The sequence below is a fragment of the Erythranthe guttata genome, chromosome 4 (assembly GCF_056151865.1).
Source record: "Erythranthe guttata isolate IM_541 chromosome 4, IM_541, whole genome shotgun sequence".
In the NCBI taxonomy this organism is placed as follows: domain Eukaryota; kingdom Viridiplantae; phylum Streptophyta; class Magnoliopsida; order Lamiales; family Phrymaceae; genus Erythranthe; species Erythranthe guttata.
This window is the reverse complement of record NC_142536.1, coordinates 5,900,703-6,175,940: the sequence shown is the minus strand read 5'-3', so window position 1 is coordinate 6,175,940 and position 275,238 is coordinate 5,900,703. Positions and strand designations below refer to the sequence as shown.

General features: G+C 34.4%; 37 protein-coding genes, 2 long non-coding RNA genes, 3 other non-coding genes and 2 pseudogenes across 46 annotated transcripts; 21 read left to right on the top strand and 23 right to left on the bottom strand.

Moving 5' to 3' along the window:
• Positions 1-2,700: 2,700 nt before the first annotated feature.
• Positions 2,701-5,668, bottom strand: LOC105972354 (glutamine synthetase cytosolic isozyme 1). The gene is made up of 12 exons (XM_012997301.2): positions 5,379-5,668; positions 4,974-5,013; positions 4,749-4,852; positions 4,596-4,644; positions 4,370-4,476; positions 4,169-4,256; positions 3,949-4,077; positions 3,708-3,782; positions 3,522-3,575; positions 3,396-3,433; positions 3,112-3,271; positions 2,701-3,019 (listed from the first exon to the last, which is right to left on the bottom strand). Exons 1-12 carry the CDS (start codon positions 5,450-5,452, stop codon positions 2,867-2,869), a joined length of 1,071 nt encoding a protein of 356 aa, XP_012852755.1. The 5' UTR covers positions 5,453-5,668; the 3' UTR covers positions 2,701-2,866.
• A 4,222-nt stretch (positions 5,669-9,890) lies between these two features.
• LOC105972253 (hypothetical protein) lies at positions 9,891-11,740 on the top strand. The gene is made up of 2 exons (XM_012997190.2): positions 9,891-11,041; positions 11,451-11,740. Exon 1 carries the CDS (start codon positions 10,294-10,296, stop codon positions 11,029-11,031), a length of 738 nt encoding a protein of 245 aa, XP_012852644.1. The 5' UTR covers positions 9,891-10,293; the 3' UTR covers positions 11,032-11,041; positions 11,451-11,740.
• A 78-nt stretch (positions 11,741-11,818) lies between these two features.
• Positions 11,819-11,890, bottom strand: TRNAD-GUC (transfer RNA aspartic acid (anticodon GUC)). The gene has a single exon. It is a non-coding gene; the product is annotated as a tRNA-Asp (tRNA).
• A 1,093-nt stretch (positions 11,891-12,983) lies between these two features.
• Positions 12,984-13,055, bottom strand: TRNAD-GUC (transfer RNA aspartic acid (anticodon GUC)). The gene has a single exon. It is a non-coding gene; the product is annotated as a tRNA-Asp (tRNA).
• A 434-nt stretch (positions 13,056-13,489) lies between these two features.
• Positions 13,490-19,062, bottom strand: LOC105972300 (ATP-dependent Clp protease ATP-binding subunit ClpA homolog CD4B, chloroplastic). The gene is made up of 10 exons (XM_088816711.1): positions 18,698-19,062; positions 17,299-17,874; positions 17,102-17,217; positions 16,892-17,014; positions 16,616-16,801; positions 16,303-16,518; positions 15,742-15,959; positions 15,516-15,591; positions 15,036-15,125; positions 13,490-14,927 (listed from the first exon to the last, which is right to left on the bottom strand). Exons 2-10 carry the CDS (start codon positions 17,855-17,857, stop codon positions 13,743-13,745), a joined length of 2,769 nt encoding a protein of 922 aa, XP_088672837.1. The 5' UTR covers positions 17,858-17,874; positions 18,698-19,062; the 3' UTR covers positions 13,490-13,742.
• A 5,916-nt stretch (positions 19,063-24,978) lies between these two features.
• Positions 24,979-28,348, top strand: LOC105972252 (transcription factor ICE1). Its single transcript, XM_088816710.1, has 4 exons — positions 24,979-26,341; positions 27,465-27,668; positions 27,773-27,943; positions 28,069-28,348. Exons 1-4 carry the CDS (start codon positions 25,199-25,201, stop codon positions 28,153-28,155), a joined length of 1,605 nt encoding a protein of 534 aa, XP_088672836.1. The 5' UTR covers positions 24,979-25,198; the 3' UTR covers positions 28,156-28,348.
• A 955-nt stretch (positions 28,349-29,303) lies between these two features.
• LOC105972339 (auxin response factor 2B-like) lies at positions 29,304-35,104 on the bottom strand. Its single transcript, XM_012997285.2, has 16 exons — positions 34,627-35,104; positions 33,982-34,492; positions 33,779-33,894; positions 33,451-33,546; positions 33,301-33,357; positions 33,039-33,194; positions 32,849-32,933; positions 32,381-32,471; positions 32,117-32,281; positions 31,900-32,019; positions 31,740-31,815; positions 31,493-31,664; positions 30,693-31,417; positions 30,425-30,615; positions 30,152-30,302; positions 29,304-29,630 (listed from the first exon to the last, which is right to left on the bottom strand). The coding sequence occupies exons 2-15, from the start codon at positions 34,064-34,066 to the stop codon at positions 30,170-30,172; spliced, it is 2,268 nt and encodes a 755-aa protein (XP_012852739.2). The 5' UTR covers positions 34,067-34,492; positions 34,627-35,104; the 3' UTR covers positions 29,304-29,630; positions 30,152-30,169.
• A 6,958-nt stretch (positions 35,105-42,062) lies between these two features.
• On the bottom strand, positions 42,063-49,349 carry LOC105972336 (putative alpha-mannosidase At5g13980). Its single transcript, XM_088816716.1, has 30 exons — positions 48,915-49,349; positions 48,349-48,432; positions 48,169-48,257; positions 47,914-48,088; positions 47,696-47,815; positions 47,527-47,616; positions 47,090-47,161; positions 46,801-46,914; positions 46,563-46,663; positions 46,383-46,476; positions 46,111-46,278; positions 45,947-46,036; positions 45,699-45,764; positions 45,520-45,576; positions 45,166-45,379; positions 44,932-45,074; positions 44,782-44,844; positions 44,640-44,699; positions 44,482-44,553; positions 44,251-44,298; positions 44,040-44,159; positions 43,877-43,942; positions 43,656-43,768; positions 43,457-43,541; positions 43,241-43,351; positions 43,016-43,108; positions 42,825-42,872; positions 42,634-42,702; positions 42,307-42,525; positions 42,063-42,226 (listed from the first exon to the last, which is right to left on the bottom strand). The coding sequence occupies exons 1-29, from the start codon at positions 49,116-49,118 to the stop codon at positions 42,310-42,312; spliced, it is 3,045 nt and encodes a 1,014-aa protein (XP_088672842.1). The 5' UTR covers positions 49,119-49,349; the 3' UTR covers positions 42,063-42,226; positions 42,307-42,309.
• Positions 49,350-54,527: 5,178 nt separating this feature from the next.
• Positions 54,528-62,203, top strand: LOC105972367 (PHD finger protein ING2). 3 transcript variants are annotated; one of them, XM_012997318.2, is made up of 8 exons: positions 54,528-54,671; positions 59,746-59,824; positions 59,937-60,008; positions 60,122-60,315; positions 61,003-61,066; positions 61,334-61,569; positions 61,697-61,735; positions 61,854-62,203. In XM_012997318.2, exons 2-8 carry the CDS (start codon positions 59,779-59,781, stop codon positions 61,953-61,955), a joined length of 753 nt encoding a protein of 250 aa, XP_012852772.1. In that variant the 5' UTR covers positions 54,528-54,671; positions 59,746-59,778; the 3' UTR covers positions 61,956-62,203. The 3 variants fall into 3 exon arrangements, with proteins under 3 accessions (XP_012852772.1, XP_088672844.1, XP_088672843.1); XM_088816718.1 differs by lacking the exon at positions 54,528-54,671 and adding an exon at positions 59,148-59,285; XM_088816717.1 differs by lacking the exon at positions 54,528-54,671 and having other exon boundaries at positions 59,524-59,824.
• On the top strand, positions 56,346-57,842 carry LOC105972205 (uncharacterized; annotated as a pseudogene).
• Positions 62,204-65,106: 2,903 nt separating the features above from the next.
• On the top strand, positions 65,107-67,239 carry CHLM (magnesium-protoporphyrin IX methyltransferase). The gene is made up of 2 exons (XM_012997302.2): positions 65,107-65,882; positions 66,653-67,239. Exons 1-2 carry the CDS (start codon positions 65,328-65,330, stop codon positions 67,058-67,060), a joined length of 963 nt encoding a protein of 320 aa, XP_012852756.1. The 5' UTR covers positions 65,107-65,327; the 3' UTR covers positions 67,061-67,239.
• Positions 67,240-67,758: 519 nt separating this feature from the next.
• Positions 67,759-68,741, bottom strand: LOC105972206 (trihelix transcription factor ASR3). The gene has a single exon (XM_012997143.2). It carries the CDS (start codon positions 68,555-68,557, stop codon positions 67,832-67,834), a length of 726 nt encoding a protein of 241 aa, XP_012852597.2. The 5' UTR covers positions 68,558-68,741; the 3' UTR covers positions 67,759-67,831.
• A 3,739-nt stretch (positions 68,742-72,480) lies between these two features.
• Positions 72,481-74,457, bottom strand: LOC105972208 (protein FAR1-RELATED SEQUENCE 5-like). Its single transcript, XM_012997144.2, has 2 exons — positions 74,132-74,457; positions 72,481-73,758 (listed from the first exon to the last, which is right to left on the bottom strand). The coding sequence occupies exons 1-2, from the start codon at positions 74,183-74,185 to the stop codon at positions 72,481-72,483; spliced, it is 1,332 nt and encodes a 443-aa protein (XP_012852598.2). The 5' UTR covers positions 74,186-74,457.
• Positions 74,458-74,609: 152 nt separating this feature from the next.
• On the top strand, positions 74,610-76,938 carry LOC105972259 (Histone superfamily protein). Its single transcript, XM_012997195.2, has 4 exons — positions 74,610-74,863; positions 74,990-75,061; positions 75,846-75,926; positions 76,607-76,938. Exons 1-4 carry the CDS (start codon positions 74,758-74,760, stop codon positions 76,753-76,755), a joined length of 408 nt encoding a protein of 135 aa, XP_012852649.1. The 5' UTR covers positions 74,610-74,757; the 3' UTR covers positions 76,756-76,938.
• Positions 76,939-78,406: 1,468 nt separating this feature from the next.
• LOC148770998 (outer envelope pore protein 24A, chloroplastic-like) lies at positions 78,407-79,944 on the top strand. The gene is made up of 3 exons (XM_088817640.1): positions 78,407-78,743; positions 79,084-79,440; positions 79,594-79,944. The coding sequence occupies exons 1-3, from the start codon at positions 78,495-78,497 to the stop codon at positions 79,678-79,680; spliced, it is 693 nt and encodes a 230-aa protein (XP_088673766.1). The 5' UTR covers positions 78,407-78,494; the 3' UTR covers positions 79,681-79,944.
• A 2,248-nt stretch (positions 79,945-82,192) lies between these two features.
• Positions 82,193-85,000, top strand: LOC105972439 (uncharacterized). The gene is made up of 3 exons (XM_012997399.2): positions 82,193-82,396; positions 82,576-83,747; positions 83,856-85,000. The coding sequence occupies exons 2-3, from the start codon at positions 83,155-83,157 to the stop codon at positions 84,838-84,840; spliced, it is 1,578 nt and encodes a 525-aa protein (XP_012852853.1). The 5' UTR covers positions 82,193-82,396; positions 82,576-83,154; the 3' UTR covers positions 84,841-85,000.
• A 3,502-nt stretch (positions 85,001-88,502) lies between these two features.
• BON1 (Calcium-dependent phospholipid-binding Copine family protein) lies at positions 88,503-95,578 on the top strand. Its single transcript, XM_012997275.2, has 16 exons — positions 88,503-88,866; positions 90,480-90,527; positions 91,008-91,156; positions 91,244-91,292; positions 92,097-92,153; positions 92,547-92,732; positions 92,831-92,965; positions 93,216-93,277; positions 93,367-93,469; positions 93,553-93,667; positions 94,044-94,120; positions 94,208-94,345; positions 94,448-94,612; positions 94,786-94,899; positions 95,047-95,143; positions 95,237-95,578. Exons 1-16 carry the CDS (start codon positions 88,723-88,725, stop codon positions 95,329-95,331), a joined length of 1,734 nt encoding a protein of 577 aa, XP_012852729.1. The 5' UTR covers positions 88,503-88,722; the 3' UTR covers positions 95,332-95,578.
• Positions 95,579-95,870: 292 nt separating this feature from the next.
• On the bottom strand, positions 95,871-98,553 carry LOC105972330 (mitochondrial import inner membrane translocase subunit PAM16 like 1). Of its 2 annotated transcripts, none has more exons than XM_012997277.2 (5): positions 98,383-98,553; positions 97,614-97,673; positions 96,999-97,086; positions 96,375-96,505; positions 95,871-96,264 (listed from the first exon to the last, which is right to left on the bottom strand). In XM_012997277.2, exons 2-5 carry the CDS (start codon positions 97,614-97,616, stop codon positions 96,136-96,138), a joined length of 351 nt encoding a protein of 116 aa, XP_012852731.1. In that variant the 5' UTR covers positions 97,617-97,673; positions 98,383-98,553; the 3' UTR covers positions 95,871-96,135. The 2 variants fall into 2 exon arrangements, with proteins under 2 accessions (XP_012852731.1, XP_088672835.1); XM_088816709.1 differs by having other exon boundaries at positions 98,177-98,472.
• Positions 98,554-102,457: 3,904 nt separating this feature from the next.
• On the bottom strand, positions 102,458-105,851 carry LOC105972329 (uncharacterized). Its single transcript, XM_012997276.2, has 4 exons — positions 105,549-105,851; positions 105,325-105,450; positions 103,338-103,964; positions 102,458-103,000 (listed from the first exon to the last, which is right to left on the bottom strand). Exons 1-4 carry the CDS (start codon positions 105,699-105,701, stop codon positions 102,704-102,706), a joined length of 1,203 nt encoding a protein of 400 aa, XP_012852730.1. The 5' UTR covers positions 105,702-105,851; the 3' UTR covers positions 102,458-102,703.
• A 734-nt stretch (positions 105,852-106,585) lies between these two features.
• LOC105972340 (glycine--tRNA ligase, mitochondrial 1) lies at positions 106,586-111,337 on the top strand. The gene is made up of 9 exons (XM_012997286.2): positions 106,586-106,894; positions 107,400-107,782; positions 107,868-107,985; positions 108,217-108,411; positions 108,751-108,975; positions 109,107-109,166; positions 109,456-109,536; positions 109,838-110,243; positions 110,882-111,337. The coding sequence occupies exons 1-9, from the start codon at positions 106,724-106,726 to the stop codon at positions 111,097-111,099; spliced, it is 1,857 nt and encodes a 618-aa protein (XP_012852740.1). The 5' UTR covers positions 106,586-106,723; the 3' UTR covers positions 111,100-111,337.
• Positions 111,338-111,788: 451 nt separating this feature from the next.
• Positions 111,789-114,816, bottom strand: LOC105972267 (protein ALF). The gene is made up of 3 exons (XM_088816708.1): positions 114,423-114,816; positions 113,771-114,171; positions 111,789-112,300 (listed from the first exon to the last, which is right to left on the bottom strand). Exons 1-3 carry the CDS (start codon positions 114,814-114,816, stop codon positions 111,926-111,928), a joined length of 1,170 nt encoding a protein of 389 aa, XP_088672834.1. The 3' UTR covers positions 111,789-111,925.
• A 4,590-nt stretch (positions 114,817-119,406) lies between these two features.
• On the bottom strand, positions 119,407-122,151 carry LOC105972209 (uncharacterized; annotated as a pseudogene).
• A 2,131-nt stretch (positions 122,152-124,282) lies between these two features.
• On the bottom strand, positions 124,283-126,843 carry LOC105972246 (sec14 cytosolic factor). Its single transcript, XM_012997183.2, has 6 exons — positions 126,509-126,843; positions 125,944-126,202; positions 125,804-125,840; positions 125,095-125,200; positions 124,897-125,007; positions 124,283-124,607 (listed from the first exon to the last, which is right to left on the bottom strand). The coding sequence occupies exons 1-6, from the start codon at positions 126,671-126,673 to the stop codon at positions 124,488-124,490; spliced, it is 798 nt and encodes a 265-aa protein (XP_012852637.2). The 5' UTR covers positions 126,674-126,843; the 3' UTR covers positions 124,283-124,487.
• Positions 126,844-129,951: 3,108 nt separating this feature from the next.
• LOC105972266 (uncharacterized) lies at positions 129,952-131,446 on the bottom strand. The gene is made up of 5 exons (XM_012997202.2): positions 131,231-131,446; positions 130,886-131,144; positions 130,590-130,626; positions 130,284-130,500; positions 129,952-130,203 (listed from the first exon to the last, which is right to left on the bottom strand). The coding sequence occupies exons 1-5, from the start codon at positions 131,393-131,395 to the stop codon at positions 130,087-130,089; spliced, it is 795 nt and encodes a 264-aa protein (XP_012852656.1). The 5' UTR covers positions 131,396-131,446; the 3' UTR covers positions 129,952-130,086.
• A 3,838-nt stretch (positions 131,447-135,284) lies between these two features.
• On the bottom strand, positions 135,285-136,930 carry LOC105972274 (uncharacterized). Its single transcript, XM_088816707.1, has 6 exons — positions 136,760-136,930; positions 136,432-136,690; positions 136,307-136,343; positions 135,770-135,875; positions 135,571-135,681; positions 135,285-135,466 (listed from the first exon to the last, which is right to left on the bottom strand). The coding sequence occupies exons 1-6, from the start codon at positions 136,901-136,903 to the stop codon at positions 135,350-135,352; spliced, it is 774 nt and encodes a 257-aa protein (XP_088672833.1). The 5' UTR covers positions 136,904-136,930; the 3' UTR covers positions 135,285-135,349.
• A 1,148-nt stretch (positions 136,931-138,078) lies between these two features.
• On the top strand, positions 138,079-141,458 carry GUT1 (Exostosin family protein). Its single transcript, XM_012997364.2, has 4 exons — positions 138,079-138,457; positions 139,247-139,635; positions 140,447-140,688; positions 140,862-141,458. Exons 1-4 carry the CDS (start codon positions 138,352-138,354, stop codon positions 141,373-141,375), a joined length of 1,251 nt encoding a protein of 416 aa, XP_012852818.2. The 5' UTR covers positions 138,079-138,351; the 3' UTR covers positions 141,376-141,458.
• Positions 141,459-141,993: 535 nt separating this feature from the next.
• LOC105972437 (NAD(P)-binding Rossmann-fold superfamily protein) lies at positions 141,994-144,958 on the bottom strand. The gene is made up of 4 exons (XM_012997396.2): positions 144,770-144,958; positions 143,656-143,914; positions 143,255-143,449; positions 141,994-142,680 (listed from the first exon to the last, which is right to left on the bottom strand). The coding sequence occupies exons 1-4, from the start codon at positions 144,859-144,861 to the stop codon at positions 142,285-142,287; spliced, it is 942 nt and encodes a 313-aa protein (XP_012852850.2). The 5' UTR covers positions 144,862-144,958; the 3' UTR covers positions 141,994-142,284.
• Positions 144,959-149,131: 4,173 nt separating this feature from the next.
• On the top strand, positions 149,132-151,758 carry LOC105972452 (stress up-regulated Nod 19 protein). The gene is made up of 4 exons (XM_012997414.2): positions 149,132-150,160; positions 150,426-150,581; positions 150,832-151,092; positions 151,392-151,758. Exons 1-4 carry the CDS (start codon positions 149,321-149,323, stop codon positions 151,524-151,526), a joined length of 1,392 nt encoding a protein of 463 aa, XP_012852868.2. The 5' UTR covers positions 149,132-149,320; the 3' UTR covers positions 151,527-151,758.
• A 766-nt stretch (positions 151,759-152,524) lies between these two features.
• On the top strand, positions 152,525-155,749 carry CNX1 (calnexin 1). Its single transcript, XM_088816706.1, has 6 exons — positions 152,525-152,918; positions 153,075-153,144; positions 153,748-154,871; positions 154,990-155,061; positions 155,157-155,273; positions 155,382-155,749. The coding sequence occupies exons 1-6, from the start codon at positions 152,823-152,825 to the stop codon at positions 155,514-155,516; spliced, it is 1,614 nt and encodes a 537-aa protein (XP_088672832.1). The 5' UTR covers positions 152,525-152,822; the 3' UTR covers positions 155,517-155,749.
• A 3,933-nt stretch (positions 155,750-159,682) lies between these two features.
• LOC105972315 (ribonuclease TUDOR 1) lies at positions 159,683-166,490 on the bottom strand. The gene is made up of 17 exons (XM_012997257.2): positions 166,096-166,490; positions 164,935-165,098; positions 164,677-164,754; positions 164,456-164,569; positions 164,270-164,374; positions 163,943-164,149; positions 163,616-163,831; positions 163,421-163,528; positions 162,825-162,995; positions 162,542-162,739; positions 162,102-162,455; positions 161,783-162,013; positions 161,505-161,690; positions 161,335-161,421; positions 161,052-161,246; positions 160,590-160,967; positions 159,683-160,228 (listed from the first exon to the last, which is right to left on the bottom strand). Exons 2-17 carry the CDS (start codon positions 165,082-165,084, stop codon positions 160,037-160,039), a joined length of 2,970 nt encoding a protein of 989 aa, XP_012852711.2. The 5' UTR covers positions 165,085-165,098; positions 166,096-166,490; the 3' UTR covers positions 159,683-160,036.
• Positions 166,491-170,606: 4,116 nt separating this feature from the next.
• TRNAL-AAG (transfer RNA leucine (anticodon AAG)) lies at positions 170,607-170,687 on the bottom strand. Its single transcript has one exon. It is a non-coding gene; the product is annotated as a tRNA-Leu (tRNA).
• Positions 170,688-171,978: 1,291 nt separating this feature from the next.
• On the top strand, positions 171,979-172,945 carry LOC105972278 (RmlC-like cupins superfamily protein). Its single transcript, XM_012997213.2, has one exon. The coding sequence runs from the start codon at positions 172,052-172,054 to the stop codon at positions 172,727-172,729; it is 678 nt and encodes a 225-aa protein (XP_012852667.2). The 5' UTR covers positions 171,979-172,051; the 3' UTR covers positions 172,730-172,945.
• A 994-nt stretch (positions 172,946-173,939) lies between these two features.
• On the top strand, positions 173,940-180,182 carry LOC105972319 (uncharacterized). The gene is made up of 12 exons (XM_012997261.2): positions 173,940-174,161; positions 174,328-174,474; positions 175,014-175,134; positions 175,223-175,362; positions 175,454-175,598; positions 176,272-176,450; positions 177,111-177,351; positions 177,974-178,066; positions 178,184-178,329; positions 178,740-178,847; positions 179,198-179,286; positions 179,459-180,182. The coding sequence occupies exons 1-12, from the start codon at positions 174,093-174,095 to the stop codon at positions 179,970-179,972; spliced, it is 1,992 nt and encodes a 663-aa protein (XP_012852715.1). The 5' UTR covers positions 173,940-174,092; the 3' UTR covers positions 179,973-180,182.
• On the bottom strand, positions 180,056-188,569 carry LOC105972318 (respiratory burst oxidase homolog protein C). Its single transcript, XM_012997260.2, has 12 exons — positions 187,930-188,569; positions 187,502-187,664; positions 187,237-187,285; positions 187,006-187,119; positions 186,492-186,923; positions 185,028-185,414; positions 184,814-184,909; positions 184,052-184,167; positions 183,829-183,931; positions 181,848-181,921; positions 180,554-181,104; positions 180,056-180,439 (listed from the first exon to the last, which is right to left on the bottom strand). The coding sequence occupies exons 1-12, from the start codon at positions 188,471-188,473 to the stop codon at positions 180,330-180,332; spliced, it is 2,739 nt and encodes a 912-aa protein (XP_012852714.2). The 5' UTR covers positions 188,474-188,569; the 3' UTR covers positions 180,056-180,329.
• Positions 188,570-190,699: 2,130 nt separating this feature from the next.
• Positions 190,700-192,136, bottom strand: LOC148770996 (uncharacterized). The gene is made up of 3 exons (XR_016031011.1): positions 191,826-192,136; positions 191,104-191,748; positions 190,700-191,008 (listed from the first exon to the last, which is right to left on the bottom strand). It is a non-coding gene; the product is annotated as an uncharacterized LOC148770996 (long non-coding RNA).
• A 1,158-nt stretch (positions 192,137-193,294) lies between these two features.
• On the top strand, positions 193,295-194,062 carry LOC148770995 (uncharacterized). The gene has a single exon (XM_088817436.1). It carries the CDS (start codon positions 193,295-193,297, stop codon positions 194,060-194,062), a length of 768 nt encoding a protein of 255 aa, XP_088673562.1.
• Positions 194,063-197,731: 3,669 nt separating this feature from the next.
• On the bottom strand, positions 197,732-199,463 carry LOC148770994 (uncharacterized). Of its 2 annotated transcripts, none has more exons than XR_016031009.1 (4): positions 199,314-199,463; positions 199,188-199,232; positions 198,168-199,091; positions 197,732-198,054 (listed from the first exon to the last, which is right to left on the bottom strand). It is a non-coding gene; the product is annotated as an uncharacterized LOC148770994 (long non-coding RNA). The 2 variants fall into 2 exon arrangements; XR_016031010.1 differs by having other exon boundaries at positions 198,168-199,085; positions 199,314-199,462.
• A 5,827-nt stretch (positions 199,464-205,290) lies between these two features.
• Positions 205,291-215,223, top strand: LOC105972215 (uncharacterized). The gene is made up of 12 exons (XM_088816704.1): positions 205,291-205,630; positions 206,037-206,582; positions 206,720-207,817; positions 207,890-208,003; positions 208,113-208,465; positions 208,546-209,016; positions 209,205-210,393; positions 210,516-210,869; positions 210,949-211,186; positions 211,636-214,172; positions 214,377-214,531; positions 214,639-215,223. The coding sequence occupies exons 1-12, from the start codon at positions 205,511-205,513 to the stop codon at positions 214,985-214,987; spliced, it is 7,524 nt and encodes a 2,507-aa protein (XP_088672830.1). The 5' UTR covers positions 205,291-205,510; the 3' UTR covers positions 214,988-215,223.
• Positions 215,224-215,281: 58 nt separating this feature from the next.
• Positions 215,282-222,084, bottom strand: LOC105972338 (respiratory burst oxidase homolog protein C). Its single transcript, XM_088816705.1, has 12 exons — positions 221,255-222,084; positions 220,195-220,357; positions 219,588-219,636; positions 219,292-219,405; positions 218,747-219,172; positions 217,786-218,187; positions 217,584-217,679; positions 216,963-217,078; positions 216,766-216,868; positions 216,562-216,632; positions 215,905-216,455; positions 215,282-215,708 (listed from the first exon to the last, which is right to left on the bottom strand). The coding sequence occupies exons 1-12, from the start codon at positions 221,730-221,732 to the stop codon at positions 215,599-215,601; spliced, it is 2,679 nt and encodes an 892-aa protein (XP_088672831.1). The 5' UTR covers positions 221,733-222,084; the 3' UTR covers positions 215,282-215,598.
• An 11,030-nt stretch (positions 222,085-233,114) lies between these two features.
• LOC105972359 (4-coumarate--CoA ligase 1) lies at positions 233,115-237,667 on the top strand. Its single transcript, XM_012997309.2, has 5 exons — positions 233,115-234,210; positions 235,773-235,971; positions 236,824-237,037; positions 237,123-237,225; positions 237,366-237,667. Exons 1-5 carry the CDS (start codon positions 233,203-233,205, stop codon positions 237,480-237,482), a joined length of 1,641 nt encoding a protein of 546 aa, XP_012852763.2. The 5' UTR covers positions 233,115-233,202; the 3' UTR covers positions 237,483-237,667.
• Positions 237,668-238,186: 519 nt separating this feature from the next.
• Positions 238,187-240,165, bottom strand: LOC105972360 (E3 ubiquitin-protein ligase RSL1). Its single transcript, XM_012997310.2, has 2 exons — positions 239,208-240,165; positions 238,187-238,425 (listed from the first exon to the last, which is right to left on the bottom strand). The coding sequence occupies exons 1-2, from the start codon at positions 240,119-240,121 to the stop codon at positions 238,359-238,361; spliced, it is 981 nt and encodes a 326-aa protein (XP_012852764.2). The 5' UTR covers positions 240,122-240,165; the 3' UTR covers positions 238,187-238,358.
• A 24,913-nt stretch (positions 240,166-265,078) lies between these two features.
• On the top strand, positions 265,079-267,965 carry LOC105972295 (E3 ubiquitin-protein ligase RSL1). Its single transcript, XM_012997232.2, has 3 exons — positions 265,079-265,098; positions 266,397-266,801; positions 267,761-267,965. The coding sequence occupies exons 1-3, from the start codon at positions 265,079-265,081 to the stop codon at positions 267,825-267,827; spliced, it is 492 nt and encodes a 163-aa protein (XP_012852686.2). The 3' UTR covers positions 267,828-267,965.
• A 1,009-nt stretch (positions 267,966-268,974) lies between these two features.
• Positions 268,975-270,424, top strand: LOC105972218 (E3 ubiquitin-protein ligase RSL1). Its single transcript, XM_012997153.2, has 2 exons — positions 268,975-269,998; positions 270,138-270,424. The coding sequence occupies exons 1-2, from the start codon at positions 269,100-269,102 to the stop codon at positions 270,208-270,210; spliced, it is 972 nt and encodes a 323-aa protein (XP_012852607.2). The 5' UTR covers positions 268,975-269,099; the 3' UTR covers positions 270,211-270,424.
• Positions 270,425-271,945: 1,521 nt separating this feature from the next.
• LOC105972220 (E3 ubiquitin-protein ligase RSL1) lies at positions 271,946-272,999 on the top strand. The gene is made up of 2 exons (XM_012997154.2): positions 271,946-272,547; positions 272,933-272,999. The coding sequence occupies exons 1-2, from the start codon at positions 271,946-271,948 to the stop codon at positions 272,997-272,999; spliced, it is 669 nt and encodes a 222-aa protein (XP_012852608.2).
• The last annotated feature ends 2,239 nt before the right edge of the window (positions 273,000-275,238 follow it).

Below are 275,238 nucleotides of genomic sequence, written 5' to 3'. Positions count from 1 at the left end.
CACCTAAAAGTTGATCCAACACACTATCCATAGACCAAACTCGGTGCAGTCTTTTTATAGTCTTACTACCTCATCTTCATATCCAAGAAAAAGTCTTCATCTTCTTTATTTAAAAAGAGAGAAAAAGAAAACTCGTGACAAAAGCTAAAGTTTTTAATTTCCAACCATTATTATTACTTTCCTCAAATTTTGGTTGATGATGACGACGATGATGATGACGATGATGGTGACGATGATGGTGCATTTACATCTAACTTTTACCAAACATATTTTTAAAATATTAATTATTCAAATTAACGCTAGAAATCGTACTTTTGCGTTTGATTACACTTATGACGAAGTGTAGTAGTGGCAAAAGTTTCGTCATATTAAACAAAATTATGCATTGTTTGCGAGTATTGTCAAAGTTTATTTGAGAAATAGAATTACACAAGTAAGTGCACATGACAACTTAGATACGGTTTATCAGCCCCCACAAATGTTTTTCAAAAGTGTATCAGTCCTCAATGCAAATGCAGAAGTTTAACATGCAGTTCAGTTCCTAGGATACGTGCAAATACTATTATACATTTTACTTTATTCTAATTTACATAGTATCACAAAATAAACATGTCGTTACGTAGTTCATAATTCTCAAGAAGCCTCTTGAATTTGTATTCTTCTATCTAAATAGAGCTGATTTGAGCGTCATAGAAATTTCATTAGGATGAAAGCTCGATTTCTTAACAAATTTTAGTGACGTATGCAGTGCCGACACAAGGTATTACAAAAAGCGACTAATGAATTAGTAGAGTGACGTGACGTGAAACTGCACCGCATAAAAAAAAAAAAGGAAGAAGAAGAAATTCTTTTATTTGATTATTTGATAAAATGGCTAAGATAATTCAGTGAACAATTAATTATTATATAATTTTTTATTTTATTTTAAATTGGCCCACTAGTAATATATATGTATACATGATAATTGGACAATTTATTTATTGATGAAATAAACACTAGTTTTGATTAATTAATGTGGTAGTCAATAAAATAATAATTAATAATTGAACATTTTTTTGTCAATCCTAATTATATTAATTTATATGGATTTAAATTAGTATAATTAAATTATACTTTAAATGACTTTTGCAAACACACACTTGACCTTAAGATAGAGATATACACAATTAAATAGGTTATCAAAAAATAGTACGTATGGTGTTTAGGTATGACATTGACAAGCAAAACGACGCCGTCGAACCAAATAATTTAATTTAATTTAATTCCAATAATAAATAACAGGTGTAGCAGGAAATTGGAATTACATTATTGACTTAATTGAAAACGTACATATGAAGAAATATTTATTGCTATTATTTTATTCATTTAATATATATTTTTAAAGCAAGATATGCCTCAGCCATCACTTATACCAACCAAAGAAATTGCTTGATATCATCACAATTTGCTTGGCTAATATTTATAGGGTAATTCCACTTTACCCCCTTGTACTCTGCCCAAGAACCACTTTACCCCCTCGTACTCTTAATTTCGTCGATTTACCCCCTTATACTTGTACAATTTCCCAATACAACCCTCTTCGTCAATTTTTTTCGATTTTGACTCTGACGCTATTTGGTCAAGAGTCAAAATATTGACGTAAATATTGAATTTTTTCGATTTTGACTCTCGAGATTAGAAAAGAGAGAGTTTCACACATTCATATATTTTTTTTTTTTGCACTGAGTGGAATCGATCAATTTTTGGGTCTTGATTTTTACTAAGTTAGGTGTTCAATTTGGGGATATCTTGGAAGGGGAAGTGGTGGGAGAAGAAGAAATGACAATATTGACGGAGGAGAAACGACGCGTTATAGGCAGTGGCAATTTTGTAATTTACAGAGTTGACCAAACGGCGTCAGAGTCAAAATTGACAAAAGTTGAAGGAAAGGGCTGTATTGGGAAATTGTACAAGTACAAGGGGGTAAATCGGTGAAATTGAGAGTACGAGGGGTAAAGTGGTTCTCAAGCAGAGTACGAGGGGGTAAAGTGGAATTTACCCATATTTATAAGGTTTTTAAAATATGTTACGAGATGTTTAATAACTTAGAAAATTTATATTTTGGTAAATATATATATATATTTTTAATGATATTATCATCAACAATTGACTTTCAGAATAAGATATAAATGTACAAGCAAAGATCTAAGCAAATAAAATATTAGGGTAAGTAATATGAGATGTATCAACTTATTTTAAGGAGTTGTGAAGCTATTTCTCGAGCTGATAAAGCTGTTGCATCTTATTTTTAAAATTAATTTTTAAATTGTTTGGATAATAAAATACTCTGTACTAAATTATAAGTTTTTCATAAGATATTTAAGAACTTATAAATTTTTCATAAGCGTCTGAAAAACTTATTTATAAGTTTACTCAAACATCGTCTTAGTTGGTTTGACACTAATTCTTCCGTTGTAGGGAGGGATCGAATGTTCGACTTTTTTTATAATTTTTTTTTATCAAATATCAAAAGATAGAAAATCCGATATTTTGAGTCGTACTCGATTTAAAAAAAAAAGGATCAAATAATAATAATTTTAGTCATTAATACCAATTCATTAGATTGTCAAAACTCTAGGATTTTAGTAAATACAATCCACAATCATCCAATTTCACAACACTCCATTTAAATAGAACATAATCTACATAAATAAATGCAAATTATGTACCAAACATCAAATTCAATCAAACAAGCCAACAAATTCAGAAGGTTACAATTTTATTGTTGGGTCTAAATTAAAAACACATTCAAATAACTTAGGAAATTAAAATGCAATAAATTAAAAAAAAAAAAAAAAAAAAGACAGAATAATTTTTAATGATGTTTTTAAGATTTGGAGAGAATGGTTGTCTCTGCAATCATAGAAGTAACAATGTATGGATCCATATTAGAAGCTGGCCTTCTATCCTCAAAGTAGCCTTTTCCCGCCTGCTCGGTTTCCCTTCCAACCCTAATCGACGCTCCACGATTCGCCACACCCTATCAAAAAGATTGCAAGATTTTAACGGACGGACGAGATTGATTGAATCACTTTCCGATTTAGTGGGGAAATTAAAACGTTGAATTATTACCCATTTAAAGGTGTTGATATCGGCGGTTTCGTGCCTTCCGGTGAGACGGCGCTCGTTGCCTTCACCGTATGCAGCAATGTGTTGCTTGTGCTTCAAACCGAGCTTGTCGATTGCCTTCTTTATCACTTCGTACCCTCCTTCCTCTCTCATCGACTTTGTACTAAAAAAATATTTCAATTTAAAATAAAATAAAATTAAATGCTATACTATTATTAGGAACCATATATGTTAGACGACATTTCGAAACAAATAAAAAGACGAGCATACGCATTGCATAATCGAACCTGTAGTTTGTATGCGCGCCGGCTCCGTTCCAGTCGCCCTATTGGCGTAAAAAAAAATATTATAATTAATTACATGCGTGTAATAATGAACAAGTGGGGCCCACAAGTTGAGTTTTTGGCACATACCTGAATTGGTTTAGGGTCGAAAGAGACGATAACTCCTGCAATCTCGGTAATCCTCTGCCGAAATACCAAAAAAAATTAAAAAAATATTAAAATCTGATCTAGAGGTAAGAAATATTTGAGGGAAGTTTATGTAATAAAATTTGAATTTAATTTATTTTTCTTTTTCGATAGTTTTACAAAATTTACCTCGAGAATGTAACGAGCCACCCACACCTCGTCTCCTGCGGAGATTCCGACGGACGGTCCAACTTGGAATTCCCACTGATGATTGCAAGTATTTAAATTACAAAATTCTATTAATTCAGCGAAATATTAAATTATCGAACTTATAATTCAGTACATTTTTACCGAGTCAGGATCGGAAAAAAATTAATATTATGTAAGAAATGTTATTAATTTATCGAGGTTCTGGTGTATTTGATTTTACCTGACCCGGCATAACTTCGCCGTTAATGCCGCTAATGTTGATGCCAGCATAAAGACAAGCTTTATAGTGAGCATCGACAATATCACGACCAAACGCCTTGTCTGCACCTATTCCACAATAGTACGGCCCCTAAAAACAAACCATAAAAATCGAATTAATTTTCAAATATTCGATTTAAAAAACCGGAAAAATGAAAAATATAATATCCAATTATTTTTACCTGAGGTCCGGGGAATCCTCCGACGGGCCAGCCCAAAGGCCATTTCACATCCTTTTGTAGCAAAGTGTACTCTTGCTCTATTCCATACCTGTATTTTTATTTATTTTTATATAAATTGAAAAAAATTAAGATCTTTTTGTTTATTTGTTTTTTTTAAAATAAATAAAATGTCGAAAAAATCGATTTCGAAAGCATTATTACCATGGAACCTCAGCAGCAACCTCAGGGTTGCTAAAGATTTGAGCAGCACCATATCTCTTGTTTGTGGGAATAGGTTCACCAGCTGGTGTGTAGGTATCACACATCACCTATTCAAATTAAATTAAAATTAAAATAAATTAAAAATAATAATCTTGAAATTAAATTAAAACATCGAGTAATTTGATTTCATTTTTCGAGTAGAGACGAAGGTTACGAAAACGCTTACAAGGATGTGGTTTCCTCGTCGGAATGGATCGGGGAAAATTGCCTGAGGGCTGTATATTAATATAATCAACAACAAGAAAAAGAATCATAATAAATATAAGAAATAATTAAATAAATAAATAAATAATTGAATAAATAATAAAATGGATCATACTAAAGAATAACTTCACTATCTTCACCAGGGGCTTGGCCAGTACTTGAGCCATCATAGTTCCATTTTGGCAGCTCTGATGGATGCTTAATTGGACCAGAAAATGTCTGATTTCACACCATAATAAAAACATTAAAAATTAATTAATTAGTTAATAAAAAAGATTAAAATATACTAATGAAGAGATTTTTTTTTTAAATTGTCTGAAAAGGGTAGAGAAAATATTACCCTGGCTTTGCTCCTAAGATCCATACCAGATCCACCAATCCTGACCATTGATCAAGATAATACATATATAAGAAAAATCCAAGTATAAAAAATATTTACAGAAATCATTAAAAAAAAAATCAAGAAAATTCTAGACTGCAAGTATATTTAAGAACTTCCAAACATATTGGAAGTTACATGGGTGCAAGTACGAGGTATAACTAAATAAAAATAAAGACAACCTTAATCAAGAAAACTCCCATAGTTAGCAAAAATAAATTAATCTACACACTTTCCATGAAAAGTAAGAAGAACACACAAATTCTATAGGGGATTAAATCACAGAAATGATCATAAAAAAATGGAAAAAAAATAAAAAAAATAAATAAAAATATAATCTTGAAAAGAAAAAAAAAAAACACTAACCATATGTACTCGGCGATGGTTTTCTCAGTAGTATCAGAGAGGTCCAAGTTGATGAGATCACTCAGCAGAGACATATTTCCTCAAGAACAATTTTTTTTTTATTTTTTTTATTTCGAAATATAAAACTTTGTAAAAATAAATTATTGGTAAAAATGTCACTCTGCAAAAGGAGTATAGTATAGTATAGTGTGAGTAGAATAACTGAGAGGAAGTAAAGAGGTGGTTTTTATAGGCGTTTGTGTTTGAACATTTCACTTTGGTAAAATAAATGAAAGGAAAATCTAAATTATAAATGGAAATTATTTAAATTCTTCTTTAAAAAGAAATTAAAGGGGTAGGTGGTGGTGAACATTTGGTAAGATCGAAGATTCAACCAACCATTGTCGTTATTGCTGTTTTGTCCTTTATTTTCTTTTCTTTTTACGGTGGGGTTTACCGCCATGGTCAAGTTAAATTACGAAAACATCCATATTTTTTGAGTGATTAAATCACCTTCTAAAATTATGGATTTTCTTGCACGTCAACTTTTATGATGTCAAATTCAACTGAATCTTTTAGATTTTGTGGAATGTTCTCTAATTTGTATTCGTTTTGTGCAAAAAAATACAATTTTTAATGCACCACAATCTAATATTTACAAGCCAAATGATTTTCTTGTTTCAAAATATTAAATATGCAGCTCGAATGGAATAAAATGGATACAAACATGGAGAATATTTCACGTAATTTAGAAGATTCCACTAAATTTAACACTATAAGAATGGACGTGTAAGAAGATTTATAGTTGAGGGGCTGATTGTAATTATCCAAATAAAATGATTATTTCAGTAATTTAACATTACCTCAAAGAGTGACCGCAATTTATCCTTTTCTTTTTTTCTTTTGGAGAAATTTCCATTTTAATATTCCAGACTCTTGATAGAATCACAAGATTCCGTAAAATGAAATGATAAATTAATTTATTTAAGAGGGGCAAAGAAGGAAATCAGGTCATGTCTAAGTAATAAGATTCCATTTTCTAGAGGAAGAATCTAGAGAATCTTTTTTTAGGTTATGGAATTCGATTCATCCCCATTAAAATGTGAGTCAGATTCATGATAAATAAAGATTAAAGAACCCCTTAATGTAGGGATTGACCTTTATCTTTAGTATAGTAGACTTATTCAATGGTAGGTATATCGAGTGAATTATATTACATTTATAGACTACGTAAGCTCTTAAATACGGAGTATATATGTTGAGCCGGTATTTTGTATTTGATTTCTGGCGCGTTTGTCTAAATATATTTTAAATAACTGATAAACTCTTATATCAAATAACTTATTTTAAGAGAGGATAAAATGTTACGGCTTATTTTAAAATTAATTTTGAAAGTGCATGAATAATGAGCTTATAACTATTTTTACTCAATTATAAGATCTTAAATAAAAAAATAAGTTCTATATTTTTTTTGTAAAAAAAAAGGATTTTATTTGCTCTCAACATCTCATTTTTTGAATTTTTAAGATTAAAGAAAAGTTATCAAACAGTTTGAAAGATCTTATAAACTCCTAAACATCTTCTTTTTAGAGCTTGTAAACTTAGTCAAACACCCTCTTAATACATAATCACACGCACGAGAATATAAATATCTGTAAAAATAGTTAATCTAGTCTTAATGAATGACACGTCTCTTGTGTAATTTGTAAATTATTGCACGATGGCGGAATTTACCCACTGTATTTCTAGTAGTTGTTATTTCTTTCGTCAATGAAAAAAAATCCGTAAAATAATGTATGAATCATTTTGCATAAACTGTATGATACAGTTCAGTGTGAAGTTCAACGGGTATAGCATATAACAAATAATTATATAGATGTTACATCCAACGACATGTCATAATAATATAATTATTTAATCACCAATTACAATATATTTGATTTATTTAATACATGTGAGTTTCATCGTCATCTTCGTAGTCCCATTATATGTGATGGAGTGTACCTAACAATTAATACAACATTATTTATAGTCTATTTCACTATTTGCACATATATTATACATAGTTTTATAATCGATGATGTGTATTAAAAAAGAATATTCTATCACATTTAAGTGCAGTATCTACCGCACCCCTATTTGCAAACAGAAATTAAAATCTTATTTATGAAGGATTGTGGTCCTATATCGTGCATAGGGATTAATGAGCTGAGCCCTCGACAGAAACTCGAACTTGAATTTGAATTTTTCGAGCTAGAGCTCGACTTCTCTGACGAGTTGAGCCCAAGCTCATTCTTAATTGTCCATGATCTCGCGAGCCGGCTCACGAGTTTTTTTTTTATATATATATACAATTAATACAAAATTAAATAATAAGTTCATATAAATATTTAAAAAAAATAATTTATAGATAATTGTTTTTTCAGGTTTTTTATAACTTATAATAATATTAACAAAAAATATATTTTTATTCTGAAATTTTATAATTCACAATGAAAACATATTGTTTCAAAAAAAAAAAAAAAAACTATCCAATTAAAAATCGATGAAATTCAGAAATTTTATTGCGATTATCCCCCGACCAATAACACTAAAATCAAATAAAGTCTTCAGAAACTACAAAAAATCGTCCACTAGACAAAACAACTCATAACATTAGAACAAGACTTCAAAAGAAAAATGACAAATTTGAGACGACAAACTTTTTTGAAAAGCATACAAAACATTTTTTTTAGCACAAGAAGATGAACTTCGTTAGAGAACAGAATAGTTTCGTTATTGAGCTTACGAGATTCTACACCTGGTGAAGTACATTATGTGATTTTAAACAGCAAATATACATAAATAACTATTCTCTAAGCACACGTACACACTGATGTGTGTGCTTTATTATGTGTAAATTAATAGTGTAGAACTACATGGGAAATTTCACCAGTTGTAGATTCTACAAAACTTCGTTATTGCATAAGCCGAACAAAACCGGCATTCTTGTTGATATAAAACTATATCCTAATTATATATTAATTTAATTTTCCGTACTAATTGAATTATTTTTCGGCCCCATGTAAATGCTATTGAAGCCGGCTAACAAAGTTGCCTCGTCCTTGTTGGTTTTGTTTCGATCGATGTTTATTAAATTATGTGTCATAAAATATTCTATAATCGCAAGTCACAAATCACAATGCACAAACAATTGGAGAAAACTAAACAAATGAAATAGGACAAGAATATTATATAGGACTTTGTTAGCAAGGCTTAATAATAATTATTATTATTAATTATTAATTAGCAAAATCTCGCTCTCTCACTTATCGTTGTTAACCAATGCATGTTTATTTTGACAATATAAATAGGCCATATTTATTTAATTTCATCACTCAATCACTTTTTTCAACAAAAAAAATATGGATTAAAGCGTATAAATCGAGCAAAATACCCTCGAATTTTAAATAAGTCCTATAAATGTTCACTTATGTCTGTAGTTTTTATAAACACCTCGATTTTTCGGAAATTTTGTAAATTTCAGAATTTATGAAAATTGAATTTTATAAAAATCAATAGCATGAATTTCACCAATTATCTCAAAAAGATGAATTCATCTATATAATCCACATTTATGATAGGAGATTAAATTCTGAGCGGATGAGCCGATATTTAATATAACTCGAATTCCACTAATTTTTTGACATGTGGCACTTTTAAGTCTAACTCTTAATAAATCACGCTATTATAATTAGGGTTAGAGGGGTTACGGGTTCAGCTGGGGTTTTCTTTTTTTCCTTTTTTTTCCAATTATTAAAATATTAATTATATTTTAATTTAAATTATCCACGTGTCAATCATCCTATGGCATCCGATTTTCTTATTAAAACAGACCATCCGGTCTAAATCTACACCTTATGATAGATAATGATATAACTAATAAAACAAAAGTTGAAACACATAAAAAAATTAAAAAAATTATACGAACTATCAATTTGGTATAAATACCACAATTGCAGTATTATATAATCAAAATTAAATAAATCAAAATTTTGGAATTTTTATTGAATATTAAAATCAAATTGGAAGACGGAATTCCAAAAATTCTACATATACTTCCAATTTCAATCCAAAAAATCTCCGTAAAATAGGAAATCTGAATTTCGTAAACCCGATTTAAAAAATGTTCTAAAATTAAAAAAAATTAGATAGAAATCGACGAAAATTGAAATGTTTGTTCCGATTTTCAGCCCTAGGAAGAAATGAAATATGATCCCATGTATATTTGGTGCCATTGATTTTGGTTTGTTTGTTTGTCAAGAGTTATCGTTGTCCATTAATTTAAAGGTATAGATTATATTAGGAAATTAGGTTTATGTTAAGAGAGAGTTTCTTTCTTACTTAGATTTTGTAACGCGACTTTCAGCCCGATCCATTAGTCTAATGGGTACTTGGGCAACAACAGGTCTACCACAAACCCATCTATAAAATGCATGGAAGACATTGGTGCTCAGTAGTAGAAGGAGGCTTCATTGTACAATCCTCGTTGGTAGGGCACATAACAAACATGTGCATGTTCGAGCCAACTAACCGCTACCCCAAGTCGGCTTTGATATCATTTGTAACGCCCCGAGCTTTGAACCCCGATCCGTTAATCACAAACCGACCCTAAAACAAAAATCCATGGAAGGTATTGGTGCCCAGTAATAGTAGGAGACTTCCTTGTAAGCTCACACAATTGTATATTTTTCTCATATACGATTAGGATGTTACGGATTTGATAATATCATGATTTTTTATTTATTTTTTTCATGTAATTGATATGAATATAGAAATATTCATAGATGTTTATTAATTAGACCGACCGTTAGAACTTCGAATGGAATAAATATATAGAAATAATTAAATTTAAAATCCACAAAACAATTATATTCAGCTTTCATTTAGCGCTACCATGAAATCAGTGGCGCAGAAGCTACGATTCCTCCGCCGGAACCCGCCCTCTAATTTCTCACTCAGGTGGACCTCTACAACCACCAATGGTGGCGCCGCCCTAACCGAAGACGAGTTGAAAGAAATCAACGCCGTCGTCCCGCGCCTCTGCTCCTCAAACCACCTCAAAGAGGCCATTAACCTCGTCTCCGCCGCCCTCTCCGCCGCAGACCCTCCTCTCAGCTCACTCCCCCTCCCCTCCCTCGTAAACAGGCTCGCTGAGGAACCCGATCTCACCCACCCCATGCACTTTCTCAACGCCCTCAAGCACAACGCCGCCACCGGAAAACCCCAATTTCTACTACCCGTCGCGAAAATGTTCGTCTCCTCTTATTTCCAAAAAGGCTGCCCGAAGTGCGCCGCCAAAATTTTCCAGTGGGTATCGCGGCCCGATTTCCCCGGCGGCGCGGCCGATGATTTGGAGTTCTACGATGCTCTCGTTGATGGATTCTGCAGGAATAGGATGATTCTGGATTCAATTAGGGTTTTGAGGTTTATGGCGAGTGAGAATTTAGTGATTGGGAGTGAAATTAGGGTTTTGGTGTACAGGGGTTTGTTGAGGGAGGCTAGGGTTACAGATGCATTGGAGATGAATGCTGCATTGGATTGTGGTGGTACCCTGGGGAGTGATGGTTGTACTTCCAATTCGAAGGAGGTGGTCGATTTATTGGACCGGCTGATCGCAAATTGGGTCGAGTAAAAAAAATGTGGTACAACACTACATCATTTAATTCCCCTGTTTCGACTCTATTGAATCTTTCCGTTGTTTCGATATTTTTTTATTTTTTTTAATATTAATGATTTGATCGAACAAAATGAACTTTGAGTTTGTTAAATAGAGTTGATGTTCTATAATTTTTTCGAATACGGGTAGGAATGAATAATTCTCGAATCATCTGCACGCTGTTACCGATTATTATTAGTCGTCATGTACTCGTAATGAATCATCTATATATAATGTAAGAACTGATACCTTGAGCTATACAAATTGAACAAGAGATATATAAGTAATGGCAATTAAATCTCGAAAAAGAATACACAGTTTTCATTACGACTTACTAGCTGTGTAATAACGCATTCTTTAAGGGGTTTAATTTTTTATTTTATTTTTATGGGCAGGTATAATTGCAGCGGAGATTATGCATTACACAAGATTATTAATACGTTGGATATGAATCGAGGGTCTTTTGATGCTTAACGAATAACGAACATTCATTTTCCGATTCGTTCTTTTTGCTTACTTAAAGTTTGAGCAGGCTTTTTTCATTCAAAAGCTTTTGGACAACTTTCGCATTAGTTGTCGAACAAATACGCTGCAAAAGTTGTTCGAAAACTTTTTACGGGTTCGGAGGATGTATAGCATGAACGTTTTTTATGTGTTATGGATATTAGTTTTTGTTTTGTTTCAATTCATTTTTTATTTCTCAACCTTTTGTCGTTGATATAACGAAAATGGGGGCAACAAAAATAAACAAAATAACAAAAATCGCCGTTGCCGGGGATCGAACCCGGGTCACCCGCGTGACAGGCGGGAATACTTACCACTATACTACAACGACTTTGATGCTGGTTATTTTAAGTTTATATTATTTGAAGTATATATGATAACAATTGTCCCTTGTTTATCCTCCTATACTTTTTATGGTTAATACAGATTGTCACCATCTTCTTTCTTGTACAAAAAGTGACAATTTTTTTTTATCATGATATGTGGCGGTAGAGTGTGTTGTAAAGTATTTTCAAAATTTAGGTTATCTTTGAATTATTTTAGTGGGAGAGTATTATTGGTATTGAAGGTATTTTAAAGAAATTATTATAAATTTTGAATTTTGAATTCTTTTGTATTGGAATTCAATCCAGATCAACTCATTGTCAATACAAGTATTATTAGTATCTGTCCGCATGAGTATAGCTCAACTGATTTCGGGAATGGTAAATTAATACAAGTATCATTAGCATCTTAAGATACGCGACATGTATTTTATGATACGATACAATATTGATGGTAAAAAATAGGACTTTTTTATTGTATATTTTCAAGTTATTTATCTTTTTATATCACTTTGTATCGCTCCACCATATCGCGATAAATAAAAGATACCTCAATACATATTTAGGTGAATTTCAGGTATAGGTCAGATCTTACCGACCATATTCGGTTCGTTTAAAATATTAAAATCGTCGATTTGGGGGTTTAAGCCAAGTTTGATATCGATAAGAAAATAAAGAAAATGCCGAAATTGGAAATGATGAGTTGAAGAAATTAATGAAGATGAGGATGAACACAATCATTTGAAAATGGTGAATGAGAAAGATTTGAGTGGTATTGATCTTGAAGATGATGAGTGACAAATAATTATTATTTTAAATATTGATTCGAATTTGCATTCTAATTTGGATAACACATGATATAAGGAAAAAATGACACAATGACGTGACTCATTGATGCATAACGTTGTCACCCGATATTCGATCTAGTTGAGTCAAATTGTATTAGAAAGTTATCTCGAAGGAATACAATATCCGTGTTTTGAATTTTACCAAAATCGTATTAGAAAATGGTCAAAATTACGTTTGAAATCAAAACGGTATAATTAGATTTGAAAAATGATTTTAAAAGAAAATGGGGCAAAAAGACAAAATAGCAAAAAACGCCGTTGCCGGGGATCGAACCCGGGTCACCCGCGTGACAGGCGGGAATACTTACCACTATACTACAACGACTTTGATGTTGATTAATTCAAGGCCGCATAATTAAAAGCATACATTATCATTTCATACTGAACCATATACCGGATTGCCCATTTTGAAACTTCTGTTCAGATACAAGAAGAGATCTGATGCATCCAATTTCAACAACTTGCTTTTTCGCCGTTTACAGGTTGAAAAATTCTTACAATGATTATGAAACAACAATATGCACATGAGGCATAGGTCGGGTGTTTTTTACTTGTTCAAAATTCTGCGGAGATATATCAAAATTTGTCGAAACAATCACAAAATCACTAACCAACTACTCTCCTCCCTTTCAGACGTCGGCAAGAGCTTTGCAGTGGCAACGTGTCGGTGGAGTGTGGTCCGTCGATTTTGAATTGATACCGATTACTAGAAAGATCAAATATCTCCCACCAAATAAATAAAAACAACTCAGACACCACTCACCATAATTAACATCCCCATTATTACCATAAATATTCTTAGTGTAAAAAAAAAAGACAATACTACAATGTTTGTATAAAGTTTCAGTACAGTAGATAATAAATATCTAGAAAAGCTACATAATCCTTTCGAGACGGAGCAAAGCAGCCATTAAAATCTTCGAAACCCCACCCCGAACCGAAAAACACAGCTGGCAGATACAGATGATACAAACAACACACTCGACTCCAAAGCCGAAAACCCAAATATTCCCTACACCACCACCTCTTCGGGAGTAGAAGTTTCCGGAGGGGCCCCACTGCTTCCGTTCAGAACAATCACCTTCCCATCGGAATCAACGTCCACGATAACCGAATCACCTTCTTTAATCTCGCGCGCAAGCATTTTTTCGGCCATGCTATCCTCCAAGAGCCTCATAATAGCCCTCCTCAGAGGTCGAGCTCCGTAGCTAGGGTTGTACCCTTCGTCCACAACCCTATCCCTAAACCTCTCGGTAACTTGAAGCTCGATCTCCTTCACCTTGAGCCTCTCGAAAACCTCCTTGAGCATAATATCGGCTATCTCCTTGACTTCGAGCTTGGTCAACTGCCTGAAGACAATCATTTCGTCGAGCCTGTTCAAGAACTCGGGGCGGAAGTATTGCTTCAACTCTTCGGTGACCAGGCTCTTGATCCTGTTGTAGCTGCTGTCCTTCTCGTCGTAGTCGAGATCGAACCCGATCCTACGGCCACCCTTTTCAATCACCGAACTCCCGACGTTTGAGGTCATGATCAACAGCGTGTTCTTGAAGTCAACCGTACGGCCTTTACTGTCGGTCAACCTTCCGTCTTCTAAGATTTGGAGCATCATGTTGAAAACGTCCGGGTGGGCCTTTTCGATCTCGTCAAAGAGGACGACCGTGTACGGGCGGCGACGGACCGCCTCGGTCAGCTGCCCGCCCTCTGTGTAGCCGACGTACCCGGGCGGCGATCCGATGAGTTTTGATACAGTGTGCCTCTCCATGAACTCACTCATGTCCAATCGGATCATGGCCTCCTCGGAGCCGAAGTAGTAGGTGGCGAGGGCTTTCGCCAGCTCGGATTTGCCGACACCCGTGGGGCCCGAGAAGATGAAGCTGGCGATTGGGCGGTTGGGGTTCTTGAGGCCCACACGGGCCCGGCGGATGGCCCGGGAGATGGCTTTTACGGCTTCGTCTTGGCCGATGATGCGGGTGTGGAGGGTGTCTTCCATCTTGAGGAGGCGGTCGGATTCGTCGGTGGAGACCTTATCCACCGGGATGCCGGTCCATGAGGATACGATGTGCTGGATGTCGACTTCAGTTACGACCGGGCCTACGTCGCCGGCTTCCGTTTCGGCTTTGGACATCTCTTTGTTTTTGTCGATCAGGGTGGAGATTTGGGCCTTGAGGTCCATTTCTCTGTCGCGTAGTTCCCCAGCCTATAAATTTTAATTTCAATTAAAATTAGTGCAAAATCAGGAAATGAGAAAAAGACATGCACCATAATATCGTAAAACATTGATAAATGTCGTAAAGATGTAATTTACCTTCTCAAAGTCTTGTCCTCGGACAGCTTCGTTCTTCTCCTTGGTTATCTGCCTCAGCTCTTTTTCGAGCTCTCTAGCTTCCTCGGGTAGCTGTTTAAGGATAAAAGAACCATTGCATATTACAGCCTTCAACAGTATAAACTTTAAACACAATTAAAGATTTTTTCTTTATCACCCGACTTTTTGTATATTTTTTTACAGACATTATATATACATCATATAAATTATGTAGTCAAAATATGGATTTTCTGGTGTACTTTCGAAATTAAAATCAGATTGAAAATCAATAATTTCATATATACTTCCAATTCCGATCCCAAAAAAAGTTTGGAGAATCAGAACAAAAATTGTTCCAAAACCAGAATTTTTTGGATCAGAATTGACGTAATTTTCAAATTATGTTCCAATTTCCACTCCTATATATATACATATTACAGAGGAAGACAATTGTATCAGTTGTAAGAAAAGAACTTCATATACCTGTGCATGACGAAGTCGGACTCGAGAGCCAGCTTCATCGACCAAGTCAATTGCTTTATCAGGCAAAAATCGGTCACTAAAACATTCAAATAATAGTCCAGTCAGAGGTTTGAAAAACAACAACATCGAGACAAACGAATCGGGAAAGCATAGACCTTGACCTCAATGGGGGTGTTTGTGTAATTTTTTCAAACCCGAGGGGGTCTAGTTGTAATCGAGTATGTACCTGATATACTGATAGGATAACTGAGCAGCGGCAACTAAAGCTTCATCGGTGTAACGAAGCTTGTGATGAATCTCGTATCTCTCTCTAAGACCTTTCAGAATCTGAATGGTTTCATCCACAGTGGGCTCCGGTACTTTTACGGGTTGGAACCTTCTCTCGAGCGCTGGATCCTTTTCTATATGCTTTCTGTACTCGTCTAGTGTAGTCGCTCCAATACACTGCACCACAAAAGCAAACGTCATATTCTACCAATACTCCAACAATTACATTTTTTGGAGGGTTTATTGCATTTTGACACCCCTTTTTTTTTTACTCTAATTGTCAAAAAAACATCCCCTGTTATAAATATTGACAAAATCCCCCCTATGATTCAATTCAAGAAGGATAAAGATTGAAGAAATCATAAAGAAAAAGGATAATAGCTGTTCATTTTATATTCTATATATATATATATATATATATATATATATATATATATATATATATATATATATATATATATATATATATATATATATATATATATATATATATATATATATATATATATTGTGGGCTAACCTGAAGTTCACCACGAGCTAAGGCGGGCTTCAAGATATTAGCAGCATCAATGGCACCTTCAGCAGCTCCAGCTCCGATCAAAGTGTGCACCTCATCGATGAATAGAATAATTTCATCGCTCTGTTTAATTTCCTCCATCAATTTCTTCAATCTTTCTTCAAATTCACCACGATACTTTGTACCAGCAACGAGAAGTCCCATATCCAAAGTTATAACCTGAAATATGATTTGAAACAAACATTTATTACATTAGAAAGGAAAAAAGAAAAGCTCAAAAGAACCCAACTTTTTTTCATTGTTACTAACTAATTACCTTTTTGCCCTCAATAGTTTCCGGGACATCCCCATTGGCTATTCTCTGAGCAAGACCCTCTGCAATGGCTGTTTTACCGACTCCAGGTTCTCCAATGAGGCAAGGGTTATTTTTAGTACGCCTTCCAAGAATTTGAGTCACACGTTCGATTTGAGCTTGCCTTCCAACGACAGGGTCTAGCTTACCCTGAATTAAATCAAGAAAATCATCTTCCATTAGACCCCGTAATATTTATTAAAAAAAAAACAAAAAAATTGTAGGCAAAATAATTATTACCTCCTCTGCTAGCTTGGTCAAATTGGTACCATACTCCTCCAGTGTTGGCATTTTAGTGCCGGAGCTTCCCCCTCCAACACCAGCACCAACTGCCTCGGCACTCTCACCCACCATTCTTATAACCTACTTTCCCAAAAAGACTTTCTTTAGTCGCAGAGCAATTGCAAAAAAATAAGTCGACCCAAAAAAAAAAGAATTAAAAACACTTGCCTGAGTTCGAATATTACTGGGCTCAGCACCTAAATTCTCGAGCACACGAGCCGCCACTCCTTCACCTTCGCGAAGCAATCCCAGAAGCAAATGCTCCGATCCAATATAATTGTGGCCTGAATAAAACACGAATTACATTCAAATCTTTAAATAAAAAGATTATCTTTTTATTTAAAAACAAAAGAAACAGGTTTTACCAAGCTGGCGGGCTTCCTCCAACGAGAGCTCCAAAACCCGTTTCGCACGAGGAGTAAATGGAATCTCAACAGCAACAAAACCACTACCACGACCGATTATTTTCTCCACCTCAACACGAGCATCTTTCAGATTGATTCCCATCGACTTTAGCACCTTAGCAGCAATTCCAGTGCCTTCACCGATAAGTCCCAGCAAGATCTGCTCGGTCCCGACAAAATTATGTCCGAGCCTTCTCGCCTCCTCTTGGGCGAGCATAATGACCTTTATAGCCTTCTCCGTGAACCGCTCGAACATGGCTCGTGCGCCCGTTCGTATTTTCTTGCCTCGTCTGCTGACTGATACCTTCGATTGGAGAGTTTGGATATTTTTCTGCAGCATCATGTCAATGGAGTTGGCCCCACGAAGACCTGAGAAGCTCCTCATTCTCGCGGAAGTTGCCAGAGAATTGCAGAGCATTGTGGGGCCCGCTTTCGTTTTGTTTGATCCCTCGAAAGGGCAGTTGTTTGCCCAGCTGACTGAAGAGGGCAAATTCGTTGATTGGACTAAAGCGCGCGCCATATCTGCCTCCAAGAAATCTGCGTGTACGAATTTCGATGTTGGTAAGAATTTACATGGGGTACCATTCAACTAGAATACAATTAAATATATAACAATGAACCCGGCCTCACATACTTATCGGATGCTTTAACCCCACAACTAACAAGTAACAACTACTACTCAAAAGTCAACCGACGAGATATGCAAACAAGAACCAAACTTGTAAGTTGAGATTTCAAATTCTTCCAAATGGAACAACCATTTATCGAAAATTAAAATTCTATAAAAGTTCCAACAAAAAAACCAGACGGTCTAAACTTTATTACAGCGTAAATCAATAACCTGATTCACACGAGACAACGACGGAACCACAGAAACACCATTAGGATGGTTTTTTCACAATGAATTATAGAACACTAACCATCACTAAGAAGTTTTATTTTGAAAAATAAACACAGCGCCAACTAAATCCACTTCAATCAACAAAAATCACAGCTCACCCGAAGAAAAAAGAATATACTTGGAGTTAAATGGAAATAAGTATTCTAAAATCCAATTCTAGGATACCAAAGCTCAAATAAGTCTATTTATGGCAACAAAATCAGCAACTTCACCCAAACAGATACAAAATCAGTACCAATTCAGATTGCAGATAATCAATTATAAAAAAGCAGTACTAACTTCAAACTACAATCTCTCACCACTCACTAACAAAAAGATAAGATTTTTATTTTTCCGAACAAAAGAACACCAAATTACTCAAGCCAACACAAAACCCATAACCTCAATCGAAAACCCAAGCCGGTAAATCAGGTCAATAGCAAGAAGAAGAAAAAAAAAAAAAAAAAAAAAACTACTCACCCAAATGAATAACAGAGGTTTTCCCAGATGGACAAAATTCAAGAAACAGATGGTGGCAGCTAAGATAAGGAGAACAGTGAAAAGGGTCTCTGCGGAATTTCTAGAGAGAGAAAGTAAAGAGAGAGAGAGACCCAAATTGGTCGGCCGAGTTTCCAAGAGCGAAGAGTAGAAACACAAATAGATAGATATATTAACAAAAGAGATGTGTGCGTGTAGATAAATGTGGATGATAATAGAGCCCCTATTCCTTCACTCTGTCTTAATTGATTTTTCTTTTTTTTTTCCTTTTCTTTTTTCTTATAGGCTACCACCATTTTATACGGTGGACCGTCGTGCATACAGAAATATCTCTCCGCATTTTTCACAGCGGTAAAATGATGATGCAGGGGGCAGTAAATGTGATGACAAGTAATTACTCCCAGTGCACATATTTTATTCTATTTTTAATTTCATTTTCTCTTTTGGTTCCTTTAATTATAAACAGATAAAATAATTTCAAGAATAAATTTTAAATTTTAAGCAAATTTAAAATTGAGCTCTAGCCGAGCATTTGTCTTGCTTCGAACTCGAGTTAGAGCTCCTAAAAATGTATTTGTGAAAATTGACTGAATTTCGTGAGTTCAGCCGATTGAACCACAATTTGGTCATTGTTTGGATTGGATACGATAAAATTGGATTTTTAATCGGGTAAAATTGGATTTTCTGTCTGCTTAAATTTTGAGTATATTCGTATAATAGATTGCAATCATTAATTTGATGTTTAATGGTGAATAAGTCCTTGACTATGTTTAATTTAATACAATTACTTTAAAATAATTTAAAAGTAATTAGAAACACATAATTAAAAATAAAACATTTTATTAGGGTCCTTCATGAGATAAATATTTTTTTTATAGATAATGTTTGTATGAGATAAATAAAACATTTATTTGGGTTCTTCATGGGAAATTTTATGTGATCGGAATTTTTGCACGATGAAAATCTAATGACCAATTATTAAAAGCAAATAAGCAAAGGGTAGAACTGTACTTTTACGAAGTTGTAATGCGTCGATGCCAATGTGTGTGGGCGTTAGGTGAGAAGTTATTCTTATTATACCTGTTTTACCCCCTCCCCTCCCCTATCAAGGGTTGTATTGTTTTTTCTCCAAGGTTAAAAATGAGAATATTTGTAATCAAATAAAACTCTTTTTTGAGTGTTTTTTTGTGACGAAGAAACTCGCAACAAACTATATAACTGTACTCGATGCACCGAGTACAGTAAATAAGTTTGCAAAGTATTTACAAAATTCAGATGTGAAACATTGCAAAGAAATATATCAATAAAATGAGTTCACTAAGCGCGATCCATGCGTTAAAATTTCAATTCATAAACACATATTTCATATCCAAAATTCTTAAAATTTGTTTCGAACCCGAAAAACTTGTGTTCGATTGAAGTCCTTTCTTTTTTAATTTCGTTCTTTTTTTCTCTTTTTTTTTTAATAAATAAAACACGTCATAAAGTTTTGAAATTGGAAGCATAAGTCATAAAATAATTTGAAAGAGCTTAAAAGTGAGACTTGGAAGTAGTAGGGCCATAAGTTAAGATGAAAGATATAGGAGATGTGAAAATAATATCCAGCAATTAATAATAATAATAATAATAATAAGAGTAAATTACACGCACACCCCTGAGGTATGCTTAAATAACTTTAAGGTCCCTGTGGTATCGATAATTACACTCACCCCTTGAGACGTAGTTATAAACTATAATTGGATAATGCATTGGATACGTTATTACGATAGAATTCTAACGGACTATTGGTTTCAGGAAGTGGTGGAGACAACAAAGAGTTATGGATGATTTAAGAAATATTTGGGGAGCCATGTCACTCCATAACTCCCCATAATTCTATGTTATCTCCACCACTAGCTAAAAGTAATAGTCCATTAGAACCTTATCGGAATAATGTATCCAATGCATTATCTCGTTAGAGTTTCTAACTACGTTTTCAGGGGGGTGAGTGTAATTATCAATACCATAGGGACCTTAAAATTATTTAAGCATACCTCAGGGGTGTGGGTGTAATTTACCCTAATAATAATAATAATAATAATAATAATAATAATAATAATAATAATTATTATTATTATTATTATTATTATTATTATTATTATTATTATTATTATTATTATTATTATTATTATTATTATTATTATTATTATTATTATTATTATACTTTATTTTACTTTATTTTTGTGGATTGGCTACTTTTATACGCCACCGCAAATTCTCGAGTGCTATTCCACATTTTTGCTTTTGCTGGATTCCAAACTCATCCTCGTAAACGATTATAACTATTCCATTATTATTATTATTTTTATTTTATTTTTGAAATATTCCATTATAATATTGTGATTAATAAAATTTAAATATCATGAAAAGCAAGTCAAATTATTTTGGTTTTGGCCTTACACTAATACAAGTAGGCAAAGCCAATTGTCGTGTTTCGACTATATAGATATACATACATGCTCTACCAAATTATTATTCTATGAATTACAAATCTTGCATCATTTATTAAACCAATAATATAAATAACATTTTTAAGCGAATTCTTATTGAGAAAGCCTTGATTTAATTGTTATTTTTCAACTTTTTTTACTTGTGCCTATCTATGTAAACTTGCCTTTATAAAGGATAGATGGATAAATACAAAACAAATTTTGTAGAGGAAAATGATTTATATATGCATTATATAATAAAAAAGAAATTAAATAAAATAATATGAATTTGACAGATGTCGTCTAATAATATGTCCTTTTTTCCTCAAAAAAAAATTAAATAAAAAATATTAGATAAAAATTTATACAAAGTCATCTTTACAAATGCTTCCACAAGTCCATAATCATATAAAAAATATGTTCCTATATAAGTCAAAAATAAGTGGTGTCTATCAATTTCTCCATATTATTTTAATGAAATATTATCATAAAAAATAAAAATAAAAATTAACTCCTAAAGAAAGTAAGAATCTAATTGTAGTTAGTAAGATGTCATCAAATCGTAAGATTTGAATCGATTAAGATCAAATTCTTTCAATTCATAAACATTATTAAAATATTTGAATCGATTAAACTCAACTATTGACAACAAATGTATTAATCAAATTAACTATTTACAATTAAAGTTTAATATCTTTTATTGAATTATATCATACAAAAATAATAATGTTTAATTCCTAAACAAGGTAAGAATAAAATCGTAAATCGTAAGATTTGAATCGATTAAACTCAAGTCCTTTTAATTCTTACACATTATTCAAAGATTAGGCTCAACTATTGACAAAAAATATTAATTGAACTAACTATTTATAATTAAAGGCTAATATCTTTTTAGTTCCATATTATCATATAAATAATACAATTTAATTCGTAAAAATAATTTTTATCATGATTTTTTAAATAGAATAAAAATAAAAATAATTAAACTATCTGGTTTTGACCCGAAACTGGCGAAAATCGGCGGGCCTCGACTCTAACACGGGACCAACTCTATCCAGTTCGATCCCGGTTCCACATATCTCCCACCCGGGCCAGCCAGTTATAGCCCGGAACCGGTCCGGCCCGGCCCGACGCGCAACATAGTCTAGTGCTAATAATTAAGTTATTGGGCTAAATGAAATTGGAAGGCCCATTGAAATTTCTTCATCATTAGTCCTATATACTCCTATTTATATAAAAACTATAAAAATATCGTCCTTGCTCAATGCATTCATATATTCGTTTAATTAAATTTAAAATCGAGTTTTCTCTAATTAGTAATTAGTTTTCTTTTCTATTTTCTGTTTTTTTCCCCTTCTTGAAAGCAACAAGGTAAAGCTTCATTAATACTGTAGAACATCGATAAATTAATAATCTCACTTGAATAATAATTTCTTCCAACCCGACTCAGTAAAAATGTACTAAATTATTAGTTCAATAATTTAATATTTCGCTAATTAATAGAATATTTGTTAGTTCAGACTGTATTAATTTATAGAGATTTTTATTGTAATTAATTTATAGAGGTTTGATTGTAATGATAGAGTTCAATACATTCCAGAGCAAAAACTAGGAGCAATGATTCATTTTTTTTTCAAGGGCTAAACAATGGCCTATATTCTTCAATGGATTAATATCTATGTAGCACGTTAACTTCAAATTTTTAATGTTTCTGTGTTTTGGACACATTTTGTATCCGACACTCGAGAACACTTGTCCGACACATTATGGATCATTCATTACACATTTTAAGGAGTTTCAATTGTTAATTACTTTTTTACCTTCATGTATTGAGTTATGCCTTTATGTACTATAATTTTACTCTCTCTTTGTTATCTTTTTATGAACCTATATATAAAACAAGTTCAAAATGCTGCTCTTGAACTCCATAAATTTGAAATACACACTCTTAGTACATATTAGTTCTGCCACTGTATATATATATTGTATTAGCCAGAATTGAACGATTTAAAACTAGTGATCTCCGATTTATAACAACAATCAACAATTAATTTAAAAAATTCTCAGCTTATATTATAAAATTATATTTTGAGTCATCAAAATGAAGTTGAAAATTCACTCTAAAATCATTTGAAATCCCACTTCAAATTCTTACACCAAATTCAAATATTTCCCTCGTAATTAATAGAATTCAAAAACCAAAATAAATTTCGTGCATGGAATAGTATTTTTTTATTTGTTTCATTAAATTGATAATTTGAAAGTTAGAAAGATACGAAAGCCGGGTTTCTCGTGAGAGCTTCAAATATATCTTCATTCTCTTTTATCCAACTATTTATTATTTTTTTTTTAAATACGAGAGTGACATTCACACTTGCCCACCTCTAGAAGCTTTAGTTTCTTTAATACAAAAAACTGGTCATTTATTGTATTTAAAATATTTTATTAAAATTATATTACTTTATTTAGAAGGAAAAAAAAAAACCCTTTACTATTTAATATCCAAATATGTTACAACTTACAAGGAAAAAAAAAAAAGGAAAAACATACTAATAGTATAATTTTATTCAACTTACAAATTTCATCAATCGATTTTAGATATAATTCAAGATAATAAATTAACAAAATAATAAACTAAAATAACGAAATCTAACTTTTAATTAATCAATGAAATCTCGTAATCTCGTATATATATAGTGGTGCATCGATGTAGTATAACAATTATAAACCAAAGGACTATATTGTGAGTTCGAACGAATTCACTCAGCGTCTTAAGAGACAAGTTTATCCTAAAAGATAAAACACAATCAAGATATAATGCAACCTCGTCCGTCTTTTTACACAATCAAAGCTAAATCATTCGAATATCTGCGTAAAAAGAAAATGCTTACGTCCTATAAGAAACGACCGAACAGTTGGAGCAAGTGAGTTTGTGTCAATTAATCAATGTTCGAATTCATCAGCCAACAGTCGATAGCTGGAGCTTGTCACACGTGTACGCCAACAAGCAAAATCATGTTTGTAGTTGAGCAACATAGTTACCTAAAATCAGTGAGTAGGGCCACATGCACTCACACTAATCCTGAGTTGAAGCATTTTTTCTGCAGTTTTTGTTCACAATATATCACAACAAACTTCATTCCCTTTTCTTCACAAAGTTAATTAATTAGCTGGATTTGTAATCATTAGTTTATGTATATCCTAATTTTTACAGACAAAAAGCAAAACCAAAAACCACTATTCACCTCTACTTTTTCCTCAACAACTTACCTTACATGTATTTTGGGAGAATTACACTATTAGTCCGTCATGTTTGGCTCGATTCCACTTTTGGTTCCCATTATTTCAAACTGAACAAAGTTCCACCTTTACGATTCAATTTTAAACACTTTCGGTCCTCTCCATTACATGCCCGTTAGCAAGTAACATAAAACACTATTTTGGAGCCAAAATTGAAATTTTTTTTTTTGGGCTGTAAAATTATTAGAAATTTAAAATATACTACTTATAATTATTTTTTTAATATATATATATATATATATAGGTAAATAACCTCTATAAATTAATACAGTCGGGAATAGGAAACTTCTATTAATTTAGCGAATTATTAAATTATCGAGTTAATAATTTAACACATTCTTACCGATTCGGGATCAAGAGAAATTATTATTTAAGTGAGGTTATTAATTTATTGAATATTAATTTAGCGTAGTTCTAATATATATATATATATATATATATATATATATATATATATATATATATATATATATATATATATATATATATATATATATATGACGTGTGTAATATTCCTAGTCCCTATGTAATGACATGCAGAGATGGAAGCTTGTATTGTAGAAGTATTAAAATTTGTTAGACTCAAATAACGACACTTCTCTTTTTCCCTTATAAAGCCATTTCCCCTTTTCCTTTTTCCCTTCTGCAACTACATATATAACTCTCTCTCTCTCTCTCTCTCTCTCTCTCTCTTACACACACACAGACACAGAGGATGCTGTCAAGAAACAACAGCATGGGTTGGATTGGAAGAAGTGAAGTTGAAAATCAGCTAACTTCAGCTTCATGGCCTCAAAACACCACCACCACCACCACCGCCGCCACCACCACCAATGGCGGCGGCGGCGGTTTCGACGATCAAAGCAAACAAGAAACAGAAATGGGCTCACTCTACACATTCAACTCCATGCTCCAAACCGATCATCACGACCCCATCACCACCACCACCGCCGCCGCCGCCGCCGCCATGCACGAAATCTCATTCTCACCAAACTTCAACCTCGAATCCGCCGCCGACAACGACCACCTCCTCTTCCACCCGGTCGACTACTCCTCCGCCACGTGTTCTCCAACATCAGCCTCAGTTTTCAACGCCGTCAATCACCACCACCAGGCCGTAAACTACTTCCTCCCGCCGAAACCCCCCGCCGCCAAGAACCCGTTCGACTCGGCATTCGAATCGGGTTGCGAAAACGGGTACCTCGAGAGCGCGTTCATCAAGGCTGCCGGGTTCGGATCCGAATCCCCTCAAATGGGCTCCATCAATAATAATTTCAACGGCGGCGGATTCCTTACCAATACTAGTAATTACGATTCTTTGTTCTTGAACACTACTAATAACAGGATTAAGGTTGTTAATCCCCTCGATAATCTCACACAGCCAACTCTCTTCCAGAAGAGGGCTGCCCTTAGGAAAAACGTGCTTGGCAATAGCAATTTGGGGTGCTTGAATTTAGGTGGTGTTGGGGGTGGTAATAGCAAATCTCCAAGTACCACTACTATTAGTGGGGTTAATAATGTAAATAAGAGGAGATTAGGGGATGATTTGGAGGATGTTAGCACTAATAATAATGATTTGTGTTATGATTCTGATGATGATTATGATGATGATCAAGTGTTGGGCAATAGTAATAATAATATTGGTGTTAGTTATAATGATTTGGAGGAGATTAGTGGCAAGAATGGTGGGAGTAGCTCGAACGGAAATAGCACGGTCGCCGGTGGTGGTGGTGGGCCTGACCGGAAGGGGAAGAAAAAAGGGCCTCCGGCGAAAAATTTGATGGCCGAGAGGCGGCGCAGGAAGAAGCTAAACGATAGGCTCCTCATGCTTAGGTCGGTCGTGCCGAATATTAGCAAGGTACGAAATTCGACGCCATTTCGATCTTATCTGTTTGTGAATTATTTCATTTGTTCCGTAACATCTGTCATTGGAAAATTCAAATACTGCATTGGTTACATATTTTCCACTTCTACCCTTATTAGCTATCCTGTCTCCAACACACAAATTATACCGTTAGTTTAAAAATGTATATCTTCATAAAAGCAAATCGTATTTATTGAATCGTTAATAGTTGTACAGAGGTGAAAATCGACACGTATCGTAGAATATGAGTATATAGATAAGTATATATATATTATTATTATTACAAGGAAATACATTTTTTTTTATTATTGTTGTTTCAAAATCCTTGATCCAATTACAACTACACGTTTTAGCCATGAAATATAGTTTTCACTAGCTATTAATTTGCATTCATTGAGCTTTTATTTTGTCTATTGTACATTTTTCTTTGTTTATTTATTTATTTATTTATTATTTAGTATATTTTATGTTTTATTATTATTATTATTATCATTAAGGAGTAACAAATCTTGGATTGACATATGTGTGTTTGGTTGAGGGGGATGAATATTAAAGTTGTGTTGTAGCATTTAATTCACTCACATGAAATATATGAACTTCATCTCAATATGCATCTTGCATTCTGGACCACATATAGCATATTAATTAAGATATTATGTCATTTTAAAAGTTACAAAATTTGCCACTAGTCACTTTGGATTTTAATTTCTTCATTGTTGAGGTACCAAAAACGAAATTGAATTACGACCTAGAGGTGTAAATGAGTCAGGTCGGCTTAATTGAAACTCGAGCTCGTTTTCAACTATTCAAAAGTATATAAATATAGTTTATAGTAACAAAAAGTTATACTAAATAATATACAATAAGAACTATTTTTCACACCTATTAAATTTAGGGGTGTTTTCTCCTAGCATGAGGTCGTCTTCTTTTCTCGTTTCTTTTCTTCTTTCTTAAGACCTAGTTCCGACTTCCGATGTACGTGGTTTGCACGTGGCTTTCTAATGTTTTCGTACAAGGAAAAAGAAAAATAGGAAAAAATTAGTGAAAAAAATCTATATTAAAATTGTACAAAATTACATGGTTATTAATTAATGATTTTGATTTATTGTTTTGGCAGATGGACAGAACTTCAATACTAGGTGATGCAATTGACTACTTAAAAGAACTACTGCAGAAAATAAACGACCTCAACAACGAACTCGAATCCACCCCTCCGACACCTACTGCACCGGTATTTCCGTCCCGTTTCAAAGAAGAGCAACGTACCCAAATTGCATTTCCAACTCCTCTGTCTAGCCCCACCGGCGGTCAACCCTCGAGGGTATATATGAATTTAAATAATCCTTATCGAGAAAAAAATATAAAAAAATATTTTATTTTTTTTATATAAAAAATCTATTTGTATGTTGTGAATTTATTAAACAGGTTGAGGTGAGGCTACGAGAAGGGAGAGGTTTGAGCATACATATGTTGAGTGGGTGCAAACCGGGGCTTCTACTCTCGACGATGAGGGCTATGGACAACCTAGGACTCGATGTTCAACAAGCCGTTATTAGCTGCTTCAACGGTTTTGCGTTGGATGTTTTTCGAGCTGAGGTACTATTATATAAACCATGTACTAAAAATTCTTTTACGACTATGCTCGAGCTCAAAAAATAATAAAAATTACGTCTTGAAAATTCTTATTTTTTCTTTTCTAATTACTGTCTGAATTTTGTCAGCAATGCTTGGAAGGGCAAGACCTTCATCCTGAACAAATCAAGGCAATGCTCATGGATTCAGCTAGCTTTCATCATGGGATGCTGTGAGTTTTGCAATAAGAAATTTTGCGATCAGAACCGACACAAGCCCGTTTCAAGAATCGAGATTTAGCCAGAAAACAACTCTAAAACTTATTAACTTGTTCCGATCTTTTTTTTTTTTCCTTTTCGGGTTATTATCTTCAAGAAATGCTTAGCACATTGTTTTTCAATTTAAGCACATCTTTTGGTTTTATAGAAATTTGTCCATCAGAATAAGATCTATTTAAATAGCTCAAGAAAAAAAAAATAATAATAATAAAAAAAAATGGACAAAGTTTCCTTCAACCACAGCAAATACTAATAGCATCTCCAACCGTGTAGGTTTTGGAGAGGTAAAAGCTAAATTATAAATATTTTACCATCTCAAACCTACAAAACTTGCTCCAATGGAGAGAGCTATAATTTAGCCGGCTGCTGAATTCAATGACCCAGCTGGTATATATACCAGTTAACTATTCACATATGGTATCCAATATATTATTAAAATAATGCCCCACCCCCACATTTTTACTATTCACGTGTAGTCAGCCTTTTTTTTCCAAAGCCAAAGTTTACATTTTTTAAGTTTATTTAATTCAGTTTTTTTTTTATCTAATACTTTACCTGATAATAATAATAATAATAATAATAATAATAATAATAATAATAATAATAATAATAATAATAATAATAATAATAATAATAATAATAATAATAATAATAATAATAATTATTATTATTATTATTATTATTATTATTATTATTATTATTATTATTATTATTATTATTATTATTATTATTATTATTATTATTATTATTATTATTATTATTATTATTATTATTATTATATGTAAATTTTATTATATAGATTTATCGAAAGAATACCTATTATTTTGCATATTATATATAAGATATCAAATATATTAATTGAAAATACTATTATAATCAAATAGTAAAAAGTAATAAAATATAATAAAATGCTAAAATATAGATGATATGGTTGGAGCAAGATAGTAAAAACTGAGCTGCTATAGCACTGTTCATCAGCAGCTATTATAGATATAGCTTTCCAATTTTTAGCCTTAACCTTGGAGATGCCCTAATACAAGAAGTTACATGCAATATATCTTCAACCAGAAAAATTAACTCCAACACCAATATACTACATATATATATTTTCGCGTAAATATTAAACCATCGACTATGCACGAACAAATACATACTAGACTTTGTATTCAGTTCTCAATTACATCGATGCTAAGGGGATTCGGCGGTGACTATTTACATTCTTACAAATGTCAGCTATATATATAATTAAGTATATCATATAGGGCACCAGAAGTTGGTTCCCCAACAGGTTTCAAAACTGTAAATACTGATAAGTTCGTCTATATAGAGAATCTCGCATATATATTAAAGGAACTCCGTACACATCTCACCGTTCAATGTCGAAATTTGACGGTTAGATTGATATACAGTCTCCTTCCTCCCCTGCACTACACCTATATGGTTGATAGCAGGTAAAATATTAGAACTCCTATAGGGGTAGAAATCGGACAAATTGGATCGACATTAGCACTTTCTGAAGAAAAAAAAACCATTTTTTTAAAATGGAAAATTAATTCCAATTTTGTTCCAAATAGATTCTGAAAATTCGGAAATCGGAGATTGGAGTGATTTTTTGTTTTTCCAAAATCAGAAATTTCCCGATCGGAAATAGGAAATTTTGTGAAATTCCAATTTTTTGGCCACTTATAAGACAAAATACATAATATTATTTGATATTTGAAGTGTAATTTTGGAAGTTTGGAAATATTTCCGGAAATTAAAATTGGATCGAAAATTGGAATATAATTAGTATTTCAATTCCCTAAAAAAAGAATCGGAAAAATCGAAACTTTCGGAATTCGGAATGAAAAATACTTTCCAAACTCGGAAATTCTTGGATCAGAATAAAAGGAATTCGGAATTTCCACTCCTAATCCCTTGAGACATGCAAACATTAAACATTAAACATAGTTACCTGGATAGAGGTGGACAACTAGCAATCATCGGGGCTCGATAATGGCATCGAAGAATTTTCTTCGCCTTTCGAACTTAAAGTCGCCGGATTCATACGCTGCACCTCCTCTTTTGTAAGGATTAAGATCTTGCGAACCATACCACAAAATTCTCTGTTTCTCAACAAGAAACAGAGGAACCATTTAATATATGATCATGCACCGTAACTAAAAAAGAAATAAGCCAGATAAAATTCAAAAAAATATAATCGACGTATGTATTCGGGAAAACTTACTCCCACGGATCATCTCCAACAAGCATCATCTCATCCTCGTCATCGATATACACAACTAGCCAATTCTTGTTCCTATCTTTAAGTTCGCCATTAAATTCGAAGATAGTATCCAATTCCGAAATCAATCCGTCGTAATTTTCAAACTTGGTAAGATCCACAGACCTACCGAGGGCCGAACCCTGCTTATGAACCTGAAGAAATTGCCACATTTTAATTAATTAATATATTTATATGAGAGAAAGTCAATGATAATGTCAACGATGAAAACCTTGGTGCAACTCCTTGTCGAAGCCGAGTGACCTTTGCTCTCTTTCTCAATTGTAGCCACCGGATAATCCACCACTTTCGAGCCCTTTGATAAATCCGACCGTTGATCGGATTCAAATACAGGGGATTGATTGGAATGTACCGCATTTTTCGTACAATCCGATGGCTCGACCGTCGGATTTCTGTGTAAGAATGCTTGATCCGACGGTGCAGAATTACTGACAAGGGGATAACCAAAAAGCTTACAGTTGTTCCCTTCCTTGGGTTTCACAATTGCATCATGTTTTTGTTGTGCAAATAAAGACTTGGGCAGTATCTCCCTCGATCGAGCTTGTGGTATTTGAAGGTAGGGCGAAATAGGAGGGGGCATCATAAACCAATTCGCTTGTGGATAATTGGAATAATCTCCAAAATCACCGTATCTAAATTCACCGTTATTATTCTTCGAGCTAGACTCCATAATATTGAGCGATAGACCATACGAAGAAGAAGGCGTCGTAGTAGACCAAATGTTGTTGTTGTCGTCGAAGCTAAACTCCCCTTGTCTTTGTCTCTTCGAAAAATGACTGACGAAATCACGGGGCGAATTATTTTTCGAGTCGAAACCAGATAATAGATCTGTGAATCTTCTAGAAGCAGAAACGTCAATCTTGTCATCGTCTAATGAGGGGTCCCACAAAAATGGCTTCTCAGAAGAAGTTTCTACTACTGTCATCTTCAACGAAGCTATATTGCATCAAAGACGACAAATTAGAAAAACTTGGAATTTAACTAAACAAGATCACACACACACAAACACACCTTCTCGAGTGAGAACAGAGGAATCGGGTGAGGAGGGCAAAACACTAGATCGAGGCCTTTTGTGTCGAGGCAGGGGAAGTGGATTTAAAGCAGGTGGGGACAGAGCATGCTCTGTTTTCCACGGGGAAACTCTGTCTGGTCGAGGAATAGCTGAAGTTTCATCCCACCGCACCTTTAAAGTTAGAATTACGAGATTGATCACTTCTCGGAATTACATGTTTGAAAGAAGGAGGGAGAGGGAATATACCTTTAGGCATCTCCACTTAGACTCCGGCCACCTCTTCGGATGAGCGTCTTCGATACCAACAATAGTTCCGGTATACCTACAAAAATTACAGAAAAAAAAATTAAATGAAAATGCGTAATATAATTGTTGGCTACATATCTCATTGGAGTTGCTGCGTTACCTCTGTTCAGGAGCTTCTTCACCTTCGAATTTCATTTTAAATCTCATTCCTATCGAATAATTGCTTTTAACAGACTCCATGTATTCGTCATAAGGGACAATGAACTCGGCTGGGCTTGTCCTGTCACAGATGTATCGGAATTTATTAAAATCTCACGTGCTTCTTTAATTAACAGTAACCAACTCACATGCATTACTGTAATGAAACAAATTGATACCTAGGTTTGTAATAAACGGTGAACATGGTTTTGGTCTGAATGGCGTGCCAAGCGGTTGCGAGAACACCGAGATGCATGCTGTGGCTAGATATGACTGATGACGGAGCGTTACTCTGCTGCCTCATAGCTCGTCTTACTCCAGCTCGTAGCTCACCATTCTCGCCTCTGAAATAGTTAAAACGCTCGTTTTCATGCATAATGAATAAAATAATTGTCATGCATGCAAAAAAGCTACAAACATCTAAGAGAAGTAGTATTAAAAACCTCAAGAATATGAAGGCATCTCCAGCAACGAGCCTCTTTGAACTAACAAAGACACTCCAACCACTCTGAAGGAGGTGTCTGCGTGGTTGACCTGGCATTCACAAAATTAATCAAAATTTAGCAACTAATCTTCTTAAGGCCTCGTTTGGTTAAGATAAGATTAGTCAATAAATAATCTTATGAAAACCCACTTGTATTATCGGACCACGGGAGGTCCAATATATAATCCCCTAAAAGGCCATGATAAAATAATATTTCCAGGTCAACCGGAAAAATTGTTGGGTTTTGCCAAACATCAAACAAAATCCAATTACTCAATTAATCATGGCTAATCTCCCTAACCAAATGAGGGATAACTACTTTCAAAAATGTTATCAAAAGGCTGCATCAAGATACCTATCTTTGAAAGAAAAAAAAAGTCAAGGGAAATCGGGCAAATCATAAACCGAAATCTACTGCATAATTTACCACGAAAAATGTGCCTGAATCGCCACTCATTCCCGTGCAAATCTTTGGCCACTAATTCCTGTGTGGGAGGTTGTCTTGACATGTCCTGTTGTAGAATAAAAGACAACAACAACAACCAATCACTACTAAACATCATAAAACAAATCCACAAAGAAATCAAAAATTAACTTAAGCTGGAAATTATCCTAACGAGTGGGGGAAGACATTCGTCTGCATGGCGTCTCAGTACAGAGAATCCACCGTGAGTACTGGTATCTGATGCTGTAAGAGTTTTACAAAAAGAATGGACGTTAAAACGAGGCGGTGGAGCTGGAGGCGGTTCCTTCTTTACTGCATTCTCGTCTTGCTGCGTAACAAATTTCTCGTTATAAAATAATCCCAAGAAACATTATCAAAATTAAATTAAAAAAAACAGACACAAGTACATTAAACACCACCGCAGATCAGCTTACGTTAGGCTCGGGCATCAAAGTAACTTGAGCAAACACCTCATCCGTGTCTGGTTCAGCCTAATCACACAAAACATAGAAAACAATTATAAAAACAAAACCCGGTACATCAATTATTGTTTCGTGACGATTTAATTAAAAATTCCGAAGTACCTTCAAGAGTACATTAACGACTCGACAAAGGATCTTGGACGGAAGATTATACACCGGCATTTGCTGGTCTGAACTTTGATTAGTGGACGCCTCCACCTGTTCATCGTAACACCAAAACCTTATAACATCAAATACAATAAACAAGATCCCTTCTTCACAAAAAAAAATCCCCAAATCAATAATTCACATTGGATCAAATTGCAAGTTTAAAAGCCAGTTGAAAACAAAATTAAAAGTTCAACAGGTGAATGTAACAAGTTAAAAATCAATAGGCACTAATGAACAACTTCAATTACAGAAAGAAAAAAGCCCCAAATTATAGAAAAACCTGTTCGATATGACCCTGGGGAAAGTAGAAAACAAGCTCGTGTTCACGAGGTACGGTAACTAAAGGACCGGCGCAAGCTCTCCATAACTCCGTGTATAACGCCGTTTCAGCATCCACTGTAAGAAACAAAGATAAATCAAATATATCTTAAAAGAAGAGTTTTAAACAGTAAACAAATTTCCTAAAATTCCGGCCAAATTTACCTTTTCCGGCGCCGGAGTTTCCATGTGCGAGATTACAGCCTTCGGAATCATTATGCCCATCAATCGACACCTCGGAAGCATCCATTTCTTCAGACAACGTTAATCGCTACTCAGATCTCTCTCATCTCCCAACCCCGACAATTTATCAACCAAAAAATCCAGAAAAAAAAAAATTGCCGGAAAATTAGCGGAGAACGCGAAAATTCAGACGATTACGCGCTTATGGGGAGAGATTTAAGATGGGCTGGGTGGAAAAAAACTGGAAATCAGTGGGAATTTTTTTAATTTTTTTTTTGGTGTGTGTTGTGCAAAGTATAGCAAGTATATCTTGAAGTATGGGAGCAAAAAGGTATGGGGAGCATTGGTAGCTAATGCCTATTGCCTAATGGGGTGATGAGTGAGAAACTAGAGTGAGAAACTACTTTGCCTTTTTCAGCTCTTTCCCTATATATTTAATAATAAATTAAAAAAAATCGAAATTTCATAATTTGGAATTACAAAGTACTTGTTTCTTTTTTTTTTTTTTTTGAGTAAATTCAAGTCCATTACAAGGGGAAGTAGGGGAGGGGGGACTCGAACCCTAGACCGTTACCCTATTGGTAAAGGCTAGGTACCAACTCTCTTAATGAGGGTTGGTAAAAGTACTTGTTTCTAGTTTATGAAGAAAAAAATAATTGAATATTAGAAATTAAAATCGGATTGAAAATTGGAATCTCAAAAATTTCAATTTTAATCCAAAATAATTGGAAATTGGGATTTTAGGAATAGTAATGAACTTCAGATCATAAATTGGCAGTATTCGAAATCAATTGAGTTATTTAATTTGTTATCGGTATTACTATTACTATTTACTAATATATATATATAATTTATTTAATAATATAATAATCCAGTTTTAAGATAATAAAAGAGAGGCTGACTTCGTTGACCGGGAATATACCCGGGAGGAAATGGCCGTGTTTGGGGGGACAGTATTAATGAGGACGGACGTAACGGAAATGGGTGTGTGTCGCGAGAAGATTGGGTTGGCATGGTAACGGACGTTACGGCGTTGTCTGTGCCATTAAGTGGAAAGTTGTTCGATATTTACGGGGAACTGTATTTGTCGTGCTACTAGTCTACCACCACAATAAGATGGGTTTACTCATTTATAATCCACGTATATATAATTGGCTTAATCTCACTTTGCACCCTTACAATATACTATTTTGGCATTTTTCACCCTCGAAAAATAATTATAGCCGTTCGCACTCTCAAAAGTCAAAACACAATAAGTCATTCACAATGCACTCTTACTTGAATAATAATTGGTTTTTTTTTCTCTTTTTTCCAAGATGCAAATTAACAAATTAAATTGTTATTTCTTCAACCTCGAAAAAATAAAAATCACACTGGATAATTGAAAAAAAAATATTTTCCTAGAAAATAAAATTAAATAAGCTTTTATCACTAAATTATTCGATTGGTAGATATTTTATTGTAATTGGTGGACATGTTATGCAGAAATGTTTGGAAGAAAATATGATTTTCAGATAACTTGATAACGAAATATCTAAATAATTTTTTTCGTAAAATATTTTTTTTTTTGTGATAAAAAATATGTCTTTTAAATACCACCAAAAATATTAAATTATCTTTAAAAATTTATGTGGGGTGCTCATGCATGATATATATTGTTTCGATGGTGCAAAGTGCCATTAATTTGTTTCAATGGTATAAAGTGCCACAATTGTATATTTTAAGGGTGCAAAGTGAGATTAAGCCATATATAATTAGTCCTAGAAGTAAGGTCAAATTACTAAAAATCCTCTCATGTTTAAATAATTAGAACTATTGCATCAACTATGAATCTTCTTACATGTTTACCTCTGTAGTGTCAAATTTAGTTGAAACATCTAGATTTTATAGAATATTTTGCACTACATACCAGTCTTACCTCATTCGAGTTCCACATTTTGAAACAAGATAATCGTAAAATTATATAGAATATCCTCTACCACTTTTTATACCATAAATCAACATAGATCATTATTTAAACTGGGTCAACAATTATTTGTAATATGTATGCTAAAAAGTTGGTTGTTCGGGTAATATCAGTCAGACCAACTATATATATTAAGTTTTTATTACTTTTATTTGAGGTGTTTAGCATTTTTATTTTAGTTTCAAATTTCTATTCTATATAGCATGTATTAAAAGTTGACTAAAACTCTAAAAGACGTAGACCTAATTATCGAACTTGTGGATTGTTGACTAGTTATTCAGTTCATGTTAAATGAGAAACACAGAAAGTTGAAAGTTCACTAATTAAGACATATGGCATAAACTATTTGGATTCTATTATAATATTGTTGAACTATTTATGTTCAATTGTAAGAATATAATATTATTGTAACAACATTTAAAAAAACAAAATAATTTGTCGTTACATAATTGTACTTAATAATGAGTACAATTATTAAAAAAAAACCCATTACAATGAAAGTGCATATGTTCATTGATTAGTTGTCTAAATGAACTCTTAAAAACCTTTTGAAGGTGGTATGGCCTTTATCATAAAGTATATTCAATTTTTCATTTTTGTAGTTTTTTTTTTTTTTTAAATATTCCTTTTTAATATTTCTAACTAAAAGGAGAAAAAGCTATTTAAAAAAAAAAAAAAAAAAAAAAAAAAAAAAAAAAAAAAAAAAAAAAAAAAAAAAAAAGAAAAAGCTACGGATTAAGAGATTAGGGGGCAAGCACTCAACCAAAGGGCCCAGCAAAATTGTTCACTTGCAGTTATGTGTGGTCTAAAGGCTACCAATTGAAGAATCTCTACAAAAATATATATATATATATATATATATATATATATATATATATATATATATATATATATATATATATATATATATATATATATATATATATATATATATTATTAATTTATAAGTAATTGAATTATACTTATGTCTAGTGACTGATATACATTTCATATTTTGGTTTATTACATCTATTAAAAAAAATTGGAAATCGAATGAATTGGATTGAAATCAGTACTTTAGAAAATTTGGTTTTTTTATGTAAAGGTGAAAAAATTAATTCTAATTTCATTCCAAAATTATTTGAAAGAGTTGAAAATTGAATTAAGAAAACTTGTTCCAAAATAAAAACATGATGGATTGGAATAGGAAATTCCGTTTCTTTTATCCACCTATAATAATAGTGTTGATATTATAAAACTAATTCGGAGAAAGAAAAAAAAAAAAATGGAACTTTTGAAAAAGTTTACAAAAATTAAAATTAGATATAAAAAAATCCGTTTTCTTCCATTTTTAGCACGCAAAAGTACACACACCTAAATATGTATTAATAGTTTCGTTTTGTTGCAATAGTTATTAACTTGTGTCAATGTTCCAATTTTTCATTCAATGTTGTTTTCTTGTGTTATAACGTAAAGAAAAAACATAATTAAACGAGATACGGGTTTAATGTGGTTCAAATACAATTGTATCAAAAAATATTTCATAGAGCAAATACAAAATTCCACTGTATTCAAAGTCACATTTACAATATTATGATGTATTCAATAAACGAAAAGGCTCCCTCTTTGTCTTGACGTTGTTCGTGTAGTTTCGAATATGCCAGCTCCTCAAATCTGCACGGTTGAATCCCCTTCAATACTAATTCACACAAGCTTGAGAAATGAAATCCAAGAACGATTCTAACACACACACACACACACATATAAAAGCAACCTATTAGACTCTGAATCGTCGGGTTTAAAAGTTTAAACCCATTACCCGCCGAATTTGTAACCATTTTCCATCCCTATCTTTATTTCTAATAATAGTTTTGGCCAAAAACTCAAGCAAACTACCAAATAAAGCATAAAAAGGGTGAAATGTTTGGCATTGGCTTCACTTTTTGAAGGAAAATATTATTATTTTTGCTCCACTTTTTCTCAACTTTTCAGTTTTGTCCTAAGACAAGGGCCAAAACTTAATATTGGGACTTCCCATCAACTTAGTAAATTTCTTTTGTTTCATATTTTATGTGACTTTAGAATTTGAATGACACATGAAATGTATTTTTTTTTTTGTAACGAAGAACAAACAGTCAACTATATAGGTGTACTGAATAAACCTACACTCTCGTATAATATCTTGCAAACCATATGAGAGATGTAAACAACAGTAGACTAACCATGTGTGACAAGCTCGACCAAGCGACCGTTGGCAAGGGAATTCGAATTTGGGTCAGTTGACACAAGCTCACTTACTCGAACCGCTAGATCATCCTACTGAACAAATGTATTTTTTCTAATTTTACACTTGTTACTTCAACCTTTTCAAAAACTAATTCTTTTGTATCACCTCATATTTTGAATGAAACTGATCAGGGAGTACATTAATACAAAAATATATATATATATATATATTGAAAAACTAACCAAATTACATATAGGCTTTAACTTTTTATTTTTTTACTTTTTTTTTTCTTTCATGTCATTGAGATCCATGTAGTGGCACTTTTCATGGGTGGCATGGGACATGTTAATGACAATTCTAGTAAAAGAAATTTCTTTTAGAAAAGAAGACAAAAAGAGCAATTAATTACTTTGCTTTATATATATATATATATATATTTATATGAGTTTGAGGAATGCAATCCCCACTCTTCAATCTTCATGGGCGAATCTTATACTGGTACATGGTATATATGCACATGCGCATTCTAAAATTCCGTAAATAAAATTATATATTACCGTAACCGATGACATAACGGTTGGAGCAAGTGAGTTTGTGTCAGTTGACTCAGGTTCGAATCTCTTGCCAACGATCGACCGAGTTTGTCACACATGGTAAGACTAGTGTCTCTCGTATTTGCAAATAAAATATATCTCAATGAGTTTAAGTTGATATTTTAGTAAAATTTAAACTTTAGTGGAGATTTTTGTAACATTTTCAAATACAAAGAGGTCTATTTGTAATTTGGCCCAAACTCAAGGACCGACAGTATAATTTTATTTATTTATTTTTTGGTCACTATGTATACAAGATATTAGACATGTCCCCATAGTTCATATCCTCTCTCTCTCTCATGTCCTAATTATCCACAATTAAGATAATTGTAATTAATCATCATGGATTATATTTAATAGTCTCGAGAGAGTTGGGGATTAGGTTAATCATAATTAAGTCTAATACGAGGTTTGCACGTCTAACTAAAGGCATGCCATGCCACATCCCATTAATTAGTGATTAAAATATTTTATATCCTAAGTTTTGGGACAAATCACAAAACAATCATACAAATTAAATATTAATTAATTGTTAATTAATAGGTTGCTAGAAAGAGAACAAAAAGTGTTGGTCAAGGGTACTAATTAAAATATTAGAAATGGCTTGGCGTCGGCTCGGGCCGGGCTGGCTGATTATATAATTCTTGTAAGCATAAGACGTGTGTAAATCCTATTGGATATCAGTTAATTTATAATATATATTAATTAATTTTGTATTTGGGTCTCATCGCATACTAAGCCTAGGTTTTTTTAGTAATTTTACACTAGGGATGTTAATGAGCCGAGCTTACCTGTTTTGGCAGATTCGAACTTGTTGAGTTTCTTTTTTTGGCTCGAGCCCAAGTTTATTTTAGTTTTTTTTTTTTTGTTATTATTATTTTTTTTATTAAAAACTATTTAGATTATAATAAAATATTAAAAAAAATACACTGTAGTTATATATATTTTTAATAATTTGTATGTTCTTTCTATATTATTTCTATAATATTTTATAGCATTATACATTATTTAAATAAATAAAATATATATAAAAATAAAAAATAAATAAAATAAGGCTCACGAGCCGGCTCGTGAGCTCGTGAACAACTTAAAAAAAATTTCAAGCTCAACTTGTCAGAAAGCTCGAAAAACACGAGTTCAAGTTTGTGTTTTCCGAGCCGGCTCATTGAGCTCACGGGTCAGCCCAGCTCGTTTACCACCCCTATTTCACACTGAGGTGGTGTTTGCAAACACATTTGTAACGGCAAAAATTGGTGACTATGCGTAAAGTTTTAAATATTGCTTACTTTTAAAAGTTGGGGTGTTTGGAAATAATATTAAAAAAAAAAAAAAAGACACTTTAGTTATGTAATTTAAAAGTTAAATGTATTTAAAACCCAATTTTTATTTATTTACTTTGTTTAGAAATCTAAATTGTCCCAATAAAAGAAATAAAAATAAAATTGGGGAAGAATAGGAAGAAAATGAAATTTAAACCATATTTTGACGTAAAATATGAAGTTATGAACATATCTTTATGGGGTGCTTCATCTCAGATCCATTGCAGCTCACATGATAATATAATGTAAACAAAATATAAATAAATAAGCTAATTAATAATTTATACTACTTAATTAATTAACTATTCTTAAATTAAAAGGCCCCTTGCAAGTGGAGTCCCATAACCTTGAACAATTAAAAATTTAAAGGATATATATGCCTACATTTTTGTGCCCATATTTGGTCAATTATTATTGAAGCAAACGTTGTTCGTTGAATGATTTATTATTATAATTTTTTAAAGAAAATCCAAATGCTATTACAAAAATGAGATTGGTAGGACTAGAACTATTAGGTATGTTTAGGTCAAGTGTTGAAGTTAGAATGAGTTTTCAATAAATTCGTAATCTCGTTTAGATAATAAAATTTTCGATCGCGACTCGTAGGTCCAAGGAACTTCCACTTGTGTCTTCCTTTGATTACACACACTCACACAGCTATTTAAATTAAAAAAATTCGATCCCGACTCGTAGGTCCAATATAAACTACATATTTTGGATTTCTTCAATATATATATATTTTTTAATGAAGAAATCTGCAGCCAACAATATATGTGCACTGAGTTAGCCTACACTCTCGTATAATAACTTCCAAACCATACGAGAGACGTAAACTACACTAGGCTAACCATGTGTGACAAGCTCGACCTAACAACCGTTAACAAAGGAATTCGAACTTGGTTCAATCGACACAAACTCACTTGCTCCAACCGCTAAGTCATCTCTTACGGGACCCAATTTTCCTCTCCTTGAAGCATGATATGATGGCAACAAATGTTTATTACTAAAGTTCAAACATAAAATACTTTTCATCTTTCAAATTCTCATTTCAAAAATACCTTTCTTAATGCCTATGTATAATTTGACTGCTACAGTTGTAAATTGTTTCATCAAAACTCAAACAAACTTTATTTTTTTCTCGATTTTTTTACCTAAATTAAAATTTTCATAAAGAAAATGAAAATAAAAAGAACCCCAAAATGGGGCCAAACATTAATAGAAAATGAAATAGTGCATAATTGAATTGTACCTCCACAAAGATGATAAATCATTTCCAATGAGCAGTCAGTCACGAAATACAAACAGATGCCCCCACCCAAAAAGTAGCTATTGTACAATCAATCACTTGTTATCCATCCCATTGTTTGCACGTGAATGAATATTCATTGATTTTTAGATAAGTTTTGCTGATTATTTCATCCAATATCTATTTCGAGTGTACATGCATTAAAATTACAGTAAATTACACTCACCTCCTTTAGGTAAAATATAATCACAAAAATAAAAAATAAAATATGGTAGAGAAATTACATCCAACCCCAGTAGTTTGTAAATTTCTTACATCTACCCTTTGTGCGAATATAAGAAATCTACAAATTGGAGGATGAATGTAATTATTGAAACATGAGACAATTTTTCATAAATAAACCTTATCTTAGAGGGCAGTCGTGATTTAAACTTAAAATTATATTGGAAATATATCTTGAGGAATATCGCCCGATTTTAAAAATTAGATTTTGGAAAAAGATCGATATTTTACAATCGCTTAGAATGGATATATGACGAGCAAGCGAATAATTTTAGAATTAGACAAATCGTCCTAGTTATTTCGATTTCGGTATCTATTTCGAGTGTGTGTAAGTGATAATTGTATTTGAATATTCTAAATATAAGTTTTTATTCTCTCAATGACAATCTATATATTCTCTCTACTCTATTTGATTGTCATTTGTAGTATTCTTGAAATATATTAAATATACTTTTTGATTTTTCAAATTGTTACTTTTCCAAAAAAAAAAAAGAAACAAGTTATTTATTAATCGTTGTATTCCAGAAAGAGAATATAAAATAAACGCCGTTACTACATTATTCGAGCTCTTTGTCGAGTAATTTTGCCACCAAAATCCCGACTGAGATCGTTGCACTGAAACAAGCAGATACTGCATATATGAATTTGCATAACACTAAATATAAATGATCACAAAGTAACTTAGCCATATATACCTTTTAGTACTGGACGAGTTTTGTGTTAAAGTCGATGATGAAGGTCCGTATTTCCATGGGGGCGAGTTCGACTGTCAACTTAACGGGATTTACGGGCCCACCTCTCAAATCATTGTCTTGTTTAGTTTTGGAGCCTTCCACTTTCCAAGATAATCTTTTTCTCACCATTTCTTCTCTCTCTTGGTTTGCCGATAAACTCATTTCCTTGATTTTGTTTATCTGACGGGAGAGAGTTTTCGGAAGTTAATAACAAGTATATATAAAATGAGACAGTGAGTCATTAATTACTATAAAACCGGAGATTAATTTAAATTTATGTTGTTTCACCTTCTTATTTGGGAAGACTTTCTTCAGTTCGACGGTTGCCATGACAGATAAATCCTTGTCCTCACCATCCTAATATAGAACAAAATAAAATGAGATGATAATAAATATAAATAGTAAAGAAAAAAATAGTTTCTGCAGGTGAATTAGAAATTATAAATGTAATTTTATTGTACGACTTAAGAGCATAAAACCTCATATAGATGCGCCAAGCGAAGGAGAACCGTTCCGTCTTCAAGCTCCTGAGGAAAAAGAAAATTCGATAACAAGTCTTGCAAGAATCAAGAATCATTTATTTAGGCCTTATTTATTGGACTAACCAAATATTAAATACGGTCCGATTATTTAATTGATCATAAGACCAAACGAGACCTTAAGAGATTACCTGGAGGGTTAATATCGCGACATTATCCGGTAGACTATACGAAGAATCCATAGCTGAAAAGGTTGGTATTGCAAAATTTGTCCACTTATCATCCTGTGTGTGTGTATATATATATATATATATATATATATATATATATATATATATACATACAAAATAACCAGCTAAATGTTTTGGACAAATTTAATCGGCAATATTCAGAAAATCACAACAGTTTCGAGTTACCTGCTCGGTGAAGGCCAAAAGAAAGGGGGAGTAAATCTCTTGTCCAAACGACCTGCGCCACTTGGACCCTTCTCCAAGTGGATCAAATCTGAGATAATACTTCCCTTGGACCTGTAATAGATTGATAATGTAATATAATCTAATTAAACATAAAATTTGTTTTTTTTTTTTACGTGTATAAAAATATTTTAAATGTGTAAAAGAGTGTCTGCTTACAGTTAAGCCAGAGCACTTATCGAGAACACAGACTGTTTCGTTCAGAGACTCGTCGACACCTCTGCCATCGTCATAGAGCAATCTCCTACAAAACAATGTCTTGAGATGTTACTATCTTTTAAAGCTGTGTCCAAATGATTTTTGTTTATATAGCAAACTAATAAAATGTCGGAAATAAGAAAAAAATGAGCAGAATAACCTGTGGAGCATTATCTCCACTTCACCGTCAGTTATACTCGATCCTCCAACCGATCTGTCAACCAAAACCGAGAGCTCTGTATTGTTGTCTTTGATGTAAATTCCAAGATTTATCTGAAACAATCAAATTTTATAAACTAAATCATCGAAAATATTGTTATAAGAAAACATATAATAACATTCGTAAAACAACCATTTCATATGAAGGTAAAAAAAACGTACAGGGTAGTAATTCCCTGCAATTGGTTGGTTCACTTCAAGGTCCCAATCAGCTCTGTAATCTCGAATCTAAACCCGAAAAAAAGAGGAGAAACTCGTAAGGTAAATACATATTTTATGTGAAGGAATACATAATAAATAAATAAATTAAAAATTTAGAACATACTCGTTCGAGGAAATCACGTCCATTAGAGTCTGTGTAAAATGTTTTGTTATTTCCTATATTTGATTTTATTTGGGTGACGATCTCTTTTCCTACTTCATCATCGATAGGTATTGGGCCAACCTGAAATTCAGGATAATTCATCAACACGAGATTATCAATATTTGATCTTCACTTGCAAAAAGAAAAAGAAAAAGAAAAAAGAACTACTTACAGTAAATTCGACCTCGACGTGTTCCTTCTCCTTGTACACTCGTGTAATCTGTACATGACATAAGATCAAATCATTTTCTGCATTATTAGTTTAATGGCTCTAGTATTTGTTTTTGTACATATATTAAATGAGATGAAGAACATAAGCAGGATATTATTCCAACTCTTTTTTTACCAAATAAAGTACCATTAATCTTCAAAATGAAATTAAAATTTTAAATCTGAAACTAACCTGATATATCCATGAGTTAATCATCTGATGAACTTCATCATAGAGCGGTCCTTTGAAAACTCTAAGCGGAAACTACAATTTACGACAAAAAAGTCAACAATTGACCAACGTAAATTTAAACAATAATAGCCTTTTCATTTGATGAAAAACGCATGTACCTTCTCTTCAGGTTGTACTTCAGATGTGCCGTTTGGCCGAAAGACGTATGCCCCTGAAGCCTTCAGGAAAAAAAAAAGTTACCGAATTAAATTGTACGAAATCAAACTCATGGGAAAATCTATAGAAAAACAAAAATAGTACCTGATCAGTACCCGCTGCTTCCCCAGCATAGTAAGTGTACGACTGCTCTAGAGACATATTCACCTTCATTAAAAAAATATGCATATTATATTACATGACAAGAAAGAACATGACAAATACAAATACGAGGAATTTTTTTTAATTGCATACCGAGCTTCTGCTATTAATATATTGCGTAAGTGTTCCGTTGTTTCCAGAATATATAAGCTTCAAGTTTCCGGAACCTATTTCCACAGCACTGCTGTTTTGGGCCCCACCAAAAGTGTACGATCTTGGTTTTATCGAAGCAGAAGCTGCATGTGTTGTAATTTACACATGTGACAGAATGTAAACGTATATTTTTATTACAGTAACTACTTGTAATAAAGATGATCAGGCTCACACCTTTACCACTTGAGATCACGTAAGTGCTGAAACCCAAAGGTGGAACTTCGGCTGTGAATGCGAGCCAATACATGGGGCCTGCCGAAGTGGATTCGCCCGTGTATGCAGTGGCGTAGAATTTTTTATTTGCTATTGAAGCATTAACTATTGGAATAATCTGTGACAAAATCACTTTTCCGGTAGAATCTGATACAGTGACGTTCTCGTTGATCACCTGCGCCAAGTAATACGAACTCTTATTCAGTCACCTATAAAAATTCTTAATAGTGACAAATCAAATGAATAAGATTTCATTACAAAAATTAATAGAATAAGTTCAGGTCTGAAAATTAGAAGCAGGTGCAAAAATCTTACGGGAATTCTCACGACAGATGTTCTTTTCCACCCCAGGGAGTTGTACACGAGCACTGCCTGCAGATAGCAAGGCAATAATTATATATATATATATATATATATATATATATATATATATATATATATACACACACTATTATTGACAAACAGCAAAATTAACTAGATGATAATGTTCTTACTAATTTCTTCCCTTGCGAAATATCAACTTCTGTTGCAGGACAATAGCTTATGTTCAGAAGTGGACACTGGAAACAAGAAATTAGATATAATTAAAATATATAACATGAGAAAAATATATCCAAACTTGAAACTTGAAATGTATTTGATGATTGGAAAAAAAAATAGACATGTTCATAAGAAAAATAAAAAAATAATAAAGATAAATAAAATTAAGGTCGATAAAATGGAAGAGGTTCGAGGTGTTTGCCTGGGTGAATTTTGTAGGAGGATCCTTGCATTCCGAAAACGACGATGATTGTGTCATACAACCAAAGGCAGCTGCTACAACATCCTCAGACTGCATAAATTCATAAATATAAGACAATTTCTTTTTTTATTTTCCTTCAAAACGTGAAAAAAAAAGGAACTCACCTCTTTGTAACCTATTGAAAGTCGTTTAGCATAGTCGTTAGCAACGTGTTGTTTTTCAGTACCAGTAACTGCATCATGATGTTGTGCAATTGCCAAAGCATCGGCCAAAGATTCGGTCGTGGGCCCTGATTTATTTCTTCCTTTAAAGAGTTCTAACTGTCTTGCTGCCTAATAAAGTATACCGAGTCTTAGTGTGATTTCCCATTCGATCTATTCCAACAAACTAAAAATTAAACAATCACACACGATATTCTAGGAGTTTTAGGACACACCAAATAGTACCCACTCATTGTTCTGACATAGCCTTTTATGGCCGGCCTACTTGTAAAATATCCAGTCCAATAAGCATTAATACGGTCTGCATATCTGATACACAAGTTATAACAAAAAAAGAAAATCAATAATTATAGTATATATTTAGTGGATAAAAAAAATAATAATCTCGGACTCACGGGAAGAAGTCATCGGATTTAAGAGGCCAGGCCTCGTTTAGAGCATGTTTCGTGTCGGTGTATATTGATGGAGTTGAATATAAGACATTCACACGGCCATCCTGCAATGAAGTTCAAAAAGGGTATATTAATAGAAATATAAATTCCAAAAATACTATTAATCCATTCAATGGCTTGAAATAAGAAAATATGAGCGGTATATAATTTCCACTAAAAAAATGTTTAATTGTTCACTAACTTGATTCACATAATGTATGAGCTTGTCCATATTGCGGAACCATGTCTCTGCGTATTGATACTTGAAATCCGTTCCCATTGTCCACATGATATGATTTGATCGAGTAACATTCGCCTGTGAAACCAATTAAGGCAGTGACTATAAAACGGACCGAGAAACTTTTCTTCAGAAAATGCTCTCATTTTAATAATGTAAAAAAAATTATCCAAAAAAAAAGATAGAAAGGGAGAAAGAAAACACGAAATACCAGCTTGGCCACGAAACACGAAAAATTAAACACATAGCTTACCTGTGATAAGGCAGCAGCTACAAAAGCATCGACACGCTCTTGAACATTGTAATCAAACAGATTGATGTCATCCTTCAGTACAGAAAACACATATAGTATCAGTATCTACACAGTAAAAGAAATAAACATAATTTTTGTGCTATACGGTATTGTTGGGGAATTATGATTAGGCTCGATGGACACTATAATCAAGTTTTGTGGGGTTTAAGGTTTCAAGCCCATCATTAAAAACGGACCCAATTTTTTAATCAAGTGTTTATTAAAAAATCAGCCTTTATTATTACACAATCCTATGGGGTATTACCCAATACAAGGATTCTATAATCACAAATGTCAAACATAAAACATAATCATATTATCATGGACAATGTAATCCTAACAAACTCAATCAATCTTATCAATCCATCAACATTTCCAAATGAGGCCTAAACAGTTACCTGGACTACAGGGGAAGATTCATCATTGACTTCGTAATAAAAACCGGTTGGAGGTTCATAATTCCCGGCATAGAAAGCCCCAGAAAATATCTGAATTATAGACAGAAATTTAGAATGCCGATTTTCCGCATAATGCAATTAAGACAATTAAACAATTTCAAGATTTAACCTGAGAGGAAGAACCTTGGGTTTTCGAACCCTGCCAAATAAACTCGAGCTTTTTCTCATCTCTCCTTTTCGCTCTATCTTGATAGTCAATACGAGCAAAGAAAAGTGCATCAAATCCAACCTAAAAAGCCAGCAACATATTTATTTATCATATAAGAATAAATTACTAAACTGGACAATAATAAAGAACAATAACGGGATTATGACCAATTAAAGTACCTCTGCCCCCAAAAGGTACGCCTGAACGGCAGAATGTCCAAAAGGGTCAATTTGCCATCCAATCCTAGGAGTGACATTGAACTGCTGTTTGATATATCGGTGCCCTAATGTTGTCTGATCTATCATGTCAATGTAATGTGTTGCCGCCTCATCGTGCATGCACATGCCACCGTTTCTGCATAATCATTCAATAGGCTAACGTGACACACATATAAACAAACAATAATTTAATGATGTAATAATATAGATGAGTACATTAACTCAAGTTGACCGGTGCTGACTAGAATTTGGACCGTCTTCTTTGTCGCTTCACTCTGCCGCCGCCACCATCGTTGGAAAAACGCCTATTATAATGGGGGGCAAAAGAGCATTTATATCACCACCATGCACAATACTGATATGTTTAGTAAATAAATAAACAACGAAATTTTTTACCTGCTCAACATAAATAAATTTCCGATTCTTATCAGCAAGCAATGCGGGGATTAAGGAATCCAGGACATTCTGCACACATGCTACCTACACATATCCGACATAGTAAGTGTTGCAATTATCAACGAGAAATAAACTGAATCGTAAGTTGAAAGCTTACTCTATTTTAATCCATCGTACGTAAGAATAGTGTTATCTGTTATCTTTCGACAATTAAATTTTAATCCATCATAGAAATAGAAATTGACGTCGAACCTCCACAAACGAAAATGCGCACACACTATTATATACACTAAAACCGAAATCACTTCGCATAAACCTGAGTTAATAATTATTCACTTATGAGTTAATCCTTGGGTTGAAATTGATTCAACAATAAATTCCATACAATTAAATCATACATAAAATCAAAGACAAAACACGCAGCGTAGCAACTCCGAAGAATTCACTCTATCATTTTGATAAATTACAAAATCAACAAACACAGGTTCAATTAAGACCAAATGAATCAACGAAAAAGGGGAAAAAAATGTTTGATCGATTAAATTAAAGAAAAGGGGGAAATGTACCTGAATCGAATTATTGGAACCAACGTAGTACTGATCGACAGTCTTCAACCAGCCAACATCGTCGTGCGTATGAGGAACCAAATGCACATTCAATTTTCCCGGCACAACACCTTGTGCGGTGTCGTAAACCATGTAATTACCCTCCACCAACACACACACCACAGTCAAAACCACAGCCAAAACCACCCCAACAAACCCCGCCATGGCGAACTCCAATCTCCAATTGCTTTTCCAAGTAAAAATCAAGAGCGATTAATCGACCCACGAATCGAATCGAGATTCCCGATGCAGGAAATATTGGGAGCAAAACCCTCGCCCGCCACCGCTAATCAGTGTCACTGGAATTAAGTCCGCCAATAAACAACAAAAAAGGTCAATTTTCCTGTGCTACTAGATAAGCCTTTTTTACTATTGGAAAAAAAATATACATATATATATATATATATATATATATATATATATATATATATATATATATATATATATATATATATATAAAATTAAAGGGATTTTTTCGGAGCTGGAATTCAGACGTGGACTGACGGCGACTTGCTGTCAGATTTATCTACAGACTACATTTTCGAGGTGGTGGGGGTGGGGGTGGGGCCGGGGGCCGGGGGGCCGAAGGAACAACTTTAAAAGTCTGTTAACATATTGGCGCCGATCACGTTTATTCGTTTCCATAAATCATCATTTTCTCGTTACGAATTATGATTTGAGTTTTTCACGTTTTTCTTCTTCTTTTTTTGTTAATAATAATGAAACAAACCTTATTTCTCTAAGTAAAGCAAAGTAAATACTCATTATAATAGGCCCCGTTTGGTAGACTTACTAATTATGACTGATTTGTACATAATTACATAAACATATGTATATGTGTCCTTACTCTGGGACATTATTTCACCATATCAATAATTAAAAATTACCAAATATATTTCACTAAATGTACTATTAGTGACATGCCAAGAGCGGCCTCCAAAACTAAAATATTTTTTGTATTTTTTAGTTAAGTTAGAAAGAAAAAAACATAAATAGGCAAGTCTATATAAATAAGTATGTATTTCTTCTCAACTTTCTTTATATATCTCCTTTGATAAAATTTATGTCAACACGATAAATTCTAAAAATAGTTATTTTCAGTTAATATATAACAAATATCATATTTCAAAAGTTTTTCAAATTTTCACACAACTCTTCGCAACTTTTATTTCGAGCAGTAGTTTTATAATCTGTAGGATGAATCGGTTGTCAGGACTATTTGGAATTCCAAAAGAAATAAATGATACGATCAAAATTTTAAAAATATTGACACCCGTTCAACCGTGAAAATCTATTTTAAAAGAATTAAAATTTTAAAAAAGTGTTTTAATTAAATAATAAAACATATAAGATATTTCAATATATGACACCTTTAAAATCAAGATTTAGAGGCTCTAGGCAGGTATACTTCACCCAATATTGAGAATTTTCTATCCAATAGTAAAATATCTTAATTACACAATCAATAAGACCTTAACAAATTAGTACTTACATTACAAAGAGTAGGAAGAAACGTATCAAACGAGACCTTAACAAATTAGTATCTTGTGAGTATCCAAAGAGTAGGAAGAAACCCTCGTATCAAACGAGACCTTAACAAATTGGACTTACATTAGAGATAAATAGTCATATAATTGTCTTTTTCCCTTTTATTTTCTTATAGAGCAAATGGCAAAAAAGCTCATTATATGGGACTTAAATGCATTTTGATCTACAAAAAAAACAGCCCATGTCTTTAGTCTAAAATACCCTCCATAATATAATTCTTATCAATTCCATCAATTATGCTCTAACTTCCTTAATATTACACATTGACCCCGAATTTAAACAAATATATCACATTAACCCCCAATTTTTTTTTTCACAAAATGTTTTTTTTCCTGCAAGATTCCGACGTTGACTTTTTTTTTGTCTTTTTTGAAAACTTTTTTTTTTCTTGAAATTTTTTTTCGGGCGGTCAACCACCGTTGACCGCCGCTCTCCGGCGTTGACTTTTTTTTTTTTTTTTAATTTTGTTTGTTCTTAAAAAAAATATTTTAATTAATATTACTGTCTTGGCTGCTAAAATACTGTCTCCGACAGTTATTTAACTGTCGGAGACAGTAATATTATGAATATTATTTTCCTGAACAGTAATATTATTAATATTATTGTCTAAAACAGTTAAATTACTGTTGGAGACAGTACTTTAGCAGCCAAGACAGTAATATTAATTAAAATAAGTTTTTTTAAGAAAAAAATTTAAGAAAAAAAAAAGTCAATTAACTGTTAAATTACTGTCTCCGACAGTTAAATAACTGTTGGAGACAGTAATTTAGCAACGAATACAATAATATTAATTTTTTTTTTTTAAGAATAAAAAAGTCAATTAACAGTTAAATTACTGTCTCCGATAGTTAAATAACTGCTGGAGACAGTAATTTAGCAACAAATACAATAATATTAATTAAAAATATTTTTTTTAAGAATAAAAAAGTCAATTAACAGTTAAATTACTGTCTCCGACTGTTAAATAACTGCTGGAGACAGTAATTTAGCAACGAATACAGTAATATTAATTAAAATATTTTTGAAGAAAAAAAAAAGTCAATTAACAGTTATATTACTGTCTCCGGCAGTTAAATAACTGTCGGAGACAATAATTTAGAAGTCAAGACAGTAATATTAATTAAATATTTTTTTGCAAAAAAAAAAAAAAAAAAAGTCAACGCCGGAGACCGGCGGTCTCCGATGGTGGCGGGTCAAAATTGGGGTCAAAATTGAAATTAGTGTTAAAATTGGTTAATTGGTGAAATTGGGCTAAATTGTGGTGTAAATCATGAAATTAGAGTTGAATTGGGTTTCAATGATTGTTGGTAATTTTGGTATATATAAAAGGATTTTCCTTATTTGCAAATAAGTTTGAATGAGCTAGATTTATTTGAAAGACAAAAAAGTTGAATTTCCCTCTTTTAATTAAGTGCCCTTGTCATGGGCGTTTTTGTGATTTACCCTTTCTTATAAGCTAACATGCACATCTATTTTAGATCGAATTTGCACCATTTTGGCTAAACAAGTTACCATATAACCAAAACAAAAAAAGAATATCAAGATAAGAATTTTCTAAAACTATGTAGGATATTAACATAAAACAGTTTGAAACTTTAAAATTAGGGGTAATGGCAAATAGGCCCATGACAAGGGCACTTAATTAAAAGAGGGACATTCAACTTTTTTGTCTTTCAAATAAATCCACCACATTCAAACTTATTTGCAAATAAGGAAAATCCTTTTATATATACCAAAATTACCCCTAATTCATTGAAACCCAATTCAACTCCAATTTCATGATTTACACCCCAATTTAGCCCAATTTCATCAATTAACCAATTTAATCCTAATTTCAATTTTGACCCCAATTTTAACCCTAATTCTTATTAATTCCACCAATTATGCTCTAACTTCCTTAATATTACACATTGACCCCGGATTCAAACAAATATATCACATTAACCCCCCAATTTTTTTTTTCTAAATGTTTTTTTTTACCGGCCAGATTCCGGCGTTGACTTTTTTTTTTTTTTTTTATAATTTTTTTTAATTAATATTACTGTCTTGGCTGCTAAATTACTGTCTCCGGCAGTTATTTAACTGCCGGAGACAGTAATTTAGCTGTTAATTGACCTTTTTTTTTTCTTCAAAAATATTTTAATTAATATTACTGTATTTGTTGCTAAATTACTGTCTCCAGCAGTTATTTAACTGTTGGAGACAGTGATTTAACTGTTAATTGACTTTTTTATTCTTAAAAAAAATATTTTTAATTAATATTACTGTATTCGTTTGCTAAATTACTGTACAGTTATTTAACTGTTGGAGACAGTAATTTAACTGTTAATTGGCTTTTTTCATTTTTTTTCTTAAAAAAAAAAATTAATTAATAGTACTGCCTTAGATGCTAAATTACTGTCTTCAACAGTAATTTAACTGTCTTAGACAATAATATTAATAATATTACTGTTCGGAAAAATAATATTCATAATATTACTGTTCGGAAAAAATAATATTCATAATATTACTGTCCGAAACAGTAATATTACTGTCTGAGATAGTAATTTAGTAGCTAAAACAATAATATTACTGTCTGAGACAGTAATTTAGTAGCTAAAACAGTAATATTAATTAAAATATTTTTTTCTTCTAAAAAACAAAATTGAAAAAAAAAAAAAAAAGTCAACGCCGGAGACCGGCGGTCAACGGTGGTTGACCGACCGGAAAAAAATTCAGGAAAAACAAAAGTTTTCAACAAAAAAAAAAAAAAAAAAGGTCAATGCCGGAATCTGGACATTTCAGAAAAAAAATTTATTTTCTGAAATTTTTTTTTGGGGGTTAATGTGATATATTTGTTTAAATCCGGGGTCAATGTGTAATATTAAGGAAGTTAGATCATAATGGATGGAATTGATAAGAATTATATTATTGAGGGTATTTTAGACTAAAGACATGGGGATGGGCTTAATTGAGAGACTGTTTTTTTTGTGGACCAAAATGCATTTAAGTCCCATGTGATGGGCCTTTTTGACATTTGCCCTTAAAATTATGAGAACTTTTTAGAAATTTTTATGTTGTACTTACCTTTTACAAAATATGTAGATTTTTCAATGCGTTACGGAAACACTTTTTCAGCTGTAACATTAAATTAATCATCACCGCTCATCGCTAAAGTGGAGTACTACAAATAGGAACATGATTCAACTAAAACTCATTCAAGCAATCTTATAAACATGCAAGTAATAAGAAAATCTATTAGTAATAAATAAAAAAATTCTCGAGGGAGCTACTCTTATTTGAATAATTTCGATACACCGTTAGACCAAATAACATCTGTCATAAATCTATTTTAATGTGTTTAAATTGAGTTTTTTCAACTATGAATCAGTGGCGATTTTGACAATAAAACAGTCTGGCGAACTTGGTGGGCGAAAGAAACATATTATAGCGCAACATGTTACCCCGGGTCTAAATAATACAAAGAATGGCCCTATATCCACCAAACCCCAAGTCATAAAAACACATAAAACCAACAAACTCATACAGCCCAATCGGCCCATAAGGCTAGTAGGCCCACTAATGAACTATTATTATTTTTATATTTGGAAAGATTAGGGAAGGGACTCTCAGAAATAGAAGACCTTATGGCTATGTTTGTTACCGTTTTCAAATTCTTTCCACACTTTCCCCAAAATGAAAATTATTTTTCTACACTATTTTCAAAAACTTTCCCCAAAACAAATTCAAATATTTCTCTCTCTAACAAACATGATTTGACCGCTACAGTGAAAATTGTCTTCACTAAAATACAAAATCAAATCACTTTATCTTTTAAATTCTTCTTCCAAAATACCTTTTTCCAACACCTTTCAGACATGATTTGACTTGCTACAGTACAAATTGTCTCCTCCCAAAACACAAACAAACTTTATTTAATTTTCAAATTCTTCTCCCAAAACATCTTTCCCCAAAATAAAATGGAAATTGAAGCCCAAAAGCTTACCAAACACAGCCTTATCTATCTCGTTCACAACAACTTGCAATAAAGACTAATTCGAATTGAAACGATCGTCACTCCGCGCCATCGTAGCGTCTGTCTGCCCGCATCCGCATGTGCTCTGATCCCAATTGATTGTTGATTCACCGGTTAGATTAGCCCTAATTGTAAATCGCCACTGCACAAATTCGGTAAATTCTAATTACTTTCTCATTCTTATGCTAAATTTTCACTGAATAATTCCTAAATCGATGATTTTTTTTTTTCTAGCAAATACTGGGGTAATTGGCACTTTGCACCCTTGAATTACATAGATTTGGCACTTTGCACCCTTAAATTGCAAATTTGGCACTTTGCACCCTCCTCCACTTTTAGGCTAGAAATGTAACGGACAACCGGTTCAATGGGTTTCAAGAGGGGCAACTTTGTCCTTTTAGATCTGTACACGTGGTAAATACATCGATAAAACACTCGGTAAAAAAAAATTGATCGATAAAACAGAGAACAAAAAAACCCTAGCATCTTCTCTTCAACCCCTTCCCTAATACGCTAATCAATTAGCTATACTCAAGAATGGCTGGAGAATCTACACAAGAAATCGAGCAGGAGATGCTATTTGATATACCTTCGAATTATCAATCTCCATTCCCTGGTAATACAAATTTTCATTTAAAAATGTACATATCTAAAGTATTATATTGTTATAGATAAAGATTTTACAATAGCCAAAACGACATATTTCTTACAGCATCAACCAACCCAAAACAACTGAATATTCAAGTTGTTTTTTTTTTTTTTTTTTTTTTTTTAATAAATTTCAGCAAGTTATTTTTTTATAATAGCTTGAATGTTGTATACAGCAAGTTTTTTTTTTATAATGTCTTGAATGTCGTATTCAACTAGTTGGTTTTATATATATTTCTTTACAGCAAGTTTTTATATATTTATATTTATTTTCATTAATTATTATTTTTTTCAGCACGTTTTTTGTTCAACAATATTATTATATTTCTCTACTTGTGTGTACCAGTTTGTTAACAAAAAAAAAATTTCCCCAGCAATTTATTTTGCTAAAAAATATTATTATATTACTCTATTTATGTGTGCCAACAATTTAGCAAGGCATGGAGTTAAACTGCTCTGCATATTTAATTTAAATTACCCTGCCATGCATATTTAATTTATTTTATGTTTTTACAGAAAGTTCGGCAGACATCGCGGAAGTTGACTATGAAACTGATGAAAATGAAGAAAGCAATGGAGAAGAAACTGATGATAGTGATTCTACGTTCAGTGATGGCTTTGAAGATAGTGACTTTGAATATGACGATGTCTTGTATGATGAGAATATTGATAAAGAGATTGAATGGGTTGGTATCAACGATGAATCGGTAAAAGAACTTGATAAAGGCAAGGGAATTATTGAATATCAAGCTACCGAGCATTTTAGGTCTTTAAGTAAAAGGCATTCATCTGCAAAAGCCAAAAGTTCAAAGTATCAAATCTATAAAGATGATGCAGATGAGTCAGATTTTGAATTTGAGGTGGGTTTGTGTTTCAAAACTGCTACAGACTTCAGGGAGGCTGTGAGAAAGTATTCGAACAAGCAAGGGAGGCCTATTTCGTTCAAGAAGAATTGTAGTGACAAAGTTCAAGCTATTTGTGCATGTGGATGGGTCATTTATGCCTCTTTTATATCTAAGATTGATAATACCTTCCAAGTCAAGTCAATCAAGAGAGAGCACACTTGTTCCAGGGATCCAAGCTCTAAGCATTGCATTTCTATATTTCTTGCAAAAAAGTATCAACACCACCTCAGAAGTAATCCAGAGTGACCTGCTGGTTCAATGCAAGAAATAATGCAAATGGAAAATCACACTTCTTTATCCATTTGGAAGATGTACAGAGCTAAGAAACATGCAACAAAGCTTAACCAAGGCACAAAGTTGGAGCAATATGCTAATTTGTGGCAGTACTGTGAGGAAATTTTTAGAACTAATCCCGACACAACAATAAAGATTAAGTGCAAGTATGATGCAGTTTCTGAGACTTGTCAATTCAAAAGAATTTATATTTGTTGGGGGGCCTTAAAGAAAAGGATTCAAGGCAGGATGCAGACCGGTTATAGGTCTAGACGGCACACACTTGAAGACGTCACGAGGAGGAGTTTTGTTATGTGCAGTGGGTATAGATGGAAATAACAGTATGTTTCCTATTGCATATGCTATGGTTTTGAAAGAAAACAAAAAATCTTGGGAGTGGTTTGTGAGTCTTCTTATTGATGACTTGGAGATGAGAAACAGCTATGGATGGACTATCATTTCTGACAAGCAAAAAGGGTTGATCCGAGCAATAGAAGATTTGTTACCACATTATGAGCACAGATTTTGCGTAAGGCATATGTACAATAATGTCAAGCAAAAACACAAGGGTTTGCAGTTGAAAGATTGTCTTTGGAAAGCTGCTTCAACAACTAGAGTTGTGGATTTTAATAGGGAGATGGAAAAACTGAAAGCATGTGATCGAGCTGCTTATGATTGGGTAAGAGAAAGACCTCCAATGCATTGGGCAAAGTCTCACTTTAGTACCTGGCCGAAGTGTGATTTATTGCTCAACAATCTCTGTGAAAGTTTCAACAAAGTTATCCTAAAAGCACGTGATAAACCTATAATAACCATGTTGGAAATTATCAGGGTGATTATGATGAGAAGAATTCATTCTCAAAGGGATAAAGTGAAAAAATCTAATGGAGACATTTGCCCGTCGGTGCAGAGGACCTTAGAAAACAAAAAAAAAAGGCATACGAATATATTTTAGAGTGGAATGGTCATGATAAATTTGAAGTTAAGGGATGGGTTGGTGATCAGTGGACTGTTGATTTGACATTAAAAACTTGCAGTTGCAGAAAATTGGACATCTCTGGAATCCCTTGTGTTCATGCTACAGCTTGTATCTTTTATAGAAGGGAAAATGTTGAGGATTATGTTGAGCATTGGTACAGAAAGGATACATTTTTGAAAGCATATTCGCACATGCTCAACACTTTGAAAGGGAAAAAAGAATGGCCTGATTCTACATTAAATACATTAGTGCCATGGTACGAAAAACCAAAAAAAGCAGGAAGGCCGTTGAAGCATGCTAGAAGGAAAGAATCTGATGAATCAAGCCAAAAACAAGTGACTGGAAAAAGAAATGGTCCCAAATATTCATGCTCAAAATGTGGAAAGTTGGGACATAACAAGAAAGGGTGTAAAGAGGCATCTACGAATCTAAGTGCAGGCGTGTCTAGTCAAATAACAAAGAGGCAAAAATTGCCGGTAATAATTAAATTTTATCTATTATGTCTCGGTCTCTCATTTTAATTATTGTTTGCTGATAAACATGTTTTTGTAGGTAAAGATAAATGTTGAGAAATCAAATTTTGTTGTTAGAGGTTGTGAATCACTACCACAGGTTCTTTTTATTGTATTTTAATAGTAACCACATGTTATTTATATCATATACACTATCATATGTTATTATTTTGAGATGTTATTATTATTTGTAGGAATCGTCGTCTGGAACAACTACATCTTTGGTGGCAACAAGGATATACATAATGGAGTCAAATAGACTTGTAACGCAACAAAGTGATAATCATTCTACAGTAACAAGGGTGTACGATTGATGATGAAGCTTTTGAGAAATTTTTGATAAGTTGGCTTTTGAAGCTTGTGAGAAGTCTGGTTTTGTTTTTTGCTCATTCCAGTGTTTTTGAAAAGTTTACTTTTGGTTCAGTTTCATTTTGAGAAGTATGTTATGCTTTAAATTTTCAAAGAATTAATGTATCGAATTTGGTTTCAAATGTTATTTGGTTGAATTTGGTGAATTTGATCAATACTATTTTAATATTTTTGCTATATAAAGACATTGTAAATAAATAACAGTATACTCTTGTTAAGGTTTTTGGTACATAAAAACAGTAAAAAATAAAAAACAATATACTGTATTTTAATGTTTTTGACAGACAATAGATCTTTGTTTTGTTATGTTTGTTCTTGTTTATGTGTCTTGCTCACACCTATTGATATACACAACACTTGGGAAGGACAAGGAATCGGCTCGAACCTCCTGATTTCTATCTCTAGGCAAACTAGCAACTTCAACTTGACCATACGTCACTTTCCTAGATTCGTCAACCATTTTGGATAAAAAAACTTCCATCACTTACCACATGACTTATCACACTCTAGGCAAAGGAAAACAATCCAAAGCAATACAAGTATTGGGTACAGCTAGTATTAGATATCGAAGCATCTCAACAACAGCGGCAGTAGTGTATGCACGCCGAGAATAATCGACGAGGTCAGAACCACCAGGAGAAGGCTCTTGGATGAATCGAGCAGCGATCAAGGCCAGAGTACGCACATAAGTCTGAGATGAAACCAAAGTTTCTATGACACCATATATAATAGGCCAGAGTACACACATAAGTCTTCTTCAAACTTTTGAATTTTTTTCAGCAAGCCAGGTATTATTTTTCTTGACCTCTCACATATTTGTGGATCAAACCACTTAAAATATCCACAACCTCCAGAAATCTGAAAATAATTCATAAAGTAATAAGAACTTAATTTTGTTAAAAATAAAAACATAATTTCTTATAAATTAAGAACCGAATTTCGGAAAAAATAAAGAAATTTAGATAAATAATCGAATTACCACATATCCATATGACAAACATTTGTGAAATCGTCTTCCTGGGTTATCCTTGTTCCAACATGTTATTAGAGGAAGAACATTTCCACAATCACAATACACAACAGGTATTTACTCCTCGTAGTGCCAATACGTAGAACTACTACTACTGGCCGATGAATTCGGTTTACCCATGAAGAAAGAATTGAAGAAGAGAGGCAGAAGAGGAGAAAAAAATTCTAGGTTTTTTTGCCGTGAAGAGAACGAGATAAATGGCAGAGAAACGAGTAGTGAAAAAAAATGGCAAAACGATTTTAATTAGCTAAGAAATAATAGAAAGACAAATCTGCCCTTATTGGAACAGGTAGCACGTTACATTTGTGGCCTAAAAGTGGAGGGGGGTGCAAAGTGCCAAGAAGTTTGTAATTTAAGGGTGCAAAGTGCCAAACCTATGTAATTCAAGGGTGCAAAGTGCCAATTACCCCAAATACTGTCTTGATTAACCTGTTCTCTTTTGTTAATTACCGAAAATTTATCTTGATTTTGGGTGTTGTGTTTGTTTTCCCCAATTTCACGCTGAAACCCTAGAACTAGTCCAGCTAATCAAGCAACCAAAAAAGGATGGCAATTGCTAGAACAGGGGTTTTTGTAGATGACTATTTGGAGCGTGAGTTGTTCATTTTTCAATCTTACATATAACTAAAATTTATATTAGGTGATTATTTTTTTTTTTTTAATTATCTGTAAAATTTGTTGTGTTGTGTATTGTATAATAAAAGATTCGAGCACACTTCCGGCGGAGCTTCAAAGGCTTCTAAACACTGTTCGAGAACTAGACGAACGCTCCCAAGGTTTTCCCCATTTTCCCTCTTTTCTTACAGTTGCATAAATTTATATATACTTTTGTCTAAATTTTGACTAGTTTTCGTATCTGTCTATGTCTAAATGTTGACATAAATAAAAGCAATGATGAATCAGACGAGGCAGCAAACAAAGTACTGCCTAGGTTTGGCATCTCAGGGGGGACCGTTCGGTCGAAAGCACGACGAAGAAGACGAGCTTTTTGAGAAGCTTCGAAAGGAGATTGAGGTGAACCAAGACAATGCACTCAACCTCTGTACTGAGAAGGTTCTACTTGCCCGACAAGCTCATGACCTCGTAAGCCTTGATAATATAATATAATTTCCTTATTATATTGGTCGTTCATTGTTATTCTTTACGACTATTTGTTCTTTCTTAGTTGGAGTAGTTGGATATTTGACATTTTTGTTCATTTTATCGATTTTCTTAAGCTACATGTATATTGAAGTTTCTGTTGATTCTAAAACAGGATTTTGTTTACTTGTTTCTCTTAAATCCACATATTTTATATATATTAGTGAATGTTACTTATTTGAAATGTAGAACATGGTCACGAGAAGTAAGTATCGTGGTGGCATTTCGGTTGACAGTTTGTCTGTAGTGATGTTGTATGACCTGGCATTTACGGCACCTCGTAAAGTTTGAGAAATGTGTAATTTTTAGTTGTCATTTTTCTTGTTCGCCTTCTTGCAATAGTTAGCATCTGTTAAGTATTTTTCTTCCTTTTACTCAATTTTATTATTCTTGGATTTTTTCATAATATCTTGAGGTATTTGAACGAAGATTCTTTCTTTTGCTAATTTGTTTTCTTCTCTTGGTTCTATGGAATTGTGATTGCACGGGGCGAGAGTGATCCTAGGATGTTTTTGTTACTAGCACCACTTATTTGTTAACTTAGCTACTTGATTAACACGTTATTCACATTACTTTTCGTTTTATCTTTATATTCCGTGATAATTTGCTTTCTTTGCCACGTTCCTTCAGATTGACAGTCACATGAAACGTCTTGATGAGGATCTGAATAACTTCATGGAGGATCTCAAACAAGGTGCACACACTTCTTGGTGTTTTTCTCTTAGATTTATACAGTAGCGTATGAAATTAGCAAGTTCGATAAGCAGTTCTGCAAATTTTACTTGGCAAATATATATCGAGATTCAATTCAATGCAATCAATGAATTAATATATGGGACGAAGAGAATATATATATTAATTTGCAAGCATTGCAAAGTGGCCCATTTGATTTTTTCTTCAATAGGGTTATTATTAAACGATGGTCCATTTGCTTCGTAATAACATTTTCTGATTTTTGCAGAAGGAAAAATACCACAAGACGAGTCACCTGTGCTACCTCCATTACCTTTAGTTCCGAAAATCGAAAAACGGAAACCAATTTACGGAACACCTCAACCGAAGAGGCTTGATCTGAAAGACAGGGATTGGGATAGAGATTTTGCGCTTATGCCTCCACCTGGAAACCTTAAGAAAGAGTTTGCATCACCCGATCAACCCATTGATCCAAACGAACCTATTTACTGCGTCTGCCATCAGGTTATCGTACTCCTTTAATTAATTAATTAATCCTTAATCCTCATTACTGGTTATTAAAAATCGTAATAGTTTCGTCGCAAGCTATTAAAAATTACTTTTTTATGCTGAAGTTATTTGGATCTTGCAGGTATCGTTTGGTGATATGATTGCCTGCGACAATGAAAATGTAAGTATTTGTTTCCCCTTCCCCCACTTTTTGCCGTATTTCGTGTTTTGTTTAATTTTTCTATCGTACTTTGATGAATATTGTCTTAGCTTTTCGAATTTTTTTTTTCGGTTGACAGTGCCAAGGAGGAGAATGGTTCCATTATGCATGTGTGGGCCTCTCTCAGGAAACGGGATTAAAAGGAAGGTGGTTTTGTCCAACCTGCAAGCCAGCCAATTAACACACTGATTGCTTCGTGTTTATCAATCAATATATGAGTCTTGTATGTATAATACATTGATGCTGCAGAGCAAGATGAACGAGTGAGTGCCTTTTTTTTTTAAATCAGTCTATCGAAAGCTCTTAGCTGTAAATGTCGGCATGAAAAAATATATATCAAGACTATTTTGAAGGTAGGATTTATCCTTCAAGATAAATCAGGAGAAATCATGGTGATTGTTTTTTTTTTTATCGAAAGTTTGTTCTGAATGTGTGTAGATTGCGATCGTATCTGAATTTACCAATTTTCATGGTTTGACAAATTGGGAGAAAATGTCGTATGTTCTCATAATTAGCAAGTTGAAGAGATACGCTAGAGAATGCTTCCTCTCACTCTCTATCGGTTTTTTCGATGTTATATTCAGTGAATTATTCCGGGTAGGGAAACCCTTAGTGGGGGCTCTGCTCTGTTCAATGAAGAGCAAAGTAAAATTTTGGGTAAGTTATGAAAACCCCCTAAATTTAGGTTAAATTACGAAAAAAAACCCCACCTATTTGTAATTACAAAAACCCCACCCGGAAGGCAAAATACTACACTTCCTAACTAAAATACGTTTGAAAATATATATATATATATATATATATATATATATATATATATATATATATATATATATATATATATATATATATATATATATATATATATATATATATGTTAAGAATTAATATTGTACTTGTGATACTAAAATATTTTATTAGAGTTATAAACATTTGCACGAAAGATGTAAACCAAGCTAAGTAAATTATGTGTGAAGAACTCGTTCTAGAAAATGTTGACAAAAAGTTTTGAATTCGCGGGACAAATAACACTGTAATACATTACTCCACCAACTGGGTCACTGTTTATTCCTGCATACTGAACACATGTATCATGTATGTACTTTAAAACTAAATTCGGAGTTGTATATTTTTGAATTCTAAAGAAATTAGTTCTGATAAAACGAGGATGACCAATCAAGATTGTGTTGGATTATAAGTTTTTCTTTCTATATTAAATTTCTTTGTTATCGGTTAGTTGATTGTTTTTGTTAGGATTTAGTAACATAGTCGATACTTATTTTTCCCTTTCTATATTAAATTCCTCTTTATTGGTTTGTTGACCATTTTGGTCGGCTTAATCCCACCTTGCAAATATACTATTTTGACATTTTGAGCGTTCGAAACAAATTACTAGCAGTTTGTACTATAGAAACACAATATATCATGCATAATGCACTTCAAATGAATTTTTAAAGCTAATAAAAGAAATTTAATATTTTTAGTGGTATTCTTTTAGGATGCTAAATGTCCAATCAATTTTTTTTATTCATAAATCATTTTGAAATTATAAATGGCAAAAATAAAAATACATTTCATCAAAATATTTAAAAAAAAATATCAGAAAAAAATATTTTTCTAAAAAAAATCCTTCAGCAATTTTGTTATTAAGTTACCTGAAAATCATATTTTTCTTCCAAATATTTCTTCATGATATTTCCATCAATTACAAGAAAAGATCCATCAATCAAATAAGTTAGTGATAAAAAAATATTTTACTTTATTTGTAAGAAAATATAGTTTTTTTCAATAATCCGGTGTGATTTTTATTTAATCGCACTTTGTGCGCTCGAAATTAGGTTGGAGGTTGAAAAAAGTAACATTTTAATTTGTTATTTTGAACCCCGGAAAAAAATCCAATAAAAACAATTAAATTCTCTTTATTATTCAATTTAGGGTGCATTGTGAATGATTTATTGTGTTTTGGGGGTGTAAAGTACTATTATTATTTTCCAAGGATGCAAAGTGCCAAAATGCTCGATTTCGAGGGTGCAAAGTGGATTAAGCCATTTTAGTTTAAAATATATGCAACTGTTATGGCATGAGAAAAAGAGGAACTAATGTAGGAAAATGATGTTGTATTTTAATTTTAACTGAAATGCTAAATTCCACTTGATAATTACTAGATCATACACATAATTATATTGTTTTCTCTCTCTAAAAACATAATATTCAAACGTTTCTCCTCACCCCTCCAACAGAGTTCTTTCTTTTCTCTTATATTCATGGTGACAAAACTTTTTAGAATAAATGACAAGTCTAACTAAACATTTGCTTCACATTCTTTATAAATTTTATTCCAAATATGCCCCCACATACATAAAATGAATTCTGCACCAAGTAATATTTAAACTGTATTTATCAATTTTTTCATTATGATTTTAACATTTTTATTTTCGCATCTAGCATTTTTGTTATTATTTTTTTGCATTTTTCGTATTTTTTTTCCTTTTTTCTACATAATATTGAAAATTATGATTTTTTTTTTCGACCGTAGTCTTCTATAGAAACCCATAGAAAACCGTAGTAGTTCGTAGACAAGTATAGTCACTCGTAGGAAACTATAGTAATCCGTAGTCACATATTCTTAAAACCCTAATTCCTCTTTTGAACCCTAGCCGCCAGACATCATAAACACCCATAGAGAATCTTAGACATCTATAGACATGAAATCGAAAAATCTTAGAGCCGCCCCCACCAAACCGTAGATCTCCTCCACCAAACCCTAGATATGCGAACCCCATCCCCACCCCCAACGTCGAGCGCCACCGACACTATTCCCCAGCCCCGAGCAGCGCCGCACAACGACCCCATCCTAATGGCCAACATCGGGTCACCACAAGCGTCTCCCCCAGAGCAACCGCCATCGCCATTCCTCCCCCCATGCCACCGCCTCCAGCGCCATAGTCAACTCCATCGTCATAGCCACTACCTCCTCTCAAATCATGGGATGAAGTGGTGGCGAGAGAGATAGCTTGATATCGAGAGAGCGAGACAGAGGGAGCCAGAGAAAGAGCGAGATAGAGAGAGCCAGAGAAAGAGAGAAGAATAATAAAGGGGAAAATAGATCTAAGAGAGAAACGTGAATATGTGAATTATAAGATTTAGGGTTAATGATAAGATATGGATAAAAAATTCAATAACGTGAGTCATATATTATTTTAATATAGAGATTAAATTAAAATATTGGATTTAAACTTATCATTTAATTTAAATTAGGATTCATATCAGGTACTCATAGCATATTACCACCACTATAATGTAAGATTTTATTTCCCCATTTTCAAGTACTTAACAATCACAACCTAATTGTCCAAGAAATTGGAAGAAAAATCACTAAGGGCCCCACATAAAGACACACTGGCTAATCCTATCCACAAATCCATACCGCGGATTACAATACATTATCACCTCAAAAATCAAAACTACAACGGATAAAAATATCCTTCACTCTTTCCAACTCCCACTCTCCCGCCGGTCGGAGTTCACAAGAAAACCACCGAGCTCGCAAATCATGGCGTTTTCCTCCATCCTGTATTCCCCAACCCAATTCACCCTCCCCAGACCCCACCTCCACCGCCGCAGCAGGCCCATTTCAATCGCCGCCGCAATTCCGCCGCTCACCTCCACCGCCGACATCTCCGCGGTGGCCGAAGCGCTGGACAACACGACCATCGCCGTCATTGGGGGCGGGTCGGTGGCGGCGCTGGCGGCGGTGCTGTCGCTCGCCGACCCGGAGAAGCGGCGGCAAATGCAGGCGGAGGAGGTGGGCGGGGGGGACAAGGAGGTGGTCCGGGAGTACTTCAACAACGACGGGTTCCAGCGGTGGCGGAGGATCTACGGCGACACCGACGACGTGAACAAAGTGCAGAGGGACATAAGGCTCGGCCACTCGAAGACGGTGGAGAACGTGATGAAAATGTTGCTCGACGAGGGCCCGCTGAGTGGGGTCACCGTCTGCGATGCCGGCTGTGGGACCGGCTGCTTGTCGATTCCGTTGGCCAAGGAGGGCGCTGTCGTGGCGGCCAGCGATATCTCCGCCGCTATGGTGGCTGAGGCTGAGAAAGAGGTGAGTAATGTGTGGCTACTGTTAAACTAAATTTTAAAGTTTCTTTTTTTTTTTTTTTTTTTTTTTTTAAGTTTCATTCTTGATTTTGGTTGCATTTGGGATATTGGATTGATTCTTGAAATTGTTGATTGGATTTGATGGGGTTGGAGGTAAAATTTGATTCATTGTTATGTTGTTAGTAGAGGTGGGAAGTTGGAGGATCGGAGGATCGGATCGTAATTAGCACTTTTGGAAAGAAAAAAAAAAGTCGATTTTCTTTTAGGAAGTAAAATGTAATTCCGACTACCTTCTAAAGAAACAATCGGAAATCGGAATTTCGAAAATTGGAATAGAAAAAGGTATTCCAAGATTGGAACTTTTCGGATTTGTTATCGGCACAATTCAGAAATTCTAATTTTTATCGATACAAAATATAAAATGCATAATAGTATTGATATTATAAGTGTAATTTTAGGAAAACAATTAGGATTTCGGATTTTTTTTTTATTCCCGAAAATTAATATCAGATCGGAGATACTCCAATTATGATCCAAAGAATTCGGAATAAAATGAACTTCGAAATTCAAATTGAAAAATATTGTTCCAAAATCCGACAATTCTGGATCGGAATCGGGGGAAATCGGATTAGATAAGATAGTGCGAATCGGGTTATTTCATCTACATTTTCATGTAAATGACCGATGATTGTCTAAACATGTGCTTATGTAATTCGTTCTCTTATGTTGTTACATTTTTAAATATCTCAAAAATTCGTTCAATTTCCAACGCAGGCACGAGAAGAGCTATTCAAAGGCACCGACTCGCCGCCCGCCGGAATCGTACTTCCGAAATTCGAAGTGAGCGATTTGGAGAGCTTAAACGGAAAATACCACACCGTCATCTGCTTAGACGTTTTGATTCACTACCCGCAAAGTAAAGCGGATGCCATGATTGCGCACTTAGCTTCTCTCTCCGAAGATCGATTGATTCTAAGTTTCGCACCAAAGACATTTTACTACTCTCTGCTCAAAAGAGTCGGAGAATTATTCCCCGGGCCTTCGAAGGCCACACGGGCTTATCTTCATTCAGAAGCCGACGTCGAGAGAGCGTTGAATAAAGTCGGGTGGAAGATTAGGAAGAGGGGTTTGACCACCACGCAATTCTACTTTTCGAGAGTCGTCGAGGCCGTTCCTGCTTAGTGCGTAAAGTGAGTTTTTTTTTTTTTTTTTTTCGTAATATTATATTGACGTTTTTCGTTCGTGCACGATTTCATACCATGTATAGTAGATAGATTTCCGGTTTTTGACTCAATTTTGGATAGTTTAGTGTAAATGGTTGCATTTTTACTAATTTCGTATCATGTGCACCGTTTGTCGAAGTTTAGTATTTGCTGCATTTCTCGGTTTTCGTTTCGTGCTCGGTAACTTTTTACGTAAGATAACAGATTGCACGCGCATATTTCACCATAGGAAGAATCAAAACATCAGATAAACAAAGTTTGACCAAACTGTTACAATCAATGGTAAAAGAGGCGGCAAATCCCGAGCCCCTTTTGTAAGGTACGAACGAAGAGCGATAAAAGTCGGGTTTTTTTTTTCGTTTTCTTGATTTTACAATTTATTGGCTATTTTTTCGAGAGCATCGGTAACCTTGGTAAGAGCTGCGATTAAGCTGTCGTGCTGGCTGTTTTGCCGATCCCTATCCAATTGGAAATTCAACTTCTGCTCGTCGAAATGTGCGTTGAGCAGATTAGTATTTCTCTCTAAAGCTTTGACCAATAAGTCTTCCACATCACTATTTCGAGAATCACTCGACGACTGCCTTCTTCTCTTCGCCCCTTCTTGAAAATCGGAGCCTCCATTGAAGTGTGGGCCCGGTTGTCTTTTGTTTTCTGCACATTCGAGAAAACAAACATATTTAAAAAAATTATTAGCTATGCACGAAGCTTGAGAGGCTTATTAGTCGAACGACTAACGGTAATAGTTACCCGAAGATATATATTTACCTTGACTCGACTCTGCCTGGTAAAATGGCTGATATTTCATCTCTGCCAACAATACGAAAAATGTTAGTATTATGTATATATATATAAAATAGTCGACTATTCGAATGTTTACGGCACCTGAAATAGGCACCGGAGAAGAAACAGGGCTCCTCTCGTTTTCCTCCTCAAAGTCCTCATCGTCATCTTCACCGTTATTTTCGTCGGTATTTATCGTCACTAAAGCGAGCTGATAACCATCGTTCGTCGCAAAAGCCTTACCGTCCAAAACATCGAAAACGTCCCGATCGAAAAAACCCGGAAGTTTAATCTCCCTCCTCAAATCACTCCTCATCAACCAAAAAGATTCCCCTCCCCCTTCTCCTCCATCTCCATTAATTACCTTATTACCCTCCCATGCCTTAATCTTCTTGAAATCACTCACAAGGTTGCTCCATCTCTTACGGCACTGAACGGGGCCCCTCGTCACTCCGTTCCGTTTGCAGTGCGACGAGACGTAGTCCCACTTGGGCTCGACATGGACCTGGGTCGACCCGTTTACGGAACCGGATCTTCTCCCCCTCCTCCCTCCTCTCTCCTCCGCAATCTTTTTCCCTTCGATTAAGACCATCGTCTCTCTTCTCGTCCACCGAGGATGCCTTGGCGTTTTGTACCCGTTTTCATTTCCGTTCGCACCGTTCGACAATGGAGCCATTATTCACCTAGATGCAATTTGTTTGAAGAAGACTTAGATACATACATACATATATATATAAATAGGTATATACATTTTTTTCCAGTACTCTGTGATTGACTATCCTAATAAGGGCACTAAATCTTTATTACCGGATTGATTGCATAAGGGTCGTCCGTAATTTCATTTCTGTAACGAGCACCGTATCTTTTAAGGCACATTACTTGAATTCGCTTTCGAGAATCGTCCGATATATTACGTTTTAAAGGCACATTGCCCGAATTCTATTATGATTTATGTCCTAGTGATTGACTGTCCTTACGAGGGCATATTTTCTTGATTTCGCGATTTAAAGTCACATTTTCCCGATTTTGTTTTTCGGATTCTGCCACTTGCCTGTTTTACCCGGTCTACCGTGTATTTGATGCCCTTGATTTTTCGGGTCTTGTTTGCGAAGTGCTTAATAAATGGTAAAAGATTTCTTCATCTTTTGGTATCAAAATAGCAGTTACAAAAATCTTCTGTTTTTATGCAATAGGATGCCATTACACTTGCAGATTTGCAGTTTCTATTTTTATTTTTGTTGTATTCTTTATTTTATTACACTTTCGTATAATAGTTTGCAAGCCATACGACAGACGTAAACTAAACTAGGTTAACAATGTGTGAAAAACTCCATCCAGCGACCGTTGGGCCAATTGACACATGATCACATGCTCCAACCGGTAGGTCATCACTTATTGGAAATTTTGAAAATTGAAAATAAAAAAATTGTTCCAAAATTTTCTGATTGAAATCGGTAGAATTCGCGTATTGTGCCCTTTTCTTGTATTCACCTATTATTAAAAAAAACACACAAATTATTGATATTATTAATCCTTAAAGAAATATTGTTATATTATTAATGTTTTCTTTCTTTTTTTTTTTTTTTTGCAAAAATGGATTTTTGGAATTATTTTCGGAAATTGAAAGCAGATCGAAAAATCTGGATATCATAAATATTTCAATTTGGATCCAAAAAAATGTTGAAAATCGAAACTTGGATTTTCTTTTAGATTTCGAAAATGAATCGGCTGAAATCAAAAATTTCTTTCAGATTTCCACTTCTAGATTGAGCTCGTTGTACATGTATTTTGCAACTCTCGCTCGATTTGCAAGTCATTGCACGAAAATGTCGTTTTAACAAGCGAGTATACAATTATACAATTTTTTTTTTTTTTTTTTGAGATGAGATGAGTATACAATTATACATAGGGGGCAACTATTTTGAATACTAATTTTTGCTTAGTTGAATACTACCAAGTTGAAAACCACATTTGAGTACATATTTATAAGTTTTTTCTTACTTTAATACCAAAATAAAAATAAAAGTACAAAAATACCCTTTCATACAAAATACTAATTACATCAATTTTTCTTTGAAATTACCTATTTGAAAACCAAATAAAAAAAAAAAGAAAAAAAAAATTCAAACACAAAAAAACCTCCCTCCGTCCACCCCTCCCACGCCGCCCGACGCCGCCGCCGCCGCTCCAACCATCGCCGCCGCCGGACGCCGACGCCAAACACCGAAGAACGCCGCCCAACGTCGCCCAAAGCCGCCGCCGTCGTCGTCTTCGAATAGTAAGTTATAGTTGTTTCTATTTTTTTTCTTTAATATTTATTTAAGATTTGATTGTTTGATATGGGTAATTAGGATTTGGTTGTTTTAGGTTAGAATGATCGTTAATTAGTAATGGGTGCATCTGATTTCAGTCGATTTGAGCATTGATTTGAGATTCGTGGGTCGGTTCTTCGTTCACCATTTTCGACCTGTATATGTCGATTTTTCGATGAATTTTCGACAGGTTGATGTCGAAAATTCATCACAAATCGACATGTAGATGTCGAAAATGGTGAAATTGTTGAATTTGGAATTTTGGTAATTCGACAGCTTCCTGTCGAAAAATGGTGAAATTTTCGACAGCTTCCTGTCGAAAATTGGTTGAATTTTCGACAGCTACTTGTCGAAAAATCAACCAATTTTCGACAGGAAGCTGTCGAAAATTCAACCAATTTTCGACAGCTTGCTGTCGAATTTGAACTGTGAGATTTTTTTTTTTTTTCCCTATTTTTATTTGCTTGTGTTTATATTATGTATATTAATTTTTATTTGTGTGTTATTTTGCAGTGGAAGAACCACGTGAACCTCGTATACCTCCGACTGTCTCGAACCGTAAGAAGAGGAAGGAATTATCCGATAGAGGCAAGGGCATAGCAGTCACGACCAAGAAAAAGACCACGACCAAGAAGAAGTCTGGAGAGGGTTCTTCGTCAACGAATCCGGTGCCGGCTCTACCTTCGACTGTAGAAGTTGGTGATTCGAGCAACGAACCGGTCCGAGGTCCCGAGATACCGGAATTGTACACAAAATTTGATAAGCACATTGCTTATCATATTGTGAACGGAGGGCCAGATCGTTCGGAGCGCGGCTCAGAATTTCGAATACGAAATCACACAGGAACTTTAAAAGGTTGGGAGCCGGCGCCGTTTATTACAGAGGTAGTACAAAGATGTGGTTTAATGTCAGTTGTACAGGCATCGTACAACACAGTGGACGGCCATCTACTTAGAGCCTTCATAGAGAGATGGCAGCCAGCTACCAACACATTTCACTTACCTGTTGGAGAGATGACCATCACACTTGACGATGTGAGTACGTTGGTCGATTTGCCAGTTGTTGGGCGTACCGTATGTTGCGAGCGTTTGGTCCGTGATTCCAAAACGATCCCCAGTAGTTTGATGTTCGAGTTGCTAGGTGAGTACCCGGACGATGTTAACAAGAAGAAAGCGGTCAAGTTGGAATGGTTGAAGGCTAAATTTAGCAAAGTGACCATGAGAGATAGTGCGGAGAAGATGACATACGCCATTCGGGCGTATTTGTTATTTTTGCTCGGGTGTACTATACTGTGCGACAAGACAGGCAACATGGTAAGCGTGGAGTATCTAAATCTTGTATCTGATTTGGATCGGATCGGCGAGTATGCTTGGGGCACTGCATGTCTTTGCCGGTTGTACGATGAGCTTTCCTCAGCCTCACAAAAATCAACGAACTCGATGGCTGGCTGGCTGACGCTCTTTCAGTCATGGATTTACGAGCACTTTCCTTATTTGGCGGGTGGCACATTGAAGACGGAATTCGAGGGGCCATTAGCGAGCCGATGGGAGCCTCAGTCAAAGACTACTTCAACGCCTGAACGAGCGTCGTACCTGCGATCTCGATTAGATGATTTGATCCCCGATCAGGTAAAATACCAGTTTAATAATTTGTTATTACTACTTAAGTAGGTTTCTAAATCTAATTTTTTATTTATTTTACTAGGTTTTATGGGCACCGTATACAGCTATTCGTGATCGTTTCCCGATGCCAGATTCTGCTTGGTTTAGTGGGATGATATGTTGCATGGACCACTTCGAGGCATATCATCCGGACAGAGTGTTGAGGCAGTTCAACCGGGTGCAAATCATTCCAGGTCGTGCATACATGTCAAAAGATATGTACAAAGCTCTAGTTAGTAAAGGTCGACCGGTCCAGAACTCAATTTTCGTTACGTACGGCGAACGATTCTCTGATCGGTGGGAGGAGTATTGTCTGGACGAGGAGTCGAGGTCCGTTGAAGTTGAACTCGGGGAGGCGGACACTTCGCCGGACTACATGAATTGGTTCCGACCCAGATGCATGTTACAACTGAGTAGGCATGGAGCCCATCCACCTCGACCCAGGCGGATCGACCTCGAGACCATGAAGCTCGTCCAGGGGGTGGTACCGATAAAGATGTCCAACTTTCACAAATTTTGGAGTTGGTGAAGGGTACACTTAGCGAGGTGCGGGGACTTGCGCCATCCGACGCTCATACGGTCATGTGGGGGACCCTAAATGATATTGTCAGATTGATCGAGTTGAATTACGCACATCCCTTTTCATTTCTTCCGTGTGCCCCCTCCACCCTATTAGAAGTGTACGTTCCAAAATGAGTATACTTATTTGTCCACACCGATACAAGTCTCTCCTTGTACGGATCCAACCATGAATTAGCTACATATTCTATAGCCGGGAGATAACCGATAAATGTTCTTTTCAAATCCTCCCAATCCTCATTGAACTCCTCTATGGTATTTCTTTCAATAAGAGCCGAAAAACTCGACTGAAATTGCTTCCATTTGGTGATGTCCTTTGGGAACAATTTCTTACAATTGGCCACTATATTCTTGTTCACATGCCACCGACACAACAAGTGATGACTCGATGGATACACATTGGCCACTGCTTTCATTAAACCCAAATCTCGATCTGTTACAATGCAATTAGGCCGAGGACAACTGGTCATGGCCTCCTTCAAACAACGCAACGCCCATTCAAAATTTTCCGTCTTTTCGTGGTCCAAGTATGCAAAGGCAATTGAGAACGTCTTGTTGGTACAAGTAAAACCCACAATCTCAAGAAATGGGAGTCCGTAACGATTGGTCTTGTACGTGCAATCGATGACGAATACGTACGGATACGACTGTGCCAACTTAATGCATTTCGGGTGGATCCAAAACAAGTCGGTAATCGCATTCAACTCGTTCGATCTATGGTACGAGAGGTATTCATCTTCTTTCAACTTGACGAACAATGATTGCAATTGAGATCTCCCATCCAATTCACTGAAATTTAACTTAGAGATAGTATTGTAAACTGTCTTCATACCAGTTACATTAGACGGGTCCTTTTGCTTCAATGCTCTTAGAATTTCCCTTGGTTTCACCATTGCCTTCTTCATAGTGTGAACAAAGGAAACATCCTCCTTTGATAATCTTCCGGCATAAGAGTGTCCGTGCAAGTTTTCGAATAAGTTGTGGTTGTGAATACCACAACTAACATCCAGTTTCCACTCAGCCTTTTCATCATCCTTGTGTTCTCTTGTCCCCTTCAATTTAAACGGACAATTGCATTTCTTTGAACCGGTGCTCCTTTTTCCCGGTCTTTGATCATCTTCACCTGGTACCTTCTTGCCAACATAATGGCCCCCACGCTCACAACGAACAATCACATACGGTGTCCTACGTCCTCTATCCCCGTCACTCGAACCCCCAATCATTAACACCATTCCAATTCTTTTACATACTTCACGAACCCATGCCATTAAAGCTTCTTTTGTTGGGAATTTTTCTGACGTGGTAAATGAATGGGTGCAATCGATCTACACAAAAGTGTCGAAAATATAAGACAAGTAAATTTGCAACAGGAACCAAATCGACACTTAAGTGTCGAAAATTACCCATATTTTCGACACTTAAGTGTCGAAAATATAGGTAACTTTCGACACCAAAGTGTCGAATTCTGATACAATTTTCGACACTTTAGTGTCGAAAATATATATTTTCGACACTAAAGTGTCGAAAATTGTATCAGAATTTGACACTTTGGTGTCGAAACTTAATGGTATTTTCGACACATACACGTCGAAAAATAAGGGTATTTTCGACCTGTATGTGTCGAAAATACATGGCGAGTTTAAAAAAAAAAAAATTTCAAAATCGATGTTTTAGCTCAAAAAATACATGAATACATACCTGAATGGGTTCTCCTTGCTCGTAAACTACCATTCTATTGTCATTTGAGGCCATTTTGCAAGTTGTGTAAGGTTTTGATTTCTTTTGTTTTGGGGTTTTTTAGGAGGATTTTTGGGGAGGGAGAAGAAGGAGGTGGAGGAGGTGAGGGGTTTGTGAGTGAGGAGGGAAATGTTTTTTTTAGGTTTTTGATTATTTGGTTTTTAAGAAAGAAAAATAGTATTTGTAATATTTTTTGGTTTTAATTTTCATTAAGGGTATTAAAGTAATTTACAATTAATTATTTATTTTTTATTTTTTTGGTATTCAAGTAAGCAAAAATTAGTATTTGAAATAGTGATCCCCTTATGCGTAAGCGGTGTTCCTTTTTGATTTTTTTTAATATTTTTTTTTAATATAAAACCCAATTTTATAAAAAGTCGTGTGAAGTAGACGACGACTTCAGTCCGAAAAACATGCTTCTCCCTCTCGTTTCCCGCGCATAATTTGTTTTTCCGTAAAAAAGTGAAAAGAAAAATAAAAAAGAAAAGGGGGAAAAAATCAATCAGACGAAAGAACCCTAGAATATAAGAATACGATTCGAAGAATTCCAATTTCTCAAATCGAGTGCCAATTGTAGGGAATGTGAAATGGCGAGCGACGCGGAGCGAGTGGAGGAAGAAGAAGAAGAATCGGCGAGCGAACTGTTGAGAGATCGATTCCGTCTCTGCACCATCGCCATCGCCGAAGCCGAAGGTTTCAATTTTCTCAACCACTTCTATTTTTCTGCATATATATGTAGCATAGTGAGATTGAGCATCGTTATACTAATTGGTTGGAGTTTTTATTTTGATTTGTTCCATGTGGTGTTTTTTTGCGCAGCGAAGCAAAATGGCATGGAAGTTTCTCAGCCAATCATGGCGTGTATCTCCGATTTAGCCTTCAAATATGCCCGTAATCTCTCTCTCTCTCGATTTGATTTTTTTTTTTTTTTTTGTCTTTATGTGAAGCGAAAAAAATGGGGGATCTTTGCTATTTTCATTCTTATTGTTCGCCAGTGGATTAACAAATATAAGGTGTGGATGATTGATTAAATGTATGATGTTTCGAGTAAATATGCGATTTTGTCAAGGTAGCGACCCAATTATGTAATATCCCGTGGCCGATATACAATGAAGAAGTTGCGAATTGATTATAGTGAAGCTCTTTTTCTCGGATGATTCCAAAGGGTTCGGAAAGAGGGTGATTAATGGATAAGCAAATTAATGATAACATCTTTTTGCAGCTTCGATGAATTGGAAAGAGTAAGACTGAAAATTAATCTCTTAAGTCTAGGCCATGTGTAAAGAGGCTGAACGATTTCTAGAAAGGATAGTAGAGGGAAGAAATCGGAAAAAAGTGGGAAAATAAAATAACGAAACTGCTAAAAATTGGAGGGAAGGGGACGACAATCTAGACTAAAACATATGGAAATGCTAATTATTTTGTGCAGTTGGGTTATTAGCTTCGATTACATTCGTCCATATCTTATTCGTTCGATTCGGTGTTTTTTATTTGATGTATTCAAGGGTTAGCGATTTTGTTAATGGCTATACTGAGCCTTACTCATTCAGAAGGGAAATTCTTGAAACCGAGTTGTAGCTCTCCTTTTATAAAGTATTTCCCACGAATATAAAAAAATGGCTTTAAAGTTTGAATTGTTGGTTCGAAACTGATATTCTGTTTTGTGAAAAAGCAGAACAACTAGCAAAAGACCTTGAATTGTTCGCACAACATGGTGGTCGAAAGTCCGTGAACATGGAAGATGTTATCCTTTCTGGTAAGATTCTTTTTCGATAATTGTGCGCTCTAATCACACGGTTTCACAGATATCTCAGACAATATTAAATAGTGCTATACTGATTTTACATATGTTTTAGGGTAAATTACGACCACCCCTGAGGTATGGTCAAATTACAAAACTCCCCCTCCTCTTTGGGTAATTATAACCACCCCTGAACTATAAATCTTCTTGCACGCCCACCCTTGCAGTTTCAAATTTAGTGGAATCTTCTAGATTATATGGAATATGATCACTTTTGTACCCGTTTTATCGGATTCGAACTCTACATTTTGAAGCAAGATGATCATAATATGTGTTTTTTGGCTTGTATATATAGAATCTGGTGCATTAGAAACTGTATTTTTACACAAAACGAGTACAAACTAGAGTACATTCCACGAAATCTAGATGATTATGTTGAATTTGACACCATAAGGGTGGAGGTGTAAGAAAAAATCATAGTTGAGGGGTAGATGTAATTATCCAAACAAGAGGTGTTTTTTCGTAAATTGACCATACCTCAGGGGTGGTTGTAATTTACCCTATGTTTTATCTAGATTTATTCATGGTGTCGATCCTTGCTTGCAGTTTTTATATTTTTTGCGGGGAATCTTATTGCAAAATTACGACGGTTTCATTTAATGTTAATTGCAACAACCAGTTTCGTTTATTTGCAGCTCACCGTAATGATCATCTGTCTGCCTCGTTGAGGTCCTTCTGCAATGATCTAAAAGCAAAGGAACCTCAATCGGATAGGAAGAGAAAGAAGAACACGAAAAAGGAAGACAAAGCTGCTGCAGATGTGCTACATATTGCAGATCCCTAGCTTGAAAATTCTTGTTGGTGTTTACTGAAATACCTGAAACATAATGTTATATCAATATGGCGTTTGCATAAACATTAAGGCTCTGTTTGGATCATGGATTTCAAAATATAAAAAACGAAAAATGTAAGGGAAAATGAATTCAATGTATTCTAGAATCACATGTATGTTTGCTCCCAAAGAAAAGCAATCTGGAAAATGATTTGTGGAAAATCCACTTCCTTACTTCTGTTTGGTAATCAGAAAATAAATTACTGCTGTATTTTTTTATAAAATAATATAACCCAAATAATAAATATAAAAAGAAAATTCTCAACACACATACACTTTGTTACCTTCAAAACCACTAAATCTATCAAAGTAATATAAAATCTAATAAAATAGCTAGGGACGACATGGTTGTAAAAAGCGGTAATCGGGTCGGAGGCGGTCAGGGACCGACTCACGATTAATCGGTGCGGCGGTGATTAATTGGTGATAAATTGGAAATAAATCGGTTTTTAAAATTTAATATAATATATTTGTAGATATTTTTTACGAATACTCAAAACATATATAAAAAGATATTTAAACATAGTAATATCTCCATCATGTATATATCTTAATAAAATAATAAAGTTTAATAATAATAAGATCATAATACATAAATATCCTTATAAAATATAAATAAAAAGCAATTTTTTTGAATTTACATTTATTCTTCAACATTCCTAACATACATCATTAGTTTTTCAATAATAACAGTTAACATAAGCAAAATAAAACATAAGCTCATATTTTGTTTATCAAAATCCCAACTTTTATTTTGAATTATTATAAAAAAAAAAAAAAAAAAAAACTGATTTTTGACCGATTTTTGCCACTGAAGTTTGACCCGCCATAAAGGTTTGACTGCCTCAAACCGCCTCGGACTGCCTAAAATCGCCTCACAGGCAAAAAATTGATTTTTCAAACTTATACACTAAAATCGTAAATGTTTTTTACCGCCTCGGCCGATTTTAGAACACTGAGGGACGAGTAGCAATCGAATTCTAAAAGTAGTCAAGTATAGTTTAAATTATGAGAGATCTATTATTATTTCACAAAATATATTGGAAGTGATTTAAGAAAAATATTACTATACACCCCTGGTAAATTTATAATCACCACTGAAGTAAGGTCAAATTATAAAAAAAAAAAAAACCCCTCATATTTGAATAATTACAACCACCCATCAACTATTAATTTTCTTATACATCAACTATTGCAGTGTCAAATTTTGGTGGAATCTTCTAGATCATATTGGATATTCTCCAATTTGTATGCGTTTTATCCTTTTTGAGTTCCACGTTTTGAAACAAGATGACCATAAGATGTATCTCTTGGCTTGTAAATATCAGATTATGATGCATCAAAAACTGTATTATTCCACAAAATAAGTACAAACTAGAAGATTATGTTGAATTTCACACCATAAGGGTGCACACGTGTGAGGAGATTCATAATTAAAGGATGTGGTTGTAATTACCCAAATAAAAGGGTTTTTTTTTTTTTTTTTTTTTGTAATTTACGTAGTAATTTCTTACCCTAAAATAAATAAGTAGATGAAGAATCAAAAGAAACATGGAAACTTCTGATTAGCCTCTTCTTTATTCTACAACAAGTTCCCACTGCGCCGAGGAATTCGGGTTTTGCAGTGCGTCTCTGTGTGTGTGTGTGTGTGTGTGTGAGAGAGAGAGAGAGACGGGTTATCATTTATCAATATGCTGAAGTACTCGTCGAAATCTAGTGTTAACGTTGACAAGGCCGCCAGGCCCGGCGTTACAGTCGAGGAATCCGAGACCGTCAGTTATAACGGCGGCAATTTCAAACTCCGTGCTTCAAAGACGGAGTCTGCTGTAATCAAAGGTCTTTCCTTTAAAGATCTTAACGCCCGTCGTCAATTGAACGACTTCGTTTTAGCCATTGAGAAACCGGGTTCTTTCCTCCTCGACTACAATATCCCCAAAAATGTAATTAAATCCTAATCGCTACTTAATTATTATTAACAAGAAAATTGATGCATTTCTTAATATATTTTGATTATGAGTTTTTAGGTCTAGTGTCTTTTGATTTATTCATTATTTATTTATTTGAAATTAGACTTTTTGGCATTACTCATTTGGTTAGTGTTAATTATGTAAAAAAATACTAAAAATTATATTAGTTCGTTAAATTAATAGAATTTTGTTAGTGCTTAACTGTATTTGAATGTTACTGAAAAAATTTGGTTTTGATGCATGATTTATTATTCAATTCATCTAGCTTCCATTATTTTTCACTTGTTAATTAGATTTTGTTTTAATTTTGCAGGATGTTAGGCTTCAATTTACGCGTAAGATCAACGTTGCAAATAGAACACTGAGTTGGACAACCTCAGGCGGTACGCGGAATTCTTGGGGTGCAAGTTTGGATATTAATCCATCGACTAGGGTTTCTTTCAATAATACAACCGGCGGGAAAATGAAACTTAAATGTCGCTGTTTATATAGCGAATCGTTGAAATTTGAGCCGAGCTATAATTTAAATACGAACGCGTTGAAAGTTGGTGCGTCATACAAACGACGCGTAGAGAATATGGATGTTTTGTTCAGGGCTACCTATAAGACGTCTACCGATAAGTTGGCGCTTGAATTGACGCAGACTATAGAGTCCGATGGCTCGCTTAAGGTAAATGCATTTTTTCTTTTGACCTATATATATTTATATATATAGAAACCTTAGTCGAATCGTTTATTTTGATGGAAGATTCTTGATTTTCGAGCGTTTGACTTATAACTTTCATGCTTGCAACTGCGCGTAACTTCATATTCATGTATGCAGATTTCAGCCTCCATTGATACGGCAAATATGTGGAAAATGCCGAAACTATTTTTCAGTTTCGAGCATCCCTTGGAGATTGGTATATGATTTGTAGTCGTCTTTTCTGGTCGGATACTTGGGCAGTGTTTATAACTGTTTTTGGGGCTTTTTTTCAATTTTTTTTTGGCGGAAACATGTTTTGGGAAAACGATCGAGAACGAAAGTAATTTTTTTTTAGTTTTAATTGCTGCATTTCTGATTTTCTACGAAATTGAACTTTTTTTCCCTTATCAATGGGCGACGAGCTCATGAACGAACAATTGATTTCGAGATGTCAATGCGATTAAAATTACTAATACGAACTAAATTGGGTTATGTGCACCTTTAGAGTGATTTGGTTTACCTTATGTTCATAGAAATTTATTTTAGACAGAATAATGTGAAGAAAAAATAAATAAATATAAAATAACAAATTTTGAGTTTTAAAATGCGTAAAATTAATTTTCAATTATTAAATATCTTATGTTTTTTACTTTTAAAATATATTAGTAGAAAAAAAATACTATTTTATGAGTTAAAATTAAAATTTTAGTTAAATTATTAGTGAAAACCCCCCAATTCATTTACTTATATTAAGGTGTATATAACCTCCTTTTCATTATCAGTGAAAACCCCCCACCTTATATTAAATAATTTTTTTTAATTAATATTGTTTTTGACATTATTAATATACTTAATTTGCCCTATTATATCTAAAATAACCAAACATATTTCACGTTATCTCTATTTTCTTATTCTTTTCTCTCTTTTCTCTCTACATATCGTCGCCGCCTCCAACTCTCTTCTATCTGTGTTCTGCCACCGCCTCCAACCCTCTTCCGTCTCTACGCCGCCATCGTTACTCTCTTCTCCCAACGGCGTTCCTCCCTCCACCAACGCGAAAAGAAGACGGTCTTCACCCCTGGGATTCTCTCGTCAAGGACAGCGTTAGGGTTTTCGCTAAGGAGAAAGACGAGATTATGCAGCGGCGCTATGGTTGATATTGCGTCTGAGATTTCAATACAGACCACCGCCACATTGTTTCATTGTTGTTGTTCTTCTTCTTCGTCTCTGATTTTTTTTTTTTGGGAACCCAATTCTCGAATCTTAATTTTCTTAATTGGAGTTTTTGGTTGAATTCTTATATAGAAGGCTAATTTTGTGTTCAATCAATAATATAATGGATGTTTGTTTTTGTTGAAATTGTGTGGTGTTATTTACAGATTTATAGATATTTTCGTACATCAATATAGTTGTTTTCGTACAACAATATAGTTGTTTTTGTGCAGCACTATAGTTGTTTTCGTACAACAATATAATTGTTTTCGTGCAGCAATATAGTTGTTTTTATTACTTTTTAGTTGAATGTAATAGTTGATTTAACAAATAGTTGATTTTGATAAATGAGAGTTGCTGGAGATATATAGTTGTTTTAATCATATTGTTTTAATAGCAGTTGTTTTAATAATAGTTGTTTTATTGAAATATAGTTGTTTTTACTGAAGACAAAAACATATAGTAAAAAAATATAATAAAAAAGTTAAAAAAAATATTTTTTTTAAATACATTTTTTTTAAATAAGAAATAAATAAAAAAAACGAAAATTAAAATTAAAATACAAAAAAAATAAAAAAATAAAAGTGTATCAAAGTAGTGTATAATAGGTAGTGAATAGAGGAAGGGTAAATTTGAGAATAAAAAAAGGATGGGTCTTTCACTAATAAAGGAAAAGGAGCTGGATCCATCCTCATTAAAATAAAGTTAGAGGGGGTTCTCACTAATAGTCCCTAAATTTTAACTTTGAGGAAGATCTTTGTAATATTTGAAAATATGAGCAGTCTATATATGTAACTAGCCATAACTTCATAGGAGGAAAATGTAATTTCTACAATTTTTTTTTTATTTTTTGATAAGAAAAACTTCATTAATAAAATGGAAAGAAAAGAGTTGTCTATGTAGAACGAACACAAAAACGGGGGCAGGAGAAAATGGCAAATCCCAAAAATGGGGATACGTGAAATTGGGGGAAACTTGTAAATATTAAAATTATAGGGGTATATTTATAAATAAACTATATAAACATATACACTTTTTTATTTATATATAAATTCTTTTTATATATTTCATATAAACATATTCAAATAATTCTAATATCAATTATCAATTTGCTATTGGTCATTAATTAATTCGTGTAAATAATTGGGGAAACAAAAAATATATTTGAAAGTTTATTGGTCAAACATGTTTTTAACGTTTTAGAATTTGCAAAACCGCTCATAAGGTATTCGGCATGTGTCATCCTCGACTTTCCGATACAAAACGTATCAAAAACGCAGAAACATTAAGAAATTGAAGTTTACGTGTTAGATAGGTAGAGAGCCACCATCACAAAAACAGTTAAAATCAATATTTGGCCAATAGTAAAAAAAAAATTCAAAAAAACCAACAGTGAAATAAATAGGTTTTAAGTGCTAATTTCAAACATTAAGGGAGGTAAACAAAATTTTCCAATTTATAGAGAGGTTTAAATGTAATTATACCAAACTTTAAGGAGGTAGGTATAATTTATCCTAAAATATATAAGTAAATGAAAAGAAAGAGAAGAAAGTTCTGATTTGCACCAGTGCACCTTCGTTTTGTACAAGCTTCCACTTCACTGAAGAATTGGGGGTTTAGCAGTGAGAGAGAGACACAGAGAGAGAGAGAGAGAGAGAGAGAGAGAGAGAGAGAGAGAGAGAGAGAGAGAGAGAGAATGGATGAAGAAGAATACGAAGTCGATAGCCAGGTGATTAACATTTCTTCTTACAAACTTTTTTTTTTCTCTTCGCATTGCGATATTTATATTTTGGTATGCCCTCCTTGATTCTGCGATATATCTCTCTGAAAAATCTGGTCTTTTTTCTGTCAGCCACAACACCGTAATAATTTAAAAACTATGCCCTAATTTTGAATTTAATTTAACAGAGTGAGGAGGAGAGTGAAGTATCAAGTAGGTGCAGTAGAGTTTCGGACACTGTAGATATAGAAGTAGATTTCTCTGATGCGTTTACTACTCGCAATATATTTGGTTCGAGGGAGGAATTGCTCGCGTGGGCGCGTTCCGTGGGCAGGCAACGCGGTACAGCATTAACCGTTGAAACGTCGCGTAACGGAATCAACGGGCGTAGAAGAGCGTTCGTCACGCTCGTGTGCGAGCGCGGAGGTAACTATCGAAAACGGAAGCTTGAGGAGGTCGGCGCACGAAAATGCGGATGCCCTTTCAAATTGAAGGGCAACGAATTAGGCACGGGCGACGAAACAATCGGGTGGCAGTTGACTGTTGTTTGCGGTATTCACAATCACGCGGATTTTGGAAACACGGAAAACCCTAATTCTGCAGATGAAATGATTTCGGCAGAGGACGAGTCGAAACGGAGGGTTCAGAAGTTGAATGTTGAAGAGAAGGTCGGTAAATCTCAAATGCAACTACTTATGGAAAAATTGGCCGAGCACAAATAATTAAAGTGGCACAGGTCGTGCGAAATAACCGACGAGGTCACCGACATGATGTGGACGCACCCAGCTAGTATTGCTCTCGCACGTAACTTCCCCCATGTGTTAATCATGGATTGCACGGTCAAGATTAACCGCTTCCGTCTTCCGTTACTCGAGATTGTGGGTGTTACTTCTACGAACCTGAAATTCCCCGTCGCGTTTGCGTACTTGAAATACGAAAAGGCGGAGAATTACAAGTGGGCGTTGAGAAATTTGTTGAAGTTCATGAAAGGGTATCCAATGCCTAATGTTATTGTCACGGATCTCGAACCGGAGTTGATGAAAGCTGTAGCTGTTGTGTATCCAGATAGTCGTAATTTGCTGTGTAAATGGCATATAATCCAGGACATACGAATTAATTGTAAAGAAATGTTCGTACGACGCCCGTTTGGATGGGAGTGTTTTGAGTGGATGTGGTCCTGCTTTGTCGAACAAGTTACCGAAGAGTCGTTCGATCGAAAAGTATCTCTACTGAAAAAAAGTTATCCCGATGCTCTATCTTATATCTCGCAACAGTGGTTGGACCCGTTTAAGGATTATTTTTTAACGACAAACACGTGTATGCACTACGGGGTATTGGTGGAGCCAGAATTCGACAAAAGGTTTGTTCGGAAAAAAAGTAGTACAAAATAACGAAGTAAATATTTGTCGATTTTATATTCGTTAAATATCTATTAAACGACTGACACTATTCTACGTTTGTATGATAGGTTCAATACTTATTATCATTGTAACTTGAAACTTCACTTGGATTCGTTGAAAGGGAGTTTTGCCGACAATTGGAAAAACATTAACGGGATATTGGTTCAGCAATATTGTATTATAGCATCTTCATTTCGAACTAGCAAGAATATCGTCCAAGACCAACATGGTTTTAAGCCTGCAATCTTTAACGAGCTTCGAGGATTCGTTTCGGAGTTTGCTCTTAAAAAGATCAGGTCCAAATTGAAGAGAGCACGCGATTGTTTGACGGTCCATTTCGAGATGCCTTGCGAGTGCAATTTACAAGCAACGTATGGATTACCTTGCGCGCATAAGTTGTATGAATTCCAGAAGAACGGAATACCTATTCCACTTGATTTGGTTGACTCGCATTGGAAGAACTTAAGTATGCAGCCGCCTAAACGTCGTTTGGTAAAGAAAGATAATCTCGATCGGGCTGAAGGTTCGAAGAACTTAAATATGGAGCCTAAACCTCGTTTGGTAGAGGAAAATAATCTCGATTGTGCTGAAGATTCGAAGAACTTAAAAATGGAGCCTAAACCTCGTTTGTTAGAGGAAGATAATCTCGATCGTGCTGAAAATTCCAAGAACTTAATTATGGAGCCTAAACCTCGTTTGGTAGAGAAAGATAATCTCGATCGTGCTGAAGATTCGAAGAACTTAAAAATGAAGACTAAACCTCGTTTGGTAGAGAAAGATAATCTTGATCGTGCTGAAGATTCGAAGAACTTAAGTATGGAGACTAAACCTCGTTTGGTAGAGAAAGATAATCTTGATCGTGCTGTGGATTGGAAGAACTTAAGTATGGAGCCTAAACCTCGTTTGGTAGAGGAAGAAATTCTCGACTGTGCTGAGGATTTAGCGAAGTTCTCGGAGTTCTTTCATGAACAAGATGCCCAAACAAGGAGGCGTCTTCTCGAAGAGTTGCGCAAGATATACAAGCCTGATCGTATCACTTCATCCGGGGAATAAAGAAGATTGATACATTTAGGACATTAGTAAGTCCGTGTGTATTGTTCGTTTTGTTACGTTTTGCAGATTTGTCGGTTCTTCTCTCGGTTGGTTACATTCTTATCTATTAGAACTTCGGTATGATTTTTGGCTTTATTATGAGAGGGAAGAACCTTTACAAGTACATATATGTTTCTGCAGATTGTTTTCTTAGTTTGATTTTATCATTTCAGTACTCCTATAGGACATTTCAGTATAATAGCTTGCAAATCATACGAGAGACACAAACCACACTAGGCTAACCATGTGTGATGAATTCGACATATCGACTATTGGCAAGGGGATTCGAACCTGGATTTTTTTTTAAATGAAGATTACCAAAACACAAAAAAAGAAAAGAAAAGGGAATGGGAAATAGACATTTCATATTTGTTCGTCACCCTTTGATGCACGTCAATATTGGCCCACTATATCTTTTTTCTATAGTGGTTGACCCCTTGACTTTGTGGTCGTTGACCTTGACCTTGACTACAAAAAGGTATATCTATATACAACATAGTAGTTACTAGAAGTTGTTACTTGGGACAGGTTGGATCCAAGGATTTTTACAAATTGTGTTTGTGAAGTGATTCAATAGATGATGAGTGGTGTGTCCAATAAATATTTTCTAGCTCTCCATTTTCAATATTTGTACTCAGTATTTGCTGGTCTTCAATGAAAAAGTAATGTCAATTCTTGACTTTGATATGCCAATATTTGTTAGCGTGGGTTTTGCAGCAATTATCCATATGAGGAGGTCTGGGTAGCTCGTCCACAATCGAATGGCGTGGACGATTGTGTGTGTTGAATGTATTATAAGACTAGGTTTTGCGCCTTTTCTAACACTAAAGATTTTAGAACAACTGATAGCGCATGAGGTCCGACAAATGATATCAGAGCTAACTCACGGCTTCAATTTCCAAAGGGATGTGATAAATGTCGTTCGAGCTTTAATAATACCGTTACGACTTCAAACATGATATTGATTATTTTTAATTCCAAATTTTGCAAAACCCGAAAAATAGAATTTGTAGTATTCTGAGTTAGTTTTCTAATCCAACTTCAATCACTAAAATTGGATGTCGGAAGAGAAAGATATACATGAATCAATGGATACTGCCCACAACTTTGATGTATTGATGTATCTAAAATTCACAACTTTGATGTATTGATGTATCTAAAATTCAAAATGTGAGTCATTCATACATAACTTTGTCACACGGCATCCAATCTAGCAGATTTAAATTGGATTATAAAGTTAACCCAAAGGACTACAGTTTTCGTGTTTCGAATTTTGCCAAATCAAAATAGCAATATATCAAAATCAGGTTCCAAGTCAAAACAATATTAGTAAAATTAAAACGACATTTAACATTTTAGATTCCCAAATAAAGCAGGAAAGATTGTTAGTCTGAATTTGGATGCAATTTACCACATTAGTAAGACCATATCGATAAAAGTCCACAATCAATTAATTGTTTAAGGCATGAAGTAGTTAGAGACCGTTCTGTGCGAGAGTGTAAAGAAGAAAAAAGATATATATTATTAACAATAAAAATAAATAAATAATAAAATAATAATGATGATGATAAACCCCAAAAAGGATGCCATTTGGTACGTAGATGATTTGATGTAGGGCAACATTATTTATAAAGGCACCAAATTAAAGTACAGCATGAAATGTTATACTAATCGCAGCCAAAAAAGTAATTAACGTTCTCATAAAGCATTTGCATTAGCATTAGCGCTAATTAATCTACATTTTAACTGTTGGCCTCAACTTTCCAGAGTTTCTACAAATTGTTTTTCGCCGCCGGAATAATTGACATTGCTTTTATTCAATATTCAATACTTCTCCGTTTTAATTGAATTGTAATTGTAATTAATAATATATATATATATATATATATATATATATATATATATATATATATATATATATATATATATATATATATATATATATATATATGTATATATATATGAAATTATGAATCTTAGAAAACATATATAATATAACTAAAATAATCTTTCCATTAATTCTATTTTTATTACAAAAAAAAAAAAATTGTTCGAATATGATAACGGTAACATTACAACAAAAAAAAAAAAGGATAGTTAATGCAAACACCACGTTAGTTTATAATCCGCGTGGGTATAGATAGCTCATCCGATTCCGAGAGTTCGATTATCGATTTCGGCCAATGTAACAATTCATGTGCAAATATCTTAAACATATACATTAATCAGCATGGGAAGACAGAGCATGTGATATATGAACCATCATCCTTCCACATGTTCAATTTCAAAACATATATAATGGCACACAATTAGTCCTCACTAAAAGGAAAAAAAGATTTGATTTTACAAACATTTTGGAAACGTCGCATCTCAAAATATAAATAAACATTAAACTGCTTTTTTTTTTTTTTATCAAAATCGATTTTTAAGTTACCTTGGAGCAATTTTTTTCATTCAAATTCTTGCCATTTGAGAATATTATAAATCATTCTCATATTCAAATCCTTCAAAATACAAAATTATTGAAATTAATCGTCAAATGATTCAATCCAAACAAGTTTAATGGAGAAAAATATTTGCCATTGAAACAAACATTTTGTAAAAGCTTAATTAAAAGTATAAATTAGTGATTGTGAATTAAGTTGAGATTAAGTACTTATTTCTAAAAGTAGTTGGTGTTTGCAAATTAACTAAAAAATCAATTAAAAAAAAAGTAGGTACATGTATGCTTTTAAAATTATAGTTTGAAACAACTTATTTTAAGAGACACAAAAGCATAAGCTTGTTTTGCAAACACATAAAAACGAATTATGTACTGAAAAAAGCTCATCATCTATTTTTAATTTTTTTTACAAACACCACTTACATATATATGTTAGGGCGAATTATAAAGTGCAAAAATGTTCTGAATGAAATAAGATCACCTCAAATACGGTTTTTAAGATGTCTTATGCATGTAGAAATATACTCTATTTTGTACCATGTGTTGGCAAAAGCTTTTTGAAAGTGATTTGAGCTTTTCTTTGATCATTATATATTTTTAGGTGTTTGCAAAATTAATTTTTACTTTTGCTTCTTTTAAAATAAATTGTTTTAAGCTATTTTTTTAAAAGCATCTTTATACATGTCATTTCTATTTAACTTTATTTTACAAAATATTTACATACACCCCCAACTTTTAGAAAATAAACACTTAAAACCAACTTAGGTAGTGTTTGCAAAAACTTTTATAAATAGATTATGATTTTATTTTCCATGATTTATTTTTAAGTGTTTGCAAAATGAATTTTTGTTTATGTTTCTCTTAAAATAAACAACTTTAAACTATAATCTATTAAGCACTCAAGACCCTATTTTTTCTAATTAAGTTGATTTTCCAGCAAATTTACAAACACCTAACTTTTAAAAATAAACACTTAAAACCAGCTTAACTCACAAATCCATAACTTCTTCATTTAAATAAACTTTTGCTAACACTACCGTAATTTACAGTCCATAACTTTTGTTTTTAAATAATTTTTGACAAACACCATCTTCTTAATCAGCTGATTTAGCCTTAATCGCCAAACAGCCCCTTAGTCGATACATAATTGGTTGATAATGATATAGCCAAACGCGGAGTCAAGACAGACAGACATGTGGGTCCCTCCTCACTAACTGCTGCACTGTCTCTCATCTCTTTCTTTGTCCGCCTCCTCTCTCTCTCTCTCTCTCTCCTTTGAAGTCCCCGTGGACTGCCTGCCTCTATAAATATGCGAATCACGTAGTATAGTATCTCTAATTAATTACTTTTTTTTTTAATTTTGTTTCTCTCTCTTCCCCCAAATTCAGTTGACGCCGGCGATGGGAAATTGCTGCTCTGACGTCTCCGGCGGCCAGTCGGCGGTCGGAGGCTCCACTTCCAGTTTGGCAGCCAAAGCCGCCAACGATGCCGTCGATGCCTTCCTCAAGTCTCGCGGCTACAATGGACTCTTCTCTCAGATCGAGGTTTGTAGTCCAGTTTATTTTACCTTTGTCGAATGGCTTGATTGTTTTACCATTTTGCTTATCGTAATCGATCGTTTTAGAGTTTACCGTCTTGTGTGTGTGTGTGTGTGTGTGTGTGTGTGTGTTGATGGCGTACTAGCTAATTGAAAATGCCTACTGGATTTCGTACTGCAAAGTTGCACGCAGTTCTTACTTTGGTGTTTGCGGATTGGAGAAATAATTGGTGAGATTGAGCCAATTGGATGCAATCGAAATCCTTATGTATGTTAATTGTTAGGTTTTTGACATGTGTGGTGAACTTCAAGTTGGATTATATCGATGTTTGAATCTCGAGTCCTTGGATTTAATATTTGGCTTAAGATTGTGCTCCGCATATGTATATTTTGCATATTGGGGGATTTGAATCCTCTTCTAGGGTATCCCTGACAATTGGTTTCACAGCTGAAAGTTGGTCAACATTGGGAACACTTGAAAGAAAGTAGCTACTACGAGATGCCTTGATTTTACAGTCTTGCCCTTGGAGGAACTGGAAAGTTGAGAATACTTTTGTTTCTTGTGAATTAGTTAAAACTTGAAAGTGCAAAAAAAATTAAACATATTTCTGGGAACAAGTATGAGAAATTGTTGGGGATTGTTCAGTGCACTCTAGGAGAGTTTTTGGTGATCTGCGTACTCTCACGTGAAAGGTGGTATATAAGTTCGTATCTGAGGAAAGTCATACATCAGACAACAAATTGATCTTATGTTTGTGGACTCGGGACTCATTGCTTAAGCTTTCGGCCTGAAACGATGTACAACAAGAACCTCTTTGCACCAATTAGCGAACTTCTGGGGCTACATTTGTAAAGAATTTTTTGCGTGCTACAAAGTATTGTCCAATGTCAGGATTTCATGCAAGTACTTGCGATAAACTGTGTATTCATGTATGTTGTTTGCAAAAAACTAAGTTACATGAGGTAGATGTTTAGATTTTGAATCTTCTTTTCAAACTTAGTGATTGAAATTTCCAAAATAACTTTTGCTAATAATCAACTCTTATCCAAAACATGTCGTACACAAGTGTGGCGTTTGAAATTTGAGAATTTGAGCTGTGACCAATATTAAGAGTTTGAGTATTAAGTTTTATCAATTTCTAGCAAATTGATGTCTGCTTGGTTACATGATCTCTTTTTGGTTAGTATCTGTGCATGATTGTGTCAGTTGCAGCAATTGAGTTCAATGTAAAAACAAAATAAGCAACCCCGTTCTGATCAGATGTTAGAAACCATAATTACTTAGTGATCTAATTCACATTGGTCAATCACTTGAATTTAGCTCAAGCATAGTCATTGAGTATGACCTTATATGACTTTTTGCTATAGAGTTATCACTTCTCATTTGATACAATAAATGTCCATGATGGGATTGAATATTCCTAGGTCAACCTGTAATTTCATCCATGTGATCTTTACCCAGGGTCAGCTTCCATGACTTCTTCATAGTTTGTTTTGCTGCGATGATATAATTGTTAGTCATTTTACAGTTCAAGTCCTACAAAGTTCCCCTTGTAACTAACTTCTCTCTAATGGTTTATTCAAGCTCTCCATTTTAACTTTTCTTGGCATATTTTGCAGCTGTCGCTATCTGCAGAAAACTTACGAGATCGAGATGTGCTCTCCAAGGTCTGTTGTTCAATTATCAACATCTATTCCATATATTTCATAATTTAGACAATCTTATTACTTTGCGTCTTGGTCTATTTCCATAAATATTTCGATATGCATGCTTGTTTCCTTGTGTAGTCTTGTATTTGTTAATTACCAGTTGCTTAGGTTTTCGCTAGCATCTTCTCCTATTTCGCCTTTGATAACTCTTTTAACTGAAGTGGAACCCTTAATTGTTCTGATCATATATGAAACTAATGTAACACCATTTTCTGATTATATGTGTGTCTGTGTGTGTAGCCATACAGGCTATGCACAATGTTTTTCTTAAACTTGTTTCTTTATTGTATCCAACTTTTCTAGGATATAATAAACATACTTATTGCTACCCTGACATATCTTCGGATTTTCAGTAAGTTGGTGATAACGATTGCTGTTGTATACTTTCATGGTTTTCATCTACTGACCTACCACTTCACTATTGTTGTTACATTTCAGAGTGATCCCATGGTGGTTCTTTATATGAAAGGAAGTGATGGTTCGCTTCAGGAGCTTGGTCGCACAGAAGTAGTTTTGAATTCATTGAGTCCCAAGTGGATAAGAAAATATATGGTTACTTATCAATTCGAGATGGTGCAGAATTTGGTGTGAGTTTTAATCCAGCATATACTTTTATACCAAAGTTGTGTATGTTTTTTGGTCTTACGTATCTCAAGGAACTGCTTCCATTGCAGGTTTCGTGTCTATGATGTTGACACTCAGTTCCACAATGTGGATGTAAAGGTATCAAATGCCTTTATGATATATATGGCTTTTATCAGAAAGAATAGAAATTTCAGTGCATGTTTTCTATTGCATTGACATCATATCTCTTCTGGTGTTTAATCCATTACTGTTTCACTTGAATTGGATACATAGTTCTATAATTTTTAGTCTACTTATGTGTACAATCCTTGAATCATGATAGTAGAGTGTTGTGAAATGTGAAGAGGTTGAATATAAATTTTGAAGTTGCCACTTCGAATAATGTGTAGGTTTACATGTGATTAATTTCTTATATCATTAGCCGAAATATCTATTCCAATCAACCCACTTCCTGGAATTGCCTCTAGGTTCGGTCCTCCTCTCTACTGTCTCCCTCTCTCCCCAAATTTTCGTACATCTGCCATTTAAACAAATTAACCGTTCTATCTGCATCTAAGAAAACTCCTAATTTTTACAGTCAGCACATATGCGGTTTAAATACTGTACAACTTAACCTGAAATTGGTCTCCTGATTTCGGTGCACTTTTAGGTCTAATTCTGTGATTTCCTCATGGAAGTGTCTAATACAAGGGTATAATTGTGGGTAAAACGAACTCCTAGTTTTCCTGCTCCCATTAACCTTTTAGGTGTTCTTGCAGAAGCTTATCTAAAGCTTTTTTTTATAAACTGCATTTGTTGTCTGCATATACAGAGTGTTGTTTGTAATGCACGTGTTGTATAGTTTGTTGAGATGCTCATTCGATGTTTGCCCGGCTCTCCTTTATATACACCTGCTAAAATTATAAATAACAGGTTTGCTTCAAATGTTCTATTCTTGCATAGGTATTAAAGTTGGAGGAGCAGCAGTTTCTTGGTGAGGCGAGTTGTACATTATCAGAGGTATGATTTTGTGTCATCCTCACTTTGTTTTCTATGTTAAACATGTACAGCCAACGAGAAAAACAGAAACTACAATGTGTTGCACCTTCAAGACTTCTTGTTTATCTGCTTATAATTTTATGGAAAAGCTACTGTGTTTAAATTGTTCTGATTCTCGTGTTACAATAATTACGGTGATAGTGGAATAATTATATCAACCCCTTGACTTGAATGCTTCATTATTACTTGCGCACATCTGGCTCATTGCAATTCAATTTGTTCTGGCTGGATAATTGCCATTTTGTAAGTTGGTTTCTGGACTTTCGGTATCTGTTTCGGCCCATTTTTTAAGAGCTTTTCCATATCAGTAATTACAGTATCTTCATTTGTGTTTTTCTCATTTCTTTCATGTAGATTGTCATGAAAACAAACAGGATAGTAACCTTAGATCTTACATATGAAGAATTTTCTGTTCCCGCCCATAGTCGAAAATGTGGTCAGCTCACAGTTCATGCTGAAGAAAGTTTTGCATCAAAGACTTCAGTAGAGTTGATATTGAGATGCTCAGATTTGGAGGGCAAAGATTTATTCTCAAAGAGCGTAAGGAATTACTTTTCCCTTGATTTTGCGTTGTTTGCCGATTCTATTTGAAGTTGGAAAAGCTGACCAAAATGTTTTTTGCTGTTTGATTTTCGCAGGATCCTTTTCTGATAATATCAAAAATCACAGAGAGTGGAATATTAGTTCCAATTTGTAAAACTGAAGTCCTGAAAAACGACCACAGTCCAAAATGGAAACAAGTTTCCTTGAGCATTCAGCAAGTAGGAAGCAAGGTACATATATTTGGTGCTAGAAATTTGAGTTACTATGATACTGCAATTCAACAAATAATCTTGTTTGCCATCAGTTTATGCCACTGTATATACACTCTGCTATGGACTCTGTATTTGCTTTGCAGTGTCAAATGAATACATTATAATTGCAGTTAACTAATCGTGTACATTTATTGGATCCGGAGATTCTTGTTTTCCTTTTTGGGCAATTCAATGGGGTTTTAATTTAATAAGGTTCTAACTATTGCAGGACAGCCCACTAACTGTCGAGTGTTTTAACTTCAATAGCAACGGAAAACATGATTTACTGGGGTAAGCAACTGTCTACTTTGGTCAATTCTGCTAACTGATTTTTGTTTCTAAAGATTCTGATTTGCCTGTTCTCTACTCTAATTGTTCAGAAAAGTTCAAAAATCATTGGCTGGATTAGAAAAGCTGCATTCTGTTGCAACGGGAGAGAATATGTTTGTCCCATTGTCAGTCGGGCAAAATCACCAAAACAAGGTAAAAGAACTTGTTATTCAAGATGAATCTTGTATAAGAATACTAATCCTTTGCTTTCTATTTGTATCTTTGTTGTCATGTAGGTCTTAAAGAGTCAGTTGTTTGTGGACAAATATTCAGAGAACATCCAGCATACATTCCTTGATTACTTGGCTGGAGGATATGAGCTGAATTTCATGGTGGCGATTGATTTTACGGGTATACTATTTTGCAAGCTTAACATGCATTTTCTTTGGCTTTGAGCTAATTCTAAATTTGTTTAACTTTTCATGACTGGATTTCAGTGCATTTTGATACTGAACTTCACTAGCTTTCAACAATACTTAACTTTCTAGAATTGACTTGTCCTTTGGCTGGTTATCAGATCATAATCGAGGCTCCTAAATTTTTCACTTTATGAACAAGTCGATTGTTTCAATTATATATATATATATATATATATATATATATATATGTGTGTGTGTGTGTGTGTGTGTGTGTGTGTGTGTGTGTGTGTGTGTGTGTATAACGTCCTAGATTTCTTTCATCGGAGAGTTTGAATAGGTTTTCACTAATTTTTGGTACATGTTATCAGCTTCAAATGGTAATTCCCGCCTACCCGACTCACTGCACTACATTGATCCATCAGGACGGCCAAATGCATATCAGAGAGTGAGGCATACTCCTTAACAAACATTCTAAAGTCCATGATGGATATGAGAGAAAGGACAAAAACTAATTTAATCTCTCTAAATTTAGGCAATTTTAGACGTTGGTGGAGTGCTGCAGTTCTACGATTATGACAAAAAGTTCCCTGCTTGGGGTTTTGGAGCGCGCCCAATCGACGGTCCAGTATCACATTGCTTCAACTTAAATGGCAGCAGTAACTACTGTGAGGTGAAACCCTAACTCCCATCAACATATTTCTCTAAGCATATATATATATATCTTTGCAATACTTCCATTTTCTCTCTATTAAGAATCCCTATTTTCTTCCAGGTCGAAGGAATCCATGGAATTATGACGGCATATACAAGTGCTCTTCACAATGTTTCATTAGCAGGACCCACGTTATTTGGGCACATAGTTACAAATGCTGCACAAATAGCTAGTGCATCTGTTGCGAGAAACGAAAGAAAGTATTTTGTTTTACTGATTATCACGGTAATATACTGTAGACACAAAAAATATGTTTCAACTTATAGTTTTCAGTAACAAGGTTCTCGATATTCTCTTGTATTCTTGTTAATATCCCCTCTCTTCTGCAAGTATTAGAATCATTAGTCATAATCATCTGATTTCATATTTCAAATTTCTATATTCTAAACTCGTATTAGGATGGAGTGATAACGGACCTCCAGGAAACAAAGGATGCCTTTGTTATGGCATCTGATCTGCCATTATCCATTCTTATTGTTGGAGTTGGAGGTGCTGACTTTAAAGAAATGGAGGTATTTGCTTTTCTTTCTTTTCTTCCTAGTATGCTTCCTACTTTTGTCGAAATTAATTTCCTCTTTTAACCTCAGTAATTAATATCTTCTGATCAATAACGCCCGTTTCCCAGTTTTATGCAATATTTTTTTCCATTCTTTCGTCAGATTTTAGATGCAGATAAAGGGGAAAGACTCGAAAGTTCATCTGGACGGGTTGCATCACGCGATATAGTCCAGTTTGTCCCTTTTCGGGATGTACAGAGTAAGATCCAATTCCATTAAGAAAAATAAATCCCTTTATATTAAATATCAGCAATCTAAAAATGTTAATAGCATCGATCATCGATTTTTGCAGATGGAGAGGTCTCTGTTGTTCAATCGCTTCTAGCAGAGCTACCGTCCCAATTCTTGACATACGTTCGAGCTAGAGGTATCCGTCCAAATGCTTAATCGAATCTACAAATGTACATACAGAATATTCTCTCTGGTTATTTTTTGTGCCTATTGAAAGGTCACGCTTCGTTTTCTTTGGAAACTGATTGAAAAGAAATTATTCCTGTTCAGTAAAACTGTAGCGTAAAGTTCCATTTTAATTTTTTCCGGTACGGTTGTTACATTTTGGTCTATCGACATCTCTGATATCTTCTTGAGGAAGAAGCATTTTGCAATTAGAAATCAACAAACAATATTTTACACACTTCCTTTTTATATTAAATATTTTTTTTATCATATTTTAAAAACAATTTATGCTAGAAACTACTAGTCGTTTATTCACATTTTGGCATGCTATTCGAATTTATAAGGAATACGTAAATTCCTACTGCATTTAGTTGTTTACATCCTTTTCGAACTTTACTTGAATCCCAATTTTGACTACAATGGGTGCAACAATAGATCAACTTAAAATCCAGTGGCGACTAATCAGCAATGTCAACAAATTTAAACTCTCCGTTGACCGAACTAAAAGACCAAAATTAAACAAAATTACAAAAATCTCGAAGGGCATTCCCGAAATTTCTATTCAAAAATAATTTTCGCTGGTAAAGCACTAAAAGCTAGAGCACAGGCAGAAAAATGGTTACAAGCAGCAGCAAAACAAGTTGTAATGTAACATACACTGCAATAATAAACTTTTAATTTATACTAATACAAGACCATCACCCAAACGACGAAATTATTCGTATCAAACTGAAGTTAAGGCAAAACCGGTACATGAGAACCGAGATGAAAACAAAGAAAAAAAAAAGTAGTCTTTCAATCCGCACTTTGCTCCTTTTCTTTTGGTTGATGAATTGTTTCCAAACATTCCTTGGCTCTATGAACCTTCGACTGGAGATAAAAACTCCCACTCTTGGCATTTCGCTCAAACAAATTATCGTACCTCTAGAAAAAAAAAACCTCAAGTTGATGAAAATGCATTTACATTGACAAAACCGATAAGTGAAAAAACTTCATTGTGTGTGTGTGTATATATATATGTATAGAAAACACACCTGCAAAATCTCGTCCCAGGTTGAATTATCGGTGACACCGAGGATTTGTCTCGCCTCTGACTCAGACATCACTTTACCACCTCTTTTAATGTTTTGTACTGCTTCTTGAGCAACGCCGTTCTTTGAGGCATCTGCATTATACCGTGAAACAATTGTGAGGAGGACGACACATGAACATCAACTGACTTTACGAATGTTTCGAGTTCAACTTAACTCTCTCTCACAGGGAAGAAAGTGGCACAGAAAAGTAAGGCATCGTTTGATGAGAATGTTGACGGGATTGATAATCTTGGCTATTTTTTTAATCATGGGATTAAAACCTAAACCCTAAACCGGAACATTTGACAAATCTTGATTATATTGTCAATCAAGTTCTATCCTCATTCTCAAACGAGGCCTACGAGGACTATAATTTCTGATCCGCGACACTAATGCCATAGTGATAATTTCAAATACTTTGATATCTGCATACCAAAATATATCTCACCCTTAACCCCAAAACTACTCAAATCAATGCACTAAGAAGAGCAAGGAATAATCGACAACCGCCACTTGAACAAGCGTAGCCTATATTACCATTCTTAAATGCTACAAAATTAAATCAAAATTCTGAGGAGAACTTACTTGCGAGAGCTTGACGGTAGGCTTGAGCAAGCGCTCTTACCATTATTCCAGAACCCATAATAATTAAATTAGCAAGGATCTTTGCAGCCTGCAAGAATAAGGTTTATTAAAAGTCTATACATCTCGTGTATGTGGAGATGATTTCTTTCATGTACTGTGTTATAATGAATAACTGAACAAGCAGATCAAAGCAAATAGAAGTTATTTCACTGGAGATTGAGACAATGAATAGACTTGCCAAAGATGAAAAGAAATGTTCTTAGAAAATATCATAGAAACACGAGACTTTCCTAGTAACACGTCCAAAGAATCCTAAGGGAAAGAACAGATAGAAGGTAGTAGACAATGAAAAACAAAGAGGACGTGGATCATCAAACGAACCAAATTCGTAAATTCAATCAGTCAAGTAAGTTCGACATGGGCCCTTTTGAAATTTCCCCAATTTACCTCAGTAAAAAAATGGTTGGGTAGGGTGCGACCGTGTGTGTCCTCAAGTCAAGTACATAACAATTTTCATTTAATAAAAACAAAAAAAAGATCTTACGACATTCTAAGACACTAGCCAAAAATAATCTAATTAATTATACAAACATTAGACCAGGACTGGCAGCATACCATAGCTAGAGAGGCAAGATAGTGTCGTTAGTTGATATCTGAAATCCAAATCCAAAGAACCTGCAACAAAAAGAGGAGCAATACGTAAGATTTCGCATGATCCAACTTGCAACTATGTAATGATTGGTTAATATGAAAAAACGAAATCTTTAAACTCAACAGTGTCGCGAATATGGCCATCAAATATTGGAAATATATTTTTCGTACGAAGACCTTCAACTACATACATATTTCAAAATGACCTCAACGCTCTATCAAAAAGTAAACGGATGCAACCTCATGTAACCCCTTCTTGTAATTTCTAAGTTTACACAATAACATCATTTCTTGCATACCATAATACATCCTCAATGTTCGAGAAACGACATTAATTTTCCAGCTATTAAGTCATAATTCACACTAATTAAACAACTCATGAACCTAATCCCCCAAAAGTAATACATATAAACAAGAAAAACGAAACCTTTCGACGAAACTCCCTGCTGCAACATGTGCACAGGAACAAATACTGGAAATTAAAAAAAAATTCGAAAAAATATACGGAACAGGATTAATCCACGAACCTTTCACATAAATCACGAAAATTCAAATAATTGAATATCCACTTCCATAATTAATTAACCCTATTCTATTTTCCGTTTCCCCCCTACCTAAAGCAGCCAGAGAAAAATTAAACATCAAATAGTATCATAAATGATCGATAATCTCAAATTTAGAATAAATATATATATCTCCAGATAATATACAAGAAAATTAGAACCCAACTTACAGAAATTATATAGAAAAAAAAAATAATGTTCCGAAATTAGGGTTCGTATGCCCGGCGGAAGAAAAAGGGGGATTTTTTATTTTTCCTCGCGAAAGACGAAGATGAGCGACTTCCTCTTTGAAATTGGGTAAAATATTACAGCCGATAATTTCTTATTTTTCAGAATATTATAATTTTATATTCAGGCTGTTACTTACTTATAGCCTACTCAATTAATTTATCATTCTCGAAAGTTCTTTTTTATCCTTAGGTGGTCAATGAATGAAAGAAGGTTTTATTTTGATTTTAATTTATTCTTAAATGTAGCAAATTCATTTTAATACATTTTTTTTTAACATACCTCAAGTCTCCTAAGGGCTCATTCAGTATCTATGTTGGATTAGTTTAGATTATTGTGGTGTTTGCAAAAGTTTTTTGAAAGTGATTATGAGCTTTTTTTGCTCATAATCTGTTTTCAGGTATTTGTAAATTTAATTTTTTCTTTTGCTTCTATAAAAATAATCTGATTTAAGCTATTTTTTTAAAAGCACCCCTAACCTTGTTTTTTTTTATTTAAGTTTATTTTCGGAATAATTGCAAACACCTCCAACTTTTAGAAATAAACACTTAAAACTGACTTAACGCACAATCACGAACTTCTGCTTTGAAATAATCATTTGCAAACACCACCTATATCGAGTTAGTTTGGATTAAATGTAATTCAATTATTTTTTTACCGACTAATTAATTAGTTAGTTAGTAAGGCGTTTGGTTCATCGAATTCGATTTTGTATTGAATCTGTTAAATTATATTATTATATATGATTTGTCTATAAAATATTTTTATTAATCAAAATTATCATGTCATTTGAAGGATAAAATAATTATTTACTTGTTTAGTCACCTTAAATTAATCTCGGGGAGGGGTGCTATTAGTTTAATGAAATAATAATATTTAATAGCGGACTTTAATTTTAGTAGAGGGTTTGGAAAAATGTGAATCTTGCCACCCAAATATGTTATTAGCCCCTACTATCTAGACGGTAGAACCTTATAGCGATAACTAGGGGTGGTAAACGAGCCGAGCCGGCTCGTGAGCTCGACGAACCGGCTCGTAAAAAGCTCGAACTCGGACTCGAGGTTTTCGAGCTCGAGCTCGAGCTCGCGAGCTCGAGCTTTCTGACGAGCCGAGCTCGAGCCCGATTTTAGTTGTTCATCAGCTCGCGAGCCGGCTCGCGAGCCGGATTTATTAATATTTTTTTATTTTTTTTATTTTTTTTATTTTTTTTATTTTTTATATGTTATTTTTATTTAAAAATGTATAATAATATAAAATATTATAGAAATAAATACAAATATTAAAAAAATATATAATCACAATTTTGTGTTTATTTTGTAATTTTTTAAAATATTTTTTAATAATAAAATAATAATAAAATAATATTTAAAAAAAGAAAAAAAAAAAAAAAAAAAAGGATTGGGCTCGAGCTCGAGCTCGAGCTCGAGCTCGACAAAATTAACACGAGCTCGAGCTCGAGCCAGAAAAAGAAGAACTCAACGAGCTCGAGCTCGAGCTCGAGCTCGACAAAATAAACTCGAGCTCGAGCTCGAGCCAGCCAAAAGAGGCGAGCTCGGCTCGAGCTCGGCTCGTTCACACCCCTAGCGATAACAGAACGAACCTTATAAATCTTTAGGTGCAGTTTGTAAAAAAAAAAATTAATTATAAGGATTATTTTGCTAATAAAATACGAGTAGTTTTTTACAATTAGGATAAATATAGAAATGTTGAATGCAATAAACCAATTTTACTTTCTCTAGATAACTTTTTTTTTTTTTTTTCAAGTGTTGGGGAAAATGCTTTCCACTTCACATCAACTCTTCCCATTTGTCTATAAATAATTTCATATACTTTTTTAGAGCTAATTGCACATAACCCCCTGTGTAATCTTGAATAGCCAAAAAAGTCCTTGTGTTATAAAAATTAGCAAATACCCCCCTAAGTTATATGAAAATACTAAACTAACCCTGATAATGTTTAATAATATTTCAATTTTAAATAAATAAAATGCATAAAATAAAATAATTAAAAAAAATGAAAAAAAAGAAAGAAAGAAGAACAAAAAAATTATCACGCACAGGCCAGTCAACTCATGGCATCATCTTGCTCCCCCAACCCTCCACCGCCGCACCACCACTGCCAACACACCCGTCGCCCCACTTCAAACAATTACTTCAAAACGTTTTTAATTCAAATCCACCATTAGAGAAACGGAGAAGGGACGGGCAATTCTTCCAATTCTCATCTGTCAATTCTTCAATGTGAAGTGCCTTTGTTTTCCGCTGGGTTTCGATGGAGAAAGCATTTTTTTTTTTGTTTTTCCTTCTTTTGCGAACGGGCTGGAATTCTGGAGAGAGGGTGGGGGGCTGGAATTTTTTGTCCCCTTTCTTTTTTAGCAAATGAGCAAGATCTGAAGTAGGAGAGGGAGAGGAAGCTGATTAGGTTTTAAGAAATTATGAAAATTGCAATTTGGTCCTATTCAATTTGGAGAGAGGGCTTTTTTGAAATTATTAGGGACTGAATCGAAAATTCTAAAAACTTCATTTCAGGCATGTGAAAAATACGGGATAAATTTGTAATTTTCGAAAATGATGAGTTAGGAGTATTTTGGTCTTTTTAGGTCAAAAATCAAACTCCCAGTCGCACAAACCGCGAGTGTATCACACATTGAGCTCGGAGGGTCCTTTTTGGCTTTGACTAATTTTCACAGGGGGTTATGTGCTAATTTTTTTAACACGGGTGTTTTTTCGGCAATTCGAGATTATACAGGGGTGGTTTTTGCAAAAAAACCCTACTTTTTTAACTTGTATAAAAAAATAGGGTACATTACAACCACCCCTGAAGTATAGTAAAATTACGAAAACCCCCTCAACTATAAATTTTCTTACAAGTCCACCTTTGTGGTTTCAAATTTAGTGGAATTTTCTTGATTATATGGAATATGTATCCGTTTTATCCCATCCGAGCTCCACATTTTGTAAAATGATCATAAGATGTGTTTTTTAGCTTGTATATATCAGATTGTGGTACATCAAAAACTGTATTTTTACACAAAACAAATACAAAGTAGAGCACATTCCATGAAATCTAGATGATTATGTTGAATTTGACACCATAAGGGTGGAGGTGTAAGAAGATTCATAGTGGAGGGGTAGATGTAATTATTCAAACAAGAGGGGGGTTTTCGTAATTTGACAATACCTAGGAGGTGGTTGTAATTTACTCCAAAAAATATGACTTATTGTTAAGTTGAATATAAGTGCACAAATATATTGCACAACTTTTAGATTCATATGATTTTGCCATTTTGCTGCAGCCCAATTGAAAAATTGGTTGTTATAATTCTTTTTAGGGTAAATTACACGCACCCCCTGAGGTAAGCTTAAATAACTGTAAGGTCCCTGTGGTATCGATAATTACACTTAGCCCCCTGAAACGTAGTCAGAAACTCTAATGGGATAATGAATTGGATACGTTATTCCGATAGGGTTCTAACGGACTATTGGTTTCAGAAAGTGGTGAAGACAACAAAGAGTTATGGGGTGACATGGCTCCCCGAACATTCCCGAACATTTCTTAAATCACCCATAGCTCTTTGTTGTCTCCACCACTTTCTGAAACCAATAGTCCGTTAGAACCCTATCGGAATAACGTATCCAATTCATTATCCCATTAGAGTTTCTGACTACGTTTCAGGGGGTTGAGTGTAATTATCGATACCATAGGGACCTTACAGTTATTTAAGCTTACCTCAGGGGGGTGTGTGTAATTTACCCTTCTTTTTAATTAAACATGGAATATTATGGGATCACTCAAGTTGGATAGATTGGGAGTTTCTTGAGCTACAGAGTTGAACGGAAACGTGGGGGGTTATTGAACACTAGTTTCACATTGTTCGAAGAAATACATGTTCGTCCGACTCACAACATAATAACACAATAGGTAACACATTGGATATCTCCCGATGATTACCCCCCTACGATCAAGTGTTAGGTGTCGTGTTCATAATCAACCAGTGAGATTTTGCTTTTTCGATGATTTGTGAAAATACTTACGCTTCGTCGACTGAAGATAAACATAAGACTGCTTGTCAAGAAACCTTAGGAACTGAGTAATCTTAGTGTGCCAATCAATAATATTGAAGTCAATATGATCTTAGGAATATAAGCAATGAGAGGAGATTTACAGAATAAGCTAATCGAAAATGAAGCTCGATTCCTTGTTATGAACAAACGAGGCGACATAAAACACCACATTGAATAAATTTCAGAGTCTTGAATTCGTCTAAGGAGTTATGCGCTTACCACATAAAACTTTTTGAGTTGTTGCCGAAGGGGAAGAGCATAAGAGCATCCTGGAATTGACGAACAAATCGGGCTTTTTTGACCTGGAGCGTGTAACGGGCCTTTGGCTGAAAGACGGAATTCCCCTTGTCGAATTAAGCCTTTTGTTACATGTTTCTATGCCTAGAAGCTCCTTAGGACCAAGAGGACTGTCTGGTACTTGGCATTTCCTTTTCTTCCTCAATAGTTCCCATAACAAGTTGTCATCTTTCGCCTGATCTTCCTTTATGCTCAAAGGCTAAAAATTAAAAAAATAAAACAAGAGAATCAGAAATCAAAGTATGAAAGATGAAAAACTATAGACATACGGTGTAGATTTAAGAAGTCCTCGATTCGGGTTCTCTAAGAACAAAGGCCTGCTTACATGCAAATGAACCTAAAAAGATAGTTTTACTGGGAATGACAATATTTTAGTTCATTATTCTTCACCTGTTTTTCTTTTACTTGATTATTTTTAGACTAAGAGCTTCTGTTAGTTATTGTTGGTTTGAAATATTAAAATAAAGTAGACAGTGCACTAAGATTTTGCTCCAGATAAATTACCACAAAAAATGGATGATAAGAAAAATAGATACCTTCTTTTCGGTCAAGTTTTCCTCCGATTCAGGGGCATCTCCGATCAGCAATCCAAGTGATAGCGTCAATTTCTGAGCTGCTTCTTCCGATTTCTTTAACTTGCTCAAAGCATCAATCCTACTTTGTTCTGCTAACCTTGCCTGCTTTCTTGCTTCCTCCAACTCGAAGTCCCTCACCTTCATTGCCCCATTCATCTCTTTAACAACTTCCAATAAGCTCGAGCATGTTCCAGTTTTCATTTCAACCTTAAGACCGTTCACATACTCAACCATAGGGTTACACATTTTCTCCGCCAATTCACAGATCAAATCATCTACACCAACCTCAACTGATCCGAGGGCAACTCCCACTTGATCGAACGTGGCTTTAAGGATTTTCAGCATCATTTGGCAAAGGTCTTTGCTCTGCCCCGACTGATGAATGGCAGAAATGTATGTAAAAGCTTTGAGGAAGAATTTTTTCATGAAAACCCGATGGTCTGAAAGGTTCTGAAAGATGTTCTTTTGGCTTGAATTGACGAGCGCTTCGATCTTCTTGAGAAGGCTGATGAGTTGCATTAGCTGTAGCTTCTGTCTCTCCATCAGCTCATCGCCAGCTTTCGTCGCTCTATTCATATAATTTTCTTCCTGAAATTCAAATTGTTAAGCCAAATAATTCACAAGTAATTACTTAAGTGATAATTTTGGTTTATATATATATATATAATCCCATAACAGCAAGGTATATGAGAAAGCAGTGAAAGCCTGTGACTAATTGCTGCATCTCAGCAGTTTTTGGTATGGAAGATTTAAGATTTGTCCAAGGACCATAGCTAGTAAGGATTTGAAACCTTAAAGCAGGCACACATACATCATAGAAATTTTGAATGGCAATCTTACTGCATTGCATCCAAAAGTTCTCTATCAAGATTCTTAGTTGCCGTTTATCCAATAACCCCCCGCTGTTGAACGGGAAAACATAAAAAATAAAGAAAAGAAACACATAAACATAATAGCTACTATGGATTGTAGTATAAGGCATACCCTAGAGCCACTCACATTGATAATAAAAGAAAGCTTAATATGGTTATGATCAAGTTTCCTATCCCATAGCACTCAGAGAATCATATTCTCCAGATATCAGAGGAATAACTTTTTCGTTAGATATTTCGTAAATAGAAGTGCTGATTTTTAACTGAATGGAAGTCCGGTCCTTGAAACTTCATCTGCATACAATCAAAGGCAACCAGGCCCTCATTAAGTATGGTAACTTCTAACGATTAATTATAAATTTTATTGTAGGAAAGAGGCATGGCAAAGATTCATACTCTTCGTTGCAAGTTATTAGGCTTAGCAATTATACCGGTCAAACACGAGTCCCCTTCATCATGTAGTTGAGCATAATTTCAGCTCTTAATATAGTTCTTTTCCAGCATATAGTCATGTCTGACTTACTTGTACGCTAATCTGATTTGGTGAATCACGAATAACGATTTAGTTATGGTCTCACTACTTCACCAATCTTGCCTAAACATGAGAATTTTATTCTCGTTCGTCTAACAGAAACACATAAACCGTGACTACGCTTATTTCACATCTTAAAGACTAGAATATTGTTACAACGCACAAGCACTAAAGGACCATATATACTAAACTCAGGTTAAGTTCATCGAAACTAAAGGCACAAGACAGAAGCACAAAGGTATGTGCTAACAAAACGTTTCGTCGACTTCAGAGCAGGCACATCCGCAAACACAGATCAGAATCTTTAACCTATCTTCTAAAGACGTACAAACACTACTGCAAAAGGTACGCGAAGCATACAATAATCGTAGGGCCCTCGATTCCAGCAAATTATAAAGATGGGAAATGTATGTGCACAAACAGTGACGACACACACACACACACACACACACACACACACACACACACACACACACACACACACACACACACAATAAATAAGCTAATTTGTGCATCAATTTCAACGTGTATTTTGCCTGATTACCTGAGAATGCGAACGATCGATCGAAGTGATTACAGTGCTGAATCTACCCTCGGCAGCCATTTCAACCGTCTTCAGCCCCACCAGATTCATCAGCGGTATAGCCAGCGATGCGAAGACATCTTCCGCCTTGCGAAGAAAATTACAGTAATGAATCTTCGAGTGGAAAAAGATGAACGGAAAAAAAAATCTACTTCGTCAACCAGACGCGCCGATTAGAACCGTACCTCGAGCAAACCAGTTCTGATCTGACGATGGAGCTGATCGAAGGCGATTTTGAGCTGTTCGTGGCTGGAGACGATTCGCCGGAGCTTGATCTGAACAGAATCGACCGACGGCGACGCAGCGGCGTGAAACCTAGGGGGATACCGGCGACTCATCGGCTCCTTTTTTGGCGGGAAAACGAGGAGATGTCGAATTCAAGTAGAAATTGGCAGTGGTGATTTGTAATGTAAAATATTGAAAAGTAACGGTAGAGAAATGAGGAATAAGGGATACCTAAAAAGAACTTGCTAAGTTAATCACTCCCTAATCACTCGTTAAGTTAATCACTCCCTAATTCTACCAGACGTACTCAATAGTTTCATAATATTTTAATAATTTTTTTATTAAAACATAAGTAAATAATTATTAATTTATCGATTATTTAATATTCTACTAAGTTAATAGAATTTTGGTCATACCAACTATATTAATTTATGAAGGTTTAAATAATGTATACATACACCTTTTCATTATGATTTTTTTTTTCTCGTCCAAGACCCTTCAATTTGTGGTTCATTTGTTTTTTTTTTTTTTACCGATTTAATATATCTTTGTTGATTTTTCAAAATCTATCTATTTTCTCATTTTTAATCAACGGGATTGCTATTGTTAACCGTTATACTAAATAAAATTTTCAACTTTTTTCCGATTAAATTGTAGTTTAGGTGATCATCGAGCTGGAGATAAATGAACATTGGAAGAGTTGTTGTACGCGAGCTTCGAGAGCAGATAAAAAGAGAAAGTAAATGCTCAGAGTCGAGACCTACGTAACAAACGCCTATTTTTTTGTATGGAAAATATAATTTTAACGAGAATAAATTTGATAATTGAGTTAAAAGAATGATTATTGCATTAGAATGAGCAAAAATCTATATCTAATATCAGTTTACAAAAAAAGAAAAAAAGTTGAAGGTTCCTAAAGTAAAAAGAAAAAGTTGAAGGAATCTAGGCCTGATAGTTGATGTAATTAAAATATTAAGGACTAAAATGAGATTAATCTAGAAATATAGGGACTCAATTGAAGAATTTTAATCTGGAAGCCAGTGGTTTTACACGCCCCACTGAAGGAGTATAAATACCGAGTGAAGGGCTTTCTGCAGCCTTCTTCGCCCTTCCTTCTCTCTCCCCGTGCTCGAAAATGGATGCCGTTCTGAAGAGGGAGGCATTCCGTCAAGCTGTCGTTAACACCCTCGAGCGCCGTCTATTTTACATCCCTTCGTTCAAGATCTACGGCGGCGTCGCCGGGCTTTACGATTATGGCCCCCCTGGCTGCGCCGTCAAGGCTAACGTCCTCGCTTTCTGGCGTCAGGTGAGAATTATCAATATTTTTATGATTTTTGCAGTGTTATTATGGATGAATTTGTGGTTATTTTGTGCCTGATTGGTTACATTTTTGTGTTCTTAGTTATGTGTGGGTGTGATTTATGGTTTTGCTCTGTGAAGCGAAATTTGATATTTTTATAATCATAATTAAGTTTAGTTATTTTTTTTTGTGATGGATTTGTTGATTGAGTGCACATGCAGAAAATTGTATGTGATAAGAAGATCTGTGTTGATTTTTCCTCCCCATTTTTTAGCAATTGTTCTGATTTACTTAATAGAGTATGTAGGGCAATAAGATGTGACGATCTCACTATTTATGTTATTGTATAAAGATTGTATAATATTCAGTTTTTGTGTATTTGGGAAGGCCTTCAACTCTATTGTTTGTTAGTGCATGTATTGAATCAGGTTTTGCATTTAATCCCATCAATTGTTCCCTTTATGACCATTGATTTTGCTGTTTAATTTTGTTTTTTTCTCCAAAAATTCAGCATTTTGTTCGTGAAGAGAACATGTTAGAAGTCGATTGCCCGTGTGTTACCCCAGAGACTGTGCTGAAGGCATCGGGTCATGTCGACAAGTTCACTGACCTTATGGTTAAAGACGAAAAAACCGGAAACTGCTTTCGAGCCGATCATTTGGTCAAGGACTTTTGCAAAGAGAAGCTCGAGAAAGATCCTAAACTTAGTGCCGAGAAAGTAGCAGAGTTGAAGCATGTTCTTGCTGTGTTGGATGACCTCTCTGTTGATGAGCTCGGTGCAAAGATCAAAGGATATGGAATCACTGCTCCAGATACAAAGAACACTCTTTCTGATCCATATCCTTTCAATCTTATGTTTCAGACATCAATTGGGCCGTCTGGATTAAGCCCCGGGTGAGAAATTAGCAGTGTAAATTTTTATTTATTATTTAAAAAAAATAAAAAATTCAGTTGATATTGAAAGTTTATTTTGCTGCAGATTCATGCGCCCTGAAACAGCTCAAGGTATCTTTGTTAACTTCAAGGACTTATACTACTACAATGGGAACAAGCTCCCGTTTGCAGCCGCGCAGATTGGCCAAGCTTTCAGAAATGAGGTATTGTCAATTAAAGATTTCTCTTTGGGGTTGTCGTCCTGAGAAAATAAATATATATGTCGGGACTTTAGAGTTCTATCGGAGCATGTCTACGAACTTTAATAAAATGCTAATTTGATTTGAAGGGATTGAAAATATGTGATCTCATTATGACCTGTTTACTTTTTTTTTTTTTTTTTATATTTGATTCTGTCATTGTATATGTATGCTCAAAATGTATGGAATTTTCAGATCTCACCACGACAAGGTCTCCTAAGAGTCCGTGAATTTACCCTGGCTGAGATTGAGCACTTTGTGGATCCTGAGGACAAGTCCCATCCTAAATTTTCTGAAGTTTCAAAGTTGGATATTTTGATGTTCCCAAGAGAAGACCAGGTGTCCGGAAAGCAAGCAAAGAGAATACCAATTGGAGAAGCAGTTTCTAAGGTTTGTTGTTATATAGATTCCAATCGATTCGGCAATGTTTGGAATTTTTCACACCCTTCCAAAATGAAATTATCTTTGTTAAGCCTTTTAAATTGGACTTAAAAAGCTTTTGGAGAATTCCCTTTAAATTTCTCTCCATCAGACGTGAATGATTTGACCATTACAGGAAAAAAAATGTGTTTACTAAAAATACACAAACAAACGTTGCTTTAATTTCCAAATTCTCCTCCAAGAATATCTTTACCGATCATAAAATGGAAATCCCAAAAGGAGTCCAAACACTAGCTTCTTATTCTCTCCTGTCTATTTAACATCAACTTCTCCTCCTGTATGGCTCAGGGTACTGTCAATAATGAAACACTCGGCTATTTCATCGGGCGAGTGTACTTGTTTCTAACTCAACTTGGAATTGATAAAGATCGTCTAAGGTTCCGCCAGCATCTGGCAAAAGAGATGGCACACTATGCTGCAGACTGTTGGGATGCTGAAATTGAATGCTCTCATGGCTGGATTGAGTGTGTTGGTATTGCTGATAGGTCAGCGTATGATCTGCGTGCGCACACAGTAAGGGTCTTTTGAATAACTTGCATATTTTCATATGCAATGCTAATTGCTAGGAAGAAGGTTCACTGATATATTCTAATAGGGATATATTATATGACATCGTATATGATGTTTAAACTCTCTTTTCGCAGGAGAAGAGTGGTACTGCCCTGGTAGCACATGAAAAATATGCAGAACCTATAGAAGTGGAGGTATCTCTTTTTCCCTCCGCCCTCTCATTTTATCCCATACCCATTCTTAGCATACTACTTCCAAGTTATTGAAATCGACAATTTTGTTTATTAATCAACATTCACACCCCCTTGTTCTCGAATCTGAGGGTGGTGGTGTTATTGATAGGCGACTTTTGTGATTTCAATAATTTGAAGTATGGTGCAATCAACCTCTCTTTCTATCTGTGTATTTATATTTTCATGCTTGATGATTGTGAGATATGCTAGTAGTCGAACTCTGTTTCTAATATTGTTTTGTCTTCTTCAGAAACTTGTAATAACTCCAGTAAAGAAGGAATTGGGTCTCGCTTTCAAGGGTAATCAAAAGATGGTGGTTGAAGCATTAGAGGTATGGTAGTATACGTCCTCTATTCTATTTTAAATCAACTTCTGTATGTGTATCTATTTTGTTTCTTGTTTATGGTTTTGAACTCTTTTTCTCATTCAAAAAACATTAAAAAAAAGACCTGTTTATCCGTCTATATAAGTATCCAATTCGAACTTCTGAGAAAATATGGATTCCTGTTTATTTTAAATCAGCTGCATATTTATTATCTTGTGAGTAGCGAATGAACTAAATTTTGGTAATATATATGTCCCTTCGTTCCACAAAATTTGTGATTTTTTTCTTGATTCCTATCTATAAACAGGCTATGGAAGAAAAGGAAGCCATGGAGATGAAAGCGGCTTTAGAATCGAAAGGAGAGGCAGAGTTCAACGTTTGTACTCTCAAGAAAGTGGTGACTATAAAGAAAAATATGGTCTCAATCTCAAAGGAGATGAAAAAGGAACATCAAAGGGTTTTCACACCATCAGTGATTGAGCCATCGTTTGGTATAGGGAGAATTATATACTGTCTCTACGAGCACTCATTCTATACGAGGGCTAGTAAAGATGGGGATGAACAATTGAACGTTTTCCGTTTCCCTTCACTGGTGGCTCCAATCAAGTGTACAGTATTCCCTCTGGTTCAGAATCAGCAATTCGAAGAAGTTGCCAAGAAAATTGCTAAGGCGTTGACTGCTGTTGGGATTTCGTATAAGATTGATATAACTGGTACGCACCTCGGAAATTCCATCTACCTTAAATCTTGCTAATTGTCTACGTGTGTCTTAATTACATGTTTGAATGTGAATAATACCAATTGTGCATGCATTGACCTTTTCATGTCTTCTCTTTTCTTCCGTTTCTGCGTATGGATCTTCTTGAAGAACTGTATTTTTTCTTGAAATGCTGATCTCTGCTCATTTTGAGTTCGATTAATCAAACTGAAATGATAAATGTCGGACGACATTTACTAAAATGAAAGAAAATTTAATAATAAAAAATTCAAAATCTAACACTTACCCCATGAGTTTATTTGATTCGGATCATAATTCGGTTGAAAGTGAGTTAAAATTTCAAATTGAAGAGCAAAATTATGTTTCTGCTTTTTTGGTTCCGTTTCCGGTGATCAAATCTTAGATACTGTTCAAGCTTAGACAAACCTTTACTCGAAATCCAATCTGGTTAGTTTTGTTGTGGGATGTTACTTAATCGAAAACATTACCAAGCTTTGTAATATTGTGCTGTTTTCCAAACTTGGCTTAACAAAAGATAAAACTTTACGTTTCTCCTAGCTCAGGTTGGCTCTTATAGAAAATTGTTACTGTGTAATTCGTAGATTTATGAATTTTATGTTAAATGCAACGCAGGTACCTCAATAGGCAAGAGATATGCAAGAACCGATGAGCTCGGAGTTCCTCTTGCTGTGACAGTTGATTCGGCAACCTCGGTCACTGTTCGAGAAAGAGACAGCAAGCAGCAGATTCGTGTCAACGTTGATGACGTGGCGGCTCTGGTCAAAGATGTAACTGATGGTGTCAGCACATGGGCTGATGTTCTCTGGAAATATCCCACACATTCCTCTTGATCACTGGGATTTTGGATTTGTGCTTACGATACAGTTTTTCTTTTTCCGTTTAATTTCCGTTAATCAACTTGTTTTATACATTTACGCAGGATAGACAAGCTGTATTCATCGACAAGAAGTACTATGTTCTTGGTGAGCACTTGTGGTTCTGTTATTTTTGGATGCGTTAATTTTGACCTTTTTTTAGTGTTATATCGAGACTTTATATATGTCGTTATTTAACTTAAATTCGGTTCAATGGGTTGTTTTGTATGTTCTTGACACTTGACCCCAGTTTCTTAGTTCTACCGGTCCGTTACGGTTTTAAAAAACATTTTTAGATATCTATTTAAGATGGTCTTTAAATTTAGTAATAGGTAATTTTATTGACTTAATTAATAATAGTTCCATATATGAAGGTATTTGGTACATATTGTTAAAACTTGTATTAAATGGTTTAAATGTATGAATGAATGAATGAATGTTCATGCAATGTTAGCTATTACAAGTTTAAAAAATATAGTAGTAAATCTATATTCATACAAACCATATTATAATTTATTTTAATTGTATCCAATAAAATATGGGCATTATATTTATGGCTATGTTTTATAATTCTTCTCCGGACTGATGATACCCAACATAATTTGACTATGTCTTTTTAATGTTATTTCGAGATTTTAAATTTTTTTTTTTAAAGTCATTGAGTAAAGCTTCTCCAATTTAATAAGATAATCTCATTCAATTGTACGAAATAAAACCGAGTCCATTTTCAATTAAATTTACAAGAAACATCGACGACACAACCAACTACAAACTGAAAGTTAAAAAAAAGAAAATTTGAACTCTAGAAGCTCAAGTGATCAGGCCCACCACCGGTGACAGAGCTGGAGGCGGCGGCAGCAGCGGCATTGCTCCGCTCGACGTGGCAGAGCTGGCGGAGCTTGGTCGGAACGTACCAGATGGAGAGGCGTGGGTGTGAATTGAAGACAGCATCAATATCCCATCCGTAGGCTGCGGCTACAACAACCACGGGGTTGTAGCAAGCCTGCCGCCAAGCTCCGACGTTCTCCCTCCGCTCCTTGAAACTCCGGCGAAGAGCGTTGGACGCTGCCTCATCGAGGCAGTGGAGGGCGTAGCAGTGGACGTAGTGCCGCATTTTGGGCTTGTTGATGTAGTTCGCCCCCGCCGCCTTTGCGTATCTGAACACTTGGTTTGTCACCTATATATTCGTTTTTGAAATAATTGTTAGTCGAAGATTTCGGCGCATATATTAAGAAATTTAATAAATATGCATTGATCTTAGAAATAATATATGCTCGAAGAACTTAAATTTACACAAAATAAAAAGAGGAAACTGGTAAGAGAAAAATACTTTTAGATCTTAAATTTACACCAAATAATAATAATAATAATAAGTAATAATAAATAGGGTAAATTACAACCATCCCTGAGGTATGATCAATTTACGAAAAAATCCCTCTTGTTTGGATAATTACATCTATCCTCCTCAACTATGATTTTTTCTTACATCTCGACCCTTATGGTATCAAATTCAACATAATCATATAGATTTCGTGGAATGTGCTCTAGTTTGTATTCGTTTTGTGTAAAAATAAAATTTTTGATGCACCACAATCTGATATATACAAGCCAAAAAGCACATATGATAATCATTTTGCTTCAAAATATGGAGTTCGAAAGGGATGGAGTCATAGAACGGGTACAAAAGTGATAATATTTCATATAATCTCGAAGATTCTACTAAATTTGAAACCGCAAAGGTGGACGTGTAAGAAAATTTATTGTTCAGGGATGATTGTAATTACCCTAAAAGAAGAAGAATTTTCGTAATTTAACCATATGTTAGGTTGTAATTTCCACTAATAAATAAATAAATAAAGTTAAGACATAATTTTGATGGGTGTATTTTTGAAACAAGTTTTAGAGAGTTCGAATGTAGATAGCATAAACAAAGGGGTGAAGGAGTCAAAGGCTGACGTGGCGTGATGCAATGGGCCTATTACACAGAGTTAGGCCCAGATTCCGTACAAGAGGTGTCAAGCCCTTGTGGTGACACCACATTTTCAAACCCAGCCCATAAAACGAGGTCTTCGCCCCCCATTTCAGGCCACATCACAATAACTTATTATTATTTTATTTATTTTTAATAAAAAATTAAAGTATATTTCTAAAACAAAAATAAATGTATATTGTTTTTATTTTTTTTTTATTTTTTTGTAAATATGAATGTAGTAAACAATGAAATAGTTATTTCGATTGCGTAGTAAACACAATATACACAATTTTACATATACAGTTAAACCTCTATACACTAATACAGTTGTAACCAGTAAAATTTTATTAATTTAGCGAATTATTAAATTATCGAACAAATAATATAACACATTTTTATTGAGCCGGGACCGAGAGAAATTATTATTTAAGCGAGGTTATTAATTTATCGAGGTTCTACTGTAATTGTAATTAATAATGTGTGTTAATAGACAATGCAATATGATTTTTTTTCGTAAAAATCTCCAACATTTTGTCAATTTAGTGATTTTTTTTCTTTTCGGCAAATTAAAAATGCAATAAAAGAAAAGAAAAATCATAAGGTAAACAAATGAAGGAAGGTAATATAAAGCAAGTAGAACTCAAATTATATTATATTAATTAAAAAAAAACTAACCTTGGTGGGGCATTTTTCGCCTCTCTCCTTAGCAATTTTCTGAACCTGTATCAAGAACTCACGACACTGCTCATATAGATAGAAGAGGTAATCTAGTCCGTTCTTCTTCCCACGCGCCACCTCCCCCGGCTCCGTCACTATAAACGGGTGCTCTCTCTGCCTTTCATTTCCACCGCCGCCGCCGCCGCCGTTCTGATCATCATCCTCCTCTCCTTCGTCATCGTCGTCGACGTCATCCATCCAAACCATATTTCCTGATGATGATGATGATGATCTTCTCCTGTAATTGTTCTTCCTCAGCCTCAGCTTCTTCCCACCCGCCGCCGCCATTCCCCACACCCCTCCTCCGCCGCTTCCTGCCGCCTCCTTCTCTTGCTGTACGGCCGCCTCCTCCAAGAACCCTAACTTCGAAAAAAACTAATTAATTATATTATTACATGTATGCATGAATATATATATTCTTGTATTTTTCATGCACAAATTTTCCATAAATTAAACAATTTTTTTTTGTTTTTAAATGCAAATCAAATAATATGACAAATATATACTCCTTTTTCCCTATATTGCACTGACTCAACCTAATTCGGGTAAGAGAGAGAGAGAGAGAGAGTATGCATTTATAAACTAATACAATCTTAAGTGTGGGTCTGACCTTGTTGAGAGAGAGCATCAAGGGAATGATCTCCGGCGGAGAGGAGGCGGCGGCGCTCGGCTCTGACGGCGGCCTTGATGCCGTACCTCTCTCCGACGAGCAAATCCCACCGGAAAATATGGGAGAGGCTGTCCATCATCTGATCCAGCTCCTCATCCCTCATACCCAACAGTGTGTTGGCAGTGAATCCAAGCTCACTTAATTTAGCCGCAGTATAATATCTTATCCCATAAGCTTCAAACAGCTCCTCCAAACCACCACCACCACCGCCGACCTCCCTTTGCCTCACCGCGTACGCCATCGCCGGAGGCGGCGCCACCGGATCAGTCAAAACTGGCCTTGGTGGGTCCCACTTGAACAAGCAGCTGGCTGAGAAAGAAGCATCAGGATCCATTTTGTGACACTTGGAGGAGGGGGGTAGGGGGTGGTGGTATTAATATTCATTTTCACTGTACTTTCCAAGAAAAGCACCTGCAAATAATATTTTTTATTTATTTATTTATTTATTAAAATTGAATTTAGTGTGTGTGATCATATATATATAATTATATAAAAACTAGCATTGGAAAGTGTGGAATAACTGAAAAAGAAAATTAATGTGCTTTTTTGGTTTTGTGATGGTACTGTTCATTATTTACTGATCTGGTCTAAGAGCATCCCCTGTATATGTATCTGTTGCAACCCTTGATTTGATGGTTTTTTTAATGCTGCAATTTTGCTAACCAGCCCTTCCCACTAATTGTCTTTTAGATCAGGATATATAGTTCTCGGACTTTTGCAATTTGTTGAAAGTCTTTTGTTCTTCGTGCCTCGCGTTTACTTTAACTGTTTCCGTCAAGTTTCGTCCAATTTGCCCCACCTTCGTTCTTCGCCGCTGCCATCATCGAAACTTTGCCACACAACTACACACACATACATACACACTTAGGCAATCACACACACATACACATATACACACATACAATTTTGGTATCACTCATCTTAAGTTGTGTAACTAAGCTATATACATAAGCTTTCTTATAAGTTGTCTGACTTCATAGTAAAATTACTTGAAATACTTATGTTTTTTTACTAAACTTTTGTTCGTTAATATAATAAACTCTGTAAATAAATTTTATAACTCGTCTGTTTTAGTTGTGTATATGTAATTGAATGCATCTAGATCAACAATATCTTCCAAGTTCTATGTATAAACTCGATCGAGATGCAATATCACATCTATATATATTCGAGGTAGATGATTCAAAATCATTTTGTAATTTTGTTTGATATTATTTTCTCTTATATATGGTCTTAGTAGTATTATCAACTTTGCTAGAATATAATCAACTTAATTTCAATTTATACACAACATTTTTTCTTGGCTCTTCCTCAAATTTGTATTGCGTTTTTGTTCACTATAAACCTAAGTAGTACGAAAACTTCAACTTTTCAACGTATTTGCGTTTCGGACATGTTTCATGTCCGACACTCGAGGACACCTGCCGGACACCTTATGAACTATTTTGTAATTTCTAAAAAAAGTTAGAAATATGTTTAAATAGCGAATTCCCAAATACTTTCGTTAGTTCCCTAATTATTTACATGATTTAATGATCAATTACAAATTGATATAGTTGATAATAATATTTATTTTTTAATATATTCGTATGGAAGTATATAAAAAATATAAATGAAATAAAATGCGCAGATATATGTTTATGTAGCATGTTTACAAAATATACTTCTGTTTTATATTTACACGTTTCCCCCAAATTCCCATATCCTCATTTTTTGGGACATTTCGTTTCCCTATTTCCACATATCGCCGTTTCCATGCGCGTGCCACATATACCCTAATGAATACGTATTATTAGAACGAAAAACAATACGAACTATACAAATTAAAATACGCAATACACGATCCGAGTCTATCCTTCTTGGATACACCTCACTAGCCACCCTAATGAAATTCCCATCTTAGCCTTCTCATAGTTTCCATATCAGGACAACACCCGAGGGCATTTTTGACACACCACATGTGAAAAGACAAAACTGCCCTTAGACAGCATAATATAATATCCAGAGTGTGGGAATAAATGTAAGCATGCATGCCTCAATGATAGCTGCGGTAGCACAGTGATTTCTTAGCTGTATGTGGTTTGTTTGATTTAAATTTGAAGGGGGGTTTTGAAAATAGAGGCCCCCCCTTGTAATTAACTCATACATATTTAAAGGGAGGACAATTAACAATTACAATTCCTTGCCAAAGTACAAAAAAGAAGTCAGGTGTTTCAGCCACCAGGGAGAAAAAGAACTTATCACTAGTGATGACAAAGCCAGGGTGTGAGTGAGGGGGGCCAGGCCCCCATTATATATACATACACATATATGTATGTATGTATATATATTTATTTTTATGCATGCATCATCATAAAATCGCTTAAAACATGTTAATAGAACCCAAATTAATTATAAGAATTAGCTATATCCCGGTTTACGGATTTGAAATTCGAGTTTCCTAAGAAAAATACGTACCTAGTTACAAAATTTACCCAAAAAATGAATTTTTGAGATTAATTCTAAATGGCGTTGGATTGTCGTCGATATTAGCATAATTCCTTGACAAATGACCCTTATGCCCTTCTTCATCAAGTTTTTTTCTCATTCATGATTAATGTACTAGCAAACAAGAGGTTTGTTATATATATATATATATATATATATATATATATATATATATATATATATATATATATATATATATATATATATATATATATATATATATATTATGGGGCTCTTTAAGAAAATCTCCTCATTACTTTTTTTTAATGGAGAGAGGCCCAAAATATTTTTCTCCATTTAAGAAAAGTCCACACTCATTTTCAACAATTATGTTTTCCAGCTTTACCCCGCCCGCCACCTCATCGCTGAATCACGCGCGCTCAGCAATTTTTTTTTCCTTCCGTTTTTTAATCGACTATGAAACATAGTCGATTAGTCTTAATCAATGTTCTAAAAATCGGCCGAGGTGGCCGATTAATCGGTCTCCGAGGCGGAGGCGGTCCAAAACCTTTACGATTTTAGTTTAAAGGTTTGAAAAATCGGTTTTTTGCCCATGAGGCGGTTTTAGGCGATTTGAGGCAGTCTGAGGCGGTCAAACCTTTAAGGCGGGTCAAACTTCGGTGGCAAAAATCGGTCAAAAATCGGTTTTTTTTTTTTAATTCAAAGTAAAAGTTGGAATTTTAATAAAGAAATATGAGTTTATGCTTTATTTTGTTTATGTTAACTATTATTGTTAAAGAACTAATGATGTATGCGAGGAATGTATGTAAATTTAAAAAAAATGACTTTTATTTATAGTTTATAAGGGTATTTATGTATTATAATCTTATTATTATTAATATTTTATTATGTTATTAGGATATATATATATATATATGATGGAGATAAAACTATGTTTAAATATCTTTTTATCTATATTTTGAGTATTTATAAATAATACCTACAAATATTTTATATTAAATTTTAAAAATCGATTTATTTTCGATTTATCACCGCCACACCGATTAATCGTGAGTCGGTCCCTGACCGCCTCTGACCCGATTACCGCTTTTTACAACCTTGATCTTAATCGACTATGCTTCATAATCGATTAAGAAAATTCTTTAATTTTTAATTTTTTTTTTTGTTTTTAATTTTTTTTTTTATATCAGGTATATTAATTGACTATGATGAAACATAGTCGATTAAGAATCTGCTACTAAACATAACAAATTAAAACTGCGAAAAAATGCAAAATCAACTATATTTAAAAAAAAACAAAAAATATACAAACATGATAATTGATTTATATACTTGGAATCAATAAAAAAATTCAAAAAGAAAAAAGAAAAATTAACATTAATCGACTACCAGAGCATAGTCGATTAACTTAATCGACTATTGAACACGTACATAGTCGTTAAGCGTCCACATTGAATTATAAATTTTTGTGGTCATCATCATCTTCTTCTCTCACTACTTCTCATCCTGTCTCTGCGCACAAAATTCAACAAACTCTTCAAACAGTCAAATGACTCAACACACCCCATTCTCCAACCTCGAATCTCCCACCATCAATTCTCTCCGCCGCCCTTTTCCCCCAACCCTCAACTGCACTCTGACTTGCCTTCTTCAAATCCCATAAAACCCAGCAGATTTTGTATCCAACATCTGAAAGGCTCAGTTTCAGATCCACCCCATTTGGAATTGACCAGGAATCAGAAGCATGTACTTGTTGAGGTTGTGAGAACTGTGGTGGAATTATCTTCCGTTAGCACCCCTTCGACTCTCACGCACGACGGATCGCCGTTGGGGATCGACGTTCGCTTTGCGGTTGACTTAACCGAAACTCCTGGCCATTGCTTCAACGAGTTCGATACAAGGTTTTCTGTTGATAGGCGTCGACGGTTAGACTCTGTGCATTTCTTCATCTTGCGACGGCGGCGGCGGCGGCGGCGAGGAGAAGATTTGTCGGAGAAAAAAAAAAACAAGAAACAAAGAAGAAAGAACAGAGAATAGAGAAAAAGATAGAAACAAAAAACGAGAAAGGAAAATGGTAAATGAAAAATGAGATAGGGTTTTGAGAGAGTATATTGAACAATTAAGGGTAGTTTTGAAATTATGAAAATAGTATTTGGGTGGAATATTAAGAGCTTTTAGCAAGCGCTACCCCTGTGATAAGTCTAATTGCCGAAAAAACTCCTATGTAAAAACAATTAGCAATTACCCCCCTATGTTAACAAGTCAAAGGCACATGCCCCCTTATCCGCAAATCGTGTATTGCACGCGCAGTTTGTGCGGTTTGTGTTTGTTTTTATGATGTGAAAAGTCTTAAATACCCCTTGAAATTCTTTTCTTTTTAATAAATAAAAATCCAATTGAACTTAAATATAAATAATCAAAATTTTTGGATCCAATTGCAAATTTTAAACAATTCTTCAAAATCCCATTTTACTTTTCAAAGCCTGACCAAGTGCAACAGTGATGCCGCCTCCTTTCTTTCGTCACCGTCTCCATCTCTCCAGGCGGCGAGACCACCAGATGAGTCATCTCCGCCGGCGCCGCCGTCATCGCCGCCATCCGGCAGATACGGTGTCGCCACCAAGCACGAGGCATGGTGCCACCAATCATTCTTTTCTCCAATTACATTATGCCAATAGAAACTTCAGATCTGCCTTTCTTTGTCAGGGATTTCCAAAGGGTTTTTTTTGCTGTAAAAACTCTATATTCAAACCGGTATGAATCCTAGAGATTCAAGAGTACATGTTTCTTCAACTGCCGTTCCTCTTTCTTTTTTTCCTCTTAGAATTGATGAAATGAAAATAGAGGGTAAATAATTGATTTTTTAAAAAATTAATGGTTGGCATGGGGCAATGGTGGAGATAGCAGTGTATATATCGGTGGTGATTGAAGAGATCAAATCAATGGCGGAGACTCTCGTTTTTTCAAGAAACACCGTGTATGTTGCAGGTTGGTGTTGTTGTTTGCAACTTGGGGATTTCATCGGGGCTGAGGACTATGTTCTTGAAGTGAAATAAGCTGGTGGGCGTTTCCGATTTGCAGCGGCAATGGCGGAGGTTGTGGTGAGAGATGAAGAAGATGATGACGTGTTTTTACCTGTTTTTTTTTAAGTATTATCTGTATTTCTAATGAAGGGTAATTTAGACATTTGATGTAAGTCAACGGGATTATTTCGGATAGGGAGCCGTGGGCTAAATAAAACTCATTATAGGGGGGTCAATGCTAATTGTTTTAACATAGGGACTTTTCTGGTAATTAGACATTTCACAGGGGGGTCTGTGCAATTAACTCGGAATATTAACTAAGGAGTTTTCTCTAATTATTTTTAAGAGAGAGTGTTTTCTTAACTACATTTCGTAGATGAGGGAGGTCTTGCTAATAATCCAATATATTATATGATACACACACTCAGTGTGTGTTTGAGTGTTTGCCTTGTCCACTCAATAATATATATACTTAGAGCATATATATTATATATATGCTCTAAGTACTTAGAGCATCCACAATGGGCTCTCCAAAGGTGTTTTTAGTGTCAGAATTTAGTGGCTCTCCAAAATTTGGGGAATGAAGGGTGCTGCAGTGGAACATTAATAGGCTCTTTATGCCTCTCTAAAATTTGGGATTTGTCAAGTGGCTCTCCACAGATAGGAGCCACTTAACAATGTATTGTGGGACCATGTGGTTTCTTTATTATTTTCTTACGTTTTTCAACTCTTACTTGGTTTCTTTTTTATATTTTTTAATTTTTATTTATGTATATGAATGAAATCATTTATTGCCATTATTTTATTTATAAATAAAAATTATGTATTACATCCATTGATTTCTATATATCCATTGTACTAAAAAAATGTAAATAAAAAATATTTTGTACATAAAAAATATTTTCTATTAAATCTGTATTTATGTTTTGCCTATTGTGGGAGAGGTCTTCTAACAATTTTATTCCGACTCATTTATAATATTTTATGTTATTCATATTTATGTTAATTTATGTTACTTGTAAATATTTTAGATTTTGTAAATACAATTTATATATTGAGTAAAAAGCAGTTTGCCCCCTAAACTATGGGCCGATTTGCACTTTACCCCCCAAACAAAAAAAATTTGCACGTTTTTACCTGAACTCATTAATTCGTTGCACGGTGCCCCCTGAACTAATTTTTCCGGCAATTTTGACCGGAAAGTTAAAACATGTGCCTTGCACGTGACATTTGCAAGGCTATATTCGTCCATTCACTTGCATCTTTTATATTAAATATAAATTATTCTTTAAAAAAAAATTAAAAATTAAAACAAAAGAAAGAAAACAAAAAATAAAAAAATATTTTGTATTTTTCAACTTCTTATGAGCGGCGACTTTGAGCAGCGCCTTACAACCCTTGACGGAGTCCGGCAGCAGAAACTCCGACGAGGAAGAAAACCCCAGCCCCTCCAGCGTGGCGGCGCTTATTGAATCCGTCATCGCCAGTATCGACCCGGAGACCACCATCGCCTCCACCATCTCCGGGTACATCTCCGCCATCTTGAACGCCACCATTCCGCCGTAGCTGAACCCCACCACCGCGCACCTCTCTACTCCCAGCTTCCTCAGCCCCTTCGCCAGGCACTCCGCCTGAAACGCCGGCAACCTGTCCGGGTTATCCGTGATCGACCCGCCGAAGAAGAGCAGGTCCGGCAACGAACTCACCTGGAACCCACCTGGAACTGCCACGTCACTATTCCCTCGGCGGTGAAGCCGTGTACGAGGACGACTACCGGCTTCGTGGGCTTTGCTGTTTTGCAGCCGCCGTCGTCGGCGGCGGCGGTGGTTTTCTTTGAACTGGTTTTGAGTTTCTTGATTGTTTCGGAAGGGACCCAGATGCTCATAACGGTGCCGGGACAGATTTCGACAGTGTGTGGTGTAATTCCGGCCATCTTCATCAGCCCATTCAATAGTGGTTTTTGTGCTGCCACAAGATTCACCATTTTCTTTTTTTCTGTTTTTTTTAATTATTATTATTTTATTATTTTTCCTGATTTCTCTGAGTGTGTGAAATTTTGGTGATCAAATGGGGAATTTAAAGTAGTTGAAAAATAGAGAGTTGGTGTTGGGTTGTTATCTGTTGTTCCAATTGAAAAAACATGGATTAAAATATGGGTTGGTGGCGATTGTGCTGAAATTCTCCATTGATGAAGTCCTGAAGCAGGACCGGACTCTGATGAGCTGTGTGTGTGTGTGGGAGGGGAAAGAGAGAGAGAGAGAGGGGGGTGGCGGACGGGAAGAAGGAAGACAATATTTTTTTATTTTTTGTTTTTCTTGTTTTGTTTTTATTTATTTTTTGGTTTTTTAAAGATTATTTTATATTTAATATACAATATTTAAGTGAATTGACGAATATATCCCTACGAATGTCACGTGCAAGGCACATGTTTTAACTTTCCGGACAAAATTACCGGAAAATTGAGTTTAGGGGGCACCGTGCAACAAATTAACGAGTTCAGGTAAAAACGTGCAAATTTTTTTTGTTTAGGGGGTAAAGTGCAAATCGGCCCATAGTTTAGGGGGTAAACTGCTTTTTACTCTTATATATTTATAGAAATAGACAAAAATAAATAATTCACAACATAGTTAAAAAAATATTTTAATTAGGGAAAATAGTTTAATTCAAAAATTAATATAAATTTATGATGATTATATATTTTACCAATTAAATATAAAAAATAAAAATATAATTTCATAATTATTATATTTATGATGAATATTTTATTAGAATTTAATATTTAGGGAACCATTCTAGGGAGGAAGAAAACCAACTCATTGGAGTAGTTTGAAACTTGAAGAGTGTTTAAGTGGGACCCATTGTTTAAGAGGAATTTAAATGTGTAGGTGGCATGTGGGACCCACATTTTGGGGAGGGGTTTTAGAGAGGAGTAGTGTGGATGCTCTTATAGTTTGACCAATACCTTTTAATAAATGTTGCATTTAATGCTCAATTATCTTTTCTTTTTCCCAACCAACCAACTGGGTGCACTGAGTAAATCTACACTCTTACATAATATCTTCAAAATCATTCGAGAGACATAAACCGCAGAGGAATTCAAATTTGGGTCAATTGCACAAACTTAATTGCTCCAACTGAGTTAGAGACATACAATTATATTAGCTATAACTAGTTGAGTTATTGAGGCAATTGGTTGACTTTGATCTGATTTTCGATGTAGCTGACTCAACTGAGATAGAGACATACAAACGGCGACAAATTTGACAAAACTGAGATACTTAATGTAAACTAACGAGGGTTTTCCTTAATTTTTTTAATAGCGTTAAATACACTTTGTATTCCAAATATAACTTGTATGTTTTTCAAGTGTCTCTCAAATGGCCAATTAGCTCTCTCCTGGTCCTCATCTTTACATCCATTTTCTTCGTGATTCGATTCCGGTTTTGTCCGGAGAATAGAATATATCTTCGTTTTCGTCCTCCATTTTTACTTCCATCTAGGCAGGATTTTGATGGAAAGAGCAGAATTGTTTATCTACTTTTGCAAGTTGCCAACTAAATTATTGAAATTGCTATTATATTGTAGTTTACAAACATTATTTGAAGCTATAATAAAAAATGCATTAGTGACATAAAAAATTCTTATATTAAATGCCAATATTGTATGTATGTTGTCACTAATTCACTCTTTCTTGTGATTACATTGAATTAGTAATATAGCTATAAATACAGCCGCAATATTTTGATGAAAACATATAGAGATATGATAAAAAGTGTCGTTACTATAAAAATTATTTATTGCGTTGGAGAACAGGTTTATGTTGTACTATACCGAGTGAAATATATTGAGTAGATTTTTATCATTCATCTATACACAAACATAACATATATAATAATTGGACCGCGACTAATAATATATCAAGATCAATCTAACTTAACAAACGAGATCGAACGAATTGCAGCTAACGTCTTATAACTCCATCTAATTCAATAAAAGAAACCACGCAAATTGTATCGGGTTTTGGAAAATTTCCAATTTTTTTCTTTTGAGTAGAAAAAAATAGAAAATCATTTTTTTTTGAAAATTATAATGGAAAATCTGTTTTAAAAGTGGAAATTTTTGGGTAGGTACCGGTGGGATTAAAAAGTTCCTCTTATTTATCCAACTAAATAAAAATAGATACAGTACCTTAGATAAATTGATAATATCACTTAAATAATAATTTACCTCGGTTACGACTTGGTGACAATGTGCTAAATTATTAACTCGATAATTTAATATTCTAGTAAATTAATAAATTTTTGCTAGTTCCAATTGTATTAATATACATTGAATTAAAATAATATATATTATAATCTTAACATATTTCAAAAATAAAAATAATTTATACATGCATGATTCATCCATGTATAAATTAAATTACATTATTATAACTGAATAATAATAGAACTTCACATACTAATATAATATGCATTTCTCATCTCATATCCAACATTTATTTAAATATTTCTCAGGCTTGGAGGAGAAGCAAGAATTAAGTACTGTCTTGAATTGGAACTAGCTTCAGTTTACCTCCATAAATATCTGGAAGCTGGCTTTCATTTATCTCTTCAAGTAGAGCCTCACGCAGTTTCTTGCTTTCGATGAATACGAACTGTAATTTTTTTTTTAATCAAAACACGCATCATGAAAAAAAATTCATGCCAGGTTAGTATAACATGTTTGAAAATCGAGCGGAAGAAAAAAATCGACTATTTATATGGTAGTCATAACTACTTCGAAATAATGTTGGTTAAATTATAGTTGAAATTCTATAAGGTTGCGCAGAAAAGAGAATTTAGGTACATACTACAAAATGCCCATATTACTATATATATTCAATTCTTTAAATCTTTCTTAGACCTTTAAAATCTCAGGAACGACCCCACATATATATTATATACCTTCTTCTTAGTATTTTTGTCGATAAATGGGTAAATAATCTTCCACACTGTCATGAAGATGTAAGGTACGTGGATCATGAACACTTTGCCGAGTCTTTCTGGATAGTATTCCTGTGATTAAAATGATAATCGGATCATTCTTATTTAATTTGACGTCTACTTAAATAACACGAACTAATAATAATTAGTTGAACGAACCTGTAAAATTGAAAGGATTGCAGTGTATCCACGAACATCGCTATTAGAATAACCATACCCTTGTAGATCTACGATAATCGTTAACTTTTCTTGTCCGTCAGGAATCCTGATATATTGCATTAAGAAATTGTAATTAATGTCCTCTTATGTGAAATTTGAAATTATAATACAATTAAATGCATTAACATGTACATACCACTATAAAAATTCTTACTTTAAGTGTAGAAATCGGATGGATCGGATCAAAATTAACATTTTTATAAAAGAAATATAATTTTTCAAAGTATAAAAATTGCATTTGGATTTGGAAACTAGTTGAAAAGGTTTGGAAATCATGTAACTCTTTTTAATTATTGGAAATTTTCAGAAATATATATTTTCCATATATAATGTAATATTATCGTTATGATTATAAATGTAATCATAAACAAATCGGAATTATTTTGAAAATCGAAATTGGGTCGAGAAGTAATTTTGCGTATAATCCCGATCCAACTCTGTCCATTTTTAATAGTCAGAAATTCGGATATCGGAAATGAGAATGAAAAATTCCATTTCCGATATCCTTATTTTTGACCGATAATTTTATCCGACTTCTTTGCTGTTATACGATTTACTTTCTTACCGGGGTTAAACTAGTATCCAAATACATTTTCAAGAAAATAAAATTTAAAAGGTTTAGTAAAAAATCCGAAACAAAATATGGTACCTCGAACATAGTTTATCGAAAGCAAACACCACCAAACCTGAAAATATTTAAGTAGAATATTGTGTGAGAAAATTCAAATAAATGATCAGAAAATTCAAGAAATATTTTCTCGTTTGCGAAAAAAGAGAATTAAAACGAACGTTTGAGTTCTTCCGTTCCTCCTTTGCTGGGAAAATGCTTAGCACCAAAAACAACCAGGACTGGACACCCTCTCGTATCCGTTCCTTGCATATATATCTTATTGTCGTTTAATTGATTTATGATCTCCGATACTGAAATCGAACCCTTCGGGACAAAACTTCGCCTCCAAGTCAAGTACTTGATGAACATTCTAGAAGCTTTCTCCACATCAAGATCACGTGCACGTAGAAATCGCCTCAATGTTAGATCATCTATTTCCTGCAAACCATTGTCACCAATCATCATATGAAATACTCCTTTCATTCCAATTTAAATGTTGTTTTGGATTGTTGCGCATATATTAAGAAAATCAATGAATCTGCATAGATTATAGGGAAAAACATAAAAAAATATCTAAAATAACCTTGACATTATTTTTTTCCCAATTTAGTAGTAATTAGGAGTGATAAAGAGCAAAATTAATAATGCAATTAATTCTTCACTGAAAATCTAAAATGACAAATAATATGAAACAGAGGAAGTATATAAATATATATGTGAAATTCAAGATTTTTATATATATACCTTACAAGATGGATCTTGCTTTTCAAGTGTGGCTCTTAAATGGCTAAGCATTGTCTTCTCATCCTCGTCGTTGCGTCCATTTTCTTCGTCGTCACTTGCTTCCATATTTTCAGGAGAATAAAATATATCTTCTTCTTCTTCTTCTTCCTTCATTCTTCTATCCATCTTGGATTAAATTATGAAGCAGTATTTTGATGGAAATAGGTAGCAGGATTATTTCTCTGTTTTATACTTGTGCAAGTTGCCATCTAATTAAATTAAAAGTTGCTCTTGTAGTTTAGAGCATTTGAAGCTAAGCTCTTAATGAATACAGCTCAAAGTTTGGCGAAAATGGTCCACATTATTCAATGCATAATTGGCTTTAGCAATGACGGAGCCAATCAGTCAGTATAGAGTCAAGGGGGGGCGTATGCCCTCAATATTTCTCAAATTTTTATTATTTTAATACATTCGGGCCCCGCAGAGTTTTAATCTTGGCTCCGCTAGTCGCATGTAGATCAAATATAGGTGCTACAAGGAAAAGTAGCATTAGTGATATAAACCATATAAATAATTAGCATGGGATAACTTAATTACAAGTGACAATATTTTCGTGTTTTGTATCTTCTTACTAAATCACCCCTTGTTGTCATTATATTGAATTAGGAATAAGACTATAGTCACAACATTATGATAAAATAAAATAAAAAAATATTATAAACTGGTGTCACTATACAATTATTTATTGTAGTGGGACCTCAGATAGTAATATATCAAGATCAATCAAGTCTATGAAACAAGGTCTTATACTTTATAAATTTGAGGCTAACCTCAATCGATAAAACTAGGGGTAGAAATCAGATTTCAGAAAAACAAAAATCAAATAAATGTCAACTTACTTCTAATTCGATTTCAGAAAACCCAAAAATTGTAATTTTAGAAAATGTAATGAAAAAAAATGTTCTAGATTCTGCAATTTATGGAACAGGGCCGGGTCGGTGAATTTGAAAATTCCGGTCTCCTTGTTCACTTTAAATAAAAATACGTAACACTGTAGATACTGTAGATACTGTAAGTGTCGTTTTCACAAAAACCGTATCGAAATTTCATATTATCATTCCAATTTCGATAAAAGAAATGAAAAAAATTGGACGAAAGCCGGGAGAAGATTTATTTAATTGCATTGGTAATGTGACCAAATAATATATGGTCATAACTCATATATGTACCCGGTGGCCCTAAAGTTTGGCCCCTAAAGCAAATGTGTTTTAGAAGAAACTTCATTTATCAACATTCGTCGTCAATGAAAAGAATAGTTATGATTTACCTAACTAAGCAGGAAGATAGCACTTTCATCTTATCCAAATATTATATTTGTTCCGTAATATCTGTCACTTTAGATAAATATTTGTGTTTCGTATTATTTGTCACCTTAGAAATTTCAATACTGCATTAAATACAATTTTTTCTTGGTTTACCCATAATTATTCAACTCCAATATTAATTATTTCTATCGATCACATTATTAAATTATCAAGGTTATTTTAGTCTTTTTTTAATATGTTTTTTCCTAAAATTAAGAAACATTTATTGAAATTCTTAATACTTGTGCAAAGCTAAAAAAGCGACCGCTCCCTCTGTTCCTAATTACTTGTCGTTTTTCAGCTTTGCACAAGTATTAAGAATAGGGGTGTAAACGAGCCGAGCTCGCCTCTTTTGGCAGGCTCGAGCTCGAGCTCGTCGAGCTCCTCTTTTTTTGGCTCGAGCTCGAGCTCGTGTTAATTTTGTCGAGCTCGAGCTCGAGCTCGAGCTCGAGCCCATTGTCTTTTTTTTTTTTTTTTTTTTAATTTTTTTTAATTATTATTTTATTATTAAAAATTATTCAAAAAAATAAAAAATAAAAACTAAATTGTAATTATATATATTTTTAATATTTGTATTTATTTCTATAATATTTTAAATTATTATACATTATTTAAATAAAAATAACATATAAAAAATAAAAAAATAATAAAAAAATAATAATAAATCCGGCTCGCGAGCTCATGAACAACTGAAAACCGGCTCGAGCTCGGCTCGTCAGAAAGCTCGAGCTCGAAAATCTCGAGTCCGAGTTCGAGCTTTTTACGAGCCGGCTCTTCGAGCTCACGAGTCGGCTCGGCTCGTTTACACCCCTAATTAAGAATATCAATAGATATGTATTGATTTTAGGAAAAAACACATTACAAAAGACTAAAGTTACCTTGATCAAAGAGAGTTAAGATTAAAACAAAAAAAATGCATATAATGCAGTATTGGAAATGTAAAGTGACAGATAATATGAAACACAAATATTTAAGAGAAAAAACAGTTATTATGGAACAAAGATAATAATTGTTCAGAAACAAAGAGAGTAACTATTTATAGGAGGTCTTAAAAATGAACATGCATGAACATTTAGTTACATTGTTAATTAATTTATTTAGACAAGTCTAATTTGTTGTTCCCATGTGCATTGATGCATAGTGTATTGCCGTAGTGACTAAGTAGTCCAGGCAACAATTTAGGCTCTTTATTCTATATCAATGTTCCTTGAATCTATCTGAACACCGATTCGATGAACACCCGTCTCTTATGGATTATGTCACTCCGGTTTCATGATTTGGGGCTTCACATAATTCATCTAATTATTAACAAGACTCAAAACATAATCATTAGTTAGTTCAACCAATTGTTTTCAAATTATTGCATTCGAAGTGAGTTTTTTCGGCTAACAGTATTTATAACACTTGCGAAGTTAGGGACGTAATTTTATTAGATAAAATCAATCTCAAAATTAAATAAAATCCATTTTTTTAGGGTTTTGAAACGACGTCGGATTGCTGAAATGCGATGTAGACCACGAGCAACATTTGTGAGTATTAATCCTTGAGCATGCTTAAGTAGAATTTTATTTAATCGCTCAAAATAGTTTAAATTTCAAAATAAGCAGAAACTCTAACTACAAGGACCCAAGTGCAATTTCTATAAACTTGATTTACCCACCCTTTTAACTTTTTTTTTCACCACAACTTTTCACCGTTAAGCCAACCCCCAATATAATGCCCTAATTTTGAAATCTAATACCCGCCAAATTTTGATGAAAGGTACTTTTGCTGTAAATAAATCGTGCGTGGTTATTGTTGGTCTAGAAATCTGTACTTTTTTGTATAATGGAACTATAAAAATGGTGGGAAATGAAAAAAGGTGACAAAATCAAGACCCTCTGTCGATTATCAAAGTCGAGATTGCAAAATCGGATCGTGAAATCGTAGGATTTCGCAACTAGTCTTGTAGATTTGAATAGTACTGTTACGAACATTGTAACAAACACGATTGTAGTATTGTTACCTTGCGTAGTATCTCTTCATCGTGTCGCGTCGCATATACATTTGCACGTATTAGTAAAACGAAACGCGAGATGCAGCACCAAACGCAATACAAAATTCCTGAATGAATCAAACGTTTTATTCATGTAGATGTTACAAATATGGTATAATAAAATATCAATTTTTCATCTCATATCGGGAATAAACGGCCTTATTTCCCCGTTGATTATGTGTGTTGTAGTAACCTTGCAACTAGGCATCTTGAATTGGAACTAGCTTCAATTTTCCTCCGTAAATCTCGGGAAGCTGGCTTTCATTTATCTCTTCAAGCAGAGTTGCATGCAGTCTCTTGTTTTCGATAAATATGACCTGTTTTCAATCGAAACAAACCTCTTCGTACAACGTGTCTGAAAATCAAGATAAAAAAAAAATAATAAAAGATCCTATACCTTCTTCTTAGTATTTTTGTCGATAAACGGATAAACAATCTTCCACAGCGTGGAGAAGATGTAAGGTACGTGGATGAAGAACAATTTCCCGAGTCTTTCGGGGTAGTAATCCTGTAAAGTCGAGAGTGCTGCTAGGCATCCACGAACATCGCTGTTAGCATAACCGTAGCCTTTCAGATCGGCAATAACTGTGAACTTTTCTTGTCCATCGGGCATCCTGATATATATATACATCAACAAACGGCCATCAGAATCGGGATTTGTAAAAACAATCCCGATGTTCAATTGAATAGTAGAATATGGTACCTTGAACATAATTTGTCCAAAACAAACACCACAGCACCTGAAATGTATGAAATATATACAGTTAAACCTCTATAAATTAATACAGTCGGGACTAGCAAAATTCTATTAATTTAGCGAAATATTAAATTATCGAACTAATAATTTAGTAGGTTTTAAACCGAGTCGAGACATGAAGAAACTATTATCCAAGCGAGGTTATTAATTTATCGAGGTTCTACTGTATATAACTTGTGAGAAATTGAATTATCAGAAACATTAAAAAAGCATCGATTTTTTTTTTTTTTTGAAAAACGCACGTTTGAGTTCGTCGGTTCCTCCTTTAGTGGCAAAATGTCTACCGCCAAAGAAAACTGCGATTGGACGCCCTTTTTTATCCATTCCTTGCATAAACATTTTATTTTGTCCCATATGATTTTTGATCTCCGATAATGAAATCGAGCCATTCGGGACGAAACTTCGCCTCCAAGCCAAGTACTTGATGAACATTGTAGATGCTTTCTCCACATCGAGATCACGTGCACGGAGAAAACGTCTCAATGCTTGATCATCTATTTCCTGCAAGCCATTTCAATCATATGATATTATTTTGCGAAATGTGAAACCATTTTAATTACCGAAAATCGAAAATCAATTATATTTACCTTACAAGCTGGATCTTGCTTTTCGAGTGTGGCTCTCAAACGGCCAAGCTTTCGCTTCTCCTCGTCGTCGTCGTTGCATCCGTTTATTTCGTGTTTCTCTTGAATTCTTTCGGGAGAATAAAATATATCTTCTTCTTCGTTTTCAGCCTTGAGTTTTCCCTCCATCTGGGATTTAATTTTGAAGCAAAAGGTTTGATGGAAATAAAAGAGTTTCCTTCTCTGCTTTTTATAGCTCTATACTTCAACTAGTTGCCGACTAAACTTAACTTGCCTTTATGGTTTAATTTAAGAGATTTAAGGCTAACTTTAATGAACACGAAAATCGGATGAGCCGGACCGGAATTAGTATTTTTCGGATTGATTCAATTTTTTGGGAAATGGAAAACTATTTTCACTACTATTCCAAAATATGATGGGAAAATTCATTCTAAAAATTAAAAATTAAAAAAAAATAATTTGATTTTTGGGAATCAGAATGAAAAAAGATTGTTCAAAAATTAGAAACATTTGGGTTGAAATTGGTGAAATGGAGAAAAAAAAAATTCCACATACAATTTAAAATACATAATATTGACATTAATTTTGGAAAACAATTCAAAATTAAAATTTTAGAAACTAAACTCAGATCGGAAATCAAAATCTCATAAATAATTCCAATCTCGGTGAGAAAAATAAATCTGAAAAATAGGGAAAATTTTGATGAAAAATCTTGTTCCAAAGTCGGAAATTTTTGGAGCGGAATTGAATTCAATTTTTATTTTTATTTTTTTTTAAATTAAAATCGGATTGAGAATCGGAATATCATATATATAATTCCGATCCCAATCCAAAATATTTATGTGTATGAAATAATTTTTTGGGTCAGTTGACACAAGTTCACTTGTTCCAGCCGCTAAGTCATTCCTTACGGAACAATTAAATTAATTATTTGAATAATGTGAAATTGGTACATGCCTGCTTAGTTATTACACTATAAATGTTGGGAAATTAATTTTCATCGAACCACATTTTCTTGTCTAGTTAGATAGATATATATAGAGTCAGCTTAATTGCTTACCAGCAAAACTACCTTAATTCAGTAATCACTCCCTTTCACTACTCATAAAAAGAAACCAAACAAGAATTTTCAAAACCAAAGTTAAAATATAAAAAAAAAATGATTTTTTTTCCAACCAATTTATTTTGGATCGAACGATTTGGAATGAACGAATTTGAAACAAGTGCGCATCGGAGGATTTGAAATAACTCCAAATGAGAAAGATATTTGAAATCCACCACAATCACTCAAAAAACAGCTAAAAATAGGACTTAAGTTCGATGATAGGTGCATTGAGTAAACTTACACTCTCGTATAATAGCTTGCAGTTGGATTATTTCTCCAAATATTTAGTTGTATCTCGGGGTGAAATTGGAACAAAATGTCCGAATTTGATTAATACAGAAAATTCATGGCTTATCATTTCAATTTCCGAAATTCAAATTCTCTTACCAACAGTTGTTAAATCGTACTTGTCACACATGGTTAGTCTAATGTAATTTACGTCTCTCTTGTAATTTACAAGCTTATGAAAATGTAAGTATACTCAATGTATCTATATGATTGGCTGACCGATGTAATTTAATTACTTTACATAAAACTCCTATTTAGAAATCACCCATTCAGACAATCTCTTAGACTATCCTTATTAGATTTATCTTTATTTTATAGATGATTGTCATCAAACAAAAAACCACATTTTCTTGGAACTTATTTTTAAATATCATAATTATGACTTCACGTGTTCCATAATATCTATCTCTTTTGAAAATTTCTTTTGTTCCATATTATATGTTACTTTATAATTTCAATGTTGCATTGATATATTACATATTTTCAATTATATTTTTATTAACTCTCCAACACTATTTCTATATTAATTAGTAAAGAAGGGTATTTTGATCAATTAATATCTATTTTTCTAAAAAGACATTGAGATTTTTAAAAGTTGTTGAAACATGACACCTATTTGAAAAACGAATGGGTATTTTCTTGGACAATCTTTTGTATTACCCCGCGTAATTTGGAATTAATGTGGCACTACAAGATGGTATGTAAATATGATAGAAAAAACAATCGAAAATCATTTTCTTGAATGTCTTAAATACCCTTTAATTATTCTAACTATTTTGCACAATTAATTTATCTTATTTTGCACAAATTGTTCTTTAATTTTAGGGGTCTTAAGATATAAGTTCCTGGTGACAAACTTTATTAGAACTAAATGACAAGCCTAACTAAAATTTGCTTCACATCCTTTATAAAAATTCATTCCTAAAATGCCCCTTTAATCACAAATTCGAAATTACATCAATTTGTAAATATTCTATGATGTACTATGATATTATTTAACATTTTTAATTTGCATCTAGCATTTTTATTATTTTATTTTTTACGTGGAATACGTTTTTTTTTTGTTTTTTTTTCATTACTATAAGAATTTTTTTTTCCTTTTACATAATATTGAAAATTATGATTTATTTTAAAAAACATTTCGGCCGTAGTCATCTGCAGACACCCGTAGTTTTGTTTTTGTCAAATAACACAACATATTTTAAAAAATACTATGGTACGCTATGGTATACTATGGTATACTGTGGTGTACTATTCCGAACTTTATCATTCACCAACTCCCAACCGCCGCAAAATCCTAACTTCCAACATCTTCCAGCCACCGTTAAATCATAGCAGCCAACAAATTTCAGCCGCCACCAAACCCTACCTGCAAAAACCTAGTTGTCCATCAACCCTAGTCGCCGACCAAATTAAACCCTAGCCGCCATAGCCGTCGACCAAATTAAACCCTAGCCGTCGACCAAATTAAAATCTAGCCACCATCCACCGTAGATCTGACCAAATTAAACTTTAGCCATCAACCAAATTAAACCCATAACCTCTATAGCCGTCAACCAAATTAAACCGTAGCCGTCGACCAAATTAAAACCTAGCCACTATCACCGTAGATCTGACCAAATTAAGCCCTAGCCATCGATCAAATTAAAACCCTAGCCGCCATAGCCGTCGACCAAATTAAAAACTTAGCCGCCGTAGCCGTCATCATCCGTCGTAGATCTGACTTCTACCACCATAGTCTTCGTCGCCTCTTGCCTTCATAACCATCCCTTTATTAACTGCGACTCCACCACCATAGTTGCGCCATAGCCATCGCCCCCTCAGCAATGGTGAAAAGTGATGAAGAAGGAGAGCGGGAGAAAGAGAGACGAGAGAGAGAGTACGAGAGAGAGAACGAGAGAGGGAGTGAACAAGAGAGGGAGGGGAGAACGCGAGAGAGATAGAAAAGAGAGAAAATTAAAAAGAACGAGAGAGGCGGAACAAGAGAGAGAGAGAGAGAAAGAAGAGAGAAGAAAAAAAAAATATAGATCTGAGATAAATGTGATAATTTAAGGATTTAGGTTGAGGGCAAATTTGGGATTAAAAAAAAGTAAAGGATGTGGGTCATATTTATTTTTGTAAAAATGATTTAGTTCAGAAAAAAAATTAGGGTTGTATTCCATATCTAATTATGTTTCCAACTAGGGACCTGTAGCATATTAAGTATTAACCCTTAATCTTATTTTGTATATTCCTTTTTATAACGCCACAAAAAGAGTTGTTTGTAACAATTTCCGTTCTCGTAATATATGTATAAAGAATATCAAATTTTACATTAATCCCAAAGTAGTACAAATTGCTCACCTCATAAATAAAAAAATAAAAAAAATAAAAAAAAATCTCACAATTACAAAATTACAATTGTGATATTTTGATAGTAATATGATAATTGTGTGCCCTCCGCCGTAAGAGGAAGAACGTTTACACATGGGTATATTTGTAATCTTACAGCTAACAAGAAAATTTTCGTAATTTCAGCATACTTCAAGGGATTATTCACATATAAGTTCATATTTTATAAATGGCCTCGAAGATAAATATATATATATATATATATATATATATATATATATATATATATATATATATATATATATATATATATATATATATATATATATATATATATATATATATATCCATCCATATAAATATATTTGTATAAATTGATAGAGATCAAGTATCGTCAGCTAGCCATCTTGAATGGGAACCAAATCCAGTTTACCTCCGTAAATCTTCGGAAGCTGGTTTTCGTCTATCTCTTCTAACAAAGTCGCATGCATTCTCTCTTTTTCGACAAATACAACCTATTTATTAAATTCATGCAAGTTTATAGTAACATATTTCAAAAAATTACATACAAAAAATAAAATTGATTTTTTTTTTTTTTTGTATTATTTGTTTTTAGTACCTTCTTGGTTGTTTTTTTGTCAATGAATGGGCAGATAATTTTCCAGAAGGCCATGAAGATGTAAGGTACATGGATTACAAACAATTTCCTCAATCTTTCTGGGTAGTAATCCTGTCATTAATAAATAAAATATATATTATAAATATTTAATCTACGTACCTTTAGTCGTTTTTTATTGAAAAAAACTAATTATTGGAACCTGTAAAATAGAAAATGCTGTAATATATCCACGAGCGTCGTTGTTGGAGTAACCATAGCCTTGTAGATCTGCAATAATCGTGAACTTTTCCTCTCCGTCGGGGATCCTGATTTATTATGCATCAACCAATATATTGAGTGCAATAAGAGATGTAACATCAATTTGTAATTAGGTTTGAAATCGGACCGATCAGATCAAAATTAGTAATTTAAAAAAAGAATTGATTTTTTTTTTTCCGAAGTAAATGATTTCCCAATATTTTGAAATCCAAAACTTCATTCTGATCGAAAACTATAGAAATTATGTAACTCATAATTTGTCCGGAAATAGAGTTTTCAATAATGTAAAATAGAAATTTCGATTCCAATCTATATAAAAATTAAAAAAATTAAAAAAAAATCGCCGAAATTCAGATATTCAGTTTCGATTTCTACCCCAATTTTCTAATTTTCTGCAAGATTAAGTTTTCAAATATTTCTTCAAGAAAATACAGTTAAAGAAATGGCACAAGAAAACAGAGTAAAACAACATGGTTACCTCGAACAAAGTTTATCCAAAACAAACACCACAAAACCTGTAATATATAACTATAATGTGTGAGAAAAAGACAGATATATTTAAATAAATAAATAAATAAATAAAACACGCACAAAAATACGAACTTTTGAGTTCATCATTTCCTCCTTTACTGGGAAAATGTCGACCACCAAAGAAAATCGAGACCGGACACCCTCTTTTATCTTTTCCTTGCATAAACATCTTATTCATTCCGATTTGATTTGTAACCTCCGATTGTGAAATCGAACCCTTTGGTACGAAACTTCGCCTCCAAGTCAAGTACTTGATGAACATTCTAGAAGCTTTCTCCGCATCAAGATCACGTGCACGTAGAAATCGCCTCAACATCAAATCATCTATCTCCTGCAAACCATTTCAATTTTAAATCATACGAAAATATATATATGTGTGTACTATATACTATATATATACCTTATAAGATGGATCTTGATTATCAATCATGGCTCTCAAATAGCCGAGCTTTATATTCTCATCTTCGTCGTTCACTTCTGTTATTCTTTCGGGAGAATAAAATATTTCTTCTTCCTCTTCCTCCTCCTTCGTTTTTCTGTCCATCTTGGCAAGATTTTGATGGAAGTGTTGGGATTTGTTTCTCTACTTTATAGTTATATGATAAGTTGCCAACTAAACTTTAGTTTTCGTTCCGTTATGTTCGGTAAGTTTGATTTGATGTATTGCTAATCGAAGACGAGTTTTTCGTACGATAGTATGACATGTACCTATTATTTATTAAATATGGCATATTTAGTTGGAGAGCTTAGTGAGAGAATAATCATTTTGGACTGAAAAATACTTTATTATCCTCTAAGTCATTCGTTTTCAAAATTAATTACTTCTACTTTATCGCCTCTCCCCGCCAGTACTTTGCCGTTGACCGCCTACTTTCCGCCACAACATCATCGGAAAAAGGTTATGTTAATTTAAAATGTCTATTTTCAGTCCAAATCCTCCAACTAATTAAGATGTCCATTTTCAATCTGAAGTGTCTATTTTCAATCTAAGTTGTTCCAACTAAGCTGCTTGATGGACTTCTAGCAAATTTAAAATATACGGTCAAAATGTTAGCTATACAAAATATTATCTCGGAAGTTTTAACGAATTCTCCCTTTTAATACATGTGACCAAATACAGTTCTAGATAAGTATTAGTACATATTAATATTTTAGGCAAGCTTAATTAATAGATCTCAAGATTTTGAAAAAAAAGAAAATATGGTCCAAAGGCAGGCAGAAAATTAATGGCAATGCATCAATCAAAGCCAAACAATTTGGTCATGGACTTGGTGGCCCTAAAGTCTTGATAAATTTTCATTTTTGTGACTTTGGTTTAGAAAACAATTTGTAAATAATATCTCGAGTAATATTTACTTATTTCTAAGAATCGAGGTTTTTGCAAATATCTTGAAAATCATATGAAGAAACGGTCGTACTGATGCCCGATCAAGAAAAGATTGTTTTAAAATTTACCACCAAAATGAATAGTTGGGTAAATTACAACCACCTCCCTCCCTGAATTAAAATTTAATTACTAAAATACCCTTTCTATTTGAGAAATCACATTTATAAATTTCTTACATCCAAGTTCCAACCCCCCTATAAAAGGGTGTTAGTATAAAAAATCTAATAATTACCCGGGGTGAATGTAATTATGAAAAAAAATAAAAGGGGTTTATCGTAAATAAACCTTACCTTAAGGGACGATTGTAATTTACCTTAAATAGTTTAGTAACAGCTACTTGACAGCTCACCAACACCAAAAACACACACACACACAGACCGTCCTCCCTCTTCGCCTGAAGCTTTTTTCCCTGTTTCTTGAAGCAATTTAATTTCTCTCACATAACACGTAATTTCGTTTTTTTTAATTTTTTTATTGAAAAAATCTGACATTCCAACTATCCAACTAACCTTTGCCATTTTTATTAAAATATTATTAACAATTTGTTGGAAACATATTTTCTTGATTTTGGGTTCTGTTGATTCGTTGAAGGTGTGAAAGAAAAAATGAGGGATTGGAGATGGGTTTTTACTCTACTTTTGTATCTCGCGATTTCTTTAACAACTGAATCCTTTGAATTCCGTAGAACTCAACGTACTGAGAGAATCTCTGGTAAGATTCTTATTTTTCTGCATTCTCTCCATTTTTCATTTTTTTTGTATTTAATTTGGTGGGAAATTCGTGATTGGTTGGTTATGGGCTCATTTTCAATTTCATTTAATTGATTTGAGAAACTAGGATTTTTTGGTGTTGGATTACTTAAGGTATGAGATTGGTCTGGTTTCTGCCAAGAAAATGTAATAATGGATGACTTGCTTTGTCTGAAATTTGTGTGTGTGTGTGTGTGTGTGTGTGTGTGTGTGTGTGTGTGTGTGTGGAATCGTGGTGTGAAGATTGTGAATTTCCGATTTCCCCCGATTTCGGTCCGAATCCCAATTTTGGAACAATATTTGTCATTCTGAATTCCGATTTTTTATTTTTCCGAAATTGTTTTTTCTTCAAAGATTAGAATTGCAATGCCAAAATTATTATGTATTTTATATTTTAGGTTAATGGAAAATGGAATCTCCTGAATTCGCGAAAAAATTCGATTTTGATTTTTGGAACAAGTGTTATCATTCAAATTTCCGAAATTCGGATATTATTTTTGGGATGGAATTGGAATTAGTTTTTCACTCCCGAAAAAAAAAAAAATCGGAATTCTTTCGAAAGTGCTAATTCCAGTCCGATTCGATCTGTCCGATTTTCACCCCTAAATATAGGCATATATTTTTACTTCTTTCACCGGACTATTATAAGCCTGTCGGAGAAAGAACTCAGTTTCAAAATTTCTTTTTTTTTTTTTTTTTAAATTTACAAGTGTGTACTCATTTATTTTAATCCCACTTTGAAAAATTTCAGGCAGTGCAGGTGATGTTTTGGAAGACAACCCAATCGGAAGGTTAAAAGTGTTTATTTACGAGCTTCCAAGCAAATACAACAAAAAGATACTACAAAAAGATCCAAGATGCCTCACACATATGTTTGCAGCGGAGATTTACATGCACCGTTTCCTTTTATCGAGCCCCGTTCGAACACTTAACCCCGAAGAGGCGGATTGGTTTTACACTCCCGTTTATACGACTTGTGACCTAACACCAAACGGCCTCCCTTTGCCGTTCAAATCGCCACGTATGATGAGAAGTGCCGTCCAATTAATTTCTTCCAACTGGCCTTATTGGAATCGAACCGAAGGTGCCGATCATTTCTTCATTGTGCCTCATGATTTTGGCCCGTGCTTTCACTATCAAGTAAGAAGTTTCGTCCCCGTTTTTTTTCTTCTCTTTATTCAAATGGATTTTTATTTGCGTTGATAGGCTTGATTCGTCTTTTATTTTATTAATCATGGTTAATTTTCATTTGATTGCATGGTTGACGATTTTGATTTATTGTTGGCCCGTAGCATAATCGAGCTAGTTGATTTATAAATGGATCAAACCAAAAAAAAAATTGATACGGTATGGTCTCGACCGTAATAGTATTTACACGACAAATATAATGACATATATAAAAAACAATATTTGGTAATTTTAATTATTGCATTGACAAATTTGAAAAGTAGAAAATTATCATATCTTCTAATTAGGGGTGGAAATCGGACGGATCCGATAGGAATTAGCACTTCCGGAAAAAAAAAAAAAAAAATTCTGGAAGTGAAAAACTAATTCCAAATCCCTTTTTGAATAATTTCGGAAAAATCGGAAATTGGAACAAATCCGAAATACATAATAATATTGATGTTTAAAGTGTAATTTTGGAAAATTATTTCAAAATGTTCGGAAATATTTTCGAAAACCAAAATCGGATGGGAATTCGGAACATAGTATGTATTCCAACTTCGTTCAAAAAACAATTGAAAATTTATGAATCCATAACGAAAAATGTTGTTCCAAAATCGGAAATATTGGGATCGGAATCAGTGAAATTCGGAAATTTTGATCCAATTTCCACATATTATTCCTTTATCAATCATGTATCATTTTCAGATATATAATTTGAGTGTCGACTGTCGTCTAAAATAGGCAACTGAAATTCTCAATACTTAATAATGGCTATTTGCAGGAAGAGAAAGCTATAGAGAGAGGGATTCTTCCTTTGCTCGAACGTGCTACCTTGGTTCAAACTTTTGGACAGAAAAATCACGTTTGTCTGAAAGATGGATCAATCACGATTCCTCCATACGCTCCTCCTCAGAAAATGCAATCCCATTTAATTCCTCCAACCACTCCTCGCTCCATTTTCGTTTACTTTCGTGGCTTGTTTTACGATGTTGGGAACGACCCTGAAGGTGGTTATTATGCAAGGTACGTCTATTAATCATTCAATGTTTTTCAAAAAGTCGAAAACTAAGTAGCACTTTCAATTGATTTTAGTTTCCATCTTGTTCAAATCTTAAAAGAAACATCTTGTTTTTTTTTTTTTTGTTTTTTTTCTGAATAAAATTCAATTATAATATAAATTTCGGAAATTTTTACAGAGGCGCACGAGCATCGGTTTGGGAGAATTTTAAGGACAACCCATTATTCGATATATCAACCGAACACCCAACGACCTACTACGAAGACATGCAGAGGGCCGTCTTTTGCCTGTGCCCGCTCGGGTGGGCCCCGTGGAGTCCAAGATTGGTCGAAGCTGTAATATTCGGTTGTATCCCCGTTATTATAGCCGACGACATCGTATTGCCGTTTGCCGATGCTATTCCGTGGGAAGACATTGGTGTTTTTGTTGCGGAAAAAGATGTTCCGAATCTGGACACAATTCTTACATCAATTCACGTGGACGAGATATTGAGGAAGCAAAGAGTGCTTGCAAATCCTTCGATGAAACAGGCTATGTTGTTCCCACAGCCAGCTCAGCCGAGGGATGCTTTTCATCAGATCTTGAATGGGCTCGCTCGGAAGCTGCCCCATGGTAAGAGCGTGTACTTGAGATCGGGTGATAAGTTCTTGAACTGGACTGCGGGCCCCGTGGGTGACCTTAAGCCGTGGTAGGCAGTTGTTCGTCTAAATGGTCGACATAGCTATCGTCCCACTTGATTTTTTTGTAGCAGGAACAGTTTATTATCGATTTAAAGTAATTAAAAAATCCCTGCTTATTAGAGGTTAGCTTTTTCTGGAGATGTGAGTTACAAATACTACACAATAGAAGGATAATACAATCATACATACCAAACATGAAACAATCTTATATTTCATTCTCATGTATTCGAGTGTCTTAATCATGAAAGTTGTACTCAAACATTTAAAATTGCAGCAGCAGAAGTTTAAAAGGAAAGGCTATATGCAATGTTGGTGCATTTTGCAGCAGCAATGAACAATTTTCTCTTAAAATCTATCGAAAGTCAACGAAAAAAAAAAGGAAGTTAAGTGAACTCCCAATAAAATAAAAATTACCTAGACATTCCTTCTAAGATCGTTCCATTTTCCCTCGATACGCCCTCCGTCCGATTTTTGGATGAAAATTGACGACTTCATCAAAAGAAGTTAAGTGACTCCCTACAAAAAGTTTAATACAATTACAACATAGGTAAAAGACAAAGTGATCTAGCAAAAATGAATCCACCTTGAACTTCTTTTTGTAGTTTTTTTTTCTTTCAATTTACGATAGTATTTTCGAAGTTTAAAGAAAAGCTACTAACAAACTTATGAATGGTTCAATGCTAAACAAGTTAGATTATATCGATTAAGGAATAATTAGCTACACAAACTTTCAGCACCACAAACTCTTGAATATCAGCTAAACACTGCAAAAATGTTGCTCTTCTATTCTTCAAAACTCGAACACAGTGCTAAATAGATCGAAGATCGATTAACCGGCAGCGACCCTTCGTTTCTTGCACATTCTTCTGATGGTGAACCAAATGCAACAGGAATTAACGTAAATCCAAAAACTTGCCGAATTTAGAAGTTTATCTCTCGCCTCTCGGCAAAAAACTTGCCACTTATAGATTGATCTTGAAGAAGGGCAAGCCAAACTGCAGTATCGGCCCCTTCCTCGGGGCTAGTGTGACCCGCCCAGCCAGTCATAGCGGTCTTCACCCAACCCGGGCAGTAGCAATTGATGTATATCTTCTGACCTTCCGGAAGCTCTGAGAATATTCTCGCCATCAGCCTCGTGTAAGCACTGACTGCTAATTTCGACAAAGAATAGTCCGTGAAAACTTGAGGCCATCCACCGTTTTCCCATTTTCCGTCTTTTACTTGTTCTAAGAATGTGTTTAGTGTCTGGTCGATTAAATCCTCGGATAGTGACTCATCGTCTTCCAGCTTTTTTCTTAATTCGATATTTCCAATTCTCTGCATGATAAAAAAAAAAAAAACTTGGTAATTAATCTCGAATCAGTTTTGTGAGGTGTGATGGATTTATTAGAGGGTGTTTGGCTAAGCTTATTTTAAAGATCTGATAAGCTCTTACATATGATAATTTGTTTAAAGAGTTGATAAGTTGTTACGTCTTATTTTTTAAATGAAAAGTTTTTGGACAATGAACTTAACTTATTTTTAATGATTATAAGATCTTAAATAAAATGTGGGGTATAGGTACTTATTTAAAAAGTTCTTATAACCAACCTCTCCAGCAACTTATTTTTTTAAATTAGAAAATCTTTTTGAAAAAAATTACCACACTTTTGAAGAGCATATAAGCTGTTAAACATCTTATAAGTTGTTTTATATAGCTTATAAGCTTAGTCAAACACCCTGAAATTTTCTTGTCCTGTTCTATTATCCTGAAGTTGGTCTACAAAGATATAAACTATTTTTCCTTTTCTTTTTTTTTTTTGGGAACCAAATAAACACCCTTGTATGTGTAAAAGAGCACCAAAAAGCGTAATAATAATGGGAGAGAGAACAGAAAACGTAAACCTCTTACATTTCGCCGACCGTTCAATCTTCCTAATCTTGAACTCACATTAACAATACGAGCACCTGTTTCTGAAGGTCTCATTAAAGGTATCATGGCTTTGATAATGTTTTTGGTCCCAAAGTAATTGGTGGCAACAACTTGTTCTGCAAATTCAACAGAATTGTCTGATCCGACATTGAAATTTACTCCTGCATTATTTACCTACAAATTTGTGTTATGGTCAACAGAAGTTCGAAAAAGAACCCAAAAAAAAAAGCATCATATATTCGTACAAAAAATCTGAAAATTCTTATTTTAATTATGCAAAAGATAATTTTTTTTCGGTTTTGGAAGCAAAAAGATATTGTCATAAAGATTGCAAAATGAATCTTAAAAAAAAAACAATTACGAAGAGGCCATAGTAGTACCAATATATCAATACCACCATAAATCTCCTTAATCCATTCAGTAAAAGCTTCGATCGATGAAGGATCCAGAATATCTAGTCGATGGAACACCACATTGAGACCTCGTTCTTGTAAGACCTTTGCTGCTTCTTCTCCAACAACAGCGTCTCGGGAGGTGAGAATAACTGTTAATCCATGCAAAGCAAGTTGATGCGCAATTTCAAATCCGATTCCCCTGTTAGCACCAGTCACCACTGCAATAGTGCTCGAGGTCCACCATCTGAAGGAGTATATAATTAATAATAAAATATCCGTCCAACATCAATCATTGGGGGAATTGTGAAACCAAACGGAGCAGCTATAACGATGTTGAATTGTATGACAAAAACAAATTATTTTATTCATCTCAAATTCAAAAGAACATATATTTCTGCTATCTCAATAAAAATAAAAATAAAAACTTTAGACTTTCGGAGGAGGACCGACGTGGATAAAATGACATTAGACATTTTATATAGCCTCTAAAATCTTATGTACCTACCTTGTCTTAAACTCGGGGAATTTATTTCTAATCGTGCAATATATTCTAAAATATGAGTTCATCTTTTTTAAAGAGCCGCATATACGTTGAACAACCACTTCATCTAAACGCCCAATTTAGTGAAGTCTTGCACATGGAAATATTTGAACGGGTGGTGGTGGGATTCGAATATATGACCTTTTCATTTGACCTTGACTCGGCTCGGATATATGGTGAATTATTCGATATAAATATCTCCAATAATACGAAGTTTCGAAGGGAATTTCGGAGGTAAACCCTAAAGGATGAAGACAATGAGTCACCAAATGCAAATGACTGCTATACAACTGCAAAACCTAATACAGAGTTGAAGCAGTAATTTTCCGAAAGCCAAAAAAGATAGCAAAATATGGTAAAAATCAACAACATTTATCACAGGAACAAAAGATCAATAACTCAGTAATAAGTTGAATTCAGGAAAATTTCAACAGTAGAAGATGATTAAACAACTCTGCGGTTGCCCTAATTGCAATTTTCATTTTAACTTGCGGGCCAAAAAAAATTGAAACCAATTCCAGAAATAAACGACAACAAAATCAAATTATTGGGGTTCACCTCTGGTGGTCGGAATAGGGAATCGTACGGAGGAGAGAGATCTCTTGGCGCCTCTTCTCTCTTCTCTCTTTCGCCCTCGCTCTTTTGTCCATAAATAGGATTTTATTCACTGTTCAGGTGTACTATTTCACTTGTGTTTTGGACTCTCTTCTCTCTTCTGCGCTGAAGGTAGAGAGAGAGAGAGAGAGAGAGAGGTGAGTGTGATGGATCGGGTCGTTGCCCGGTAAAGATGGGTCGGGTCCTATCAATCAGTACCGGTCAATGTTTCGAACCCATTTCCAATCCGGGTCAAGATAACTAATTAATTAATATGGCAATCCATAGATTTTCAGTATCGTGCCGTAGTAGTATACGTGTGACGTTTTGGATGTAGGAATTTGGAGGACTAAATTAATATTTGATTTAGGGAAGGGATTTGAAATTATTTTAAATTTGGAGTTATTTGAAATTCACACCAACTGTTTAAAAATAAAATAAAAAGGAAGGGTGTTGATTTGAAATGTATCCTCAAATTCCTCCATCCAAATAAGTCCAGGGATTTGTTATTATGGATTTGAAATCCCTCCTCCAAATCCATCCATTCAAATGGACCCTATTGTTAAATATAACTCGTTATGGTTGTCAAGATAAGATTAGATAATCTAATAAAACCCTATTATATTATTGGGATTATTAGCAATACCCCCATCATCTAGGAAATGTAATTAAGGAAACCCCCCTCCCAAAAATAATTAGAGAAAACCCCTTAGTTAGTATTCCACCAAATATTATTTTTATAATTCTAAATCTACCCTTATTTGTCAATGTATTATTTTAAAACCCTAATTCCATGACGAGCAAATCCTCTCCCAATTCCACGACGAGCAACAGCAGAAGCAGCGGCGGCGGAACAACCGCGCCGGCGAGGCGGATTTGGTTTGCGACGCCGCGGAGTCGTGCTGCGGCAGCAACTTCGACGAAATCGACCGGCGCGGGCTAGCATTGGCGCAGAGCGTTGCATCGGACGACGCAAACATCGCCGGAGACGGATGCATTGCGGCGGCGGCAAGCAGCAGGATGTGCCGGAGCTGCGGGAAAGAGGAATCATGCGTGTTGCTTTTGGGTTTAAATTAAATTAAATTAGTTTTCTTAATTGGTGGAGCTGAACATGCTCAAAATCCGATGGGTTCGGCCATGGCAGGAGCTCTGGGTGGTGTGGGGACGATGGGGAGGTTGTTTTTGGGTTTTTTTGTGGATGAACGGAGGACGGCGCGTGTAGAGAATTTCGCGCAGACTGAAACATAAATCGACTATGTACATGTTCATAGTCGATTAAGCTAATCGACTATGTTCAGGTATTTGATTAAGGTTGATCGACTCCAGTTTTTTTATTTTTTTGGATTTCTTGTTTATTGATTTCAATTGTATAAATCATTTATAACGTTTGTATATTTTTCGTTTTTTGTAAAATATAGTTGATTTTGCATTTTTTCGCAGTTGTAATTTGTTATGTTTAGTAGCAGATTCTTAATCGACTATGCTTCATCATAGTCGATTAATATACCTGATATAGAAAAAAAAAATTAAAAAAACAAAAAAAAAATTATAAAATTAAAGAATTTCCTTAATCGACTATGAAGCATAGTCGATTAAGGCTAATCGAGTATGAAGCATAGTCGATTAAGGAAACTGATACATAAAAGACGGAAAAAAAAAACGGAAAAAAAAAATGCTGAGCGCGTGACCCAGTGATGACGTGGCGGGCGGGGGCAAAGCTGGAAAACATTATGGCTGAAAATGGGTGTGGGCTTTTCTCAAATGGTCTAAAATATTTTGGGTCTATCCCCATTAAAAAAAAGTAATGGGGGGGTTATGTCAAAGAGCCCCTATATTATTAGACCTTGGAAGGTTCAATAAAAAACATGCCTAGAAGACAAGATAAGCCACGATAACATAATATTTGTGGGTCGACCCGGTAAATTATTGGGGATACCAACATCAAATAAAGTCAATTATTTAGTTAATAGTGGCTAATCTCCTCAACCAAACGAGACCTAATAATTGAGAGAAAATTATAATTTTCATCCCTCAAGTTTGCACTGATTTCATATTTGGCCTTCCATGTTTACAAAAAACACATTTGATCCCTCATATTTCAATAACTTTACATTTTTTGTCATTTTGATTAATTTCCGTTACTTCGTCAGTTAAGGTAGTCATGGGTACACCCTTGATTCTATTAGTACTAACGGAAAATTAACGAAAATGATTAAATGTGTCTTTTGTAAATATGAAGGACCAAATACAAAACCAATACAAACTTGAGGAATAAAAATTGTATTTTTCGCTTATAATTGCCTATTGAATATTGCTTCATGGGTATTCTTGGATGATGACAACACCTTAATTAGTGATTGAACTGAATTACATTGTAGTCTTCCTACCATCTTAATTTGCATTATCTATTTTTTTTTTTAAAGGATATAAAATGAGCTAGTAGTTTCTTAGTTATGAAATGTCGCACGGACACGAAAACGGTGATATGGGAAAACGGGAAAACGGACATAAGGAAGCGGCATGTTCCAAAAATGGGGATACGAAAGTTTGGGGGAAACATATAATATTGTTAGAATCTAATAAAAGTATAGGGGTATATTTATAAATATGCTATATAAACATTCATAAGACTTTATTTATATATAAATTTTTTTAATATATTTTCGTACAAACATATTTAAAATAAATTCACCATCAACAATCAATTTGCAATTCATCATTAAATCATATAAATAATTAGGGAAGCAACAAAAATATTTAATTGTTTCTCATTCAAACACATTTCTAATTTTTTAGAAATTGCAAAATGGCCCATAAGATAAGATTTTATTTATATATAATTTTTTTTTAAATATATTTTCGTACAAACATAATTAAAATAAATTCACCATCAACAATCAATTTGCAATTGATCATTAAATCATATAAATAATTAGGGAAGCAACAAAAATATTTATTTATTTCTCATTCAAATCTAAGAAATTGCAAAATGACCCATAAGATGTTCGGCAGATGTAGTTGGACACGAAATGTATCCAAAATACAGAAACATTATGAAGTCGAAGATTTCGTGTTACAAAAGTTTTCAATTTTAAAGAAGAAGAAAAAACTCTGGAATAGTACCTATCAATGTGTTTATTTCGTCTACGCAATTTGTTTCTTGAAAATGGGAGGCTCCTTTTGTAACATACATCTGTCTGCAATTCTTAGGCCAATTCTTCCCAAGTACAGAGTATATCTTTAATTTTTCAACCAATCATTCCTAACTTTGCAACTTAACTAATTCCTTGTTTTAGCACCCCACCTTTTTATTTTAATTTTTAATTAATTTAACTAGTATTATTTCTTTTCGAATTCTTGTACGTGCACACACACACATATATGAATAGTATATGTGCAACATTAAAAAAAAATGCATGCACATTGTAAAACACAAATTTTTGAATCAGTAAAATGTAAATAAACACGAGACAGGAAAATAGCGAACAAATAAGTTCATTATTCAAACGAAAATGAAAATGGATTACAGTCTTCGGGGATTCCCCTGATTCTTATATATATATATATATATATATATATATATATATATATATATATATATATATATATATATATATATATATATATATATATATATATCTTATTTGAAAATTGATTCAGGGACTTAAAAGCTGGTTCTTGAAACGAATAAACGAATAATTATAAACACCTCGAATTCAAATATGTTATGAATTCGAGCCGAATACTCGAGACTTGAGCTCGAGAGCTCGATATGTGTATATGTGAGTCTGTCATTTACATGTACCGAATCTCTCTTTTCATAGCCACAAGTAAGGATTTCTTTCTTTTTTTTTTTTTTTTTTTTTCTGTGAGTAAACAAGTAAGGATTTCTTAACTTATAGAATAGGCCGGACATTCTAATTTCTAGAACTTAATTACATCTTCGCAAAACTTTAATGTGAACCTCAAATGAAGAAGCATGTAGATTAATGAACAAAAGAGAAATAGAAACACACATATTCAAAAAATAAGTAGGTGAAAATATCGGGGTTTCGAAGGTAGCGGCCCCAAATATTTTTAAAGTATTTTAAAAAAATTGTTAAAATAAGTAAATGTTTATAGATTTTAATTAAAGGAATATATTTTTTTAGTATACTAATTCCATTTTGTGTGGTAACTAATTAAAAAAAATCACATAAAAGTGTGACAATTTTTTTTAAAAATAATAAAGGGGGGAAATAAATATTTAATTACATAGTATTATATAAAAGTTTTTTAAAAAATAAAAAATAAATAAAAATCCTAGGCGGTGACGACAGCCCAGTTGGTGCCAATTAATGCATGTATATGGCTATGGCTGTTATAAGTTCGTTTGTCAACCAAATTACGTAACTCAATACCCAATTTTGCTTTTAAATACAACTCATATTCATATACATCCAATCCATTTAAACATTTCACATATATACAATTTCATTAATAATAACAAGATTTATTTTTTATTTGTTTGAAAAAATGGCTGATTATTCATGCATATTAATCTCCGGCCTGCTGCTGTTCTTATTACTACAAAGTTCACAATCAGAATCCCACGTAAAAACTTCAAATAATAATAATTATAAGAATAATAATGTAGTTAAAACAGAGGTGTTTCTCTCACCTAAGTTCGTGTTGGCGCCGGGATTAGTCTCCAACAAATACTACTACAACATCGATTTCCCACGTGGCCATATCGCAATCAAGAGCTTCAACGCCGAAATCGTCGACGAAAACGGTAGCCCGATCCCCCTGCACGAGACCTACCTCCATCATTGGGTTCTCCAACGATACTACCATCAAATCAACGGCTCGGATTTCATCCTCGTCAAAAACAGCGGCCTCTGCGGCACGGGGCTCACGCAGTACTTCGGATTGGGTGCGGAAACTCGAAAGACGGAGACGCACATCCCCGATCCGTACGGGATCGAAGCGGGGGGGAATATCCCGGCTGCCGGGTACGAAGAGGGGTGGTTCCTCAACGTGCATGCGATCGACACTAGGGGGGCCCACGACCGGCTGGCGTGCACGGAGTGCGGGTGCGATTTGTACAACGTGACGGTGGACGAATACGGCGTGACTGTGCCGCGGGAGTATAAAGGTGGGGTGAGGTGTTGCCATGACGGGACTCGATGCCCCGTCAGAGAAGGAATATTCTTCTCGGGTGTGGCCGAGAGAAGTTTGTACTTGAGGTATACGGTGAAGTATGTAGAGTGGGACCCGTTGATTGTGCCGGTTAAGATTTATATTCTCGATGTCTCTGATGTGTGGACCACGGTCGATGGATCTAGAGGGAGCACCGAGAGGCACAATTGTGTGGTAATTCAGTTAAACCTCTATAAATAATTAATACAGTCGGGACTAGAGAAATTCTATTAATTTAGCGAATTATTAAATTATCGAGTTAATAATTTAACATGTTTTCACCGAGTCGGAACCGAGAAAAACTATTATTTAATCGAGGTTCTACTGTAATTTTAATTGAGGTTCTTGTAGTCTTGATTTCATCTGATGTAACATATATTTGAACTTCGATTTATTTCTCGTTTAGATTAAATAAGACATGTGTTTTGTCATAACGTAGGTTGAGTACGATATCGATCGTTGTCCGAATAGTGCAGCCAATAACGAATGCGTTCACACGAAAACGCTGAGTGCGAGTTTGCCGAGTGGCGGCGATGTTATCTATGGTGTTGGACACCAACATGCTGGAGCAACTGGCATTGCTCTGTATGGAGAGGTACTAATCTTAAACACTAATTAATTTTTACACCTTTTTAATTTTCTTACCTCAAATTAATTAATAGTCACGAGTTTCCTCTGTTTATTTTTGAAATCATCTTCAAATTTTACAAAATCACGATTGGAATTTTGAAAATCGAAATGAAATAATCATTATAAAGTTGAAAAGTTTCGCATTCATAATCGACAGAATTCAGAAATTCTAACAGATACCATTATTTTATTTCACGAATCATAAAATATTGAAGGGAGGAAGATTGATATGCTGGTCGAATCCAATTTACGGGACGGGAAACGAAGCTGGAAACGAGGCCGGTTACGTAGTGGGAATGTCTACATGTTACCCGACACCTGGATCACTAAAGATTTCTTCTGGGGAGAAACTCACTCTTGTATCCAACTATAGCAATGCACAAAGTCACACCGGGGTTATGGGTTTCTTTTACCTCTTAATCGCCGACTCATCGCCAAAATCGAACCCTCTTCGCCTCTATGCTCCATCCGATGAAGTAAGATCGCACCGCACCCTCTTGTTTGAATTCTAATTTTCTTGTATAAGATAGCAAACACATACTTTTTTCAATTTTTTTCGTACGTCATTTATGTCATTTAGGTAAATATATAGTGACAACCGTTCATTTGCACGCGATTCGTGAAAAATCTAATTAATTTTGGCGAAGAAGACGAAAAATTGAGAACGAAACAAAGACGAGTGCGATTAAAAAAAAAAGACATAAAACTAGTAGTATATTTGTGGCATGTTTGAGGTGATTCGAGTTTTATCGATGTGCTCGTTTCGTTTTTGCAGGTGTGGAAGAATGCGAAGCTGTCCGATTTCGTTTGGCCTATTGTTGTACTCGGAGTTGTTGTTGTTGCTGCAGTTGTTGTCTTCGTGGTGTTGAAGGGTCGGAGTGGAAGAGAAGACTACGAAGCTATGTTATAACTTATAAGCTAAGCATCGTTTGTGTTCATTTAAAATTAGCAAAAAGAACTTGTCAAAACTTGCAAGTGTTGGATTATATACTCATATGTCATATGTGTGAAATTTGAAATTAAGTAGGCGAATCGGAAAGGAAATAGTTAAGAGTTTATCGACTTCTAAAATATATTGTCAAAATTTATGAGTGTACAAAATGTTTTAAATAAGTTTAGCCAAACGGATCCTTAATATTAAATTCTTGTCGCTAACCGCTTGTCGAAATAATGAATGGAATGTGAATACATGTTTCCGTCTATCGTTTATCGCAAATGAAACTTGCATTTGGAATATCACTTGGCGTCTCGACTATCACCCTCCTCCTCCACCCCGACATGTTGCAAGGAACCCCTTCCTTCATTTCCAACTTACATGATCTCTTAGACAAGTTTCTAAACAACAACAAATAATCGATCGAAAATTAACACTTCTGTAAAAAATTTGATTAAAAAATTGAATTTTTAAATTAGAAGTAACAAAACTTGTTCGAGGATTACTATTTTTTGGAACGAAATTGGCGAAAATCAAAAGTTTCATCTTTTTATTTGCATACAAAATCGAAATCATCTATTATCAACACACTCTTATAGATGCTATCAATTTTTGATGAAAATTTTGTTTAATAACTCTATATATGCAAGTCAAAATAATTACATATTCGTCGAACTTTATCGAATATAATCGTAATACCAACACTTAAAACTCAAGTTTTCGAGATAGCATAGTAAATATAATATATGGATTATGTATTTTCTTCAAATCATCTACACAAATATTGCAAATCTAAATAAATTATTGCAAATCTAGTACAATTTATGATAAAAGGTTTCACAATTTCTATGAATCAACATAATATTAATTAAAGAAAAAAGAAAAGGAAGATTGAGTCAACGTAAACGGGTCGACCCGTAATCCCGAACGGCACAGATTCACCGTGCATCACAGCCAATGCGGATCTTTCTGCTGGAGCTCGTCACTCCTTGCCACGCGGCGCAACCTCATTGGTCCAGTTCACGTGTTAGTAAATATGATTGGTCGAAACAACACAACTCCCAATTTGCACTCTCAGATCTATAAATATAACCCATTGAAGCGCTCTCATTTGATAGGAAAAGTATTCATCACTACACAGTACTTTCTCTCTCATCCCTCTCTCTCTCTCTAGAGTTTCTTCTCTCTCCTCTCCATCAGATCCGTATAAATTTGAACTCGTCAACGTTTTACATTTCATATCGTTATTTTGTTGGAGTGTTGGATTTACAAATGGAGGATCCGAATCGGAAGATTTGGATAATGCAGTATCTGCTGCTGTTATCGGCCGCGTGCTTCATTTCTCAGCTCTACGCTTCCGATGATGTGGTATGATTTTTTTATTTTTGATTTTTGATTTTTATTTCTCAATATTGTTCGATTTGTGACTCGTTTAGTTCGGTTTTAAAAAAAAAAATCAATTCTTTTTTCCAGATCTGAGGTTCTTAATTTGTGTTGTTTATTTTACCGTTTTGATGTTTGTAGCAATTGTACGAGTCGTTCGATGATAATTTCGAGGGGAGATGGATTGTGTCAGAAAAGCAGGATTACACAGGTCAGTTTTATTGAATTTATACGAGTTAATCTTTCTGTCACTTGTTTATGTACTGATTTCAGTCTCAGTTCCGAAAATAACCATGGCTGATTATATTTTTCATAAATAGTTGCATGCTGTGGTTAGATATTTCTTGTATTCAGTGTAATTTCAGTGGGTAGCTTTATATAAATGTATTGAATTAATGGCTGCTGTAGATCTGTTTGCGCCTATGTGTTGAATTTTTCAAAATTAACTCGAATTAGAAAAATGTGAGTCCGATTCAGTTCTTCTCAGATCACTGTAACTTGTGCAGTATGAAAAAAAATACCGTTAATTGACATTATCAGAACATCTGCAGATTCAACTATTGGTTTAAATTGGTTCCATGTAATGTTGGTGTATGCTAGAATGATCGAAATTCCATTAAGCTCTTTTGTATTTGAAAAAAGTGATGATATATTCATTGTTATTGATAGTTAGTTTTAGTAGTGGTGATTGCAGTACATTTGCATACATAAATCACTGGTTGAGAAGAATGGGTGATCTGTGCATTGTTATTTGATAGTTACTTCTAGAAGAACTGGTTTTTGAAAGTACCATTTTGTTCATTTCTGATCACAGGTGTGTGGAAACACGAAAAGAGCGAAGGACACGATGACTATGGACTTGTTGTGAGTGAGAAAGCAAGGAAATACGCCATTGTAAAAGAACTTGAAGAGCTCGCGGACCTCAAGGACGGGACCACAGTCCTACAGTACGAAGTCCGCCTCCAAAACGGCCTCGAATGTGGTGGTGCATACATCAAGTACCTCCGCCCACAATCCGCCGGATGGATCGCAAAGGAATTCGACAACGAGTCACCCTACACAATAATGTTCGGTCCCGATAGATGTGGTGCCACAAACAAGGTCCACTTCATCCTCAAGCACAAAAACCCCAAGAGTGGAAAGTACATCGAACACCACCTCAAGTTCCCTCCATCTGTTCCTTCAGACAAACTCACCCATGTCTACACCGCAATCTTGACCCCAGACAACGAGTTGAGAATCTTGGTCGACGGTGAAGAGAAGAAGAAGGCTAATTTCTTAGCAGAGGATGATTTCGAACCCTCACTCATTCCATCAAAGACCATACCCGACCCAGATGACAAAAAGCCCGAAGATTGGGACGAACGTGCCAAAATACCCGACCCAGATTCCACAAAACCTGATGACTGGGATGAGGAAGCTCCAATGGAAATCGAAGATGATGAAGCTGAAAAGCCCGAAGGTTGGTTGGATGATGAGCCAGAGGAAGTTGATGATCCAGAGGCAACTAAACCAGAGGATTGGGATGATGAAGAGGATGGTGAATGGGAGGCACCGAAAATCGATAACCCTAAGTGTACTGAGGCTCCTGGTTGTGGGGAGTGGAAGAGGCCGATGAAGAGGAACCCTGCTTACAAGGGAAAATGGCAGCCTCCGTTGATTGATAACCCTAGCTACAAGGGTATTTGGAAGCCGCAGGAGATTGATAATCCGGAGTACTTTGAGGTTGAGAAGCCGGATTTCGAGCCTATTGCAGCTGTTGGTATTGAGATTTGGACGATGCAGGATGGGATAGTGTTTGACAATATCTTGATTGCTTCCGATGAGAAGGTTGCGGAATCGTACCGTGAGAGTGCATGGAAGCCAAAGTTCGAGGCTGAGAAACTGAAGCAAAAGGAAGAGGAAACTACCGAGTCCGACGGGCTTAAGGGTGTCCAGGTAATTAATGAGATATTACTATATTAATTTATATATACCAAGTTTCTGCAATTTGCTTTTTAAATTGATGCTTGTTCTGAAATCAATCCTTTTTTCTTGTGTGTGTTTGTGGCTTCAGAAAGTGGTGTTTGACAATCTTTACAAGGTTGCAGATCTCCCATTCTTGGGTGAGCACAAGGTCAAAGTATTGGTAAGTTTGCTTTCTTGGAAATTACTATACACTTCTATTTTTGGGCTTTTCTTTTACATTTGAACCTTATTGTTTGAGTTGTTTTCTTCTTGCAGGACTTGCTCGAAAAAGCTGAGAAACAAGCAAACCTTACAATTGGAATTCTTGCCTCCATTGTAGTCATTTTCTTCTCGATTTTCTTGAAACTCATCTTCGGTGGGAAGAAGAAGCCTGTAAGTGCATATTCATGTTTCTTTCTTGATAAATTACCATCGTTTCTTTTCGTCTCACATTTATTTATTTACTAACCTGCTGTTCTCCAACGTAACTCTCGAATACAGGCTGTTGTAGTTCCAGAGACAAAGAAAACAGAAGTTGCAGAGTCTTCAAACAAAGAGGGAAGCTCAGAGGAGAAGGAAGAGCAGAACGAGGATGCTGCTGCTGCACCCCGCCGAAGGACAAGGCGTGACAATTAAAGTAACGGAGGATAGAAACACGAAACGGGCTTTCTATGCCAGTTGGTAGTTTTTTTTGTGGGGGAGATGCTCTAAAAATGTTTAAATTTTCCGACTTTTTTTTCCTTTTTGTTTCGTGAAGTAGGTTTTGTATGACAATGTTTACTATAACCATTGATTGAGATGTGGTATGTGCCCATATACAATTTAAGGAACTCGTCGTGGCTTTGAAATTGAGGAAATTTTGTAGTTTATCATTTTTGCTTTAAAAATTATAGTTGATGCAGCAGCACTTGATAATATAAAATACATCATACATACATGGGTAATTTCTGTTTCAGATGAACACCATTTTCTATAACCAAAAAAAAAAAGGTTTAACAAAATCGCCATCATTATGAATAGTCAAACCGGAACTCAACCGAAACTGAAACGAAACCGGACTGTTTTATATTGATCACATCTTTCGCATACAAACTCAAAAAAGAAGAGACCAAGTTCTACGACTTATTTTGTGTTTGATGATATTTTATTTGATTATAAAATTACTATTCTTACGATCATAACTTTCGCATACAAATTCCAATTGCATTGATCGCATACAAATTCCAATTGCATTGATTCTAGTTGTTGTAAAACGAAGAGAACAAGTTCTATAATTTTCATATATTTCTTGTTTATGACTTGTTTACCCGAGTAAAAAAATGCATTCAATATTGTTGCCACAATCTTACTGTTAGTTCGACAATAGGATTGCTTATTATTACTATTTGTTTTCTTTTGTCAAGAACTTTTGCATACGAATTTGGATTGCCTTGATTCAAGTTACATTAGAAAGACGAGAACAAGTGGTACAACTATTATTTGATATTTTTTGAAATTGGATTTGTATCTTAACCGTATATTTATGTGATTGTATTAGTTATTTTAATTACTCGAGCGATAAATTCGTGAAAGGTTTAATGATCATCCTACTCCTACAACCCCAATATTACATCCAAACCATCCTACAACTTCAATTCCACTTTTATTTTTTCAAATTAGGAAGTATCGTGTTCTCTAGAAGTAGATTTCACTCATTCTTTAAATTCATCTTTACTACTATAGATTTTGTTCGATAAAGGTATTTAGCACAATTGACTTCTTCAAATGTCTCGATGGAAATAGGTCCACTGTAGAGTCTTCTTAGAGGATTCTAGATACTTACTAGAATCATCCATCTTGTATATATTTTATAGCAATTTTTTGAAGTGTTCTAGAGAATAACTCTAAGTTGTAGGATGAAGATGATCATTAGCATTCATTGAAGAGATCAAGTTGTATTAATAGGAATATTCTTTTTATTTGTTAAGTATCCAAGAATTTGTAAGCCTTCAAGAAATACAAATGCTGATTTAGTTTGTTATCTAGTAGATATATTTTGAAATGTGAGTTTGAAATAAATCTCAACCCAAGCCGCATTGGTCCGAATGTGCATATGTACACGTGACTTTCGCTAATGCGAACCACTTAGCATTAGTTTCCTCAAACCATTTGTGCATATCCTCAACTCACCCACTAACACTATATAAAAATGAATTAAATGCAGTCTATGTTTCAAATGTTTCATGGTTTTGTTTGAGTTCCCATTTTCCATAATAAATCAACTCAAGCATTGATTTCTGATTCGCCCCATTTTAAGAATTTAACTGCATTAAATACACATACTCTAATGTAGATCATAAATTTGTATTTTATTTTCATTTCCATTGAACGGAACCTCTTAAATAATTGGTTTAGGTTGCGTCTATAACCATTTTTTCCACACAGTTGTCGTGTGGGATGAATTGCGGCTACTGGATAAGTGATATTAGCACCTTATCTAAGTGCTAATAGTAGCAAAATGCATGTGCAACTATTGATATTTATAGATAAGATGCACTTGATCCAAAAAAAAAATTGTGCACCATCTAAGAAAAGAATTTTGACTATAAATTGAAAAATTGCAAGAAGACATGGAAAACATGTATAACAATCTTTGATGAGAAACATTAAAATGGAAATTGTGTGTACTTGACAACATCAAATTGCTTAGAGCAATTTCCACAACTTTGGTTGGTTCATGACCTCACAAGCAAATCTCAACTCTGATTCGATCATTATCCTACAAGCTATGAAGTGATTCGATCATTATCCTACAATACAAGCTAACTAGTGTTTTCACTCTCGTAGTTTTTATAGAATTGTAGAGAATAATTAGTTGTTCTTTTGCTTTTTTATTGTTTTTTTCCTTTTAAATGCTTTCTAGATCTTATAGTAGGATTCTTTTTACTATTTAAATTTTACAATCGGTTATTTTATTGTCGAAATGATAGGTATATTAGTTTTTTTTCTGATCATACCTTTGAAATACGAATTATGATTGCACTGATTAAAGTTTTATTAAAAAGACCATGATACATTTTGCAACTTTCATGCTTCGTGTTTTGTGAAAGAAGTGACGGGGATAGGGTTTCCAGGGTTCGCACTCAGACGACAACACTGGAGAAATATGGGGAAGAGACTGTATGGGCAATGTTGCATGAGTATATGAAAAACCTTAACCTTCTCCTTCACTTCAAAGCTCAATTTATACTCGACGTAAAAGTGAGGTCGCGGGCCCACAACTTATCTATATTGGGACGCACGTGGAAGGTAACGTGGCCTCAAAATCAATTTTTTTTTGTAATTTTGAAAACTTATTTTTGCAGATTTGAATATCAAGTAAATATCTCTAGAAAAACAAGATCGAAACAATAAATATTTTGCAAACTTTTAAGTCCAATTTATTGATGAAGTTCTAGCCCTAAATAATATATGAATGCGGAAATTGAAAAACGATTAAATAGTGCGTGAAGTAAATAACACAAAATTTATAGTGGTTTGGAGAAATTCTCCTGCGTCCACTCTTCCAGACCCTTGAACTTTAATTTCACGCGCCTCCTAAGATTCAAGGATCCTCCATACAAAAAAAGATGTGCTTACAAGGTTCTAATTAGTTACCACTTTTTCGCGTTTGCAATTTCGCGTTTAAAATATCACCGTTGCAAAAAAGTATGGTGCTAGAAATTCGATTGTATAGTTCGAATTGCACAGGGAAAGAACAATAACATGACAAATTTTATGTTTTCATTGTTCAAAGTTCAATCTATATCGTCAGGGGTAAAAAAACAAGTATGCAAAAAACAAGTATGCAGGTAAGCTGACACGATTATCTCTCAATGTGCACGAGAAAGAACATCGTGACAAATTTTATGTTTATAACTTTGAAATATAATGTAGGATAAATTATGGCCAACCCCTGAGGTAGTATCAAATTACGAAACCCCCCTCCTGTTTGGGTAATTACAACTACCCCTTAACCTATGTATTTTCTTACGAAAAACTCCCTCCTTCAGTTGGTAAATCTGACACAATAAGAGTAGACGTGTAAGACAATACATACGGAGTTTTCGTAATTTGACATTACCTCAGGGGGCTGACCGTAATTTGCCCTATAATCTATATAATCATGGGTCAAAACAAGTATTAAGGTGAACTGAAAGTGCAGAAAATAAGCTAAAATGAGTTACAATGACCGCATGTAAAATAAGTATGACTGTAAACTACACAATTTTTTTTACAATAGTTGCAATATTTTACCTCTCTCACATAAACTCTAGTTACATCAATTCAAGTCGCATTAGAAAGCCGATAGATGGCTACACAATGATGAAATAGAAAGCCGATAAATGTAATTTTATTTTCCATGCGACCCCTGATCACATTGATTTAAGTTGTGTTGAAAAGTTGAAAAATATATCACCACCATTATATTTTATACACCCGATATTTGAGTTGCGTAATAGTTACATACGATAATAAAAATAAATAATGAGACGGTAAAATAAGATATTTTGAGCGTAACTCTCTCCTTTAATAACCGATTACGTCGATTCAAATTGTGTTCTTCAATTCGAGTTGCAAAATTCTCAAATGTGGTAGTAAAATATGAAACGCCACCAAATAACGATGAAACATAATAAACATAACTAAATAGCATGAAATTCAACATCCACCACAATAAATAAAAACTACGGAGACAAAATGTATATATATATATATATATATATATATATATATATATATATATATATATATATATATATATATATGTAAAAACACGAAAATTAAACAAAAATTCTTTTCTAATAGATAAAACAACAAAAAGTTCAAGACAAAGTTGTAGGCAGCTGCCTTATTAAGATCCAACTTTAAAAGAAAAAGTAAAATAAATAAAACAAAAATGTTTCCTCACCTACAAACAACCAACTTATGGCCGAGTTTTTATAAGATACAAGTAAAAGTCGAAACAGTATCGGCCTCTTAAAAGTTTGCTCTCTATAATTAAAACATCTCTACCTGTAATTGATTTCAAGACCGGCTCGTAATCGGACCGATGTGGGGCCCGTAAGTTACTACCTAGTAATGGTACAGGCTGGAAATAAAAGTAAAGTTCTGTCTTTTTTTTTTTTTTTATTTGATTACCGTTTTCCAGCAGCGGGTTTCCTTGCAGGAGGACCGTTGTCCTCGTCATCAGAAGCAATATCACCGTACTCCCACATACCAAGCCTCGCCTTCTTAGCTGCTTCTTCAACTTCAGTCAACTCATCCAAAGCTTGCTGCTTGTCCTTGGGCTCCCATCTTCGCCTTTTCTCCAACCTAGCAAGTCCCTCCTGCAATTGAAATAAAAGAAAGATTAATTAATTACAGCTGATTATTAATTAATCATTAAAAACAAAGGGGTGATTGCATTCGCCACCCCTGTAATTTTTCTAATTGTCAAAAAATTCCCCCCATGTTATTTTATTGGCAAAAGCCCCGACCCACGATTCAATTTTTTCTAGCATACTACTCTAAAACTCACTATTTAGGGGGGTGCGTGCTAAAAAAAAATCATTCCAAGGAGGGCTTTGTGAATAAAATAACATGTGCGGTCTTTTAGCAATTCGAGACAACACATGGGGTATTAAATGCAATAAACTAAAAAAAAAACAAAAAAAAATTCTTCAAAGAGTTTGTACTCGATAAATATACCTGTATCAGAATTGCATTGATGCTTGTCTCAGCTTCAGTATCGATCAAAGTGACCAAAAACACGGTCCCGGTTCCTTGTCCTTTGACTTTGCCAGCTGATGTGTCCTTCTCTTCAATCACAGCCTTAAATTCTTTTGCAGAACTTAAAAGGAGTTCGCTCAGGCGAAAAGCTGCCTCTTGTCCATAATCGTCTTCCAAGCCAGGAACCTTGATGTGTGCTAGACTGCAAAGCTGGGCAAGGCCGGGTGCAGATGACACCGAAGCTTCGAGGGGGCGAAGTTCGCTGAAGGGAACGAATTCTTGATTCCCATAGTCTATGTAAAACACCTCAAACTTGTCGTTTCCAGATTCCACAACACCACGTGGTGTGTTCACAATCTTCAAGCATAAAAAATAAAGTCAGAACGGATTAGAAACATGTAACAACAATGTTGTCTGAAACTAACGTCTTACTCGTCTTACCATTGCACGGTTCCAAGATTTATCTGCACTGAACTGAGCCAAAACAATATCCCCCTTCTTGGGATTGAAGGCACCAATTAAAGGAGTGTCTTGAAGGCTTAAAGAAGAAAGCTGCTTCTGTATAGCGGACACTTTCTGATCGGCTACTGACTGAACGTAAAATTTTCCACCTTCCAGCACTTCGGTAACCACAACCTGAGAAGAACATATGATTAATTTTATAAACGAAAAAAAATAAAAAAAAAACATACCAAGTCAAGAGCACCTCTAGTAATTCACATACCTTTAACTCCTCTTTTTTCTGTCTTCTTTCAACAGTCGAACCAGAATCGTTAGGAACATCCTCTCCCTCGACATAGTTCTCCCATATCTGAAAAAATATGCAACGATAAGGAGAAGAGAACATAACAAGAATGACTGCAGAAAAAGAAATGACTTAAATATTTAATTCACCTTCAACTTCTTCTGTTTAGCCGACTGTTCGGCTTGAGTAAGAAGATGAGCATCTTGGATCCTATCCAAGCCAAAAGTTTGAAGCTTGGCCAACCCGGCTTCCAAAAGTGGTATAGCCACATTTGTTTTGTTGTCCCATAAGGTTCCCAAGAAAGTTCCAGTTCGATCAGCAGTTTCGACTTCAATCTGTTGCATGTAAAAGGTGCGTACGAATCAAACACTGACACACGAGTGAGTACAAACAACAAAGAACTAGGATAAGAGGGGTAAAATAGTACCTCAACATCCCTCTGCATTATTCTCCGCCTCATAAAAGCGATGGCTTCTTCAGAATAAGGTTCACCACGGCCTGGGCATCTAACACCAGATAACGAGAAAGCAACACTGCATGTTGCCTTGGGAATATCAATCTTAAATCGATGTCCGCTGAGTACGTATTCAACAACAGCTGGCATCCTTCTGCTGCGTTGCAAAGACGGTAAGAAGTCTTTTGCTCTCTTTGCATTAGCCTTACAGAACAGACAAAAATTATTTAACAAGTGTCAGTCTTTTAACATTTATCACCCACAACAATAACACTTAGAAGAAAAGACTAACCGTTAGAAGGTCTGTCACATGTCTCACAGGTGGGTCCTTGGCAGAATGCATGCCCTTCTTCCCAGAAATTGCACGTGATTCAGCAGAAAGGAGGGCGTCGTAGTAATTTGATCTCTCCTCGAAATCTCGGTGCCTAACAACAGTTGCAAAACCACGAGCAACTAAAAGCTCGGCAATGTTTGCCCCAGTCTGTTGGGCTGCTCCAGTCGCCGCAGCATCTTCACCATCCTTAGGCGGATGAATAAGGAAAACAGATCCGAAATCCATCACCCTTGAATCTGCGGGCCCCGCTGCAGCAGATGCTGCTCCATCTGCGAAGGTAACCTTTCTGGAATACTCCATTGAAACATTCACCTGCAAATATGAAAGTGAATGTCAACGTTACAATATTATTTTCAGTACATGAAATATCGTTAAAAAAGAAAAATCAAGAACCATACTTGACGGCCAATTAAGCGTGTTCTAAGAAATTCCTTAGCATCACGGGCATAAGGATCGGGTTTCTGATCCCTACGAGGATTGCCCATTTTAGGGCCCCTTATACTTGAGAGATTGACTCGTCGCTCTGCGTTTGGATCTCCAAATGGCAACGAATCATCAGCGACAACAATACAATCTGCACTTGCAACTTCAATGACCTGCATAACGATCAAAGGTTTCGAAGAATGAATAGAGTCCAGAATACAGAAGACCACTGAACACTAAAACCAACAAATAACTTACTTTTCCAGTGAAGTTCTGGTCATGAATGGCCTTCGAGTTTGTTTCTGGGGGAACGTAATTAGTCCAGATTCTTAGTCGGGTCTTCTTTGCTTGAAGTTCAGCAGTCTTCAACTTCCGTCTAGCATCATCTTCTAGCAAGCTTGCGCTCCACTCCACATATTTAGCCAAACCCTAGAGCATCAAAGGTAACTAGTATGAGAAATAATGATATAAAGGAGAACGCAGTAGAAAACAAAAAAAAGAGAGCTAGAAAGAAAAAACTGATAGCAAGAAATTGCAAGTATATTTGAATATGCCAAAAACATTTGAACACACAATTTGAATGTAAACGAACAAACTGTTCGAGTCCGATTTCATTGACAACAATTGAATAATTGTATCGAGAAAGCCTATATGCCCGATTTTTAGCACAACGACAACTCTCAGTCCAGCTGTATTCTAGTTTTTTACAAACAAATTATGGGATCTTGAAGAAAGGAAAGGTAGATGGAAGGTAGGACTCATTTGATTCATAAACTAATTCAACAAAGACTTCCACGAAAAAACAGATTCTCAACTCATGTTAAAGACCATTTTAATATTATGAAATAACTCACATTTTCAACAAGCTCAAATGCCAAGTCCTTTGCTGATTCTCCATCAGGATAATAGACAGAGCCCGTCAAATTGCTGAATTTATCAACACCCTCCAATACAATCCTGACCTGTAAACGACAACATCACAGATATATCATAGAGACCTAAGCATTTTTAAAGTGTAAAAATATCAGTGAGACAAAATAAAAACTCACATCTCTGTGCAATACACGAATCTCTGTGAAATGTTTTGCTTCTCTCCCATATGGATCTGCGGGAACTTCAACCATATTTCCTGTCCCAGCAGCAAGTCGCTGTGCAGATGTTAGTGGACCACGAGCTTCAGTGGTGGAATCTCCATTTTGTTCACCAGAAGGCGACTCTGTAGCAATAACAGATTCCGCTGCAGCCCTTCTGCCAGCAGATGGAGCCTGGTTGAAAAAAAAAAAATTGAATGTATGATGAGAAGGGGAAATAAATTATTGAAAAAAAAAAAAAAAAAACCCTCTGGCAAAGCTCTTCCCAAAAGAATTCATATATACCTGAATCCCTGCGACGAACACTTGGACATGCTGAAATTCCGGAAGCAAATAAACACGAATGGTGCTTCCATCACGAACCTGGTCCACAATAGCCTCCAAGGGGCTACCTTTCTTAGCGGCCAAAAGAGCCATAGCATCAAAATTACCACCATCGCCGACAGCGGAAGGCGGCAGGTCCCTAATGGCGGCCTCAGAAGCACCTGGTTCCTGAAAGAGAGTAACAAGCCATGATTGTTATTTCAATTTTCTAAACCAAATAATATATAATACCAAAATGCAGCACATGAAAGAAACATCTTGAAAACGATCAATGTTAATGAGACTGACCCTGTTCCAACGACCAAGGCCTTGCTGTTTGGCCTGTTCTTCAAGACGTAGCAATTCTGCCAAGTAAGGACTGACTTCTCCTTTCTGCTGACCTTGGTCCCTAACCTGCAGTAGATGAAGGGAAAATGTCAGATCAAATCAAAACATTAACGCTTCAAACGAGATAATATTTCTGAACTAGATTACCCTTGCCCAGCCTGCAGCAACAACAAGGGAAGCCACATTCTTGTTGTCAAGGAAAACAGAGCCAAATTCCCTATTGATAGCAGGTACAGCGTAATCCACTCTGAATGTCACCTCCTATAACACAAAAAGCCAAATATATTCAAAACATGATGTCTCGAGAGACACATTTCATATGAAAAAAATAATTCTTTCTGATACAAACAAAGAAGAGTAATTATCACCTTTCCAATAGAAAGTTTCCTCAAATATTCTCTGCTCTCCCACGCGAACGGCTCATCAGCACCTCCTCTGCGGGGGGCCTACAAATGGAAAATAAAGAATAAGCCCCACCAAGTTGAGAGTAAAATAAAGGCATGCTTTTATTATCCCAAAAGCCTCACAAAGTAAAAAGGACAACATGTTAGCGACTTAGCAATACCAATAAAAAGAAGTAAAGAAAAAGAAGTAGAAGAAAACAGTTTCTTGAATAAATAACATACCAACTTAGGAGCCATTAGGGATGACAAAGTGATAGTCTTCTCTTGGGGAATTCCAGTCTTGGTGTTCCCCATTATGACCAGGCTGTCGCCAGATGGAACAGCTTTAACTATTCCCCTCAACCATTGCGGAGCTCCAGCTGTTGATGCCATTTCAACAGCAAAGTCTGCAAAACGCACATTTTAACCAAATATTAATAATGATACCATTTCAATACATAATATCTCACACCTACGGAAAACCGTTATTCACATGCAAAACAATAAAAAGTTACTCGCAAAAATAATAATAAAAAGAAAGAACCTTTAACTCACATTCCTTATATTAAAACTTATCGTCTACTTCTCTCATCGTTTAGTGGTTTAAAACAAAATTCATTAGAGTTTCCTGTTGGAGCTACACTCGCCACAATAAGTACAGAAACATGCAATCAATGCCAGCTTTAATTGCTTTAACCATCTACGTCGATACACGACAAACAATCTAAATTCACGAACTTCTACAGATATTCAATTTTACCGTTGGTCAACAACGTGGCAAAAAGATCAAATCTTGATTTTAAACTACATCTAATACAAATTCCATAAATCCTTATCTTTTTATATCTTTGTAAAAACGGTATCTTCAACGAATAATAACAACCATGAAATCACCAAGCGGATTCATCTAATACTTTGATTCATCACCACATGCAGAAAACCACTAAATTAGATAACTCGAGACCCATATCTAAATCAAAAACACCAAAAAATTGCAAAAAAATCATAGATCCACATGTTCTGCAAAATCATAAGATCCAATCACTCAGAAATCAGAACCCCTGATACATTAAACAAGAAAATTAACTCCTCCAATGAATCAAACTCAACAGGACATAAAAAAAATCTGTGATCTAACGAAAACATAATGCAAGTGTTGAGATAAACAGAACAAAACAGCATAAAATCAAAATTCACATACAAATAATCACATGCAAACACATACACATTCAAATTAACCTAAAATCAGATAGAGATCTGAAACTCAAACTCCAACGATCAGCATCACACATAAAAACACACACCAAAAACGAATTGAAAAAAAACAAACACCAATTCAGCGAGCACAAAACAAATGTATCAATCCACACAGCTTCAAAATAACCGAGATCTGGAAAATTATACCTATTAAATCAGCAAAAAACAAATCCGATTAGCTCGAGAACGAAGAAGACGAGATCGACCGGATTTCCGTATCAATTACGATGAATTCATCAAAATTGAATCAATTGATTTCGAAGAGAATAGATTGAACAAAATTGAATTTTTTTTTTTTAAATTCGGACCGGAAATTGAGAAAGGGGTGTTCGTAAGGAAAGAGTTGTTCTGGACGGCGGATCAGAATTTGCAATATATATCGATGCCCATGGAAAGAACGGATATTTATATATATATATAGCCGGGGTGGGGAGAGGGGGTACAATACGTAACCGAAAATCACCTCAATTTTGACAAAAATTACCGAAAAGTGCCACCGTGTGTACAATTTTAAATCTGCCGAAAATCTACCCAAAAATAACATTCAATTTTTCCGTATTTAGGTTTATTTATTTTATTATTTTATTTTAGTAAATTCAATTTGGTTCACTTTGAATGAAGTAAAGTTCGCCGATATGGACAGCGGATTTTTGGTGGCAATGACGAGTATGAACTGCAACGTGGACTCGTCGGCCAATGAGAGTGTGACATGTGGACCTGGGTTTGTTAGTTTTCCACGTCAGAGCCATGCTTTTTCAGTGTGCTACTGTTTTATCTTTTTATTTTGTCAGACTTATATTTAGTAGGGCTGGGACTGGGTTGGGTCGGTCGATTACCAGCCTAAAAACCGACCCATCCGTCAAACCATTTTTGCTCAAATTTGAAAACCGTTGCCGACCCAACCTTTGTGGGTCGGTTGATGGTTGGCAACCGAATATTTGGTTCCGAAATGGGTCGGTTGATGGTTTATACCCGCCACCTAATTCACTTAAAAAAATTCAAAGTTTGGAGTAAAAATATCCACATTTTGCGTAATGCCACGGTGCAATCATCATTTATCAGTTCAAAATAATTAATAATAATTTAATGAAAAAAAAATAAGTAGGAAATTCAAAGTAATTTCAAAATGCACAAGAGATTTAGTGGAGTTTTGCGGCTTTTTATTTAAGGTTGGACATAAAGAAACTCGTTGAAAATTTAAGTCAATTTTTTTTTCCTTTGTTGATTGTTTTAAAATTTAAAATACTAATTATTTTGATAATTTCAATAACCACTTAAGAAAACACGGCCTTTATTTTATATTTTTAATAAAGTTTAATAGTATAGTTGGATAATCGATAATTATCGGTCAACCAACTTTTGACAATATTAGAATCCACCAACCAACCCATTATAGATGGGTTGGTTGAAATTTTCGACCCGATCCAATGCGTTGGTTAAAAACTGATTATCTGTCTAAAAATATGGTCGGTAATGGGTCGATTGGTGGATAAAAACCAACCCAGTCCCAGCCCTAATATTTAGTATAGAACTAAAACTGTGATTATGAGAAATATTCTTGGATTTTTTTATATCAATTAATAAAATTAATATCTTTTAATTAATTTATTTCTTATTTAATTATGTAAAAAAAAAATAGCGACTCGATTATTTAGTGTATATATATAATATATACTTCTGAAAAGTAATAGCAACGAAAGTTGAAATATGTTTTATGACTTTCTTTCCTTAGTTTTTGGATGAATGACAATATTTATTATTTTAATACTATATAGTTTCTTTTTATGAATTTGATGAACTTATTAAATTGTATTTATTTTAATAATATATAGTCCCTATTTTAATATTTCCTCTCACTTTAATTGTTCATGTCTCATTTGTATCCTTCATCTTTATAATTAATCTCATTATAATTCTTTGGTGTATAAATTTATTAACTTTAACGAAATTTCTTTAAGATTGAATGGAATATTCCATTGCTAACTTTTTTGATAAAGTATGAAAATACAAAATAGTTAATAAATAATTTTATAATTACAAAATTTATTTGCAACAAGGAAAAATATAACTTAAAGAGCTATACAAAATATTAATTTATATTAATACACAAAGAACCATTTAGATTTACTTTGTTGATATGACTGGAATTAGTTAGGAACATATATATTAAAAATGAGACAATATAGACATGAAGTACTAAAGCGAGACTAAATAATTATTTTTCTTAGTATAGCGGGACGAAATAATAAGATGAGAGATTATTAGTGCGATTTAGCCTTTTCAAAAATGGGGAAAAATAACGTGATTGTAACTAGGCACATAACCCAATGGCATCGTCAACAATCTAATTATTTCTCCATCCATTTCAATAAGTGTCGTTTAGGTTGATGTGCACCAAAATAAAATAAAATAAAAAACTTTTTGAGTTTTGACAAATTTCTTATCTTATCACTTTTATGTTACGGTAAAGTTGAATAATAAGGAACTTTTTATGCTTTAAAATTATTAAACGACATTTATATGAGGGGAAAAAATCTTGTGAACCAACTCGAGTAGAATATAATGGATCGGATCGGATCAAAACTAGAACTTCTCAATTCCATTCCAAAATATTTGAAATTTCTGATGCTTGAAATTTGAAATGACTAAATTAGTCAAAATTAAACATTAATTTCCATGTCCTAATTTGTTTTTTTTAAGATAATGATGGCATATTTTTTATTTTGAGTAAAATCACTCGCAATTTTTCTTACAACAATATCATTACAATTTTATTAGTAGTACCTCGTATTCTCAAACGTCATATTTCAGACTCCGATCTATCCAATTTTTCAATCTCACTCAATTGATTTAGAATCAGTTGTCAATTGATTTACTTCAAGTGTAAATTAGTTGACTCAGTTGATTTATATCAAAGACTAATTAATTTAAATCAACTTAAGTAAAATTGATTTAATGTTGAGACTGAAGTGTCAGTTACTAGACTCAATTAATTTGAAATAGTTGAGTCACTCGTAAAATCAGTTGACTAAAGAGTGAGGGCATATGAAGAAAAATAGAGAGATAATTGATTGAAATCAATTGACTCAACATTTTCAAATGCAATTTTAATTTAAGGGGGAATAATAGTACTTTGCTAAAAAAAATTAACAAATCCAAATATAATAGCTATAATAATGTACAACTACGATAAATGGATATGTGATATATCCACTCCGAAAAAAATACAAGTTAAAAAACAACTTTTGAAAGTTCTTTTATGTTTGGTATATTTTTCAATTGGTTTACTCTCACTTAGCACCCTTGAAAGGTAGTGCTTTGGCCTTACAACCTCGAAAAAGATTAATTGCACTTTACATCCTCGAAACATAATAAATCATGCATAATGCACTCTAATTTTTTTTAAAACTAATGAAAATAATTAAATATTTTTAATGTATTTTTAGGATGTCAAATGTCAAATCAAAAATTTATATTCATCGACCATTTCGAAACTACAAAGTGCTAAAAAAAAGTACATCTCATTAACATATTTAAAAATTATAATTTTTATCACAAAATTATATTTTACAATTAAAAAAAAGAACAAAAAAACCTTCAACTATTTTTTTATCAACTAATTTTAAAATTATATTTCATTCCAATGATTTCTACCAAATATTTTCACTGATTATGTGTGATTTTTTATTCCCGCACTTTTCACACGCGAAATTAGCATCGAGATAGAAGAAAACAACCATTTAATATTTCATTCCAATGATTTCTACCAAATATTTTCACTGATTAGGTGTGATTTTTTATTCCAGCACTTTTCACACGCGAAATTAGCATCGAGATAGAAGAAAACAACCATTTAATATTTCAAGAGTTCAAAATGGAATTAAACCATATTCAATTGAGGGTGCATTGTTAGTGATTTGTTGTGTTTCAAGGTGTATGTGCTATTAATTTTTTTGAAGGGGCAAAATGCCAAAACTGATTAGGTGTGATTTTTTATTCCCGCACTTTTCACACGCGAAATTAGCATCGAGATAGAAGAAAACAACCATTTAATATTTCAAGAGTTCAAAATGGAATTAAACCCATATTCAATTGAGGGTGCATTGTTAGTGATTTGTTGTGTTTCAAGGTCTATGTGCTATTAATTTTTTTGAAGGGGCAAAATGCCAAATCATATTCAATTGAGGGTGCATTGTTAGTGATTTGTTGTGTTTCAAGGTCTATGTGCTATTAATTTTTTTGAAGGGGCAAAATGCCAAAACTGATTAGGTGTGATTTTTTATTCCCGCACTTTTCACACGCGAAATTAGCATCGAGATAGAAGAAAACAACCATTTAATATTTCAAGAGTTCAAAATGGAATTAAACCATATTCAATTGAGGGTGCATTGTTAGTGATTTGTTGTGTTTCAAGGTCTATGTGCTATTAATTTTTTTGAAGGGGCAAAATGCCAAAATACTATATGTCAAGAGTGCAAACTGGAATTAAGCATTTTTCAGGCCTATTCAATTGAGGGTGCATTGTTAGTGATTTATTGTGTTTCGAGGGTCTATGTGCTATTAATTGTTTTCAGGGGGCAAAATTCCAAAACACTATATGTCAAGGGTGCAAACTGGAATTAAGACTTTTTCAGGCCAAACCGGAAAAAAAATAGAAATGTTGACAGTGGGATTCGAACCCACGCCCTTTCGGACCAGAACCTTAATCTGGCGCCTTAGACCAACTCGGCCATATCAACTTTGTAAAAACATTCGATATCGAAGCTATATATACACTATCATTGGTCTACAACTAGTTATTGATTATGCATAAAATTTGAAATAATTATTTACTTGGGCAAGATACAAAGGAAATTACGATTTAAAATTCTTATATATACATCCAAAAAGTCTATGAATCCTATTAAATTTTATTGGTGTACTAAATTATTATACATTAAATATATATAATATATAATTTATAATAACAAAACATAATTACACATTTTTCTTCGATATCTTACATGGTTAAGTAATATGTAGTAATGTAGTAAATTAGTCATTTTGTATTACATATGTAAAATTCAATATTTCGAGCTCCAATTCCAACAAATAAAATGCAACTGTAAGGGAACCGAACAAAAAAAAGATTTGAAGAATGAAAAGAAAGGTCGTAGGTGGTGACGATTGAGGTGAGAAAGAACGACCATCATTCTTTCATTGTTAATGGTGCATACATTAATGTAAAAAAATTGGAAGGGGTCGACGGATGAGAATAATATTTACCGATTTTGATAGTAATGGATAATGCGAGCGATTAGCTTGATGTATGACCACAACAAAGAGCTAAATGCATATGTAATGACGGCTAGGGAAGGCTGGAAGGGTATGGTTGTCATTTTCCGGAACTATCGAAAATCGTACAAGACAATATCCGTTATGAAAAGACAGTGAAGTTGATGCGAAACCGGAAAAATGCTGCCAAGCTTGATTTCTCCGAGGTGTTTGATCTAGCGCCTTTTGTTTCTCTTTTTTACTCAGTCTTGTTAACATACATATATAAATATGAACCATATTTTAAAAAAAATAATAATAAAACAACTAAGTGTAAAACTAAGGAACAGTCACATAAACGAAGCAACATTGCCGGTCAAAACGATAAAATTATTTTATTTTCCAGCAATATTGATGTGCTTACCACCACAGTTATATTGTTGATTGGCGCTATATATTGTGCTGTTGAGTACAACATAATAGCCGATAGTAATAAGTGTATGCACACAAAGTGTTAAATAAACACTCACTAAACACACATACATATACAGTACGATGTGTGTATTATGTTTAGATCTGTGGTTAACAGTCACTCGATGTATCATCTAATTTCTCGTCAAATCTCGAATCGAAAATGTCTTCTAAGCAAATTGTACTTTTTACTGCATAAGCTAGCAACCTCTTGAAAACAACACTAAAGTGAAGTAAACTCCAATCTTAAAGAATATTTTACTTCCACAAGTTGCAAAATAAACTCTTAATACATATAATTCCCCCACATTCAAAATTTGCTAATAAACACTTTATCATATAAATTAAATTTAAAAAAAAAACAAAAGAAAAAAAAACGATGAGAATCAACAAACAGAGCATTACCCCCTTGTCCTTCCTAACATTTTTCTCGACCCTCGCCGCACTCGGCTTCGCCGGCGACGGCGACAGCATCCACGACTTCTGCCCGACGGACGCCGCCCAACAACAAAAGATCTTCATCAACGGCCTCCCATGCAAGAATCCGGTAAACGTAACATCCTCCGACTTCAAATCCTCGCTGCTGAGTGAGTCCGGCGACACCGACAACTTCTACCGCTCGTCCACCACGATCGCCACGGCAGCGGAGTTCCCGGGGCTGAACGCGCTCGGCCTGTCGGCATCCCGGACCGACATGGAGGCCGACGGCAACGTGGCGCCGCACGCGCACCCGAGGGCGAGTGAGATAATCTTCGTCCGGAGCGGCGTGGTGGTTGCCGGATTCGTGGACTCGAATAACCGGGTGTTCCAGAAGCGGATGGGGGAAGGCGATGTGTTCGTGTTTCCGAAGGGGCTTCTGCATTACTGCTTTAACGGCGGATTTGGGGGTGCCACGTTTTACTCGGTGATGAATAGCCAGAATCCGGGGCTTGTCCGGATTTCCGGTGCTATGTTTGCGGGCGGTGGCGGTGGCGGTTTAGGGGTGGTGGAGAAATTGAAGTCTCTTTCAAGAAGAGATTTGGATGGGGTTAATGTTGTGGAATTGTTTGGGGAGTAGGGTGGTGGAGAATGTTCATTGTGTTTGTATGTGTGTGCATAGTGTGTATTTGTGTCCATTTCTGTGTGTTATGTGTTTTTGTGTGTATATTAACTAGCATGATTATGATTTATGAGTGTGTATAGTTTATGTATGATGTACGGAAATTTCAGACACGCGTTTTCATGCTTCGGAAACCGAAAACGGCATAACATCTGCCGAAAATATTTTGGGGCTATTTCTATAAATATTTAAAAGTTTTGAGGATTTATCAAGTAATAATAAAAAGTTGGAGATGCGTTTCTATCCAAAACAAATCAAAAATCCGTTTTAAATAAGGACTCAGAATTGTTTACGCTTACAAAAGTCTTAAAACTTATGTCTTTATTTTCATTCTAGTGGTGTTTTAATATTTTTTTAATGTTAATTCAATACTAAAATAAATTTATGTACTCCTAATGTAATTTGTGGAATGATAATTCTGAATGTAAATTGTAAATTATATATAATTCGTACTTACAAATATATAATTGGCGATAAGTATATAAGTTAAACGTTATAATATTTAAAAAAGAAAAAGAAAAAAATACTTATGAATGTATCCCTATATTTTTAATATTTACACGTTTCCTCGTGTTTCTCAATCAAACTTTTTGGGAAATGTGGTTTCTCTGTTTCCGTTTCCTCGTTTTGCAATGTCCATGTTTCCGTGTCCGTGTTACATAGTTTATATCTAATTATGATTTCATAAAATATTTATACATATTGAGTTTTTTAAGTCTCTTAATTCGTTTTTAAAGATCAAATCTATTTTTCTCCCAACAATATACATTGTTAAATCATTAACAAATTTGAAAACATTATTATTTTTAACCAATATTTTCATTATCATTAGAGAAAAGGGTTTAAAAGAAAAATTCGTATGTTGAACTATATATAAATTGGGGAAAAACATACCAGGGATCGAATTAATTAAAATTTTCTAAAAAGGGCTTATAAAAATCTATGGTGAATCGGTAATTTTCGACTTTTCGAATGTAAAGAATATTTGGTCGTTTCAGATCAAAAAATACCTCAGTCGCATATATTGCGAGTGTATTGCAGTTTGCATGATTAGTTTGTACGGGCCATATTGACTTTGACTGATTTTCATAGTGGAGTGTTTGCCAATTAATTTGACAGGGTTTTTTTGACAAGTATAAATTACACAGGGGTGGGAATGCTAAAACCTAACTTAGCAATTAGCAAATGATGCATCACTTTGGGCTACATATTTAGGCGCCAAATGTATCATATATAAAGCGGACAAAAGCCCAATCTAGCATTTTCTCAGTGACGAAGAAATTTCATAAACCCCAAAAGTAGAGTGAGAAGAAACTGAAGTATGGTATTGCTTTGCTTCGTGTTGGATTTGCGGAGCTTATCACCTCCAATTCTTCGAGATCTGAAGCAGGTATATACAGAAATCAATCGACGCTTATATATATTACATATACGTGTTAATGATTCTCTCGATTTTGATGTTTCTATCGAATTTCAGATTGTGCAGAAATTATTTCGGAAATCAAATTTTGATTATATTCGATTTTCACTAAAAAAAAACTTTTGTACTGTACCAGTCACTGTTGCAGCTTGCTAATTATTATGCAGTTTCGTGTCCGAAAATTGATAATAGTTCTAGAGGAATTCAATCGCAGTCGAAAACACTGCTCGATCGCATTGGACTTTGTTATGTTCTGAGGAATCGAATTTCTTGTTCCGATGAGGTATCTCTTCCTTACCAATTATATGCACTTTTAAAATTCACCTCACTTATTATGATTATTAACTGCAAGTGACATATACACCAGTTTTTATTTTTCTTTTTCTTTTTCTTTTGAGTGAAACGAGAATTAACGTCGAGAGGTTGTGGCAGATGCAGTGTGCTTTTTTTTTTTTTAATCTAAGAATTTTGTTTTTGAATGGCTTGATCGAGAATTGGGGCCATCAAATTTGCACTACATGGAAATAAACCAGTTTTTCTTATGTAGCACACCATATTATTGTCACACTTTCTGCTTTTTTCTATGTGTTTTGTTCATCTTTTGGATTGTCTCAAGCTTCTTTGCACGTGCCGTGCACCATGTGACAATGTATGTGTATGCAATGTGGAGTTATTTGTGTGAAAAAGTTGAAATGCGTAATGCACTGCTATCTGTTCTTATTCTGTCTAATTTCTGTCCATGAGAGTCGATGTTTCTTATCCTTTTTTTTGGATCAAAGATTAAATTGACTGGTAAGAGATGGCCGCTTTTGCTGTAAACAGCTGAAGATAGCGTATAGTCCCCAAGTAAACTTCAATTTGCGTGATTTTCATCATGCTGTGAACAGTTTGCCTACGGATGCTTTCTTTTCCGAATCCAACGATTCCGGGGCCCTATGCAAGGGTAATATCTATTTTGTCCTCCTCTGTGCTGCATTCACTTATAAGAAACTATGTGGCAGTAATTTGTTTTTTTCTTACGATTCATGCAGACCTGAAACTGACGGATGTTCTGAGTGAAAAAAATGTATACTCTTGGGGAAATCGTGATAGAAACATAGGAAAAAAAGTGATTCTGATTAGTTCTTATCTTGTTGGTACCCTGGATTCTGCAACAATGAAGGCTCTCATGGTGAGACGATCTTCCACAGTCTGTTGTACCAACCTTAGTGATCGTTTTTCATAATTGTAGACTACAAAGGTTTTGGTGAGGTTCTTGACAGGATGCGAGCGACAAGTGTGTTTCAGTGGAATTTATTTTGTTGGAGCAAGCATCAAGCCAGCTTGGTGATATCACTGACGATATCAGCCATTTCGTGGAGCAGATTGGTTTTTGTAAAAACTGCTCTTTTCAGACACGTGTTCCAGGTTAAGCATAATCATTATATATTACTGTACGGTTTGAACTTGTTGTGACAAAGATGCAAATCTTGCTTTTTTGACCAAAAAATATTCTCTTCTCGCTTGTTGGTACGCTATTACTCCAATGTATGGATGATGAAATTTTATTAAATGTCAGATTATAAAGTATTAACAGAAATATTACTGACGAAAACTGAGTTTTTATAGGTAAAGGAAAATATCAAAGTCATTCCATTAAGCTAAATTTCCTGCAATCAGAATGCCGTAATTGTTGTTTTGATGTTGCACCAGATATTTGATCAGGGTGCAATTTTTGTCGAGTTTATAATATTTCACGCTCATCAAGCGCATCATAAATTACTGATTGCTTGAAAAACATCGATAATTTCATATGGAGAGGATAAAACGGTCAATTTGTCGTTCACCTGTCATATATTGGCAATGTCCAAGGTCTGGTAGGTTGTTTGTGTAACCTTTCCATCATTGAAAAGTAAAATTTGATTCATCTAGAATTAGATGGGCAAGTGTACTTTTTGTGTTTCGCGAGAGGCGAAATGTGAATATTTACAGATAATATTACTTTCCAAAAAAATGGATTGGTGGTGTGAGTTTTCCTTTTTTTTTTCGTTTTTTGTTTTCCCCCCCTCATTTAGGATTTTAACCAAAATTACTTTTTCAGATAAACACGTACTGCAATGTCTCACCAAAAGATGGTTTGAGGATTTAAAGGATGACAGGAAAGAACCATTACAAGCTCGTTTCATATTCAAGACCAGTTTGATAAGCAACCTGAACCAGATAACCTGCAACTTGTGCACATCCTTCAATCCCATAGTTGACGAGTTCATTTCTTGTCAGGTATAATCATTTAGACGAAGTATGTGATATTGGTACATTGTCTGAGGATCCTTGAATTGTGTACACCATCCCAGCATAGCATACATATTCTCAACTGTCAGTTAATTGTACACTTACACATATATGTATATACACAGCTATCTATTTGGGTATTTCTGTACATTTCGTCTTAACATATTCTTAAAATGACTTCAACTGCTTCTTCTTTACCTCAATTTCTTAACAATAAAAAAATATGCTCTGAACTATATGGCTATGGTATGCCGTATGTGCTGGTATTATGTTGTAACAAATGTTCAAAATCTAATTTCTGTCCAGTCATATCACAGCAACCATCTGCTTAAGGAAGTTGAACTGGCTTAAAGTGCTACTAATCTGATTCCTAAATTCTGAAAAACTTGGAATACAAATTGTGTAATTCGACAGTTTTTGAACATTTTATTTGCCTTGCTCGTTCCACGCCCTGGAAAAGAAGATTAGTTATCCTTAATGTTTTTGATGTGTACTACTGGTAAATTGATTCATGTTCGAGATTGATGTATTCTTCTGTTGACGAAGAACGATTATTTTACCTTCCATCTGTTTGCTGTTTTCCAGTGGCTGTGCTTTAACTCTGAACATGAAATCAGTATCATCACAGTTATCTTTTATATTAAACAGACATGCAGATGTCACGGCATTCCATTGGACCAGTCAAATACGAGCCAGACTAAGAGGTCTTCTTGTCCAGTAACCAATGATGATCTTGGAGCTATAGATATAATTGAGAACTCTGTTAGGGTTGGCGAACAAACGATGCTACATATGCCCTCTTTCAAGGACAGTCCTGAACTGAAGCAAGTTTCATTACCTGTTGACTTCAATGTCATTAAGAGGACCAACTTAGGATCATTAAGTGAAGGTATATCTCTGACATAAGGGGCATCTTTTGTTTTTACAGGATTTTACCTTTGTGCTTTAAAGTTCTCATTTCCTAATCCACTCGTTAAGGATTAGATCAACTAAGTTATCTACTCTGTAATATGTGAAACTTGCTGATCATGCTTTCATGGATATCATCTTGAGCTCCAATTTTACTAAGCCTCATGGCAAACGTGATCTGTACTAAGAGGCAGCATTTATTTGCTTGCATGTCTGAAAGTTAAGTTGTTTTGTTCTAATGCATCTTTCCTAACAGTAAATCAAGATAAGTTTAGCAAGGCTCCACTGGTTTAAGTTTATTTTCAGACAAGTTGAATTTATGTTTTTCTTGTTGTTTCTGGCAATGCTTCAATGGGACTACTGGGTGAAATTTGGTTTGCATGCAATGAAGTTGAAGAGGCTCCTCTATATGTAGATTTTATATCTCCATTAGCTGCATATAGACTGCAGGTTTCTGATGTGAAAATGGCTCATATGCATGATTTTTGAAAATTTAAATAAATGCAGCCTCACCGGCATTTAGTGTTCGATAGTAGTAGCTAGCAAAAAATACTGCATATTACGCTTTCCATTTCTTATTTCTGTTTCATTGCTCTGGACAGGGGTGATTATGGGAACGACCTACTTTGTCACTGCATCAACTTTTCTGGATCCAGATAGGAACAAGAGTTCGGAAACGGAGCTAAACAGTCAACGTGTGTGGAAAGCTCTGTAAATCTTGTGTAGATTTATGCATACTGATAGTTTTGACTATTCCTCATGAACTTGACACTGATTTACATTTAACCCTTCAATTATATTTCGATTTGCAGTTTTTCAAGTGGTATGCACTGTTCTAAATTCCCATGATCAGGGTCTGGTTTGCTCTTCTACTTGTAATATCGAAACTCAGAGGGAGACTTCATTCCAGTGCTATTACATTCTCTTACCTTCGGACAAAGGGACGATGCTTCTCAGGGTAATTGCTTTTCTGCTTTTCTCACACCCTCTACTCTTCTCCGTGTGTGCGTGTCTTTAAATGCAGACCTCGAATTTACTTTGAGCCCTTTAAAGTCATGATTAAAAAGTTCACCTTTTCGAAACATCTTTTACTTATATTCGTGTTCCAAATTTTGGACCCCTGAATTAAGAAACGATCTTCAAGACTCCAACGAAGTTTGAACTGCTTATTACCATAGTTAATCACCAAGGGAATGTTTGATAAGTTGATAAAGGAATCATGGTTGATATTTATATTTCAGATACCACTTTGTAACATGACTGTTGTTTCTGAACTTTCAACATCTTTTAATCTGAGAAAATTTGAATCGGGTTTTTTTTTCCTTTTCTTTCTACTTATAAAAATATTTGCCATGTGTAAATCTGCAGAGGCTTTCAGCATCAGAAGAGTTCTTGCCTATCTTTGACGCCAGCCAACACATTAGCTCTGTTGTAGCTGAAGAGATCGAAAACACAGTTCAAGCCTCTTTGCTAAAGGTTGAATTCCTACAGTTTCTTTGTTCTTTTGGATTACTCCTCTAACATATGCATCGATCTGAAAGCTAATTTGACTGGAATGTAATTTCAACTTCACGATGATCCAAATTAAAATAAAACGGACATTTTTTAATTGAAAAAAAAACCCTTACTGAATTCTCTGAATCTCAAGTCTGGTGATTATCCAATTAAGTAGATCCGTTTTCGAGGCAGTATTAATTATTGTTTGACAGTCACCCTTGTTTGTCTCAATGGTCCGAAGATGCTAAGTGAAATTCATCATCGTTTAGCGAACAATATATTTTTCGTCGATGTCACGATAATAATTAAGTGCAAACTGCCATTTCCAGATGGAAGTAAGCGACTACAATCCATTCCAGCACGAGAGAGGTTTCCATAAAAAACTGAACGTGCTTGTTAAACAGAGCCTGCAATTCGGGTAAATCATCTTCTCTACTCTCGTACTTAATTATTTTTATTATCATGTAAAAAAACGTTCAGCGAAACAAATTTGCTTGCTGCTGATTTTTCTAAGAACTTGAACTCAAACAATATTATCATTTGAACTTCATCAGCATGCCGAACATGACTATCTATTCTGATCGTTACAGGGCAATACTTCCTAAAACAAAAGAAGTAATCCCAGAGTCAGAAGTGTACCTACAAAACTCCGAGGTACAACCATCAATGCAGGAGGCAGAAGACATAGTTATCAAAGTAGATGAACTACCACAACTCGATTCCAAACAAGGAGAAAAAAACAAAACTTCCCCATGTCTCGCGGAAGAATGGGAACAGCTCATTGTTAACGAACTCGGAGGGGTAAATTCCCCAACGTGCATTTACAATTCAAATCTCGATAAACTCGTTACATCACCGTCACAAAGCAACAAGCAAATGGATGAGAAAACTTCTAGAATACTCGAGAGGCTCGAACTCCCGTGGAAGCTGAAAAGAAAAGCTGTTTCACCTGCAATTTCGAGCAGTGCTGTTTCTGGTGATGTGCGGGGCCCGGTGAAGAAGCCCCTGATAGCCTATAGGCCCAACGATACTGCTGCAGATCAACGGCTGATATTGAGCCAGCCGATCAAGCCCAATTTCCAGAGGATCAAACGGCCGAGATAGATCAACTTTATGAGGTTAGTTTGGTTTGCATTATTTTTACTAGCCAGCGCATAAGGGAAAAAAAAAACAAAAAAACGAATATGAATTGTGAAACTCATCATTAGAGACAAAGAGAAGAGAGCAAATATAATAGTACGTATACATACATACATTTGCAGGTGGTTGGGGAAAATTATTCCCAAATCCCATTGCTTCACCACCACAATCAAATCAAATTCGACCCGACAAATAATCTATGCTGATTCGAGCATGATCTTTTGTGAGGTCACTCTAGGAAAATAAAAAAAAAAAAAAAAATACCTTTAACTATCTATATATTTTACCCAAATAAAATCGAGTTGTAATCTTGGCTGTAGGTCAAAAGTTTTCTTTGTGGAACTCAAATTTAGTGGTGGTCTTGTGAGAAAAATCAGAAGCTAGTTGTCTTAGCTCTCTCACTGGTGGCGGTGCCCCACAGTAGAACACTCCTGCAAAATGTGTATAAACATTAAATTGACGATTGTTAAGTAAAACAAATCGTAATAAAAATGATTTCATGCAGAACAATACGTAACGTATGTGATTTTAGAGAAAAAACATACCAACTCTTGCATTAGGATGATTAACCGCAATACTTTTGTAGACCTCCCTCCAATTAGGCTTAGCAAAGTGAGACTTAACCCTAGTCCCGGAGACAACATCCACTCCGTTCTTGGCATGGTTAATCGACTGAAGCATAGCAATCAGCGCAGAACGAGCATCCCCTTCCTCATACACACTAGTGCAATAGTTGTGCATTTCAATCACTCCCTTGTGGTCCATTTCCGCCACCTCGTTCATCACACCCTTGAACCAATCGAACGAGCCTTGTTCTCTCGTCACCCAATAGAAGTACGCCCTCCTTGTCTTGAAGTCTTGCTTATCGCTCGGTGAATTTGACACTGTTTTTTTCCGTTTGTGGGTCCCGCCCTCTAAAGCGGCGTTTTCGTTTTCACCAGCTTCGTCCAACGCCTTCATGTTGTTGACTATGTCCTTGACCACGCTGATCATGGGCGTGGCGCCTATGCCCAGACCTACGAGTAGGACCACGTCGTAGTCCTTGTAGTCTTGTGTCGGTGCTCCGTATGGACCATCGATCAACACCTTAGGACAGCTGTGTGATACATCAGAAATATCGTAATTTGTATTTTGTTATAAATAGTGTAATTATTTTTTTTTTACTAATTTTGTTCGTTTGTTGGTATCGTCTCGAATGGATCAACGACTAGATAGTAGAAATGATTAAGTACATTGGCTAGAATCAAACATCGAGTGATAGGGGTTTGAGTTGACACTTCGAAGCTGAGGAGGATATAAATATAAATAGTTAGACCTAAACATATCGGATTGAAATTAATGCTTTCGAGAAAAACTCAAGTTTATCAGACGTGAAAAACAATCTGTTCATGAAGAATTGGAAATCGGAATTTTTTTGGACCGGAAATTAATGGAAATAGGAAATTCCATCTTATTTTGTTTATGTGTAATAAAAAATACATGATAATGTGCTATTAAACGTGTAATTTTTGGGTAAAAGATTGGAACTTTTGGAACTATTTCGAAAATTGAAATACGACCGAAACCGGAATCTCATATATATTTCAACTTTGATCCAGGAAGATCGTAAATTAAAAATTTTAGAATTCGGATTGAAAACACTTTTCCAAGATCATAAATTTTGAAATGAAAGGCGGCAAAAAATTCAAAAAGTCCATTTCAATTTCAAACGTCATGTATAATAATAGAGTGCGAATTTAAAATCGTTATATAACTGATTAGATATTGATTAAACTGAGTTTAGGAAGAAGCATTCATTTTCTTTGCATTCATATGAAAATGGAAAATAAAAGGACATACTTGTGATTGTCTTCTCCTTCCAAGTAGTCAACACTACGGATCCCACTTTTTCCGGTCGGTGACGGCTGACAAACCTAGGGGATGTTTGGTTATGTTTCCAAAATGAATTTCTAGTTTTCAAAATTTCTAATGGGAAAAGTAGATTATTGGTTTTTGTGTAGAAAATGGGAATATGTTTGGATGAAGATGTATTTTTAGTTTTATGTAGGTGTAGAAATGAGAATATGTTTGGTTGTGGTGAATTTTCTCTACGAAAGTACGTGCAAAAGTAGAATATAATGATTGAGAATGATGATAGTGATGATGATGATTATGATTATGATGATTATTATTATTATTATTATTATTATTATTTTTTTTTATTTTTTTTTTATATTCTTATATTATTATAATTATTATAGTTATTATTATTTTATTATTTATTAGTATTATTATTACTATTACTATTATTATTCTTATTACTACTTCTACAATGAATATTATTTTTAATAATAATAATAATAATAATATTATTATTATTATTAATATTATTATTATTATTATTATTATTATTATTATTATTATTATTATTATTATTATTATTATTATTATTATTATTATTATTATTATTATTATCATCATCATATATTAATTTCAGTATTATTATTTTTGTTATTATTATTATTATTGTTTATATTCTTTTATTATTATAATAATAATTATAATTATTATTATTTTATTATTTATTGGTATTATTATTATTATTACCATTATTATTATTATTATTATTATTATTATTATTAGAAGAAAGAGAAATTGGGAGGAGAGAGAGTGTAGATATTAATGAAGAGAGAGAAATGAGAGGAGAGAGAGTGTATAAATTAATGAGGAGAGAGAAAAGAGAGGAGAGAGAGTGTGAATATTAATGAGGAGTGATGTATAGAAAGAGAGAGAAATGAGTTGGTTGAATAAAATATATAGGTTAGTTAGTAGGTTTTGGTAGGTTTGAAAATTGAAAAAGGTATGAATAGTGTATTTTCAATAGAAATTTGATAAGAAAAAATGAGAATTTCTGGATAAAATTGTCAAACAAACATGATCTCGATTTTATGAATAGTATAAAACTGGAAATGAGTTTTGGAAATAAAAACAAACATCCCCCTAACCATCAACAAAAAAACATTTGACAATAAGTTACCTACGATGTTTCCAAAACAATAAAAATAAAATAATAATAATAATAATTAAAATAAACAAATAAAAAATAAAAAGAAGGAAAATATAGCTCAATGAATCTTGGCACATCAATGAAAACAAGAAGAGTTATATATTTTTTTTGTTGAGTTACATCTAACAATACAACAAAATAAGACAAACACCGTATATATCAGATATATACGGTAATTTACTGCCAATCCCTGTGATAACGTCAAATTACGAAAATACTTTTTTATCTGGGTAATTACAATTATGCCCTTAACTATGCGTCTTCTTATACGTCCACTTTTATGGTGTCAAATTCAACATAATTTTCTAAATTTTGTGAAATGTTCTCTAGTCTGCACTCGTTTTGTGCAAAACTGCGGTTTCTGATGCACCACAATTTGATTTTTACAAGCCAAGAGACACATCTTATGATCATTTTATTTCAATATGTGGAGCTCGAATGAGGTAAAACGGATACAAACTAAAAACTATTCCACATAATCTAGACGATTCCACTAAATTTAACACCGTTAGGATGAACGTATAAGAAAATTCATAGTCATGAGTGGTTTTAATTACCCAAACAAAATGGATTTTTTTGTAATTTACCCAATATATATAATACACAATTTTAGCGAATGAACTCACAATCAACCATATAAGTTTAATACATATATATACACACACATATTGATCAAAATTATCAGTAACATTTTTTTTTCTTAATACAATATTTCTAAACCTTAAAAAACAATTATTTTGAAACAAATTGAGTATAATTTACGAGATTATTTACCTTGGTGAAAGTAGTTTTAAGTTGCTTTGTCCAATCACCGAGGGTTCTAATGTGAACACTCACATAACCATCACTAGGTGCCGATGTAATAGAGAAAGGGTGCCTGCATTAAAACCTTATTAATTTTTCTCAATATATATTTAATTTCTCAATAAATATTTTATTAGAATTATCTTTTTTTTTTTAATTTAAATATATAAAGTGGATGTGAATTGTGACCTACCATTCAAATGGAGAAACAGCTGCGCAATTGACAAAAATGTACTGTCCACTTTTGTATTCGAATCCATGAGGCTTAGACATGTGCAGTGATAGCACATTCCCAGGGAACACAGCCACCTTCATTCCCAAACAACTCATGCTCGTTAATACTAATCGATAACTTTTACACGAAAAAACGAAACATAAATAAAAATAATCGTGGTTTTTTAGTGATCTTTTTTTTTTCTTTTTTGGTTTTAAATTACTGTTACTTTAGAATTTCAATAATGCATTTATTCTAATATTTCTCAGTTATGTCTTAATTAAGAGTTTAGTGGAAATACAGTTAATGGAAAAGAAAAAGTAGTTTAGTCGCTTACATTAGCAGAGCTCGAATTTTAAGTCAGGGGGCTAAATACATTAAAAATTTATGACAAGGGCCGTTAATTCAATATATGAACATTTTTTTTATATATTTCTATAAATTAATAGAGATTTGAGAAAATAAAGTACTCTCTCTGATCCACAATATATGATTAAGAATTTTATTTTATTCCATATTATCTGTCACTTTACAATTCAAATTCTGCATTAATTACATATTTTCAATTACACCCCTATTAACTCTCCAACACTTTTTATGCATTAATTAGTAAACAAGGGTATTTTGGTCTTTCTATATCTATTTTTCTAAAATCAAAATATATTTATTGAGATTCGTATGACTAGTGCCAAGGTGAAAAACGACACACATTTAGAAACGGAGGGAGTAAAATATAATTACCTTAAGAATTTTAACGGCCTTGACTCTTGACCTGAATGCCTTGAACAACCTTTCACCACCATAGAGTGCCACAGGAACTGCTAGATACATCCAAGTCTAGTAAAATCCATTAATATTTATCAAATTAAAAAAAAAAAAAAAAAAAAAAAGAGAAAATCAAAATAAAATTTGCTTATAGGCAAATTTTAATTTTAATTTAAATTGGACAACTCACTGTTTTCTTGTACCATTGGTGAGTCAAATAAAGTTTGATCCCATGAATAATGAGGAGAGTATAGACAATGATGAACAAGTGGTGTGAGTACCAAAATGCATTGAACCCTGTGATTTTATTCAGTGGTTTGGGTAATTTTACTCTGTTTCTCCTGAACCATGGAGATGCAAGTGTGAATGATATTGCCATTAGAATCACCATTAAAATCCCTGTCACACCTTCCCATCCCTTCACAAATTGACCATAGCTTGTCGGCTGATTCTCTCCGAAATACGGCTCCAACGGCTCGTATTTTTCCGGGCTTGCGTTTAGTAGCCGCGGGAAATCGCAACTTAGGTGGCTTATACCATGTATTCCAACACCTATTGCAATTGCTATTGCTATCACCTAGGATAATTAAAATAAATAAATAAAAATAAATAAGTTAGATAGGTTCTTGGATTGATTGTGTTGGAACAAGGAGGATTTCACATGTTCACATGCTACAAAGCTAAGTATTAGATTGCACATTGGGGAATATTCTTAATTTAAAGACAAACCAATATATATGTTGGAATTAGAGGTGGAAATCAGACTGATCGAATTAGAATTGTTTTTTTTTTTTCGTTTCAATAAAAAAAAGTTGATTTTATTCGAAACTGAAAAATTAATTTTAATGCTATCTCAAAATTATTTGAAAATAATCTAAAATCGAACTCTTTGTTCCAACTCAAAATTATTTGAAAAAAAATAGTAAAAATGAATATCTTAAAAAAATATAAACAAGTTCAAACCTGGAAAATTAGGATAGGGATTGGCGGAATTCGAAAAATTATGTTATAATTTTCACCCCTATAGTAAAAACTAAAAACTACAATATCGATATTATATAGTTGGCACTAATACCAAAATTACATTCTCTTAATTTCATAATTCTTGGAAAATTAAAATCAGATCGAAAACCCAAAATATCTATGTTTGGAAGCGTTTTGAAACTTATTTTGATTTTATTATGAGGAAATGTGTTTTGGGGGAATAATTTGAGAATGAAAGTAATGTTTGTTTATAGTTTTGAAGGAGACAAAATACACTGTAGCAGTCGCATCATATTTAAAAATGTTAGAAAAATGTATTTTAGAAGAAAAAAATTGAAAGATGAAGTGATATTTATTTGTTTTTTAGTGAAGACATTTGTTAATGTAGCAGTCAAATCATTTTACTGTAGCAGTCACATCATGTCTGAAGGAGAGAGAAACTTTTGAGATTGTTTTGAGAAAATTATTTGAGAAGTGTAATAAATATAATTTTGTTTTGGGGAGTCAATGAAAACAAAATAAAAACGCTACCAAACATTGCGTTAGGTTTTTTAAAAAAAAAATTCCAAAGTCTAAGATCTTCAAATCAGAATCAGCGAAAAATTCAAAAGTTCGATCCAAACCAAGACAAGAAAAAGAAAACAAGAAAAATAAAATGGTTCAAACTTACTTTGTGGAAATTAAGATTGTCGTCAAACGGCACCGCGACTCCCAATCTAGTCTTGTTCCTCAGCCACGTGATGGTGTTCCGGCACACCGGCAGCAAAATCAACGCCATGTTGAGCTTCAAAGTCTCGGCGGCACCCTTAGCCATGCACACGCAATGCCCCATGACCTCGAAAACGTCCTCTTTCCTTTTGTACTCGACGTACTTGTAACCGAAAAGTGCACCCATAACTCCAATCCACATACCCATAACCCAAACCCTCTTCCAATTATCGATCAAAAAATAGTGAAAATTATCTCTACACCACATTTTGAGAGGGTGTTCTTTTGTCACCTTTAGCTTTTCGCTCAGCATTTTGCTCAGGTTTCGGGTCGACGCGGAGGCTAAACTCGATTTTCCCGGGCCTTGTAGTAGAAGCGTCTCCAAATTTTCTATCTGTTTAATTAATTTGCCTTTATATTAATATTTATAATTAGATATTTAATTAATTTGTTTTGGAATTTAATTAATTACTTACCATAATGTAGCCAATATTATTGGGGTCTAATTCTTCCATGATTAGTCTAGCATATTCATCAGCCTGGTTTTGGATATTAGTTAGCTTATTTGCACAAGCACTCAAAGTAATTATCTGCAAAAGACAGTATTTAATTTAAATATTAATCATTGTTGAATTAACAATTAAAAATTCAAGAAATATAATTAAATAAATAAAATAAATCAGTATAGAAAAGGTATAGTACTATACCTCTCTGACTTCATCCTCGGTGATTCTTCCATCGGCATCTTTATCAACCCTACATTTTAAGAATTTATTTAATTAGGAAAAAAACATCATTAATTCATATTGTATTAATTTAACAAAGAAAAAAAAACCCCACTAATTGTGTATATTTATAAATATAATTTTCATCATGTACCTTAAATTTGGAATAAGTTACATATACACTTGATGTGTGTACGTGTATATAATATATATGAAATGTTCTTTAATTACATTAGATTATTCTTACATGTCAAAGAAAGTTTGAAGTCGAGAATCGAAACTTTGATCATTAATCTCGTCCCAAAACTCTTTCAATTGTACGTTGGTGATCGAGTCCCCGGCGATATGCCTCCTCCGCGCAAGCGTGTCGAAGAGCTCTCCGGCAAATTCCTTTGACTCCTCATTCATACCTAGCGCGCGCGCGCACACACCACATTATAAATATAAACACAATATATCAATTCTAGAACCATTTGCAAACTATTGTACGAGGGTGAAGTTTACTCAGTGGACTTCGATTGGCTGTGAATTTTCTTTTCAATTAAAAGAAGAAGAAAAAAATTCAATTTAATGAATTAAATTATTAAAGGGTGTAAAGAAAAAAGAATGTGTAGAGATTTAATTACTTAATTAACTATTTATCATGCAAATAAATTACTATATTTTAGAAATTACCAATGCATTCACCAAAGTGCGAACGAGGTAGCAACCCATTGGTGGTGGAGGTTATCTTTCTGAACCGCTGCTCCACCCCGGCCCAGGCGGCGGCGGCGCCGCTGCCACCACCGCCAGTTTTGTTGATGAACTTGAGTCCATTGAGTGCGTGCGTGGCGGCGGATTCAGTCCGATCAAGTCTCCTCGACGGCTGACGGCGGCGCGTGACGGAGGCCAAACGCTTCATCCCCAGCGACACCTGCCTAATTGTCGACGAAGCGTTTCTGGCGAAAGATGATCCGGATGAAGACTTCTTCTCCATGCCTTTGGCGGGAAGAATATTCAACTCAGAGTCCTGCACATCGCCGGCGGCGGCGGCGGCGGCCGTCTTAACGCTGTGCACCGCCACCGAGTCTTCCCGCACGTCGAGGGTGATCTCCACCACAGATTCATCTGCCGCGGCGGTTTTGGTATCAGGGAGGCTGAAATGCGCAGTGCTATTTTTTCCGCCGCCGTCTGACTCCGCCGTGTCGGAATGGTGGCCTTTCTCTTCTGGGTTTTCCATTCTGATTCCGACAAACTACTCCTGATAATTAATAATTGATCAAAATCAACTGAAACAAACAAATTAAATAAATGAACGGCCAGGCTGAACTTTTATACAGATACGAGAGTACTCATACCGAGGGTCTAATATAATATAAGGTAAATTACACATACATCCCTGATGTATGCTAAAATAACTTGAAGTTCCCTGTAATATCGGAAATTATAATTATTCCCTAAAAGCTAATGGAATAATGCATGGATAATGTATTCCGTTACGTTTCTAACGGATTATTAGTTTAATTCACACAGTGGTGACTCTCTTAACATTTTTTTAAATCTTTATTATTTTATATAAGATTTATAATTTTTCTTCTATGTTAGTAATAACGGCTTCGCGAAAAAACATATATAGTGCATATAGTGATATAGGTCCCCATGACATGAAATCTTGGCTCTAGTAATTGTTTTAGGGGTGTAATTATAATTACCAAAACTACAGAGATCTTAAGTCATTTCATTATACCTCAAGGGTGTATATGCAATTTAATTACCCTATAATATGATATATTGTTTAAGTTTATGTTTCAACTTTTACCATATTATATTGTTTGGCACAAATATATTTTAATTGTTAATTAGTTATTGTTGGAGAAATTGTTTACTCATAATTAGTGCAATCATTAAGGAGGACATGGTTCCAACCATGCCAGGTCTAACTTTAAAAAATTGATGTGGATCACTTTAAATATTAATTGCGAATACAAGAAATTCCGATTTTCGGTTTTTATGATTTTTTTTTTTTTGCGTTGGAATTATATTAGACTATACATGAGAATCTGATTTTCGATCCGCTTTTAAGAAAATAATTTCAAAAAATCATTTTTTCTTTTGTAAAAAGAAACTCTCAAGTCTCAACATGTCATATTTATTATGTATTTTATATTATAGGTGAATGATGCCCTCGCAACCTATTGCCCTATTGTACCATATCGATTTTCTACTAAAAATACAGTTTTTATCAAACTGTAATGGTCACCTATCATATTGTATAGATTTTATTTGGTAGGATAATAGTAGTTCACAATACTATTAATTACAATCGTATTATCATCCTAGATTCCGTACCATATTATTACATAAAATAAAATAAATAGAACTTTTTTCTAATAATATTTTTGTTATGTATTAAGAAAGCTTTATTCGGAAAATAAATGAAGATTATCAAGCATGAATAACTTTTGATTAGTCGCATCTTAGATGTCTATGTACCACATATTGATATTAGTCATATCTTAGATGTTTATGGACCACATATTGATGATATATAGACAGTGGTGTCACACAAATAATGTTGGTAGAAAAACATTTAGTTGTACATTCAAGAATAAAATCTCCTTGCACGCATGGCTATAAAGCTCAACTGGTTCCGGAGGTAAGTTGGTACAAGTCCTATAATCGAATTCTGGCAGTCGCTGTATATGAATCAATGCAATATGGGAATTTCAACTCCAATGAGGGTTGGTTCCTTATGGACACCAGGTCCGGATCCGCTACCTTAACATGTCGTTGAGTCACCATAATTTATATTTCTCCATCAAATACTTATCCACTACTAGAAAATCGCCTATTAGCTACGGCACCATCCATCACTAAACACTCTAAATCTGTCGCTAACTTGTATTACCGACAGATGTCGTGCGTTGCCAATTCCGTAGAAAAAAGCCTCGTCGCTAAATTTTAGCTGCGACTTGATGAAATGCCGTCGCTACACGTGGCAACAGATAGTGATCGTCGCTACATTCCGTCGCTACAGTTGTCACGGACTAATCTGTCGCTAATATGAAACGTGTATGTTGCTCATGGATGTGGCTAAAGTTATCGGTAATTATCGTTGCTATGGTAGAAATGAATATTGTTCGTCGCCAACATCTGTCGCTATATTAGCAACGAACACATCCATCACTAATGTTGAATTTGTCTGTTTCTATCATCCGTAGCTAATTACGTTGCTAAGTGCGTTGAAAATGTGTTGTTGTCAAATCCGTAGCTACGTACGTTGCAAATATTCCGTCGTAAATCTATAGCTAACTTCATTGCAATATACTATCACAAAATGCATAAAATCCGTCACAAATTTCATCGCCAAAGGTAACTTTACACAACCATTATTAGAAATATTCGTTACTAAAGTAGTAGCCAAATTATTTTAAAGTATTGAAATAAATTATTTAAACCTGTTCAGATATACAATTTACCAAAAATAAAACATCAAAATATGCTCATAAAATAAACATTTGATACAATACTAAAGTGCAAAACTTAAATCTAGTTATCAAAAAAATATTTTAAGCTAAACAATATCAATAGTATGTGCAACATCAGGTTCTAGAAAAAAATAACTATCTTCTAAAAATGTTAATTTCAATCTTATCCCATAACTATGTTGCTGACCCTGAAACTCTAGATGATCCTCTTGGTTCACTTTGGTGTGCGGCCTGAATGACAGCTTGGATACCGGCTTGTAGTTGCTCTTCAAAAGATGCACGCATATCTGCAATGTTTTGCTCCACCAATCGATTAGCAACTTCTTAGAAAGTTGGACTATCATGTTTTGTGGTGTTGATGAAGCATTAGAAATAAAGTTACCATTATGTATAACATTAGCAGACTCTGATCCGAAATCGTAAACTCTTCCTTTAATTGGTCCTCTAGTTGCCTCAAGCCAATCACTATCAACAACTTCTTTAGGTATAGCATGCACCATTTTCATGAAGGCCTTATCTCCATTAGCATCTTCTTCTTCCTCGTCGTCGTTTATTGTTGTATCATCATTTCCTTCTCCATCGGCATTGTTATCTTAACGTCTTCGATTGATGATTGTCGAAAAAATATCCTGATACGATAAAATTGATGATAAATTAATCCAAAAAATATAGAGTAATAGAAAATTAGCAACATCAGATGTATTTCAATTAGAAGAATCATATATATTTCACTAAAAACAATGCCTGAAAGGAGCATATTCAAGCTAGTCATTTGTGCATTATCAACACATTATATACGATAAATGGTCTAAAGCAACTAAAGAAGAATATTAAACACCTGTCCTTCTAAATGTAACACAGGTTTTAACAGAAGCTATTAAAGATTATGTGATTGAAATAAAATATAAAATTAGAATCATACCCATACAAACTTTGATTTACGATCAACCCAATCATTATTTCCTTTTGTCTTATGAGTCATCAAAAATAATTATGTGGCAGTAGTCTCTCTACCTTTCTCTTTAACCTAAAGAAACGAGCAAATAGTTAATTGAAGATTAAATAATTCAATTATCGAGAATAAAGTACAAAATTAATACTTACATATCTTCTTTTACATTCTGAAATAGCAATTGGTCATCCTGTGTACAAAGATATGCCTTGATCATCTATTCAATAAACCATAATTAATATTCTTGCACAATAATATATGTTTCAAATATTTAAATAAATTTACTCGTCCCTATCCACTTTCAGCAATATTCGATTGCTCGAGATTCTTTGTTGTGATGCAACACTTGATTGTGAATCTCCCACTTCCCCTTGCTCTGATAGAGATGTTTGTGGTTGTGCCTGTGATGAACTCTCACGACTCGCTCGTCTAACACCTCCTCCTCGTGGCAGTTTCCTGAAAAAACAAATAAACAAATAAACAAACAAATAAATAAATTCATGAGGGCCCTGGGGGCGAGAAATTTCGCATTTTAGTACAAGAATAAATTATCCTTGGTATTAACTTCGGAGGTAATTATTACCATGTCATATCCTAGCAACTTTTCGGCAACAAGTTCAAGAATAAAACCTCCTCGGTATTAAAATCGATAATAACAATCATCATATCGTACACAGTGGAGAAGTCGGGATTTTATTATTGGGGGTTGAGTATACATTAAAAAAACGTAAAAATGACAACAATGATTGTTATAAGAGTGCCCCCGAAAAAAAAGATTTTGAACTTTTTTTTTTTGACAAAACGAGAAGATAGGAAAAAAAAAAAGACTTGTTTTTAGAATATTTTTTGAATTATTTTGGATTTTGGGTGGACTAAATAAATATAATATAGTAGAATTTTTTACAATTGAGAACGGACCCTATTTTCATGTCAAAATTCGTAATCTCCTTATCCAACTTGTTAGACTCATTTATCATTTTTCTTTATTCTTTTCAATTTAAAATAATTAATGTTATTTTTATATATAACTAAATTGTTAAATATTATAGGACCACAATTCAAAAACAATAAATTAAATACTACATATGTTAGATACTGATATATAGTACTTTTTACTCTGTATTTATCATAGTTGTTTTGTTTCCTTCAAAGTCGTATGTCGTATTCTAGATAAACGCGACTCTATTAGTTGTGTTATAAGCGTTTTTAGTTTCTATTGTTTTTATGTATATATATATCCCTTTTTATACAACTGGGTATTGTAACAGAATTTTAATTCAATAATTCCAAGTTTTTCCCTCTTTTCTCTCCTCACGTTTCTTCTTTCTTCTTCTCCTTTGAAAGTCTTCAATGGTGGTTTATAGAAACCTAAATTAGGTTTCTACATGGTATCTGTTTCAGGCATTCTTCCGCACATCACAAATTCACCGCAATTGGTGATTTGATTTCTTGCCATCATCATTTTTCTTCGATTTTTTTTCGTTCTCTGATATCAATTACTTTTATCCATGGCGCCCACTCGATCTCCTGTTGATGATGCATCCAGTCCTTATTTTCTGCAACCTTTGATCCCGCCATCGAAAATCCGATCCTACAAACTGCTTGGATTCGCAATAACAACATGGTCATGTCTTGGATTATCAACGCCGTGTCCAAAGATATTCAAGGTAGCACCATGTACTCTCTCTCTGCTAAATACATTTGGGATGATTTAAAAGTTAAGTTTTCACAAACCAATGGCCCGAGGGTCTTCCAGCTCCGTCGTGATTTGGCGAATCTCTCACAAGGTTCTAAATCTGTAAATGCATACTTTACTAAAGTCAAAACAATCAGGGATGAATTAGCCAATCACATACCATCTTGTACTTGTAATAAATGCCCTTGTGGAGGATTGACTGGTTTATCTGCTCGCTACAATCAAGAATACGTGATGAGTTTCTTGATGGGGCTTAATGAACATCTCAGTCAAACCAGAGGTCAAATTCTTCTCATGGATCATCTTCCTTCAATCAGCAAGTTTTTTGCTTTTCTATCTCAAGAAGAAAGGCAGTGCTCTGTTTCTGCCATTCCTCATGAGCCTTTAGTTGCCAGCTTTATTGTCAATGCTGGTTTTCGAAGACCAGTCAATAACCAATTTTATAATCCAAATTTCAAGAAAAAGGATCGCCCTTTTTGCACCCATTGTCATCTGAATGGACACAATGTGGAGAAGTGTTACAAACTCCATGGTTACCCCCCTGGATTCAAGCCCAGACCAAGAGCTCCTCCTGAAGGCTCCAACATCAATCAAGTCTCTAGTCAACAGACTCCTCTTGCCATGGTTTCTGCTGACAATCCTCCCACTCCCATGGACGGTTTCATCCAGAATATGACCCCTGCACAATGCTAACACCTCATGTCCATGCTTTATTCCACAGTGGCTGCTTCAGGATATAACATTGGTACAGTTTCTTGTGTCTCAGGTATTTTCTCTTCTTTTTTTACTAAACAATCTCCAATCCTGCCTCATCACTGGATAATGGACTCATGAGCTTCCAGACACATTTGCAATGATAAGTCTGCCTTCTTTAACTTGAAATATGTGCATAATTTTGGGATGTGAAGCTGAGGATTCAATGAAAATTCGCAAGAGGTTCTAGATTAGCCGGTTTTAATTTTATTAACATGCTTTGATTAGATTTGTTTAAAGCGGAATAAATCTAATCTAGCAACTTACAGTTTTCGCGAGCAGATTCGTTTCTATCTTCGGCACACGAACGAGGATCCACACCAAGCCTTCAATCCTCGTAGAACTGTTGTCCAGAAATTTCCAGTCCTATTCCTTCACCAATATCTCCGCGACCGTTGAACCGATCGAGAAACCCTTTTGACGGATTGTAGATCAAAGAGTTAGGAAGCTACTCTATAAATTTCGAGCCTATCCGACTAACGGTTGATTTATGGTGAATTTCTTCGCAGGACTGCTCAGAAAATTCGGGAATAATAGTTTGCTCTAAAAACCTATAATCTTCTATTGTATATCCCGGATTAATAATTCTTCTACAAGGGTGGACTTGTACTTGAAAAAATCTAAATCTATAATCGAGAAATTAGAGAGAAAAGAAGAAGAGAAAAATATTTTCTTCTCCGAACGTGAATAGGCGTGTGAAAATTATTCTTCATCAACCTAATCTCTATTATATATAGCACAAGGAATTAGAGTCACACTTATAGAGGATTACATGGAAACAAATCCCACTCATTCTATAACTCTATATAGTCGAAAATTGCAATCCAATGGGGACTTAATTTTCGGCTATATTAATTCCAATATAATATTGGTTGAACTTTTCTCGATTAATTAGAAAATCCATTGGGCTACAATAGGGACTATAAGAGAAAATATAAATCAGGCAACTAATAATTAATTAAATTCAAACTCTTAAAAGAATTCATTTAATTAATCATTAAATAATTATTTATTTTCCACTACCAAATAATTATTGAACTCCCGTTTATATTCTCAAATATTACATTCGAGCTCCGGTCGATCATTACTAAGATTCTCCCCACATAAAGATATCTTATAACCACCAAATAATTTATTCACTGCTAAATAAATTAAATGGTTTTTTTTCATGAGTCTTACCCGCTTAATTTATTTGAGTATGCCGGATACGAAATCCACTTGGCCAGGACTTGACATAAACAAATCTTATAAGCTACTCAAGGGTTATTATCAATCTCACATTTCAGAGATGTGGATTCCTTTCGATAATTAATTTCCACCTATTAATTCTTAATGTCTCCACCCAACGCACCGGGGGCCATTCGACTCAATATAGGAATCTCTCCCATTGTGATATCAAAGTAGAGATCATCAATTAAATATGTACATTAATTATATATGGATTAAGAGAGTAAGTAATTTACTGTCAACTAGAAATAATACAGTTTCATTTTGAACAGTGATGAAACAATTATTTCACTTTGTCCGGTTCAACACATGTCGGATGTGCTTAGCACAATAAGTCAAAACAATAACTACAAAAGTTATTCTATGTTTACTGTGATCAAGACCAATCACTTAAATATTGTGCTACAATCTTTTACCAATGGTTAGTCCATTTCCATCTAAATTGTGAACATTTATCTTTATATTCTAAACGAACTTTCGAAATGATCTTTCTGTGCGCCGTAGCACACCATCTCGAATACTATTAGAATATTAGACTTGTGCTTTTAGTTAATTGACAAACAATCAATTAAATGCATTGAATACCCTAGTGCATATTCTCCTAAAATGATAATACACTATTTTATTAATCCAATAATAAAATATGTAGCTAAAACTAAAAGCAAGACTTTTAGTCTACTATCCTAACACATAATGCAAGTGTAATATTACTCGATGCTACTATGTTTCATGTTCCTTGTATTGATGATGTTCATTTAAACTCCACCATTATCCTCACAAATGTTTTTTATGTCCCTCAATTCACTTTTAACATTATCTCTGTCAGTGCTTTTCTCATGAACAGTTCTTAAAATTTGAGGATGGGCCATGGCTATTCCTGGCCCTACACTGACTTCCCACTAATCGTACACCCTGCTAAATCGGTATATCGAAGTTTTTGATAGCCTATTTATAATGAATTTTGTTATATATAAAAACTTTGGTATTATAATAATAGTGACTTAGAGGTTTTGGTCGACCACCTTACCAAACCCACCCTATGTTGTCACATATATTTGTCCTTTCACTATATAGAATTTAATTATGTATGTCTCTAATTTATCTGCAGGTTATATCAAATACCAATTTTCACGAAATAATTGGTGTTGAAATAGTATGCAATTGCCTGTCATGCTTATCATTTTCGGAAATTATATTAGTTCCCGCCTTTTTTTTTAAAGAAAATCCGTTACTTGAGTATTGAATTTCAAGTTCATATACTATATATACCGCTTTAACCTAAAGTCATAAGGTTCATTGCGTTCAACATCCTCGTTTACTTTGACGGTTAAAAGACGACCCTCCGTGTTAACATTAGGAAATATAATTAAAATATTTTAATATTTCCTAAAAAACTCATCATTTAGGGATCATATTCTAAAAAGAAAAGGGCATCATAGTGAGTTTTTATTAATATTAATAACACTGATTATGTTTTTTCTAATTATTCAATATAAAAAAAGTGATTATTTGCAATAAACCCTAAAAATAATCACTACAAGAAAATATAGGTTTAGCGACCATAATCTCAGCGACCGTAATTAAATGGTCGTTAAATGTATATATTTAATGACCAATAATAGTTTGGTTGCAACTATTCAATGGTCTAAATATTTTTGCGACCGATTACTATTTGGTAGCTATAAATGGTCACTGTAGTTGAGCGAGCCTCGGATAATAATACAACGACCAAAATTAGAGTCTTTAGCAAGATTTTTATTTGGTTACTATAACCAACTATTAACAGTGACCAATTTAATACCAAATATATAATTGTTGCTATAAATCTTTAAAGCAATGGTTAACAACCATCAATTTGGTTGCTGAAAAAATTGTTATAGCAACGTAAATGTCGGTCCCTAATTATTTTACTAAAGACTATAACTATCTAAAATTTTGCAACCAATTAATCTTAGTAGCTAAAAATGGTAACTAATATTCAGTGAGCTTACAAAGCTGTAACAACGACCAACATTGGAGAAAAAACATGCAACATATTATAGAAATCATCTCATTTAATAATAACACTATAGAAGAAATATTGGAACAAAAATATCATGGACATTGTTCATATTCAAAGCATGACCATAATTCCAAATTGATTCAAAGGAAATAAAACTAAAAAAATCAAGGAGCAAATACCCACTCATGTGAAGTCTAGAACATAAAAATATAAATAAAATCTTGCTTTTTCTCAGCAATTACGCTATCAATGTCTTAGTGTTATAATCTGCATTAGGAAGAACACAAAACTATAATAAGTATAACAATTTAAATATGAAATTTTATTAATAAATTTATTTGCTAAAAGTATTTAAATAGATTTTTTACCAGTTAGGGAAATCAATAATTTCAGAAAAGCTTGTACCACTCATATTCTCAACAAATTTCACCAATGCGTCTACTTTGGACTTTTGAATGGCCAAATCAGCTTTTGCATTTGCTAACTCAGCTTGTGTACTGGCCAAGTCTTCTTCTAATCGTGCGCCATTAGTAGATACTTCAGAAGTTGAAGAAATATTCTTGGCAGATGATTTTTTATTGAGGCCCTTTGCTTTGGCATATGATGAATTTTCTCCTAGGACAGTAATGCAAATTTGTTCTACGCTCATACGTTCGTCTTCCGGCAAAGCTTGTTGTTGTTCTTTCAATACCTTCATTTTAGCCTATTTCAAAATAAAAAAAATATCATCATAATCATTTCGTGAATCAAAAACACTCTCTTTTAGCACATACGTAGAATGAATAGAGAATATAGTAGGACATGTATCAGCCTTACACTATTAGCCTCGGCCTCTTCATCGGCCCATCCATTTTTTGTGTTGTAGAATTCAGCCGTGTACATATCAACATCATCTAGTTTCTATTTCAAAGCAATAGCAAATGTAAGGAAACAATTATAGTTAAATAGTTTCAACTAAGAAAGTACACGACTAACATTCTCATGTTGATGAGCCGCACGAGATTTAGTCCCCAATTTGTGAGTATACTCCAAATTCGACCTATTATTAGATTGAGTCTCTGAAATTTTCTGCAAATATTTTTAAACAAATAATTAATGTGATAGTTTGCGTTTTGGATCAGAAATATAAAATTTAATCTTGTTATTATCCCGAAAATCTTATAAGTAGAAAATACATACCTTAAATTTTGGTGTCTCCCAAAAATCACACAACCAAAGCCAGTCATCTTGGCGATTCGCAAGTTTTTCATAAATAGTTTCTCTAGCTAGTGCCACACCACCTTGCTTTCTCATTTTTTTATAATACATATGAGCATTTGAACGAAATGTGGAATATTGTTTAGCAAAAGACTTCCAAATACAACTCACAACATGAGGCTCCTCCACGTCGTAACTCAGCTTATTCTTAATGGATTCAAAATACTCTAGTTATATACTATTGTAAAGTTAAAATTAGTTGAGAAGACAAATGAATAAAAGTAAAGTAATTACTTACAACCAATCTCCTGAAAAGATCTTCCTTTTTCTCGTTTGGAATCTTTGCCCAACCTTCTACTTTCATTGGAGCTTCAAGCCTAATCAATACTCCAATTTGCGTTGCGTGCTTCGAACTGTGCTCCCCAACAGGTTTATTGATTCCTCTTGGAATCACAATTTTTGGCTTCTCTCCACATTTTCGTATGTATTTTTGTGTATTCAATCCTCTAGTTAGACCTCGACCTCGTTTTTCTTTCACTGGTCCTGAACAGAAATGTAAGAAAAGTGAAATTCATAATTTATGTATTAATTGTAAATTATGCTTATAGAAATATGTAATATATTTAAAAAAAAATTTACCATTGGTGGCATCAGATGTGCTATCAACTACATCCGTTATCGATTCTACAAAGCAACAAATAAACTATATTATATATATATGATAATAAGTGAAATAAACAAGAAAATAATTGAAGTGAATAATACCTATAGTGATATTCTCATTTGACTCATTGTTTACATGTTGCACTATAGACTCTTCCATTTGCACGCTAGCAGTTTCGGGCACAGGAAATGATGCTCTTTTTTCCTTACGTGTTGATTCTACAAAAAAACAAAAAATATTACATCTATGATAACAAGGAAATGAACAAAATATAATTTTACTCAATAATACCTGTGGCATCACTTCTAATATTCACATTTGACTCAGGTACCACATGTTGCATAGTAGTCTTTTTCGTTTTCAATTCAGCAGATCTAGGCACGGGAACTGACACTCTCTTTTCCTTACCTAGGATTATAACATTCAAAGCGCAACATAATAGATTACATTGGGGTAGAGTAACTAATTAACTACAATACACATAAATATTAGTATTATAACCTAATGTTTGAGGCATGGAATGTACAATTGGATCATCATCCATATCACATGTTGCCGCCAATGCCTTGGATAACTCCAACTTACGCTTCAAATCCCTAGTTTTATTAGCCACTGCCATCGCTCTTGACAATTCCATTTTACGCTTATAGTTGATGCTCATTTTCAAACCTAAATTATAAAATTCACAGTCAAGTTTTAATCCAAGAAATATAACAATTAATTTTTTTTTTGTTAATAGAAAAAAAAAAAAGAAGCTAAATTCTTGTTTTTTCCATCTCATTGCATTCAAATTACAAGAGTAAGCAAACAGTGACATTATTAGTTTCATGATTCCTCTAAATTTTATTTTAAATCTGAAGGATGTGCAACAAAAACTAGTGTAGCAGAGTAAACTTAAAAAAATTCTAAAAAGAGTCTGACATTTATTTACAAGATGGTTCATATATATAACAATATTTACCACTGACAAAAGCATCTTAAAGTTTTGTAAAATTTGCATAATCAATTAATATACTACGAAAGCAAATAAATAAGTTGGAAGCATTCTGACCAACATAAACAACGTCATACGAATTTTAAACCAAAACAAATACTATAATAAAAAATACAGTATAACACAACTATCAATGACATATCAGGCACACATGACAAATAAATGACAAAAACAAGATCCAACAAAAACTCTTTTCACTACCTCACCCTATAAGTGAAATAAAATCAGTATAATACTTACCACCAAAAGCAGGGGAAGCACGATTGTTCAGACTTATCTTAGAATTACCGGAAAATAAAGCTCCAATTTATCGGTCAGAGTTTAGACACAAACCCAATGCAACGACAACCCCAAATATTTGTGTGTGTTTCTTTGTACAGATTAATGAGAATAAAATTCACAAGAATCAAGATTTGGTACTTCCGGTCTTTGATGAGAGTAAAAATCCAAAAAATTCAACTTGTAATATTAATGAACGAAATGTTGGACACCACTTACAATGGCTTGGTTTTAGGATTATTTTGTATAACATTGATTGAAATTCATTAATGGTCATTTGCCTGATTCTTTACTTATAAACTTACAACTTTGAGTTTTGTTTGATTATTTGGAGCCATTATTAGTAGTTATCGTATAAGTATTAAATCATTTGAAATTAAGAATGAGTTATTAATATATGTAAATTAGTAACCGGTTTTATCTTATATTTTGAATCGTATTTGGTCGTAAAATGTATCCATTAGCAACTAATCTAAATAGCTTTTACAATCACCGTTTGGTTGTTGATGTGTAACCATTAACAACCAATGCTAGTTATTTTTGCGACTGTTATTTAGTTTCTGATGTATACACAACAACAACCAACAATTTACTTGCTATAAGAATATTTTTCTGCGACGAAATATTCGGTCGCAAGATGATCACTAAAACATCTGAACTACAACACCGAGTGCAACCACGCGAAAACTATTTGCAACCAACTAATTGGTCATTAATTGACAATATTTACCGACCAGAATAATATGGTCACTATATATACAGTTACAACGACCACTAATGACCAATTATTAGGTTGTTAAATGAATAATTTTCACCTACCAGAATTATGTGGTCACTATATGAGTACTTATAGAGACCATTGTGGTATTGTTGCGACCAGAAAATTTTACAATAGTGACGCACAAAAATGTCACTAATAATTGTCGTTTTTAATAACCATTAATGCGTTGTCGCTAAATATATGTATTTAGTGTCCAACTGAAAAACTGGTCGCAGATGACTTTTAGTAACAACCCTGTTGTGACCAAAGGCGACCAAGATTAATTTTGTCACTGTAAGTTTTAGTGACCATTTTCTTGCTTTTAACGACCAAAATCAATTGTCGCTAAACCTATAATTTCTTGTAGTGAATATTTCATTGTTCAATATATCAACACTAATTGATTTTGAGAGTGGTGGTTATGATATGCTAGCTGGAACAACTATGTAACATGTGTATATGGAGTGGAAGACACATCTAACTATCTAAGTAGGTGTGGTGTTGAATATAATATAACTTTTGGGAAAAAGATGTTAAATTTTGGAAATAAATTACTTTGATAATTGCAAAAAAGTTGATGGATTTAGATTATATTTAGTTATATATCTTCAGATGGTGACTATTTTTTCCTATCTGTACATTTTAATAACATTAGTCCATAAAAGTATTTGTAATCTAAATTTTAAAGATTAGGATAAGTACAATCTAGGGATATAAACCAGCCAACATTTCAAGATTAGGATAAGTACAGTCTAGTGATATAAACCAACCGAACTTGACTGTTATTTAAAAAAAATATATTTATGCGAACTTATTAGATAATATTATTGTAATTATATTTAAATAAAAAAAACTTAAAATCGACTAGCGAACTCATGAACAACTAAAAACGAGCTCAACCTAAACTCATCAAAAAGCTCAAAGTCGAAAAATTCGACTTCGAGTTCGAGTTTTTATCGAGCCGGCTCAATTCACCCCTAGTACAGTCTATAAAAATGAACACGAGGAACATCAAACAATCTGCCGGAATTATTTATATTTGAAAATTGGTGAGGAGCAAGCATATTGACCATTTCAATATTCCATCTATCATGAAATTAATATAATATTAGTATTGAGATTTCTTGTACGACTGTCAAATATTTGTTTTTTATACAGCTGATGAGAAATTAAATATTTGGATTAATTATAGTTACACGTCGTTGAATTTAAATTTTAGCAGTATATGATAATTGTTTTTATTTATATAATTAAAATGGGGGTTTCAATTTTCGGCTGACAAAGAGATGCTAGTTAAGTAATTTATATGTAATATGTTAAATGTTTTCATGATTCGTGGTTTAGTGATTTGGGACATTTAGTTTGTCTAATTGCATATCGATCATTTGTATTTTAATATATTACATAGATCTCCCTTTAAGAAAATTACTAAAAAACAAACTCATTAAATAAGCTTTTGATTTTTATTAAAATACTTTTTACGAAGTTTTTTTTTTCTAATCAACCCACTTGATCATTGATTTTTTCATGTGTTTTAAAGTAAAATGATCGATCTTGTGATTTAAAAAAAACTATCTATTGGTGAAACAATAGATAGATCAATAGTGCGTATAACTAGTGGTGGAATTGGAATGGAGTTTCCGAATTCCATCTATTCCAATTCGAATATGATGACAATGGCTTAATGGTGCATGCCAAATTGCCAATCTCCAAATAAAATTAATTGTACTTTTGTCTACTTTATTTAAATAATACGATGAGAAGTTATGTTGGTAAAATTTCTAAATGATTTAAAAGGTTTAATAAGGCCTTTCATAGACCTAAGAAAATATGCTAGAGATTGGTTTATTTTCAATAGCATACATAATATGAATATAATTCCACGTGCCATTTTAGATTTTAATATTTTATTTTATTAAGAAAATGACTATTTCTCATCCTTTGATTGCAATTCTCTGAAAATTACCGTATGTAATGAATTATAACATTTAAAGTTCAATGCATAACCACATATTAATAAGTGACATATAAGAAATGCTATAATTTTCGGTAAATTACGGTCAACCATAAGGTAATGTCAAATTATAAAAATAAATTCTCATGTTTGAGTAATTATAACTACTCCCTCAATTATGAATTTTCTTACATGTCAATCATTGTGGTGTCAAATTCAAGAGATTATGTTGATCTTTTTTGGTTTGTACTCGTTAAGTACAAAAATACAGTTTCCGATATACACCACAGTCTGATATTTAAAAGTCAAGAGACACATATTATGATTATCTTGTTTCAAAATGTAGAGTTTAAATGGGGCAAAAATGCGTACAAGCTAGAAAAAATTCCACATAATGTAGAAGAATCAACGAAATTTGACACCGTAAAGATGGTCGTGTAAGAAAATTCATAGTTGAGCTGGGTGATTGTAATTGTTGGCGCTAGATTTCCGACTATTGAAGATCGAGGAAATCCGCCGAGTTTTGGAATTAAAAGATTGGCAAATATTTGTTTTCCATGTTTATTTTGGAATTTCTTAGAGTCCTATTTTATCATACTTCTATTAGGACTTAGATTTATTTCCATGTATTTTATTCTAGTTAGGTATCTTTTGTACTTATCTATAATAGAAGTAGAAATCAACTAGGATTCTATTACCTAGTTAAATAGGTTTCTTAGGGTTCAAGCTAGGTCTTAGGGCTTATTTTCGTGGCTATATAAGCCTCCAAGACATACAAGAACCGTGCGCATTATTTGGAAGAAAAACCACTTCATATATCGTCGAAGGTTTGCTAAGGTGTTCTGCGGAGCAGGACTGTGCCATCGTTGCACTGTGCCATCGCTGCGTGTGGCAATATATACAGATCTGCTGTATAGATCTCAAGGGAGATCAGCCGCGTTTCTGAAGGGAGTTCAGGCCTGAAGGGAGTTCGAGGCACGCGGTGTGGAACTGCTGTTGGAAGAGACAAGAAGTTCAAGTTGTGTACAAGAACGGCATATTACATAAAGAGGGAGTCTTTAGTGTTTTTAATAAGTCCTATTAATGTACATTGTAAATCTGAACTAGTGAAATCATGTTTGCAGGTCCGCGTGGATGTAGGACACATTTGTCTCTGAACCACATTAAATTCTTGTGTTTGTTTACCCGCTTTCAGTAGTTTATAACTGTGTTAACACAAGAATTGTAGTTGTAACTGCATACTGTTCCCACAACAATTGTTACAACTTCGGTTAACAGATTTTCATAGGCATTTAAAATCAACAGTAATTATCCAAATTTGAAGGTTTTTTTCTTCGTAATTTGACTTAACCTCAAGGGCGACCGTAACTTACCCTATAATTTTATACTGCAATTCTATGTAAAAAAGAAAAAAAAATCGCCTCAAGGGTGACTTGCCTTTTGCTATACCTTTTGAACTTTATCTAGGTATGACAATTTAACCGGTTCCTTTCCGCCCCAAATTCACCTGTTAATCCGGTCTAGTTAACTAATGAGGCGGGTATGAGTTTTGAAAAATTCACACATAATGGGTACGGAATTTTATATTGGATTTGAATCAGATTTCGGATCAGTCTATATTGATTGACTGCCTCCATTATGTTGTTGCTAGCAAATACCACTATTTTTGGTTTTGGATCTTCCAAATTATTCCCGCAGGAAATCCGAACCCATTTTTTTCTGATCCTTCGAGAAAAAGATTCACTGATTATATATTTTATATATTTAAATATTATAAAATACTATTTATAGAGATTTTTTAGATAAATAAATTATAAATATAAAAGAAAATATTCTTTTTTACAGGTACGAAGCGAGGCGGGTACATACGGGTTTTATACGGGACAAGGCGCCCCTTTTCTTTTTCTCTTTTTTTTCTTTTCTTTTTTGTTTTTTACTAAATTGAGAATTTATACTTAACTAAGAAGTTTTCTAGCTAGGTAGCTTCATCCTAATCCTAGTCGTCCCCTACTTGATCCCACAAACACCAAAAAAGAGAAAGAAAAGATTAAAAAAATGAAAAAAAAAAGAGAGAGAGAGAGAAAAGAAACTGTAGAGTAAAAAAGATAATTCTTTATAATTTCAATTTTCAGCTTCAAAATAGAAAGAAAAGAAGACGAGAAGTCAGCTTTGAAACAACTTTTCTTCTACCCAAAGACGATTCAGTTTCCCCCATTTTAGTTTTCTCTTGTCTGTAAAAATGATTTATGAAAGACTTGATTTTTTTCATGCATGCAATATTATCTTGCAGTAAAATTGTAAAGGATTGAAAATGGAGGAGAATATTCGACCAGGTGGTGGGACCAACAAGCCTTATAAAGACGAGTTCACTGATTTGGTGCTTTCATGGTCGCTTCAAGACATCCTTAATGAAAATCTGTACCAGTACCAGGTTTTTATTCCATTCATTACAAGCAAACTTATATATCGATCTCTGTATGCAGTTCATTTGACTTGTTGATTAAAAGAAAAATACAAAATTAGGGTTTTGCATAATTCTTGTTGTTTTTGCTTCTTTTTGGTTTAATACATTATAATTAATTCTAATCATCAAAATGGTCACATTTCACTGTCTGAAAGTTTTAAAGTATTTGTTTTTGTTTCAGAAGTTATGTCATAATTTCTTTTTTTAATTGATTAAATCAAACCAGCTAAAATATATAACATATTTGCTTGCACCATGGTTAAAAGATGTTATAACTTATAATAAGCGAAATGAATGCGAAAAGATGGAAGAAGTTAGTTTACGTACGCTCTTTTTTCTTTTTCTGTCATTTGTAATTTCCTTTTGAATGTAGGTGGATAAGATTCCCGATTCATTTGGATGCGTGGACGAGTATTTCGGCTCCTACATCTTCCCATTGTTAGAAGAAACACGTGCCGAACTTGCTTCCGCCGCCGAATCCGTACACAACACACCTTTTGCTGAGGTGGCGTCTTCGAGTGGGCCGAGACATGGGAGATTCCTATACGATGTACAGGTTGGCAGCTGGAGAAATAGATCAAGTGATGGCGGTCGCAGAACTTTGCCGGGTGATGTTGTTCTGCTCTCGGATTCGATACCCGAATCTGTTTCTGACCTACTTCGTGTCGGATCTACATACACTTTCGCATCGGTAATGAATATTCATGAAGGCGATGAAGAGAGTGACGGTAGTTGTAGTGCGCCGTCCAGTAGTTTTACTCTGAAATCGGCTCGGCAAATTGAATTTGGGTACGGAGAAGGGAAGTCCGTCTATGTAGTTTACTTGATCAACGTTACACCACATAAAAGAATATGGAAAGCGTTACACATGCGCCGAAATCTTACAATCATTGAGAAATTATTATCCAAGAACGACTCGGTAAGGAGCTGCTGCATTGCATGCACTAATTTTTTTCGACTTTCCTCTGTTGGTGTTGGTCATGAATTTTGTTTATTGGATTTTTTTTTGCAATTTTCTCGTATTTATTATTAACCGGTGTGTATATGTCCCAACAGGGCGAGGAGATTTGTGGAGTATGTTGTCACAAATACAATAACGAGATTGATGAGAAACTATTGTACAATTCAAATGGATCGCAACTTGATTCAGTTTTGGCTTGTATATCCGAATCCGAGTGCGACCACAAGTCATCTGTTGAACTCATATGGGGACCACCGGGGATTGGAAAGACAGCAACGTTGAGCCGATTGCTATGTACTCTCTTAAGAACGAACGTGAGGACACTCGTTTGTGCCCCAACAAACGTTGCAATTAAAGAACTTGCGTCTCGGGTTGTTTCTCTAGTAAGAAATTCAGTTTTAAAAGAATCTGGGGAGATCAATAGCCATTTGCCTTGTCCTTTAGGAGACATGCTCGTATTCGGCAATAAGGATCGTCTGAAAGTTGGATCAGAAATTGACGAAATCTTTTTAGATTATCGTGTTAAGATGCTTGCAAGTTGCCTGGGATCACTAGCCGGTTGGAAGCATTGTATCTCGTCCATGCTCGATTTTCTTGAAGATTGTGTTGCTCAACATAAAATCTTATTGGAGAATGAGATAGTAATTATCGAAGCTAACAATAAGCACTTGGACGAGTCCAAAAAATCACTTTTGGAGTTTGCCAGAGACCGATTTCCACATTTAGCAGCACCTCTGAGAGATTGCATGATTAAATTCTTCACTCATTTACCAAGAAACCTCACTCACGAGCACCACATTCATCGAAGCATACTGCAACTTATGTCTCTTCTCGATTCCGTCGAGATTTTGTTGTTTGATGACAACAGCTTGACATCCCATGGAACAGTATTATCTTGTGTTGATTTACTGAGATCACTTCGGGCTTCTCTAGATAAAATCGGCATGCCAAGTGGCGTCAATGCAACTGCAACCACGGAGTTGTGTTTTCGAAATGCTACTTTGATATTCTGCACCGCTTCGTCCGCGTACAAGCTGCACACAGTTGATTCCGGGCCATTCGATCTGTTGGTTATCGACGAAGCTGCTCAGGTGAAGGAGTGCGAATCGATCATAGCGCTTCAGATCCCGGGCGTGAGGCGTGCAATTCTTGTCGGCGATGAATGCCAATTACCAGCAACAGTTAACAGCAAGGTATGTATTGAGTAATTAATTAATTTCATTTTATCGATGGTTTTGATTGTAATGAATAACGGCTGAAAGCAGTTATCGGAAGAAGCTGGCTACGGGAGAAGTATGTTTCAAAGATTGAGCTTGTTGGAACAACTCCAAGACCTGCTTAGTGGCGAGAGTTTACTTTTCAAAAATTCAAGATGGAAGGTACTCTTCGGATCGATCGTGTGTTTTAAATTGTCGTTTTTGTTACAGAATTAGCAAACGAGTATCTTTTTTTTTCTTTTCTCAGAGTCGTTGTGTGGTGTATTTTCAGGTTTTATTGAGTGATAACTTCCGAAAGTCGTTTCAGAAACTGAAACCTTTCAATGTTAAGAAGCTGGTCCTAACTGTTCTACTTAAGCTTGCAAGTGGTTGGAGGCCCAAGAATATAAACGTGGACTATAAATGCGAGAGCTCTTCGTACATCGTGAAGCAAATCAAGGTTGCGAGATACTATGTTGTCTGCTCCATTGACTTAGTTAAGGACCCCGTTTACGTACAGATTTTCAAAGTGTGGGACGTACTGCCTACGACGGACACTACGAAACTTCTGAAACGACTTGACAACCTATTTGCTATGTACACGGATGATTTTATCGACCGCAGCAATGACAAGTTGTGCGAGGGGTATGTAAAACAATTTAACACAATTTCTCCTGAAATTTTATTCATCTGTCCGGAATTAATTCCGTATTTTTTCTTCCCAGAAATTTGGAGGTGCCAAAGAGTTGGTCGGATTGTAATGATGTAATCCGGTTCAAGAATCGTAATGACACCAAAGTCGATACCGGTGCGAGTGTTGAATGCAGAAGCCATGTCGAAAACGCTAAAGTGAACGAGAGTTTACTTTTGATGAAATTTTATTCCTTGTCGAGTGATGTTGTGAATCGTTTGCTTACCGATGTCGAGGGTAGAGAAGTGGATCTCCCATTTGAGGTTACCGATGAAGAGCGTGAAATAATAAGGTTTCCGAGGAGCAGCTTTATATTAGGTAGGTCCGGTACTGGCAAGACAACTATTCTGACTATGAAGTTGTACCAGAAGCTTCAGCACTACTGCATAGCGACACGGGATTCTATGACAGCTGGCGGCGATAGGCCTATTTTGCGCCAGCTTTTTGTTACCGTTAGTCCAAAACTCTGTTACGCTGTCAAAAAGCACGTCACGCAGCTGAAGAGGTGTGTTTCGGAGCTCCAATTCATCATGAATTTTATCTTTCTCGTAGATTTATCGAATGTTTCGAGTTCTTTTAGCACATGTGATTTTAACGACTTTTAAAATTCATTTTTTTCCTGAAAAAGATATTTATAATATTAATATTGTATATTTGTATACACAGCTGACCTTTACTTAACAATATGTACAGGATTACTAACGAGAACACCTCCGGAAATAGCAGCTTCACAGATATGGATGACTTAGATGAAATGGCTGCTGAATTCAGAGATATCCCAGACACATTTGTCGGCATCGGACGAGAAAAATACCCTCTAATCATCACATTCCACAAGTTTCTAATGATGCTCGATGGAACTTTGGGCAATTCTTATTTTCAAAGGTTTCGTGATGCAAGAGCCTCGTCGCAGTACGAAGGCAGAAGGTCTGTTGCACTGCAGACTTCCATTAGGAGAAACCAGGTCACGTACGAGCGTTTTCGATCCTCGTACTGGCCCCACTTCAATGCAAAGCTTACGAAAATCCTCGATCCCTCGAGGGTGTTCACTGAAATAATGTCGCATATAAAAGGAGGGGAATCGGGCGACGGAAAGCGAAGCAGGGAGGGATACGTTTCGTTATCTGACGGTAGAGTGTCCACTTTAGGTGCGGAGAAGAGGGATGCGGTTTACGATATTTTCGAGGACTACGAGAAAGTGAAATCGGAGCGCGGTGAATTCGATCTTGCTGATTTTGTGATCGATATTCATCTGCGGCTCAAGAACGAGGATGATTTAATGGGTGATAAAATGGACTTTGTGTACATTGACGAAGTGCAGGACCTCACTACAAGCCAAATTTCCCTTTTCAGATCTATTTGCAAAAATGTCGACGAAGGGTTCGTGTTTTGCGGCGATACAGCACAGACGATTGCACGAGGGATCGACTTTCGGTTTGAAGATATTCGATCATTGTTCTATAGTGAGTTTCTTATGAAATCTTCTAGAAATTGCGAGTTTCCGGGAAGGAGGGAGAAAGGGGTTGTATCGGATACGTTTTGTTTGTCGCAGAATTTCCGTACTCATACTGGTGTGCTTCGGTTGGCACAGAGTGTCGTGGACCTCATTTGCCATTTTTTCCCACAATCAATTGATACATTGCCTCCGGAAACTAGTCTTATATATGGTGAGTCTCCTGTTGTACTCGAACCTGGCAGTGACGAGAACTCGATTATGAGTATTTTTGGACACAGTGGAAATGCTGTTGGAAAATGGGTGGGGTTTGGTGCTGACCAAGTAATTTTAGTAAGGGATGATTCCGCGAGAAGAGAAATTTTCAACTGTATAGGCAATCAAGCTCTTGTTCTGACTATAGTGGAGTGCAAGGGGCTCGAGTTTCAGGTTAGAAACAATGCTTCTTGCAATTAAAATTAATGGTTTTTTTTTTAAATATATATTTATGCTTCTACCATTAATGTAACGAAATATAATCTCTCAAATCGATCGTGCACTGCTTCTTGTAGGATGTTCTGTTGTACAACTTTTTCGGTTCTTCACCGATGAGTGATCAATGGAGGGTTTTGTATGAATTCTTGAAAGAAAAAGATCTTCTTGATGCAAATACTCCAAAGTCGTTTCCAATTTTCAGCGAGTCGAGACACAATATCCTTTGCTCTGAACTGAAGCAATTATACGTGGCGATCACTCGAACCAGGCAAAGATTGTGGATATGTGAAAACAATGAAGAGCTGTCGAAGCCAATACTCGATTATTGGACAAGGCTGTGCCTTGTTCAAGTTCGAAAAATAGACGATTCTCTTGCAGCAGCAATGCGAAGAGCTAGCAGCCCCGAGGAGTGGAAATCGCAAGGAATCAAGGTTTTTTTTTTTTTTTTTAACTTATTTATTATTTTTTTTTCTTGTTATATTTGTTCTGATTGTATTTATATTTTTGCAGCTTTTTTGGGAGAAAAATTATGAGATGGCAACAATGTGCTTTGAAAAAGCAGGCGAAGAAACATGGGAGAAAAGGGCTAAGGCTTCGGGTCTTAGAGCTTCATCCGACTCTCTACGTGGTTCAAACCCTAAAGAGGCTCGTGTAATGCTTAGAGAGGCTGCCGAAATATTTGATTCCATTGACAAATCCGATACCGCAGCAGAATGTTTTTGCGACTTAGGGGAGTACGAAAGAGCAGGTACATTTCCAAGCGTACCTCTAAAAGTTGATTAGTACCCTATTTGAAAGAGATTCCATCAAAATCGAAAATAATTACGTGTTTAGGGAGTTTTAGATGGTTTACGGCAAAATGGTACAAACGAGGGATAATGGATGAAATTGGTATAAAAATACAGGTACAAGTCTATGAAAATTCGAGCTCGATTCATGTTAAAAAACTGAATGGAAGTATATCTGATTTTCAAGAAAAAAATATCATAAAATTCAATACACTCATTTAGATATAAATGGTATTGCACGTAGGAATGCCAAAATCTCGAAAAAGACTTGCAGTCAGTCATACTAGTTTCTATACGACATTATCTTTACAATACACGGGAATTAATTATGTTCGTTACTTAGTTTATGTATCTATTGGTTGAACTATGTGGTAGCTGGGTTGATTTTTGAATTAATTTCCGTTTGCAGGAAGGATTTATTTGGAAAAATGCGGTACGTCTGAGCTGAGAAAAGCTGGGGAATGTTTCTCTTTAGCTGGAAGTTACAAAATTGCCGCCGAAGTTTACAACAAGGGAAATATTTTCGACGAGTGCTTATCAGCTTGCACCAAGGGAAACCATTTGGACCTCGGTTTGCGATACATCGAGCAATGGAAACAACAAGCATTTATGACAAGATTTAAGGAGGTTGACAAAATTGCGCAAGAGTTTCTTGAAAAATGTGCTTTAGAATGTAAGAAGAAAAGGGACAGTTCATTGATGATGAGGTTTGTTCGTGCTTTTTGCACGGAGGAATCGAAGCGCAACTTCCTGAAGTCCTTGGACTTGCTTGAGGAGCTTCTAGTATTGGAGGAAGATTCCGGAAACTTCAGGGAGGCTTTAGAGATTGCACAACGGTTAGGACATACTTTACGTGAGATTGATTTGCTTGAAAAGGCAGGAGATTATCGAAATGCTTCTTTGCTCGTACTTTCTTACGTGCTGACTAACTCTCTATGGTTGTCTGGAACTCGAGGTTGGCCTCTGAAATCATTTCCTCAAAAGGAAGAGCTTCTAGCTAAAGCGATTTCATGCGCGGACAAGGCTCCCGAGATTTTTCGTGCATCAATTTGTGCCGAGGCCGAAAGTTTGTCTGATGATCAGAGGAAATTGTTGTCTGAGTTGATGCAGTGTTACAGTGATTCGAAGCAATATAAATCTCGTACAGGTGAGATTCTATCTATTAGAAAGCTTCTAGAAGCCCATTTTGAAGTACATCCAACAAAATACGAATCAGACCATGAATTGCAGATTGATCCGAGTTTATTCGAAGAAAGAATGGCGAAGGACGAAGTTTCCGGCGGGACCCTTGTTTTTGTTTGGAACTTATGGAAGGTAAAGTGTTTTGAGATTTTGGAATGCCTTGACTCTCTTGAAAAAAGGGTAGACCTCAACAAATGCGAAGATACTGCTCGATTCTGTTTAAGCTACTTTGGAGCGAGGCTGCAAAATAATAATTCAAGTGGCACGTATGTGTTGATGAACCCTAATGCTGCATGGATTAGAAATTCCGATAAAGGGTTCTTTTCGTGGAAAAGAAAGGTGGCAACTCTAGGTGCTCGCCATTTCGCTTCAGCTGCTCGAGAATACTGGTGTCGGGAATTAGTTTCGGCTGGACTAAGAGTTTTGGAGGCTCTTGAAGCTCTCTATAATTTTTACTCATCTCGATATTGCCAAAGTGTGTGCCTTGTTCACATTTTCGACATAACAAAGTTCGTCGAGTCGAAATCACTCGGCACAGAGAAACTGCACAACTTTCTGCAGCTGTGTACCAAATACTTCAGAAATGTTTTTCCTTTGGACCCTCGAGAATCGTTATCCGAGGATATGTTATCTTTAAGGGAGACCGAGATTTCCAATAATTTACTTGAAGAAATTATCTCGAGAAATGTTATTAGCTCAGGGAACGATGAACTCACTTATAGGCAGATAGGACTGGTGGCGATGACAATGCTCGGGTCTGGACTAATGCCGAAAAAGGGACTTCATCGGAAGATTATTTCAAGGCTGTCTGAAAATTCTTCCTGGAAGTCATTCATCAAGAATCTCGAATCTCCACGCTTCTCCGAAGAAGCTCGTTGTCACGAGTTTCATAGAGCATTGGTAGAAACTTATAGCATCAATTGGAGGGCAAGACAATTTATATCTCCGAAATGTTTCTTTTATCTTGTCGAGAGGCTCTTGATTCTGGTTCCTCACTCCCGAGGCCACTTCTTCACTACAAAATCTTCGTTTGTAGAGTATTTAATGTGCCTTCCACCGGATGCTAATCCGAGTGCTGGTTTAGTATTCACAGACGAGAAATCCTATGCTACAAGCAGCTTATTTTACTTTGTCGTCAGTGCTGTTAGGGATTGTCTTTTTAACTGTGGGGATACAGCAGAATGGATCAGTCGTTCTAATATCGATTGCAACCATTATTTCCCGATACTTATGCTGAGGTTGTTCATGATTCTTTGTCTGTCGTGCCTGAACTCGGAATTGCCGTTCGATGCGCTGTTAGAGGTCCTTAAAGTATACTATATCAAAAGCCAGCTGCCGTTGAGATTTTACGAAGCTATTCGGCTTAAAAGGATGAACAAGTATGTTTCGTGCGAAACTGCGGTTGCTGCAGCGTTCAAAACGATCGGGGATTCACTTGTTATTGTGGCCTCGACTGAAGATAGCAGTCTCGAGTTTGTATGTCCCAATGCTATTTTTCTCGGCTTGAAATCCTTCTCATGTAGAAATGAGGTCATCAAGAAACTATTTCCGAGGAGCACTGACGGTGATAAGAAGGCAAGAAATGTTGTTAGTGAAGAAGTTGCTGTTGAGCAATCTCCGAAAACGACATTGGAAACCAATTTGCTAAAAGGGGGTCTTCAAATAGAGCTAAAATGGAATATTTTTCGGGAATTCATTGACGCCTTAGGGTCGCTACGGAGTGGAAGTGACGGAGATTCAAAGAGCCTTGTCATGAGAAAGAAGGTAAAAGAGTACACAAACTAAAAAATAAAAAAAAAATGGTATTTTTATATTGAGAGTTGTTTTCTAATATGGAAACCTCTATTAATTAATTATTGAATTAATATTTTAACACGTTGTCACCTAGTCGGGGCCGGGGTAATTATTATTTAAGTGAGGTTACTAATTTATCGTGTATATCTTTTCTGCTTGTTTTTTTTTTATCAGGCAGCGGTGGAGGAGCACATCAACTGTTTAACTGCTGAAATCGCAGATTTGAGTGAGCAGCAAAGGTCTCACTCCGTTGAAGATAAAAATGTGCTGGACGAATTCAAAACCACGATTGAGGAAATGACCGAGATATGTTCGTTATTAGATACGAGGTTAGTCATCAGAATACAATTTTTTACAAATATTCTTTTCGATTTATTCTAATAAAAACTTTTTTTAATTTTGTTCTTACCTTTGTAACTCATTGCCATGATTACAGTGACTTTGATGTTAAAGTCATGCCGAAAATTGACGGAATCTTGAAGATCCTGGAAGAAAGAAGGTATAATCTATTGGTTCAAAAGATCGCGGACGTTACAAAGACGTTGGAGGATAGAAGGTCTCGATCATGGTTTTCGGTGTTTGAAGGTGCTTTTTTCAAGAGTTTTGAAGAAAGAAGGGCTCAAATATTGCCGAGTTCGAGTAATGATCCACCAAATGTAAGTTCTGCTGTTGCTTACGATGACAAGGAAGAAGATGGAAAAAATATTAGCAAAAACGGGAAAGGAAAGAGCAAGAAGCAGCCGAAAAAAGGGAAAGGGAAAGGGAAAGGAGGGGAAAAAAAGTAAAAAAGGTGGTGGTAATTTTCTTGGTTTCGAAACAAATTTACTGCAAGTAGAAAAAAAAAATAACCTTGTTTGTTACATGTTTTTGTCCGCTTTTGAGTTTGAGCGTCTCTGATGTTAATTTTTTTGTTTTAAGGCCGGGTGGTCGAGTGCTCGAATCGATTATTTATCGTCACATTTTGCAAGTATATTATTCTAGGGTCACCTGTTATATTTTTTCTAATGTAGTATTACTGAAACACTGATCACTTGTTATATATTTTGAGATGGATCTTTTTGTTAAATGGACTCAATTCATTTATACTTAGAAAATAAAAAAATAAGAATAAAATTTACACTTCAACATACAAATTAGGGATAAATTACATATATACACATATATACATGTTCAACATTTTACAGGCGGTTAGGAATTAATTCCGCCCCCCAATACTTCACCATGATCATTAATCATGTCCCAAGAATCGCAAGGAAAAGGAGAAGGGAAGAGATAATACACACACACACACACACATACACACATATACACAAATATATCAACTGGACCCCACAAATGCAAATGATCTTCGGTGCTGATGCAAGCATGATGCACGTGTGACGTCACTCAGTTGATTTCAAAAGTTTTCTTTGTGGAATACAAATGTGGTGGGTGTATTGCGAGAGAAATCAGAAGCTAGTTGTCTTAGCTCTTTCACCGGTGCTGGTGCCCCACAAAAAAATACTCCTGCAAAAACATTAAGAAAATCGGATTGTTTTTCCCGAAAGGGTTATATTTTCAATCTGATCCGTTCGATTTAAAAAAAAATAATGATTCAAATTCACTATGACAACAACTTAAGCCATTAGACGAAGCGGTTGCGCAAAAAAAAAAAAAAAAAAAAAAAAAAAAAAAAAAAAAAAGAATCGATCTAGAAACTTACCAACCGTTGTGTCGGGATGGTTATCGGCGATTCTTTCGTAGACCGCCCTCCAATTAGGCTTAGCGAAATGCGACACAACCCTAGTCCCGGAAACAACGTCCAAACCATTCTTGGCAAGGTAAATCGACTGAAGCATCGCAATTAGCGCGGAACGAGCGTCCCCTTCTTCGTACACGCTAGTGCAATGGTTGTGCATCTCGATCACCCCCTTGTGGTCCATTTCGGCGGCCTCATTCATCACATCCTTAAACCAATCGAACGAACCTTGTTCTCTCGTCACCCAATAGAAGTACGCCTTCCTTGTCCTAAACTCGTGTTTATGGCTACTCGACGAATTCGATCCCGTTTTTCGTTTCGGTGTTGGAGGGCGGGTCCCGCCCTCCAGTGAATTCTCTTCTTCCTCGATCGATCTTATGTTGTTGATGATGTCCCTAACGACGCTAATCATGGGGGTTGCACCGATGCCGAGGCCTACGAGTAGGACCACGTCGTAGTCCTTGTAGTCTTGCGTCGGTGCTCCGTACGGACCATCGATTAATACTTTACGGAAGCTGTGGCATAGTGGTAAATTGATAGATTAACATAAGAAATATTGTAAAATTTAATTAATTCTTGGAAATTTATCTACACATAATAGAAGTTGGGAAAAGTTCTTACTACATGGGATTATTGTCTTCTTGCAAAGAGTCAGCTCCTTCACTTTTGTCAGCATTTGGCTGCTGACAAACCTAACACATAACAAAAATCAATTTGCAAAAGAGCCACATAAGAATTAAGCAAGCAATTTCATACATAATAATAATTATAAAAATAAAAAAAATCATTTTTTATGTGTGAAATATATTAATTTCTAAGACTTACCTTTGAGAAAACGGTTTTGAGTTGTCTCGTCCAATCGCCAACGATTCGAATGTGAACGCTCAAAAAATTATCGTCGGGTGCTGTAGTAATCGAAAAAGGGTGCCTGCATTATATAATTAAGACATGTCGATTTACGACAGGCCGATTAAATTGTATAAGTATTGTTAGTGTATAATTCATTAAGTTTTCTTACATACCATTCGAATGGAGAAACAGCTGCACATTTGACAAAAATGTATTGCCCACTTTTGTATTTGAATCCTTGAGGCTTAGACATGTGCAGTACTAGCACATTCCCCGGGTACACGGGCACCTTAACAAACGAAAAACGCCATTTAAAAATAAAAATAAAATAAATGAAAAAAATCTACCAACTCAAAATAGACAATAACATGCGTGTATCGAGGGGTGGCAATCAAATGGATCAGATCGGAATTTTTATTTTTTCGGAAATTGGAATGAAAAAAATTCTTCCAAAATCGGAAATGTTCAGACAGGAATCGACGGAATTCGGAAATTCCAGTTTTTTGGTCGACTATGATACAAAATAAATAATAATTGTGATAGTATAAGTGTAATTTTCGAAAAATATTCAAAATTTTTGAAATTGGAATCTAACAAGTATGTATTCCAATTTTGTAAAAAAAAAAATCAAAATCAAAATCAAAATATGAAATCGGAACTTTTGGAATCCAGAATGAAAAATACTGTTCCGAAATTGGAAAATTTCGGATGTGAATTCCTGTTCCAATTTCCACCCCTACATGTATCCGATAAACATTTTAGAAAACAATAATAACATTAGTGTATGTATTTGCCTGAAGGATATTGACGGCCTGGGCTCTGGATCGGAACGACCTGACCAAACGTTCGCCACCGTAAAGCATCATAGGAACCGCCAAATACATCCAAGTCTGCAATCGAATATTTCTCGAATTTAAAGTTAATTATAACACAATTAAACCAAAAAAAAAAAAAAGAATTAAATCCACTGCAAACTAACGAATATATATAACTCACCGTTTTCTTGTACCATTCACGCGCCAAATAAAGTTTAACCCCATGTACAATGAGGAGACTATACACGACAATGAATAAGTGGTGCGTGTACCAAAACGCGTTAAACCCCGTGAGTTTATTCAAGATTTTGTTCATTAATGTTTTCGACGATTTCTCTTCTTTTCTCCTCCTAAGCCAAGGGGATGCAAGTGTGAACGATATAGCCATTAGAACCACCATTATAATCCCCGTCACACCTTCGCATCCTTTCACGAAATACCAATAACTCGCCGGTTGTTCACCGAAATACGGCTCCATCGGCTTATACTTCTCGGGGCTAGCATTGAGTAGGCGAGGGAAATCGCATGCTAAATGGCTGATCCCGTGTACTCCAACACCTATTGCAATTGCCATTGCAATCACCTAAAATAGAAAATGCCAAAATTGGAGGTGTTATAATACATTCATTTCTTAATTTTTTTTCCCTTAACATTTTTTTCTCTCTCCATATTATCTGTCAGTTTAGAGATCCAATAATTAATTAAATACATTTTTTCTTATTTTGCCCTTATTAATCAAACTCTATGAAGCATTAAGTATCCGATTTTAACTAACCATGTTCCATTATCTAGATTTTTTTTTTCTATATAGCTGTCATTTTACAGTTTCAATAATATATTAAATTCATTTTATTTCCTATTTTACCCTTATTAATCCAAATATATTAACCATTAACTCTCTTATCACCTCACTAAATAATAAAGGTTATTTTCGTCATTTCATGTGTATTTCCTAAAATTCAACCATATTTACTAACTTCCTTAATATATTTGTAAAAACCTTAAACGACACGTTTAATGGAATCAAGGCATTACCTTTGTAAATTTCTAAATTCAATGCAAATTATGCAACACAAGACCATCGAACTATAATTTTCAAAGACAAAAAAAAGAAAAGCAAGAAAAACGATCGAAAAACTCACTTTGTGGAAATTAAGGTTGTCGTCAAACGGAACCGCGACCCCCAACCTCGTCTTGTTCCTAAGCCAGGTGATGATATTCCGACAGACGGGCAGCAAAATCAGCGCCATGTTCAGCTTCAGCGTTTCCGCGGCACCCTTAGCCATGCACACGCAATGCCCCATCACATCGAAAGCGTCTCGTTTTCTGTACTGCACGTATTGGTAAGCGAAAAGGGCGGCCATAATTCCAATCCACAACGCAACCACCCAAAACCTCTGCCAGTTGTCGACAAAAAAATAGTTGAAATCTCGGTACCACGTCTTAAGAGGATGGTCTCTTGTCGGCTTTAGTTTTTCGCTAAGCATTATGCTCAGGTTACGGCTTTTGCCTCGGCCACTAGCCAACGGGTTCGGACCTTGCGTTAAAAGCATCTCCAGATTTTCTATCTGTTTCGCATGTTCTACTAGTGTTATCAAATGCTTCAAAAACTTATTAACAAAATCTTGATTTTTTTTTAAAAAATATTATTTTTTATTTATTTGTTATGTGAAGTTATTACGATTACCTTGATGTAACCGAGGTTGCCGGGGTCTAATTCTTCCATCATAAGTCTAGCATATTCATCGGCTTGCTTCTGGATATTCGACAGATTATTTGCAGATGCACTCAAGCAAATAATCTGCAAACATAGTATACAACTTTTAATTATAAATGCATCATATTATTGCCCTTGTTATATGACTATATTTTGAAATTTTATTTTTTTGTTAAACTGTAATCGAAACCGAAACCGAACAAAATCAAAGAAAAAATGAATAATTGAAAATCAAAAGGAAAAGAAGAAGAAGATATTCCGCGTACCTCCCGGAGTTCATCTTCACTGATTTTGCCATCTGCATTTTTATCAACCCTGCATTCAATTTAGAGCAATTTCTTTTTACGTACAATTTTGTAAGTCGAAAATAGTCAACGTTAGAAACAATTCTCCCCCTTCTATACATACTTTAAATTTTAGAAAAAGTGAATAAATACCACATGAACAATTGTGATAGTAGGTTATATTTTTCAAGAAAAATTAATAGGAGGTCAATTATATGCTGCACCGGATGAACATTATACTAGGTGGATCTATACTGTTAATCTACACATAGACGTTCATGTTTGTGTGTGCGTAAATGGTGAAGATCTATCTGATGTATATTTTTCTTATTCAGGCGAACTTTGTATAAAATTCTGATTTTTTTTTTTCATAATCAATGGATAAAGAGTTTTTTGTTTTTACTAACCTAAATTGTTTAAGGAATAATTTCGAAACCATATTGTAGTAGTTTATCTTTTCTAAGGAGACTTTTTACATAATTGAATGTTGTGTTAGACATTTATTTTTAATTAATTATAAATAAATTAAAGGTGTTAAATTGTGCAAAAATTGGAATATTATAATTTTACTCTAATATATATTCCTTACATGTCTAGAAAGGTCTGAAGTCGAGAATCGAAACTTTCGTCAGCAATTCGGTTCCAGAACCTTTTCAACTCTTCTCTTGTGATTAAATCTCCGGTTATATTGTTTCTCCGTGCAAGTGCGTCGAAAAGCACTCCGGCGAACTCCTTACACTCTTTACTCATACCTATTTATGAACAAATAATAAGTGTTAGCTAGGTGTGGAAATCAGACGAATCATAACTAATATCATTATAATAATTTTACATTTAATTTGTTTTAATAATCCAAAAAATCAAAACAAAAATAAAATTCTTATATTGGACTAGGGGTGTGAACGAGCCAAGCTCGCCTCTTCTGGCTGGCTCGAGCTCGAGCTCGAGTTCATTTTGTCGAGCTCGATCTCGTGTCAATTTTCTTGAGCTCGAGCCCAGGCTCATTTTTTTTTAATATTTTTTAATTATTACTTTATTATTATTAAAATTATTTTAAAAAAAATATAAAATAAACAATAATTGTAATTATATATATTTTTTAATATTTATATTGTATTTTTATATATTTCTATAATATTTTATATTATTATACATTATTTAAATAGAAAATAATATATAAAAAAATAAAAAATAAATAATAAAAAAATAATAAATCCGGCTCGCGAGCTCATGAACAACTAAAAATTGGCTCCAGCTCGGCTCATCAGAAAGCTCGAGCACGAGCTCGAAAAACTCGAGTTCAAGTCCGAGCTTTTTTCGAGCCGACTCGTCGAGCTCGGCTCGTTTACCACCCCTAGTTTAATTGGACTGAAGGTAAAAAAGAAAAAGAAGAAATATTCTAAAGGTAAACATTTCCACTATGAATCAAGGGAACTCGGAAAATTCCAATAACTATGACAAAAAATATAGACACTTTAAATTTGTTTAGAAAATTAAATAAATAATTGGAATTTCCAATAATTTTATGTATAATTCAAATTATATCTAAAAAAAACAGAATGAAAAAGTTTGTTTTTTTTTTTTTGGTATTAAAGGTAGATAATAAATAATTTTAATTTATTTTATATATGTATAGTATTTTTACTTACCAATGCATTCACCAAAGAGTGAACGAGATAGCAACCCCCGGTCCGTGGTGGAGGTGAGTTCATCGAAGCGTTGCTCCACCGTGGCCCAGGCGGCTCCACCTTCAGTCTTGCTAATAAACTTGAGCCCATTAAGTGCATACCGAGCGGCGGCGGATTTCTCCGGCGGGCGGCGCGTGAGAGTGGCCAAACGCTTAACCTCTTTCGAGACCTGCTTAATTCTTGACGAAGCGCTTCTGGCCAAAGATGATGGGAATGAAGAGTACTTCTTCTCCCTGTATATGGCGGCCAGCTGCTCAGTCTGAACATTGACAGCCGCGGCCGCCACCACCACCTTGTTTTCCTGCACCATGTGTTCGGCGACGGCGGCGCTGGTATCAGTGACGGTGAAACGGGTGTTGATGCTTTTGCCGCCGGAGGCAAACTCCGCATCCGTGAAGGAGTGAGGTTGCTGGTGGCGATTTTCTTTCGCGCTCTGCATAATTTTTATTTTTTTTTTGTGATTTATTTCCAAATCTTCAACTTTGTTTTCGGTTTCGTTTTCGTTTTGGATTTGGAAATGATGAAGATAATTATTGATATTACAACTAATATGTATATATAATAGGACTGACGATGAAGTTTAAATGTTACATCTGGTTATTTACATCGGGTGAATTTAGATTGTAGATTTAATTAAATCACTGTCTACTAAACAGATATACACACGAGTGTCTGTGAGATTAATTGCATATTGTAGCATCTAATTTTCCGGGTGACCGCTATTCCGTAATCATTGAGTCAATCAAAATATTAAAAAGCACTCAGAAATATAAGAGTTTTAGTTCTGCTATTTTTCTTTTTAATAATGCAATTTGAATTGAATTTATAAAAAGGGAAAACAATAAAGTGATGATATTATAGATAATTGACGAGATATTTGCTTATAATCACATTTAATTATAGGGTTAAATACAAAAACACCTATGTACTATGAACTTTGTATCATATACCCCTGTACTACATATAAATACAAAAACCCCCATGTTGTTATATTTTTTCCAAAATCTGACGAAAATACCCCCGCTAAGCCTATGAATATAAGGGTTTGTTTAAGCCATTTTCCACTATATTTTTTAACATTTTCGGTCAATTTTACTTGGCAAATTTTAATTTTTTTATTTTTTTCTTCAAAATATTTAATTAGTTAGATTTTTTTTTAATTTTTTGAATAAAACCTTTTATTTTTGTCATTTTGAATTTCTTCATTTTTTTCTTAAATGTCTTTCGGTAGTTCAAATTCTCAACGATAATAGGATTATAAAGATGTTTGTAATCTTATGATGTTTGAACTACCGGAAGACATTTAAGAAAAAAAAATGAAGAAACTCAAAATGACAAAAATAAAAGGATTTATTCAGAAAATTAAAAAAATCTAAGCAATTAGATGTTTTGGAGAAAAAAATATAAATACCAAAATTTCCCACGTAAAATTGACTGAAAATGATAAAATATATAGCGGAAAATGGCTCAAACTATATATATATATATATATATATATATATATATATATATATATATATATATATTCGTCATATTTTAGAAAAAAATATAATGTGAGGGGGGTTTTGTATTTATGTGTAGTACATGGGGGTATATGATACAAAGTTCATAGTACATGAGTGTTTTTGTATTTAACCCTTAATTATATGTTGCACTTAGGGGTGAAAGTTGGATGGATCGAATCGTAATTAGTCTTTTCGAAAAAAAATCAATTTTTTTTGGAAGTACAAAATCAGTTCCAATTCTAATTTCAAATTTTCGGAATCTAAAAATTAATTCCAATTCCAAAAGGCCCGGAAATTTCGGAAATCAAATAAGTTTTAAGATTTCAAAACTTAGCGAAAAATTTCATAATTTTCCGAAAATAAGAACATCCAAGTGGATAAAAGTAAAACTAATAACTACTAAATTTCAGTTCAAAAAAATAAAAATAAAAATAAACCACATCATAATATCCTATAAAACTTCTAACAACAATTTAATATGACAAAATCCTAAAACAAAACTAAAATCAAATTATGTTTCCGAAAACAAAAAAAAAGAAAATTAACATAAGTATTTTGTAATATATATTATTTATAGGTGTATTTTTCGGAAGAAAATCGAAATTTTTCGGAATTAATTTTGGAAATTAAATCGGATCGGCAATGAAAAATTCCAATGTTCTTTATATAATTCCAATTCCAATCCAAAAAAAATGAAAAATTCGGAAATTGAATTTCAAAAGTCGGAATGAAAGTCGAGTATGCCCAGGGGCGTACCCATGCCTATGGCTGGGGTGGCCCTCGCCCCCCCCCCAAGATTTTTTTTTAAGTAGTTTTTTTTTTTCTTGGTATTTATGTATTAGTTAATACACTTTCGCCCCCCCCCCCCCCAAACTTTTAATTTTATACACTTTAGTCCCCAAAAACAAAAAAAAAATCCTCTCTTAAATTACCCCTATATTTTCGCCCCCCCCAAGAAAACCCCCCTGGGTCCGCCCCTGAGTATGCCAATGATTTATTCTCACGTGTGGTCTAATGGATGAGTCCACTCGTTGCTGTTCAAATGTCGATTGGTCAACCCAAAAGTATATGAGCCCGCAAGTGTAGAATATGCCGATGATTTATTTTCACGTGTCTGAGGTGGTCGAAGGGATGGTTCCACTCGTTTATACTCAAATGTCGATTGGGCAACCCAAAAATATATGAGCTCGCAAGAGTAGAGTATGCATATGATTTATTTTCACGTGTCTGAGGTGGTTGAAGGGATAGGTCCACTTGTTGCTGCTCAAATGTCGATTGGGCAAATGGAAAATATATGAGCAATAAAGTTGTTCCAAAATCAAAACTTTTTGTATCGAAACGGACGGAAATTGAAACTTTCGTTCCAACTTGCACCCCTAGTTGCACTCATGGAAACTTATAGGTAATACGAATTTTCTCTTGTCCTAGTTTTTTTGTTTAGTATTTTGGCTCAGAACTTCTCTATGAATTATGGTAAGAGATGCAAAACTGCATGTATTGTGTTTTAAGGGGTAGATAAGACGAGTGTAGAACCGTGATTAAATTTTATTGGGGACTTTTCATTAAATTTTTTAACACTTTTTTTTTTCTTTGACAATTAAAGATTCCACAAAATTAAAGATTACACAAAGATTATAAGTGCTAAAACCCCTTGATTTTTTCTTGGACATGACATCATAGAAGACAAAAAACATAAAGCAAATAAAAAGTTAATTTAGTGCTATGGAAAACTTTTTTTTTTGTTTTCTTTTCTTTTAATTTTTTCTTTCTATGTGGTCTAGAAAACTCAAAGTGCTTAAAAAAGCAAGACTAATAATAGATGACCTTATAGTCTTAGTCGTTTTCATTTTTCAAAGTGCTAAAATGACTATTGGTTGGTTATGTTGGCCCTCATGTTTTAATTGAGAAAAACAAATTATTGTATCTTTTGTGTGAAGTTTTGAAGGATAACCATTAACCACTACAGAAATATAGGAACAAGTATATTAAATGAGTTAACACAGTGTTTTTCTTTTTTTTAGTTTTCAAGAATGTTGTTCGAACCGGACCGAATCGGCCGGTCGGATCGATTCGACCGTGACCCGGTAATAAAGCGGTCCGGTCTTACACTTAAAATCGGAAAAATCGAAAACCGGGGTCAAATGATCAAAATTCGGTTCGACCGGGTAAAACTCGAGAACCGACGAATTAGTCAAAGAACCCGGTTTTCGACCAAAACGTCTCGAATCACTGTTGAGTTGGTTATTTATGGCTAGATTTGAGCGAACCTTCACAAACTTAGTAGTGGGTGGCCAAATCTAGTCATGAGTGGTCGAAGAATTGTGGGATATGATCATGGGTGATCGAATAGGGGTGACCGCTTGCCGGATTTGAAGAATAAAAAATAGAAAAATATAGTAAAAAATGAGGTGAATCAGATAAAAATGAAAATAATAATTGGGAGATTAAAAATATAAGGAAAATAATATTTTTAAAACATTGAAATTAATAAAATAATTGCATATTAAAAAAAATCAAAAACCCGTTTGAATCGGCTCGACCCTATAAACCCATGACCCAAATGGTCGTCCGGTTCTATAGCTAGTCAGGTTCTGAAAACATTGGTTTTCAATTTGGTTTAATCCCACTTTGCAGTCTTATTATATGCCATTTTGGCACTTTACATCCTTAAAAAAAATTAATAGCACTTTGCACCATCGAAACACGATAAATCATTCACTCATAGACAATGCACCCTGAACTGAAAATACTTAATTTATTTTCTTTATAAAGAAAAAAGTCACACTATGGATGGATTTGTTATTGTAATTAGTGAAAATGTTTGGTGGAAATCTTTGATATAAAATATAACTTTTAAATAACGTGATACCTAAATAGGTTATTGATATTTTTTTTTAAAATATTTTATTGTGAAAAAAGTATTAATATGCTGATCAGATGTATTTTTATTTTTGCACTTTGTAGTTTGTAGTGTCGAAAGAATTAATGGATAAAAAATAATTGATCATTGACATTTGACATCCTAAAAATAGGACTAATACTACGAAATTACCTTCATTAACTTTAAAAAATTATTCGAGGTGTAATATTATTCCTGATTCATTGTGTTTCGAGTGTACAAAGTTCTACAATTTTTTTTTAGGATGTAAAATGCAAAAAAACTATACTTCATAGTAGGATTTAGTCTATTCAATTTCGAGACTGGGTTATATTCAAGAGTTTATTAAAATTTACTTTCCCAATATTGAATTTGGATTCACATGTGTACAATTCACTGATTAAAAAGGGTTAACTTAGATCTACCTTAAAATTAAAAAAACACACGATATTGAGCTTCAATCGGATGCTCTCAAGTCTTGTAATTTAACATGACAAATGTTTGTTTCCGAATTGCTCAAGTATTATAATTGTTATTGTCATAATAAAGATCAAGAAATTTAAATTTAAATTCGAGGATCAAAATAAATAGGGTGTTTCTACCATGAGATCATGTGTTCTAAACTTTTATGAGATACTCCCTTCAAATTGCGACACGTGTCCCAGCAAAAAAACCTATTTTTTCTCCATTTATGTATTGTCGCAGATCCCTTTTTACAATTATTATTATAAAAAAATCAGCAATTATAAATTATTAATGAAATGTCAATTTTACCCTCTCTATTTTAATGCAATTTTAAATATATATTTATTGCTGATTTAAAATTTATAACATCAATTATATCATTATTCATAAAAATCATTAAACCACCCATCCAAAATTGCATCAACCTGAATTCGAACCTATGACCATCTGAAAATATACAAGAATACTTACCATTAAGACACAACACATAATTGACAATAAAATAACAATACGGATATATATCACAAAGCTACAATTTATAATGGTTATAGAACTTATATAAATAATGTTAAATAAATTATTAATTCTCATATAATTATTATTATTATATATTAAAAATATCCCATACTAACAAATCTTTATATAATATAATTTAAAAATCTAAGGAAATGTTGTTCAACTCGTGTAATTTAAAAATTAATTTCGAAAGAATTTGAAGTTTGAATTGAATCGTAAATTGTAAGATTTAATTAAATCGTAATATTTGAATCAATTAAACTCATGTGTTTTCAATTCAAAAACAATATTCAAAGATTTGATCGATTAAGCTCAACTCATTTCAATTCGTAGACAATATTCAAATATGTGAATCGGTTAAACTCAATAATTTACAATAGCGTATTAATCAATCTGTGTATAGTTAAAGTCTAGTAACCTTTTTTTTATTGAATTTTATCATAAAAAATAATTTAATTGGTAAAAATCGTAAGATTTAATCGGTTCATGGTTAGATTAAATCTTACGATTTACGATCTGATTCTTACGATTTTACGAATTAAATTATTATTTTGTTGTTAAAATTGAATTAAAAGGATAGTAGACTTTAATTATAAATGGTTAACTCGATTAATACGTTCTTGTCAGTGGTTGAACTTAATCGATTCAAATTTTTGAATAATGTTTACAAATTAAAAGGATTTGCGCTTAATTGATTCAAATCATACGCTTTAATTAATCTTATGATTTGATTCTTGCGTAATTTAGGAATTATTTTTTTATGATAAAATTGAATTAAAAATGTATTACACTTTAATTAATAATAGTTAATTTGATTAAGACGTTCTTGTCAATAGTTGAGCGCGCTAATGAATCGATTCAAATATTTGAATAATGTTTACGAATTGAAAGGACTTGAGCTTAATTGGTTCAAATATTATGATTTACGATTAGGTTCTTACATGTGTTAGGAATTAAATTTATTATTTTTATGACAAAATTGAATTAAAAAGATATTAGACATTACTTATAAATAGTTAAATCAATTTTGTAACATGTTATGTCAATAGTTAAGCAACCGATTCAAATATTTGAATAATGTTTACTAATTGAAAGGGTTTGTACTTCATCGATTCAAATCTTACTAGTTGATTAAATTAAATATTAAAAGAAAATTCACAATATAGTATTTGTAGTATATAATTTTATTTTAAAGTAAGAAAACTACTAATTGGAATGATATGTTTTTTTCTTCTTCTAAATAAACATATTATTTTATTTTTTATTTGGATTTGCCACACTATCGACTAAATAACATAAGTGAGTTTGAATTAAGTTATGCATTTTTTTTTTATTTAATTGAGCATTCTTTACATTTTTAAATTGTGGATTTTATTAATACTTCTAATATTATATAATTAATGATAGATGTTTGGCGTATTGAACTGCAATTCTTTATATTTTTCAAACTTTATTTTATTAAATTTGTTAATAATTTATTTAATACCATTTAATAATAATGAATGTTGCAATTAATATTTTCATTAACAGTATTTATACAATTATGGTTAAATATTTCATAATAAGTTAATGTGCTTGGATGGTTAGGAGTGATAAATGAATTAAGAGGTTACAAGTTCGATTTCCAATGAATGCATTTTTTTCGATTATTTATCAAATAAAACTCAGTCACAATGAATTTAAATTAATTATTTAATTAAAATATAGTAGAGGGTAAATTAGACAATTCAATGTTAAACAATTTTATATTAATTTAATAAAAAAAAAATCGAAGGATAATTTGGTAAAGTACTTCATTTTTTAGAACATAAGCCATGTTATTTTCCTAGGGTCCAGATTTAATCTTAGAAAATTAATGGTGATTAATGCATATCTCAAATAATCAAATAAAACTCAGTCACAATGAATTTAAATTAATTATTTAATTAAAATATAGTAGGGGGTAAATTAGACGATTCAATGTTAAACAATTTTATATTAATTTAATAAAAAAAATAATCGAAGGATAATTTGGTAAAGTACTACTTCATTTTTTAGAACATAAGCCATGTTATTTTCCTAGGGTCCAGATTTAATCTTAGAAAATTAATGGTAATTAATGCATATCTCAAATAAGTTTAGAACATGGGTGGTCTCACCCTAGAAAGACCCAAATAAATAATTTAATCAGACCAAAGAGGCCAAGGATAAAGTTACCATCTCACTTTAACACAATAATAGAGGCATCAAAATCAGAAATAAACCTATATTATCTTTTCCATTTGATATGTTTTGAGTGTGCGTTTTTCTCGTGGAAATACAAAATCTCCAATAATCGAAACATTACGATAACAGCGAGATGTTCATTCATACTTTCATTATTTAGGCTAAATTCATGCTATTTTATAATTCCAAAATCGATCTTCCACTGTCTTCTTCCTACTACACATCATTCTATTTCGTTTTTGTTTAATTAATTTTCCTTTTTTGCTAAACCTTTTTTTTTTAAATTTATATATTAATTATTTTTAAACAAATTGACCTTTATTTTTAACTACGATATTAATCGACTATAATCGTAGTTGATTAATAAATCGACTACTAAAACTCGTAGTTGATTAGCGAAATCAGGTTCAAAAGTAGCAAAAACAATCTCCATTGATCAATAAAGTATACAATAGTCTTTGTCGTTGTATTAATAAAACCAAGTAAATTGTGTCAATTGAACAAGAAAGGGTATGTTGAGACTCAATTGGTGAGTAATTTAATATAGTTTAGTGGTTTTTATAGGTGTAGGGGAAAAAATAGTAAAATAATTGATTTCGTGACAACGTTGTTGACCTAATAAGTTACATTCTTGTTCCCAAAAGCACTTCAAATTGCATGAGCAAGTGCGGCAATTCAAGCAAAAGGGTGAATTTGTAATTTAAAACAACTTTTTTCTTAGAAAAATAAATTTGCATATAGATATTGCAATCAACAAAAAAATAAATTTTGATCCATGAAAAAGGTTCCATAATCAATTTTCCAAAGTTATTGCTAGCAAGATTGCGATTATACCAAAAGTACGTTGAAGATTATATTAACATTTTGCGTGAGTGATTGGAAAGATCGGTAAAAGAGATATGGATTATTGTCAAAAAATCGCCAACATCAAAGACGACGGGACCACCGCGCAACACTGCCATTAGCGTCACCGCTGGACCTATTGTTGGAGGATGAGAATAAATGACAAAATTTTTGGCGAAGAACTCCAAATTTCCCTAAATGGACTGATGACAAAAAAATATTTAATTTAATCATAAAAGAATATGTATGAGAGGTCAGCCAATAAGACGAGGAATCACTTGTCCAAACTGAGATAATTTTGTATCAAAACGATAAGTTAACTTGCGAGGAGAATGAATAGTTGCACTGGATATTGAAGGAACACTGCGATGTTCGAAATGAAAGTCATGAAAGCAGGGCCGGCTCAAGGTAGGCCATATAGGGCCCTAGGCAAAAAAATAAATTTGGGGCCCTTTACATTATTTTTTTTAATATAAAATTAAATATTTTGAATATTTTTATTTTAGTTTAAATACACGTACGAAGATTAGTAATTAGTATATTATATCTATACAAAATTCATGCTATATATATTAATAATTTTTTTATTTAAATAAGAAAATATAAATTTTATTTTGTATTTGGGGGCCCTAATTATAGTAAACATAATTTTTGGGGCCCCAATTATAATACATATAAGTTGGGGGCCCTAGGCAAAGGCCTAAGTTGCCTATAGCCTAGGGCCGGGCCTGCATGAAAGCGAAGAAGTAGCGACGATTTCGAAAGAGAATGAATCTGAAAATGGGATAAAAGGTTAAAAGTATTAGGGAAAAGCTTAGAAATTTTCCAGGACGCGTTTGGAAGTGCGAAACCCTTGATTATGCTACAATCGTGACGCGTTTGGAAGTGCGAAACCCTTGATTATGCTACAATCGTCCATACTCAACATTTAATTAAGCAAATTTTAAATGTGTTTCTTCAAAAATACCAAAATAGTTTTTTTTTTTTTTTTTTAATTTTATAACTTCATGCTCTTTAGTATTTTTTATTTTATTTTTTGAAAAATAAAATAAAAATATATATGAACTAATTCTATTTAAAAAAATATATATATATTCTTTACTGTTTTTCATTTTCTAAAATTGTAGATTTTGCTAATAGGCCTATACATATGGTTGGTGGTTGTGACAATAATTGTGTGGATGACTTTGTCCAAAGATTGCCCTTGGGCTTTAGATGCATGTGACGTGGGCCGATAATTTATTGGTAAAGACAGTATTTATGGAGTTGGTGATAATCATAAGAAGAAAAAAATAAATTATTTATCCATTATAATTAATATTAAAACTAATTAATTTACTAAGGTACTTAAAAGCAATCAAAATATGACATGCTTAAGTTGAATAAACACTCATAAATTTATAAAAGAAAAAAATAATCATGCTATATATATTACAAAGTACTATGTGCTAATTAATCTGAAAAATATTATATATCATGAATATAATTTAATTTTGTTGTCCGGGCTTCATTTTCTTACATGTTTTTCTCTGATATATTATTTAAAAAAAAAAAAAAAAGATGTATTTATAGCAAATGTTAGTTCTTGACATTTGTAACATTATTCGTACGACTCTTGATAGTCTTACGTACATTTACAATAACCAACGGTGATTATGTATTCGGTGAAGTTCATCCGATGTAGCACAACATAAACAGTACGTATAAACAATATAAAATTCATGTATTAATTGAAGAAAATTTTCACCAAATCCCGTTCTTTTGTTTTTATTGTATTTTTTTCTCTCTCTCGTGTCCATGTTATTACGAGCACAAATATACATGATACAACGAGTTGACTCGAGTTTTTTTTTAAGTGAGTTTTCTTTTTTTTTTTTTTTTTTTTTTTTGTGTAAAAGAAAAAGTGAGTTTTAAATGAATAATGTCTTGCATAAAGTCAGCATATATTAAAGAAAACTTTCACACCCATGAAGAAAATTTACATAAAATCTAAATATGTTTCATTTTCTGCATTAAAACCCTAAAAGTTATAGAGTTCTTAAAAAAAATCTAATGAAAAGTCAATTATTTTAATCGGACATAAAAACGTCAAACAAGAAAGCTTCCTAAGAGGCCTGATAAAGTAAAATAAACTATGATAATAAAATATTTACGGGTCGATTCAATAAATTATTTAGGATACTAAATATCAAATAAAGTTCAATTATTTAATTAATAATAACTAATCCCCCAATTAAATTGGGGTTAAATGCATGTGGATTTTGATATAGAAAAGTTTTAATAATAGAACAAACGCTCGATAACATATGATGCAATATAATATATACGATGACATATGTATGACGTAATATATACGCAATAAACTTATCCACAACAATATAAACGTCATCCTCAAACGTGTAGATTCTTGGTTTCTTATGGAAATTCAATTTTACCTACTATCCAAGAACCAATTTTGACCAAGTCTTCGTCAATTGCTCCATACGACGTCGTTGTAGTAGGTGGAAAGTAGACACACAAAACATCACCACTTTCCAATTTACCTACCTATATATGTCCATTGCTTTAAAACTTCACCGACCAATTACATTTTACCTATACTCTCAAAAAAAAAATTAAAAAAAAAATACATTTTTTACCTATATTTATCGTGTGTGTCTAATATATATATATACGTACATACATACGAATATATGGTGGGATATTTCCGTACCTTTCGAACTTATATCGAACCCACATGATGAGTGGTGCGTGACTACTCTTTCGACTATTTGCTATAATTTGAAACTTGATCATACACGTTTTAAATATTGTATAAAGATATATGTTCAATTTGAACTTATTGCAATCAAATATTGTACTAGATCCCTTATCAAACGCGGTAGAGAATGCATAACTAGATCATCATCACCGCGCGTCCTCGTCGAATAAAGATAAATCTATAGTTAGAATATTTTTTTCCGCCCTCTTTATTTTGATAGATCAATCAGACTGCATCCGATAGGGGATTTCTTTTGGTTTTAATAAGCAAAATATAGTGCATTTCTTGTCAAAGCAATTAGTATATAGTATTAATCATATTTACTTTTTTTAACTTATAATATACATAAATACATTGTTAATAATATAATTTAATATCTGTAATACACATAAATCATAGATAAATAATGATAGGATCCAAGATGAAAATAAATTTTTATAATAATGAGTAAAAAGATTGCAACCCCAAACCTCAAATCCCAACTCCTCCACTATTTCTCACCAACCACACTATATATTTCTTTACTCAAGTATGAAACTGAATTCCCAAAAGTACCCCTGAACAACCGGAAATTACAATTAAGTCCCTCACCAACCTCACCAAAAAAATGCCCATATTTATACTCCAAAAGTTTCAACTTTCATTTTCAGGTTCAACTCTCCAACCCAAAGAAGTTGATACCAATTTTCACATCTCCCTTTTTAATATTTTATTTATTTTAAAAAAAAAAAAAAAAATGGTGACAGATCAGAAAAGGCAAGATGATGACGTCATCATATTCCGGTCGAAACTTCCCGACATATACATTCCGAAGCACCTCCCTCTGCATTCATACTGCTTCGAGAACATCTCTCAGTTCAGCGAGCGGCCGTGTTTGATCAACGGCGCAACCGGCGAGGTGTACACGTACGCGGAGGTGGAGCTGACGTCACGCAAAGTCGCCGCCGGCCTGAGCAACCTCGGCCTCCGTCACGGCGACACCGTCATGCTCCTCCTGCCCAACTCGCCGGAGTTCGTCTTCGCCTTCCTGGGCGCGTCCCGCATCGGCGCCGTCACCACAATGGCCAACCCGTTCTTCACCGCCGCCGAGGTCGTCAAGCAGGCGAAAGCCTCCGCCGCCAAGGCAATCATAACTCAGGCGTGCCACGTGGAGAAGGTAGCCGCCTACGCGGCGGAGCACGGCGGCGTGAAGGTTGTCTGCGTCGACGCGCCGCCGCCGTCGGCGGACTGCGTGGCCTTCTCTGAATTGGCCTCCGCCGACGAGGCGGACCTCCCGGCGGTGAAGATCAGCCCGGAAGACGTGGTGGCGCTGCCGTACTCCTCCGGCACGACGGGGCTTCCGAAGGGGGTGATGCTGACGCACAAGGGCCTTGTCACCGACGTGGCGCAGCAAGTCGACGGCGAGAACCCGAATCTTTACATCCACTGCAACGACGTCGTACTGTGCGTTTTGCCGTTTTTCCATATCTACTCACTATCCATTTTGCTGCTGGGTTTGCGGGTCGGGTCGGCGATCCTTATCATGCAGAAATTCGATGTGGTTCCGTTTATGGAATTAATACAGAAGTATAAAGTTACGATTGGGCCCTTCGTACCGCCGATTGTTTTGGCTATTGCCAAGTCTCCGGTGGTGGATAAATATGACCTTTCATCTGTTCGTACGGTGATGTCTGGGGCGGCGCCGCTAGGTAAAGAGCTGGAGGATGCCGTCAGAAAAAAGTTCCCTAATGCCAAACTTGGACAGGTAATTTTTTTTTTTTTTTTTTAAATTTTGAAATTAATATTTGTTTTTTCCACGTTACATTTTTAGTAAAATATTTACGACCGCCCTTGAGATAGGGTTAAATTACAAAAAAAACCCATCTTGTTTGGGTAATTACAGTCACCTCTCTCCTATTAAATATTTTTACATAAAATTTATGTAATTCGGTTATTTACCGAACCAAATCGTATATTCAGTTCGGTAAACGGTACGAAATATTGGCGTACCGAAATTTCGGTTTGATTTTTCCGATTTAACATCCCTAATTTTTACCTCTGGAGAAGTATTTTCGTAAGATAATACATACTTGAAGGGGCTGACTGTAATTTTCCAAACATGAGGGGGTTTTCGTAATTTGACCATAACTTAGAGGGTGACCGTAACTTCCCCTAAATATATATAATAGCACGAGTGTAGTAAGTAGTAAATTATAATTAATTTGGTATGAATGATATTTTATAGGTGCATTAAATATTAATAACCAACATCCATAAAATCTGGCTAGTGATTAGTTAGCGTTAATTGTCATTAAAAAAATGGGATATGCACGTAATTAATTAATTTCATGTATATATAGTAATCCAGGTTGAATATAAATATATACAGCTGCAACTTGGGTGTATATATATATGTACTCGATTCACCAAATTCCGAAACGCTTTATAATATAAAATCGTAAAAGTCGACTCTAAATGAATATAATAAACCCTAAACCTAAACCCGTTCGTAGAAAACGTTCCACGGGTTATTTAGAATTAGTCGGAGTAAACTGCAAAAAGTACCTCTGTGTAATTTCTAAATAGCGAAAACCCACATATGATAAATAAACTAGCAAAAACTCCCCTGTGAAATTATTTAAATAGCACACTCGGCCCATTACTCATTTGAGTGTTGACTTCACGTAATTTTAATTATTTTATTTTTATTATATCTTAATTATAAATGTACAATGGGGTCTTTAATTTATTTCTATTTTTATTATCACATAATTTTTGGATATATTTTAAATTATCCCTACATAAAAAAAACTTAAATTCTATTATTATGTATTTAAAAAAATATATACTTAATTTGATTAACAAATTTTTAATAAATTTTCAATTTAATTATTTACTATTTTTTTAACAATATTTTAATTTCTAAACAATCAAACTAAAAAGAAAATATATATACATATAAATACATTTTTAGGGTCAATTTTGTCATTTCACGTCCAAAAACCAACTACCAGTCGCGCAACCCGCGAGTGAGCCACACTTAAGTCAACTAGGGGGGTTTTTGCCTTTGACTAAATTTCATAGGGGGTTTTTGCTAGTTTATTTATCACAGGGGGGTTTTTGCTATTTATAAATTACACATGAGTACTTTTTGCAGTTTACTCGAATTAGTGGTAATATATCCGAGTTCGAGTTATGAAACTACTTGGCCATTTTTCTTTTATTAAAAACAAATTAATATAGTTAATTTTATAATTTATTATTAATATTAATTTTATAAAAAGGGAAGATGATATTAATTAATAGAATTATGATTCATGTATGCAGGGTTATGGAATGACAGAAGCAGGTCCAGTACTAGCAATGTGTTTGGCATTTGCAAAAGAGCCACTGGAGATAAAATCAGGTGCATGCGGGACCGTGGTAAGAAATGCTGAGATGAAAATTATTGACACTGATAATGGTGCTTCATTAGGGCGTAATCAGCCTGGTGAAATTTGTATTAGAGGTGATCAGATTATGAAAGGTACCATTAATTTCTCTTTTCTTTTCTTTTCTTTTATTTTTTTATTTAATTTCATTTTAAACTACAATCTCAAAAATACATCTCTAGCAACTTTTCTGGTAAAAGAAGTTCTTTTTGTAATAAATAATTAATCTTTACATATAAAAAGTAAGAAACGAATATAGCAACCTAAGAAATCCTAATGAGTGATGACATGTTTGTAAAAAAACATTAAATTAATTATTATTATTTTTTTTTTCACCTCCTATTTTTAGTCTTTTAATGACTTTCATAGCAAATTGGATTTCTAAATCGGTTTCAAAATCCTAATCTGATAGGTTTACTTCTTTTTTTCGCTGTAAAATCTTTCTCTTTTACTCACACAGTGACACAGATATGATTTTTTTTTTTTTTTTTTTTTTTACTTATCTGAAGAGTAATGCAAAATCTCTCTATTATTTTAGTTATTTTGCTATGTCTAATTTACCTTTTCTTAATGCTATTTGGAAATTTTAATTTCACAACTAATTATTTTAACACAGTGTAATTTATTTTTTATACAATTCAACTACCGTATATTTAAATGTTACCCGTGCATATAATAAAACAAAAATGTCAACACCAACACGTCATCATATACATCACACCCAATACACATATTTCACCTACCAAAACGTGTAAAGTGAAACATTAAAATAAATTAATAATAATAATAAACATATGACATGTCAATGTTCGGTCACCTAACCAAAAACATAATTGGGACAAAGATGTAAAAATCGAACCTAAAAACTAACATATGTTACAAATTGTCCCCTTTAATTTTGGCCAAAGTATTTATAAATTTGTGTCGATTTTTTTCTTTATATATAGGTTATTTGAACGATCCAGATGCGACGAAGAGGACAATCGACGAACAAGGATGGCTACACACAGGTGATATCGGGCTCATTGATGATGACGACGAGCTCTTCATCGTTGATCGTATTAAAGAAATAATAAAGTACAAAGGATTTCAAGTTGCGCCCGCTGAACTCGAAGCCCTACTCGTTAACCATCCTTACATCTCCGATGCTGCAGTTGTCTCGTAAGCACTTTATTCTACGATACTCTAAATTTAAATATTGCTAATAATAATACATTGGAATAAATCGTTTTTTTCTTTACTGCAGCATGAAAGACGAGCAAGCGGGGGAATTACCCGTGGCCTTCGTGGTGAAAACAAAGGGATCGACCATCACTGAAGATGAAATCAAGCAATTTGTCTCCAAACAGGTAAATATTATGTATGCATTTTTTTTTTTAAATTTTTATAATCGAAATATACTTCTGAAAATAATACTAGCTATTTCTATGAAAATATATTTAAGAAATTAAAATGTTGGGTTTTTATTTATTTTAAATTATTTTGACAGGTTATTTTCTACAAGAGAATAAACCGTGTGTTCTTCATTGATGCCATTCCCAAATCTCCATCAGGCAAAATATTGAGGAAGGATCTGAGGGCAAAATTGGCAGATGAACATCTTTAATATTTTTAATTTAATTTAATACTGATGAAGAGAGCAAGCTGAAAAAATTAATCGAGGCTTGAATATTACTCTTTCAACTATGGCATAATTTTTATTTATTTTTAATTACTTTATCTTGCAAAATCATGGACAATTGGTGTTTGTAAATTTATATATTTATATATATTGTGCTTGGAATTTCTGGAGATGGTGTATTTTCCAAGGAAAATTACCCAATTTTATAATTGAAGTCATCGAAGTTTAATTTTGCACTAACTTAATCACAAGATTTGTGTGACATACTCCCTCCAATTAACTAGAGATGTTTATTGGTATGATTGGTTTATCATCTATTGAGTATCAGCCTGACTTGACCAACCGACTTTTACAAATATCAAAAATCATTACGCATCGGACCGACCTTTTTAAAAAATCCCAAACTACCAATCAAGGCAACCATACATAGGTATATTGAAACTTTTAGAATTTATTATCGGCCAAAATTTATGAGTCGAAAATGGGTACGCTCTGTGTGTGATTTTTTTCCATAAACTTCGGTCAACTCGAGTTAATTCAATTTGGGATTTGTAGGTTTAGGATCATCATCAATTAGGGTAAATTACCAAAAAGAAACCCTATAATTTTGAGTACAATGTCATAACTCATGTGAAATTTTGAATCATTTGATTCTTGTCTTGTCAATTTTGGACCTAAATTACGATAAATGGAAAACAAAAATGGAACCTTTTCCAATAAGATGATAGAATACAATAGTAACAACAATTAAATCTGAGTTCAATTTGCAAAAAGAAAAAAAAAATTAAAAAAAAAAAGAAAATCAAAGTCTTTAGTACTACTATCATGTAGTGATGGCCGATGAGTCAGGGCAGCGCGTGGTCACCGTAAACAAAAATGGGTATCTATCCAATCTGCCCCACATTTATAGCAGAATTGAAATCCACACCTAATTTTCACAAATCGAAATACGTGTCACTTTGGCTATATATATTTTTTTTGGTCCAACTGTATCAAAATATTAATACAGTGATAAAAGAGAAAATGAAAATGCACAAATGGATAAAGTTATAAAATAAACACACTTTATTTCACAATACTCAGAAACTCAATAAACGTGACTTCATTTAAAAAAAAAAAAAAAATTTTAGACCAAAAAAGATACCCTTGTCCCCTAATACAAGAGAGAAAAACGAGTTGAGACTTGAGAAATGACGGTAGAATTGAAACTTATGTAATTAATACAGTGTTTAAATTATATAGTGACCGATAAGATAGAACAAAATGAAACAGGTAGAAACATTTTCCTCTAAAATGAAGACTATCTAATAATTTTCTTAATTAATGTGCATCATCCTAACGGACAAGTGTATTACTTACGGAGTAATTTCAATTCTCCCGAATTGATTCATTCAAAAAATGCATATGGAATATATAAATCATCATATTCGTAACGATGGCAATTGCAACCCGACCCACCCGCACTAGTCGAAAAATGTATTTTACTACCACACAAATTCGTTGTGTGATAAAAAGTTTTTTTTACTAAGAATTTACGAGTTTTCTCCATAGTGATTATGGGCGTGACAAAAGTTTTGCTGCGGTAAATGATTGCGGCAAATATATTTTGCTACAGTAAATCTTAGTATTTCCTACAACCCTAGATTGTCGCAGTAGTAAAAATGTACCGTATAACAATTTTGAATGTAGTAAAGAACAAAATTAACTAACCTGCAAGTCATGTGCAAGCATCCCTTATTCCTCTCCACAAAGAACTTACATCTACGGCATCTCCGCCACTTCTTCTTCTTCGCAAGCGCGTGCAACTTCAGATCCTCTCTCTCACTCTCGCTCTCTCTCACCCTCGAAAACTCCCCACACTCGACACCCGAATGCCACGGCACGTTACACTTCACACAGAACAATCTCCTGCAGCTAGGGCACTCGGCCTCCCTCATCGTGTTCCTCGTATCGGAATCGTTCATCATCAAAGCCGAACAGTTCTTGTACGGACAGTAAAACCTCTGCGACGACGGAATAATTACCGACTCGCAAATAACCTCGTCCCATAAAGTAACAACTTCTTTCGGCACCACCCCTCCGACGCACTCTTCGATTCCCAAAATGCCCTCGCAGTCGGGGCCCGGGCACGCGATCGTAGGGGATTTCCCGCGCTTCAGTTTCGTCGTTATGTACTTCGATATGCATTCCGTGCAGAACTTGTGGCTGCAGTTGTGATTCAGAAATGGAAATATTTTATATTTCCTTTTCTTTTCGATGCATATTTCGCAGACGAACCCGGACGAAGACGAAGACGAACGCCGCGGCGATTCTCCTTCCTCCTTCGAACGATGTCGTTTCTTGGATGGTGAAGATGATTCTTTTTCTTCCTTTAAACGACGTCGTTTCTTCGATGATGACGATGATTCTCCAACTTCTATGGAAGTTGTGTTTCTTTGGGGTTTCTGTGATGATGTGGTGAAAGAAGAGATTAGGGTTTCCTGAAGTTGAAGTTTCTGTGCGAAATCTTCGTCGTCGTCGTCGTTGTCGGGGAAAAGGATGTTTTTGTTTTCGAAGATTTGGGAATTTTCCATCAGAAGCAGTGAAGTGTAGTAGTCATCTTCATCGCAAGTAAGGGCTTCCATTTTCTACAGAGATGGCTAACTAATTTTTTGTCTCAGTTTAATTTATTTGATTTCAATTTTGAATTAGTTATGTATACACCGAAATTCGAGTGACTTTATTCCAAAGGCTCTACTCTTATTGGTCAGAACTTTGAACGGCATCCGGCTCTTTGACTTTGTATTTTAGTTAATCTTTTTTTAATTTTTTTTTTCTTTTTCTAATATATATATATATATATATATATATATATATATATATATATATATATATATATATATATATATATATATATATATATATTTTCTTTTTGTCTTCTTTGTAAAATTAATAATTATATATAAACCTAATCCCTAAAATCACTAATATGATTGATATTTAAAGATATGTACCTAATCCCTAAAATGATGAAATATCATGACCCAAATTCGAATTCATTTGCGAATGGATCGCTAGGTCAAACTTGTTACACATGGTTAGCTTGGTTTGCTTTATGTCTCTTGTATATATGGTTTGAAAATATACGAGAGTGTAGGTTAATGAACTTATACGATTGACTGCGGGTTCCTTCATTATGAAAAAAAAAGGAAAGATTATACTCATGATTTGCAAGCTTGGTTTGCTTTATGTCTCTTGTAGTATTTGGTCTGATTTTTGCATTTTAAATCCTCAAAATGTAACAAGTTGACACTTTGCATATCAGAAAGGCAAATATAATTCACATTGCACCGTCGAAAGATAATAAATCTCACGAAATTTGCAATGTGATTAATGGTTTATTGAGTTTTTCCCTTTTAAATATATACCACTTGAAAAATTCGAATCGGTCTTTCTTTATTCTTCTTGTTTTTTCGAAATTACTTTGAAATTAGATTGTGCAACACCCGGTAAATATGTAAGTTGTTTTCAAGTCTGGGGATAATTGAATTTATTTAGTTGATATCTGTTGATATGGAATAATAATATATCTCGAATTTGATGGGAAGTGTAGAAATTGTAATTATCTAAAGTTATGGCATCTATTTGGTAATTAAGAAAACAATTTGGCTTTATAGCCAATTTTCATAATTTATAGTTGAGATAGGGATTACCTGTATATCGTCAATTCACAATGCTCCTTTGCCAGCCACCTTTCCTTCAAAGAATTATTTGAACGGAGGCCTTAAAGGTGGAATCTCGACGATCAGGTCCCATCATTAGAAACCTTACGATATTATCTTTCTATTGGTGGTGAAGCTCGATGGCTTGCACCGCCGGTGGTCGCCGGAGTTTGAGGAGAAGTCAGCCAGCTCGCTGGGATTTTGGGGAAATAAAATCTGCTGCCGCAGCTGTTTTCAGAGCCGAAATCGAAGGGTGTTGAATGCGAATTTGGAATCAGTTCCTTCAGGAAACTCGTAGAGGACATCGTAAACTATAAGTAAGTGTAAGTAAGTGTTCAATTGTATCGAATTAGAGTATGTAATATACATATTTTAGAGGTTAGAATCAGATGACAGTAATCTGCCGGGGCAGTTTTGAGTATCTTCTTGCGGGACTGTTTCCGATATGTTGGGATCATAATTTGGGCTGTGTGACTTAGGGAAACTTGTAGATTAAACTGCCAGGTTTCATTTGATGTATTATTTGGACAATTTGGATTACTGTACAATTTGTTATGATTTTTCAAACGGACTATGACAACAAACAAAATTTTCCGAAAATCTGGCAGGTTTATGTATTTATCTTTCTGGGTTGTTATTGACGGGTTATGTTGTTAATTTGAGATTAAATTCTTCAGTAAACTTGTAGATACAGATGTTATCTGTTTAGGTTATTCGGATAAGTACGACGATCGCAATGATTATTTGAATAAATTGTCGCGAGAAGCAATTCTTAGTATATGTTTAAGAAATTGACTATGTCATATCGCGGATGGTAATATGGCTATATTACTGTTTGGAATCTTATTTAGTTCTAATATTTGCATAGCTGTTGAGCGTAGTAAAGCTCTCACTCAAGGTTTAAGTTTAAAGATGCACCTATAGAACTAGCATTGGACTCCAGGTGAGAAACTATGACTCCTTATCCGATTTCTTTCCTGCGCTTAATATCTCCTTTGTCTGAACCAAATATATTCTCCATCTTGAATCCTTTGATACATTGATTATATTTTTCTTGGAATATGATCCTTAATGTTCTGCGAGCATATTCGTTTCCTTGGCTCGAACTTGGAACCTTGATCTTGTTCTTGAAATCTTGAACTTGTCATTTCTCTTGGTTGCTATGTTCACGGCTAATTCTTATACTTTTGGCCTGAACATTTTCCTTGAACTCGATATTGGACTATATTTATTCCCAAAATCTTGTCTTGAATGCTTTCCGAGAATAAATATTTCGTTGGCTCGAAATTAAATCTCATGTTTATTGAATTCATTGAGATCTTGATATACTCGTTCTTGGAATCCGATATTGAACTAACTGTTCTTCTTGACTTCCATATTCTCTCCTTGGCTTGAACTGAATTCTCTCGAACATGTTCATTATCCTGAGACTTGATGTTCGATTATCATGATCATGACTTATCTTGTGAATGATTGACTTGATTCTTGAAATTAATGACTTGATTCTTGAAATGAATGACTTGATATTCCTAAACGGAATGATATTGATTCTTGAACCTGCTGTCTCCACCCTTGAGGACGCTCTTGGGGGAGCTGGGCCAGGACCATTTCGGCAAGACGATCGGGCAGCCCACTTATTGGGCTGACGATGACTGGTCCCTCAAATGGTACCTCCTGATGGTTCGAACTCACTTTCGTTTGAAGTTAAACGTTCTTGAGCTGGATCGGTACGTTCTGGTCGTGTCTCCTGCCTGTTTCCGACCGAGTGGCCACTCGGGACGGATTGGAGGGATAAGGATGTGATATGATTTTATTTGTTGGGAGTTACAAGGTTGGAGACCAACCAAATATTGAACTTGAGCCGTACATGTTACACTTTTGTACATGTTACACTTCTATTAATGAAGTTCTTGTAAAGTCTCTCGTTATATGTTCTGTTGGATCATATGTTTTTCACTAAGTCATTCGGACTTACTCGTTTCTCTTTTCTGATATAAATGCGCAAGAAAGACTTATACCTAAATTTTCATACCATGTGTTAAAGCTCGTGTATGCCTCCGATTAGTCTCGTCGAGAGGTATCTCTAATGATGTTCCGTATAGGAATCCTTTGATGAGAATTTTGTAATAGAGTAAGTGGTGTCGAAGTCGACTTGTAATAGAATCTCCTTTTGTAAACACGATGGTATACATGTTGGGGTTTGACGTTTAGATTATCGAACTTTTGAGGAGCATGTTTGAGGTCATTAAATGTACTGCATGTTGAGTGGTGTTCCGCCACGAGGTGCCTGCTACTCAGGGCGGGACGCTATAGATTGAAATAAAATTTTCACTTCCGAACATCTTCAAATATGCTAACATAAACACTGATAGGTGAGTTAGATCTTAATTCAATACGCAACCGTGCTTAATTAAGAGCTCAATGCCGTCACAGGGGAACACGTTAATTTCCCAACTCGCCCTATTTCGGTAGGAAATTAATGGTTTTTGATTGGCTAATTTGCTGGAAATATGGACTTATAGAAAAATAAATGTTTTTTCGGTACGTGTTTGAGTCAGAAACGAACAGTATCTTAAGCAAAACGGCCCCATTAACCAATACAAATGAGATTTGTGCTCATGAAACACTTCTTATTTTGGCAATTCAAAAGTCCGGTTTTGCCACTTTAGAAAGAAAAAAAATCCATTCATAGAAACATCATATTAGGGTTCGGTTTTTTATTTCCAAGAGTACGAGATCTACTAGAATCGGTCAATAACTCATTTTAGCCTTAATTGGACTAATTTGAGTTAGTTTATTGGGGCCTTAGGATATAGGTCCCTAGTGACAAAACTTATTACAACTAAATGACAAGCTCAAGTAAACATTTGCTTCACATCCTTTATAAAATTTATTCCAAAAATGCCCCTCCACTCACAAATTCGAAATATGCAATAAGTAAATTCCAAACTGCATTTATCATTTTATTTATTATGCATTTAATATTTCATATCTTCATTTAACATTTTTTAAGTTTTTATTTACAAAATATTTGTTTATCTTCCTTTTTTTTTTAATTATTCATTTTAGCATTTTATACACTACTATATTTTTTTTATTCAACATAATATTGAAAAAAAAAACTGTAATTTTATTTTTGTTCAATTTACATATTTTTCGATTTGTCTATATCAGACTATGGTATACTATAGTGTACTATAGCATACTACGGTGTATTTATAATACGGGTGTATTATGGTGTACTATATTTTACTACTAAACCATAGCAGCCAACGCGACCATTGTCACCTACCAACATTGAAAAAACCTAGATCTGTCATTTGAACACAATCTAAGCAAAATCTCTTAAAAAAAATAAGAAATCATATGCAATTAATTATTCAAAATATGCTTTGAATAACATCCCAACCATAACCACAACCCCCGCCGCACAGCCCAATATCGTTGCCGCCACCATAGCCGTCGCCACCTGCCATAACCACCGTCATAGCCTCCATAACTATTCCACTAAAATTGAATTTAATAATCTGTTAAAAGAGAAAGAAAAGAGAAAGAGAAAGAGGGGGTAGGGGACGACATTAGCGAGAGATCTGTTAAAAGAGAAAGAAAAGAAAAAAAAAAAAGGGGGGGGGGGGGGGTGGGGGGGTTGGGGGCGGTATGAGAGAGAGAGAGAGAGAGAGAGAGAGAGAGAGAGAGAGAGAGAGAGAGAGAGAGAGAGAGAGAGAGAGAGGGGACGGGGGGAACGAGAAGGAGAGAGATGGGGAGGGGGGAGGGGGAGAGATTTGTTAAAAGAGAAAAAAAAATTAAAAAAAAAAGGGAAAGGGGGTTGGGGTCTGGGGACAACATGAGAGAGAGAGAGATGGGGGAAGGGGGAGGGGGAAGGAGAAAGTCAGAAGGGGTGTTAAGCGGCGTGAGACTGAGGGGAAGAGAGAGATAGTGACTTTTATTTGGTTTTGTAAGGGTATTTTTGGGTTAAATAAAAAAAAAATGATGTGTATCAATTTTTATTTTGAAATGGGGATGTAGTTAAAATATTTTATTTGAGTTTGCCACTCACATCTAATTAAGTTTGGTTTGAAGGGTGTTGGGCATATTACCCCTAGTTTATTTTAGTCTTGGTTTAAACTTTGAACCTATCAATTAGGATTTAACAAAAAAATAAAAAAATAATAATAAAAAATGTATATGAGTTCAATTTGCAAGATGATAATACAAAAAAAATTCAAATTCATATGAAGTACTACTATATATGTTTCTCAAAAAAAAAAAGTACTACTATATATGTAATGAAGGCCGATAGGTCAGGTCAGCATAGTCAACAGCACCGTCCACCATGGGAAGAACTCCAAGCTACCCCACATGCATAGCAGAATTGAAATCTACACCTATTAATTTTCAAACATGTTAAAGATGATTAGTGTATTCCTTTTCCAAAATTGAAAAAATATAATATCATCCAATATATGTATGCTATTGGGAAAGGCGGTCGTTATATGCAAGCCCATTTTTTTATAAGTTCAGGACCTCCAACATAAAAATACTAATTTACCCTTAATGAAATTCAAAAGTAAATAAAAAACACAAAATATTAAAAAAAATAAAAAATATATTTCCTTTGTGCAAGACCAAATAAAATACATAACCCCATAAATCTCCTTTCATTATTTCACAACTTAAAAATCTCCTCCTTCTTCTTCACAAAACCACCAAGAAACCCTACACGCCGAAATTATCAAATACACACCAAACATTCACGATGGAGAACCCGATTTTGTAATCATTAATCGACATTACAACGCCATTTTTTTTTGTAAAATCGAAGTTGTATAACCGATTTGGTGAACAAATTTCGGCATCAGAACACCGATTTTTGTTAAATAAACCGGTCTGTATAAACCGATTTCCGGAACCAACGAAGAATAAAAAAAAAAACCAATTTCAATCTCAATTTTTTTCCAAATAGCCTAAATCATTGCAACCCAACAAGAAATAAGTATAGATTAATGTTCATCCACACATATTTATCAAGAATCGATGCTTGATTGATGTTTTCGTATGTACAAACAAAAGTTTCATAAGAGGGCCTTACTTGTTGGTGGTGGTGGTGATGGTGCGGTGGTGGTGGCTTGCTGATCGTCGCCGGCGGTCCGGTGGTGGTCGTGCGGCAGTCTTGGGCTGTGGTCGTGCGGTGGTCTTCTGCGGTAGTCGTGCGGCGGTCTTCTGCCATGGTCGTGACTGTGCGGCCGTGTTTTGTTTTTCCGTATTCTTTTTTTTTTTTTTTAATTTCTTTTGAGTTTTTTATTTTTTGGTTTTGTACAAATAAAAAATAGGATTAATTTGTATTTAGGTATTATTTGAGGATAATGGTATATTCGTCCTCTTTGGTCTTGCTATAATAAAATTAAATTAATATATGGGTTTGAGCTAATAAATCCCTTAATGTGGGTTTGCACTAATAAAAAAATGGGCTTGCATATAACGGCCGCCATTGGGAAAATGAGTATTAATTAATTTCTATGCATTTCCATATAATATGTCGTTTTATGGTGTTGCGCACATATTAAAATAAAATAAAACAGTAAACATAGATTACATCAAAAAACATAGAGATTCACTAAAATACGTCCCTTGTCATTAATTATTTCTGAACTAGGTAATTAGAGTGATAAATAATAAAATTGAAGAATAAATGCAATTATTGTTGCATTGAAATTCTAACAAATAAAGTTTAGGGAAAAAAAAAAGAAAAAACAAAGAAAAAAAAGTCTTCATATAGCCTTTGTCATGGTCATATTACTACTTCCTTCGTTCCAAAATAATTGACGTTTTAGGCTTTGCGCACATATTAAAAAAAATAATATGTGCGGATTTTAGGAAAAAACATATAGTCTGGCTAAAATACTCATGTAATTAATTATATCTCAGCTAATTAAGAGTAATAACTGAAAAGGGTATAATTGAGAAAAATCATGGATATTCTAATTGAGAACCTAATACGACCAGCTCACTAGTCACGTTAATTAATGGAGAGGGTACAAACGGTTGTTAAATTGTGTACCCGTAGCTACGTAAGTACACGTTTACCACTCGTAATTTTCGGAAATAATTTTTTTATTGATTTTTGAAACACGTGGATTATTCCACATTTTATTTTTAACTTTCTTATTTTCTAATTAAATTTTAGTTATGGAATAAGTAGTGCTTAGTGGGTTAAGTATAGTGCTTAGTGGGCTAAGTAGTGCTTAAGTGGGTTTAATTGTGAATATTATTCTAACTCCTTAAACTAACCCACTAACCCATTTTCTTGAGTGCTCTTGTGGTTGGTTTTCTTGCAGATCATGGGCTGAGGAGTGGAAGCTTGAAATGTCTATAAATACCGATTTCAATAATCAAGGAAATTGATCGATTCTATGAAATAAAAACCGAGAGCTGAAAAGAATACATGAGTGTTTTAGTGTGGTTTTAGAATCGGTTGTTTGTACTCTTTATGAGTACAATCTTTACGTACTCCTCATGAGTACGTTCTTTACGTACTTCTCATAAGTACATTCTTTGTAGTCTAGATTGTTTAGTATATATGTTTCTAGACTTGGTTGTAAGAATGATCAAGATAGTGATTCATTCATAAGTTCTTTACGTACTCCTTATGAGTACATTCTTGGAAATCTAGAATTTTTAATATTTTTCTTTTAGTATCTAGATTTGATTGTAAGAATGATCATGAAAATGATTCATTCATAAGGAAGAAGTTTTTGCACCTCTTCTGTTTGTATTCTTGGAATACTGATTTTAATATATTTTTTCCGTCCTGTAAAGGGCAAGTTCACAAGTCTTTACTTGTGAACATTTTTAATTCTGAGTATTGTTCTTTTATCTGTATATTTCCGCTGCATGTTTGTTCAAGTGTCATAACACTTAAGATAACATCTCTGTATTAAACGAATTCGGGACCATAAATTCTTTCAATTGGCATCAAGAGCCAACACTTGACGTATACTAATATAAGTGTTTGTTCCTATTTTCTTTTTCAGAAACGAATTCGTGATGGATACTCAAATGACTGCTTCTATGCGACCTCCTGTACTCGACGGCACAAACTACACCTACTGGAAAGTCAAGATGAGGGCGTACATCAAAGCCATTGATGAGAGAGCCTGGAGATCTATTCTCACTGGATGGAAGCCACCAACTATCACAGATGCGGATGGGGATGTGTTTCCAACACCAGAATTACGGTGGACACCAGACGATCTATCAAATGCTAACCAAAACTCAAAGGCGTTAAATGCAATTTTTAATTCAGTAGATTTAACTATATTTAAATTGATCTCAGTATGCACTTCTGCAAAGGATGCTTGGGAAGTTCTTCAGCTACATTGTGAGGGATCAGATAGTGTCAGAAGAACCAAGCTCAGATTACTCTCTTCCAAATTTGAGAGACTGAGAATGGAGGAAACTGAAACAATTTCTCAGTACAATGAGAAATTGATTGATTTAGCTAATGAATTTAAATCCTTAGGTGGTCCCTTGAGCAACGAGACACTGGTGAATAAGGTATTGAGAACTCTTCCAGAAAGGTTCAGCATGACGGTTACTGCTATTGAGGAGGCTAAAGATACATCATCTCTACGGCTGGACGAATTAATTGGTAGTCTAAAGTCTAGAGAGATGAACTTTGAAGATCAAAGAAAGGAGAAAGGAAAGGCTATCTCAAATGCACTCCAGGCAGAATTAGAGAAGGAAGATGTTGCTCCGGAATATGATGATGATGCAGAGGAATGTCTCAACAATGTTGCATTCCAAATTCAGAAATTCAATAGGGCATACATGCGAAGTGGAATCAAGCCCAGACAGCTATTTCCAGATGGCTCTCCACAAAATCGACAAACTCAGCCCCGGAACAGATCTACTCCACAGAGAACATTTCCTCAAACATCTTCTCAGAACACTTTAAAAAATTCTTCATTTGTTCGTTCAAATTCTGAACCACCTAACTTGGATCATATTAAATGCAGGGCTTGTTCAGGATTTGGACATTATGCTAATGAGTGTGCAAATACCTTGAGAAGAAGAGGAATGAGTTTGATTTGTGCTGTCAGTGATGAGGAGGAAGAGCAACCTGAACAGACAGAGGAACAGCAATCCACTAAACAAGCTCTTTCTGCCAGATATATCACTGGAAGTGCTTCTGAAACAGAATCACAAGGAGTTTCTCTAGATGCTGCAACACTTTCTGAAACACTTTCAGTAACTGAAATTTCTGAGTTAAATACTGATCATTATACATGTTTAAACTCTATTTCTTTGAATGCAGCAGAATCCAGTAATGAAGCAGTTAGTGATGAGGAAGAAATGTGTAAAAAATTGGTTATTGACCTGGAGAAGAAGACTCAAGCTCTAGATGCAGCCAACAAGGAAAACTCTTCCCTTAAAGAAACAATCACACATTTGGAGGTTGGAATCACCAAGAAGGATCTTGAACTGACAAAGGTGGAAGATGAACTCAAAGAAGCAACTCTAACAATCAAGAAGATGAATACCGACACAACTAAACTCGAAGAGATTGTGTCACTGGAGAAGTACAACAAAAATGAAGGTCTAGGGTTCAAAAAACAAGTGAAGAAACACAAGTCAGCAAAGAAGAAGGAAATTGTCTTTGTAAAAGAGAAGGGTTCAAATGGAAAAGAATGCAGAAATTCCACAGTCTCCACTCCAGAATCCAGAATAAGGGGATACATTTGTCATTACAGTTTCTCACCACGACATATTCGCCCATTTTGTGAAAAACTCAGTAGTGACAAAATGTTGTACAGAATGAGTCACAGCACTCCAGTGAACACCTCAAAGAAAAATGTAGAATTTACCAAAAAAGAGTGTAGAATATGGACTCCCAAAGGTAAACTTTTGTGCAAAGCAATATACACTTCTTTAAATGCTAACATTTCAGGTTCATGGTACTTTGATAGTGGATGCTTGTTGGGTGCTAAATACCAACACGCAAGTGTACGTATCGCAAACAAGTAGTAAAGTAGACTCGTGAGAGTCGGATGTCGATCCCACAGGGAATACGCAAATTATTTAATCCTAAGTACCAAATCCTAACAATTATGATTTTTATTCAGCCTACGCAGGGTTGTCAAATTAATTAACTAAATAAATTAAACTAATTAAGAAAGCAATTAATCACGATAAAATATCAATATAAAACGGATCTAGGATTTTATCTTCCCCCTATGCGATAATTCTTCACCCAATTAATCTCCTATTATGCAAGTTACGATTCCCGATTATTAACCCAAGACACGAAATTATTCATAACCAGCTGTCGCTGCGCTATAAACCTATTATTCATAAAAGATTCACTATATGTCTATGCAAACCTAGTATAAATAAAGCATTAAATAACAAGTCTCGACAACGGCTACCTAAGGTATTATCTGTATGTCTACGATAATACATGCAATCAACACACGCATTCGGTGAAAAACTACTCGAAGGCTCTTCTATCCCTGTTCTAATTATTAAAACGATCTGTCAATCAATTCTAACAATAACAAATAGCAACATAAGTTAGCTACGCTCATGCACTAAATACGATCAAGATCGAAGAAATAATCGAAGAATTAAACTTGCATAAAAGTAGAAAAATAGGTTCGAATCACCACATAGGGTTCCAATAAAATCCTAGAATAAAAACTTAGCTACTCATGTTCGTAACGACAAGCATAATAAAAATATGAAAGTTCATAAAAATCGAAGAATAAAAGTAAAAGGAAAACTCGGATGAAGATTCGTCAAGTCTTCGTCTTCGTTCTCTTGCTCGCGTGTAGAAAGATGAAAGATAAAAGATAGATGATAAAAAGATGATCCCTAATTGTGTGCCTGACTTGGTCTTATATAGGGTGAAGAACTTGGGGAAGAAGGCAGTTTCCTTGTGCAATTAAAATCCCTTTTCTGCGCAACTTCGGAGTCTCGGACGGGGGTCCCACGAATTGCACTAAAACTGGGACGGGGGTCCGAGCTTTAAATCTTCAGAATTTTGATTTTTTCACTTTTGGCCCATATTTTCTCCAAAATTGCAGTTTTGACCCCATACTTTTCCAATTCTTCAATTTGTACCTAAAATACAATAAATCAACTTTTTAAGCACCAATTATCATTAAAACACACCAAAAGCCCAAATAAAAAGGTACGATAAAGTGTAAAAATATACACTTAACACACCCCCAAACTTGAACTTTTGCTTGTCCTCAAGCAAATAACTCAACTATTACATCTCATCACATAGATCAATGATCAACTTCACGTTTTCAGAACTTGTAATTATAATGACAATTCTTAGGCATTCGCAAGCTCAAAATTCAACAACACTTAGTCACTCACCATTACCAAAAACCACAATTCATACAATTGCTTCAAGCATCCAATATTTGCAAATTAAAGATAGAAAGAATTTATACTTACATGCATATGCTTGACTCCAAATACTCACCAAATTATTCTACTATACTAATATCGAACATTAAGCTATTGGGATCATTGGGGCTTTGTGGCTTTCAATTGTTAGGCTCTTTGGTTCGAGGTAGGAAATATGGGTATGTGTGGCTATTCTTCTTGAATTTAGGTGATTACGCCAAAATTTGAAAGATAGGCGTTTGAAACAATGAATTCACCTCTACGGACTTTAATAAACTCGATTCTCAAAAGTTCAAAAGTCTCCACTTTTGCTTTTGAGGCAATGGATCGAGTTTTCAAAAATAATTCAACAACTAGTCCTTATTTCTCCCTTCTAGTCTCTTCTTCTTCTCTTTTTCTCTTTTTTTTTTTTTTTTTTTTTTTTTTTTTTATATATATAGAAGCATAGATATTTGTCTTCTTTTTATTTCTTTATTTCTTTTTTTTTTTTTTTTTTTTTTTTTTTTTCTTTTTTTTTTTTCGAAGAAGAAGGACCTTATAAAAAATTTCGACCGAACTCCAAGGGGTAATTTTTTTCAAGAGTCTCCACTTTTCTACCTTATACACATGGCTAAAAGAAAGAACACCTTTTCTCCGGGGCTCAAATCAAGGTTCTAAGGAATTTCGATAAAAAAGTCGGCTTGAAAGGCTCAAACGGTTCAAAGAAGGCCCAAATCATATCCAAAATCACTTACTACTCAATACTTCGTATCATAAATTTCCTAAGGTGAGTCTTAAAACCGAACATAGCATGATCTAGCACAAATTAATTCCAAATTTAAAATACAAAACATTCAACAAAAGCAATGCACAAAATGTGATTCCTAGCAATAATTCGCTTCTAAGTCCCGTTGAATCGAAAGCTAAACAAACATCAAATCTTTATCACACAAAACAAGCAATCTCATCATCAAACATTGATCATCTCCCATCATAATAAATCATAGATGCATTCGACTCAAGCAATTTTTTTTTTTTTTTTTTTTTTTTTTTTTTTTTATATTCCGGAGAAACGAGAAAAACAATAAAAACGAATAAAACCTAATGCATGCAAACTAAAACAAATAAGCACAAAAACATGTTTTTCACCCCCAAACTTAAAATTTTCGTTGCCCTCAACGAAATTAGCACAAAGTTTTAAGGATAGAAAACACCTGATTTATTCGGAGTCGGTGTGATCGGGGTGCTCCTCCCTCGCTCTCTCACGCTCGTCCTCATTGGAAAGCTCGGGTACGGGCTCAAGATTGGGTGCCGGTAAAAATTAGACGAGAATCAACCCCCAAACTTGGTTGGAGCAATTTGTCGAACACCTTGTGGGCGTGCCTTGAATGAGTAGATTTTGGAGAATTTGGTTCGATTCTCTAGCCTCGATTTGTGTGTGGGAGTTTGATAGAAGGAAAGAGGAAGGTTTAGGAAATAATGGGGAAAAGAATCTAATTTTTGAAAGTTAAAACGCCCTAAAAATCGTCGGACGGCCGTCCCGGTTTTTGTGCTGATTTTCGGACGGCCGTCCGAATTTTTTTTTTTCTTCCTGGTTGTGGGACGGCCGTCCCACAAAATAGGCATATTTTGGGACGGCCGTCTCAAATGCAGTGCTGCAAATTTTTTTTTTTTTTTTTTTTTTTTTTTTTTTTTTTTTTTTTTTTTTGCGGACGGTCGTCTGGATTCCCCGATCATGTTTTCGACCCTGAAAAGTTAAAATTCAAATAAATAAATTAGAATGCATGCTTATGATTTATAAAACGAAACGAAAAATTAAAGAAAACTACGAAAAACAATAAAGCTTGGGTTGCCTCCCAAGAAGCGCTAAGTTTAAAGTCTTCAGCCGGACTTTGTTTGCTTCTTTGTTCAAGCTAACGTGACCGAAGTCACTTGGCGATTGAATTCCTCTCCCCAATAATGCTCGTTTGGTTCTTTAGGTGGCCACATCCACCTTGCACGTTCATCATTGTTATCACCCCAACTCTTTTGACTGTCTCTCGGCGGAGTTGAAATTGAGCTCGCACAATAAACTTGCTCCGTCCGACTATCTTTTCCGCCACCATCTCCTGCACTCAAAGATCCTTTCCCATGGTCTAAGATCAAAACGTCAAAATCTTCATGATTTGTAAAATCCACAAGATCAATAGCATAACAATCATTGTCATCACATGGATTTTTATTAGCGCTAAAAACGTTAAATTTAACCGTTTGATCATGCACTGTCATTGAAAGATCACCACTAGCACAATCAATTAGAGTTTTCGATGTGGCTAAAAACGGTCTTCCTAAAATAAGAGGTATTTCCCTATCTTCATCTATATCAAGTATAACGAAATCAACAGGGAAGATAAATTTGTTCACTTTTACTAGCACATTCTCTAAAATACCTTTTGGGTAAACTAGAGACCTATCGGCTAATTGAAGAGTTATAGCCGTTGGTTCAATCTCACCTAACCCAAGATTTTTGTAAATGGAATAAGGCATAAGGTTAATGCTAGCACCTAAATCAATGAGTGACCTAAAATTTCTACCTCCAATAGTGCAAGGGATAGTGAACTTACCTGGATCGCCAAGTTTTTGTGGAAGAGGCCGTACAAGAATTTCACTGCATTGCTCCGTGAGTTGGATGATCTCGTTCCCTTGCAATTTATTCCTCTTTGTCACGAGCTCCTTGAGGAATTTCACCCACTTTGGCATCTTTTGAATGGCTTCGATAAACGGAATATTGATGTGGATTTCCTTCAGCTTGTCCAAGAATCCTTGGTGTTCGGCATCGAGCTTCTTCTTCATAAGCTTCTGAGGATATGGAATCGGAGGGGCTCGTGATTTCACTGGAGATGATAGTGGTTCTTCGTGAGTCGCTTCTTTTTCTCCAATCACGCTCGGCTTCTCGATCACCGTGTTTTGCTTCTCTTTTCGTGGGGCTTCCTCCAACTGTCTCCCATTCCTTAAACTCACCGCGTTGCACTGCTCGACGTTGTTCTTCCGAGGATCTTCCGTATTCGACGGCAGTGCTCCTGATGGCCTCGTGGTTAGCTGGGTTGCAAGTTGACCCATTTGTGTTTCCAAATTCCGGATGGAGGCTTGGGTGGTTGTCATGAATTGCGCCAAGATATTTGCGAGATCTACACCTTGCGGTTGAGCTTGAGGCGGATTTTGGAATCCGGGAGCTGGTCGTGAATGATTTGGCGGTTGACCTTGAGGTGTTGCTTGCCTTTGTCCTTGCTGATTTCCTCCCCACCCAAAGTTAGGGTGATCCTTCCATCCCGGATTGTACGTGTTGGAGTACGGGTTCCTCTGTTGGCGGTTGGTGTCATGCACATAATTCAGAAACTCCGTTTCTTCTATGCACTGGTCGGGAACTTGGACTGCATGGACTTGCTGAGTTTGCAAAGCCGCTACTTGTTTCGATAGCTTCTCTAATTGGGCCGTGATTGCAGTGACTCCGTCTAATTCCAGAATTCCCCCCGTCTTGACTGCTCCGCTATTCGACCGGTCCGATGCCCGCATGTACTTATTTCTAGCAATTCGCTCCAAGAGTTCGTATGCTTCGTCATAGGTCAAACTCATGAACATACCTCCAGCTGCAGAGTCGAGCACTGTCCTTGAGTTGTCTTGCAGCCCATCGTAAAATATTTGCAGTTGGCGCCACTCTTGAAGTCCGTGATTCGGGCACCTCCTTACTAGCTGTTTGAACCGCTCCCACGTCTCGAATAGTGCTTCACCGGCTTCTTGTATGAAATTTTGAATTTCTCTCCGGATTCTCTCAGTTTTTGTTGGGGAGTTGTACGTGTTCATGAAAAGTTGTGCTAGCTGGGCCCAAGACGAGATGGAATGCGGTGCGCGAGTTTGTAACCATTCTCGGGCTGCGCCTTGTAAGGAATGCTTGAACAGGCGGAGTTGCAGTGCTTCGGGTGATACTCCGTTCATTTTGTGCGAATCACACGTCTCGAGAAAATTGACCAAGTGGAGATGTGGATCTTCATGAGCTAGGCCGCTGAATAATCCATTGTTTTGGAGCATAGTGAGGAGTCCCGCTCGAATTTCGAAATTGTTGGCTTCAATGGGGGGCTGCTGGATACTTGATTGAAACCCATTAAGCGTTGGAACGGTGTACTCATGCAGTGCTCGTTGACGAGGTGGTGGATTAATTAGCTGGCGTTGGTTTTGCTCGTTGACGATTTCTCCTGCCGCATTCGGTGGGCGCCTTTGGTCACCTTCCCCACGATTATTCTCGTCTTCCATCGTTGCTGGAGTGTTTTGGGCTAACCGTTGATTTCTCCTGGCTTGCCTAAACGTTCGCTCAATTTCGGGATCGAGAGGTAGCAAGCTCGTATCGTGTCCTCTTCGCATAAATAAGTACCTACAAAATAAAAATAAAATAATTAAATAAATAAAAAAAAAATGGCTGAAGTAAGAAAAATTGCTCAAATTTAATATTAGGATAAATAAATAATTTAGCCGTATTCCCCGGCAACGGCGCCAAAAACTTGTTGGGTGCTAAATACCAACACGCAAGTGTACGTATCGCAAACAAGTAGTAAAGTAGACTCGTGAGAGTCGGATGTCGATCCCACAGGGAATACGCAAATTATTTAATCCTAAGTACCAAATCCTAACAATTATGATTTTTATTCAGCCTACGCAGGGTTGTCAAATTAATTAACTAAATAAATTAAACTAATTAAGAAAGCAATTAATCACGATAAAATATCAATATAAAACGGATCTAGGATTTTATCTTCCCCCTATGCGATAATTCTTCACCCAATTAATCTCCTATTATGCAAGTTACGATTCCCGATTATTAACCCAAGACACGAAATTATTCATAACCAGCTGTCGCTGCGCTATAAACCTATTATTCATAAAAGATTCACTATATGTCTATGCAAACCTAGTATAAATAAAGCATTAAATAACAAGTCTCGACAACGGCTACCTAAGGTATTATCTGTATGTCTACGATAATACATGCAATCAACACACGCATTCGGTGAAAAACTACTCGAAGGCTCTTCTATCCCTGTTCTAATTATTAAAACGATCTGTCAATCAATTCTAACAATAACAAATAGCAACATAAGTTAGCTACGCTCATGCACTAAATACGATCAAGATCGAAGAAATAATCGAAGAATTAAACTTGCATAAAAGTAGAAAAATAGGTTCGAATCACCACATAGGGTTCCAATAAAATCCTAGAATAAAAACTTAGCTACTCATGTTCGTAACGACAAGCATAATAAAAATATGAAAGTTCATAAAAATCGAAGAATAAAAGTAAAAGGAAAACTCGGATGAAGATTCGTCAAGTCTTCGTCTTCGTTCTCTTGCTCGCGTGTAGAAAGATGAAAGATAAAAGATAGATGATAAAAAGATGATCCCTAATTGTGTGCCTGACTTGGTCTTATATAGGGTGAAGAACTTGGGGAAGAAGGCAGTTTCCTTGTGCAATTAAAATCCCTTTTCTGCGCAACTTCGGAGTCTCGGACGGGGGTCCCACGAATTGCACTAAAACTGGGACGGGGGTCCGAGCTTTAAATCTTCAGAATTTTGATTTTTTCACTTTTGGCCCATATTTTCTCCAAAATTGCAGTTTTGACCCCATACTTTTCCAATTCTTCAATTTGTACCTAAAATACAATAAATCAACTTTTTAAGCACCAATTATCATTAAAACACACCAAAAGCCCAAATAAAAAGGTACGATAAAGTGTAAAAATATACACTTAACAATGCTCTAGGCACATGACTGGAACAAAAGAATTTCTATCAAACTACCATACACTCAATGGAGGACGTGTAACCTATGGAGGAGGAGCTAAAGGCAAAGTGGTTGGACGTGTATACACTCAATGTCTTACATGTTGAAGGATTATGGTCAAATCTCATCAGTCTTAGTCAATTGTGTGATGATGATCTACGTGTGCAATTTGATAAATATTGTTGTTCTGTGTTTGATAATCAAAATCATTGTGTACTGACAGGTTCCAGATCAATGGATAATTGTTATCAAACATGTGACACCATCTCACGCAAGAGCTCAAGAGTAAGTGAAGTAGAGTTGTGGCACCACAAACTAGGGCACACAAACTTCAAAAATCTGAAGCTGCTCAACAAATACAATGCCATAAGAGGAATTCCAGATCTCAAGATCAAGGACATTCCTATATACGGAATGTGTCAGAAGGGAAAGCAATCTAGAGTACCACACAAAGTGTTACAACACGTTGGTACCACCATTTGTTTTGAACTTGTACATATGAACCTTATGGGTCCTATAGAGATAGAAAGCCTAGGTGGTAAAAAATTTGCATTTGTGTGTGTTGATGATTTTTCGAGATATACTTTGGTGTATTTTTTAAGAGAAAAATCAGATCTAGAATACATGCATGTGTTTGGATGTGTTTGCTGTGTCCTAAATGATAGAGATCATCTTTCTAAATTTGATTCAAAAAGTAATTTGAGTTTATTTGTGGGATACTCTAATAACAGTCATGTGTATAGAGTATTTAACTTAAGAACTCGAACCATTATTGAATCTGTAAATGTGGTATTTGATGATTTTGCTGATCTCCGCAGTAAAACAGCTGAAGATGAAGTTGATGACCTGATTGCTGAAGGAGAAACAACCGAAGGAGACACTACTGACACAGATGCTCAAAATATACACAATCCAGTATCAAGAGAAGAGGGTGTTGAGCCAAGTGTTACCACATCTGACTCAATATTTCCTACGGAGAGCACAGAAGCTGAAATGCAGCCAACTCATGATGTCTGCAGAAGGGAACCATCAAGTAGAATCCAGAAAAATCACTCATCTACTCAAGTTGTGGGAGATATCTTTCAAGGGATAAGGACCAGAAGAAAAGAGAGAGTGAATTACAGAGATATGGTAAGATTTACAAATTTATCTTCTGAATGTGCACTAACTGGATCTACTTGCTTTGTGTCTTCAGTTGAACCAAGGAATATTGCAGAAGCTCTGAATGATGAATTTAGGATTAATGCAATGCATGAAGAGCTGAATCATTTCATCAGGAATGATGTTTGGTACTTAGTTCCCAGACCAAGTCATGTAAATGCGATAGGAACCAAGTGGATCTTCAAAAACAAAACTGATGAAAAAGGTACAGTTGTTAGAAATAAGGCTAGGTTAGTAGCACAAGGTTATACTCTGATTGAATGTATAGATTTTGATGAAACCTTTGCTCCAGTAGCTAGAATTGAATCTATTAGGTTACTTCTTGCTATAGCCTGTTTTCTTAAAATCAAATTGTATCAGATGGATATCAAAAGTGCATTTCTATATGGTGTTTTAAATGAAGAAGCATATGTAGAGCAGCCCAAGGGTTTTGAAGATTCTGCCGAGCCTAATCATGTTTTCAAGCTTTAGAAGGCTCTGTATGGTCTTAAACAAGCTCCTAGAGCTTGGTATCAAAGACTCACTAACTTCTTACTTGAAATACAGTTTAACAGAGGAGAGGCAGACAGAACTCTATTTGTCAGAAGAATAAATAACCATATCATTATTGTACAGATATATGTTGATGATATTGTTTTTGGTTCTACCTGTGCTAACCTTTTACAATCTTTTTTAGATTCTATGTCTCACACTATTGAAATAAATATGGTAGGAGAGTTGAATTACTTCCTAGGACTCCAAATCAAACAGACAGGTGAAGGAATTTTTGTAAATCAAAAGAAGTATGCTCTCAATCTGGTCAAAAGATTTGAGTTGGAGTCAGCCAAGCACATGAGAACTCCAATGGGTTCAAGTCAAAAACTGTCCAAGGACGATGTTGCTGAAGATGTTGACAGCACCCTATACAGAAGCATGATTGGAAGCCTTCTCTATCTAACAGCAAGCAGGCCTGACATTATGTTTAGTGTTTGTGTGTGTGCCAGGTATCAAGCTAATCCCAAAGTCACTCATCTTAAAGCTGTGAAGAGGATTATTAGGTATGTTGCAGGTACAGTAGACTTAGGGATTCAGTTTTTCAAAGACACTAATACAAATTTGATAGGTTTTAGTGATTCTGATTGGGCTGGGGATATTAGTGACAGAAAAAGCACCTCAGGTGCATGTTTCTTTTTGGGGAATAATCTGGTTTCTTGGTTTAGTAGAAAGCAAAATTGTGTATCTCTCTCAACAGCTGAATCAGAATATATAGCTGCTGGAGGATGTTGTGGTCAACTAATTTGGATGAAACAAATGTTGGGAGATTATGGGTTGACCAGTGACACCCTGACCATATATTGTGATAATTCAAGTGCTATTGACATTTCAAAAAATCATGTTCAACACTCACAAACTAAACACATAGATATTAAACATCATTTTATTCGTGATATAGTTGAGAAAAATATAGTGTGCTTAAAGTACATTCCTACAGAAGATCAGCTGGCTGACATCTTTACAAAGGCATTAGATTATGAGAGGCTTTCTAAACTCAGAAAATCTCTCGGGATGTGTACTCAATAAACATGTCCTGAAATATGTTGCAGCACATCATCAAATATCTTAAGCTGCAACATAATTTAATGAAGCTTAGCTTCTTTAAATAATGACTTCACTGTAATGGGATTATTTTCTAAATAAGTAACTGGAAGTCTTTCACCTTGAAACGTGATCATGCTTCATGTAAACATTTAGAGAATAATTACACTCACATAATTCAAACTCCTCTATTTTGATAGTCATATCTTAGTAACTGAGGAACCTTCAAACTGAACACTTGATCATGTTCCATGTGAATTGTTTGACTTGAAAATAAGAGTTAAATAAAAAAAAAAATAGATATAATAAAATTTATGCCTGATTAGCCAATTCTTTTTCTCACTATTAATCATTAATCAATATGTTTTTTATTTTTGTGAATTTTTCATGAGTGCTACGGTTTTTATTTTTATTTTTATTGAATTATCCCTATTTATATGGGTCATGGGGTACATGGGTTAGTCTTTTATTTTCCACTAAGTCCACTCCTTATTGTGCCATGTGTCACGTTTTGTTTTAAACTGCCACATAGACCTTTTGTTCTCCTTAATCACACTTTCTCCAAGAAAAACGCACATCACTTCTTCACCTTCTCCACTTCAATTTTTTTTTCAAGAAAAATTAGGGCTTATAAATTTCGTGCTTCTTTTTTCGAAAATTCACACTCAAAAATCAAAAGCACAAGAAGCAATTTTTTATCTACTGTATCATGGCATCTCCTCCTAGAAATCCTCTTCCAGCCGTTGATGATGTGTACAAGGATGCTGTAGCACCTGAACCAGCAGACCCTAATCTAGCCATCATCGTTCATCCTGTCAACCTTGAAGCCATGCCGACCAGCTTCATTGGGCCCGGCGACGAGCTGAATCCGATTGACCATTCTCCCAGCAGAGGCGGCAGAGGTGGAAGAAGAAGCGGCAGAGTCGGTCGCACTCCAGTTAGGCCAAACCCACCAAGAGGCCTTCATTTGGTTGATGAAGAAACTGATGATGAAGAAGGAGATCCTACTTTTGCAGAACCAAGCCCAAGCTCTCTCCTCAAGCTCCAATGAGTCATCTTCCAAAGACTCACCTCCACTAGCATCAACTCAGGGGGAGACATTTCAGTCCAACATGGCAGCAACTCCCTCTCAACATCCTGTTTCCGAAGATGTTGCTGCACATGTTCCTGAAAATGCTGCTGCACCTATTGTCTCAGACAATGCTTCTCAAAATATTGCTGAGGATGCTGCTCCTTATCAAGATGAGGAAATGCCTGACTTTTCTGGGATGTCCTTTGCCGAGCATGTACATATCCCCACTGCTGACGCCGAGGACTTTACCACCACAGAAGAAACCTCACTTCCTACACCCTCAGTTCCAAATGAAGATCATGTGGAAACTCTGGCAGAGGCAGCTGTTCAAGTGGATGCACCACCTTCCCAGGTTGAAGAGAAAGAGAAAAGTGATGATAGTTGGGAAGTGCCCTTGCCTCTTTCCGCAAGAATTTGCCATCCTCAGAGTCAGACAGTGATTCTTCTGAGGAATCCTCTCAGATGGAAGAAGATGTTGTCACACCTGTTGCATCACCTGAGCCAGCATCCATCCCAGATGAACTTAAAGACTCAGAAGAAGAGGAATCCTCTGAGGAAGAAGAGCTAGACTTAGATGGGAAGGATCTGTCAACTCATTTTGAGGTAAACAATGCCTTCAGTCCTACCTTTTATTTTGAATCTGATTCAAATTTTGAGTCATCAAATCATGAATTGCCAATTCATTGAGGAAAATAAAATTTCCAAAGATGAGTTTGATAGACATAGGATCACTGCTTTTCTTGATCAAAGAAAAATCCTTAGTCTAGTTGAGGTTGCCTGTTTTTATGTCAATTTACAAATTTTTTTTAAAGAAAAATTCTCCAAACTTTGGCAAAATTTTTTGTGCGAAATTCCATTTTCTCCTTTTCTCCCAAAATTATCAACTCTCATTTACAAACTCCTACTGTGATTGATGAGGATAATTATGGTGATTTTACTGAAGTTTGTAAGACTCTTTCTGGCAATCGTTTTAAATCCCTCTCTCATCTACTTCATTCTGCTTTCTCTAAATTTCAGCCAAGCTGAATCAGAATATCTTCACACTCCACTTGGCATGATCACTGTTTCTCAAAATTTTCTAAAAGCTCCTCATGTCCAAGATCTTCCCTGGAATGGAGATAATTTTCTCTCAACTGAATCAGATCAAAATAAGCTTGGTACTGAAAGTGTTGCTCCTCATGTTGACAACATTCCTGACATTCTTGTTTCTGTTCCTAGAGATCTTTTGTTACAACAACTTACTCACTCTCTAGCTCAGATTACTTATCACCAGTCCATGGTGGCAATGCTCCAAAAGGCTCTTTCTGATCAAAAAGGGGGAGAAAAAGCTAGTCATAAAGTTGAAGCAGGGACTTCTCATCCCTTGGATGCCAGAGACAGAGAGCAAGGTGTTAATGAAGAAGGAGCAAAGAATGAGGGTGAAGCTCAAGGAGCAGAGGAAAGCAGTGGATCCAGTGCTAGTGATGGAGGAACAGCAGCTGATACTGAGAAGACTTTGGATATTCTGCTCTAAAGTTATTTTTATGAACAATATTTATTTTTGTTCAGTTTGTTATTTTTTCTGTTTGTTATTTTTCCTGTGAACTTCTGTTTTGTTATTTGCTATATTGGTTATCATATTCAGGGAGAGTTCAAGCAATGACTCAGGGGGAGTTAAGCTAAAATTTAGTTTTGATCAGAAAGTTAAAAAGGGTGAGTTTGAAACACGTGGATTATTTCCACATTTTATTTTTAACTTTCTTATTTTCTAACTAAATTTTAGTTATGGAATAAGTAGTGCTTAGTGGGTTAAGTATAGTGCTTAGTGGGTTAAGTATAGTACTTAGTGGGCTAAGTAGTGCTTAAGTGGGTTTAATTGTGAATATTATTCTAACTCCTTAAACTAACCCACTAACCCATTTTCTTGAGTGCTCTTGTGGTTGGTTTTCTTGCAGATCATGGGCTGAGGAGTGGAAGCTTGAAATGTCTATAAATACTGATTTCAATACTCAAGGAAATTGATCGATTCTATGAAATAAAAACCGAGAGCTGAAAAGAATACATGAGTGTTTTAGTGTGGTTTTAGAATCGGTTGTTTATACTCTTTATGAGTACAATCTTTACGTACTCCTCATGAGTACATTCTTTACGTATTTCTCATAAGTACATTCTTTGTAGTCTAGATTGTTTAGTATATATGTTTCTAGACTTGGTTGTAAGAATGATCAAGATAGTGATTCATTCATAAGTTCTTTACGTACTCCTTATGAGTACATTCTTTGAAATCTAGAATTTTTAATATTTTTCTTTTAGTATCTAGATTTGATTGTAAGAATGATCATGAAAATGATTCATTCATAAGGAAGAAGTTTTTGCACCTCTTCTGTTTGTATTCTTGGAATACTGATTTTAATATATTTTTTCCGTCCTGTAAAGGGCAAGTTCACAAGTCTTTACTTGTGAACATTTTTAATTCTGAGTATTGTTCTTTTATCTGTATATTTCCGCTGCATGTTTGTTCAAGTGTCATAACACTTATGATAACATCTCTGTATTAAACGAATTCGGGACCATAAATTCTTTCAATTTTATATCTTTGCTATTGCAAAAATACTAATTCTATAGGTTAAATTAAAATATTAAATCATATATACATTTAGAAAGTAGGGTTGGACCGGTATATTAACATGTTTTAAGAGAGAAAGGGCACAAGTTTCCCAAAACCCGCCCATTGTCATTCCTACCAATTCGAACACAAGATGGACAATTTAATTATGAAATCCAAACAACGTAAAAGAAAAAAAGAAAATGTGTCACCTGCAAGTCATGTGCAAGCCCGGGCGGACCCAAGGTATGCCTTGGGGGGGCCTCCGCCCCTGCAAACTAAAATTTTTTACCTGTTTTTTATTTGATTTTTAATATTTTATGTTATTTATCTTTTAATTTATACTATTTAGCCCCCCAAACTTCAAATTTTGTATTATTTTAGTCCAAAAAAAAATTTCTAGCCCCCCATCCAATACTCCCTGGGTCCGCCCCTGGTGCAAGCAACCCGCACTCCTCTCGACAAAGAAGCCGCAACGAGGGCATCTCCGCCACTTATTCTTCTTCGTGAGCGCGTGCACCATCAGATCTTGATCTCTCTCCCGCTCACCCTCTCTCATCCTCGAAAACTCTCCACAGTCGAAACCCGAATGCCACGTCACCTTACACTTGACACAGAACAATCTCCTGCAGCTAGGGCACTCGATCGGCTTCCCTCGTGGTACCGGTGTTCATCGTATCGGAATCGTTCATCAGCAAAGCCGAACAGTTTTTGTACGGACAGTAAAACCTCTGCAACAACGGAATAATTACCGACTCGCATATAACCTGGTCCCACAAAGTAACAACTTCTTTCGGCACCACCCCTCCGACGCACTCTTCGATTCCCATAATGCCCTCGCAGTCGGGGCCCGGGCATGCGATGGAAGCGGATTTCCCGCGGTTTATTTTCATGGTTATGTATTTGGATATGCAATCCTTGCAGAACTTGTGGCTGCACTTATGATGGCAAAATGGGAATATTTCATCGTTTTGTTTCGTTCTGCGCATATTTCGCAGACGAAGGGGAAGAAGATGAAGAAGAAGAAGAAGATGATTCTCCTACTTCCTTTATCAAACTACGACGTCGTTTTTTGGATAATGATGATTGTACATTAATTCCGGTGAAAGAAGAGATTAGGGTTTCTTGGAGCTGAAGTTCTTGTGCATACTTGTCATCGTCCGACAAAAGGCGGTTGTGATTATTTTCGATGATTTGAGAATATTGCATAAGAAGCAATGAAGTGTAATAATCATCGTCGTCATCGTATGAAAAAACTTCCATGCTCAACGTACAGATGTGGAGATGAATTACGTACAGATTGGGTAGTATAACTAATTATCTACACGGAATAAATTCGAGTAATTACTTAATTAATTCCAAAGGGCTCAAGAACGTACTTCGGCTCTTTGACTTCACATTTGACTCATTTAATTTTTTAGTATTTTTCCCAAGTGTATTTCGAGTTCCCAAGTTAAGCATGATTCTTTTATCTGTAGTATATCGATTCGATGGTATAGAAAATCATTGGTTCGTTTTATGTGATGGAGTATCTAAAAAGTTTGAAATTTTGGATTTATATATTTCATTTACTATATATTTTATATTATTAAAAAACTCTTAAGTGTTCCTAATATGTTCATCCTTATATTTTGGGGTGAATTCAGCATGAATGAAATTTTACCACAAATTAGCCCATCATTTAATTTTCATTTCAAATAGGCTCGCATAAATATGAATTCCCAAAATAACCCCTATCTATTTTCATTTGAGATAAGTCTAAGCATGAAAAAAATTCATATACACATTCATCACCCCCACCTCACCTCACCACTACCCCACTCGTTTTCTTTCCATGCGTCAGGTTTTCGGAACTTCGATTAGCACTAAACATTAGTTGACATCCGACTTATCTATTTCCGCCAACGGATTGTTGAAGCTTCGATTAGCTGACTTTAATGTCAACTGAAATCCAACTTCTTTTTGTGCTTTTTTTTTTTCTTTCACCGGCGTGTTGTCATTAGCTCCGATTGAGTTAACTACATCAAGTTCATCGATGTTGAAGTCAACTAATGCTTAGTCAACTAATCATATCTTCGACGACCAGCGACCGAAAAAAATAAATCAAATGTCATTTAATGTTGAATCAGCTGAATAGGGTTCTGACGATCCGCTGCAAAAAAAATAGTGGAAAGAAAAAACGAGTTGAATGTCACCTAATAGTTCGTTAGCTAATCATAGCTCCAACGACAGGAAAAATAAAAATAGCAAAAGAAAAGGAAAGAAAGAAAAATTTGAATATCAATTAATATTGATTAACTGTGAACTAATCAGAACTCGGACGATCTCCAATTGATTTATTCATTTTTGTTTTTAAAATAAGATAAAACTATTAGGGATATCTCCCAAGTCCTAATACATAAGGAAAGGTTATATTAACCTCAAAATAGTTGGAAAAAGTTACCCATAAACAACATTAATTTTGTACATAAGATATTGTAACCAATCAGAAGAGATAAAAAATACATGGGAACTCAAAATACACTTTGGATAAACTTTAATCAGAATTCAAAATCAATCTAGATATATTAATTAATAACAAAGAGATCCAAACCTAATCAAGAGTGAGAAAAAAAAAAAAAACATTTTCATCTCCACTCTCTGGTCTCCCATGGCGGCCGAAGCACGTCGTCGTTTTGTGGGACGAGGTTATCTGCGAGTCGTTGATTCCGCTGGCGCAGAGGTTTTACTGTCCGTACAGGGACTGCTCGGGTTTGCTGATGAATGACGGTGGCGGTGACGTCAGAGAAGCTGAGTGCCCCTTCTGCAATAGGTTGTTCTGCGCGCGGTGTAGTGTGACGTGGCATAGTGGGGTTGACTGTGAGGAGTTTTCGAAGCTGAGGTTTGATGAGAGGGGGAGAGAAGATCGGATGGTGCATGAGCTTGCTAAGAAGAATCAATGGCAGAGATGCCCTCGCTGCAAATTCTTTGTTGAGAGGAAAGAGGGATGCTTGCACATCACTTGCAGGTGATTATTTCCCTTTAGGTTCCCTTTGACTTTTTTCGTTCCAATTTCCGAGATTTTGATTTACGGATTTTTTTTTATTTTTTTGGATTGAAATTGGAATTTCGAATGTGAAAGGAAAAATTAGCTTAAAATCCCTCAAAAATATTTTGTATAGCTGACAGGGCGGGCGGATATTTTGAAGTTGATATAAATCCCTCGGGTAGTTTTTAGTCGTACAACTTAGACGGAAAATAAATAACTTAAATTGAAAATAGACAATTTAGTTGGAAAGTTTAGACTAGAAATAGATAGTCTAGACTGAAAATAGACAGCTTAGTTGGAAAATTTAAATTGAAAATAGACATCTTAGATTGAAAATAAATGAAAATAACATGTTTCCAATGATGCGGTTGGTAGAAATTAGACGGTCGACGGCAGAGGACTAGTAGAGATGGACAGAAATGCCATTTTTTTGGAGTGAGTGTTGTTCTGAGGGCGGATGGGTTGGAGGTAAATAAAGTATTTTCGATCTAAAATGACTATCTTCACTCTAAACTCTCCAATTAAGCAGCCCGGGGAGCTTATGGCAAAATGCGAAAGTATGAATGTCATGATCTAAAAGAGTATTAGCGCCTAGAGGTGTTAGCAAATTGCCCCCCAAAAAAATGCAACTTCTGAAATTCAGATTGTTTTTACCAATAGGGTAAAGGTCTAGGGTTTGAGTCCCCCCTTCCTTACTTCCCCTCGTAATGGACTTGAAATTACTTTAAGAAAAAAAAAAATCGGATTGTTTCTTTATTCAATGGTTGTAGTGTTTAATTAATATGTGTGCGTGCGTGCGTCTGGTTTTCAAATTTGGAGTATGTATATCGGGTCACGTAACTGATTTACATAAAAGAGTATTATATCACCTTTGATTAAATTATTAGGTAAGTCAATATTTTTGTTAATTATTTGATATTTAATCTGTGTGAAAATAGGTGTGAATTTCAATTCTGCTATGCATGTGGGGCAGCTTGGAGTTCTACCCATGGTGGTTGCCGGTGACCATGTTGACCACCCATCGGCCATCACTAGTACTATTATTTTTTCTATTTATTAATTTATTTTTTATTTTATTGTGACTCCAGCAAATTAAACTCACATTTCTTGATTTACTATCGATTCGATCGTGTTTTCGAAAAATATTTCAATTTACTATGTGTTTTACGGGCAATTAACATATATCGATCGTGCATGTTATATAAAGAAACACGCACCACCGTAGCATAGTATAAACCCAGACCACCTATTTGATTCGGTAAATTTTTCCCGGAATATATTCACTTTCCCATCAATACTTCAGTTCCGTTTGATTATAGAAACGATCTTCGAACTGAGAAAAGAAAACGTATCGTGCTTTGGTGCAAATTCTCTTCGATTACAGGATTTCGACAAGTAATGTTTTACGCAAAGCTAGAAATATTCCTTCGAAAAGTCAACCTTGAGTCGTAATTTTACCGTGTGGAAATATATTCGCAGATTTCTCAAAACACATCCCTATAAGTCACCTTGGTCTTGGTCTTCTTCTTGTACATTAAAAAAGTAAGTCTTTTTATAAACTTATAAATTAATTAAACTGATCCATCTCCAGAAGTAATATAGTTGACGCGTAATTCCTCTAATAAATCGGTTATGCAATAATAGTAATTTGAAATTAATTAATATAAATGTCACAATCTATGAATAAAATATTGTCTGTCGAGGATCTAAGGTTTAGAAGCAACGTATATGCGAAAGACACGGTTTAAATTTCCGTTTTAGGGAATATAAAATCTGCGATTTGGTGAGGATATATATATATATAAATTTATATCAAACTACTGTAGGAGTTTGATCTCCTCAAGCCATTGATGAATAAAATTATAAGAATAATATCATGAACAAATTAAAACGATCGGAAAAAAAAATATATATTTATATATAGTTATACTGTATATGACAATTGACAGTCGAAAGAACGATGACTTTGGCATTCATATCATCACTTGATTTATATGTTGTTTGAATTATTTATGCATCAAGTCATCAAAGTAGGTTCCACTTAAGCCGTGTTTTTTTTTTTTTTTTTTTTTAATTTAATACAAAATTGTCTACCGCGTCGCGTTTATTAATTAAAATTCGTTTTCGAAATTTCAAGAAAGTCTGATAATAAATATCAGAACTGCACTTCTGTTTTCTCAATACAGCAAAACATATACAATTAACCATTCAATAGATCGATACAAAACACTTTACTTTCGATAAACCTAGAGCTCTTATATACACATATCCAAGAAAATGGAGATCTTGTCTTCGATATTCGACGAATACGATTATCAGTACGATAATAATTTATCACCATCAGATGATTCCGTGTACGCAGAAGAGCTTCAGCTTCAAGAAGCTCTCGCCGCCTCTCTACACATATCATCATCATCATCATCATCAAGAAACCACCACGCCACGTCATCATCAAGAAACAACCATGCCACGTCATCATCAAGAAACCACCACGCCACGTCATCATCAAGAAACAACCATGCCACGTCATCATCAAGAAACAACCACGCCACGTCATCATCAAGAAACCACCACCACGCCACGTCATCGTCATCTTCATCCACTCGAATTATTTCATGCGAAATATGCACGGAAGACAAGCGAAAATCGGACATGCACAAAATCGAGGGCTGCGACCATTCGTTCTGCCACGACTGCATATCGAAGCACATCCAATACAAGCTCCAACAGAACATAGCAAACATCCCTTGTCCCTACCAAGGCTGTCCAAACATGATCCAACCGAATAATAACAACGGGTCGTCTCTAATTAGGTCTAAAATCCCGCAAGAAGTTTTCGACCGGTGGGAGAAGGCGATAACCGAGTCAACCATTCTTGCTTCTTCGGAGGAAATAATCCACTGCCCTTACGAGAAATGCTCGGAGATTCTCGTTATCGAAAACGGCGGTAGCGTAATAACTGAAACTGAATGCCCTAGGTGTCATAAATTGTTCTGTGCAAAGTGTAGGGTTTCTTGGCATCACGGATTCGACTGTCGAGATTTTCAGAGATTGGATCGAAACGATAAAGAGAAGAGGAAGTTGAGGTTGTTGGCGAAAGAGAACAAGTGGAAAAAATGCCCTAATTGTAGGGTTTTCGTCGACAAGACCGAAGGATGTGTACACATTACTTGCAGGTTGGTAATTTTTTTTTAATCGAACTCGTAATCGATTCGTTCAATATGCGTTGGTTCAAGATTCGGGTTGGACTCGTTGATCTGGTTAACCGATTAGTTTGAACTTATTATTAATTGATCAGTTTAATTTTGTTTGCAGGTGTAAGTTTGAGTTCTGTTACATATGTGGAAAAAGCTGGAATGAGAGCCACTGGAACACTTGCAAGGAATAATAGTGGTTAATAAGTTTAATTAAATTAGTGATATAATTTTTTTTTTATTAGTCAAGTGTGTTGAATTAAAAATCAATTTCTTGCTCTTATTTTTTTTGCTATAGATCTCTTGTAATTAGATTCAACAGCTCCAAAAACAAAACTACAAAAATATATATAAATAAAGAAAAATGAAAAAAAAAAAAAAAAAGTCCATGTTTATAATTTGTATATATATCCAATTTCTTTGTTTCATTAGTTAATATTCTATGTTCCGACAATTTTTTTTGAATAGAAAACACAAATTAATATATTACGATTTCAAGATCAGAGCTTCGGTACACTGGGTAAAATATTTTCTAGAGTAGGTATTATGACAGTCCTTATCCAAAACACCAGTCAAGAAAGTCGGACAGGTATAAAAATCAAAGATTCATTGTTCGTCATTGAAACTTTATGTTCCGACAATTTTTTATTTATGCAAATGGGTAAAAAAAATTGTTGACAATGATTATTTGTATATGGTTAGCAATATTATTATTTATTTAAAATGATTGGTGGTCCTTCACAGTTAGAGCAATTTTTAATGATAAAAATATTAGTAGTACGCAACAAGTTATGATGTCATAAGGCTGACGTCAGCATAGTCGAGACCATTTCTTCGAAAAAGATGTGAAGATTTTTTTAAGCTAGTCAACTTAAATTATTTATATCTCAATATGGGGTTATGTGAGTTTTCTATAATAAGTAGAATAGTAAATATTTTCCTATAAATGATGCGGGATCACTCAAGATGAATATCCGGGAAGTCGAGTTGGAAAGTTGATCGAAAACGCAAGTATGAAACTATTGTTCGTCTCACTTGCAAAACTATTTACCACACTAAGCAATTACACTGATCTGATGTTTAAGTCAGATGATATCGCGTGTTGATCACAAACTCGATGCTAAAAGTGATTAAATAAGTGAAAGATTATCTAATTTAAAATTGTGAATATGCCGATAATTAAATAGATGAAGGTAATTAGTAACTTTAATTGGTCTAGTGCGGCAAACGAGACTTCTTCAACCCTATACCCAGTGATAAATGTCGTAATGCCGTATAGGTCTTTTGCTGCTATGTATTTTTTTTTTTTTTTTTTTTTTGTATTTTAGAATATATTCCCCCGTTAGAATTATCTTGTAGGGGTTTTAAAAAAATACAAAAAAGGACGCGTGACAACAGAGATCCACCCGGTATTTATCAACGGGTGTAGTGGCAAAGGAGCTGGCAAAAGGCCTATTTCACTAAGCAAAATTTAGAAAAGTGGCCCATCTTTTTCTTTTTTTTTTTCATTTATTTTATTTTTAAAAATGACATAGTGAGCTAATACAAAAATAAATAACTAATATATTAACATAATTAGATACATTCTATCTAATATATGACGATATATTTATGAGAGAGGGCAAACACATAAACCTTTTATTTAATAAAATATTGTTTAAATATTACTCTTATATCATTTTCTACACTACAATGAATAATTTGTATAATGAATCTTGCTAATCATATATCCACATTATATTATTTTCTACACTATAATAATTAATTACATTCACTGAATTACAAATTCAAATCCAAAATGCAATTAGGTTCACTGAATTATATATGAAGCCCTTTGAAATACTCAAATCTCCCTATACATAACAAATCGAAAAATGCAACAAAGAGAGAAGAAGAAGAAGAAGAAGAAGAAGATCGCACGAAAATTAAATGGGCTCGAAATATTCCCACTTCTCGTGCGAAATATGCGCCGAAAATAAACACAACAATCAAATGTTCCCGTTTCACGATCATAATAATAAGAGCTGCATCAGCCACCGTTTCTGCACGGAGTGCATATCCAAACACATATCCACAAAACTAATCCACGAAAAATCCCCTTCGATAACATGCCCCGGCCTCGACTGCGGTGGCGTTCTAGAAATCGAAAAGTGCGTCGGAGTCGTGCCTAAGGAAGTCATTTGCTTGTGGGACCACGTTATATGTGAAACGGTAATTATTCCGCCTTCGCAGAGGTTTTACTGTCCGTACAAAAATTGTTCGGCTTTGATAATGAACGACTGCGACGAGAAGGAAGTGGAGTGCATGAGAGAAGCAGAGTGCCCGTTCTGCAATAGATTGTTCTGCGTGCAATGTAGGGTGACGTGGCACTGTGGAGTCGATTGCTTGGAGTTTTCGAAGCTGAGTTTGAACGAGAGAGGGAGCGACGATCTAATGGTGCATGAGCTTGCTAAGAAGAATAAGTGGAAGAGATGCCCTAACTGCAAATTCTTTGTTGAGAGGAAGGAGGGATGCCTGCACATGACTTGCAGGTCAATCTTTCTATTTTTAATGTCGATTTTTTTCATTTCAATTTCTGAAATTTTGATTTTTTTTTTAATTATTATTTTTTATGTTGGAAAAATAATAATGCGGGCCGGGGTTCGGAGAAAAAAAAAATAATACTAATTAATTAAGTAAAAATATGTAGACTTTAATTAAAATATAATAAATTAAAAAATATATTATCTATATCATGAATTTGATTATCTTCAAAATTAGATTCGAATTTAATTTTTCTTGAATTTTAGTTGATAGATTTAGTGCTAGGTGGACTAAATAAATATCTAAACAAATTAAATCATTAAAAAATAATTAGCATATCATTAATTATTATTTTGTTCTAATTAAATTTATTGATATGTAATCTGAAAATAGGTGTGGATCTCAATTCTGCTATGCATGTGGGGCAGCTTGGAGTTCTACCCATGGCGGTTGCCAGTGATTAGAATTTTTTTTTTTTTTTAATTCAGTCCTGCAAATTGAACTCTTGTTTAATGATTTTAGTATTTTACTATCTATTTGATTTTTCTTGGTGAAAAAATATTTGAACTTGTGATATTGTCTATTGACGTTTGGGCAATAGTTTGTACTTGATGGCATCAAATCTCAATGCGTTTCAGTAATTATGAATACCTAAAGGGTTGTTTTGTAATTTCACCATACTTCATGGGATTTTTTGTAATTCAGCATATTTTTAGTTTTAATTAACTTATAGTATTAGTTAATTGGTGAAATTGGAGCTAAATTAGAGTTTAAATAATGAAATTAGAGTTCACGGGAATTTTAAGGAATTAGGGGTAAAATGGACATATATGCAAGAGTTTTCCTTATTAATAAATAAATTTGAATAAAATAGATAGATTTGCAAGACAAAAAAGTAAAATATCTCTATTTTAATTAAGTGTTCGTGGTTTTTTTTTTTTCAATCCCTCCATAAAAGAAACTCGAAAACCATTAATATTTTTGAATTAAAAAACAAAGATTAACATTGAAACTCAAACCACTTAATTACAAAAAAATCCATATAAATAAATCAACCCATTCAACACTTATTGCTACTAAGTAAAATTCTACCATATATATCAAAGTCACACCTAACTTTTTTAAACACTTCAAATTTATGATTTAAATCTCAATTTAATCTCAATTTTACTAATTCACCAATTTTGACTATCGCCGCATTAAATCGTCAACTGCATTCACTTTTTTTTCTTTTTATTGTTTTCTGATTTTTTTTCATTCCATTGATTGGCTTACACATTAATGTTATTGTGTTCCACAATAATATTCTTTTTACTTTTTTGAGCCAAAAGAATAATCCCCGACTCAATAATATTATTTTGTTGCACAATAAGATTATTTTTTTTTGTTAAACTAACTTTTTTTTTTACTGGTTAACACAATATAACAAAGTAATTAATTCAATATTATTGTGTTAGACAATAATTTAGTAATATTACTATGTGACAGGCAATCAACGACGTAAATAAGATTAAAAAAAAAAAATTAACGACGTCGTCGTCTTTGTCTTCGCCACTGTTGTCGTCGTGGATCATGAACATAATATCAATCCGCCGCCGACCATCACCATGACCTCGTTTTCGATTGGGTACCTCTTTCAGTTTCAATTTCCATAATCGAAAAAACCTTCAACCACTTCATAGAGAAGTCACAGAAATGACGAGAAGGAGACAGAACCAAGACGAAGGAGAGCCTTAAGTTGCAGAGATGTCGTCGAAGAAGACAAGAAAGTGCAAGTAATGAATTTTGAGACGCATTTCTTGTTCCGAGGATTTCCTTTGTCGTCTCAGACGGATTTTTTTAAGGGATTGGAATAGTTGGGGCGAATTTGAAGGTAAAGGAAAAGAAGAAGAACATTAGGGATTTAAGAAGTTATGGAAATTGTAGTTTAGTCCTCTGAATTTGAGCTATTTATAATTAAATTATATCGAATTTACATTTATCATTAAAAATGAAATGTAAGGGCATTTTAGGTATTTAACATTTTTTATTAGTTGTTAGACGGCCGCTACAAACCAACAACCACATGGGCATTAAGTGTCTAAATCGATATCAGTTGGGGTGAAGTGCCAAAAGGTAAAACCACGGGGGGTTTAAATGGTACATTTACCGAAAAAAGAAAGTCGATGGCGGCGTTGGCCAACTGCCGGTCAACAACGGGAATCAAAGAAAAATCAACAGCATTAGCCGGCGATCAACGCCGAAAAAGAATTCAACTTTGAAAGGTACGATTATTCACAACCGAAAATATAACAATAAACTTAATATCGAACCGAAATATAGTTTAGCAATCGGCATATACCGGATTTTCGTTCGGTTCAGTTCGGTCGGTTTACTAACCAGATGAATACGCCTAAGTAAATTTGACACCGTAAAAGTGAATGTGTAAGATAATATATAAGTGATGGGTGGTTGTAATTACACAAACAAGAAATATATATATATATTTTTTTTTTAATTTGACATCGATTATGGGTGATCGTAATCTTGTTAACAAAAGAAAGGTTCCTAGAAAAACTCTAAGAAACCCTAAGGGCAATTTTTTTTGAAGATTATTGCTGTACATATCTTATTTAATATTTTATAATTCAATTTTCAAATTTAATTAGAAAATTATGATTACTTTGTGAAAATCTTATTAACAAAGGAAATGTTCCTGG

Coding starts and splice junctions, on each gene's coding strand:
- LOC105972354 (XM_012997301.2), bottom strand. CDS start 5,452: ATGTCTCTGCTGAGTGATCTCATCAACTTGGACCTCTCTGATACTACT. Junction 4,853..4,973: donor ATCTTAGGAGCAAAGCCAGG/GTAATATTTTCT, acceptor GTGTGAAATCAG/ACATTTTCTGGTCCAATTAA. Junction 3,020..3,111: donor ATATCAACACCTTTAAATGG/GTAATAATTCAA, acceptor TCTTTTTGATAG/GGTGTGGCGAATCGTGGAGC.
- LOC105972253 (XM_012997190.2), top strand. CDS start 10,294: ATGAAATCAGTGGCGCAGAAGCTACGATTCCTCCGCCGGAACCCGCCC.
- LOC105972300 (XM_088816711.1), bottom strand. CDS start 17,857: ATGGCGCGCGCTTTAGTCCAATCAACGAATTTGCCCTCTTCAGTCAGC. Junction 17,218..17,298: donor GGAGGAAGCCCGCCAGCTTG/GTAAAACCTGTT, acceptor TGTTTTATTCAG/GCCACAATTATATTGGATCG. Junction 15,126..15,515: donor TCCGACTTCGTCATGCACAG/GTATATGAAGTT, acceptor ATCCTTAAACAG/CTACCCGAGGAAGCTAGAGA.
- LOC105972252 (XM_088816710.1), top strand. CDS start 25,199: ATGCTGTCAAGAAACAACAGCATGGGTTGGATTGGAAGAAGTGAAGTT. Junction 26,342..27,464: donor TCGTGCCGAATATTAGCAAG/GTACGAAATTCG, acceptor TTGTTTTGGCAG/ATGGACAGAACTTCAATACT. Junction 27,944..28,068: donor TGGATGTTTTTCGAGCTGAG/GTACTATTATAT, acceptor GAATTTTGTCAG/CAATGCTTGGAAGGGCAAGA.
- LOC105972339 (XM_012997285.2), bottom strand. CDS start 34,066: ATGGATGCTTCCGAGGTGTCGATTGATGGGCATAATGATTCCGAAGGC. Junction 32,020..32,116: donor ACCGTTTATTACAAACCTAG/GTATCAATTTGT, acceptor CATCTGTGACAG/GACAAGCCCAGCCGAGTTCA. Junction 31,816..31,899: donor GAAGAAGCTCCTGAACAGAG/GTAACGCAGCAA, acceptor TAATTTTTGTAG/GTATACCGGAACTATTGTTG.
- LOC105972336 (XM_088816716.1), bottom strand. CDS start 49,118: ATGGCGGGGTTTGTTGGGGTGGTTTTGGCTGTGGTTTTGACTGTGGTG. Junction 44,160..44,250: donor ACGTCGAGGTCGAATTTACT/GTAAGTAGTTCT, acceptor CCTGAATTTCAG/GTTGGCCCAATACCTATCGA. Junction 43,943..44,039: donor GACGTGATTTCCTCGAACGA/GTATGTTCTAAA, acceptor TTTCGGGTTTAG/ATTCGAGATTACAGAGCTGA.
- LOC105972367 (XM_012997318.2), top strand. CDS start 59,779: ATGGCAATTGCTAGAACAGGGGTTTTTGTAGATGACTATTTGGAGC. Junction 60,316..61,002: donor CCCGACAAGCTCATGACCTC/GTAAGCCTTGAT, acceptor ACGTTCCTTCAG/ATTGACAGTCACATGAAACG. Junction 61,570..61,696: donor TTTACTGCGTCTGCCATCAG/GTTATCGTACTC, acceptor TGGATCTTGCAG/GTATCGTTTGGTGATATGAT.
- CHLM (XM_012997302.2), top strand. CDS start 65,328: ATGGCGTTTTCCTCCATCCTGTATTCCCCAACCCAATTCACCCTCCCC. Junction 65,883..66,652: donor TGGCTGAGGCTGAGAAAGAG/GTGAGTAATGTG, acceptor TTTCCAACGCAG/GCACGAGAAGAGCTATTCAA.
- LOC105972206 (XM_012997143.2), bottom strand. CDS start 68,557: ATGGCTCCATTGTCGAACGGTGCGAACGGAAATGAAAACGGGTACAAA.
- LOC105972208 (XM_012997144.2), bottom strand. CDS start 74,185: ATGGCCTCAAATGACAATAGAATGGTAGTTTACGAGCAAGGAGAACCC. Junction 73,759..74,131: donor AGCAAGGAGAACCCATTCAG/GTATGTATTCAT, acceptor ACTTTTGTGTAG/ATCGATTGCACCCATTCATT.
- LOC105972259 (XM_012997195.2), top strand. CDS start 74,758: ATGGCGAGCGACGCGGAGCGAGTGGAGGAAGAAGAAGAAGAATCGGCG. Junction 74,864..74,989: donor CGCCATCGCCGAAGCCGAAG/GTTTCAATTTTC, acceptor TTTTTTGCGCAG/CGAAGCAAAATGGCATGGAA. Junction 75,062..75,845: donor TTTAGCCTTCAAATATGCCC/GTAATCTCTCTC, acceptor GTGAAAAAGCAG/AACAACTAGCAAAAGACCTT.
- LOC148770998 (XM_088817640.1), top strand. CDS start 78,495: ATGCTGAAGTACTCGTCGAAATCTAGTGTTAACGTTGACAAGGCCGCC. Junction 78,744..79,083: donor ACTACAATATCCCCAAAAAT/GTAATTAAATCC, acceptor TTAATTTTGCAG/GATGTTAGGCTTCAATTTAC. Junction 79,441..79,593: donor AGTCCGATGGCTCGCTTAAG/GTAAATGCATTT, acceptor TCATGTATGCAG/ATTTCAGCCTCCATTGATAC.
- LOC105972439 (XM_012997399.2), top strand. CDS start 83,155: ATGATGTGGACGCACCCAGCTAGTATTGCTCTCGCACGTAACTTCCCC. Junction 83,748..83,855: donor GAGCCAGAATTCGACAAAAG/GTTTGTTCGGAA, acceptor TTTGTATGATAG/GTTCAATACTTATTATCATT.
- BON1 (XM_012997275.2), top strand. CDS start 88,723: ATGGGAAATTGCTGCTCTGACGTCTCCGGCGGCCAGTCGGCGGTCGGA. Junction 92,733..92,830: donor AAGATTTATTCTCAAAGAGC/GTAAGGAATTAC, acceptor TGATTTTCGCAG/GATCCTTTTCTGATAATATC. Junction 93,470..93,552: donor GGCAAAATCACCAAAACAAG/GTAAAAGAACTT, acceptor GTTGTCATGTAG/GTCTTAAAGAGTCAGTTGTT.
- LOC105972330 (XM_012997277.2), bottom strand. Junction 96,506..96,998: donor CTACCGTCAAGCTCTCGCAA/GTAAGTTCTCCT, acceptor GGTATAATGCAG/ATGCCTCAAAGAACGGCGTT. Junction 96,265..96,374: donor CCTGGGACGAGATTTTGCAG/GTGTGTTTTCTA, acceptor TTTTTTTTCTAG/AGGTACGATAATTTGTTTGA.
- LOC105972329 (XM_012997276.2), bottom strand. CDS start 105,701: ATGAGTCGCCGGTATCCCCCTAGGTTTCACGCCGCTGCGTCGCCGTCG. Junction 103,965..105,324: donor TCGATCGTTCGCATTCTCAG/GTAATCAGGCAA, acceptor TTTGAATTTCAG/GAAGAAAATTATATGAATAG. Junction 103,001..103,337: donor AAAACTTGACCGAAAAGAAG/GTATCTATTTTT, acceptor TTTAATTTTTAG/CCTTTGAGCATAAAGGAAGA.
- LOC105972340 (XM_012997286.2), top strand. CDS start 106,724: ATGGATGCCGTTCTGAAGAGGGAGGCATTCCGTCAAGCTGTCGTTAAC. Junction 106,895..107,399: donor TCCTCGCTTTCTGGCGTCAG/GTGAGAATTATC, acceptor CCAAAAATTCAG/CATTTTGTTCGTGAAGAGAA. Junction 110,244..110,881: donor GTATAAGATTGATATAACTG/GTACGCACCTCG, acceptor AATGCAACGCAG/GTACCTCAATAGGCAAGAGA.
- LOC105972267 (XM_088816708.1), bottom strand. CDS start 114,816: ATGGATCCTGATGCTTCTTTCTCAGCCAGCTGCTTGTTCAAGTGGGAC. Junction 114,172..114,422: donor TGATGCTCTCTCTCAACAAG/GTCAGACCCACA, acceptor TTTCGAAGTTAG/GGTTCTTGGAGGAGGCGGCC. Junction 112,301..113,770: donor GCGAAAAATGCCCCACCAAG/GTTAGTTTTTTT, acceptor ACGAATATATAG/GTGACAAACCAAGTGTTCAG.
- LOC105972246 (XM_012997183.2), bottom strand. CDS start 126,673: ATGGATAGAAGAATGAAGGAAGAAGAAGAAGAAGAAGATATATTTTAT. Junction 125,201..125,803: donor TTCGATAAACTATGTTCGAG/GTACCATATTTT, acceptor GCAATATATCAG/GATTCCTGACGGACAAGAAA. Junction 124,608..124,896: donor ACAAAAATACTAAGAAGAAG/GTATATAATATA, acceptor AAAAAATTACAG/TTCGTATTCATCGAAAGCAA.
- LOC105972266 (XM_012997202.2), bottom strand. CDS start 131,395: ATGGAGGGAAAACTCAAGGCTGAAAACGAAGAAGAAGATATATTTTAT. Junction 131,145..131,230: donor AGCAAGATCCAGCTTGTAAG/GTAAATATAATT, acceptor AATGGCTTGCAG/GAAATAGATGATCAAGCATT. Junction 130,627..130,885: donor AGGAACCGACGAACTCAAAC/GTGCGTTTTTCA, acceptor CATACATTTCAG/GTGCTGTGGTGTTTGTTTTG.
- LOC105972274 (XM_088816707.1), bottom strand. CDS start 136,903: ATGGACAGAAAAACGAAGGAGGAGGAAGAGGAAGAAGAAATATTTTAT. Junction 136,691..136,759: donor ATCAAGATCCATCTTATAAG/GTATATATATAG, acceptor AATGGTTTGCAG/GAGATAGATGATTTGATGTT. Junction 136,344..136,431: donor AGGAAATGATGAACTCAAAA/GTTCGTATTTTT, acceptor TATATATTACAG/GTTTTGTGGTGTTTGTTTTG.
- GUT1 (XM_012997364.2), top strand. CDS start 138,352: ATGAGGGATTGGAGATGGGTTTTTACTCTACTTTTGTATCTCGCGATT. Junction 139,636..140,446: donor GCCCGTGCTTTCACTATCAA/GTAAGAAGTTTC, acceptor GGCTATTTGCAG/GAAGAGAAAGCTATAGAGAG. Junction 140,689..140,861: donor GAAGGTGGTTATTATGCAAG/GTACGTCTATTA, acceptor AAATTTTTACAG/AGGCGCACGAGCATCGGTTT.
- LOC105972437 (XM_012997396.2), bottom strand. CDS start 144,861: ATGGACAAAAGAGCGAGGGCGAAAGAGAGAAGAGAGAAGAGGCGCCAA. Junction 143,450..143,655: donor ATGGTGGTATTGATATATTG/GTACTACTATGG, acceptor ACAAATTTGTAG/GTAAATAATGCAGGAGTAAA. Junction 142,681..143,254: donor GATTGAACGGTCGGCGAAAT/GTAAGAGGTTTA, acceptor TTTATCATGCAG/AGAATTGGAAATATCGAATT.
- LOC105972452 (XM_012997414.2), top strand. CDS start 149,321: ATGGCTGATTATTCATGCATATTAATCTCCGGCCTGCTGCTGTTCTTA. Junction 150,161..150,425: donor CCGAGAGGCACAATTGTGTG/GTAATTCAGTTA, acceptor GTCATAACGTAG/GTTGAGTACGATATCGATCG. Junction 150,582..150,831: donor GCATTGCTCTGTATGGAGAG/GTACTAATCTTA, acceptor AAAATATTGAAG/GGAGGAAGATTGATATGCTG.
- CNX1 (XM_088816706.1), top strand. CDS start 152,823: ATGGAGGATCCGAATCGGAAGATTTGGATAATGCAGTATCTGCTGCTG. Junction 154,872..154,989: donor ACGGGCTTAAGGGTGTCCAG/GTAATTAATGAG, acceptor TTGTGGCTTCAG/AAAGTGGTGTTTGACAATCT. Junction 155,062..155,156: donor AGCACAAGGTCAAAGTATTG/GTAAGTTTGCTT, acceptor TTCTTCTTGCAG/GACTTGCTCGAAAAAGCTGA.
- LOC105972315 (XM_012997257.2), bottom strand. CDS start 165,084: ATGGCATCAACAGCTGGAGCTCCGCAATGGTTGAGGGGAATAGTTAAA. Junction 163,529..163,615: donor TTCGTGTATTGCACAGAGAT/GTGAGTTTTTAT, acceptor TGTCGTTTACAG/GTCAGGATTGTATTGGAGGG. Junction 161,422..161,504: donor CTAAACAGAAGAAGTTGAAG/GTGAATTAAATA, acceptor ATATTTTTTCAG/ATATGGGAGAACTATGTCGA.
- LOC105972278 (XM_012997213.2), top strand. CDS start 172,052: ATGAGAATCAACAAACAGAGCATTACCCCCTTGTCCTTCCTAACATTT.
- LOC105972319 (XM_012997261.2), top strand. CDS start 174,093: ATGGTATTGCTTTGCTTCGTGTTGGATTTGCGGAGCTTATCACCTCCA. Junction 175,363..175,453: donor CAACAATGAAGGCTCTCATG/GTGAGACGATCT, acceptor GGTTCTTGACAG/GATGCGAGCGACAAGTGTGT. Junction 178,067..178,183: donor AACGGAGCTAAACAGTCAAC/GTGTGTGGAAAG, acceptor TTCGATTTGCAG/TTTTTCAAGTGGTATGCACT.
- LOC105972318 (XM_012997260.2), bottom strand. CDS start 188,473: ATGGAAAACCCAGAAGAGAAAGGCCACCATTCCGACACGGCGGAGTCA. Junction 187,286..187,501: donor CTTCAAACTTTCTTTGACAT/GTAAGAATAATC, acceptor CTTAAAATGTAG/GGTTGATAAAGATGCCGATG. Junction 180,440..180,553: donor TCATCCTAATGCAAGAGTTG/GTATGTTTTTTC, acceptor CACATTTTGCAG/GAGTGTTCTACTGTGGGGCA.
- LOC148770995 (XM_088817436.1), top strand. CDS start 193,295: ATGGTCATGTCTTGGATTATCAACGCCGTGTCCAAAGATATTCAAGGT.
- LOC105972215 (XM_088816704.1), top strand. CDS start 205,511: ATGGAGGAGAATATTCGACCAGGTGGTGGGACCAACAAGCCTTATAAA. Junction 214,173..214,376: donor GCCTTGTCATGAGAAAGAAG/GTAAAAGAGTAC, acceptor TTTTTTTATCAG/GCAGCGGTGGAGGAGCACAT. Junction 214,532..214,638: donor TGTTCGTTATTAGATACGAG/GTTAGTCATCAG, acceptor CCATGATTACAG/TGACTTTGATGTTAAAGTCA.
- LOC105972338 (XM_088816705.1), bottom strand. CDS start 221,732: ATGCAGAGCGCGAAAGAAAATCGCCACCAGCAACCTCACTCCTTCACG. Junction 219,637..220,194: donor CTTCAGACCTTTCTAGACAT/GTAAGGAATATA, acceptor AATTGAATGCAG/GGTTGATAAAAATGCAGATG. Junction 219,173..219,291: donor GCAACCTCGGTTACATCAAG/GTAATCGTAATA, acceptor CATGCGAAACAG/ATAGAAAATCTGGAGATGCT.
- LOC105972359 (XM_012997309.2), top strand. CDS start 233,203: ATGGTGACAGATCAGAAAAGGCAAGATGATGACGTCATCATATTCCGG. Junction 237,038..237,122: donor TCCGATGCTGCAGTTGTCTC/GTAAGCACTTTA, acceptor TCTTTACTGCAG/CATGAAAGACGAGCAAGCGG. Junction 237,226..237,365: donor AGCAATTTGTCTCCAAACAG/GTAAATATTATG, acceptor TTATTTTGACAG/GTTATTTTCTACAAGAGAAT.
- LOC105972360 (XM_012997310.2), bottom strand. CDS start 240,121: ATGGAAGCCCTTACTTGCGATGAAGATGACTACTACACTTCACTGCTT. Junction 238,426..239,207: donor TGCTTGCACATGACTTGCAG/GTTAGTTAATTT, acceptor TGTGAAAATTAG/GTGTGGATTTCAATTCTGCT.
- LOC105972295 (XM_012997232.2), top strand. CDS start 265,079: ATGAATTACGTACAGATTGG. Junction 265,099..266,396: donor ATGAATTACGTACAGATTGG/GTAGTATAACTA, acceptor AACCTAATCAAG/AGTGAGAAAAAAAAAAAAAA. Junction 266,802..267,760: donor TGCTTGCACATCACTTGCAG/GTGATTATTTCC, acceptor GTGTGAAAATAG/GTGTGAATTTCAATTCTGCT.
- LOC105972218 (XM_012997153.2), top strand. CDS start 269,100: ATGGAGATCTTGTCTTCGATATTCGACGAATACGATTATCAGTACGAT. Junction 269,999..270,137: donor TGTGTACACATTACTTGCAG/GTTGGTAATTTT, acceptor TTTTGTTTGCAG/GTGTAAGTTTGAGTTCTGTT.
- LOC105972220 (XM_012997154.2), top strand. CDS start 271,946: ATGGGCTCGAAATATTCCCACTTCTCGTGCGAAATATGCGCCGAAAAT. Junction 272,548..272,932: donor TGCCTGCACATGACTTGCAG/GTCAATCTTTCT, acceptor ATCTGAAAATAG/GTGTGGATCTCAATTCTGCT.